The 255564-nt window shown below is 37.3% G+C and overlaps 7 protein-coding genes across 9 annotated transcripts; 3 read left to right on the plus strand and 4 right to left on the minus strand.

The window, feature by feature from the left end:
• Positions 1–23209: 23209 nt before the first annotated feature.
• LOC129924315 (craniofacial development protein 2-like) lies at positions 23210–25070 on the minus strand. Its single transcript, XM_056018576.1, has 2 exons — positions 25044–25070; positions 23210–23815 (listed from the first exon to the last, which is right to left on the minus strand). Exons 1-2 carry the CDS (start codon positions 25068–25070, stop codon positions 23210–23212), a joined length of 633 nt encoding a protein of 210 aa, XP_055874551.1.
• Positions 25069–27071, plus strand: LOC129925413 (probable serine/threonine-protein kinase dyrk2). Its single transcript, XM_056025389.1, has 2 exons — positions 25069–25074; positions 25230–27071. Exons 1-2 carry the CDS (start codon positions 25069–25071, stop codon positions 27069–27071), a joined length of 1848 nt encoding a protein of 615 aa, XP_055881364.1.
• A 4651-nt stretch (positions 27072–31722) lies between these two features.
• Positions 31723–33213, plus strand: LOC129925742 (myosin heavy chain IB-like). The gene is made up of 2 exons (XM_056026405.1): positions 31723–31768; positions 32666–33213. The coding sequence occupies exons 1-2, from the start codon at positions 31723–31725 to the stop codon at positions 33211–33213; spliced, it is 594 nt and encodes a 197-aa protein (XP_055882380.1).
• Positions 33214–53495: 20282 nt separating this feature from the next.
• LOC129925863 (TRIO and F-actin-binding protein-like) lies at positions 53496–54728 on the minus strand. The gene is made up of 2 exons (XM_056027430.1): positions 54608–54728; positions 53496–54403 (listed from the first exon to the last, which is right to left on the minus strand). The coding sequence occupies exons 1-2, from the start codon at positions 54726–54728 to the stop codon at positions 53496–53498; spliced, it is 1029 nt and encodes a 342-aa protein (XP_055883405.1).
• A 52811-nt stretch (positions 54729–107539) lies between these two features.
• Positions 107540–135710, minus strand: LOC106066602 (mucin-2-like). 3 transcript variants are annotated; one of them, XM_056028795.1, is made up of 10 exons: positions 135549–135710; positions 123932–124043; positions 122321–122417; positions 120414–120469; positions 117216–117260; positions 114968–115070; positions 114075–114156; positions 113733–113834; positions 112017–112097; positions 107540–111927 (listed from the first exon to the last, which is right to left on the minus strand). In XM_056028795.1, the coding sequence occupies exons 2-10, from the start codon at positions 124041–124043 to the stop codon at positions 109309–109311; spliced, it is 3297 nt and encodes a 1098-aa protein (XP_055884770.1). In that variant the 5' UTR covers positions 135549–135710; the 3' UTR covers positions 107540–109308. The 3 variants fall into 3 exon arrangements, with proteins under 3 accessions (XP_055884770.1, XP_013081127.2, XP_055884781.1); XM_013225673.2 differs by lacking the exon at positions 135549–135710 and adding an exon at positions 134714–134773; XM_056028806.1 differs by lacking the exon at positions 135549–135710 and adding an exon at positions 134710–134766.
• Positions 135711–166035: 30325 nt separating this feature from the next.
• On the plus strand, positions 166036–177065 carry LOC129926232 (uncharacterized). Its single transcript, XM_056028811.1, has 5 exons — positions 166036–166235; positions 167965–168045; positions 170829–170972; positions 173031–173212; positions 175421–177065. The coding sequence occupies exons 1-5, from the start codon at positions 166221–166223 to the stop codon at positions 175572–175574; spliced, it is 576 nt and encodes a 191-aa protein (XP_055884786.1). The 5' UTR covers positions 166036–166220; the 3' UTR covers positions 175575–177065.
• Positions 177066–178703: 1638 nt separating this feature from the next.
• Positions 178704–234928, minus strand: LOC106066601 (protein suppressor 2 of zeste-like). The gene is made up of 10 exons (XM_013225672.2): positions 234690–234928; positions 195891–196542; positions 194232–194328; positions 194036–194091; positions 193510–193554; positions 191505–191610; positions 187402–187426; positions 186919–187017; positions 185694–185774; positions 178704–185428 (listed from the first exon to the last, which is right to left on the minus strand). Exons 2-10 carry the CDS (start codon positions 196000–196002, stop codon positions 183206–183208), a joined length of 2844 nt encoding a protein of 947 aa, XP_013081126.2. The 5' UTR covers positions 196003–196542; positions 234690–234928; the 3' UTR covers positions 178704–183205.
• Between the last annotated feature and the right edge of the window lie 20636 nt (positions 234929–255564).

Raw genomic sequence — 255564 nt, forward strand, 5'->3', positions numbered from 1 at the left:
AAATTTAAGGTATCAGCGGATAAAATTTAGATACAGAAAGAATTCAACTTTGTAAAAAAATAATAACAATGAAAATTTGTTCAAAAAGAGTTCTTGTGTCTATTTGTTTTTGTGAATAGCAATGTTCGTCTCGACTAGGTGTCCAAGGGCGGTTTGTTTGTTACCAATGATCTTGTTAAAACAATGGAAGGTAAGGGTGGGTGAGAATCCCTTTCAGCCTTTGCTACATTTCACTGTTCTCTCTCTTAACCGCCTTCGGTCTCGCTTCGAACCCGAGTGTCTTGGGATACGAACCATCGGTAATAAGGATGTAATAATTTACATCTGCTTGAATCTTTCCAAGACAGTTTGTTCAGACAGGCAGATGGAGACAAGCTTCCATAGGCCTAGAGTTCCAAGAGTCTTAGACTTAACACTTAGTACAATTACGAAGAAGAAGTTTTATATTGTATAGCATTGTATTCAATGACAATATATTATACTCTACCGTGTGGTATTGTACTTTGTCGTGTTGTATTGTATTATATTGTCATTTATTATGTTGTATTGCACTTGTATTGTGTTATAATGAATTGTTTTGTATTAATTTTTGCAGTATTGTATTCTATCGTATTTCATTGTATTGTATAGTATTGTATTATATTTTTGCATATTGTATTGTATTGTATTATACTATATTTTGTTCTGTGTTATTGTACTATTGAAGCCTTAAAATTAAATTCTTATATATATAACTTATTTGAGAGTTGTTGCAACAAAATATGTTCCTAGACCACCAGAAGTCGAGTCTTAGAAATAAAACAGAATAATTGACACTGCGACCTTTTCTGTTCGAGTGTCTGCCTGAATGGTGGACCCAGGTGGCCAATTCATCTGGACTAATGAATGTCAAAAAATCAATTAAGATTTTGTTATTATTGGATTTTAATAATATTATTAATAGTACCGTCATAATGATTAAAAATAATCAAACTGCTAAAAATCTGTTTAAATAAAAAAAAATAAAAAAAAACAACATAGAAACGGAATTATAAACCAAAATATGGCGACATTCTTGATTTGAACAGAGAATAAAAATATTGTTAAACTGCGCTTATAGATAGGAGGATCGATAGGAATACTTACCTACAAGAGACAAGAAAATGAGTCGTTGTTAAAGCTAGCTAAAATATTGCTCACATTTTCTTGTAGAGAAAAGAAGCAGCTTTCCAACGCATAAAAAAAAAGATAACTTCCACTATCCCATTAATTCATGCAAGTAGGGGCTACTAGATCCACAAGTTTCTAATCAAATTGTTTCAGGTCAATTTCATTTCGTTTTTGTGCATTCTCGGTCATGTGGCCCGCGACATGAGTGTCGGAAATTAAAATGGCCTGTAGGTCGAATCTGGTTGTGCATCACTGCTCTACGCCATTGTGACTGTTGCCAATACTAAAGGGGCTTCAAATTCACGTGAATACATCGACAGTCTCGTAAAAAGAACACTTCTGGCTAAATTATCAACATCGCTTATTGAAAACAAAGGTTTCAATAGCCCTTATTGTCTGCTACTGTATCAATAGCCTTTTCTGCACGGTATTGTATCAACAGTATATACCCCAACGCTAACAAGCAAGTCTATATCTCCCTCTAACGTATCAGAAGTAGTAACCCAGGCTAAAGTATCGACAGTCCCCCAACCCAGGCTAAAGTATCGACAGTCCCCCAGCCCTAACGTACAAAGTAGTGAGAGGAGTAGAGAGAGCTGGGGGCCAGACACATGTTTATCTCCAGAAATGTCAAAGTTCAAACTCACACAATCCTAGACAGACAACCAAATGAAATGAACTTGTTTCCCAACCAGCAGAACATTCTGGGCTTTGTAAAGCGAAAAACAAAAGAAACATTTGAAACACTGAACCTGTCTTGTATATGTATTCACTTAGTAGAGTTAGTCTGTCTGACTTAGTAGAGCTAGTCTGTCTGACTTAGTAGAGCTAGGTCTGACTTAGTAGAGCTAGGCTGTCTGACTTAGTAGAGCTAGTCTGTCTGACTTATTAGAGCTAATCTGTCTGACTTAGTAGAGCTAGTCTGTCTGACTCAGTAGAGCTAGGTCTGACTTAGTAGAGCTAGGCTGTCTGACTTAGTAGAGCTAGTCTGTCTGACTTAGTAGAGCTAGTCTGTCTGACTTAGTAGAGCTAGTCTGTCTGACTTAGTAGAGCTAGTCTGTCTGACTTTGTAGAGCTAGGTCTGACTTAGTAGAGCTAGTCTGTCTGACTTTGTAGAGCTAGGTCTGACTTAGTAGAGCTAGTCTGTCTGACTTATTAGAGCTAATCTGTCTGACTTAGTAGAGCTAGTCTGTCTGACTCAGTAGAGCTAGGTCTGACTTAGTAGAGCTAGTCTGTCTGACTTAGTAGAGCTAGTCTGTCTGACTTAGTAGAGCTAGTCTGTCTGACTTAGTAGAGCTAGGCTGTCTGACTTAGTAGAGCTAGTCTGTCTGACTTATTAGAGCTAATCTGTCTGACTTAGTAGAGCTAGTCTGTCTGACTCAGTAGAGCTAGGTCTGACTTAGTAGAGCTAGGCTGTCTGACTTAGTAGAGCTAGGCTGTCTGACTTAGTAGAGCTAGTCTGTCTGACTTAGTAGAGCTAGGCTGTCTGACTTAGTAGAGCTAGGCTGTCTGACTTAGTAGAGCTAGGCTGTCTGACTTAGTAGAGCTAGTCTGTCTGACTCAGTAGAGCTAGGTCTGACTTAGTAGAGCTAGGCTGTCTGACTTAGTAGAGCTAGGCTGTCTGACTTAGTAGAGCTAGTCTGTCTGACTTAGTAGAGCTAGTCTGTCTGACTTAGTAGAGCTAGTCTGTCTGACTTAGTAGAGCTAGGCTGTCTGACTTAGTAGAGCTAGGCTGTCTGACTTAGTAGAGCTAGTCTGTCTGACTTAGGTTTACTTGGCTTGGAACGTAATATTTGTATGTCAAACAAAGACATTTTGGTTTTCTCTTACAAGGAGACGAAAATATCGGAAACATTTTTGGAGCTAGTTCTCCAGCTAGACGTTGACTTGACGTTGAACAAAACTAAAGGATTCCTGGCATTAATACAAGACATTCATAAAGTGTGTTCCAATCTTATCTTATCTTATACTAGCCTGACATTACCCGCGGCCTGCGGGTCTAAGTTTGTGTTTACTAATCTAGTGGATTGGATTTAGATGTATGTTAAACTTAGCTAATGATCCTTTCAAGTTTTTTTCTCTTTCGCTACGAAAATAAAATTAGTTTTCGAAAATGGGTTCACCCAAAGCCGATACATTCATATCTATTAAAAACGAAAATAGCAATAGCTTTGTTAAATGAATGGGATTATAAAGTGAACAATTAAACGAAATAATTTTTAGTACGCGATTCATGAATGAATATAGATCTAGGTCTATCTCAACTCGGCTTCGCAGCTTTCGTAAACGAATGTAGTCTATTAAAAATGCTTTAGAAAACCAAATTTGAATGCTTATTTGATCAAAATAGGAAATGAATGGACCATAATTAGTAGTATAGTATAAAACTATATGTGCTAAGAGAAGTTTTATCATCTTTGAGTTGAATTAGAGTTTTAGATCTAGGGATGGGATTATAAAGTAAACAATTAAACGAATTAATTTTTAGTAAGCGATTCATTACGGTATTGTCTAATGAAAGAATGTTTGTCAGGAAATCTACAGTCACAGATATAACGAACTAATTAATTCAAAAAATGCTTTTGAAACACAAAATTGAAGGTTAATTTATTATATAATAAAATCAATGGATCTTCTTTTGTATTTTCATGTGTCAAAGTAAAAAACTATCTGCGCAAAGTGTATTTCTAAAAATTAGATCTAGGTCTAAATCCTTTCGATCTTTTCTATGTCAACATTGTAGACATGGCCTAGATCCATAAAATACTATAGCTGTATTAGAATTGGACAACTTTTTTTTTTTAGGGTCTTAAGTTTGTTTTAGGGCTACAATACATACACTAAGGTCTAAGTTGGTACCTAAGAAACATTCCTGCCAAGTTTTATCAAGATTGGTCAAGCGGTTTTGATGTCTATAAGTAACATACATACATACACCTCACATTCTACTTTATAGTATAGATAATACAGACGCTACTTCAAAAAAGAAGATGATTACGTCCAACGCGTCATGCATTTAGTCATGCATATGCATATTAACCAATGACTTAAATTCTGCCAAGTCACTGGTTTTCCTGGCTAGCTCAGGCAACCCATTCCATACTCTAATAGCACTAGCAATTGTAATTGTATTTTGGAACAAAGGTAGAAACCCACTCGAGTCTCGTTACGACATCATATAATGTTTTTGAAACAACGTAGCTTATCATCCGTGCCTTATTCTGTACACCGGTTTAGTTTGTTGTTGTTTTTACAAGAAAAAAAATGGGCATTTGTTTCTAAAATCATCAATATTTGAAACTCTAGATAATGCTTAAATAAACTCGTTTTTATATTCTTGCATTTATCTAAATTGCTATATAGTTTATATAATTTTTGATATGATTTGCAAGCTACCACTGACCCATGTATCAAGAGATCAACGTCCTACGGATTCACATGCAATTTCTTAAACAGGTTCGCGTGACCTTTTTACATAGTTTTGTTGACTCGCAATCTGACTACAACGAATCGCGAAAATTCTTAAGCGTTCTATCAAACGTTTGTATTTTATTTTCGGTATATCCCCAAAAGACCGCATTCTATAATATAAGGTATAAATAGAAATAGCACAAACATAGGGTTTCCTGCATTCTCTTTCTTTTCCCCTGAGTGTAATGAACTTTTTTTTTTTTTTTGTTAACTTGCTTTACGTCACTTCCGCTGACTAAATTTAAAAGAAAAATTCTAATTGCATCAAAAAGTTCAAAAATTATACCAAAGAAACATGTACAAAGGAGCTCTGAGTAGCAAGTTTCATTAGAGCAGCTTCGTATTCCGGCACACACCACTGCTCATGGAGTAGCTTGACAAATACACGTTATCTGTCTGTCCAGCCAATGAGTTCAGATTGTAGCCATTGGTCCAACAACTGAACATCGTTGACATCAATACCGCTTTCCATTTCGCTAGCCTGATCATAATGTACTTAGAAACATCGAGAGAAAACCCTGGAATTTCTCGAAGGGAGACATCCATTTCTGTAAAATATTTGTAAAAAAAAAACATTCCTAAATTATTAAGAGAAATGTGCAATTGTACGCTCAACAGACAGTCTGCAAAACAGGTGAAATGTTTTCTTTCATTGAAGGTGGGAAAAAAAAACAACTTAAACACAAAAACGTAAGCAGATAGTTCTACATTTGAATGCCAGACATTTGTGACACATAAAGGTGCATTCAATATTTTACAGAAATGTAAAAAAAAAAAATTGTTCCCCCCCCCCCACTCCCGATTAAAAATCCAGTTTAATTGAATGTATAGATCTACTAGACTTTAAGCTATTCCAATGCTAGGCCTTTAGATCTAGTGCTAGAAGACGATGCGCAAACTGTCAGTGAACATTAATTTTGTCAACTCTTACTCTTGAAGGAACTCGGGAAATACCCAAAGTCATGTAGTCCTTTCCAGATCAATATTGTCTAGTTCTCTAGCAAAAGTTACATTTATTTCCTCTTATACTTCCAAACATTAAAAGGGTCAAAACTAAAGTTTTCTCAATGTTGCCAACGAGCTGGTAATTCTTTCTCAATGATATACATCAATACATCAACATAATATACATCAATATATCAACATAATACAGCAATACATCAACATAATACATCAATACATCAACATAATACATCAACATAATACATCAACATAATACATCAACTGTCAAATTTCTTGGAAAATCGTTAGAGATGTTCTCGAGATCCGTGTTCAGGTCTCCAGAAGGTTTTAGGTTTCACGAAGGTACAAGCTGAGTAGATATAAATACGAGCTGATATTGTAAAAAATAAAATTATTTAATCTAAATAAGAAATAAAACAACATTTCAGCGTTCACCTACTGTGTGCTATATTACATTTATAATAGCCTACCTACAGTCTAAAACTATACATACTGCAGTATACATCAATAACATGAATTAGCGTCGGCGCTGCACTTGAAGCGGACAAATATGCATGTTGCAACTGGGTGTGTGTAGTCATGTGAAACACTGCACTCTTTATTCATCTCCGGAATCGAAGACACTACTATATATATGTCATAAGGTTAGTCTCTTTTTTTTCAAAATGTAGGCCTTTAATTTCATTTAATGCTACTCAATGGTGAGACAGAGCCTACCACATTTGCCCTACACTGAAATCCCCATTTTATATTTGTACTTATATGCTGAAGTTGGTATTGCTTGAGGTATTGACATTTTAAATAATAGGTACCCAATAACCCTCAGCATCTAATTACGAGCACACACACATAAAGGGCACATGCATGCATAAGTATTGTACACAAAACCTTTAACCTTCTACGGCAGAGGTTCTCAGTTTGGTCACCTTTATGGACACCCTCAAAACCAATGGTTCTGTTAATATAACTTACATCAGATTGGATTTACACAGGCAGCTTATGATAGGAACACTCAATGTCATGCGGTCACGTGGTCACGACTGATTAAAAAACAAAATATATCCTTGACCTTTCTAGTTCAACCTCAAACTTAAAAACAAATTCGCCCCACTTTTCTCAGGATGGTTACTATCTTGGATATGGTATTCAGTTCATAACACCAGTATTTAAAAAGTCATAATTAATTGCCATGTTTGGACAACTGTCTCATACTTATTCATGTGTTTCTGACAGTTTGTTGATCTGGTCAACTATCAAGATATCAAGCATGTACATTCGCCACTCAAGCATTTGTTGACAAAGTTTTGTTACAAACAAACAAACAAAACAGATCGCCTACTAGCTCATTTCCTTCTCCCTCCCCCCCCCCCCCCCCCCCGCAACTAGACTGGTTTTAACTAAGAACCAACAGTTCACCATTTCAACCGCGAGTTTATCACTAGAAATGTTCGATATTTAAACCATGTTTTGTCTTTAGACCAACCGTGAGCTTCAGTAATGTTGCTATTGATTGAATTGTTTCGCAACCATCACTTCAATGGTGGCTGTTTTTAAGTTTTTGTAACGAAGTTGCTCTGGTGTGACGAGATTGGAAATAAAAGAAAAAGTGTCACATTTTTTTTTAACTTAACATCCAAATGAAACGAAACAAAATTATTTATAACCATTATTAATTATATCTTAATTTTTACATAGGCAATATATACTGTTTAAAGTTATGTATTTTATTATCGTGATCACAATAGATCAGGCATGTCAAACATAGCGTTCGCGGGCCGCATGCGGCCCCCGACCACTTTGCTTGCGGCCCGCTTGGCCAACTCAAGAATTATCAAAATAATGTCAAATTATTAAGCGTTTAACAGTCACCACTACTTTTCAGGTAAAATATTTAATGTAAAAAAAAACCCCGTAACAATCAATTTCGTTGAGCTTATTTTTTAAAAGCCAATAATTTCTCGAAAATTTCGTTAATTAACTATGAATTATCTTTCAAATTATCTTCTTATACTTCTTATATAATACAGACGTTACTTCAAAAAAGAAGATAATTACGTCCTACGCGTCATGCATTTAGTCATGCATATTAACCAATGACTTAAATTCTGCCAAGTCACTGGTTTTCCTGGCTAGCTCAGGCAACCCATTCCATGCTCTAATAGCACTTTTATGTTTAGTGTTGATTTAGTTTTTAAATTATTATTAATTGTTAATAATCACATTATAAATAAGCCAATATGTTAGAGTTACACTTATATATGTCACAAAACATTTATTTAAGGTTATCTTATTAAGGAGTGTGTGTCGTCAAAGCTGCCGAAGTAATTTGTCCACAAAAGGTGAAAACATTCAAAGCAATAACATTAACTAGGAACATACTGGCAGATAAAATAAATGACATGTCAGTCAGCTTGCGTAAACAATTAAAGAACAAAATAGCTGATTTTTTAATATTTTCATTGGCTGTCGATGAGTCAACTGATGTAACGGGTGTAGCACAGTTGGCTATAGTCATAAGGGCCTGTGACAGGAATTTTGACATACACGAGGAACGACTTGAGCTCTGTTCTATGCATAACACCACAACAAGCGAGGATGTTTTTGAGAAATTACAGGAAGTGATATTACAGTACAATTTACCTTGGTAAAGCTAGCTAGTCTAGCAACGGTCAAAGTGTCCGACACCTGGAATCATTATTAGATGCTTTCAATGACCGCTTTCGCGACTTTGTTTCATACGAGCAAGAAGTTTCGTTGTTTGTATCTCCATCTTCATTGGCTCATGAAATGCTGCTGATAATGTGCAACTAGACCGGATAGAATTGTAGTCAGAATATTTTGTTGAAATCGAAGTATATAGAAGTGGCTGTGCCAAAATTGTACAGTTATTTATTTGAACGGTTGTTGAATTTCGGAAATTTGCAGACAGAAGTCTTGCTATATGTGCTACTTTCTCTGTGAACAGTTTTTTTCCACTATGAAAGCTAGAAAAACACCTCACCATTCGAAATTATCTGATCAAAATTTGTCATCAGTGATGAAAGTGTCAGTAACAAATAAGCATTAACCTGACATTAATAAACTTGTATCCCAGAAAAGATGTCAAGCATCAGGACAACGAAAATAATGCGTAATTATAGCAATTTGTAATATTCAAAATAATAATAATAACTAAGGGACAGGTATACCATTAATTTTTATATTTTATTGTATTGTTTCTAATTTACATAAAACTTGTAGGCTATGTTTTCCAACTGATTTTTGGCTGCGGCCCTTCAGGTCATAGTACGTTTTTATGCGGCCCATACACATTAATGAGTTTGACATGCCTGAACAGATTATTTTATCCTAGTCCCAGTCTCAGTTATGAAGATAGTCATAGTCTGCGTCATAGTCTACTTTATACACATTGATATCTTTTGTTATTTTTTTAGTCTATGTATAACGTTCGGAATGTATTTCTAAATTCCCACTAATAGTGTTATATACGTGTGTGTTGTGTTTGTGGTGTGTGTTTTTATGTGTATGTGTGTGTGTTAAGCTCTGGTGAATATTTTTTTCTTTAACGGAAGTTCCAGAGGCTTGGCGTGCACTCTTCATACAAAAAAATGGAAATACTATAAACTAATGGACCTATCGAGCCACTGTCGAATGGGCCGCTTGGAATGGGCCCTATACGATTTTAAAATACTCTGTTAGAAAAGAAGCACACGGAGCGCGGCCCATCACGTGATCTTTTATTCGAGATCATCTTAAAACTTCATTTAATTACTAACCTAAAACAGTTTCTGTACTACTGTAATAATCTAAACGTAAAGAGCGTGATTCAAGTACCGGTAGGTTGTAGTCAGACAATTAGTTTAAAAGAAGTTGTTATCATTCTATTAGTTTGGCGAAGTTGTTCAATCATTCAGCTATTTTGTTAGAAATTGTTAGTTTTTAATTTGAAAGAAATTGTTGGTCAATTAGTCAAGAAGTTTGCCAGAAGTTGCTGGTAGCGCAGAATTATCAATTTAAATGTTCCAAAAACATGATTTTGTTCTGAATTTAAAAAACGCTAAGAAAAAAAAAAAACAGAAAATATATTTGTTTTCTTTTATTTAGGTCTGTCATAAAATACTTTATTTTAAAAACTGGAGACTTCAATTCTAACTGAAATTCACATTGACACTCTGTCAGTATTTCTTATCACAGGGAAAGTAATACTAAAAACTGTACAATTATAAAATCCTCTGAGTTCTGCTACATCACCCAATGAATGGTCTACAGACAGTGAGTGCTTGGAGTCTCTCTGGGCGGTCATTATAGCGCTAGAAGTGTCTATTCCATCAAGTGGTCGCTCGTTGGCGATCAAATGACGTCAGAGTGGACAGTATCGTGATGATAGCCAATTCTATTGCTACCATGTTTTGTTAACCCTCATTTCTTTAAACTCACTCTTTAGTTGAGTTGCGTTGGGACCATGGCCAACAAAAGGAAGACTTGAGCTATTTTAAAACTATTCAGTGACACATGTCAGTGACACATGTCAGTGATGACATGACATTAGAGGTTGGGGAAAACGTGCATGTTACTTGACACTGGAGAATGACGTCACGAGAAGTTTGAAAATTTCAAATTTATTTTTTGTTTATCTTCTAGTTCAAAGTATTCTATTACTTCTCTTGGTATTCACTTCACTTTTTGACCTCCGGCAGACAATGGTTGTGTCTTCATCAGATGTGGCAAAATCTGCAGGTCGCAAGTGGGTTTGGGTGGTCACGTGAAACACTGCACGAATGCTACTTAATCTTGAATCATCCTCAAACTTCCGAACCGAAGCCAATACCTTAGTACTTAGTACCTTAGTACTTAGGACCTTAGTACTCCACTTTACATTTCATAACAGGGAGTGGGTAGGGGAGACTAAAAAACAAGTTTTGAATTCGTGTAAAGTGAGGACAAATTGGTTTTACACACTTAGTAGTTAAGATAGATCAGACAAAAAAATATTTGTTGATGTTTGTTTTACCAGATTCGTTTTTCATTGACATCAACATCACATTATTATGGGAAAATTGTGGTACAAATAACTATTGGATACTTCGTCCTTAGCGAGTTCAGCATTATTTACAAGCCAAGTTTGTTTTTGTTTTTTTTTTGGTACTATTTGGCTATAAGAGAAGACTATTCATTGGATATAAAAAAATAACCTTAAATATACAGAACAGCAACACTGGATAAATATGATCATTTATCTGATCCCTTCATATACCACCACTAAAGTAGTTCACTAATAATAGGATATTGTTATAACACTAAAGTAGTTCACTAATAATAGGATATTGTTATAACACTAAAGTAGTTCACTAATAATAGGATATTGTTATAACACTAAAGTAGTTCACTAGTGACCCTACCACCTCCTACCACTAAAGTAGTTCACTAGTGACCCTACCACCTCCTACCACTAAAGTAGTTCACTAGTGACCCTACCACCTCCTACCACTAAAGTAGTTCACTAGTGACCCTACCACCTCCTACCACTAAAGTAGTTCACTAATAATAGGATATTGTTATAACACTAAAGTAGTTCACTAATAATAGGATATTGTTATAACACTAAAGTAGTTCACTAATAATAGGATATTGTTATAACACTAAAGTAGTTCACTAATAATAGGATATTGTTATAACACTAAAGTAGTTCACTAATAATAGGATATTGTTATAACACTAAAGTAGTTCACTAATAATAGGATATTGTTATAACACTAAAGTAGTTCACTAATAATAGGATATTGTTATAACACTAAAGTAGTTCACTAATAATAGGATATTGTTATAACACTAAAGTAGTTCACTAGTGACCCTACCACCTCCTACCACTAAAGTAGTTCACTAGTGACCCTACCACCTCCTACCACTAAAGTAGTTCACTAGTGACCCTACCACCTCCTACCACTAAAGTAGTTCACTAGTGACCCTACCACCTCCTACCACTAAAGTAGTTCACTAGTGACCCTACCACCTCCTACCACTAAAGTAGTTCACTAGTGACCCTACCACCTCCTACCACTAAAGTAGTTCACTAGTGACCCTACCACCTCCTACCACTAAAGTAGTTCACTAGTGACCCTACCACCTCCTACCACTAAAGTATTTCACTAATATCACGCAACATATTTCTACAAATAAGATCGGAATTCCGGAAAGAATATATCTGATATAATCATTGTTGATAACACTTTTAGCACACAATCAATAAAATAAGATTATATGTATAACGTATGCCCTTATTCTGTAGACTAGTAGCTTAAAATCAAGTAAAAAAAATAAACCTAGCTCATATCTACTTAGGCTTTGTAGAGAAAGAATTAAAAAAAAAAAACACAACTGCCTAGAACCCAAAAATCTCTGCGATTTTTTTTTTTTATCTCGACTTTTGATCGCCTGTGTTGGACTAAAGTAGCTGATGTATTTCAAAGCGGACAATTTGAGTTCTGGTAAAAGACCGTGGAAGAAAAAAAAAACGGAAAATGATCTGAAACGCGTGAAAGTCTGGCCACTAAGTTAAGAAAACAAACAATCTTGCAGACTTGAGACTTGGCGGGAATGGAGGAATGGAGGGGGAAAAATGTAGACAAGCAGCGCATTGGGTTTCCAGATAAGTGAGTGAAGAACTGCAACAGGAAATGGAACATGTCCAGAAGCAGATGGCGGGCGCACGATGGGATTGAATTGCATGGGGGCAGGAGAATAAGAAAAGAAATGCTTTTTTTTTTTTTAAAGTCTTTTCTTATTTCTATTTTATAACTTAATTTTTTAAATGAGAAGGTGTCCCGCTTCTTTCTACCACGTGACATGTAATCATAGGTGTCAGTTTGTGGATGGGCAATAGTTGACGTTAAGGTCAATTGTGGGTGACCTTTTGATCTTCTTATAGCCTTTGAGTTAAAACTTGAGGCATTTAAATAAGGACGGTGTGGAAATAAAAATAACCCAGCAAGACCCCCCCCCCCCCAATTGATTTTAGCCGTGTCAAAAAGCAGGTATTTTAAATGATGTAAATCTGACAACCCCCCCCCCCACACACACACACACACCACACCTCCACGGTGTACAAGCTACTTCATTGAAAGGTCAAGGCTGTGGTACAAAAATCATCAATTGATCAAGAGCATCAACGCCATCAAGTTGCGAATCAGTGGCTGCTGGTCGTGTGGTATGCGCCCTGGACTGGTGTTCGATGGTCACGATGATTCCGGGTTCAAACCACGTGCCCCGCAATATGGCGCCGTCCTGCTGGAGGTTATGGCTAGGGCCGGCCACTGGCGGATCCAGGGGGGGGGGGGGCGGTAGGGGCGATCGCCCCCCCCCCACTCGGCCGACTCCCCCCCCCGTGGGGGGGGGGGGGCGGACGAATTTTAGTATAGAATTTACACACTTTGTATACGAATTTATTACTTATGTTAATAATATATACTAATTATTTATATTTCAACCTATTTTTAGATTATTTCGCCCCCCCCTCTAGTATGTTGACCGATTTGGTGGGGTCGGAAGGGGGCGATGGTATCAATCCCGCCCCCCCCCATACACTTTCGAGTGGGGGGGGCGGTCCAATTTATTTCTAGAAATCACAGCTTGCTAACAGAATCAATTAAATATCTATACGATTAAAACTTGTTATTGATATTTTAACCGATCTTTATACTATGTCTTTCCCTGTTTGCCGATTGGGGGGGGGGGGCGAAAACCTCTACTGCCCTTCCCACCTAAACCCTTTGAATTGGGGGTGGCTGTCCGTTTTTATGGAAAAATCATAGTTTGTGAACAAAATTAATTCAATTAATATATAAATTTTATATTATGTCAATCCCTTTCTGGTATCTTGCCGATTTGGTGGGGTTGGGGGGGAGGGCGGTTGCATGTACTGCCCTCCCCACTCTAGCCCACTGAGTGGGGGGGGGGGCATATTTTTATGGAGAATCATAGTTTGTGAACAAAATTAGTTGAGGCGCCCCACCCTTATTCTTTAATGCCAAATGCAATCTTTAACAGAAATTATTAAAGGACCCCTCCCTTTTCCAGACAGAGTTTATGTAATTTCACATGAATTTATAATAATTATTTTAAGAAAGTTAGAATTCAAACGAAATTTTTCAGTATAAGAGTCACGATTGAGATGAGTTCTAAACCCAAATAATAATTACATAGTCGCCTTTTCCCAACCTTTACTCACTCTGATATTTTGCTAGTTAAATAAATTTGGGACTATAACTCACAATTTATACTTAAATTGTATTGAATATTATTTATCGAATAATTATTTTTTCGGCGTCGATCCTCAAAGCCAAAATCTAAATATGTGGGTTATCTTATCTTTTCAAGGAACAAATCGGTTTTATTTGCAATGTATTAAGGGCCTATAAATTCATATTAGAATACTTTTCAAGTACAACATTATTCGAAAAGTCCTTTTTTAATAGTATGAATAATGAGCCTTTCGTCAGGAGAGTGCGTTTCTTCTGTGAAGAATGCAAGAAATCTTTTTTGGCGTCGGAACCCCACTGATGAATAATGAGCAGTAGATGTCAGGAGAATAGGTTTCTGCAGTGAAGAATGCCAGAAAACGCTTTTGGCGTCGGGGCTTCGCCCCGAACTCCATTGATGAATAATGAGCAGTAGATGTCAGGAGAATGCGTTTCTGCATTTAAGAATGCAAGAAAACGCTTTTGGCGTCGGGGCGTCGCTCCGAGCCCCACTAGGAAACCTTATAGCGCTGCACCAGTTGTTTTGTTTTTCGCCGGAGGTTGAGAAATGTTGTTTTTTTTATTCTCATATATATATATATATATATTTGAAATATATATGTGTGTGTGTGCTGTACGCACGTTTGTGCATAGGGTTAGGGTTTACTGGGCGTTAGGGTTAGGGTTTGGAAAAAAATCGCCCCCCCCCCCCCACTCGAAAGTTCTGGATCCGCCAGTGGGGCCGGCCTTAGATAATTGAAGGCCCTACGCGAAGCGAATTTCGTAGTCCAAAATGAAATAGAAAAATATAGAAAAAAAACAGAAGTAAAAAGTAAAAGTAGGCAATTTCTTAAAAAAAAAACTTGAGTACTCCAACAATAGCATAAATGACAAGCTTGGCTATTTCTTCTCTAAAATTATTTAGAGTCCTGTGCGAGGCCTCCACCAAACGGCTCTAGGCGGCTGACTAGTTTGCCTATGCCTAATGCCGGCCCTGGAACCATAAGAGATCACGTGCCAGTGTTTAGTACCTCTTGGTAACGATAAGCTTGGTGATCCACGGGCAGGTACTGGTGTTTGGTGATCCATGGTCAGGTACTGGTGTTTATTGACCGATGGGGCAGGTACTGGTGTTTGGTGACCCATGGGGCAGGTAGTGGTGTTTGGTTACCCATTTGAATTAATTAAAAGTCAAAATGTTGCACAGGTCAAGACGCCGTTCTTAAGACAAGAAAGTGTCATTTATTTTCTAAATGTATCTTACTTTTCAATTTACTTTTAGAAAAGTATTCACAGATTAGGGATCAATGAATGGATTTTCTTGCACTTTAAAATACCGCCGCATAGACGACGACCCCGACAGACAATGTCTTTATCTGTGTGGAATGTGGTATAATAGAATATAACATGGCTGGACTTGCTTAGTCAATACTTCACTCTTCCTTGGTCTTGGACTCAATTTAAAAAAAAAAAAAAAAAAAAGCCATCTTCTTCTTCTTGTACTGTGCACTTGGAACTTTGGTTTTAATAGAAAAAAAAGTGTTCGCTGTTGAATAGTTTATTTCTAATGCAATGTCCTCTTAATACAATCATTCTAAAGACATTTCCGGTATGTTTAGATGTAGTAAGTAGCTCCAGCTGGGGTAACCTGCCCAGTCTGCAGCCGAACATTCCGGGCTCCCATAGGTTTCACCAGCCACACGAGGAGGCACAAAACCCCACTGCAAAGCCCTTAGCCCCCTGGATGACAAAAGTGGTCATCATCGAACCACGATGGACGAACTATATATAGATGCAGTAAGTAAGATTTTGAAAAGAAAAATCTTGTTAATTAATTACTACTTTATGTTCAAATAATTGATTCTACTAAACATTCATACTCTATTTGTCATTGAAACCACGACTTTCCCGTTAAAAGCGCAACGCTCTATCAACTTAGTCAGCCAGCTACACCAGTGTTTCTCAAAATTTCTGAACCGGGGATCTCTATATAAAGTCAAAACTTGTCCGCCGTCCCCAAACTGGAAAAGCTACATAAATGCATATTAGATACATATAAACATTTAGTTGAAGGAGTGTTTATTAAGAGTATAACTTTTGTATCAAGCTAAAATTTAAAAAGTGAATAACTTGGATGAAGATTGACTAGACTTAGGACGCGGTATTTAGGTCCGTTTGTACACAATAAAAAGGCGGGAAAAGAAATCAACAACTGTAAAATGACCCACAACCCAGGATATCAAATGGAAATGTTTTTGTCACCAGAATGTGCAGTGTGATATCCTCATTCAAACCTTGGTTTAAACTCCACGTTTGTGAATATTTAAAAAAAACAACAGCCCCTGTACTTGTAACAATGACTTGTATGGGTCAAGACCCTGCGTTAGAGAAGGCCTCACCACTGACCTACAACGTCGCAACCTGTGGGCTATGGAAACCATATTTAAATGGACAGTTTAGTCCAGAAGCGTGTGGCCACGTCACAGGCCTGTACTATGACTATGCCCAAAGGTTGTGACGTTGCTGGTCAGGGTTTAGGACTTCTACGATGATTGGTCTCGTATAGATTTATCTGTGATTGGGATCTGAGTTTGTCCAATACCCAGTCGGGAATATCCAAGTGTGGAAAGTGTTAAAATCTTTGATTTAGGTCGTCTTAGAATAGTACGTAATGGACATATTAAGCAGTTGTAAATGATGAGTTGATTATTGTTCAATATATCCGATCGGACAAACTGGCTTTTTTAATTGTATACAATTTCAATCTTTCTGCGGACCCCATACGGTCGTCTTTCTACACCACAAAATTTTAGCTTCAAATAAATTGTTCACTTTAAAAAAAAAAATTTTTGCTACTTGAATTTCAAATCAATTTTCAATCCTTCCATTACTATCCATGTATTTTCCAGTACTTAGTTTAGCTTATGGTTACAGCTGGTTACACTATAACTTGATCTTAGTATTTAGACGGAAAAACAAATAAGAACTTATAGCTCTAAAAATCTGTCATATACGTTAAAAGACGTTTAGTATGACCTATAATTATTGCATTCAATATATATATATGCCTATAATACATTATATATTTATAGCTTTTATATAGCGCTAGTTTCATGCTTATAGCATGCTCAGAGCGCTTTTGGTCCAATCTCATTTGTGGACCAGTGGGGGAGGGGTATCTAGGAATTGGTTTTCCGTGCTGCCTTTAGGCGCTCAGTAAACACAACTCTGCCCGAGTCGGGTGTCGAACCTCGAGTCCCTTTCTAGGGAGCCAAGCCAAGCCACGTTCAAGCGCACTTAGCCTCTCGACCACGCTTCCATTGTTTGACCTTCATGTGATTGTAAACTATTTTCATTGAAAAAAAATAAGAAAAAAAGAAATTCAATTTTAAAGATATAGATCAGGCGAGGATCAGACGAGAGTGCCGCCGCCGTGAGCCAGGAATGTTGCGCTTGGTTTCAGTCAGAATGAGAAAGTTGCTCGTGTGTTCGTGTGACACGATCTACCATCCTGTGCGGCTGACAAGAGTGGACAGGTGGAGTAGGTCGTCCTGGTGAGGTTGTAGTGTTGATGTAACAAAACAGCACAGCTTGGGGAGTAACAAATTGTCCGTGCTGCAGCCGCGCTGGTCAACTGTGTCCCGTGCTAGGCAGTAATACACTTAATAGGTAACACAATAAATGATTTGTTATAGAGATGAGAGAGAGAGCAGAGAGCAGAGAGAGAAGAGAGACTGACAGAGAGGAGAGAGATAGAAAAATCAGAGATAGAGAGAAAACAAGAAAAACGTGTTCAAATGGAAGTTAAAGAATTAGAGAACGGAAAAAAGATAAAAGGAAAAAAAAAACAAATAGAAAAAGTTTGTTGCAAAAAAAAAAAAAAATTCCCCCCTCCCCCCATCCTTTTTACAACTCTTTTATCTAAAAACAAAAGTCATTTCTTTTAACGGGATTCAAAAAAAAAAAATTAATACTTACACAATTATTTCCTTTATCTTTGCCCTCACATCACATTACAAGGCTTGGTTTGTTCAGAATCTATTCAACAAATCCAATCAATCTTCATCAGACATGTTCCTAAACATGTGGACACCTTCGATTTCAGAAAGAAGAAAATATGTGTCTTCTTATGTTCTTAGACTAAATTTTTGAGCCAAATCAAAAAAATTTCTTGGTGTAATTTGGTTCCAAACTTTCTGTTGTTTTTTTTCATCACGTGACAGGAAACATGTATGTCAACTCTGTTCTATATTTAGACAGAGCTCTGACCCTGCAAACTGTAAACAGTCATGGAACCAGTATGTGAATATAAGCTTATGAAACCTAAACTCTAAACACAGACATACAAGAACCACACACACAACACACACAGTCACCACACGCACAAACAGGTTCTATTATATATTCTTTGACTTCGGATATTTTTTATAAAATGTATTTGGCGGAAATATTTTATTTAGAGGAAAAGATGGGGTTGGGGAGGAATCATTGTATTTGTTTCAAATAGTGGATTAGTTTTCAAGTTGTCCATATGTTTTGCATGGACATTTAAAAAATGACCAAGTTTTATTGAAATTAATTGTATAAGTGTGACAGATTATATTCCTAGAGCTAGACACTGAATAATAAAGTTTATGTGTAGATCTTTCCAGAAGTGGCTAGATAATGGTCTGTTGTGTGGTACTATATGTGTGTGTGTGTGTGTGTTTGTGTGTGTGTCCAGCTAGCGTTCTAATCACTATGTCGTTCTAGAGTCTATAAAATGTTTTGATTTTACATCATACAGATTATTGTTGTATTTTTTTGTTTCTTCTAAAAGAAGTCTTTTGACTGAAAACGAACCTTTAACTCCGGAATAATAAAGTTTTTCTTCGGCTTTGGAAATGCTGGCTCAAGGAAGGATATCTTGTTAGGGTGAATCCCAAAACGTGGGTGAAGGTCATTGAAGCAAAGAAAATGAATTGAGTCTAAACATCTTCATTTGGGTTTTTTTATTTCTCGGCATCGTCGGGATTTTTTTCAGACGTTTTTTTTCCCGCTCTTAATGGAATGCAATCCAAAAAAAAAAAAAGGAAAAATATTTGGTTGGGTTGGGTGTCATATCTTGAGTAATGACATATGATAGAGGGCGATATTTTACTTTCTGCGAGTATTATTTGGCTGTTAAGGTAAAATAATTTTCCTTGATGTTTTGATTTTTTTTTCAGGGTTAGGGTGACCAAAAGAGGAATTTCTCAACCTGCGAACATTTGAATCCTCCGTACTCCAGGACTTCTTTCTATCAACAAAAGTTCAAGCTTAGGGCCAGCTTAGGGCCAGAGATGGGCCCCCCCACACCCCAGAAAATTGTCCAAATGATAAATTGTCAAGTATACTTAAATATATTAGCTATACATTTTTAAAGCTAGGGCCTGGTGATTTAAATAATCTAAAAATTAATTTATTATTATTGATAACAGAAATCCAACGTGCTCCACATCTCATTCTAAACACCAGGAGTTCCCGAGCCGTGAGACGAGACAATACGTGCTGACTTATAGTTGAGTATGGACAGTGTGTTGGCTTGACAATTTGTTTAATGACTTTATTTTGTACATTTATTTTTGTCTCCTTATCAAAGAGACTATGTGTAGTTCAGGGGCGTAACTAGGGATTTGGGGGCCCGGGGGGATTGACCACTTTGGGGGCCCCTTGCATTTTGACATTCGACATATGACATGAGATAATGTACGCAAAAATATATAAGCCCAAAAAAATAATCATGAAGACTCTTTTAATGAATAATGCCGTTGTTTATTAGTTAAATAATGCACAAGTGACAAATCTCAATTGATATCGCTTCACGTCGTGCATTCTGTGCAGCAAAGACATCTATAACATCAACTACATCGATACTTTCTAGTTTTTGTGACTTCGCTGACATTAAAGCCATGATAAGCCTTTCTTGTGTCATTGTGCTCCTGATATAGCTTTTGATAAACTTGAGTTTTGAGAATGATCTCTCACATGACGTAATAGAAGTGGCCTGAGTTAACGGTATTCGGAGGAGGTTGCAAAGTTTGAGCACACGTAATTCCCATATGAAGCCTTTTTCCCTTAATATGTCTATTGGTGATTGTATTACTGGTTTGTTGATGAAAAGTGCTCGTGCATTAATTACATCATTGAAAAAGCGATTTTCCATTTATTTCATCATACAAACAGGAAAAATAGCACAGTTTGTCATAAGCATGTCTCCATCTAGAAGAAACCCAAAGGTATCCATTTTCTTTCCAGCCTTTGGAATCTGCCCTTCATCTCCATATGAAATCTGTCCAGCACTTCTGTCACAACACGTTTGAATTGCAGTTGTATTGACAGTCCTACATTAGAACTCAACTTCCCATCAAGTCTTTTCTTTCTTCTGGTTGTTTTGATTACAGGGAATCCATAGTATTCCCTACCTTCTTTTGCTTTTTCGATGGATTGGGTTTTTGTCAGTTTCTTATCATTTTGCAGAAAGCATGAAAGGGTACTAATTTCTTTAGCAGCTTCCCGTAAATGCAGTCCGGACTTTTGTAGTTTCTTCTGAACTATATTAATTGGGCGCAGGAGCTTTGACTAGAATTCAAGATAGGCAAAAAATTCTTATTTTTCCACTGCATGAAGAAGCTTCTGTGCTAATATTATATGGTATTAAGTCATTGTTGGTTGTTTATGTTTTGTGCGAAAGCAAAAGGATTCAGAGCATACAAAAGTGGGAAAGATCCATATCTCGTTTTGCTCGAGTTTAGAAATACTCCGATAAGTAGACTGCCGTATTCACCATCACAACTGCTGATGTGTAGAAGACTCAGGGAATCATTCCAACTGATCCCAAACTATTGAAACCACCGGTAGCTGAAAATGCAGAGACATTACTCAACGAACGACAGATGAAAAGCAAAGTGAAATACGATGCAAAAGCAAGACTACCTAAAGATTATTCTGTCGTCTAGGTCAAACATGGCAGAAATTAGTTGTCATAAAATAAACAACATTCAGCACCCAGATCTTACACCATAAAGACCAACCTCGGAAAAACATACAGAAGAAATCAAAGCTTTTTGAATAAGAGTTTCAATGAAGACATCTCTGGGTACTATGATACCGATGAAGACAAGGAACTGCAAACTGTTGGAACAAACGAAACAGGCAGTTATAGACCAACGTCTAGAGAACTTGTTGTGCCAGTCAAGATAACCAGAAGTGGATGAATTGTTAAAGTTCCTAGTAGACAGGGCCGGCCTTAGGCTTCTGCAGCCTATGCGGTCGCAGTGGGCCCCGCGCTTTCATAGGCCTCGCGCTTATTCTAAGTATTAAATTAAACCATTATACCTTTACCTTTACCTATCCCTTAGTCTGTTGGACCGTTGGAGCACCAGGCAAGATTTGTCGACCGTCTTTCTCCATTCCTCCCTTTTTTTGCCTTGTTCAGAACCTCTCTCAATGGCAGGCCTGTCCATTCTTTAACGTTGTCCTCCCATCGCTTTTTCTGTCTGCCTCTTCTTCTTTTCCCTGGTACTGTTCCCTGAAGAAAGGTCTTTGCGAGCCCAGTAGATCTCGTAATGTGGCCAAAGGTTTTAAGCTTTCGTTTTTTCACAATAGTAAGCAGGTCGTCATGAGCTCCGATCGCTACAGTAACCCTGTCTCTGATTTCTTGGTTTGTGATGCGGTCTTTGAATGTGATGCCTAGGATCCTTCTGTAGCATCTCAATTCCATTGCTAGGATCCTCCTCTCAAGCTCTGCATTCAACGTCCACGACTCACAAGCATATAAAAATGTGACCATGACCAGAGAGCGCATCAGTCTAATTTTGGTGCCGAGGGCTAAGCCCTTATCTTTCCATGTTATTTTAAGTTTTGAAAGGGCTGCTGTGGACTGTGCTGTTCGGGCCAATAATTCGGGTTTTGTTCCCTCATCTGAGACAATAGCTCCGAGGTATTTGAAGCTGTTAACACTAGTTAGCTTTTCACCTCCAATAATGATGCCTCTTTTAAAGCCCTGATGGCTATTGGTCATAATTTGAGTTTTTTCGGCATTTATTTGCATGCCATATGCTGCGGAAGTCTTGTCAATGCGCATCACCAGGTCAGCTAGTTCTTCTTCTGTCCCTGCTAGGCCGTCAATGTCATCTGCGAAGCGCAAGTTAGTAATTCTTCTTCCTCCAATGCTAACAGTACCTTCATAGCCCTCGAGGGCATCTTCCATTATCCTTTCAAGGAAGATATTGAAGAGTGTTGGTGACAGTAGGCAGCCTTGTCTTACTCCAACTGTGGTTTTGAACCAGTCCCCAATATTATTGTTGAAGTACACCGCACTGGTTGCCTCCTTGTAGAGGTTCTGGATAACTTTGATTATGTTTTTATTAATGTTGTACTTTTCCATTGTCGCCCAGAGTGCTCCGTGCCATACTCGATCGAAAGCTTTCTTGAAATCAATAAAGACATGGAAAAGATTCTCTTGGTGTTGGAGATATTTCTCACAGAGTATTCTGAGGTTTAGGATTTGCTCTGTTGTGCTGCGACCTTGTCTAAAACCTGCTTGTTCTTCTGATATGATGTTGTCTGCTATCGGTTTTAGCCGGTTTAATATAATTTTTAACAGTACTTTGCTGGGATGACTTATGAGGCTGATGGTGCGATAGTTTTGACAGAGTTGTAAGTTGCCTTTCTTTGGAAGGGTTATTATGAGTGATTGGGTCCAGGGTTTGGGCCAATCTCCTGATTGCCAGATCTTGTTGCAAATCATATAGAGTGCGTTTATCATAGTTTCTCCTCCCGCCTGAAGAAGTTCGCCAGGAATGTTGTCAACTCCGGCCGATTTTCCCTTTTTCAGGGCTTTTACTGCTGCTGCTACTTCCGAGAGAAGGATCGGATAGTCGTCAATGTTGGAAACTGTCGGGACATTTAGTATCTCTGGATCTCCTGAGATTTCAAAGTTATACAACTCTGAACAGTATTCAGTCCATCTTTTCAACACATCTTTGTCTTCGGTTAAGCATTTGTTGTTTTTGTCTTGTATTGTGTTGGTTCTTCCATGCTTTGAAGTAGTGAGGTCCTTTACTAATTGGTACGCTTTTTTGCTGTTGTTTCTATTAAGTCCCTGTTCAATTTCTTGACACTTATTCTCTATCCACTTTTTCTTCGCTTCTTTCATTCCCTTTCTAATCGGTTTGTTGACGCTTTTGTATTCTTGGACATATTTTGGGTCGGACAGCTTTTTCCCTTTAAGCTTCCGTCGCTTGTCACAGAGTTGGAGTATATCCTCTGTTACCCAGGGTTTTTTGGGCGGGCGGAGCTTCCCTAATATTTCCAGGGCTGTATCTGTGACTGCTGTGTTTAGCATATTGACTTGCGTATCGATATCCTGGTCATTGGAGTCCAAGATGTTGAGGGCTGCAAAGCGTCCTCCTACGTGCCTCGAATATGGCAGCTACTTGGGGGTCTTTCAGCTTGTCCAGGTCAAATTTTATCCTGGTAGGTCCTTGTTTTGTTACCTTTTTTAGGTGTACTTTAAGGGTCGTCATAACAAGGTCATGGTCGCTTCCAATGTCAGCTCCAGGAAAACTTCTTGTTTTAGCTGTATGGATGCTTGTCTTAAAACGCTGTTGCACCATGATATAGTCGATCTGGTTGTGGTGCTCTCCGTTCGGACTGTGCCATGTGGTTATACGCGATTTTTTGTGGCATCCTAGTGTGTTAGCCAGTAAGAGATTGTTGTATTTCGCAAATTCTAACAGTCTTCGACCTCGTTCATTGGTTGAGAGGTTACTGTATTTTCCACAAGTGCCTTTCCAGGTTTGATAGGAGTCACTTCCTACTTTGGCATTCCAGTCTCCTTGTACAACAAGGATGTCCTTTTTCGGGACCTTATTGACCACTTCCTGTAATTGATCATAAAACTCTTCTACTGCCTCATCGTCATATGTTGATGTAGGAGCGTAGGCTTGAATGATGGTGATATTGAAGGGTGATGCCTTTAAACGTATGGAGATGAGTCGGCTGGATATATTATAACGTAAATAAATTAACAGGGTTTTCGCGACCTCCTGATTTTCCAGGGCCTCCAGGAAATCTCATGAAAAGGCAAAATATACGATAAAGTCCTGAACTTTTTTTGAATTTATTCAAATCTCATGAAGAATAGACCAAATTGACATTTTGGGGTGCCAATAAATAAAAAGTGGCATTACGAGCTTTCATTTGATAAAAATTTATTCTAATTTAAAAAAAATCATTTTGACATTATGCTTATCCCTACCCAGACTAGGCCCCGCGCGATCCGTTTCGCATAGGGCCCCGCAAATGCTAGGGCCGGCCCTGCTAGTAGATATCACTCTTAAGAACTTTAAAAGGAAGGGTGTGATAATAACTTCAAAGGGAAGGATGTGCTAATATTATATGATATTACGTCATTGTTTGTTGTTTATGTTTTGTGCGAAAGCAAAAGGATTAGATGGAAATAAAAAGGGAGTTTCCATTGGATTGAGGAAAGATGAATAGAGGGGTAATAACTCGAGTGTGAAGTTTAATTCTGAAATTATAGACACCAAACCCGAATAATGCACTATTCTAGCATTATTAAGAATAACTTTTAGATCTGTTATACTCGATTCTGTAAATTTTGATTAATTAGTGTAGCCATAAAATACTCGCCATTTAGATATATTATTAGTAAAGGTAACAAGATACCTGGAATTCGCTGTATATCATGCAGTTTTATTCGTGGCAACAAAGTTTAAAATGTAAAACCAACTTTAAAAAAAAACTTTGATCTCTGTGGGAAAAAATATTTTTAAAATTTCAACAAAGTCAACGTACTAATAGACCTAGATCTAGGTTTAGTCTTTGTGATAACTTTAATTCATAATTGTTGAAAAAAAAAGACACCCGTTGACACTATTAGTCAATCAAATATATTAATTTATGTATTTACAAATAAATTTCGGACACCCATTCGGGGGCCCGGGGGGATTTTCAAATTCTCCCCCCCTCCCCCCCCCCCCCCTTAGTTACGCCACTGGTGTAGTCAAACAAGTACGCACATTAACTAATTAACTCAAGAATATTTTCTATCTCAATTATTGTTTCAATATCCTGATATGAAAAAATTGTTCGGTGGTTGGGCCCCAGGCCAGGTCTAGACGTAACATGCAATCATTTTTGCTGCGATTGTATTTTAATTTGAAGAAGAAAATACAATACCGATTTTCTCTCCCTTTTAGGTTCCATGAAGGTAGGAGTTGAATAACTGTAGACTTTGCATGTATAACAGTTTGTTGTCAATACATTGTAGCTCCTATATACAACATAGAGGGGAGTTATTTCTCTAAATAAGTAACAAATGTTAGATTTTTTAAAAATGGAAAATAAAGCACCGCGTCGTCCAAGTCATCGTCCAAGACATCGTCCAAGTCATTGTCCAAGTCATCGTCCAAGTCATCGTCCAAGTCATCGTCCAAGTCATTGTCCAAGACATTGTCCAAGACATTGTCCAAGTCATCGTCCAAATCATCGTCCAAATCATCGTCCAAGTCATCGTCCAAGACATTGTCCAAATCATCGTCCAAGACATCGTCCAAGTCATCGTCCAAGACATTGTCCAAATCATCGTCCAAGACATCGTCCAAGTCATTGTCCAAGACATCGTCCAAGTCATTGTTCAAGACATCGTCCAAGTCATCGTCCAAGTCATCGTCCAAGACATCGTCCAAGACATTGTCCAAGACATCGTCCAAGTCATCGTCCAAGTCATCGTCCAACACATCGTCCAAGTCATCGTCCAACACATCGTCCAAGACATCGTCCAAGTCATCGTCCAAGACATCGTCCAAGACATTGTCCAAGACATCGTCCAAGTCATCGTCCAAGTCATCGTCCAACACATCGTCCAAGTCATCGTCCAACACATCGTCCAAGACATCGTCCAAGTCATCGTCCAAGACATCGTCCAAGACATTGTCCAAGACATCGTCCAAGTCATCGTCCAAGTCATCGTCCAAGACATCGTCCAAGACATCGTCCAAGTCATCGTCCAACACATCGTCCAAGACATCGTCCAAGTCATCGTCCAAGACATCGTCCAAGATATCGTCCAAGTCATCGTCCAAGTCATTGTCCAAGACATCGTCCAAGTCATCGTCCAAGTCATCGTCCAAGTCATTGTCCAAGACATCGTACAAGTCATCGTCCAAGTCATTGTCCAAGTCATCGTCCAAGTCATTGTCCAAGTCATTGTCCAAGACACTGTCCAAGACACTGTCCAAGAAATTGTCCAAGTCATTGTCCAAGTCATTGTCCAAGTCATTGTCCAAGACATCGTACAAGTCATCGTCCAAGTCATCGTCCAAGTCATTGTCCAAGTCATCGTCCAAGATATCGTCCAAGACATTGTCCAAGACATCGTCCAAGTCATTGTCCAAGACATCGTCCAAGTCATCGTCCAAGACATCGTCCAAGACATTGTCCAAGACATCGTCCAAGACATCGTCCAAGATATCGTCCAAGTCATCGTCCAAGTCATTGTCCAAGTCATTGTCCAAGACACTGTCCAAGACACTGTCCAAGAAATTGTCCAAGTCATCGTCCAAGTCATTGTCCAAGTCATTGTCCAAGACATCGTACAAGTCATCGTCCAAGTCATCGTCCAAGTCATTGTCCAAGTCATCGTCCAAGATATCGTCCAAGACATTGTCCAAGACATCGTCCAAGTCATTGTCCAAGACATCGTCCAAGACATCGTCCAAGACATCGTCCAAGTCATCGTCCAACACATCGTCCAAGACATCGTCCAAGTCATTGTCCAAGTCATCGTCCAAGTCATCGTCCAACACATCGTCCAAGTCATCGTCCAACACATCGTCCAAGACATCGTCCAAGTCATCGTCCAACACATCGTCCAAGACATCGTCCAAGTCATCGTCCAAGTCATCGTCCAACACATCGTCCAAGACATCGTCCAAGTCATTGTCCAAGTCATCGTCCAAGACATCGTCCAAGATATCGTCCAAGTCATCGTCCAAGTCATTGTCCAAGACATCGTCCAAGACATCGTCCAAGATATCGTCCAAGTCATCGTCCAAGTCATTGTCCAAGTCATCGTCCAAGTCATTGTCCAAGACACTGTCCAAGACACTGTCCAAGAAATTGTCCAAGACACTGTCCAAGACACTGCCCAAGACACTGTCCAAGACATCGTTCAAGACATCGTCCAAGTCATCGTCCAAGACATAGTCCAAGACATCGTCCAAGACTTTTTCCAAGACGGACAGCCATGAGTCTGGTGTCGGACGGTCTACACATTGCGGAATGTCCTCCTAGAAGTTCTTTGCTTTGAGATTTGAACCAATTCACAGAGCACATAGTTTAGTCTAGGTTTTTATAATATTACACCGCGCTCCAATATTGTTATTGTTTTAACCATTGACTTAAAGCAAGGTGGACAGTTGAACACAGAAAGGGGGGAGGGTGCAAGGAGGCATGAGTATGAGAGTTAAGCCCCAGATTTCCTCGACCGGCCCGGAACATTTCCGACATGAAACTTGCAGGATAAGGAAGTGGCCTCTTATGTTTAGAGTCGATATCATTTTTACCCACTTGATAAACGTTTGCTGGAAATATTTGTTGTAGTGACGTATCAATATAAAGATGGAATAACGAGTCTAGCGCCATTTTGTTTGTATCATAAAACACCCCCGAGTCCAGCCATCTGTTACAAGACACCTTCTTAAATCATTTTTCACTGAAAAGATTCACATGTGGCTCTCTGGTGACATCATGCAGTGTGCACCCTATGTGCCCTTTAACCTTTCGGGTAAGGGGAAGGAAAGGCAGCTGAGAAACCGCTCTGCACAAAATTGACACCCACAGGCACCGCACTGTGCTAGGGCCGGCCCTGATGACACGCATCAGTGAAATTACACCACGCTATTGATTAGGATTTTACACTATTCTGTGGAAGTTATAAACATATGTTTTTTAACATATTTAAATTTATAATGATCAGGAAGCGTCGTCTCTACGTTTTGATAAAGCCACACGCCTATGTTAATGTATTCAGATTCCGTCCGTATAGACCTGCTATATAACTACAATACACGTGGACTGGTAGAGGGGGGGGGGGGGTAAAGTCAGATGGGCTTCAGGGCGATCATGTGACTGGCTGCGTAGCGGGAAGCAGGCTACGTTCCATTTTTTGTTAAATTTCCCCTGAATGTCTCGTGTCCATCTACAGGCGAGGCTGTCACACTGTAACGAGGGCCAGTGTCACGTGATAGTTTTATCTACGTGATCTAAATATACACGACTCGTGACAATGATACTCAGTGAGTAATGTAGGCAACATTTGGGTTTTACTAGATCAACACATTCATTGTTACGTTCACAGAGCTACACGGGGATGTAAACATCTGTTAATACAAGCAGTACTCATGAATAGTGATTAATCAAGGTCACAATGTTGGGGATTGGTTATATATATATATCATGGGCGTAGCCAGGATTTTTTTTTCGGGGGGGGGGGGTTGGGAAGGGGGATTTCCCCCCCCCCCCCCGAGAAGAAAAAAAAATTAATAGCATGTATGTGTGTGTGTACATGATCATTATTACATTCTGACCCTTCATTCTTTCGAAAGATGTTTATTATGCCCTACAATGTTTCTTCCTGAGTTAGTGGAAAAATTGTAGACTCCCCGCCATTGACAGCAATGGAATCTGGGGGAACGCTTCGCCCCGCCGCCAAGCACTATTTCGGGTATTGAAAGCCAACAAAATGAATGTTCTGAGGTATCTACAGTAAATTTTCCTGCTATTAAAAAGTTTTATTTCAAAAAACCTCAAATGCTATTCTCACTGCCTTACTGGCGCTAAGTTGTACTAGGATGTCATCGCAACCCATAAGTATGCGTAATTTAATTTGTCGGAGAATATGTCCCGCAAACCTCATGCGACGCTCTGTCAAAACCTTACTAAGGGGTCGACTCCCAATTCGGTATAGGATTTCCTTGATTTAGACCCGATCTTTATAACTGACTCCTAAAATCTATCTTAGCCATCTTTGTTGAGCCACATTTAGTGTTTTTCAATTTCGACAGATGCACTTTATTAATGGAGCCCCGCCACTGGTAGAAATGTGTAACCTCTCTTAAAATACGCTCTTGGAATTAGGTGACTGTAGTTTGCTTTAGTTTTTATATCGAAAAGAGAAGTTCTATCGTCAAAATCATCTGTTGTGGATTTTAAACTAAAAAAATCTCTGGAGTTGTTTTTTTTTTAAATTCAAAACCCCATTTAGCTAAGGTCATAGTATTTGGTAACTGTAGTTTGCTTTAGAATTTTTTTGTAACTCAAAACCATCTGGAGGGGTTTTAAACTTTTAAGAAAAGCAAACTGTAGGAGAGGGGTCTAAACTCAAAACCCCCAATTGGCTTGGCTTGGCTACGCTCAAATAATTTTTGTGTGTATTTTGTTTTTTTTTATATTAAAGAGGTATTTGTTTAGCATCAAACCCCGCTGAAAGGGGTTTAAACTCAAAACCCCTTTTGGAAACTCTCATAGCATTTTGAGTGCGTTTTTTATATTGAACAGTTATTTTTTTAGCTTCAAACTCCACTGGAGGGGAGTTTAAACTCAAAACCCCTTTGACTACTCTCATAGAATTTTGAGTGTATAATTTGCTTTGTTTTTATTATTAAAGAAATATTTTTTACCTTCAAACCCCGCTAAAAGGGGTTTAAACTAAACCCATTTACCTACGCTAATAACATTTTGAGTGCGTAATTTGCTTTTTTTTTTATATTGAAGAGGTATTTTTTTAGCTTCAAACCCTATTGAAGAGGAAGGGGGAGGGGGTTCAACTCAAAACCCTTAGGCTACGCTCATAGAATTTTTAGTGTGTAATTTGCTTTTTTTAAATATTGAATAGGGGGTTATAAATCAAAATCTTCCTTAAATGTGCTCTTAGAATTTGAGGATAGTCGTTTCCTTTTTTTTTTTTTTTTGTTATTAGAAGAGAGGGATTTAACTGAAAAAAAAAAAAAAAAGCATGGTAAGGGGTTTTAAACTCAAAACCCGCTGGTAGGGAGTTTTAAGCTAAAAAAACCCAGGTAGGGGTTTTAAACTCAAAACCCTATGATAGGGGTTTTAAACTCAAAACCCCTTGGCTGAGCTGAGACAAGTGATGGTATAGTATTAAAATGTCACCCAAAATAAACAAAATCAAAGCAAAAAATCAATTACTGAATTCCGATCCCCCCTTCGGGGGGGGGGGATTTCATTTCGGGGGGGGGGGTTGAACCCCAAGAACCCCCCCCTGGCTACGCCCATGATATATATATTATATATATATATATATATATATATATAACATAATGATAAATGATAATAAGTCAAGTTTTCTAGTGATGCGTCGAAGTCGAGAGAGAAAACAGGAGAGACAATTAAAAATACTTTAAAAGGCAATACCTCTTGTGTATAACTTATTTAACGATTACTTTGCTCTTAATAACTAAAGAATGTTAGATTAAAAAGAAAAAAGGAACACCCCCCCCCCTCCCCACGATGTTAGTATAAATCTTCTACACTTTAGACTATTCCAGTGATAGACCTTTAGATCTAGACTTAGATGACCAAGTGCAACATGTTCCTGAACAATGATAAATATTTATAAACACTTGGATGAAGATTGCCCCCATGTATCCACCTACGGAAATACCCGAAGACTTTTAGTCCGTTGAAGAGAAATATTTTTTTCGATCTCTTGCCAAATAAAAAAAAATATTATTTTTTTTCTTTGAAAAATATAACAGTCAAACTAGATTTTTCCAAGTTTGTGACCAGTGTGTCCAACGAGCTGGTAATTCTTTTCTCAGCGATATACATCAACTGTCAAAGATAAGATAATTGTAATGGTCCAAACAAATAGAAATTCAGTTTGATTACAATTTCCACATCAGCATAACTACTATAAGTTTCAATCGATAACCCTTTTAATGCAAAAAAAAACAAAAATTACTGGAAGTGTATTTCACATAATACATCTTTAACATTTTTGTTTATAGTGACTACGAATGTAGGCAAAAGAAATTCCAGCCAAGCTAAACCTTGTTAAACTCATAGAAACAACTTGTCTCGGAAATCTCTAACAATACCAATATCACACCCACATACACAAAAAAAAAAAGATAAAAACTTGTTAGAATCAATTGAATAGTTACATAGACAGGCGGCCGCTGCGTATGTTGTCCTTATCCAGACTGAACCCTACATCGCTTATTTCCTCGAATTAATCGATCTGAGTTGTCACTGACAATTTGTGTAACGAATGAATGAATCTGAGCCATGAGACAAGATGTACTTAAGAAACAAAGATTGAGAACAGGGCGGTGACTAATGAGGTGATGGTGAGGAGGTGAATTTGTACATTTGAAGAATTAAAAAAATAATTGACGATATGTATATACAGAGTTACTTTGCTTGATACTAACAAGGGTTACTTCGCTTGAATGTGCACTCTCTTAGTGTGTGTGTATGACCTAGCAAACATAACAGCCTTAATTGTGATAATGGTTTTTAAATGTGTATAAGTAGTTGTTTTAGTTTATCATATGTTTGTTTTACCAAGCGGCCATTTTGTGTGCCAGGTGCCAGCAAGCGATGAATTTGGTTTTGGCATTTCTTCAACTATGACCCACACATTGCTCTGTCCACATTGCTCTGACCACATTGCTCTGTCCAGTTCGTTCAATCCATAAGTCTGAGAAATTCTGAGACGTCATCATTACCTCCAGTCGTACAGTCAACACTGAGAACAAATATGTCTGTAGGGGGGGGGGGCAGGTAGTTGTTATGTTACAGTACTACTGAAAAGTGAAGGACGAGTGCTGAGATGCATGATGAAATACTGTGGAAGAAGAAGGTAGAATGTGAGAAAGGTGAGAGAGAGAAAAGTGAGAGAGAGAAAAAGTGATATGGAAAGAAGCAGAAAAAGAGAGAGAGAAAGATAGAAATTAGGAGCGAAAGAGAGAGAAAGAATTAGAGGGAGCAAGAAAGAGAGACAGTACGAGATATAGAGAGACAGAAAGAGAAAAAGGAGATTGAGAAAATCTATGGAAAGCGGGGGGGGGGGGGGGGGAGGGAAGCAAGAGACTGAGAACGGACACACAGTGTTTCAACAGTACATGGACACACTGAGACACTGAGACACTAAGACACAACTAACTGTAATTCTGTTGAAATGTAGACCTATAATATGCATTCGTTTAAAACTTATGATAAATCATGATTTTTTAATATAAACAATTGAAAGTAAGGAGTATGTATATATACCCACGCGTGCACATGTCACGCATAGAAATCAAAACCGTTTCACCAATCTTGATAAAATTTGGCACAAATATCCCTTAGATCGTGGCGGAGACCGTAGTGTGTGTTAAATGTCAAGCCCACAACCGCCCCCCCCCCCCCCCCAAAAAAAAATTAAAATAAATAAAAAAGCTAAATTTATCTCTATTAAAGGATGAAACTTTTTATCAAATAGGGGAAACCCGTTTTCACAGTATTTTATATTTGATATAACTATCTCGGCTTAACAATAAACCCATTTTCAGACACTACTTTTATTTTCGTAGCGAAAGAAAAAAAATAAAGTAACACTCGCCAGGTTTGATATAGATCTAAATCCAATCCACTAGATTATTAATACTCAAACTAAAGCCCGCAGTTTGCGGGTAATTTCCGGCTAGTAAAGAAATGAGCACGTCCATCGGTGCGGAAGGAGCCAGCTTTAGTAGGCCCTGCCCAAGTTTTAAGAGGCCCTGCCCCAGCTTTAGGAGACTCTGCCCCAGCTTTAGGAGGCCCTGCCCCAGCTTTAGTAGGCCCTGCCCAAGTTTTAGTAGGCCCTGCCCAAGTTTTAAGAGGCCCTGCCCCAGCTTTAGGAGACTCTGACCCAGCTTTAGGAGACTCTGCCCCAGCTTTAGGAGGCCCTGTCCCAGCTTTTGGAGGCCCTGTCCCAGCTTTTGGAGGCCCTGCCCCAGCTTTAGGAGGCCCTGACACAGCTTTAGGAGGCCCTGGCACAGCTTTAGGAGGCCCTGGCACAGCTTTAGGAGGCCCTGGCACAGCTTTAGGAGGCCCTGCCCCAGCTTTAGGAGGCCCTGCCCCAGCTTTAGGAGGCCCTGACACAGCTTTAGGAGACCCTGACACAGCTTTAGGAGACCCTGACACAGCTTTAGGAGGCCCTGACACAGCTTTAGGAGGCCCTGACACAGCTTTAGGAGGCCCTGACACAGCTTTAGGAGGCCCTGCCCCAGCGGGATCCGTCAAACGTTTCCCTACATTCTGTCCAAGTAAGAAAAACGCGTGTCTTATCAAGTTTAACTAAAAGGAGGGGGGGGGGGGCGGATCGATAATGAAATGGGAGAGACATTCGAGGCAGTAGAGCGTGTACGTTTTAAATGGACTTGATTGCCTTAAGATCGTGCTCATCAATAGCAAGACGTCTAGTAGCAGGCCTATTTTTGTTCATCAAGACGTCTTGTAGCAAGCCTATTTTGTTCGGCAAGACGTCTTGTAGCAGGCTTGTTTTGTTCATCAAGACGTCTAGTAGTAGACCTATTTTGTTCAGCAAGACGTCTTGTAGCAGGCCTATTTTGTTCATCGAGACGTCTTGTTGCAGGCTTGTTTTGTTCATCAAGACGTCTTGTTGCAGGCTTGTTTTGTTCATCAAGACGTCTTGTTGCAGGCCTGTTTTGTTCAGCAAGACGTCTTGTTGCAGGCCTATTTTGTTCAACAAGACGTCTTGTTGCAAGCTTATTTTGTTCATCAAGACGTCTTGTTGCAGGCCTATTTTGTTCATCAAGACGTCTTGTTCCAGGCCTATTTTGTTCATCAAGACGTCTTGTTGCAGGCCTATTTTGTTCATCAAGACGTCTTGTTGCAGGCCTGTTTTGTTCAGCAAGACGTCTTGTAGCAGGCCTATTTTGTTCATCAAGACGTCTTGTAGCAGGATTGTTTTGTTCATCAAGACGTCTTGTTGCAGGCTTGTTTTGTTCATCAAGACGTCTTGTTCCAGGCCTATTTTGTTCATCAAGACGTCTTGTAGCAGGATTGTTTTGTTCATCAAGACGTCTTGTTGCAGGCTTGTTTTGTTCATCAAGACGTCTTGTTCCAGGCCTATTTTGTTCATCAAGACGTCTTGTTGCAGGCCTATTTTGTTCATCAAGACGTCTTGTTGCAGGCTTGTTTTGTTCATCAAGACGTCTTGTTGCAGGCTTGTTTTGTTCATCAAGACGTCTTATTGCAGGCTTGATTTGTTCATCAAGACGTCTTGTTGCAGGCTTGTTTTGTTCATCAAGACGTCTTGTTGCAGGCTTGTTTTGTTCATCAAGACGTCTTGTTGCAGGCTTGTTTTGTTCATCAAGACGTCTTGTTCCAGGCCTATTTTGTTCATCAAGACGTCTTGTTGCAGGCTTGTTTTGTTCATCAAGACGTCTTGTTGCAGGCCTATTTTGTTCATCAAGACGTCTTGTTGCAGGCCTATTTTGTTCATCAAGACTTCTTGTAGCAGGCCTATTTTGTTCATCAAGACGTCTTGTTGCAGGCTTGTTTTGTTCAGCAAGTCGTCTTGTTCCAGGCCTATTTTGTTCATCAAGACGTCCTGTTGCAGGCCTATTTTGTTCATCAAGACGTCTTGTTCCAGGCCTATTTTGTTCATCAAGACGTCTTGTAGCAGGCTTGTTTTGTTCATCAAGACGTCTTGTAGCAGGCCTATTTTGTTCATCAAGACGTCTTGTAGCAGGCTTGTTTTGTTCATCAAGACAAAATTGTTGCAGGCCTATTTTGTTCATCAAGACATCTTGTTGCAGGCTTGTTTTGTTCATCAAGACGTCTTGTTGCAGGCCTATTTTGTTCATCAAGACGTCTTGTTGCAGGCTTGTTTTGTTCAGCAAGACGTCTTGTTGCAGGCCTATTTTGTTCATCAAGACGTCTTGTTGCATGCCTATTTTGTTCATCAAGAAGTCTTGTAGCAGGCCTATTTTGTTCATCAAGACGTCTTGTAGCAGGCCTATTTTGTTCATCAAGAAGTCTTGTTGCAGGCCTGTTTTGTTCAGCAAGACGTCTTGTAGCAAGCCTATTTTGTTCATCAAGACGTCTTGTAGCATGCCTATTTTGTTCATCAAGACGTCTTGTAGCAGGCCTATTTTGTTCATCAAGACGTCTTGTTGCAGGCTTGTTTTGTTCAGCAAGACGTCTAGTTGCAGGCCTATTTTGTTCATCAAGACGTCTTGTTGCAGGCATATTTTGTTCATCAAGACGTCTTGTTGCAGGCCCATTTTGTTCAGCAAGACGTCTAGTTGCAGGCTTGTTTTGTTCAGCAAGACGTCTTGTAGCAAGCCTATTTTGTTGACGCATAAGTAGATGATAAGTCATTCCAGAGAAATTTGACAATATTAAAATCAGATTAAAGATTGAAGAAACAAATTGGCGAAGATGTCTTCTATAAAAGAACAATTGAATCGATCTCTTTGATCACGTCTCTCTTATAGACAGTAGGAAACTTCCTTCTTGGAAGATGAATTGACGTCATTAATTTTTTTTTCCCAAACATTGGCAATAATAGTTGAGATAACCACTGCATGGTGGAGGCTGATTTAAGACTGCCAGGTGATTTATTGCGCCACAGTCTTGCTTGGATTTATCCAAAAGCTCTACCAGCCTTAGTAAGGACCATTTTTTATTTCTCGATACGTTAACAGTGATTTCCCAAGTCCAGCCACGTGAAGTGACCAACCACGTCAATGGGATGGCCTATCAATGTGAACTCTGGGGCTGAGTTGATTTTTTTTACAAAGCTTATATCAACTCACTCTGTCTGTCAGTCTATTAAACTTTTTTTCTCCACTCTCTGATTAAGCAGGAATTTTGCACAATTATTTCTTTTAACAGACAACACAAGAATCCATTTTAAAAATTAACCAATTAGTTAACTATTAGTTAAATATTGGTATTTAATTATTTTGTTTAGTATCGAACAAGGGAAAGAAATTGTACTTGACTGATGCGGTGGTATACCCTGTGGGTCGCCGATTTAAAGTTTGCGATTTGATGGTTCAGTGGTTGGTGTGTTGGCTTCAGGAGTAGTTCGAATTTAGGTCTTTCAACTTTTTGTTTTTATAAATACATTTAAAAAGCGATCAGGGTTACATTCACTCACATACCCCTTCGCTCTCCCCCTCCCCTCCCATTTTCATAACTGGTCCAGATAGTGATAGGATCGTAGCGTATTGAGAAAGCTAAAAGCATGAAATAACGCTAAACAAAAAAAAAATGGTAAAAATATTTCTAATCGCACAGATTTATTGTTGTGAGTCTAGATTTATTACAAATTTAATTACATGGCTAATCCTAACTAAATGACACAACTACGCCAAAAAAAGATTTGTTGTTTTTGTTTTTTAAGTATTAGCGGCCCATGAAAGGGAAAAAGATGCTATTAGTTTTGTGTGAAATGTCTGTCCGTCCGTCCCGTTTAGATCTCGTAAACTAGACAAGGTAGTAAGAATCCGACATCATAATATTTTAGTCCATTCAAAGTTCTAATGCAACGGCTACTTTTTTCTTTTCTAAAATTTTTTAAATCACTTATGCAAGCAGTTTTTTTTCATAAAAAATACACCACTTTTACAACTATTCATTATTAGTAGTAACAAACATGGGAGGCTCTTTAGTAAAGGATTAAATAATATAGCGTATTTTAAACACATTTATGCATATGGTTTTAGACTTTTGTTAAACAAATTATTTTTTTTACATTTGTATTGCTAGGTTATGTAAGTTCTGTTCTACTACTACTACATTTACCCAAAAATAATGTTTACTTTTTTTTAAGAGAAAAAAATCTATTTAAATATGCATATAAGTTGGACATAATTGAAAACAACAATTAATAAGTAGGTTTTAATATTATCGCATGAACTGGAGTGCCACTCTATGGAAATAGTACTTTTTTTTTTTTTTTACGGAAATGTTTTTTTTCTTGAGGATTTGAATAAGAGATTGACCCTTAACAAAACAATTAGATCAATTAGATATTCATTATAAGACATCAGTTAGGCCAGGTTCACATCTAACTTCACCTTCACTGTCACCTATCCTTTGGTCTGCTGGACCGCTGGGGCACCACACAAGATGCGTCAACCTTCCTATTGAAACCTGCCTTTTTATCTGCCTGGGTGGACCACTTCGGGATCCCATTTAAGTTTGTGTTTCCACACAAACTGTCTTTGTAACCTTGTTTTTTTTATTTCAATTTGTTAACTAAAATACAAAAAGAAAAAAGTATTGATTTGTCCAATGGGCGGAGGGCTATTGCATGGTACACCTGGTACAACCCTTTTTCATTTAAGTTTACTAATTATAAAATTTGAGATTAGAGTGTTTGTGCGACATAATATACAAATGTGTTCAAATATCAATATGTAGCTTATATTATATAAATATTCAACAAACTATGATTTTTCCATAAAAATAGGACCGCCCATCACCACTCAGAGGGCTAGAGTGGGGAGGGCAGTAGAAGCAATCCCCCCCCCCACCCCCACCTCATCGAGTCGGACGAAAATCCAGAAGGGTATAATATATATAAACCACTTAGACAAACATAATGTCCTCACACCATACCAACATGGCTTTAGGAAATATAGATCATGTGAAACACAACTAATAGGACTAATTGATGATTTTTCAAAAGGTTTAGATAATAGTGAACAAATAGATGCTATCTTACTAGATTTTTCTAAGGCTTTTGACAAAGTTCACCACCATAGTTTGCTTAAAAAATTAAAATATTTCGGCATTAATGGTCCACTGCATCAGTGGATTAAAGACTTTCTGATAAGGAGAGAACAAACTGTAATAATAAATGGCTCTAAATCAACACCGATAACAGTAAACTCAGGTGTACCTCAAGGTACAGTCTTGGGTCCACTACTATTTTTAATTTACATAAATGATTTACCAAATTGCATTAGTTCAGGAACAAAAGTCAGATTATTTGCAGACGATTGCATAATATATAGAACAATAAAAACAACACAAGACACAGATATTTTACAAAGAGAATTAGATGAATTACAGAAATGGGAATCAAATTGGAGCATGTCTTTCCACCCAGAAAAATGTCAGTTGTTAAGAGTAACAAAAAAACTAAAACAAATTAATTCCACTTATCTTATTCATGGCAAACCAGTATCACAGACTAAAAACGCAAAATACCTAGGTGTTATAATAAATGAAAAACTATCATGGAATCCACATATTGATGAAACTACAAAAAAATCAAACAAAGCATTAGGATTTATTAAAAGAAATTTCTATAAATCAAATAAGAACATAAAACTAAAATGTTACTTAACCTTGGTTAGGCCAATAATAGAATATGCATCCTCCGTTTGGGACCCCTCAACTCAAGAAAACATTAAGAAACTGGAACAGACACAAAATAGAGCAGTGAGATTCATAACAAACGAATATTCACATTTGACTAGAGTAACACCTTTAGTAAAATCACTAAATTTAGAAAGCCTTCAGGACAGAAGGCTCAAAAGTAAAGTAGCAATCATACATAAAACACTGAACCATAATCTTCAAATACAAAAACAAAATTTAATAAAATACTCTGAAAGACACAAAGATAAAGGCACATTCCTCGTCCCATATGCTAGGACAAATTTGTACAAATACTCCTTCTTCCCTAGTGCTATTAGAGCATGGAATGGGTTGCCTGAGCTAGCCAGGAAAACCAGTGACTTGGCAGAATTTAAGTCATTGGTTAATATGCATGACTAAATGCATGACGCGTAGGACGTAATCATCTTCTTTTTTGAAGTAACGTCTGTATTATATAAGATAAGAAGATAAGATATAAAAATGTTATAGTAATTCAACTAATTTTGTTCACAAACTATGATTTCTCCATAAAAGTAGGACCGCCTCCCCCCCACTCAAAGGGTTTAGGTAGGAAGGGCAGTAGATGTATTCGCCCACCCCCCACCCCACCCCACCCAAACAGCTAACAGGGGAACGACATAATATAAAAATTAGTTAAAATATCAATAACAACTTTTAATCATATTGATATCTAATTGATTCTGTTAACAAGCTGTGATTTCTACAAATAAATTGGAACGCCCCCCCCCCACTGGAAAGTTTATGGTGGTGGGGCGACATTGATGCCATTGCCACCTCCCTACCCCACTAAATGGCCAACATACAAGGGGGGGGGCGAAAAAATCTAAAAATTGGTTGAAATAGAAATAATTAGTATATATTATTAACATAACTAATAAATTCGTATACAAATTGTGTGATTTCTTTACTTCAGGGGATGGGGGGTGGGGGGTCGGCCGAGGTCTAGCTCTAGACTGCACTGGTTCTCAGCAAGCACTTGGTTCACTCTAGCTCTAGACTGCACTGGTTCTCAGCAAGCACTTGGTTCACTCTAGCTCTAGACTGCACTGGTTCTCAGCAAGCTCTTGGTTCACTCTAGCTCTAGACTGCACTGGTTCTCAGCAAGCACTTGGTTCACTCTAGCTCTAGACTACACTGGTTCTCAGCAAGCACTTGGTTCACTCTAGCTCTAGACTACACTGCTTCTCAGCAAGCACTTGGTTCACTCTAGCTCTAGACTACACTGGTTCTCAGCAAGCACTTGGTTCACTCTAGCTCTAGACTGCACTGGTTCTCAGCAAGCACTTGGTTCACTCTAGCTCTAGACTGCACTGGTTCTCAGCAAGCACTTGGTTCACTCTAGCTCTAGACTGCACTGGTTCTCAGCAAGCACTTGGTTAACTCTAGCTCTAGACTGCACTGGTTCTCAGCAAGCACTTGGTTCACTCTAGCTCTAGACTACACTGGTTCTCAGCAAGCACTTGGTTCACTCTAGCTCTAGACTACACTATATGGACAGAGATGGTAACAAAGAAATGTATAGACAGCACTCGAAGTTAGTCAAACAAAAAATGGCTGGTTCCTCTACCACCAAAGAAATGTATAGACAGCACTCGAAGTTAGTCAAACAAAAAATGGCTGGTTCCTCTACCACCAAAGAAATGTATAGACAGCACTCGAAGTTAGTCAAACAAAAAATGGCTGGTTCCTCTACCACCAAAGCAAATGCCTCCTTTAACTGCTTTGCATACGATCGGCAATGTCCAGTCCATCTAGAATAGGGCTCTACAGTCAAATGGAAAAAAAAAGCTCCATAGCTGTAATACCACTGATGTAGGTCAAAGATATCCCAGAGAATGTCAACCGTGTACCCCACGCCGCGCACACTCTACTTATTTTTTTAATTTATAGTCAGTATTGAATGAATACAAGTAGTAAGCATAGGATAAATCTATGTCTACTCAACAAAGGGCACACGGATGTGCTTGTGGTACAAATGTGACTATTGACACTGGTCTAAGCTGCAATTCTGATTTATTTATTATTTAATGAAATCTTTTTTTTAAATTAGATTTTTGGTGTAATTTTCTTTTCTAAATCTAAAAAAAAAATAAGGTTACAAAGACAGTTTGTGTGGAAACACAAACTCAAAATCGGCCCCGAAGTGGTCCATCCAGGCAGGTAAAAAGGCAGGTTTCAATATTTTCAGAAAGAATATCAGAATGAAATTCTATCAAAGCCAAATGACAGGGAAGAATGTAGATAGGAGGTTGACCGATCTTATGTGGTGCCCCAACGGTCCAGCAGACAAAGGTATAGGCCAAAGTGAGGGTGAAGTTAAATGTGAACTTGGCCTAACTGTCATATAAAGATTATCTAATTGATCTAATTGTTTTCTAAATTGCAAATCTCTTATTCAAAGCCTCAAGAAAAAAAAACATTTCGTTAAAAAAAATTCCTTTAGTTTATTGTTCCGGTTACGTGTGGACGCACTCCAGTTCACGCGATAATATGAAAAACTACTTATTAATTGTTGTTTTAAACTATGTTCCGCTTATATGCGTATAAAATAGATTTTTCTCTATAAAAAAAGTACACATTTTTTTTTGTAAATGTAGTAGTTAATATGTCAGAACTTAGTTACCTTAGCAATACAAATGTAAAAAAAATAATTTTTGACAAAAAAATCGAAAACCGTTTGCATAAATGTATTAACATATGGTACAGTAGTGTCTCCCCTACTGAAGAACCTCCCGTGTTTGTTACTATTAATATTGAATAGTTGTAAAAATGGTGTATTTTTATGAAAAAACTGCTTGCATAGTTGATTTTAAAATTAAATTTTTCGCTTTCAGAAAAGAAAAAGTAGCCGTTGCATCAGAAATTTGAATCGTCTAAAATATCATGATTTCGGATTTTACTATCTTTTCTAGTTTACGAGATCTAAACGGGGCGGACGGAAGGACGGACAGACAAACCACACAAAAGTAATATCGTATTTTTCCCCTTTCGGGGGCCGCTAAAAATGTCGATTTGAAAAGAAGGGAAAAGGGAAGATGAGGTAGGCCTAGTTGTATTGGAAATAACACTATCAATAAATGCAATGTTTCCACATTCTTAGTCATTATGTAAGTTGAGCTATTCAACCTATTTTAAAACTTAAATCACTTCTAAGATAATCTGGCAAGCAAATTACACACAAATTCTACACACACAATAGAATTATTTAATGAACTGGGACAAAGCCAAGTATTAGAGATTCTTAAAGTTAGGTTTGAGAAAGTGTTTCTGAATCATGTGGAATAAAAAGTAAAATGTTGAAAATTGTTGAAGACACATTCATTTGTGCTACTAAAAGTTGAAATGGAAAAACAAATGAACCTAAAAACCGAGAGACTGTCGAAGGAAGAACACTCAGGAAGTGGCACACTGCATCATCTGGAAACGTCTATGATTAGTCTTATTGCACATCTCTGTATAGTTCAGTTTGCAAATAAAGACACAACTCCATCATTGAGTTGTACAGCAGAAGTTTCATTCATTTGTCCTAAGACACAGGTAAAAATATCTGGTGAGATGTTTGGTATAATGTTTGGTAAGATGTCTGGTAAGATGTTTAGCAAGATGTCTGGTAAGATGTCTGGTAAGATGTTTAGCAAGATGTCTGGTAAGATGTTTAGCAAGATGTCTGGTAAGATGTTTAGCAAGATGTCTGGAAAGATGTTTAGCAAGATGTCTGGTAAGATGTCTGGTAAGATGTTTAGCTAGATGTCTGGTAAGATGTTTAGCAAGATGTCTGGTAAGATGTTTAGCAAGATGTCTGGTAAGATGTCTGGTAAGATGTTTAGCTAGATGTCTGGTAAGATGTTTAGCTAGATGTCTGGTAAGATGTTTAGCAAGATGTCTGGTAAGATGTTTAGCAAGATGTCTGGTAAGACGCTCCTAGTAAAAAACAATCTCTGTTCAATCCCGTTGTTTTGTGTCACGTGTTTGTTGCAGTGTATCAGTGGTCTGTTTTTGTTTTTTTTTTGTAGCACATTGACAAATAAATTGAGACCTGTAGAACTAAACGTCTGACAGTGTAGAACTAAACCTCTGACAGTGTAGAATTAAACCTCTGACAATGTAGAACTAAACCTCTGACAGTGTAGAACTAAACCTCTGACAGTGTAGAATTAAACCTCTGACAATGTAGAACTAAACCTCTGACAGTGTAGAACTAAACCTCTGACAATGTAGAACTAAACGTCTGACAGTGTAGAACTAAACGTCTGACACTGTAGAACTAAACCTCTGACAGTGTAGAACTAAACCTCTGACAGTGTAGAACTAAACCTCTGACAGTGTAGAACTAAACCTCTGATGTTGTTTAGTACCTTGGCCTCTCTCTCAGTACACTAAATGGTTACTTAAGTCTTTCTGCCTTCTCACTTGATGGATACACTAGATATGTTCTTGTGAGATGTTTGTGTTTGACAATGAAAACATTTTCATTTTGCAACTTGACCAGATTTGGTCAATGTAGGAAGCGGGGACCGGGGAAACAATAGAGAAGGGTACAATGGGGAGGGATGGAAATCTACCACTACCCTAGTAGAGATCATTTGTGTAGTGTACACAATCAAAAATGGACATCACAATTGTTGGGGGTTGGGCTGGAGCTGGGTGTTGATGGATAGATCACAAAACTTGAGCTGTCATCATTGACCTACATACAGAGTTCATCAAAGAAAGGTTAATTACGCCCCCCCCCCTTTTTTTTTTTTGCCCCCACCCCCCTTGAGCATTTATTTTACTCTGTATAACAAAATGAAATCAAGCCAGCAGGCACGAACTGGAACTCACAAGACAGCCCATAATTTGAAGTGAACCAAACTAAAGGGAGGAGGGTATGAAGGTGGGAGGGCTGGGACACCAGATATTCCAACAACCTTGATTATCTTATCGATTCAACGGATCGATAGCAGGACCCGCAATTCCTCTACATTACTTGTCTGAGTTGTCCTTCCTTTCTACTTCCCACGGGCCTTGCCGCTCGTCCAGGAGGAACAATAACCACTTTTCAATGAATACTCTCTCTCTCTCTCTCTCTTTCTCTCTCTCTCTCTTTCTCTCTCTCTCTCTCTCTCTCTTTCTCTCTCTCTCTCTCTCTCTTTCTCTCTCTATCTCTCTCTCTCTCTCTCTCTCTCTCTCTCTCTCTTTCTCTTGTTTTCTTCGAAGTATTTTTTGTTGTTGTCATTGAACAATAGACTAAGATCCTTTTGAAAGTGTTTTACAGTTTGTATCTGATGGACTGCTTTGTAAACACAGAATTAATACACGTATTTTTTTTATGCCCATTGTAATAAGCCCATTCTTCTATCTCTCCCTCTCTCTCGTGTTCTCTCTTTCTCTCCAACGCTCTCTCTTTCTCTGATGTTTGAAACTCTTCTTCCGTTCGTCTGTCTGTCATTTCTCTATCTTTCAGTCTCAGGCCAAATACATTTCTTTGACTGCCAGGATATCTTGACCTGATTGTGTGCTTGGAAGTGGCTCGTACTTCTACTTCCACTAAACGCATTTATTTGCAATGTCTTGAGTTCTTGCTAGAGGAACACTTTCGTCTCAATATCGAATCTCACACACAAAAAATGAGTTTGAAATACGTGTTATCTTTTGAAACAGTGCTCTCCTCTGCTCTCCTCCTGCTCCTCCAACAGGTAAATACAGACACATGGAAGGCGGTAACAAAATCAACTCGACCCAATAAATCAGTTGTCTAGTCTGAAGGCTGCCTCGACAATCCAAAGTCTGAGATCTGTATGAGAGGAGGGGGGGCGTCATATGGAGGAATGGGGGGGGGGAGAAGACACCATGCTTAAATAAGAATGTGTACGCAAGCAATCAATTCTGTCAAGTGTTTTTTCTAGGCGCATAGAGGGGTGCGCTCTTTTGTTTTTAGATTCATCTCTAGCAGAACTAAAGAAGATGCATATTTCTGGAGAAATTAATCTCTAGCAGAACTAAAGAAGATGCATATTTCTGGAGAAATTAATCTTTAGCAGAACTAAAGAAGATGCATATTTCTGGAGAAATTAATCTTTAGCAGAACTAAAGAAGATGCATATTTCTGGAGAAATTAATCTCTAGCAGAACTAAAGAAGATGCATATTTCTGGAGAAATTAATCTTTAGCAGAACTAAAGAAGATGCATAGTTCTGGAGAAATTAATCTTTAGCAGAACTAAAGAAGATGCATATTTCTGGAGAAATTAATCTTTAGCAGAACTAAAGAAGATGCATATTTCTGGAGAAATTAATCTTTAGCAGAACTAAAGAAGATGCATATTTCTGGAGAAATTAATCTTTAGCAGAACTAAAGAAGATGCATATTTCTGGAGAAATTAATCTTTAGCAGAACTAAAGAAGATGCATATTTCTGGAGAAATTAATCTTTAGCAGAACTAAAGAAGATGCATATTTCTGGAGAAATTAATCTTTAGCAGAACTAAAGAAGATGTATATTTCTGGAGAAATTAATCTTTAGCAGAACTAAAGAAGATGCATATTTCTGGAGAAATTAATCTTTAGCAGAACTAAAGAAGATGCATATTTCTGGAGAAATTAATCTTTAGCAGAACTAAAGAAGATGCATATTTCTGGAGAAATTAATCTTTAGCAGAACTAAAGAAGATGCATATTTCTGGAGAAATTAATCTTTAGCAGAACTAAAGAAGATGCATATTTCTGGAGAAATTAATCTTTAGCAGAACTAAAGAAGATGCATATTTCTGGAGAAATTAATCTTTAGCAGAACTAAAGAAGATGCATATTTCTGGAGAAATTAATCTTTAGCAGAACTAAAGAAGATGCATATTTCTGGAGAAATTAATCTTTAGTAGAACTAAAGAAAGCATATTTCTGGAGAGTGAAGTTAGATTTCTTTCTGGAGACTTTGGTTACTTAAAGAGTTTCTATTCAACATGATGTATTAAAATAAACCTACTCCGTGTTTGCGTCCTTCAGCTTTATTGTCTGCTCTATGTCGAGTATCACCTGGGTGTAGCTTTATTCCGAGACTATGTGCTCTATACTTTAAAGTCATTATTGATCTGAACTCTACAGTTGATCAAATTAAGTTAAGCGCCAAGTAAATCGATTTGGTTTTGCTGTTTTATATATATATATATACAGAAAGAGAGAGAGAGAGAGAGAGAGAGAGAGAGAGAGAAAGGAAGACAAGAGTACACTATGATTAACGGTCATTCTACAACTGTTACATTCTGGGATATATTGTCTCTTTGCTTTAATGTTGACAACTAAACGCATACTCTAAAGGCCTACGTCTAGAGGCCTACGTCAGAAACTTCAATGACTTTATTGCTGCGAGTTTTAGAAACTTGATGTTTTCATTTTCATGTAGGCTGAATTTCGCTTCTCTAGAGCATCAACTATTTCCACTTTCTAAATGTCCCACTCTTCCATCCAATGTCGTAAAGGATCTACATTTCCTTTATCAATGCTCCACCCTTCCACTTTCATAAAGATTCCTCTATTTCATCCAGCCACTGCTTGGGGTCTGGAATTTCAAGATCCTGTTTTCGGTCAATCAGTCATTGGGCTTCATACAATTATCTTCACTGACATTTTATCTGCTCTGAAGAAAAACAGCACTCTCCACTTCCTTCTACGACTCTCTCACTCTCTCACTCTCTCTCTCTCTCTCTCCTTTCTTCTTTCTTACAGACTCGAAATGTTTTCCACTTATTTCCATTTTTCCTTACGCTTATTTTGATTCTCTCTCCTTTCTCTCTCTCTCATCTTCCCGTATATTACATCAGTTATTGCTCAGCATGTTATCAATTCTTCATCACTTCCTTATAGGCTGCTCCCCTCCCCGCATGTCTGCCAGCACTTCCCTGGTGTGTCGTCACATCCCCAGCAGAAAACACTTACGTCCTCTTTTCATCTTTCAAATTTATCTTTTTCTTCAAAAACTTCCTCTCAGGCCATTCCTTCCATCTCTCACTCAGCCTTGCAGCCTACAGCCTCACAAACCTACAGCCTCACAGACTTCAGCCTGCTTGATGCCTCCCTTCCCATCCTGTTCCCCCCACACACGCTCACACATACACTCACACTGCCATCAGAACTTCTTGCTACTACATTAGCTCCTAGTGGGGGGACGCCTTCTCCTCCCCGCCATCTTTAAGTCCCCCCTCCACCCCTTCCAAACACTCATAGACCAAGCGCTCCCCCCCCCCCACCACCACCACACTTCCCCATCACCACCTAGATCTCCCTGCCCCCGCGAACACAGACAAAATCCCCGCAGTGCTTTCATGCGAGTGCAGTGTTCAGGGCACGCGCAAACAAACATGCCGGCCGCGAAATCTGATTGGCAAAATGGTAGCGTCGCCATGGCAACGAGATTCTCTAAAGATTTCAATGGAGGGTGCCAAGCATTAGAGGAGCTTTTTACTCTAGCTGGGATTAGGGACTGGTGAGTAGGATGGAAGCATTGGGGAGGATGAACATGGAGGAGGGGGGAAAGGGGGTCGCGACTTGGTTTCGCTGTTAAGTCTGTAGTTTTAATTTGCTGTAATGGAGTTTTCTCCCCCATCCGTCCCTCCCCTTTTAAAATACAAACACCCATCCGGGCTAGCAAGTGACGTAGATATATGGGTGGTGGGTGGGGCGCGGAGATAACATCGGAACATTAATAGGGTACTTGTAACCACGTTTTACAAGGGGGCTGAACACAAACACACACACACACACATGCGCACTCACACAACTACACACACATACGTGGGTATTTCAATCCCTCACCTTTCATGGTCTATTTTAAAAAAAAAATTAAAATCTAACATGCGTGTATGATTCTTGTGTTGACTTCTAGTTTCATTGCATAATATTATATTACACGTGTAAGCTATAACATCTATAACTAGATCATAACTTGAGGTGCCCTGGAGGCTTTTACAGGATAGCTGGGGAAAACCCAAACCCAAACTCTAACGCCTTATTATGTACAGGTCACATGTAGAACTTCGAGAGAGAGAGAGACAATGTCTCGTTTTTCAGTAAATAAAATAAATGTGTCCGCGAATTTAAAAAAAACAACAAACGAGATTGTTCTTCATCGTCAAAAGCTTTTTTTTTTAAGTTATCAACATATAGAGTTCCCCTTTCAGACTTTTCGATCTATAGGGCAAATGATGTAAAGTTCATCTGATTCTATGGCCGACGGTTAACGAGGGTATCTTGTGTCCAGCACAACGACCTACTGCTTTATTTCCCCCCCCCCCAAACCATGTGAGGTATCCATTAGAGCTGGATGAAATCAGTAGCGCCCCAAGGATCCCGAAATTAGACAGATCCCAGTCTACACCAGATTCGAACTCTCGGTTTAAGCCATGGGCTTTAGGAATCATCTAGAACGCCCCCTATATGCTGATCTTTCCCTTTCTAGTTCTTAGCAGCCTTCAGTGAACGGACCGCATAATAACGCACTAAATGTAGGCGTAGATATAGACCTAATTAACTCCCTTTCAAAACCAATCATCTAGTCCATTCAAACACTCACGCCTTCCTACTACTATTCCGTATTAAAAGTTGGCTTTTTGTTTTAACGTTGGAGTATTGTTATGAACTGAACGTGAAACCAAATTGATCTGCTCGTTCTCTACACTTTTCGTTGGATACATCCGTTTTGTTTTAGCAATGAATTCAATTAGTGTATTAAAGAAGAGAAACGCGATATGTGGAAATATAGTGGCAATATAATGGAACTAAAGAAAAACGTAAGTCAATGAACAGAAAACGTTTGGGACAGATTTGGAAGACAAATGAAAAAATGTCAATGACGCCATTTTGAGAGATCACTTGCCAACTACAACACGAAAACTACCTTTGTATTACAAGCTTAGAAAAGTGACTGTATGTTGCCGTGCAATGATCAGATGGTGTACATTCTCTCTTACTTTTGTATCCTATACACCGGATACACTAAAAAACAGCTTTCTCTGCAGGGTGGCGCCTCCATGCATGGGCGTAGCCAGGGGGGGGGGGGGTCTTGGGGTTCAAACCCCCCCTCCGAAATGAAATCCCCCCCCTGGGGGGGGGAACGGAATTAAGTGACTGATTTTTGCTTTCATTTTGTTTATTTTAGGTGAGATTTTAATACTAAATCATCACTTACCACAGCACAGCCGAGGCAGTTTTGAGTTAAAAACCCTCTACTAGGGGGTTTTGAGTTTAAATCCCCCTACCAGGGGGTTTTGAGATTTAAAAAACCCTATCAGGGGGTTTTGAGATACAAATCCCTCTACCAGGGGGCTTTGAGTTTAAAACCCCCTACAGGGGTTTTGAATTTTAAACCCCCTACCAGAGGTTTTTGCAGTTAAATCCCCCTCTTCTATAAAACAAAACAAAAAAAAATGCAAACAACAATCCCTAAATTCCAACAGTACAGTTGAGGAAGATTTTGATTTAAAAACCCCCTCCAAAATTTACGATAAACCCCATCTTTAATATAAAAAAAGCAAATTACACACTCAAAATTCTATGAGCGTAGCCAGTTGGGGTTTGAAGCTAAAAAGTACCTCTTCAATATAAAAAAAAAGCAAATTACACACTATAAAATCTATGCGCGTAGCCAAAGGGGTTTTGAGTTTAAATCCCCCTCCTCCAGACGGCTTTTTCTTTAAAGTTTAAAACCCCTCCAGATGGTTTTGAATTCCCCTACAGAGCGTTTAGAGTTGAAAACCTCTCTCTTCAATATTATTTTAAAGCAAACTACAGTCACCAAATTCTATGATCGTAGCTAAATGGGGTTTTGAATTAAAAACAAAACTAAAAAACTCCAGAGATTTCTTAGCTTAAAACCCCTCAACAGATGATTTGACGAAAAAACTTTCCTTTTCGATATAAAATCTAAAGCGAAATACAGGCATGTAATTCCAAGAGCGTAGTCAAGAAAGGTTACAAATTTCTACCAGTGTCTTGGGCTCCATAGGAGTCAGTCATAGAGATCGGGTCTAAATCAAAGAAATCATATGCCGAACTGGGAGTCGAATCCTTAGTAAGGTTGTGACAGAGGTTTTGCGGGACATGTTCTCACACAAAATGAATTACGCAAAATAAGAGTTGCGGAAACAGCTTGGCGGAAAATGCGCCGAACGGCGCGAGAGGGTCTAAGTCAGTAAGAATAGGACATTAGGCTTTTGAAATAAAACTTTTTAATAGCAAGATAATGCACTGTAGATACCTCAGAATATGCATTTTGTTGGCTTTCAATACCAGAAATAGTGCTCGGCGGCGGGGCTTCGCCCCGCGCTGGGGGAGCGCTGCGAACTCCCCAAGACCCCCTTGCTAGCAAGGGCGGGGAGTCTACAATGAACAATAAACGTCTTCCGAAAGGGTCAGAATGTAATAAAGATTAATTATGTACACACACACACACACACACACACACACATTATATATATATATATATATATATATATATATATATATATATATATATATATATATATATATATATATATATATATATATATATATATATATATATATATATATATATATATATATATATAATTTTATTCAGCGGGGGGGGGGGGGTCGGGGGGGGGAATCCCCCCCCTAAAACCCTCTCCGAAAAAAAATCCTGGCTACGCCCATGCCTCCATGTATGAAAATAGGTCAGAAAGTTTGAAATTATTCCGACTTACTTCACGCACAAAAATAAAATCGAACAAAAGAAAAGAAATATATTTGTCTTTTATAACGTGTCCACACACACACACACACACACACATACCGTGAAAAGTGAAAGGATTTGGTGATTCGAACTGTCACTCCACCCCTACGACGAAAGTCAAAGGACAGATGAGATACACACACATAAATAATCTACACACACGATTGCTGTCCAGTATTTTAGAAGAACGGAAATAAAATGAAACGTAAAGAAACATTTTTAGCGGCTCCTGAAAGGGGAAAAGACGCTTTTAGTTTTGTGTGGCCTGTCTGTCCGTCCCTTTTGGATCTCAGAAACTAGAAGAGAAAATGAAAATCGGACATCATGATATTTTAGATCATTCAAAGTTCTTATGCAACGGTTACTTTTTTTCTTTTCCGAAAGTGAACCATCTAATTTTTAAAATAATATATGCAAGCAAAAAATTACACCACTTTTCAATGAAAAATTTCAGGGGAGGTAAGTCTTTAAAAAAGTCAAAGACTTCTTCATTAATGATTCAAGCTTCATTCATAGATTCGCGCATTGGTACAAAAATTTGCATCCAAGTCACAATAGAAAAAGTATCAATGGATCATTATAAAATAGATTTTCCATTTATTAACTAATTCATGGAATAGAATACTAATTCAAATGATGTTTTTAAAAATAATTTTAATACGAACTTCGTTTCAATTGTAAGTTTAAAAAAAAACAAAAACAAACTACTTTTGTGGTGCGCAATTTTCACATATCCTTATTAGTCTATACACTTGACAATATAACAATCTAAATTACAATAAATAGAGGCCAAACGTAAAATAGATTTAGATTTAATCATATAAAACAATTTGAACAAAAAATACATTCATAATCGATTCAGAAAATAGTTCATCTTCTAATAGCTTAGGGGTGCAGATTTATTTATTATGTAAGCAGTAGTATCACATCAAGAATCTGATGCGAACAGCATAAGTGCCCTATAACCCAGTAGTAGGCCTACTAATCATGATCATAATATTGACCTAGATCTAGTCTAGATTAGGCTATAGTTTTAGTTCTGGATCTTTATCTAGAGTCTATTTAGTCTAGACCTAAACCTAATCTAGATCTAGCATCTAGACCTAGCCTAGATTTTAGATCGATATTTAGATTCTAGATATAGATTCTAGATCGAGATCTAAACTATATCTAGAACTAGTCTAGAAATCTAGATCTAGCCTAGATTCCAATTTTAGCTCTAGTCTGAATTCTAGTTATAGATTTTAGTTCTAGGTTCTAGTTCTTGTTCTATCTAGATCAAACCTAGATCTAGATCAAGAACTAGTCTAGAGATCTAGTCTAGATGTAGATCTAGATTCTAGATCTAGACTATATCATATCTAGAACTAGTATAGATCTAGATTCTATATATATATTCTATATTCTGTATCTAGTCTAGACCTATCAAGTAAATAGAGCGATTATGATCAGGATTAGTGGGCCTACTAGTGGGTAATAGTGTATTAGCCTATGCTGTTCGCATGGGAAATCTGTTAAGTTGTGCAGGCTCATTTGTTTTATTTCTAACTACGTCTATTCCAATATATTAATCGAAATTGTTGGGAAGAATTGTAGGTATCTTGGTGCAGTGGCGTCAGTAGGGGAGTTGCGAGGGGTGCAGTCCGCACCGGTCGACACCATTTTGGGGGTGACAACCAAGTTAGAAAAAATATAATTTGGCAAAAGCAGACACATTGAAAAAGATAATAATAAAATCTCTAGATATATGCCCAAATATGCCTTGACATCTATATTGTAGTGTAAGTGTAAATGAAATAGCACAACGTTATACCATTTAAAGTATAACAAAAGAAACCTGTTTATATTCTGTTAAGTTTGTTTATAAGTTTAATTAAATATTATTGTAAAATTTGTAATAACATTTGAATAAATGAAATAAACATTGGGATTTTACATTTGAGTACAAATCAATAAAAGTAGGTAATGAGCTCACTGTATTGGTTCAACAACAACAACAAAAGAATAAGCAATAGTGTTCATTGGAACATATTTCAAGGAAGTTGATGGGGAGGGATGACAATCTGAGCTACCGCACTAGGCACTAGCGGATCCAGAACTTTGAAGTGGGGGGGCGATTTTTTTCCAAACCCTAACCCTAACGCCCATTAAACCCTAACCCTATGCATAAACGTGCGTAGAGCGCGCGCACACACACACACACACACAAACATATAAATATATATATAAATCATTTCTCAACCTTCGTCGAAAACAAAACAACTGGGGCAGCGATATAAGTTTCTCTTGTGGGGGAACGACATAATATAAAGATCGGTTAAAATATCAATAACAAGTTTTAAAAATATAGATATTTAATTGATTTTGTTAGCAAGCTGTGATTTCTACAAACAATTTGGACCGCCCCCCCCCACTCGAAGGTGTGGGGGGGGGCGGGATTGATACCATCGCCCCCTCCCGACCCCACCAAATCGGCCAACATACTAGAGTGGGGGGGGGGCGAAATAATCTAAAAATAGGTTGAAATATAAATAATTAGTATATATTTTTAACATAAGTAATAAATTCGTATACCAATTGTGTGAACCCTATACTAAAGTTCGTCCGCCCCCCCCCTTCGGGGGGGGGGGTAGGCCGAGTGGGGGGGGGGCGATCGCCCCTACCGCCCCCCCTCCCTGGATCCGCCAGTGGCACTAGGTGCCACCGACACTGTATCTGGAGGTTTCCATGCTGATCTTAGGTAATCAATTAATGCTACTCTACTTATTCGCTGTTTGCTTTTATGTGAAAAATAGCGCAATTTTTTTTCTTTAAACGATCAATACAAGAATATGGCTTGAATATATTTCTCGTCCATTGGTGAATTTGATGGGGGCCACCTCTGAGTTTGTGTGATAACACAAACTCTCTTTGTAATCTTGTAATTTTGAAAACTTGGAACGAAACAACGAAAAAAAAAAGGAAAGTTGGTCATTGTGGTCATTTCTAGTGAAACAAAAAAGTGCATGATTATTCCAACAACTTGGTCAGGAAGAATAATGCAAAAAGACTTTAAAAAAAAAATAACATTTAAATTAGTGGTCGGGCAGTGCTGTCAGCTATTTAAAAAATATGTATATTAATTTCAATTTATTTATTAAAATAAAATTTTTTAAAAACTATTTGATGATGAGGGTCAGAATTGAAAGGGAAATCTACACATAAGTATAGAAGGCTTGATGTCAACTTTAACAGTGATAAGGTTGTCAGGCCCACAGTCCTACGCTCTACTTTCAAAACAATGGCCATGTTTTATGACCAGCAAATGACCTCCCGTCTTCAAAGAACCAATGGCCAGTCTCAGCCGCAGCTACGACAAACACCCAATTGTTTTGATTTCCGTCTCTTGTGTCCACTGAGCATAATAGCTGGACGGAGTACACTGTTCGGACTGACCACATATCTGCGCTGACCTCAGGCTGACTCTACACTTCAACGTCTTATTCGTCGCTTGTTGCTTGGATGGTCTGTTGAATACTGAGCTTTGGATGGTCTGTTGAATACTGAGCTTTGGATGGTCTGTTGAATACTGAGCTTTGGATAGTCTGTTGAATACTGACCTTTGGATGGTCTGTTGAATACTGACCTTTGGATGGTCTGTTGAATACTGAGCTTTGGATGGTCTGTTGAATACTGAGCTTTGGATAGTCTGTTGAATACTGACCTTTGGATGGTCTGTTGAATACTGACCTTTGGATGGTCTGTTGAATACTGAGCTTTGGATGGTCTGTTGAATACTGACCTTTGGATGGTCTGTTGAATACTGACCTTTGGATGGTCTGTTGAATACTGACCTTTGGATGGTCTGTTGAATACTGACCTTTGGATGGTCTGTTGAATACTGAGCTTTGGATGGTCTGTTGAATACTGACCTTTGGATGGTCTGTTGAATACTGAGCTTTGGATGGTCTGTTGAATACTGAGCTTTGGATGGTCTGTTGAATACTGAGCTTTGGATGGTCTGTTGAATACTGACCTTTGGATGGTCTGTTGAATACTGAGCTTTGGATGGTCTGTTGAATACTGAGCTTTGGATGGTCTGTTGAATACTGACCTTTGGATGGTCTGTTGAATACTGACCTTTGGATGGTCTGTTGAATACTGAGCTTTGGATGGTCTGTTGAATACTGACCTTTGGATGGTCTGTTGAATACTGACCTTTGGATGGTCTGTTGAATACTGAGCTTTGGATGGTCTGTTGAATACTGAGCTTTGGATGGTCTGTTGAATACTGAGCTTTGGATGGTCTGTTGAATACTGAGCTTTGGATGGTCTGTTGAATACTGAGCTTTGGATGGTCTGTTGAATACTGAGCTTTGGATGGTCTGTTGAATACTGAGCTTTGGATCGAGGGGTATGGGGGGAAGTGAGGGGTGTACACAGCCAACAACAAAAATTTGTGTATGGAAAAAAAAATATATGAAATAAAGTTATGACATGGAAAAAAGAAAGGGGGAGGGGGGGAGTGTCGTACATGCTGAACAAGAAGACAATAGACAGGAATGTAAGAGATGACAGGACTACAAGTCTGAGATCTCATTTACCATTAGGCCACATCCTGAAATCAGTTTGTCCATCTACAGTGTTCTGTGGGTAGTTCCTATTGACAAACCTCCAATTGACCTCAAGGGTTATACAACCATAGTATGCTAAAAACACGGCCATGCTACAATCAGATGACAATTTGCTTTGTATAAGACCTTTGTTAATTATTCCTCTTATGAGTCTTGTAATATATGTTCCTAAGGCCAACTTTAATAGTTCGTAAACAAAAAAACAAAACAAAAAACTAATTAAGTTTTAATAGCCCATTCGCCCACGCCCCCCCCCCTATTTTTTTTAAGGTCAGCAACGTCGGCCCCAAATATATGGTTTCCCAATTAACGTATAATAAAGCTTTCCATCATTTTTTCTCAGCTCCACCCCTCCCTTAGGCACAACAACCCTCCCCCCTTTCGGCCTGTTCCCACCACAGTACGACCATTTGTGTCAGGATGTTCTAATAGTGAACCAGTCGATAACCACCTCGGAGGGCTAGTTCAAGGAGGCCGGGGGGGGGGGGGAATATCGATCAGCTCTAAGGCCACACTGGCAAGTTTGCGTGAGGAAACGGCGCTGGCCAACTTCCTGTGTTGCCCTCCACCCCCACCTCCCACTCTTCCCAGGCCTTGCTTTACAATCTTCCAACCTCTCTTTTCCCGCAAGTCTGGTACGCTTTGGAAAAGGGAAGAGAAACTGGAGAGAGAGAGAGGGGGGGTGGGAGAATAAATATGGCTGGCAAAGTATGGTTTACATCAGGGCCTCCACGTTTTAAATCCGGCCCAACGTCTAGACATTGGATTCACCTGTTACACAGACTACCTACCAGACATAATGGTAGAGCACAACAAAACAAATAAAGCAAGGGGGAAGGGGGGTATAGATATATTCTGTTATTATCGCGGCTAAGGTGTATGAAGTTAGAGTAGTGTATGAAGTTAGAGTAGTGTATGAAGTTAGAGTAGTGGATGAAGTTAGAGTAGTGTATGAAGTTAGAGTAGAGGATGAAGTTAGAGTAGTGGATGAAGTTAGAGTAGTGGATGAAGTTAGAGTAGTGGATGAAGTTAGAGTAGTGGATGAAGTTAGAGTAGTGTATGAAGTTAGAGTAGAGGATGAAGTTAGAGTAGTGGATGAAGTTAGAGTAGTGGATGAAGTTAGAGTAGTGGATGAAGTTAGAGTAGAGGATGAAGTTAGAGTAGTGGATGAAGTTAGAGTAGAGGATGAAGTTAGAGTAGTGGATGAAGTTAGAGTAGTGTATGAAGTTAGAGTAGTGGATGAAGTTAGAGTAGTGTATGAAGTTAGAGTAGTGGATGAAGTTAGAGTAGTGGATGAAGTTAGAGTAGTGGATGAAGTTAGAGTAGTGTATGAAGTTAGAGTAGTGGATGAAGTTAGAGTAGTGTATGAAGTTAGAGTAGTGGATGAAGTTAGAGTAGTGGATGAAGTTAGAGTAGTGTATGAAGTTAGAGTAGTGGATGAAGTTAGAGTAGTGTATGAAGTTAGAGTAGTGGATGAAGTTAGAGTAGTGGATGAAGTTAGAGTAGTGGATGAAGTTAGAGTAGTGTATGAAGTTAGAGTAGTGGATGAAGTTAGAGTAGTGGATGAAGTTAGAGTAGTGTATGAAGTTAGAGTAGTGTATGAAGTTAGAGTAGTGTATGAAGTTAGAGTAGTGGATGAAATAACAGAGGGTATAGGAAACAAATAAAGGGGGGCTATTCTAGCAGACGGAAGGGGAAAGCAATCTACATTTTGGGAAATGGAACAAAAAAGTTTAGAAGAGAATGCTTTAAAAAACACAAAAACCTAGAGGATACCCAGATGATTTTAAAATATTAAATGTTATTCATTAACATCCGGCTGAACTCCCCTGCTTCTAAGCTTAAATCCATGATTCTCAACCCGAGTTTAGCGTGTCATATCAAGTAACCTCAGTAATTATAAGATAAGATCAAAGGAGGTGTTGCTGATGGTATATGGTATTACTACTCGAAGATGTTCAGTGAAAAATGTAGCCTTACTTCGAAATAAACATCTGCTTGTGTGTGTTATGCTTCCAGCATTATTCTCTAGACACATCACAGATCACATGTAACAAGTCTCAAGCATCGTTCCCAGTCCACTTATCACGACACACTTATTCATCTTTCTCAAGGCACATCCTTCAGTTCATACATCACTAATTTTATACAATAAATCCCCTTAAAGCTACACATTTCGCATACATCTGCAGTAGCATAAAGTATCAATCACCCAGTAAATCATTCACATCACACATCACACATCATATATCACACATCACACATCATATATCGCATATCACACATCATATATCGCATATCAGGTAAAATCCTCGTAAGTATATGTTCGCTCCGGTGTCTTACAGCGACCTAGAAGTGCCTAGAACTACCTACTTCCTGTTATAGAAGTGCCTAGAACTACCTACTTCCTGTTATAGAAGTGCCTAGAACTACCTACTTCCTGTTATAGAAGTGCCTAGAACTACCTACTTCCTGTTATAGAAGTGCCTAGAACTACCTACTTCCTGTTATAGAAGTGCCTAGAACTACCTACTTCCTGTTATAGAAGTGCCTAGAACTACCTACTTCCTGTTATAGAAGTGCCTAGAACTACCTACTTCCTGTTATAGAAGTGCCTAGAACTACCTACTTCCTGTTATAGAAGTGCCTAGAACTACCTACTTCCTGTTATAGAAGTGCCTAGAACTACCTACTTCCTGTTATAGAAGTGCCTAGAACTACCTACTTCCTGTTATAGAAGTGCCTAGAACTACCTACTTCCTGTTATAGAAGTGCCTAGAACTACCTACTTCCTGTTATAGAAGTGCCTAGAACTACCTACTTCCTGTTATAGAAGTGCCTAGAACTACCTACTTCCTGTTATAGAAGTGCCTAGAACTACCTACTTCCTGTTATAGATCGAATCACGTGGTCGATATCAAGATGATAGTGATGATTTTTTACGAAGCTAAATCTACTCTGTCTGTCTGTCTGTCTGTCTGTTTGTACAGGTTATTTCTCCCACACACATTCTCGGATCAACTTGAAACTTTGCACAATTATTCACTGGCACAGACAAGACATGAATCAATTTAAATAATAAAACAATTATGTAATTAATTACTAGTAAATAATACTTTTTTTCGATACCATTAAGAGAAATTAATCCTTCAGTATTCACAGATATGGCTAAATATGCAGGCTTTCGTCCCTTAGATAACTTAAGACGTTATTTTTCCCACACCATTCCCAGCTCAAGTTGAAACTTTAAACAATTATCTATTTTACCTAACAAAACATGAATCAACCAATTCATCAAAGAATTAACCAATTCGCCGATTAATTATTGGCAAGTAGTTATTTTGTTTGATATCGAATAAGAGAAATAAACTCAGTGATTGTTTACAGTTCTAAGCGCGGTGTTCTTTTTCTTAAATAAAACTTTGTTTTTGAAAACAAGCAGTTTAAAAATATTTTGCTTGTTTCTAGTCAGTGTCTTAATCAGTTGGGTTGCGCTTTTTGTATTTCATGTGTCAATCTAGTCATGCATGTTAATCAATGACTTGCAAATCCTAATTAACGATACCATCGTTGATTTGATCCCATAAATTATTTTTTGTTTTTATAAACTTAAATTTGTGTTATGTAAAAAGAGTATACATTCTCCTAAAATTCTAGACCAAAAGTAACATTTTCTAATAACAAACAAAAATGTTACTAAAGTTTAATGATAAGGTACAATATTCAAATGTCACAAATGAACAATTCTATCAGAACATGGAAACTAATTACGGAGATAAAGAGTTGAACTCTGCTAAGGCGTTGGTTTTCCTGGCTGATTCATGCAACCTACTAAATTTTCTAATGGCGCTAGTGAAAAAGGAGCACTTGTACGAATTTGTTCTAGCGTATGGAATAAGAAATGTGCCTCTTTCTTTGTGTCTTTCTGAGCATTTCATTAGATTTTGTTTTTTCTATTTGTAAGTTATGGTTTAATGTTTTAGTATTATAGCTACTTTACTTTTTATTCTTCTGCCCTGATTTTGATTGATTGATTGATTTTGATTTTTGGCACCTTCTGCCCTGAAGTGTCTCTAAGTTTAATGATTTTACTAATGGTATTACTCTAATCAAATTTGAATATTCATTATCCAAAATCTCACTGCTCAAACAGTTGAAACAGAGGATGCATATGCTAATATGGGCCTCATTAAAGTTAAATAGAATTTTAGTTTTATGTTCTTGTTTGATTTTTAAAAATTTCTTTTAATAATCCCTAATGTTTTGTTTGATTTTTTAATAATTTCATCAATATGGGGATTCCATGATAGCCTTTCATTTATTATTACACCTAGATATTTTTGACTTTTTAGTCTGTGTGGCTGGTTTACCATAAAAAAAAGTAAGTAGTTTTTATTTGTTTGATTGTTAACATTATTTAGAAAGTAATTTTTGTATCATTATTGTTTATTTTTTATTTATACAAGATACAAGACAAAAATATTTCCACCGATTATATTTTGTTTACAATGTTTTGATTTTTTTTTAAAATCCTTGTTGGTTGGTTGTACAAAATGAGCAAATGGTTGTTAAAGGAATAATTTGTCTGCGAAAGCTTTTCAATGGAAAAATAATATAGAATAGAAAACCATTTTCTAAATGTTTCAGTCAATAAAACAGTCAACTTTGCATCGCAACTATTTGGTGTAAAATCAACAACACAGTCTAAATCTAATCGTATTCAATTGATGACAGAAAGATGTCAGGCAATGGAATAATGACATTTATACTGGGCAGAAAAGGGTCGTCACCTTTCAACTGGCTTAGTTTTGCAAATCCAGACAGATCTTGCACAGAACTTCTCCTAGCCCGAAAAGACTAATGACGAAATATATTGCTGAGAATAGATCGATAGTTTATTGGCCAGCAACTGGTCACATGGTTCATGGGTCAACTCTTTTCGAAGTCTTTGAGTTTTAGTTTCTAGTTATGAGCGATTGATTTTGTGAGCAACACCTAGGTCTGTAGAACAGGAAGTCATGGAGAACAGGTAAGTTAGAGATGCTAGGACTGGGACAACTTTCTTACAAGAGTTTTGGAAGTCAGAATTACTAGGCCTAGATATCAGAGCGCGTTGAACCTTTCAATGGAAGATAAGGAAACATTTGGTTCTAGAGGAGATAAGGAAACATTTTGGTTCTAGAGGAGATAAGGAAACATTTGGTTCTAGAGGAGATAAGGAAACATTTGGTTCTAGAGGAGATAAGGAAACATTTGGTTCTAGAGGAGATAAGGAAACATTTGGTTCTAGAGGAGATAAGGAAACATTTGGCTCTAGAGGAGATAAGGAAACATTTGGTTCTAGAGGAGATAAGGAAACATTTGGTTCTCCTCACAGTGATGACTTCCTTGATCTTTTCTAGCCACACATGTAAACACAAAAACTGGGAACAGAGGATCGGGTGTTGTATTCTAGTCTTTAAAAAAACAATCTGCAAAGAATCTATCACAATTATGGAAAATTAATACTAAGAGACTAAATCTTGCATGATTTACGAAGTGCAGGATACTTCAGTTTATCAGTAGATTTTACTTCCGACTCATGCGGGGATCAGTTCACTGTTATTAGAAGGTATGTTCTACCAGATGCTAGACTCCATGTTGAACTTTCCCAAGAGATGAAGAGCTACACAGAAAAAAGTCTGGCTAAGATTGTGCACAGCTAAACTACAAATGTATGCAAAATAGATTCGAGTAAACGTCGAAACCAGTCATGTCCATGTACATGTACAGGAGTATGTAGGAAGTTATGTTCAAGATTAATAAGTATGCTAGATATATTCCTTCTTCTTCTTCTTCTTCGTTCTCACTGTTCATGGTGGAGGGTTTCGAAACTTTCGATCTGTAACTTTCTCTGAATCTTGTGCAGCGATTGACTGCAGTAAACTTTGTAAAGAATTGTCCAAGAAATATTCCATTTCTTGTAAAGGTATATTATTTCAGAATCTAGATACTTCTTAATTGTATATAGATTACACATTCTAATTATCCGAAACTCATATTTAGCACTGTCATTTGATTTATTGTTACATTTCATATCTTGTTATATAAAGCCCCCCCACCCCATCTCAAATAGCGTAAGGCCTTTTGGAGTATAAATCCGGTCCTAATTAAAATCATTTTTCACAGTCGCTTTCTACGTGCTTAGAATAAGTTCAACGCAACCTATTTTTTTTTGTTTTTGTTTTCTGAAAGTTTTTTTCAATTTAATTTGTATCCCCCCCCCCCCACCCTACAAATATACTCTTTTAAAAATAAGATTTTGGTCTGATAGGATAGAAGCTTGAAATTAACAATAGTTCAATATAAAACCTTCTATTTTCATAAGCTTTTCGCTGGCACAGTGGCAAGTCTATGGGCTTGGGGAGGCTTGGGGAGGCTTGGGGAGGCTTGGGGAGGCTTGGGGAGGCTTGGGGCTTCGAAGTCGTAAACTTTTTAAAATAAAAGATTTTTTGAAATAGATCATAGAGCATTGAAATAGATCATAGAGCATTGAAATAGATCATAGAGCATTGAAATAGATCATAGAGCATTGAAATAGATCATAGAGCATTGAAATAGATCATAGAGCATTGAAATAGATCATAGAGCATTGAAATAGATCATAGAGCATTGAAATAGATCATAGAGCATTGAAATAGATCATAGAGCATTGAAATAGATCATAGAGCATTGAAATAGATCATAGAGCATTGAAATAGATCATAGAGCATTGAAATAGATCATAGAGCATTGAAATAGATCATAGAGCATTGAAATAGATCATAGAGCATTGAAATAGATCATAGAGCATTGAAATAGATCATAGAGCATTGAAATAGATCATAGAGCATTGAAATAGATCATAGAGCATTGAAATAGATCATAGAGCATTAAAATAGATCATAGAGCATTGAAATAGATCATAGAGCATTGAAATAGATCATAGAGCATTGAAATAGATCATAGAGCATTGAAATAGATCATAGAGCATTGAAAAAGCTAAAAGCATGAAATTGCGCTAAACAAAAACTATTGGTAACAAGCAATAGAATTTTTTTTTTATAAACAAAGCTTATCTAAGGGAAATAATCATTAATTACTGCCATTTATCTGAAAATTACAGGGTTTAGCTTCCTTTCTGCTATATAAAACAAAATAATTTATTAGTACTAATTGATTAATCAATTGGTTAATTTTTTTATTGATTCGTGTCTTATTATTGACTATGAATAATAATGTAAAATTTCAACTTGAACAGAGAATGGGAAGGGGGAGAGAAACAACGTGTCAAACGTAATAAGGGGATTAAATCCATGTATACATTCACATCTCTCATTAAGTAGCATTTTTTTCTCCTTATTTTAATATCAAACAGAATAATTGATCACCAACAATTAATTACAATTTGGTTAATTTCTTTTATTGATTCATGTCTTGTCAGGTTCAATTAATAATTGTGGAAAGTTTTAATTTTAATTTCATCCGAGAATGGGAAATGGGAGCAAAAAGATGTTCAAACTTCAAACGCACAGATTTATACTTGTTAGTCTAGAACTCTAGATCTATGAGATGTAATGGTATGACGTACCACTGGCGGATCCAGGGGGGGGGGGTAGGCGCGATCGCCCCCCCCCCACTCGGCCGACCCTTCGGGGGGGGGGGGGGGGGGCGGACGAATTATAGTATAGAATTCACACAATTTGTATGCGAATTTATTACTTATTTTAATAATATATACTAATTATTTATATTTCAACCTATTTTTAGATTATTTCGCCCCCCCCTTCTAGTATTTTGGCCGATTTGGTAGGGTCGGGAGGGGGCGATGATATCAATCCGCCCCCCCCCCCCACCATAAACTTTCGAGTGGGGGGGGGCGGTCCTATTTATTTGTAGAAATCACAGCTTGCTAACAGAATCAATTAAATATCTATATGATTAAAACTTGTTATTGGTATTTTAACCGGTCTTTATATAATTTCGTTCACCTGTTGGCCGATTGGAAGGGGAAGAGCGAATACCTCCACTGCCCTTCCCATCTAAACCCTTCGAGTGGGGGGGGGGGCGGTCCTACTTTTATGGAGAAATCATAGTATGTGAACAAAATTAGTCAAATATCTATATAATATAAACAGGTGGAAGTGCGATACATGCAATCCCCTTCCCCCCATCGGACAAACCAATACTTTTTCTTTTTGTATTATAGTAAGAAATTACAAAATTAAAAAAAATCTGTCACTAATATAATTTATATATGCTATAAAGTAAATTATTATATCGAGTCGCTCAACCCCTATTCTTTAATGCAAAATGCAATCAACAGCAGAAATTATAAAAAGGAGCGAGAATTAATCGTTTTCATTTTATCGCCCTTCCCCTTTCCGGACAGAGTTTGTGTAATTTGACATAAATTTATCATAACTATTTTAAGAAAGACTTTTTCAAACGAAATTTTTCAATATAAGTCACGGTTGAGATGAGTTCAAAAGCCAGATAATCTTTTCCTAGTCGACTTTTTCCAACCTTTACTCTATCTCATATTTTTCTAGTTAAATAAATTTAGGACTATAACTCACAATTTATGCTAGAATTTTATTGAATATTATTAATCGAATATTTTTTTTTTCGTCGGCGATCCTCAAAACCTTAATCTAAATATGTGGGGTATCTAATCTTTTCAAAGAACAAATCGGTTTTATTTGCAATGTATTAAGGGACTATAAATACATATTAGAATATTTATCTCATTATTCAAAAGGTCCTTTATAATAGAATGAATAATGAGCTGTAGGTCAGGAGAATGCGTTACTGCAGTGAAGAATGCCAGAAAACGCTTTTAGCGTCGAGGCTTCGCCCCGAACCTCACTGATGAATAATAAGGTGTAGATGTCAGGAGAATGCGTTTTTTGCAGTGAAGAATGCAAGAAAACACTTCTGGGTACGGGGCGAAGCACTAATAAGTAATGAGCTATAGATGTCAGGAGAATGCGTTTCAGCCGTGAAAAATGCAAGAAAACGCTTTTGGCGTCGGGGCTTCGCCCCGAACCCCATTGATAAATAATGAGCTGTAGATGTCAGAAGAATGCGTTCGTTTCTGCAGAGAAAAATGCAAGAAAACGCTTTTGGCGGTCGGGGCTTCGCCCGAACCCCACTGAAGAAGCTTACAGCGCTCTCCAGACCCCCAAGCTTGCATGAGAAAGACTGTTTTTTTTTCTCTTTTTTTCGCCGAAGATTGAGAAAGTCTTATTTTATTCTCATATATATATATATATATATATATATATATATATATATATATATATATATATATATATATATATATATATATATATATATATATGCTGTACGCACGTTTATGCACAGGGTTAGGGTTTACTGGGCGTTAGGGTTAGGGTTTGGAAAAAAATCGCCCCCCCCCACTCCAAAGTTCTGGATCCGCCAGTGTGACGTACCCAAACTCATTGATAAGAATTACACTTCACCTAAACTTTGATGTTTTTTTTAAGTATTTTTATATATTTTTCTTGTTATATTATCAATTACTAAAATAATAATTCTCTAGTAAATATTATGTATGAACAAGGAAAGCGTTATTGATATCTGATTTTTTCATTTATGTTCTTCGTGCAAGTGCAATTTGATATTCGCACAACGACAGTAGAAACCAAGTCCACCAACGATTTCATGTGATTTCTTTGTGCTCTTGTTATGTAGTTTAATACTTTATCACCTTTCATATATTGTTCCATTGTCTTTGTCAGACTCATACTGCTCTCATTTTTTGTATCAAATGAATAATGAACTCACAAACAACAGATCATTCAAAATTGTTTCTTTTGATGAAGGCAAACGTGGGGATAAAATATTGAGAATAATTTCATTCAAAATCTCTCTCTCTTTTTCAAACACACATGCTTACATATACACAGACACACACAGACACCAACACACTTGATGTTTTAGATTGGCCTATGCACGTCTGGACAACTAATGGCGCGCATCTTCCAGCCGATCTGGAACTAATCACATAAATTGTTTTTGGCGCAAAAAAAAATGGCAGTAAGTGTAAAATGTAAGAAGGAGTGTGAGCAGGGAGGAACTTGTCGCACACACGCTTGGCAGCGGGCAGATACACTTAATGCAGTAATGGGTTACTCAACATTTTTACGATCGTCTGCGAGCTACGCGTGTCGTCTGCTATTTCGTTTTAAACTTTTAACTCCAACAGCTAAACGTTTGAGATTTCTATCGTCTGCCGCAAGCCGCCATAATTATTTTTTTTAAAGCTGGCCTTTACGTTTGCTTAGAGAAATAAGATTTCTCTATTGGTCTCTCTAGTCTAGATATTTTGATACGAATTTAAAGCTGGCCTTTACGTTTGCTTAGAGAAATAAGACTTCTCTATTGGTCTCTCTAGTCTAGATATTTTGATACGAATTTAAAGCTGGCCTTTACGTTTGCTTAGAGAAATAAGACTTCTCTATTGGTCTCTCTAGTCTAGATATTTTGATACGAATTTAAAGCTGGCCTTTACGTTTGCTTAGAGAAATAAGACTTCTCTATTGGTCTCTCTAGTCTAGATATTTTGATACGAATTTAAAGCTGGCCTTTACGTTTGCTTAGAAAAAATAAGACTTCTCTATTGGTCTCTCTAGTCTAGATATTTTGATACGAATTTAAAGCTGGCCTTTACGTTTGCTTAGAGAAATAAGACTTCTCTATTGGTCTCTCTAGTCTAGATATGTTGATACGAATTTAAAGCTGGCCTTTACGTTTGCTTAGAGAAATAAGACTTCTCTATTGGTCTCTCTAGTCTAGATATGTTGATACGAATTTAAAGCTGGCCTTTACGTTTGCTTAGAGAAATAAGACTTCTCTATTGGTCTCTCTAGTCTAGATATGTTGATACGAATTTAAAGCTGGCCTTTACGTTTGCTTAGAGAAATAAGACTTCTCTATTGGTCTCTCTAGTCTAGATATGTTGATACGAATTTAAAGCTGGCCTTTACGTTTGCTTAGAGAAATAAGACTTCTCTATTGGTCTCTAGATATTTTGATACGAATTTAAAGCTGGCCTTTACGTTTGCTTAGAGAAATAAGACTTCTCTATTGCTCTCTAGTCTAGATATGTTGATACGAATTTAAAGCTGGCCTTTACGTTTGCTTAGAGAAATAAGACTTCTCTATTGGTCTCTCTAGTCTAGATATGTTGATACGAATTTAAAGCTGGCCTTTACGTTTGCTTAGAGAAATAAGACTTCTCTATTGGTCTCTCTAGTCTAGATATGTTGATACGAATTTAAAGCTGGCCTTTACGTTTGCTTAGAGAAATAAGACTTCTCTATTGGTCTCTCTAGTCTAGATATGTTGATACGAATTTAAAGCTGGCCTTTACGTTTGCTTAGAGAAATAAGACTTCTCTATTGGTCTCTCTAGTCTAGATATGTTGATACGAATTTAAAGCTGGCCTTTACGTTTGCTTAGAGAAATAAGACTTCTCTATTGGTCTCTAGATATTTTGATACGAATTTAAAGCTGGCCTTTACGTTTGCTTAGAGAAATAAGACTTCTCTATTGGTCTCGAGATATTTTGATACGAATTTAAAGCTGGCCTTTACGTTTGCTTAGAGAAATAAGACTTCTCTATTGGTCTCTCTAGTCTCGAGATATGTTGATACGAATTTAAAGCTGGCCTTTACGTTTGCTTAGAGAAATAGGACTTCTCTATTGGTCTCTCTAGTCTCTAGATATGTTGATACGAATTTAAAGCTGGCCTTTACGTTTGCTTAGAGAAATAAGACTTCTCTATTGGTCTCTCTAGTCTCGAGATATGTTGATACGAATTTAAAGCTGGCCTTTACGTTTGCTTAGAGAAATAAGACTTCTCTATTGGTCTCTCTAGTCTAGATATGTTGATACGAATTTAAAGCTGGCCTTTACGTTTGCTTAGAGAAATAAGACTTCTCTATTGGTCTCTCTAGTCTAGATATGTTGATACGAATTTAAAGCTGGCCTTTACGTTTGCTTAGAGAAATAAGACTTCTCTATTGGTCTCTCTAGTCTCGAGATATGTTGATACGAATTTAAAGCTGGCCTTTACGTTTGCTTAGAGAAATAAGACTTCTCTATTGGTCTCTCTAGTCTAGATATGTTGATACGAATTTAAAGCTGGCCTTTACGTTTGCTTAGAGAAATAAGACTTCTCTATTGGTCTCTCTAGTCTCGAGATATTTTGATACGAATTTAAAGCTGGCCTTTACGTTTGCTTAGAGAAATAAGACTTCTCTATTGGTCTCTCTAGTCTAGATATGTTGATACGAATTTAAAGCTGGCCTTTACGTTTGCTTAGAGAAATAAGACTTCTCTATTGGTCTCTCTAGTCTAGATATGTTGATACGAATTTAAAGCTGGCCTTTACGTTTGCTTAGAGAAATAAGACTTCTCTATTGGTCTCTCTAGTCTCGAGATATGTTGATACGAATTTAAAGCTGGCCTTTACGTTTGCTTAGAGAAATAAGACTTCTCTATTGGTCTCTCTAGTCTCGAGATATGTTGATACGAATTTAAAGCTGGCCTTTACGTTTGCTTAGAGAAATAAGACTTCTCTATTGGTCTCTCTAGTCTCGAGATATGTTGATACGAATTTAAAGCTGGCCTTTACGTTTGCTTAGAGAAATAAGACTTCTCTATTGGTCTCTCTAGTCTCGAGATATGTTGATACGAATTTAAAGCTGGCCTTTACGTTTGCTTAGAGAAATAAGACTTCTCTATTGGTCTCTCTAGTTTCGAGATATGTTGATACGAATTTAAAGCTGGCCTTTACGTTTGCTTAGAGAAATAAGACTTCTCTATTGGACTCTCTAGTCTCGAGATATGTTGATACGAATTTAAAGCTGGCCTTTACGTTTGCTTAGAGAAATAAGACTTCTCTATTGGTCTCTCTAGTCTCGAGATATGTTGATACGAATTTAAAGCTGGCCTTTACGTTTGCTTAGAGAAATAAGACTTCTCTATTGGTCTCTCTAGTCTCGAGATATGTTGATACGAATTTAAAGCTGGCCTTTACGTTTGCTTAGAGAAATAAGACTTCTCTATTGGTCTCTCTAGTCTCGAGATATGTTGATACGAATTTAAAGCTGGCCTTTACGTTTGCTTAGAGAAATAAGACTTCTCTATTGGTCTCTCTAGTCTAGATATGTTGATACGAATTTAAAGCTGGCCTTTACGTTTGCTTAGAGAAATAAGACTTCTCTATTGGTCTCTCTAGTCTCGAGATATTTTGATACGAATTTAAAGCTGGCCTTTACGTTTGCTTAGAGAAATAAGACTTCTCTATTGGTCTCTCTAGTTTCGAGATATGTTGATACGAATTTAAAGCTGGCCTTTACGTTTGCTTAGAGAAATAGGACTTCTCTATTGGTCTCTCTAGTCTCTAGATATGTTGATACGAATTTAAAGCTGGCCTTTACGTTTGCTTAGAGAAATAAGACTTCTCTATTGGTCTCTCTAGTCTCGAGATATGTTGATACGAATTTAAAGCTGGCCTTTACGTTTGCTTAGAGAAATAAGACTTCTCTATTGGTCTCTCTAGTCTAGATATGTTGATACGAATTTAAAGCTGGCCTTTACGTTTGCTTAGAGAAATAAGACTTCTCTATTGGTCTCTCTAGTCTAGATATGTTGATACGAATTTAAAGCTGGCCTTTACGTTTGCTTAGAGAAATAAGACTTCTCTATTGGTCTCTCTAGTCTCGAGATATGTTGATACGAATTTAAAGCTGGCCTTTACGTTTGCTTAGAGAAATAAGACTTCTCTATTGGTCTCTCTAGTCTAGATATGTTGATACGAATTTAAAGCTGGCCTTTACGTTTGCTTAGAGAAATAAGACTTCTCTATTGGTCTCTCTAGTCTCGAGATATTTTGATACGAATTTAAAGCTGGCCTTTACGTTTGCTTAGAGAAATAAGACTTCTCTATTGGTCTCTCTAGTCTAGATATGTTGATACGAATTTAAAGCTGGCCTTTACGTTTGCTTAGAGAAATAAGACTTCTCTATTGGTCTCTCTAGTCTAGATATGTTGATACGAATTTAAAGCTGGCCTTTACGTTTGCTTAGAGAAATAAGACTTCTCTATTGGTCTCTCTAGTCTCGAGATATGTTGATACGAATTTAAAGCTGGCCTTTACGTTTGCTTAGAGAAATAAGACTTCTCTATTGGTCTCTCTAGTCTCGAGATATGTTGATACGAATTTAAAGCTGGCCTTTACGTTTGCTTAGAGAAATAAGACTTCTCTATTGGTCTCTCTAGTCTCGAGATATGTTGATACGAATTTAAAGCTGGCCTTTACGTTTGCTTAGAGAAATAAGACTTCTCTATTGGTCTCTCTAGTCTCGAGATATGTTGATACGAATTTAAAGCTGGCCTTTACGTTTGCTTAGAGAAATAAGACTTCTCTATTGGTCTCTCTAGTTTCGAGATATGTTGATACGAATTTAAAGCTGGCCTTTACGTTTGCTTAGAGAAATAAGACTTCTCTATTGGACTCTCTAGTCTCGAGATATGTTGATACGAATTTAAAGCTGGCCTTTACGTTTGCTTAGAGAAATAAGACTTCTCTATTGGTCTCTCTAGTCTCGAGATATGTTGATACGAATTTAAAGCTGGCCTTTACGTTTGCTTAGAGAAATAAGACTTCTCTATTGGTCTCTCTAGTCTCGAGATATGTTGATACGAATTTAAAGCTGGCCTTTACGTTTGCTTAGAGAAATAAGACTTCTCTATTGGTCTCTCTAGTCTCGAGATATGTTGATACGAATTTAAAGCTGGCCTTTACGTTTGCTTAGAGAAATAAGACTTCTCTATTGGTCTCTCTAGTCTAGATATGTTGATACGAATTTAAAGCTGGCCTTTACGTTTGCTTAGAGAAATAAGACTTCTCTATTGGTCTCTCTAGTCTCGAGATATTTTGATACGAATTTAAAGCTGGCCTTTACGTTTGCTTAGAGAAATAAGACTTCTCTATTGGTCTCTCTAGTCTCGAGATATGTTGATACGAATTTAAAGCTGGCCTTTACGTTTGCTTAGAGAAATAAGACTTCTCTATTGGTCTCTCTAGTCTACAGATATGTTGATACGAATTTAAAGCTGGCCTTTACGTTTGCTTAGAGAAATAAGACTTCTCTATTGGTCTCTCTAGTCTCGAGATATGTTGATACGAATTTAAAGCTGGCCTTTACGTTTGCTTAGAGAAATAAGACTTCTCTATTGGTCTCTCTAGTCTAGATATGTTGATACGAATTTAAAGCTGGCCTTTACGTTTGCTTAGAGAAATAAGACTTCTCTATTGGTCTCTCTAGTCTCGAGATATTTTGATACGAATTTAAAGCTGGCCTTTACGTTTGCTTAGAGAAATAAGACTTCTCTATTGGTCTCTCTAGTCTACAGATATGTTGATACGAATTTAAAGCTGGCCTTTACGTTTGCTTAGAGAAATAAGACTTCTCTATTGGTCTCTCTAGTCTCGAGATATTTTGATACGAATTTAAAGCTGGCCTTTACGTTTGCTTAGAGAAATAAGACTTCTCTATTGGTCTCTCTAGTCTCGAGATATTTTGATACGAATTTAAAGCTGGCCTTTACGTTTGCTTAGAGAAATAAGACTTCTCTATTGGTCTCTCTAGTCTACAGATATGTTGATACGAATTTAAAGCTGGCCTTTACGTTTGCTTAGAGAAATAAGACTTCTCTATTGGTCTCTCTAGTCTCGAGATATTTTGATACGAATTTAAAGCTGGCCTTTACGTTTGCTTAGAGAAATAAGACTTCTCTATTGGTCTCTCTAGTCTACAGATATGTTGATACGAATTTAAAGCTGGCCTTTACGTTTGCTTAGAGAAATAAGACTTCTCTATTGGTCTCTCTAGTCTACAGATATGTTGATACGAATTTAAAGCTGGCCTTTACGTTTGCTTAGAGAAATAAGACTTCTCTATTGGTCTCTCTAGTCTACAGATATGTTGATACGAATTTAAAGCTGGCCTTTACGTTTGCTTAGAGAAATAAGACTTCTCTATTGGTCTCTCTAGTCTACAGATATGTTGATACGAATTTAAAGCTGGCCTTTACGTTTGCTTAGAGAAATAAGACTTCTCTATTGGTCTCTCTAGTCTACAGATATGTTGATACGAATTTAAAGCTGGCCTTTACGTTTGCTTAGAGAAATAAGACTTCTCTATTGGTCTCTCTAGTCTACAGATATGTTGATACGAATTTAAAGCTGGCCTTTACGTTTGCTTAGAGAAATAAGACTTCTCTATTGGTCTCTCTAGTCTCTAGATATTTTGATACGAATTTAAAGCTGGCCTTTACGTTTGCTTAGAGAAATAAGACTTCTCTATTGGTCTCTCTAGTCTACAGATATGTTGATACGAATTTAAAGCTGGCCTTTACGTTTGCTTAGAGAAATAAGACTTCTCTATTGGTCTCTCTAGTCTCGAGATATTTTGATACGAATTTAAAGGTTGTTGGGATTGTGCAATACAGAAAGCCCCCCCCCAACCCTAACTTTGAAACTAGAAACTACTAGATCAAATGTTTGAGATGAAATTGTTACATTTCGAATTGTGAAGTTTTCACATTTTTGTTTAATTCAGTAAAATATTGTTTTGACGAAGACTTTGTTTTATGTCCCTATTTATTATTGTCATCATTTGTTAACAAATTATCCAACCATTTATTCACAACATTAATTGCTGTTTTTTTTTTCAAGAATTCTTCACTGAATTTGAGTTCTAATAATTTTCATTTTTACAGAACATATTCTACAGTTGTTAATTCTTGTGACATAAGTACAAACACACAGCCTAATAAAATACTCACACAATAAAAATGTCCCCCACTCGACCGACCGTATTCCCCCCCCCCTTTCCCAGAAGGAGCGGGAGAGTTTTTGTAAACAATTTGTGTACGCAATTATTTACTTATCTTACAATTATAAACAATTTATTTTTATTTTTACCAGTTTTTATATTTTGTCGCCTCCTACGGTCCTATGCTTAATTGCATCTTTCCCAACCCTAACCCTTCTGTTGGGGGGGCGGTATATTTCTATCAAATATATTCTACTTATGAATATTTTAACCCATTTGTATTTGATGACCCTTATCTTTTTTTTTCGGGAGGGGCGTGTAAGAAATGAAACAGTTTGTGTAAAGTAAAAATATTTGACTAATATAAATTGTACATAGTCTACACATTACATTCTTATATCAAGTCGACTCCCCTCTCTAACGTCAAATGCACGCAGGTAAAATGGATAGAGAGAATCCTTACCTAATTCATCGTTTTCTCCTCCTTTCCGCCGTAAACATGACTTTTAAAACTTTGATAGTCAAATATGGCGACAGTTGTTTTTTAATTCCGCAACTTCTATAATTATTCTCTAGCATAAATACGCCAGAATGAAGACTTCAGAAGAAACGTGTAATCACGTGTGGAACAATCAAGATGAAAGTTGTAAGTCCAAATACTTTTGTCTTTGGTCCAAACATTGTCTCTGAGCCGTCAATACCATTGGAAGACTCGCGTTCAAATAATGCTTGAACTGCTTGAACTGCACACAATGAAGTGTCCTAGCCTACTTGACTTTTGTTTTTTGTCAGAGTCTCTGACTGTTTGGTTCAGATCTCTGAACTACATCTTCTGATTAGAAGAACGTTGGAACGTTCAGATGACTAGACCAATACACGAGATGAACTGCACAGTGGTTTCCAAATCAGAGAGCTCTCCATATAGTTTTCTTTCTATTGGGGGTGTTTTGGGGGCAGTTTTGAAGGACATGGTCAGCATTCTCTGGTGACACTCCACATGGGCAGATTTTACTGTTTCCAATTTTGAGCTTCCGGTACATATATTGTCTCATTCTGCTGTGTCCGCTTCTGAGTCGAGAGCTTGTGATTGGGATGAGAGCTTGTTCATTTCTCATTTATTATATTTACTATTAGTTTCTTCATTTCTTCTGGATAGAGTGCAAAGTAAAATTGTAAGTTTGTTCTCCCACTCTTGGCGAGTGTTTCAGCCTTCTCATTTCCTTCTAGTTCTATATGTGCTGGTAAGAAGATATTATATAGGAATTTACAGCCGCACCCCTTGCCGGACTTCACATCGGATATCGGCCAGAGATTTCCTGCATTTCGCGATGTTGCCGACAAAGTAGCATTTTAAATTCTAGTACATTCACAATATGGTCACACTTATTAATCTAAAATTTCTAATTCAGACATTCCTGCACTCTAAAGGTCATCCAAGGTCATCTGCTCATTGTTTCCATTTTGACATTTTATATAGTTAATTCTAAAGTGCTAAAAAAAAAAAAGGTGCACACACACACACATACACATACACACACACACATACACACACACACATACACACACACACACACACACAATGTATACGTGATTAATACTTCTGTACACCGGATACACCAAAAAGGCTCGATATTAATGGCCGCCATTCAATGAGTCTCTCCAACAGTCTGGCTGTAACGGTATACATGTATTTGCCGCCATTCAATGAGTCTCTCCAACAGTCTGGCAGTAACGGTATAAATGTATTTGCCGCCATTCAATGAGTCTCTCCAACAGTCTGGCTGTAACGATATAAATGTATTTGCCGCCATTCAATGAGTCTCTCCAACAGTCTGGCTGTAACGATATTAATGGCCGCCATTCAATGAGTCTCTCCAACAGTCTGGCTGTAACGATATAAATGTATTTGCCGCCATTCAATGAGTCTCTCCAACAGTCTGGCTGTAACGATATTAATGGCCGCCATTCAATGAGTCTCTCCAACAGCCTGGCTGTAACGATATTAATGTATTTGCCGCCATTCAATGAGTCTCTCCAACAGTCTGGCTGTAACGGTATAAATGTATTTGCCGCCATTCAATGAGTCTCTCCAACAGTCTGGCTGTAACGGTATAAATGTATTTGCCGCCATTCAATGAGTCTCTCCAACAGTCTGGCTGTAACGGTATAAATGTATTTGCCGCCATTCAATGAGTCTCTCCAACAGTCTGGCTGTAACGGTATAAATGTATTTGCCGCCATTCAATGAGTCTCTCCAACAGTCTGGCTGTAACGGTATAAATGTATTTGCCGCCATTCAATGAGTCTCTCCAACAGTCTGGCTGTAACGGTATAAATGTATTTGCCGCCATTCAATGAGTCTCTCCAACAGTCTGGCTGTAACGGTATAAATGTATTTGCCGCCATTCAATGAGTCTCTCCAACAGTCTGGCTGTAACGATATTAATGTATTTGCCGCCATTCAATGAGTCTCTCCAACAGTCTGGCTGTAACGGTATAAATGTATTTGCCGCCATTCAATGAGTCTCTCCAACAGTCTGGCTGTAACGATATTAATGTATTTGCCGCCATTCAATGAGTCTCTCCAACAGTCTGGCTGTAACGATATTAATGTATTTGCCGCCATTCAATGAGTCTCTCCAACAGTCTGGCTGTAACGATATTAATGTATTTGCCGCCATTCAATGAGTCTCTCCAACAGTCTGGCTGTAACGATATTAATGTATTTGCCGCCATTCAATGAGTCTCTCCAACAGTCTGGCTGTAACGATATTAATGTATTTGCCGCCATTCAATGAGTCTCTCCAACAGTCTGGCTGTAACGGTATAAATGTATTTGCCGCCATTCAATGAGTCTCTCCAACAGTCTGGCTGTAACGATATTAATGTATTTGCCGCCATTCAATGAGTCTCTCCAACAGTCTGGCTGTAACGATATTAATGTATTTGCCGCCATTCAATGAGTCTCTCCAACAGTCTGGCTGTAACGATATTAATGTATTTGCCGCCATTCAATGAGTCTCTCCAACAGTCTGGCTGTAACGGTATAAATGTATTTGCCGCCATTCAATGAGTCTCTCCAACAGTCTGGCTGTAACGATATTAATGTATTTGCCGCCATTCAATGAGTCTCTCCAACAGTCTGGCTGTAACGGTATAAATGTATTTGCCGCCATTCAATGAGTCTCTCCAACAGTCTGGCTGTAACGGTATAAATGTATTTGCCGCCATTCAATGAGTCTCTCCAACAGTCTGGCTGTAACGATATTAATGTATTTGCCGCCATTCAATGAGTCTCTCCAACAGTCTGGCTGTAACGGTATAAATGTATTTGCCGCCATTCAATGAGTCTCTCCAACAGTCTGGCTGTAACGATATAAATGTATTTGCCGCCATTCAATGAGTCTCTCCAACAGTCTGGCTGTAACGATATTAATGTATTTGCCGCCATTCAATGAGTCTCTCCAACAGTCTGGCTGTAACGGTATAAATGTATTTGCCGCCATTCAATGAGTCTCTCCAACAGTCTGGCTGTAACGGTATAAATGTATTTGCCGCCATTCAATGAGTCTCTCCAACAGTCTGGCAGTAACGGTATAAATGTATTTGCCGCCATTCAATGAGTCTCTCCAACAGTCTGGCAGTAACGGTATAAATGTATTTGCCGCCATTCAATGAGTCTCTCCAACAGTCTGGCTGTAACGGTATAAATGTATTTGCCGCCATTCAATGAGTCTCTCCAACAGTCTGGCTGTAACGATATTAATGTATTTGCCGCCATTCAATGAGTCTCTCCAACAGTCTGGCTGTAACGGTATAAATGTATTTGCCGCCATTCAATGAGTCTCTCCAACAGTCTGGCTGTAACGATATTAATGTATTTGCCGCCATTCAATGAGTCTCTCCAACAGTCTGGCTGTAACGATATTAATGTATTTGCCGCCATTCAATGAGTCTCTCCAACAGTCTGGCTGTAACGATATTAATGTATTTGCCGCCATTCAATGAGTCTCTCCAACAGTCTGGCTGTAACGGTATAAATGTATTTGCCGCCATTCAATGAGTCTCTCCAACAGTCTGGCTGTAACGATATTAATGTATTTGCCGCCATTCAATGAGTCTCTCCAACAGTCTGGCTGTAACGGTATAAATGTATTTGCCGCCATTCAATGAGTCTCTCCAACAGTCTGGCTGTAACGGTATTAATGTATTTGCCGCCATTCAATGAGTCTCTCCAACAGTCTGGCTGTAACGATATTAATGTATTTGCCGCCATTCAATGAGTCTCTCCAACAGCCTGGCTGTAACGATATTAATGTATTTGCCGCCATTCAATGAGTCTCTCCAACAGTCTGGCTGTAACGGTATAAATGTATTTGCCGCCATTCAATGAGTCTCTCCAACAGTCTGGCTGTAACGGTATAAATGTATTTGCCGCCATTCAATGAGTCTCTCCAACAGTCTGGCTGTAACGGTATAAATGTATTTGCCGCCATTCAATGAGTCTCTCCAACAGTCTGGCTGTAACGGTATAAATGTATTTGCCGCCATTCAATGAGTCTCTCCAACAGTCTGGCTGTAACGGTATAAATGTATTTGCCGCCATTCAATGAGTCTCTCCAACAGTCTGGCTGTAACGGTATAAATGTATTTGCCGCCATTCAATGAGTCTCTCCAACAGTCTGGCTGTAACGATATTAATGGCCGCCATTCAATGAGTCTCTCCAACAGTCTGGCTGTAACGATATTAATATGTATTAATGTATTTCGCAACTTTGTTAGATTATTTAAAGAACTAAAGGATTTAAATCTAGTGCCCACTTTACGCTTAGAATCAATTGTTACAATTGAAACTGTTTTATAGTGTTATGTCTATCTAAATCTCTTGTGATGTGATGGCAGCAAATAGTGATCACTATTTAGTTTACAAGGAGTTCCATATCATTTGTACAATTGTATGTTGTATAATGAAATCGCATTTCATAACCCGATGTAGAAGTCCAACTTTTGGTTGTTGAAATATATGAACTGATTTTGTTTCTTTTATTTAAAAATAATAATATTGTTTATTTGTATGACGTGTGTTACTGTCCTCAGAATAGCCCTGGCTGTGTTGATGAGTGACCATATAGTTTATATAGAGAGAGAGGGGGGAGGCAAATGCTTACCCAAAGACGTCCAAGGAGACGTTAACATTCAACAATTTGACCTACTTTCAAGATGCTGTCCAGGAGTAATCGATACAACACTGACGTAGTCCATTCTTCTGGCCAACTCAGTGTGAGGCCCGAGAGATAGGAGGGGAGGGTGGCCATGGAAATAAAGTAGAAAGAAAAATTCTACATTTATGTAGACTCAACGGTGTTTTTTTGTTTGTTTTGTTTCTATAGTATGCTGACTGGTCGTGGATATGTGTTATGGACCGTGGTCCTGATGGTTCAGGATTTAAACTCCGGCCGCCACCAACAGGTTTTGGGCTGTAGGGACTGTACGACGTAGCAACGACCTATTGGTCTCCACTGCCCACAGGTTGCAGGTTGAGGCCATCTATAAAACTTGATGTAGCCCGGTATCACCCCAATCACCACTTCCACACCCTCCCCAGAGACAAACAATCCAATGTATTTGTTGGTTAATTGTTCCTTCTGTTGAAGTATTCTAAAATGAGCTAGATAAACTAGTATCCCTAACTTGATTCACAAATGTACAACACGCTTAAAAAAAACAAAGAAGTTTGTGGATTGGTTTAAAACCACAGTTGGAGTGAGACAAGGTTGGATACTTTCTCTAACTTACTAACAATATTCAACCTCTTCTTTGAAAGAAGAATGGAGGTTTCTCTTGAGTATTTAAAAAAAATAGAATAACATTAAAACAACTTTAAAAAAAAACAACAATACCTCATTTATGTAACTTATTGATTTTCTCTTAAAAATTTATGAATGTTGGATTAAAAAACAAATAAACATTTTTTACCCCCTCCTCTTTTCAGCGTTTTGGATAACTCTGGTTAACCGAATACAGAGATCTAGTACACTTTATAATGTTCCAATGATAAGCTTTTAGATCTAGAATAGACGATGCGCACAATGTTCCTGAACATTATTTAAAAAAAACAAACTTTTAATTCAGAAAAGCCTTACATTCGGAAATTCCCGAAAGCCATCGTCATTTCAAGAACGCGATAGTCCTTTCCAACCCGATGTTGGATCTAGATCTAGATGACTAGGAACATTTTAATTGATCTCATGTTTGACTTGAAAAACGATAACGGTCAAACTCGAGTTTTAATGAGTTGGTCATTCTGTTCTCAGCGACATACATTAGCTGTTACATTTCTAGAACAAATCATTAGAGCCGTCTTTGAGATTAGCGTCCAGGTTCCACCCTCCATTAAGTTATGTAAACGTGAAGAAATGGACAAACTTGCGCTTTGCGGATGACGTGGACACTCTGGCAAGTATAAAGAGCTAGCTAGCATGTGGTACAAATCAATGCGGGAACAAACAACTTCATAAAATTTAACATGAAACTCAATACGGGAGCGAAAAACAAGCAATTGTCCAAAGTTTTAAGTACATTAGAGTCATTGTTTGTCTGTTTACAAATCTTGGACGCTAACTACTGAACTAGAGAAGAGTATCCTAGAAATGGAATTGAGATGCTACAGAAGGATTTAAGTAAAAGCACAATTTTATCCCGCAACACAAATTAGGTGTGAGTTTCTCTACCAGTTTTTGGGCCAAAATGCGCAGTGAGACGTAGCCAAACATTATTTTCTACTTTTTAGTGCATTTTAATAGAAGTGTTTTTTTTTTTGTGGTTGTTGTTGTTTTGTTTTTCTGTTTTGTTCTGTTTTTACTGCATCCCCTTGTATTGACTATTTATTCTGATCGCCTTTTTAGTCTTCAACTTTTACAATCATTTTTGAGTACGGAGTCTAAGAAAGTACAAATCTGATCTGAGACAGACGTTATTTGTGACAGACGTTATTTGTGACAGACGTTATCTGAGACAGACGTTATTTGTGAAGGAGGTACTTAAGTCAATGTTCGTTAGCGAAACCTCAGAAATTGTAGTTTTAGTTTATGGAAATTCTATTGTCTATTATGAAAACGTTATGGTATTAGCTCGTAGCTACTTCATTCTAAACCACATATTTATGTAAGCAATAAGACCTTAAGGCGTCATTACCATATCTTCTCAAACTTGATTAGTTAGAACCATTTGATTTAGTTAAACCATGATACCTTAACGTGTACACTTTTGATAGTACATAATGTACACAAATGTGTACACTCTGCTAGGGTCATGCTCTCGGTGTCCGAGACACGGATGTGTACACTGCTAAAATAAGAAATGTAACTTTGTAGGCTAATTCTGGAGGTGCAGTGGTTGAGTGGTAAAGCGCTTGGCTTCCAAACAGGGGTTCTCGGGTTCGAATCCTATTGAAAACTCAAATTCATTTCGGGATCCTTAGGGCGTCTCTGAGTCGACCCAGCTCTCATGGGTTAACTGTGGACCATAGAAACAGATGACAAAATCGCAAGGTCTGATTTTACTTTTTTTTTTTTTGGCTTAATTCTTCATACATTGAAATTTACTTTCAATTTCTAAATATTATCTTACACTCTCTTTATGGGTAGAGTGGAAAACTTGGTTCAAGTTGGTCAAAAGTTGGGACTGAAACTGGAGGCGAAGTTGATAGAGAGTCATCCTTATAACGCGAATATCGTGGGTTCAATCCCTATACCTACCTTTTTTTTTTGTTCCAATGACGATCCGATTCGATTTTATTGAAACACAAACCAATGATAATCATATTTTTGTTTTGTTTTGGAATAAAGAAAAACACTTTGAATTTACTTTTTACAATACCTCTATTCAAGTCACACTTTTGGAGTGGAACCTTCTGGGGGGGGGGGACGCGAATCTCAAAAACGGCTCTAATAATTGTCTTAAAAATGTGACAGTTGATGTATATCGTTGGGAAAAGAATGACTAGCTCGTTAGCCACACTGGAAAACTCTGGTTTGACCGTTACAATTTTTTCAAAGTATAAAAAGACATCATTGGAATTAGGCTAGAGAACAAGAAAACGTAGGTGAAGAGTTTCATCCATTAATGTTCAGGAACAGTTTGTGGGCATGTCTTCTAAGTCTAGATCTCAAGGCAAAAAAAAAGGCCAATCGTTGGAACATTAGACAATGTAGTAGATTTATACATTCGCTAAACCAGGTTTTTTTTTTGTCTCGGGAAGCGTGTTTGTGTGTGTGGGGGGGGGGGACGGAGAAAAGGATATAAAATGTGCCTTTTTTTATATCTAACATTCATTAATTAAGAGCAAAAGAATCGCTCTATAAGCTTAAGGGAGAAATTGGCTTTTTTTTATATAAAAAAGTATTGTTAATGCTTTTCTTGAATTATTTTTAATGATATGCATTACTGTCACTACAACAGACAATAAATGTATAAATAAATAGTCTCTATTCAAAAATAAATTGGTAATGTAATACATGTATATGTTTTGTAAGTTTTAGAGGCTAACTAGAATGTACCACTATAGACTTTCCACTCTCACTGTGTGCTTTAGGAATACTGGACAACGTTATAGAAGAAGGAAGACAACTGCTACTCCACTCTTACGTTCGTTTGATTGAAGAGGGAAACAAAAATCTTTTTTGTTTGTTTGTTTGTTATAAAATAAAACTTGTGTGCTGTTTAGATCGTTCTAGAAAGAAAAATACCCAACAATAAAATAAAAATACATTAAAAAATAACAAAGCTTATCTAAGGGGAAGAACTGTTTAATTTTTACCATATGTATCCGTATTGTGAGATTTATTTCCCTTATTCAATATCAAATTTAATTAATTAACTAATCATCACTAATTAATTAATAATTTGGTTAATATTTTGATTAATTCATACTATTTTTTAGGAGCAGAGTTTTAAATTGATCAGAGCATTATGGGAAGCGGGAGAAACAACGTGTACAAAAGATGTACCAGACAGACAGAGAGTGAGTTGAGATTAAAGATGTACCAGACAGACAGAGAGTGAGTTGAGATTAAAGATGTACCAGACAGACAGAGAGTGAGTTGAGATTAAAGATGTACCAGACAGACAGAGAGTGAGTTGAGATTAAAGATGTACCAGTACCAGACAGACAGAGAGTGAGTTGAGATTAAAGATGTACCAGACAGACAGAGAGTGAGTTGAGATTAAAGATGTACCAGTACCAGACAGACAGAGAGTCAGTTGAGATTAAAGATGTACCAGACAGACAGAGAGTGAGTTGAGATTAAAGATGTACCAGACAGACAGAGAGTGAGTTGAGATTAAAGAGCTTTTTCAAATAAAGAGTAAATTTTCATCCAGCAAAGTTGTTTTGATGAAGTGAATATATATTTATATACTAAACCAAATTTTTAGCCCGTGTCTATGTTACTAGGAAATATTTAACTTAAGCAAGTGACCTAAGCATTTAAAATGTAAGCATATGAAGCGTACCCTCCCGCCCTCTGAATATTTCCTGAGACTTGAAGTTTATTTCTGAAACCCAATTGACAATGTTATCATTGCAACACGTTTACGTTGAGTTGGCGGGGGGGCAGAGGTGGAGAATCACAAGATGTTCTTTCATTAGTGGTTAAGTTGAGGTTTGAACTCGTTCTGTTCAACTCGCCTTGTGGATACATAACAATGCTATTTATACTTCTTTAGTAATATCAAATAATTTGAAACTCACATTATCAATTATTCAATTCAAAATGATGAAGTTGACATTTGAACCTTTGTGCTGACCTCTAGCCTATCAGACTCAGACATGCATGTGGACGTTCCATTGTGTATTTTCTGAATTAACTTATGAATGAATATCACGTGACAAGCAATTTGTAGCCCGGATTGTATGCTTCGACACCCAGTTCCCAACTCCACTTCTGACATACCTTCTCTCTCTGTGTGTTACTGTCAGCAATTAAACACATTGAATCCAATCCAACTTTCTGATGTAAATGTCACATGTCCTGTTAAGACTGTGGTATGAACGTCGATTTTGTTTGGTATCATTCTTATACTGTTTTGTTATTTGTATTGTACAATTGTAAGACAAATCCTCAGCGATAATAAAGATAATTAGTGCTATTATCTATATTTTTCACAAACAATTGTTTAAACTATTGACCTACATTCTGACCTACATTCTGACCTACTTATTCATTGACAGTAGTCTTGTTCATCAAATGAGATAGTAATTAATCAATACACTCTATGCATATGTTCAGACGCGTGGTAAGGGGGCAAGGGATGCCCAGGGAGCTACCCCAGGGGGAGGGGGCGCCACACCCAGAGAGGCGCTAAAAACATATTGTAGGTAGATATTTTATTTAGGTAATACATTCTAAAGTTATTTGTATTATACTATTATTAAATACTTTTTCACATACATTCTAAGTGATGTTCCTGGTAAATGGGGGAGGGGGTGCGACAAGAAAGTACCTCGCCCCGGGCGCTCATCACGCCATCTCACATGTTGACACGTTTTGGGTGTTTCTTTAGATTTGAAGATGATTAAACCCTTGTCCAAACCTTCTGCTGAACGGAGGGTGATGGCGGTGGACAGGATTTGAACCCGCGACCATCGAGACGACATTCCAGATCGCACAACACACAAAAAGGCAGCCATGAATTTCATTTTGCACTGCTCGACTTCACGTTTTCAATTGAAAAGAAAAAGGAAACAACTATAAAAAAGAAAAAGGAAACAGCTATAAAAAAGAAAAAGGAAACAGCTATAAAAAAGAAAAAGGAAACAACTCTAAAAAAGAAAAAGGAAACAACTATAAAAAAGAAAAAATAAAAAACAACTCTAAAAAAGAAAAAGGAAACAGCTATAAAAAAGAAAAAGGAAACAGCTATAAAAAAGAAAAAGGAAACAGCTATAAAAAAGAAAAAGGAAACAACTATAAAAAAGAAAAAGGAAACAGCTATAAAAAAGAAAAAGGAAACAACTATAAAAAAGAAAAAGGAAACAACTATAAAAAAGAAAAAGGAAACAACTATAAAAAAGAAAAAGGAAACAACTATAAAAAAGAAAAAGGAAACAACTATAAAAAAGAAAAAGGAAACAACTATAAAAAAGAAAAAGGAAACAACTATAAAAAAGAAAAAGGAAACAACTATAAAAAAGAAAAAGGAAACAACTATAAAAAAGAAAAAGGAAACAACTATAAAAAAGAAAAAGGAAACAACTATAAAAAAGAAAAAGGAAACAACTATAAAAAAGAAAAAGGAAACAACTATAAAAAAGAAAAAGGAAACAACTATAAAAAAGAAAAAGGAAACAGCTATAAAAAAGAAAAAGGAAACAACTATAAAAAAGAAAAAGGAAACAACTATAAAAAAGAAAAAGGAAACAACTATAAAAAAGAAAAAGGAAACAGCTATAAAAAAGAAAAAGGAAACAACTATAAAAAAGAAAAAGGAAACAACTATAAAAAAGAAAAAGGAAACAACTATAAAAAAGAAAAAGGAAACAGCTATAAAAAAGAAAAAGGAAACAACTATAAAAAAGAAAAAGGAAACAGCTATAAAAAAGAAAAAGGAAACAACTATAAAAAAGAAAAAGGAAATAACTATAAAAAAGAAAAAGGAAACAGCTATAAAAAAGAAAAAGGAAACAACTATAAAAAAGAAAAAGGAAACAACTATAAAAAAGAAAAAGGAAACAGCTATAAAAAAGAAAAAGGAAACAACTATAAAAAAGAAAAAGGAAACAGCTATAAAAAAGAAAAAGGAAACAACTATAAAAAAGAAAAAGGAAACAGCTATAAAAAAGAAAAAGGAAATAACTATAAAAAAGAAAAAGGAAACAGCTATAAAAAAGAAAAAGTAAACAACTATAAAAAAGAAAAAGGAAACAACTATAAAAAAGAAAAAGGAAACAACTATAAAAAAGAAAAAGGAAACAGCTATAAAAAAGAAAAAGGAAACAGCTATAAAAAAGAAAAAGGAAACAGCTATAAAAAAGAAAAAGGAAACAGCTATAAAAAAGAAAAAGGAAACAACTATAAAAAAGAAAAAGGAAACAACTATAAAAAAGAAAAAGGAAACAACTATAAAAAAGAAAAAGGAAACAACTATAAAAAAGAAAAAGGAAACAACTATAAAAAAGAAAAAGGAAACAACTATAAAAAAGAAAAAGGAAACAACTATAAAAAAGAAAAAGGAAACAACTATAAAAAAGAAAAAGGAAACAACTATAAAAAAGAAAAAGGAAACAGCTATAAAAAAGAAAAAGGAAACAACTATAAAAAAGAAAAAGGAAACAACTATAAAAAAGAAAAAGGAAACAACTATAAAAAAGAAAAAGGAAACAACTATAAAAAAGAAAAAGGAAACAACTATAAAAAAGAAAAGGAAACAACTATAAAAAAAGAAAAAGGAAACAACTCTAAAAAAGAAAAGGAAACAACTATAAAAAAGAAAAACAAAACGTAGCACTATAAGACTATAAAATTATCTTTTCAATTCACTGATCACTTGGTGAATGTTAGTTCAGTTGTGGCCATCCAGTGATGATATAAAATAGAAGCTCAAGAGACTAGAGAAGGTCTTACTTACTTACACAAGAAATGAGTTTGTAATATCAGCTACAAAGTAGGGGGGATCAGAGTCAAGGGAGAGAACTCTTACCCGACCTGACACACGTATTTATAAATTGAGGTGAGATGTGGCAACTATGAGGGAGAGAGGGAGGGGGGGGGGGTCAGGTCTAATGTTACATATAATAAACCTGGTGTGTAGGATATATATATATGTGTATTTAGGAGAGTTTGGAAAGTGGAGAGTGTTTTGACAGAAAACTTGAAGCGAAATGATAATGGTGATGATGAAAGGGTGAGTTTAGGAAACAGGCAGACAGGCGATGAGAGACACAGAGAAAGAGTGACGCAGACACACACACACACACAGAATAGAGTAGAAGAGAGAAGAAAAATAGAGAATAGAATAAATAGCGGTGACATTGATAGATTAATAACAGAAATGCGTATTTTAAAAATGAAGACAGAGAGAGAGAGAGAGAGGGGGGGGGAGATTCATATGCATCTAAGCTCTAGTCTGAAAATATCGTCTGTTCTAACTAGACCTAGAAGTAAGGTCACTGGCCAGAAATAGATAGCCCGCCCAAATGTTAGGTTTTATCAACTCGACTTCCGGCTTGACACTGTGAAGAGGGAGGGAAGGAAAGTGGAGAGAGGAGAGGGGCAGAGAGAGAGGGGAGAGAGAGAGAGAGAGAGAGTAGAAGCTGGCAATACGCCTGGTATGTGTTCCCTAACCACCTCTGTATTCTCTTAGTGACAAGTGATTGGTTCTATGCCTCTTCTGGTCAGGCACATGATTGGTAACTGCGGACCATGTGACAGCAAAATGTCTCAAGTATTTCTGGTTTAGTCAAACTAGAGTTTTACTTTGATGTTAGAACGAAAGTTAGACCGGAGTTTGCCAGGAGTTTCTGCACGTTATTCATACGAGCTACTCGGCTGGCAACGAATTCACTAGCTCCCAGTCTTGAAGCTCTTTCAACCTATGATTGTTATATCCTAAGCCGTCCACGGTTAGGGCTTCTGGATCCACTACATTTTCAGAACTGGCTGGCCAAAAGGAAAAACTCAATACTGTGAAGAGACGAAAGCTGGTTGGTTAATATTGTAAGACAAGACTCACTATCAAAAGTTATCCTTCAAGGTACAGTGGTGGGAGCACGAAGAAAGGGTCGTCCAAAGAAAGGCTGGCTGGACAACATACAGGAATGGACCGGCCTCTCTCTTGATAAGAACAGCTGCTGACCAAGAAAAGTGAAGCGATACGCAAACTGTCACAGCACCCCAACGATGAAATTCAAAGGACAGATGAGAGATGAGATGAACTGGTGAACTTTAATAACTAATCCAATAAAACAATACAACTAATTTATATTTCTTCTAACCATCTTTTCAATCCTTGGCATAGAAAACTGGCATATTTAAATAGTGTGAGTCTGTAAAAAAAAAAAATAATGTTCATATTTTGTAAATCTCGTATAAAGTTTATGCTGAATACTCAAAATATTTTTAAAGACCTATCGGGTAGTTGGACTCAGTCTAAGGTATCCAGGAATCAAATATTTCTATTTTAGCAAAGAAAATAAGTCAGGTTATCAATAAATATTAGAATATATATATATATATATATATATATATATATATATATATATATATATATATATATATATATATATATATATATATAGGGATAGATAGATAGATAGATAGATAGATAGATAGATAGATAGATAGATAGATAGATAGATAGATAGATAGATAGATAGATAGATAGATAGATAGATAGATAGATAGATAGATAGATAGATAGATAGATTGGTCGATCTAGATATCCAGGTTCGAATCCTGTATGAAGCCTGAGATTTTTAATTTCAGGATCTTTGGGCGCCTCTGAGTCCACCCAGCTCTAATGAGTACCTGACATTAGCTAGGAAAAAGTAAAGGCGATTGGTCACTATGCTGGCCAAAAGACACTCTCGTTAACAGCGGGCCACAGAAACATATGACCTTGACAACGTCGGCCCTATAGGCCACAAGGTCTGAAAGGGTTAAGATGATGAATGATGTATATGTAGGCCTATATAGAGTATAAATAAATAAATAAATTAATTAATTAATATATTACCTTTTACCTTTACCTATTCCTTAGTCTGTTGGACCGTTGGGGCACCAAGCAAGATTTGTCGACCGTCTTTCTCCATTCCTCTCTGTCTTTTGCCTTGTTTAATATATATATATATATTATCTGAGACATTTAAATACAAATATAACTCCTCATTGTTTTTCATTATGTGTAGAAGTGAAACATGGAGGGGTGAGAGGGGCATCCTTTGTTAGGTCACGTGTCATTCCATTCGAGTCAATGATGAACGCTTATTCTCCCTTCTTTTCACTAGACTTAATACAACAAAAAAGTGAATACAAATCACTGCCGAACGCTGAACTGACAAAGGATATTAAAACATTCAAAAACTCCGATCACTCTAGTATTTTTCAGTGGTGAAGAATACTGGCCAAGGTCCAAAAAGGACTAAAGTAATAACATTCGAGAGCACTTTTTAATATGTCCGACTCTCTTTCTCTTCAACCAAAGAAAGAAATATAGAGTGCAAAGTTTTAAAAGCACCCCCCCCCCCTTTTTGTTTCCATGCGGCGCCTTTGAAAAATAAGTGTCAAATATACTTCCTTGAGTAGTACCTGGTTTTACATCAAACCACTGTCCAAAAAAAAATCAACAAATGTACATATTCCTCAGAAATCTACCCGTACAGTAAGATCCAGTTGCAGTCCTGTTTGGTCCAAATGTTTTCACTTCACAAAGACGCTATCAGAAAACGAAGCGAGGAAGAACAGGGAGGGAGGGGAAAAAAAGTGACTTCCCTGGGGGGTCCTCAGTGGACTTTTTTTGTTTTGTTTTGTTTCTTTTTTCCGTTTGATGAATGAATGATCTGTTCTGTACAGACTCGTCCGTGGGTTGAAGGTTGAGCCTTCACTCTTTTTTTCCCCTTCTGCAGTAATTGTACATAAAGCAGTAGACGTAATATACAAGAGACAAAGTCAAGAATTATAAAGGGGAGGGGGGAACGCGAGTGTGTCGCGTAGGCTGCTCCAGGTCTAACGCATGGGAACAGAGACTCGATCTCTAGCCCGCTCAGTTTGTTGAAACTGTTTTATTTTATCGAAATAAAAAATGAGCAAGGCCGGCGTTTCTTAAACTGTGAGGGGTGTTAGCCAGGGAGACGTCTCCCTCCCCCCCCCCCCTCGATCAAGGAGGGGCGTGAATGTACGTCTGGTGTGTGTGTGTGTGGGGGGGGGTGACAAGTTAAAGGTTGAAAATCGTTGAGTTAGACAATTAACAGTACCCAGGCTTATATTTAACTAATGCATTTGACCTGTGACGTACTAGGAATGGCGCGCGCTATAGAGACAATAACTTCACTAAGTACAGGCGAGGACACATTGTTTTCTAGCTGAGGGAACTGACTAGAAGTGGAAACTAATGAAGTTCAATCTGTGTACATGTCAGAATGAAGTTCAATCTGTGTACATGTCAGAATGAAGTTCAATCTGTTTACATGTCAGAATGAAGTTCAATCTGTGTACATGTCAGAATGAAGCTCAATCTGTGTACATGACAGAATGAAGTTCAATCTGTGTACATGTCAGAATGAAGTTCAATCTGTGTACATGTCAGAATGAAGTTCAATCTGTGTACATGTCAGAATGAAGTTCAATCAGTGTACATGTCAGAATGAAGTTCAATCTGTGTACATGTCAGAATGAAGTTCAATCTGTGTACATGTCAGAAAAGAAGCGAGCTCTATTTCCACCAACACAAAATGAATATGTCCAAGATTAAACCAATGAAACTAAATACATTGAAAAAAAAAAAAAAACACAATTATTACAGAGACTTTCGATAGTCGTATTAATGGTTTGACTGAAGAACAAGAATGCAAGTTTACAAAGACACACAAGTATTACCCACCGTGGATTTGTACCCAGGCTGTTATTGTTGATTTAGCCATGGACTCCTTCCTTTTTTCTTTCTTACTTATAACAATAATACTAAAAAGGCCCACAAAGAAAGGTTCCACATACATTCATTTGGTCAGCGAATACTAGTTTCTATTCCCCCTCCCCCCTTTTTTTCAACTTTCCACTTGAACGAGTAGTCTTATTGACACCAATCTGACTGATTTCTAATTATACTATAACACACCCGTCAACTACACACATCATCATACCTAACGCTTGAACCGGGTCCCCACATTTAAAAATCCCAATTATATTTTTACATTTTAAATATTGGTGAAAATGGAGAATGAGATAAAATGTTTAAGGTGTTAAAATTAATTTTAATTCTTCTCCTTATCGAGTTATGTGATAGGCTCTTGGGCCTTCATAGGACCAAAACAACAAACATGATATGGTTAATTAAACCATGTCTACAGAAGGAAGTTGCGCGCCAATCTGTGCTATTCAAAGTTACACATAAACAACAAAAAAAAAAAAACCATTAAAAATACTTAATTAAAAGATAATGCTTTCTTTACGCCACTTCTAGAGCGATTGATTGTTCCTCTAAAAACTTCATGAATGTTAGATTAAAAAACAATGGAACATGTTTCACCCCGCCGCCTCCCCTTTTCGCCGAGAAAGACTCCTGGTCAAGTGAATGTATAGATCTAGTTCACTTTATAATATTCCGATGATAAACATTGAGATCTAGACTTGGAAGACAATGAGCAAAACTTTCCCGAACATTAATTTATTAAACTCTTGAATCAATAATGCCTTACATTCGGAAAATATTCATCAAAGCCGATATCGGACCTAGACCTACATCAAAATCTCTAGCCAAATTAAAAAATTTATTATTGAGTTTTTTACTTGAAAAATGCTAACGGTCAGACTAGAGTTATCCCCGTGTTCCAATAAGCTAGTCAACATTTTCTCTGCGATACAAATCAATCGTTAAATCTCTTGGAAAATCGTTAGAGCCATTTGTAGATCAGCTGTCCTTGCAGATTCCTGGCTGGCAGTGGCGTAACTAAGGGGGGGGGGGAGGGGGGGGAGAAATTTAAAATCCCCCCGGGCCCCCACCTAGGGGGGGCCCCCAAATGGGTGTCCGAAATTTATTTGTAAATACATAAATTAATATATTTGATTGACAAATAGTGTCAACGGGTGTCTTTTTTTTCAACATTTATGGATTAAAAATTTATCACAAAGACTAAACCTAGATCTAGGTCTATCAGTAGGCCTACGTTGACTTTGTTGACATTTTAAAAATATTTTTTCCCACAGAGATCAAAAGTTTTTTTTAAAGTTAGTTTTACATTTTAAACTGTGTTGCCACGAATAAAACTGCATGATATACAGCGAATTCCAGGTATCTTTTTACCTTTACAAATAATAGATCTAAATGGCGAGTATTTTATGGCTACACTAATTAACCTTGAAGCAAAATTTACAGAATCGAGTATAACAGATCCAAAAGTTATTCTTAATAATGCAAGAATAGTCCATTATTCGGGTTTGGCGTCTACAATTTCAGAATTAAACTTCACACTCGAGTTATTACCCCTCTATTCATCTTTCCTCAATCCAATGGAAACTCTATTTTTATTTCCATCTAATCCTTTTGCTTTCGCACAAAACATAAACAACAAACAATAACGTAATATCATTTAATATTAGCACATCCTTCCTTTTGAAGTTATTATCACACCCTTCCTTTTAAAGTTCTTAAGAGTGATATCTACCATTTGGGGGCCCTATGCAAAACGGATCACGCGGGGCCTAGTCTGGGTAGGGATGAGCATAATGTCAATATTATTTTTTTTGAATTAGAAAATAGGCCTACTTTCGTCCTTGCAATTCATTTTTATCAAATGAAAGCTCGCAATGCCACTTTTTTATTTATTGGCACCCCAAAATGTCAATTTCGTCTAATCTTCAGGAGATTTGAATAAATTCAAAAAAAGTTCAGGACTTTATCGTATATTTTGCCTTTTCATGAGATTTCCTGGAGGCCCTGGAAAATCAGGAGGTCACGAAAACCCTGTTATTTTATATACGTTATAATGGTTTAATTTAATAATGTACACTTAGAATTAGCGCGTGTCCTATGAAAGCGCGGGGCCCACTGCGACCGCATAGGCTGCAGTGGCCTAAGGCCGGCCCTGTCTACTAGGAACTTTAACAATTCGTCCACTTCTGGTTGTCTTGACTGGCACAACAAGTTCTCTAGACGTTGGTCTATAACTGTCTGTTTCGTTTGTTCCAACAGTTTGCAGTTCATTGTCTCCATCGGTATCATAGTACCCAGAGATGTCTTCATCGAAACTCTTATTCAAAAAGCGTTGATTTCTTCTGTATGTTTTTCCATCGTTTGTCTTTATGGTGTAAGATCTGGGTGCTGAATGTTTTTTATGACAACTGCTTTCTGCCATGTTTGACCTAGACGAACTCTCCGACAGGTAGTCTTGCTTTTGCATTGTATTTCACTTTGCTTTTCATCTGTCTTTCGTTGAGTAATGTCTCTGCATTTTCAGCTACCGATGGTTTCAATAGTTTGGGATCAGTTCGAATGATTCCCTGAGTCTTCTACTCGTCAGCAGTTGTGATGGTGAATACGGCAGTCCACTTATCGGATTATTTCTATACTCGAGCATAACGAGATATGGATCTTCCCACTTTTGTATGCTCTGAATCCTTTTGCTTGCGCACAACCAACAATGACGTAATACCATTATAATATTAGCACAGAATCTTCTTCATGCAGTGGAAAATTAAGAATTTTTTGCCTATCTTGAATTCTGGTCAAAGCTCTTGCTCCCAATTAATATAGTTCGGAAGAAACTACAAAAGTCTGGACTGCATATATGGAAAGCTGCTAAAGAAATTAGTACCCTTTCATGCTTTCTGCAAAATGATGAGAAACTGACAAAAACCCAATCCATCAAAATAGCAAAAGAAGGTAGTGAATACTATGGATTCCCTGTAATCCCTGTGGGAAGCGTGGTCGAGAGGCTAAGTGCCCTTGAACTTTGCTTGTCTTGGCTACCTAGAAGGGGACTCGAGGTTCGACACCCGACTCGGGCAGAGTTGCGTTTACTGAGCGCCTAAAGGCAGAACGGAAAACCAACTCCTAGATTGGACCAAAGCGCTCTGAGCATGCTATAAGCATGAAAGTAACGCTATATAAAAGCTATAGAAGAAAGAAAAGATTTGATGGGAAGTTGAGTTCTAATGTAGGACTGTCAATAGAACTGCAATTCAAACGTGCTGGACAGATTTCATATGGAGATGAAGGGCAGATTTCAAAGGCTGGAAAGAAAATGGATACCTTTGGGTTTCTTCTTGAACCAAGACACCTGTTAGATGAAGACCCGCTTATGACAAACTGTGCTACTTTTCCTGTTTGTATGATGTCATTGATGCACGAGCACTTTTCATCAACAAACCAGTAATACAATCACCAATAGACATATTGAGGAAACAGGCTTCATATGGTAATTACGTGTGCTCAAACTTTGCAACCTCCTCCGAATACTGCTAACTCAGGCCACTTCCATTACGTCATGTGAGAGATCATTCTCAAAGCTCTAGTTCATCAAAAGCTATCTCAGGAGCACAATGATGCAAGAAAGGCTTATCATGGCTTTAATGTCAGTGAAGTCACAAATACTAGAAAGTATCGGTGTAGTTGATGTTATAGATGTCTTTGCTGCACAGAATGCACGACGTGAAGCGATATCAATTGAGATTTGTCACTTGTGCATTATTTAACTAATAAACAAAGCTTTTATTCATTAAAAGAGTCTTGATTACTTTTTGTTAAGTTTACTGATATACTGAACCAATTTGATTTGGGGCTTATATATTTTTGCGTACATTATTCCATGTCATATGTCGAATGTCAAAATGCAAGGGGCCCCCAAAGAGGTCAATCCCCCCGGGCCCCCAAATCCCTAGTTACGCCCCTGCTGGCTGGTTCCAGGTTCCATGAAGTTTTGACTTAAATAGAGTAGGCCTATTGTATAAAAGTTTTAATAGTGCTTAAAATGCAAGGAAGTATAATCTTTTGATATGTCAGCTTTATCAATAAACAGATTGAACATTCAATTATTCAATTTACGCACTACAGTTTCGAGTGTCAAAATGGCTTAGTCGTTCTAGACGCAAGGTTTATATATATATAGATGTCTAGGGTATGGAATAGAAATACTTTGGTGTTTAGATTTGTTTACATCATAAAAAATGGAAATGTCGATTTGAGATGTGGTATGCGCTCTGGACTCTAAATCTGCCCACCGCCATTCCACCCCTTCCACAGGAGGTTTGGTCTAGGATGTAATAGTCTCCCCATTCTGAAGGAACATTCGATACCTGTAAAACAAACCAGACCAATGTGCATGTGTAATTAGACCAAACAAAAAAAGTTCGAAAAGAAATTGAAAACTGTAAAATGATTACTGATGATGTTGTAGGCCTATTTAAAAGATGGCTGCCTGGTCGTGCGGTTTGCGCGCTGGACTATCGTTCAGATTTATCGATGGTCCAGGGTTCAAACCCTGCCCGCTCCCATCCCCCGTCGTCCTGCGGGAGGTTTGGACTAGGAAGTAATTATCTTCAACTCTGAAGGAACATCCGAAACATGTAAAACATTTTTACAAAAGAAAATTAATGAGTTGATTTATCAAGACTAACAGTATGTACCGGTATCATAATTTAAGATTATGAAAATTAGAAATTCTAACATCAGCATGTGCCCTATATTAGACCTTATAGAGGTTCTTACTGAAAATAGTTTCTATTCTACTGTCATGTTTGTAACGACGTCTGAAACAATGTACACGTTCTTCAAATACATTACAAGATACAAAACCATAAAGAAAAAAATATGTTTACAAACTTAACATTCTGAAGTGTACAAGAAGGTACCCCGACAAAATTTCGCCGACAAAATAGCGCCGACTAAATATATTTCAGTCATTTTTGAAAGAAATACTTTCTGTAATTTAAAATATGAAGAGAGACAATTGGTTCTTTTGACGTTATCATTATTTTTTAGTCATTTCGCAGGAAACCCTTGAGATAGCTTTAAATATCAACATGCAAACACTCAGCAAACATTATAAGCTAAAATGATTAATTTCAAAATATATCATTTATTTAGGCTACATTCCATAATCAAGATTTCTAATTATAGGCCTACTATAACACACCTGTAAAATACACACATCATCATACCTAACGCTTGAACCGGGTCCCCACATTTAAAAGTCCCAATTATATTTTTACATTTTAAATATTGGTGAAAATGGAGAATGAGATAAAATGTTTAATGTGTTAAAATTAATTTTTAATATGTAGAGGACTATTTAGACAAAATTTCACTAGGGGATTTTATTCGCGACCGATCTTTCTCTGCAAATATGGCATACCATGACATCTGTTAATAGTGAAGAAGAAAGTTTTAAAAAAGTAAAGTATCCCTTTCAGACCTTGCGATCTATAGAAGAAGAAAGAGACCTTACAAAAAAAAAAAAAAAAAAAAATTTCGCCCAATATCTTCACTTACTAAAATTCGGTACTTTTATACACATCATATATTAAGTCCGCGCTATTTTGTCTTGCGCTATTTGAACGGGAAATTTCGCGCTATTTTGTCGGCGCTATTTTGTCGGGTCACCGTACAAGAACTATTAAAATGCTCTTGCAAATAAAGTTTCCTTTTCTGGATTCCAAACTTGCAAACGTATAATGACTTCATGAAAGCCAATATCTTCTATCATTTCCCTTTCTAGAGATAGAATAGCTAGATATGAACGTCGTGTTTCTTTGTCAAACTTAAATAGTATCAAAAGTAACCTCCATTTCAAAAAGCCTCTTTCACATGACGTCACAGGCATGCAGATGGTAAGAAATAAAGGTGATCCTGTCTAGTTGTTAGTTTCTTGAAGATAATTTTCTGCTGCTCAAAGATGTCTTCTCAGTCTTTGGGAGTAGTGTCAAACCAGATCTCACGGTATCTTGAGGCTTTTATGTCTCTAGAGACTTAATCTAGTCAAATGTTCTTTCAATACTGTATGTTTTATTTGGCTAACACATCATAAGGAAATTACCTTAATTTAATTAATAGTCATTTCAATCGAGTAATAAAAGGCACATTTCTGCTTTGCTAGAAACATGTGACATCAGGCAACCTGTTCAAGATGTCACTCCATTTTCTTTTTATTTTAACCTCAATGATCGCAATAATTTCTTAGAATATTATTTTTATACTAAGTCCGGCTGCCAATGTATTTCATATTTCAAAACTTAATGAAATATTCTTCAAATGCCTCGTGGGGACACTTAATGTCTTAAAACTGTTGTCATTTGATAAGCATTAACTATTGTTCGGCTTTCTGATATTATGGTGCTTTTCAATAGCTTTGATGAAAACAGTTCTATAAATCAAAGTAGAGTTCATATCGCTGCTTAATTTTGGTTGAAATTTTAACAAAAAATGTCCATACTTTATATCTCCAGTAAAACTATAGACAATATAGATTTATATATTAATTGTGCATAAAAATGTTCGGATATCTAGCCACTGAAATTAATTTATTAAATTTTTCTACTATTGTAAAAGTGCATTTTTCTCTCTTGGGTGTTACCCAGTGTTTAATAATAATAAATTTAGTCAAGATACCATGATGTAAAATATAGATAAAACTTAGTCCAAAATGATTCCTACAGAAAGGCTTACAACTAAACTTGTATTAGGTTCAAAATCAACTTCTATAGTTTCAGAAAAAAATGTATGTTTGATTGTTTGCATGTAGCATTATGTTTTAAGATTTTTTTAATGGAAAATTTACGCGCATTTTCGAAAATACAACCAAATGACCTTTGATCCCATTATATTGGAAGATATTCCGAGATATCTTAACAATCTTCTTATATCTTACAACTCAATAACTAGATTAGGTCAAACATGCCTTGGTGGCTTGGCTTACCAACAAATGACCTGCCGAGCGTGAGTACATGTCGAAAGTCACATTAAAGGTTAGTGAGTCAACAACCTTGACATTAGTATCTTATAGAACCATCGTATCAGAGGATTAATGTGTTGAAGCTGAACAAAATTGTAAGATTATTATCCACTGTGTTCGTGAAACGATCTCATTCTTTGACATGTCCACACACACACACACACACACACTCACTTGCACACACACACACACACACACACACACACAAGTCATGGAAATTGCGGGAAAGTTTCTAGAGGTTTCTTCGAAATGGAAATTTAAAAAAAAAAAGATTAATGATTACAGATTACTACAGGTGACGTCAGTTGTTCAGGGATCAACTGTTTTGTTTAGTAGTTTCTTTTCCTAACAGGATATTCAGGAGAATAAGAAAGAAATAAGAAAGCAATCAATCTCCCATTTAGGAATCATTTCGAAGAAAGTACGCAAAATATTTTTTCCATTTTTTACCAAATGTAAAATGAATTCTAGAACTAAAACTAACGCTAGGAACACTAGGCCTATAACGCAGCAGTCCAGGCCCGCAAAACTCATACTTAGTCCCGGAAATGTTTGTTACATCGTCACTATACACTCATTTTAGTCTGACTTAATTGTTGTCATAATAATGCCCTTTGATCGGAAGTTTTGATTCACTATTCGAGGCTAACCAAAAATATGATGCGAAGCCTAAGTTTACGGTTCCAGATTAAAACATGGCATTCTTGGGTCACCCATTGAAATTACTCACTTTCGTTATATATATATTCAGCGTAGGTCGATGAAATCTAGCAAACCAGACGCATACACATAATACACGCAGCAAGTTCCATAACCCACTGGATTACTTCGTTCAATTTAAAATTAAAAAAAAAAATTATTTGTGAAATTAATATGATTATTCTCCACAATAAACTAGAAAAACATAAAATAACTTTTTTTTTAAATGCAATTTTCCATTCCTGTATCTTGTAAAGCGATTTTATTTGGTCATAATAACTAATGGATGTAGGGTCGTTGGAACCTTTGTTTGTTTGTACCTCGCCCTTCCTTACGAGAAAGACTCCTGGCTAGGTGAATGTATAGATCTACTTAGACTTTCTAATATTCTAATGATACGTCTTTAGACCAAGACTTAGAAGACGCTGTGCACACATTTCCTGAACATTAATTTATTAAATTCTTGATGAATATATTACCTACATGCGGAAATACCCACAGATAAATATTTCCTAGCGCGGTGGCTGAGCGGCAAAGCTTGGCTTCCGAACCTGGTGAAAAACTGGTATTTTTAATTTCGTGATCCTTGGGTCCAGCCAGCTCTAATGGCTACCTGGCTACTAGTTGGAGAAAAGTAAAGTTGGCTGTTGTGCTGGCCACATGACCTTTACATCATCTGACCAATTTATTTCTTTTATTACTTTGAACAATTATAACGGTCAAACTGACGTTTTGTCCAGTGTGGCCAACGAGCTAGTAATTCTTTTCCGAACAATATAGCCTACAGTAACTGTCAAATTTCTAGAAAAATCGTTAGAGCCGTTTTCGAGCTCCTTGTCCAGGCTCCACCCACCCACCCACGATGACAAAGTAGTTTCCACAAAGTTACGAGTTAGATAGAGGTATTGTAAAAAAAAAAAACAAGCCATAAATTGTAAAAGATTACAAGAACTGTTTTTGAGCACATTTTGAGATGTCATAGACCTATAACCCATCAGCCAGTTTACATTCAGAAATATACGCCTGCATATATTAAGTTTGCGATGCAGTTTCAAACCAAGCGCTCTATGGGAACATAGTCCACGTAACGACCCGCGAGCTACACCGCTCGAGTGTCCATCACGACTGCATTCGACTTTCACGTGCGGAACAATCACGCAGATGATTAAAAGCACAAACTTGTCACAGCTCGTTACATGATCATCTTCGTTTTACCTAAGACGTCTTGGCGCGAACTTTTTTGTTTTTACGCAGAAGTCGTCAACATTACGGGGAATAAGATACGGGAAAAGGGGGGGGGTGCGGCGGGGGAAATTCGACCGTTTTGACATGAGAATCGAATCGCGTTTTGAAATGTTTTGCTTTGTTATAGTTGCCTAGCCTCTCGAGATATATATTTTTAAGATCTTATATAGAAGAGGAGGCTGAGTAGAAAAGCGCTTGGCCTTCGAACCGGGGGTCTCGTTTGAATCCTGGTGAAAACTGGGGATTTTTAAAATTTCTTAGTTAGGAAAAATAAAGGCGGCTGGTCAAATGACACCCCCCGTTAACTGTGTGTCACAGAAACAGATGACCTTTACATATATGGCAAGGCCTGAAAGGGGAACGTTAGTTTATAACTATCTATTTTTTTTTTAAGCGTTGTCATTTTACTTGGTTAATTTGGTGTGTGTGTGTGAGGGGGGTGGTCCTCACTGCCGTTATAGAAGCGCTGGGTCAAACCTTACCATATAATGCGGACAGAATGGTGCTTATTTAAAGTTGAGTGCAATACTATGACGCATTAATTAAACAATAGTTGCACCACGTTCTTCTTTTACTGAATAAAATGCCAACAAAGAAACAAAAAAAGACAAGCCCAGACCAGCACACGCACTAGGACCACCGACACGGTTTACAGCCACAGAGGGACCTAGGACTAGAGTCTACTAAGGGATTAGGACCATGAATAAATGAGTGAGGCTCTGTGAAGGCTCAGGCGTAGATGTGAGGCGTCGACTTTTAACCCACCTACTTTTCTTCCACCATGTCAGCCTTCTGTTTAACTTAGCCTACTTCGCCTTCAACACACACGCACACACACGCGCACACACGCACACACACGCACACACACACGCACACACACGCGCGCAAGTATTTAAAACTAGGGCACAAGCACATTAGGCAAACCATTGCCCCCTTCGCACGCCGCTGAGCCCACGTGCCGCCACTGCTAAGGAAAGTATGTGCCCAAACGAGTTGCCTGTTAATTAGGTCTAGGTTCCTGGGTTGTACCAGACTGGGTTTTCTGTCGTCCTACGGGAATAAATGGCCTCCCTGCTCCTGTCGCCGGGGAAAAAGAGGGCAGGGTCACTAGATAGGACGGTCATAAAGCACGCCAGTCTTACCTTGGTTAGGCCCAGCCCCCGTTGCTAGAGGGGAACACACTTGTTTGTTGTCAGAGAGAGAGAGGGGGGAGGGGGGAGTAGAATCATTGCTAGCTCAATGATACTTTACGCTGTACAAAGAGAGAGGGAAGAGAAAGGAGGGGGGGTGAAAGAAAGAAGTGGAGGTCGGGTTTAGAGAAGAAATAAAAATGAGGGCGGGGAGGATAGAGACGAGGATAAGGTAAAAAAAAAAAAAGTTCCTCAGGTATGGTGGAGCAGAGAAGGAAAAAAAAAAACAGCCCAGTGTTCAAACTGAAACAGTCTGGTTAGGCATGTCAAAACAAACGGGGAGGGAAGAGATAGGGCGGTGGGGGGGGGGCGGCCGTAAAGGGTATCAGGCAGAGGGTAGGACAGAGAGAAAGGGGGGAGAGGGATGAGGCGGACTAGAGCTTCACTGAAGACAAGACTCGAGACAAATGAGAAAATAATCATTCAAACGAGCTGCCATAGGTCCAGGAGTGCTTTAGACTTTAGCTAGAGGAATAATGAAGAAATTAATCTTTTTTTTTTCTGTGGAGGGAGGTGTGTGGAGGTCGTCTGGGAGGATAGTACTGGAGGAATATGTCAGGGAGGTATCGAATGTCTACTATTTAAATATGGAGACCGTAGCCGGGGGATCATCACCTCCCAAATGGGCCGTGACCGTCAGTTTGGGGGCCCGACACAAATGTACCGTGTCACCGGGTTGTGACATGAATATCTACACATACGTCGTCTGCCTGACTTGAAAGTCAATCTGTAACTCTAGAAGTGTCTATCTGGGCTGACCACACACACACACACACACTTCTGTTCTTTAACTCTAGAAGTGTCTATCTGGGCTGACCACACACACACACACTTCTGTTCTTTAACTCTAGAAGTGTCTATCTGGGCTGACCACACACACACACACTTCTGTTCTTTAACTCTAGAAGTGTCTATCTGGGCTGACCACACACACACACACACTTCTGTTCTTTAACTCTAGAAGTGTCTATCTGGGCTGACCACACACACACACACACACACACACACACACACTTCTGTTCTTTAACTCTAGAAGTGTCTATCTGGGCTGACCACACACACACACACTTCTGTTCTTTAACTCTAGAAGTGTCTATCTGGGCTGACCACACACACACACACACACTTCTGTTCTTTAACTCTAGAAGTGTCTATCTGGGCTGACCACACACACACACACACACACACACACACACACTTCTGTTCTTTAACTCTAGAAGTGTATATCTGGGCTGACCACACACACACACACACACAATTCTGTTCTTTAACTCTAGAAGTGTCTATCTGGGCTGACCACACACACACACACACTTCTGTTCTTTAACTCTAGAAGTGTCTATCTGGGCTGACCACACACACACTTCTGTTCTTTAACTCTAGAAGTGTCTATCTGGGCTGACCACACACACACTTCTGTTCTTTAACTCTAGAAGTGTCTATCTGGGCTGACCACACACACACACACACTTCTGTTCTTTAACTCTAGAAGTGTGTATCTGGGCTGACCACACACACACACACACACTTCTGTTCTTTAACTCTAGAAGTGTGTATCTGGGCTGACCACACACACACACACACACACTTCTGTTCTTTAACTCTAGAAGTGTCTATCTGGGCTGACCACACACACACACACACTTCTGTTCTTTAACTCTAGAAGTGTCTATCTGGGCTGACCACACACACACTTCTGTTCTTTAACTCTAGAAGTGTCTATCTGGGCTGACCACACACACACACACACACTTCTGTTCTTTAACTCTAGAAGTGTCTATCTGGGCTGACCACACACACACACACACACACTTCTGTTCTTTAACTCTAGAAGTGTCTATCTGGGCTGACCACACACACACACACACACTTCTATTCTTTAACTCTAGAAGTGTCTATCTGGGCTGACCACACACACACACACACACTTCTGTTCTTTAACTCTAGAAGTGTCTATCTGGGCTGACCACACACACACTTCTGTTCTTTAACTCTAGAAGTGTCTATCTGGGCTGACCACACACACACACACACACTTCTGTTCTTTAACTCTAGAAGTGTCTATCTGGGCTGACCACACACACACACACACACTTCTGTTCTTTAACTCTAGAAGTGTGTATCTGGGCTGACCACACACACACTTCTGTTCTTTAACTCTAGAAGTGTCTATCTGGGCTGACCACACACACACACACACTTCTGTTCTTTAACTCTAGAAGTGTCTATCTGGGCTGACCACACACACACTTCTGTTCTTTAACTCTAGAAGTGTCTATCTGGGCTGACCACACACACACACACACACACTTCTGTTCTTTAACTCTAGAAGTGTGTATCTGGGCTGACCACACACAAACTTCTGTTCTTTAACTCTAGAAGTGTCTATCTGGGCTGACCACACACACACACACACACTTCTGTTCTTTAACTCTAGAAGTGTGTATCTGGGCTGACCACACACAAACTTCTGTTCTTTAACTCTAGAAGTGTCTATCTGGGCTGACCACACACACACACACACACACTTCTGTTCTTTAACTCTAGAAGTGTGTATCTGGGCTGACCACACACAAACTTCTGTTCTTTAACTCTAGAAGTTTCTATCTGGGCTGACTACACACACACACACACACTTCTGTTCTTTAACTCTAGAAGTGTCTATCTGGGCTGACTACACACACACACACACACTTCTGTTCTTTAACTCTAGAAGTGTCTATCTGGGCTGAACACACACACACACACACACTTCTGTTCTTTAACTCTAGAAGTGTCTATCTGGGCTGACCACACACACACACACCTGTGTTCTTTAACTCTAGAAGTGTCTATCTGGGCTGAACACACACACACACACCTGTGTTCTTTAACTCTAGAAGTGTCTATCTGGGCTGACCACACACACACACACCTGTGTTCTTTAACTCTAGAAGTGTCTATCTGGGCTGACCACACACACACACACACACACTTCTGTTCTTTAACTCTAGAAGTGTCTATCTGGGCTGACCACACACACACACACACACACTTCTGTTCTTTAACTCTAGAAGTGTCTATCTGGGCTGCTGAGCACAAAATATTACAACATTGAAAAAAAAAGTGACAAATTAAAGCCCATTAGCAGCGTCCACCATTTTCAAGTACAGACAACAAACTAAAATCCAACTCTCAGCTCTTCAAGACAGTACCCGGTAAAATAAAAATCATTTTATTCTGTTGTTGTTTTTTCTTTTCAAGTTTTTTTTTTTAATTCATTTGATGTATTTTAGTATTATTTGACTTTTAGTAGTTGTATTTGTATATTTCTCTAACAATGAGTCTGAGTTCAATCGGATGGACCAAAGCGAGACGGTAGATAGAAACACATCTCCTTCCCTTGGTGTAGGGCTCAGCAGCAGCAGCAGAGTGACGTCACTAGGTTGACGTTAAACAGGTAAGAATGTACCCTCTGGAAAAACAATTCACTCAAATTAATGTGTCACACAAGCACACACACACACACACACCTACCTCTCGCACACACTCACATAGAGAATCACGTGGAAAAATAAATTAGAAAGTAATGGATTTTTTTTGGGGGGAGAGGGGGGGGGGGCTGCTTATTCGATTTACATCTAGTCTATTCTTCTCTCTTTTCTCTCTCTTTCTCTCTCGCTCTCGTTTTCTATCTCCTAGCGTTCTCTTTTTTTCATTTCATTCTCTCTCTCACTCTCTATCCCCCCCCCCCCAATCCTTTTCATTTATTCCTCTGTGACAGGTTGTTGATTAACTCCGCCCTAATGGCATGTTTAGGTGAAAGACTAACCGTTAGTTTCAACCCCCCCCCCCCCGGTCCTCACGGATCAGTTTCACCAAGTCCGTAACGCAATTGCTAGCCACACTGAGCTCTGTGACCAGGGATTCTCACAGATTTTGCTCTCATTTCTGTGAAGAAAACCTTTTTTTTTACAAAGCTTCTATCAACTCTGTCTGTCTGTCTGGTAAAACGTTTGTCCATGTTATTTCTCCCACACCCAATCTCGGATCAAGCTGAAATTTTCAACAATTATTTATTGTACGGTACATACAAAACAAGAATCAATAAAAAAAAGTTCACCAATTAGTTAATTAAATACCGTATTGGTAATTAATAATTTTGTTTGGTATCGAAAACTGGAAAGAAATCGTACTTGACAGGTTTGGTGGTATAAGTTGAATTAGTCCCCCTTGAGTGAACACGTTTTTTTTTTTTAATGCATTTAAAAAGTGATCACGATAACATTCAAACAGAGACCCCCCTTCCCAACAGTTTCAGGCAAGTGATAGGGCCATAGCGCAGAGAGAAATCTATAAGCATGAAATTGCGCTAAACTAAAAACAATAGGTAAACATATTTTTAATTGCACATATTTATTGTTGCTAGTCTTGATCTGATCCAAACTCATTCATACAATGACACTTAATATAAGCTTTGTTGTTGTGTTTAATTTGTTATTGTCTTGTTGTTTTTCTTGTTTTTTGGTAAGATAAACGTACACTTCCTACAACTTCCTATATAGGTCACACAGTGGACTTCACGACTAAAAGGAGAACACAAGTCTTGAGTTCAGGGAAGAGCTGTTATTGGTTTTATGTTGTCTGTCTGTTTGTTTAGAGCTCAAAGGCTAAAAGCGCTAGTGAACATCCGATTTCATCTTCTCTGTTGCCGCGTCTACTTTTGGTTTCTAAACCGAATTCTTTTGTTTTAGAAATGGAAGTAAGCACATTGTTTTCAACATATTCATTCACCACCATAAAGATCCCTATTTAGGGTCCTAATAAGTAAGAATTGAGTTGTTCCAGACAGTTATACACCAGCAAAGATGACTATGTTCTTGTTCAAATATCCAGAGGTACGCAGGGGGATGGCAGAGCACAGGACCCAGACTCTGACCGTCGCGACAACCCTAAAACGAGCCCAACACCCGGCCAGACAGCCTCATCATTATGTTGTGTGTCTGCCTGGCGGTTCGTTAGGGAAATCAGCAAAATGTACATGTATATAATGTTTTTGGTTGTTAGACCAATGATTACAAGTAATTGAAACGAAATAAAACTTTGTGATTTAACGCAAACACCTTGCGACCGTTACATGAACAGTGTATCTTTTTTTTTAAATGTATAGGACTCTAGTCAGGAGTAGTGCGTAAGACGAGATAAAATATAATGAAAATAAAATTGATTTTTAAAGTTAATATGGACCAGTGGCGTCACTAGGGGGTGCGGGGTTGCGGTCCACACTGTGTGATACCCCGTAGGGGGTATATGCTTTATAGTATAGTATATGTTTTTAAGGCCTAACGAAAAAAAAACGGGAAGTGGGGGGGGGGTGACACCCTTAGTTGACCGCACCGGGTGACACCCACGCTAGTAAGGCCACAATATGGACATTAAATTATACTACAAACACCGTAACAGGGTTATATTTCAAAAGATCATAAAATACCGTTAAAACTGTAGCGCAGCGCTTATGGTATTATGAGATCTAAACGTGACAGACGGACAAACTACTCAAAACTAATTGCGGGGGACCGCTAATAAGTACTAAATATGTGATTGGAAGGTGCAAACAGCTACTCCTTGTATATCATTCCAACACGTAGATCGATGTGCACAAATGTGAACATTTTTTAAAAGCATGACTGAAAAGAGAATTCGTTTTTGTTTGTTTGTTTGTTCTGCTCTACTATGTCTAGGTGTAGCATGTGTGTAACATGATGGGCCAGGACGACTGACCCTTAGGGGCCATCACGAATTCGTGTGTAAAAAAAATTACGGGGTTATCCAATATGTTCTGTCTTCTCATAAACAACATAAAATAATCGAGTCCCTTGTAGAAGAAACAGATCAAGGAATATAGTGGTGCAAGTCTATCTTATAAAATATAGACGTTACTTCAAAAAAAAATAATAATGTGATTGCGTCCTACGCGTGTTCCTAGGTCATTCAAGACATTTATGTTAATGGCTTAAATTTTGTCAAGTTTTCCTGGCTGACTCATGCAATCCATTCCATGCTCTAATAGCACTAGGGAAGAAGGAGTATTTGTACAAATTTGTCCTAGCATATGGGACGAGGAATGTGCCTTTATCTTTGTGTCTTTCTGAGTATTTTATTAGATTTTGTTTTTGTATTTGAAGATTATGGTTTAATGTTTTATGTATAATTGCTACTTTAGTTTTGAGTCTTCTGTCCTGAAGGCTTTCTAAATTTAGTGATTTTACTAATGGTGTTACTCTAGTCAAATGTGAATATTCGTTTGTTATGAATCACACTGCTCTATTTGTGTCTGTTCCAGTTTCTTAATGTTTTCTTGAGTTGAGGGGTCCCAACCAGAGGATGCATATTCTATTATTGGCCTAACCAAGGTTAAATAACATTTTAATTGTATGTTCTTATTTGATTTAAAGAAATTTCCTTTAATAAACCCTAATGATTTGTTTGACTTTTTTTTATAGTTTCATCAATATGGGGATCCCGTGAAAGTTTTTCATTTATTATAACACCTAGGTATTTTGCGTTTCTAGTCTGTTTTATTGGTTAACTTGTCCAACACTGCTGCTAGCATTTTTCAGTTGTGGTCTGTACAATAACATGTTGCGCAAGCGTCTTATCTGGTTGTAGTATTGCCCGTTTGCCACTATTTTGTCCAATTATAATGAACACCATTATAACTAGGGGCATTAGGAAGTGTGCGTGTGTATCTATGGTGATGGCAAGGAGGGGTTGTAGGGGGTTGTAGTAGCATTGATTTCATATTATATCAAGTTTATTTTGACTATATTGCAATTACAGATAATCTTATTCACAATGCAATTATTTCAAGTTTTAAAAGTTCAAATGTAATACGCCTACAGTGGTTTAGTTGTCTACCAGCAGTTGGGTGCAATAAGTCAACGACCATCGACTACAAGGGGTTTGCAGTTTATTACAAGACAGCTAATAATTTTTCTTTGCTATGTGTATTTATTTCGTCAAACCTGCAGACATTTTTTTCAAAGTGCCATTGTGGGCCTGTGAATCCTTTCTCTCGCAATGGTTGCCACGGCTCCTGGAATAGACCCTACTTTCACTAAGCTCCTCATGCTAAATACCGCCAATAAATTAACCAGTAAAAGTCTTGCAGTCTTCATGTTTACGATTGGGCCCACTGTATGGAGCTTTAAAGACCAGCTTAGGCCCCAACTTGCTTTAACTGACTGAGTTAAATTTTTAAGTAGAAATTCCAGTTTGTCAACATAATTAGTTATATATATATATATATATATATATATATATATATATATATATATATATATATATATATATATATATATGTTAAAGCTACTTTTTGATATATATTTATATTATGTCGTTCCCATTCTGGTATCTTAGCCGCTTCTGTGGTGGTAGAAAAAGGGGGTGGGGGAGGATTGAATCTTAAAAATTGTCACTAATATAAGTTATATATGCTACAAATTAAATTCTAATATCAAGCCGCCACAATCCTATTATTTAAAGCCAAATGCAATCATTAGCAATTATAACAAGGTTACAAAGACAGTTTGTGTGGAAACACAAACTAAAAATCGGCCCACCCAAGCAGGTTTCAATATTTTCAGAAAGAACATCAGAATGAAATTCTATCAAAGACAAATGACAGAGCAGAATGGAGAAAGAAGGTTGACAGATCTTGTGTGGTGCCCAAGCGGTCCAGCAGACCAAAGGTTATGTGAATCTGGCCTAACTGATGTCTTATAATGAATATCAAATTGTTTTGTAAAGTGTCAATCTCTTATTCCCCAAGAAAACAATATTTCTGTAAAGATAATAATTCCTTTAGTTTAGTGTTTTACATTAATAGGTCGTAGTGGCAGTTCAGGCGATAATATGAAAAACTACTTATTAATTGTTGTTTTAAATTATGACCAACTAATATGCATAATATATAGATTTTTCCTCTTTAAAAAAAGTAAACATATTTTTGTGTGTAAATGTAGTAGATAGTATGACAGAACTTACTTAACAAATGTAAAAAAAAAAATATGAAAACAAATCTTTAAAAATTTTCTTAAATCTGTTACAGATATGGTTAGTAGCGATTGCCCCTACTATAGTGCCTCCGTGTTTGTTACTATTAATAGTGAATTCAGAATAGTTGTAAAAGTGGTGTATTTTTGTGAATAAACTGCTTGCATAAGTGATTTAAAAAATTAGACTTTTCAATTTCAGAAAAGAAAAAAATAGCCGTTGCATCAGAACTTTGAATGGTCTAAAATATTATGATGTCGCATTTTCACTACCGGTATCTTTTCTAGTTTACGAAACCTAAACATGACCGACGGACATTCCACATACGTCTTTTCCCCTTTCGGTGGCCGCTAAAAAGGAGAAAGGACTTATAATCGTTTCCACTCTATCGTCCCCGACGAAAACTTGAGAGTTTTTAAAACAGAATAGTCAAATATGACGACAGAGTCTATCTAATAGCGCATGAATTTAAAATAATTATTTCAAGAATGTTTTGGAAAAATTAAATGTATAAAAAAATGTAAAGTATAAGAATAACCATCGTGATGAGTTCTGAAAACAACTATTTGTTCACACTTCAGTTTCGGCTATTGAGGTGGTCAATTGTAGTCAAACTGACATATCCATTGGATTGGATCAATAAAAATTCTCTTATCTTATTGCCCCCCACGTTGCTTTATTTTACGTAATTTGACCTGCATTTTTTTAATAGGATGAGTAATGAGCTGTAGATGTCAAGAGAGTGCGTTTCTGGCAGTGAAGAATGTAAGACAGACGTTAGATTATTGAAAAAATCGCCCCCCCCCCCTTTTTTTTTCTTCAAATGTTCTGGATACACTGCGTAGCCACGGGAAATATTGCACTCCTCGTTAGTCTTTGGACTCAAAGCTTTATTTATTATGGAGATCTCATTGGAACACATTAAGAAGAGGACAAATCCAAATCTAAGCGAATCGAACATATAGTCTTAAAACATCATTCACCAGTGCCTAAAGGCAAACATCAGAGAAGTTAGTCAATCCAGTGTTGTGATCCTATTTACCATACATTGTCCTGGTGGTCAGAATTTATTCTCTTTTATTATTGTTTGTATTACTTGTGAGTGAAACACTCAACTCAGCATCTCTTCCAGACCAAGTTAACAGTACAGGCGATACAAACAAAACGCAAGCATACAAAAAAGTAACACCAATATGAAGTTGTTTAATTGAATCATTCATTAAAAAGACAAGTTAATTATGTACACAATGCCGATAGGAATCAAATAGTCAAGTATAGTGTTTAAGTTAAGAAGAAAAGTACATTAGTTATATAGCTAGAGAAAGAAAAGTTCTACTGTAGATGATGTCATTGGAGATGCAAACACTAATAGATTATAAACAACAGACTCCCAGTTAGGACTGAAGTTTTTGGAGTCCTGTTCTAAACTGATAGAATGTAAGACAAAACATTACTATTAGTCTCTCTTCTTATTATGCAAAACAACAACAAAAATAAAAAATAATCAGAAATGTAACAACAGAAACCAATTATAATTCAGGTTTTCAATCTTTTGAACAGTTTCTCATGCCAGTTTTAATACTTTCTGTACCCTACACACACACACACCATTCAAAAGAAACATCCAGATCCAGGGTGATTCTCAAACGTGCTTGAAAGGCACACATACACAAAGTGCTTAACTTTGGAAAACTTTTTAATTTACCTACATGCCCCCAAAAAGCTATACAATAAATATGTTGGGTATTAGGACATTTAGGCCGAAGACGGCAATACTTTGAATGGGCGATGCTTTGGAAAACCATGTCAAGTGAACTATTCAAAGTGGACATAACAAACATGGTGATATTTAGTTGCTAGAGATGTACAATCAGTTGTTTGTAAGACGTGGCTAACAACTTGTAGACTTACTTCAATCTGTCTAATACCATGGCTCGAGTGTTTCATTGTGGACTTTTGTAGTACACAAAAAAAGTAATACAACTGTTTTCATGTTATGGATTAAAAAAAAAAAGTCCGCCCTACTGATTTATTCAAACAGAAATGTAGGACAAATAAAGTAGTTTGTAAAAAAAAATCTAGAAACAAACTAGTAATGATCACATGACCCAAGCCACAGCCTAGTCTCAAGTTGATATAAACTGAGAAAACAAAATTTCAAAACAATACACATTTTGTGAGAAGCCAATCACTAGTTTGTTTCAATCAGACCTCAAACTTGTGGACATTTAAAACTTTACCAATCTATCTCTTAGACAGTCAAAGCTGTAAATACGATGACAAAGTAAGTACTAGTGAAAACAAAACAGGATTGCATACACTCATTGATGAGCTGTTACCAAGTCATTCAAATAATTGAACCAATCAAATGATTCAAACAGTTTTTGATTGTACCGGTTCATAGAATATTTGTTCTCACAATAAACTTATAGTGTTGAGGAGAAGTTGCTACTTCACAGAAGAAAATTGTCAACAACAAAAATACTAACACAACAATGCACTAGAAGAACCGTCTCTAAAGCAAGAGGTTTCAATAAACCTTCTAGAATAATGTGGCATATTATTATTAGTAAAAAAATTTGTCCCAATCTATTAGAAATGGCATTCTAAAAGTCTTCTAACTTTATTTGATCCATGTCTTGCCACTGCACAAAGTTCTCTCTCAATGCTGTGCTGCACCTGAATTTCTGCCACTTGGGTCTAGTGGTGACTGGCTCTGCTATACACACACAGGATGTAGAGATGTCACGTAATGAAAGACTTAATTTTTAGCCGAGTCAAGATTACAAAAAAAAAAAAAAAATGGTCAGAGATGGCCAAATTTCTATAACTATCTTTGGTCAGTTGTAAACCAAAAATGGTTGAAGATGTTTGTGGGCACAAAGAAAATGGACTTCCAATAATTGAAACCTACAAACAAACAGCCTAACAAGCTGATGTGTGTGTGTGTGTCTAAAGTTTCTTGTGCCCTTGACTATTATTGGGAACATCCAAAATGTACATGCCATTAGGCAAACAGGACACTTCTTTTCTTTTCACTAAATTTAAAGGTTCATCACTCTCAGGACAACTGCCCATTCTGTTCCCATTGTGTTGTCCATTCATCATCCCCAAATAAAACTCGTTGTTCAGTAGAGGTAAGCTCACATGTTTCACAGGCTGGTTCTGGACACTTTTTCTGCTCAGATTTGGCTGGTGAGGACTTTTGGAGTTCTGGTTTTGGAGCAATGTGTTGGCTATATCAGCAATTTTTTTCTTCTGCGTAGATGATTGTTTCCTAGAAGGGCAAGGGAGATTGTTAGAGCCTGTTGGACTAAGTGTTGAAACTTGTGGAGAAACATTGTATTCAGGGGAGGAGGACTTCGGGACTGAAGGTAAAGGGGATGGCTGAACATTAGTAGGAGATGGAACAGTCCTTTGACATGCAGCTGTGATAGGCTCATCTTTGGACACAGTTACTTTCTGGGCTTCAGGTTCTGATTTAGTTGCATTACTCTTTTCTGAAAGGGAAGTAGAGACTGAAGCAGCTTTCAAGTTGGGAATTGATTTACTACATGCCTTGGATTTCTCAACACTTGCTGGATGGCTAACTTTTTGATCGACAAAAGATGTTCCAGGTTCTTGTTTAAAAGTCGTGATCAAGTTTGTATTTGATTCTTGAGTTGGAGGCTTTATATCTGTGTCTGAGCTTACAGTCTCAGATTTTATCATTGTGTTGGGATCTTGAGTCTGAGGCCTAATGGCTGTGTCAGAACCTTGAATCTGAGATTTTATGGCTGTGATGTCTGAGCCATGAATTTCAGACTTCAATGCTATGTGAGAAGTCTGAGACTTTGTGAGTGCATCTGAGCCTTGAGTCTGAGACTGTTGAGGAGGCACTGCTGCAGGTGTAGGTGAAGCTGACGATGCAGGTGTTGGAGAAGAGACTGAAGTGGAAGAAACTATTGATGTTGAATCATATGTTGTGGTGTACTGGAGGGAATGAACAGATTGACATGATTTTGGTAACATCTGACTGGAAAACTGCTCAACTCTACAAACATTTTTAGATTTTGATAATGCTTGCACAAGTAGATTGGCGGGTGTTTTCTGATCATTAGCACCTGTATTGATTATAGTACTGATAGTGTGCTTGTTATCCTGGGCCACCGACACTAGACTGTTAGACTTTACTGGAGTGGAACTCAAAAGTGATGTCACTGAAAATTTCAAAGTTGTCGTTGTTGTTGGTGTCAGGTTTTTGTTGCTGACACTTTTGGAAGATTTCCCCTTGCCATAGACAAGACTAGAACCAGAACAAACTGGAGTTTGTTTGGCTAGGTGAGAGCTCTGTCGTACTGAGTTGTACAAGCCAGGGTCTAGGGGAATCAATCTGGATAGATCCGCTGAAGGTGGACAGTAGTTCTGTACTTTGGCAGGTGCTGGAGCTATTGGTATTGGTGTGTTAGCTGGTCGTTTGCCTAATGAGCCGCTTTTAGTCTTTGACTGATTCTCTGTATCTGCATTGACTTTTCTGATTTTCTGATGAACTCTATGTGTGGGGTATGCAACTAAAGGGGATGGTGTCTGTGGAGATACTGTTGACGAGGTAGGCATTGCAGAGACTGATGTTGTTAACAAGGATGAACAGTGTGAAGGGACGGATGTGAATAGCAATGATGATGAGCTGGTTGTAGTTGGAGTCAGTGTTGCTGTCGATGTTGACAGTGTAGAAGCTGGTGTGGAGACAATCTGAGAATGTACTGTGGTGGTCACAGCTGGTCCCAGTGTGGATGCTGGAGTTACTGTACATGTAGTATGTGGTGGTGTCTCTGTACTTATTGTTACTGTTGAGGTTTTACAAGACAAGCTATTGTTCAATAAGGAAAAGAGCTTCGGCTGACTTACTGAGCTTGGAGTCGGAGCGTTGGTATTGCAAGCTATGACAACCGACAACATTGGTCCTACTGTTGTGACTGGACGAGTTTCAACCTTGATGGAGCTTGCTTCTCCTTTGGATTTGAAGGCTTGAGTTTGTGTAGAACTGCTTTCTAGAGATTCAGGAGGAAGTAACAATTCATTAGGTCCGTCTGATGTATTTTTTCTTCGCTTTTTTGATGAACTAGCCTCTGTTAATGTCTCAGCTTTCCTTTTGTCAGATGAAGATTTCTTAACATTCAATGCAGAAGTTGTATCAGTTGTTGTGGAGGCAGCCAAGCAATTTACTGTGTTTTTTTTCTGTGTGACTTCAGATGAAGATGATGATTCATCCTTGACCAGATTTGACTTGAAAGAACTGTTAGTGGGACATGCCTTGGAAGTTGAAGAAACCAATAAAGATTTGGATGATTTACTCTTCTTCTGTGTTAAATGTGATAATGGTTGGGCAATAGTAGAAGTACTGGGAACTGCACAATCAATGCTAGATAAAGGTTTCGACATGTTGCACTTATCTGAAGACTTTCTAGGCTCATCAGTTGGTGCTAACTGATCTGCTACTGATGTTGAATGTTTGCATGATACAGACTCGACAGATTTTTTGGTTGACTTACTTCCTTCAAAAACACAAAAGGTCATGACAAGTGGGGCTCTCTGAAATGAATGGAAACAATTCATTTTGAAGATGTCAACACATATTTGCCACATAATATCTCTCTAAAAAATGATCCTTTGATTCTTACCCGTCTCCAGTTGAAGATGTAAGCTATGTCACAAAGAGTGTAGCAGTTCCGAAGTGGTTCATCATTGTAAAAAATGTCAATCTGAAAGTCAGACATAGAATCTCCTTAGAGTTATACAGAATCTACCTGATGTTACATTGACTGAACACAACTTTGTAAGAATGTGTGTTGTGTGTATTCCTACTTGAAAGATGATTTAACTATCAAGATAATGCATGAAGTAAGCTACCAACCAAACAACAAAACGACCACTTATAAAAACATAAACCCCACTATTCCAGTGTATGGTAACGGGGAGGGGGGGGGGGTGGAGCATTTTGAAGGATGTGAAAACCAATCAGTGCCGATGGCCAGTTGCAAATAGAAGATTAAAGGAGGAAATGAGGGTCAATGTAAAAAAAGAGAACATATTTGAAGAGTAACATTAAGATCGTGAAAAGGGGGGGGGGGAAGCAAAGAAAGAGGTTAGAAGGCTGGATGGGGTGGACTGTTTTCATTAGACCTTAGTTGGTAGTGATTTACACAGACTACCAATGTTACTTGTTAGATACTCTAATACTATTAACAATTCGCTTGAGATAATCTGGTACTATTATCAGTTAAATTACATAATTTAGTATATTATCCGTTGAATCAGTCTAATTAGCATTTCAATAGGCTGTGCTAAAATATTTCTGAAGCCATGTATGCTTTCGGGACAAGAAAACAGGTTAGAAAGTGATAGATATTATTATAGATATATGAAAACCCCACTAGAGCTGAAAGTATTCTCTAAAAGTCTGAGTCTTCAACAGTGTATCACAGCATCTCATTATTTGACACAACTGACTACCAAAGCTGTGTGCCTTATTCCACTATTGATTGGTCTCCAGTATCTATCTGGGAAATAACAGAACCAGGATAAGAGAGAGAGAGAAGGAGAAAGAGAGAGAGAGAGAGAGAGAGAGAGAGAGAGGAGGCACAGCAGTTCTGAATTGTCAGCAGGCTGCGTGGTGAGGCAAGAAATCAATATTCGTAGACAAGCGAGTCAGAAACTGAATACTTGAGCTGGCTGGCAAATAAGATGTCCTCCTCCTCTGGAGAGCCAGCCTGCATGCCAGCAACTAATGAGAGCAGGACAAAATGAGGAGTATTAATATTGCAAGAGCAAGAGGGAGAGGGAAAGGAGATGTGAACTTTATGTGACGCTCTGCTGATGGCTCACTGTTCACTTTATGGGCTCACACAACATGTACAGCCACACACACAGTACTACATACAGGAGACAAACTCAACAAACTCTTTACTACAACTACCCAGGTTAGGTAGCCTAGACAGGTCTCTCATTACTATTTACTTAAATCCATAAGACATTTTTGTTTGACAAGTTTTAAACATTCCTTTCATTATTATGTTCTAGACCTAGAGCAAGCCTCTTGACACAGGAGGGTGGGGGGAGGATGGTAATGAACTTGAGATTATCCACCAAACAGCTGATTCTTGTACATCCCTGTACAAGTCAGCATCAGCTTTGGACTAAACACCTTCTACACAATGTACTAGAAACTTGAGTGAAAAGTTCAGTTTGACTATCTCTTCTAATGAATGCAAGTATGAAGCAATGGACACACTAATTTATGTACCGGTATTGAAGAAATCATGAGTGTGGGGGGCTAGTGAATTAGCTGTCACTGTCTTATGTTCTGTAGAGACAAAAAGTATAAAACAGAGTCTGACCTGGAACTGTGATGACAGACTGTACTTGAGTCTCAAAAACTTCTTGAGGAGACCAACGGTGACTCCAGCCTTACATTGCAAGTATCGAACATCCACAGACTCCTGCAAAAGTCATACATACTCATAGAGAGAGATATATGGCACATCCAAGGACAAGATCAAGAATGGAATTACCCTTCTAGAAACCAAAAGTGTTTTACATTTATTAAGTATTAAAAAAAATATTTTACAAATAATAGGAAACAAACATAGAAGACTTGTGGAGAACAAGAATATTTGTATCCACTAAGCACTACTCTAACCATATTGACTTTTATCAAACTAGTGTTTAAACATACTCACTTTAATCCGTCTATCCATCCTTGTTTTCAGGTCTTCTTTAGTGTTGAAAACTCGCCGGAATCCAAATCTTTCATTACCTCCACTGAAACAAAAATGTGTAAAACCTTCTGTCTGATCATATCAGTGTCTAGTCTAAACATTAGGTTCAAAGCCATTCCAAATTCGGCACAATCTCAAAATTCAAAAATAAGACATAACAAACAATCAAAGAAAAAGGAGGGGAGGTGGGGAGTAAGCTAGGTCGTTTACCAACACTACAGCAAATGCTGGACAAAAAAAAAAAATGGAACTCAATTTTGGATCGCTGATATAGACGTTGAAATGTTCATCTGAATTTACTGAAACTATTTGGTTTAATAGACTTCTTAAGTCGTGACTCAAAACTTCCGTTTCAAAAGAGAATGTAACAGCCATCCAAAGGACCAGCAGTCAAGAAAAAGACACCAGATATGAATAGCGTTGTCAACAGATGATGTTCAAAGTTTGTTTCTAGATCTAAGAAAACTGAACTTAACTTAGTGGCCAACCCTAGAGGACTTTCTTGTTCAGTTGAATGTCTGAAGAAACTCGTGCTGTACACGTGAGGGTGAATGTGGCCAGCTGTTCCAGTCAGTTACTACACTCGACTACAGACTGATACAGCAGCCAATTAATGGCATTATTTACCCACTGTGCCTGCTCGGCCTAACCCCAAGTTTGTCTTACATTCAACTAGGAAATAAGCACCTAACCACAACAAAGGGAAAGCCCTTTCAACAAAAACAACAAAAAAAAAAAAAAGCCGTGTTTCTTTTATGTGTGTGTGTGTGTCTTTCGCTCTTCCTCTCTCTCTCTCGCACATGCTCTGTTCTCCCCCCCCCCCACCCCTTTAGACTGTAGTGTCCAGTACTTACTCAGGACACAAGTAAAGAGCCAGGCTGATGTTTTCTTCCTCTGTAAAGGTGAATCTGTCACTCATCTCATCACCTCTCTCCTCCCCCGCACGTTTGGGAGCAGCTGAGAACAATATGAAGAGGATAACTTGACATTACATTTAGACACCATTTTGTAATACAACTTGATCTCTGGAGACAGACTAGATCTAGCTGTCAGACCACTATGTAATACTAGACGTAGACTATAATCTTGCCATACTGTAAAGAAATTCTATTGCCCACACAAAATTATAATTGTATGCCTGCTCAACGTATGCCATTGAATTACTATTGAGAATAAAAAACATTTTCATATCCATTCCGTTTGGTTTCAAAGAATTTGAACACAAAGATATAAAATCTTCAAATTGTAATTTGTGTTGCTTGAAAAAAGCAACTTTCCATTACAGTAATTAAGTGACTTGAAAACAAACAATCTCACAAAGACTAAAACGATCAGTGTGGGAGTAGAATGTCAGCCTAAGATTGGGTTATTTACATGTGTACAGTCTAGATCAGTGTGGTAGTAGCATTTCAGCCTAAGATTGGGTTATTTACATGTGTACAGTCTAGATCAGTGTGGTAGTAGAATTTCAGCCTAAGATTGGGTTATTTACATGTGTACAGTCTAGATCAGTGTGGTAGTAGAATTTCAGCCTAAGATTGGATTATTTACATGTGTACAGTCTAGATCAGTGTGGTAGTAGAATTTCAGCCTAAGATTGGGTTATTTACATGTGTACAGTCTAGATCAGTGTGGTAGTAGAATTTCAGCCTAAGATTGGATTATTTACATGTGTACAGTCTAGATCAGTGTGGGAGTAGAATGTCAGCCTAAGATTGAGTTATTCACATGTGTACAGTCTAGATCAGTGGTCTATACCTTTTCTTGACCCACCGCCCCCCCTTTTGGAGTATGTTCTCTTTGAAAACATTCCACCAGCACCTTCTCCCAGACAAATACTAGTCAAGAAACGTGAGCAAAAATTAAATAAAATACCATTTATTGATTGATTGTCACGCTGTCACTAGAAGATAGTTAATTTTTAAACTATTATAAAAGTTACTTTACATAACCTAAAGAGATTATAGATTACACATGGAAATTACTCTCATGGTAATTAATTTTTCCGTTAGTTTTATAGTTTATTGGTGTAGTGTATAGGTCTGTAAGTTTTGAGAAGATTCCAGTTAGCTTCTTACAAAGCTTCTATTAACTCAGTCGCTCTGTCTGACTGGTACACATCTTGTATATGTTAGTTTTCCTACTTCCCATTCTAGGATCAAGGTGAAACTTTGCACAAGGATTCATTGTCCCTAACAAAACATGAATCAATTTTATTTTTAAAAGCCAATTAATTAATTAATTAGTGGTAATTATTAAATTTGTTTGACATAGAACATGAGAAATAAATTATACAGTATTGAGACACGGCTGTAAATGTGCAGTACTTTCCCTTATATAACTTTCCTTTTTACAAAGCTTGTAACAATTTATTCTGTCTGTCTCTCTGGTACACGCTATTTATCCTACACCCATTCTGGGATCAAGTTGAAACTTCGCACAATTAATCATTGGGATAGACAAGACATGAATCAATAAAAAAAAAAGTAACCAATTAGTCAATTAATGACTGGGGATTAATCATTTTATTTGATACCAACAAGGGAAACTAATACTTCAGTATTCACAGATATGGTTAAATTTGTTGGGTTTAGTCCCCTTCAACACTTGTTCACGCTACCACTACCTCGCGCAGTCTCCGATCAAGTGGATACTTTAAACAATTATTTAATGTACCTATTTAACCATGAATCAACGTAATAAAAAAAAATTCAATAAGTCCACTATGTGATTCTATTTAATTAATTTGCTTGATATCGAATAATGAAATTAATGTGTATATTTTTATATAGTTTTAAGGGCGGAGTTTTTCCCCTTTATATAAGCCTTTTATGAAAGCAAAATAAACAATAAATACCTTAGGAACAAATCAACGACGATAGGTAATGCTACCTTTGTTATAGAAGTACACAACTAAATTTCGACTAACACGTGTTATAAGGTTTAATTCATAAAATGTTGAATACATGGAAAGGTCAAATAGCTCATCATGTTGGCAATTGTTATTTGATATAAGCCAATGAAAGCGATAAAGAGTTTAGAGAAAGGTTTCAAGGAGAATAAGTGCAACTATTACAAACATTTAGACTCGCATAAACTCACCTTCATAGTGAAGTGTGTAAAATTCACGTCTTCTACGCATTTCATCTGTCAACAAAGATACAAACGTGAATACAGTGAATACGACAAAAACATAAAACAAAGCGACAGCTGTAGAACTGACTACTTCCAGACATTTCAATGTGATTAATAAGATTGTACCCTATAGGATTCTAGAGGCCCATTAGACGTTTGTTCTTGTATCTAGAAAACTAAGTGGTACAATTGAAATTCTATGTCCCTTTCCTTTTCATTGTGCTCGGTAAATGGAAACATTAGTTGCAGGCTCTCCACCTGTTTCTTTTTCAAAAGATCCAACACCCTTTTCGAAGCCACAAAAGTACAGCTTATATTCAGACTTTTCTAAACAAAAAATGTAATCTCCGAAACATATTCCTCTTGCTTACAGTTTGAATGTCAGACACGATTGCTCTACCAAAAGTATTAACTTTTTTTTTTTAAAGTTAATTAAGCATGCATATTTTATGCACATAGGTTTCAATAATTTTTTAAAACAAATATTTATAATGCAATTTACGCTATTGAATCATTTTAATGGATGCAAATTATTCATGAATGCAAAACTATAAAGTCTTCTAAGAACTTCATTTCTGTGCTACAAAAAAATCGGCTCTGGTCAAGATGGCCACTTTTGGTATTCAGTTATTAAAGATGAGTTTTTTGTTTCTTTGTATTCAATCCAAACCAAATATCTTTAAAAGCTAAGACACTAATACAGTCTGCTACAAATGACAATTTTGTCAAGTGAGAGTAAGAGCCGTAGGACTTGTATCTTCTGGTTGAGCATATACATTTAGATTGACACCTACGTTCTAGCAGAGATGGACACAAGTGTCTCCAAGACATTCACTACACACAACAAAATTGAATTAGTAGCAACTTCTCATTATGTACAACAAAACAAAGTTCTTTTGGAATTCAAAGAGTCAGGTGTTCATTAAAGGTACATGAAATTCTGGAAATGTGAACAAACCCTACACCGCTATTTTCTAGTGATAAAGTGGTAGATGACTACCAGGAAATATTTTATCCATTGGTTGTTTATATTTGAGTCTGTATCGAATGCATGTATATACTAGTCAAGAAAGAAGAAAATTGAACAAGAAACAGATTTTATTTGGCTCAAATAGTAATTAAAACAAAATACTAAAATAACATTTTCTAAACGTCACAGTCACATCAGAGTAAAAATAATATTTTGTTCATAGCTACATGAAACAACCAAATAGTGAGTTATAATTCAAAACTATTTGTGCATCTTTTATATTGTGAGTCTAAGTTTGTTCCTTTAAATTTTTGGGCAATGTCTTGGGCAAGAGTTTCTAGAGCTAGTCAACATACACTTCTCAATGACAACGTCAAAGTGCTACTACCAATAGTATGTACGCCAACAGCACAGACATAATTTGGTATACATGAAGGAGCTGATCTCTAGGATATAGCCATGGGATTGTCCATCAGTCTACTCATTTAGACACACTATGTTAAGACACAGATTGATTGCATGGGATTGTCCATAAGTCTACTCATTTAGACACACTATGTTAAGACACAGATTGATTGCATGGGATTGTCCATCAGTCTACTCATTTGGTAGTGCTACTACCAATAGTATGTACGCCAACAGCACAGACATAATTTGGTATACATCAAGGAGCTGATCTCTAGGATATAGCCATGGGATTGTCCATCAGTCTACTCATTTAGACACACTATGTTAAAACACAGATTGATTGCATGGGATTGTCCATCAGTCTACTCATTTAGACACACTATGTTAGACACAGATTGATTGCATGGGATTGTCCATCAGTCTACTCATTTAGACACACTAAGTTAGACACAGATTGATTGCATGGGATTGTCCATCAGTCTACTCATTTAGACACACTATGTTAGACACAGATTGATTGCATGGGATTGTCCATCAGTCTACTCATTTAGACACACTATGTTAGACACAGATTGATTGCATGGGATTGTCCATCAGTCTACTCATTTAGACACACTAAGTTAGACACAGATTGATTGCATGGGATTGTCCATCAGTCTACTCATTTAGACACACTATGTTAGACACAGATTGATTGCATGGGATTGTCCATCAGTCTACTCATTTAGACACACTATGTTAGACACAGATTGATTGCATGGGATTGTCCATCAGTCTACTCATTTAGACACACTATGTTAAGACACAGATTGATTGCATGGGATTGTCCATCAGTCTACTCATTTAGACACACTATGTTAGACACAGATTGATTGCATGGGATTGTCCATCAGTCTACTCATTTAGACACACTATGTTAGACACAGATTGATTGCATGGGATTGTCCATCAGTCTACTCATTTAGACACACTATGTTAGACACAGATTGATTGCATGGGATTGTCCATCAGTCTACTCATTTAGACACACTATGTTAGACACAGATTGATTGCATGGGATTGTCCATCAGTCTACTCATTTAGACACACTAAGTTAGACACAGATTGATTGCATGGGATTGTCCATCAGTCTACTCATTTAGACACACTATGTTAGACACAGATTGATTGCATGGGATTGTCCATCAGTCTACTCATTTAGACACACTATGTTAGACACAGATTGATTGCATGGGATTGTCCATCAGTCTACTCATTTAGACACACTATGTTAAGACACAGATTGATTGCATGGGATTGTCCATCAGTCTACTCATTTAGACACACTATGTTAGACACAGATTGATTGCATGGGATTGTCCATCAGTCTACTCATTTAGACACACTATGTTAGACACAGATTGATTGCATGGGATTGTCCATCAGTCTACTCATTTAGACACACTAAGTTAGACACAGATTGATTGCATGGGATTGTCCATCAGTCTACTCATTTAGACACACTATGTTAAGACACAGATTGATTGCATGCGCTAAGATTTGAAAAGCAAACGATGTAGCTGTACACATATTTTTAATAAAAAAAAAAGCATTGTTGTTCCAGCTGAAAAGGTGCAAGTGTATACTTCGATACGGACATATGACTCTCTAAAGCTAGGCTAGTTACTATAAAGAAACTCTAGTACAAAACCATTGCTAAAATAAATAAAACATTGATGCATACAATGATGGAAACAGTCACTACAATAAAAAAAAAACTGTCTTTGTTTGATTGGAAATGTACTCACCTTTGTAAAGTCCTGGAACTAACTTATAGACTAGGTCTTGCAGCAGCTTGTCTGACCTGAAAACCAAACACTCAGTGCATAGGAGAAAGTATTTGACAAAATTTAGACCTAGTATTTACACGATTAGTAGCGCACTTCAGTTTTGTCACAAAGTGTATTTTGTTACGTTACAATCTACAAGTCAGAAGATGTTAAGCTCATCTGTTTCAATGGCCGACAGTTAACAAGGGTGTCAAGTGGCTAGCACAACGACCTTGACTTTCCCAAACGATGGTAGGTACACATTAGAGTTGGGTGACATTGAAAATATTAAGTCTTGGTCGAGATTTGAACATGAAATCCCTCGGTTTAGAAGCCAAGCTCTTAACACACACAATATACTCCATCACCTGAGGTATTGGACAAAATTTGATCTTTTCTGGAAAAGTATAAAACCTCTTGGATAAATATTTGCATGTCTGCAAAGAAGCTAATTTGATTTGATTTTGGTTTGGATTTGGTACAGAATGAGTCACTCAAAGTCATTGGAACTCACTATATAATTCCTCGACAAGTATTAGTCATTCCCACAAGAATTCAAGAATAAAACAAAAAAAACTATGTTAATTATTTCATTTGAGTGAAATTGAGTAGTTGAAACAATCAACTGTTTTCAAAACATTGTAATGAGATTGATGCCTCCGAAACTAGTTCTGCTATTTCACACTGAAGTAAAAAGGTCGCAATGTGTTCTAAAACAGTTGTTTTTTTTCTATCCTCTTGTTTTCATTAGAAAAAAACAAACAATCAACAAGGAAGCGCTCTTTTGCTGTTTTCTATGTTTGTCTAGTGAAATGAGTTTAATTTCAACACCATTTCCCAACTGGTTAACTACAGACATAGATGTGATGAGAAGGACAGAAGACTGACACAGAATTCCTGATCTATTCAAAAAGAAACAAGCTCAACCTTCGAAATGACTTTTTTTTTGTCTACATCATCATCAACATCACACTCTGTTTGAGTGAGGACTTGAGAGGTTCAAATCCTCTCTTAAATAAGCCCTAGATAGAAATGTGTGGTTACTCAGACCTGTCGAGGCGGAGATCATCAAGTCTGGGGCAGTTGAAAAAAATATGAGACACGTTTCCTCTTCTTCCCGCAGCGGGTGCACAGTGTGAGTCAAAGTTTGGTCTGAGCCGTGCGAAATGTGTGCAAACGGGACAGTGGCCCTTCCTGAATTGTGCTATAACAGTTTGATCAGTCCGGCTTCCATCACGGGGATGCACGGTTAGCACGGTTAGTGTGCCCCACGTGTTCCCAGACTCCGAAGGCTTTTTGTGATTTGTCCCAGAATTTTTTGCACAAACTATCGCAACAATTTTGTAGCGATGTAGAATACTGTTGATTGAGATGTTTGCCATGCTCTGACATGCTTTTCAAATAGTCACATAAATATAAAACATTACTATGGTGAACAGCAATTCAAAAGTAAATAAATGCAAGTCATAAAGATAAAATCTCATTTATTTTTAATTTAGCAATAAGTAGATAAATTCAGTGTTTCCTGATAAAACAAAAAGCTTTGGCTATTCCTATCAGATATTTCAACTCTGATTTACGATTTTATAACTTTAGCAAAAAAAAACACAGAGGATTTTACGGTGGGGGTAGCCGCATTGTGGGCAATTGTAAAAGGGTTCGGGGAACTATAAAGGTTGAGAACCACTGGTATATGTAATGATTGTTAAGTGACGCATTACTGATTAGTTCAATCACTAATTTCTTTAATTTATTTTTTTTGCTGTTAAGGGAAACTATACTTTATTGTCACGTGTTCTCTAAAGTCACGTGACCATTAGCTCGTTGTCCCTACACCCAAGAGATGTTAATTCCATTTAGCCAGCAGACATCGATCTTCCAATTACCTGATATTTTGATGCGGTCTGGTTTTATGGACGACCGTGTCACAGACAGGACATGTCCTACTAGTCTTCAGAAATGTCACAATGCATGTTCGACAGACTGAGAGAAAAAAGAAAAATGTCATTTTATTTTCTCTAGGATGGTAAAACATACCACTAATAACATACACAATTTCAAATAAAATAGCAATTTAATTTAGAATTTTAAAAATATAAAACAAAACTCCTGGTACGTTGTTAAAATTCCTCAAGGCCGACCTATTTGGTGATTGGACCTATATAATGCAGTAGGAAAAAAAAGTCCAAACGAATCCATCAGTTCACTGAATAAACTAGACCTACAAGTCAAGCATTTATTTGATGAGAGTCTTGATAAGACTTTGAAACTCAGCTATCTAGATTTCACTTTAAAAGAAATTACTCTTTCAAATGTTTGAACAGCATTCATACAAGCCGGGGGGAGGGGGGGTCTTTCACCAAACAAAGCCGGACTGGCTGTAACGCCCGGTGGGCTGGCACATATGGGCCGATTGGGGTGCTATTAAATGGAGGAAATGTAGACAATTTTTAGAAGAAAAAAAAAGGAGACAAAAGTTTAATCTAGATACCCGAACATTCTTATGCAAGTTTAATTTTTTGTTTTAACTATTAATTTTGTTTGAAATTCCACCAACCTATCCAAATATTTACTTAATGGCATTTGCAAAACGTTCGACCACACTTTCAGCTGTATGACATGTTTCGGATGTTTCTTAAGATTTGAAGATAATTACATCCTAGCACGAACCTCCACAGGACGAGCGACAGGGTTCGAACCGAAACCATCGAGACAACCGAACGACAATCCAGTTTGGATTTTACTGTAAATATTTTAGATAGCATATCTACGTGTAGAAATAAAATACATGACGTAAAGCTAATCACACTCATGCAACTTGACACATTTTGATGAGAAGAGCCAATGGATAAACGCCAATAGTGGGCTGGGATTTAAGGTAATGCCCGGGTCGATTTTGACACCCAGTCCCTCCAATGTCACTAAGAACTTCTCCATTATTTCCTCAACACACAAGTTTTGTTATTTCCCTAAGCCAAACATTCTCTATTTTGTTGACTGGATGTCTACGGTTTACACAGATTTACACTTGATAAAATCATGAAGTCAAAAACCTGCTTACTATCCCAGATGCATACAAACCATGAATTCGTAGTTACTAGGCTATATAGTTTTAATGAGGTTAATAGAGTTATGAAATATTTTTTAACTTAGAAACATTTTGTGTATAACGTCTGAATACTTCTTCAAGTTACAACAGTCTACAACACAATGTCAGGCTGATGGTTAATGCATGATTTCAAAACAACTAGAACTAAACTACAGTGCTTTGCTTTAGGCTTGAATAGAGTGACAAGTGTACAATGCACCTCATTCACCAATCATAAACAAACAACATTTTACCACGTGGTTCTCTATCTCTTCTATACAAATTACGCAATCCATAAAGGCTGTCACGTGATACGTAATTTTCATTGTTTTATCACTATTATCACGTGGCTAAATGTTGGTTGTTTACGATTGGTGAAGGAGGTCCATTAAAATGGGTTGCTACTTACATGAGTGGAGACATTCTATGATGGTCGTTGCGTCAATCAGATAGCCGCCACATAAAACACAGATCAGATTTTTATTGATGTCACCAATCTTTAAACGGGTCGTCCCGTTCATCTAAACAAACAAAAGAGCTAGTGTTAGAATATTGCATTCCAATTCCATTACAAAATAGTTGGATTCCTCATATCATTCAGCTCCCGGTAGTAGGAAACCCCAAAGAGGGCCGGCCTTAGGCCACTGCAACCTATGCGGTCGCATTGGGCTCCGCACATTTATACGCCGCGTGCTAATTATAGGAGTAAATTATTAAATTAAACCATAATAAATTATACATAATGAATAGGGTTTTCCTGGCATCCTGATTTTCTCGGGCCACCTGTAAATCCCCTGTAATTGCATTAAATACGAAAAAGTCATGGAAATCTCCTGAAATAATTAAAATCTCCTGAAAACTCCTAAAACTCTCCTGAAAAAATATATAAAATTGTCAATTTTGGGATGCCAATCCTAAGCGCGAAAAAAAAAAAGGCATTTTCAGCTTTCATTTACTAAAAATGTATTACTAAAACGAATATATTTTCTGATACAAAATCTTAATTTTGACATTATGTTTATCCCAACCTAGACTGGACCCCGCGCAATTTCCGCAAGTGTTAGGCCGACCCTGAGCTCAAATGACCTGTAAAAGTGAGTAGCACTATAGGAGAGACAAAACTATTTTGTATTTTGTCTGTTTGACAGAGGAGGTGGAAAATTCTTTTTTTTTTTTAAATTGTAGTAAAGTATAAGTTTTACATTCTTATTTTTAATAAGAATTTCACTAAATGTAGTCCTCAATATAAATTGTTATCACAACGTTTTTGTAAGTATCGCCAATGAGACCATACCTAGTTGAAAACAAGCGAAACAATGACTAGTCTTTAAAAAAAACGTTATTCCTGATCTTCGTAGTGTTTAATTATGAGCACACAGTTATCATTTTCCTATAACACTTTGATTTAGATCAGTGATTCCCAAAGTGGTCTATATAGACCCCCAGGGGTCTACGAAGACTTCCAAGGGGTCTACGAAAGGGAAAAAATAAATTGGGGGTCTATGAGATGTTCATGGGGGTCTACGATAATGGATTTCACTTTAATTTTCACCCCCATTGATGTTATTGTTTCCTACACTAATATATAATTTGTACCTTAGTTAATCCTTTAAATATTTATCCTGATTTTCAAACGAAAAATGTTTGTAATTAATTTCAATACTTATTTAAATATCTTAATTTTGTCTACATGTAAGTTATGTTTAACAAAAAGAAATGTAGATTGTACACCGATGATTATTTAAAATTGGGATTCATTCCTTCCTTGTCAAACAAGCGGTTGCCTAAGTGCCTTTTTTATGACGATATGAAACTAATTACGCTAGAGGATAATTTGAGACGATGCCACCCTGATAAAAAGATAAAAGTTTGAAAAAGATAAGTTCAGAATAGACCCACAAAATCTCTCTTCGACATCATAAAGAGAAGATGATGGTTTGTGAACGACTTACAATATCTCTTTATTTATAGCCAAATACGGAAAACACTTTAGTGGGTAAACATTGATTTTACCTGCCGTTAAAGTAGTTTTAAAAACTATTTTACACAAACCTACTTCTGATATTATTAAACGAATTTATTGCAATAATACAGTTCAAGGGAACATCGGTGGTATAACATTAAAAGCTTCTTATGTAATTCTTTTCAAACGACATAAACAGTTTGGGATCAGCGGTCTAGCAGGCCCTGACAAATGCAGCGCTGTTTGCTGCAAACTGCCTAAGGGTTGCTAGCTCCTTATTTTTCCTCAGGCTTGACTCACAAAACTCATGTTTATAGTTGCAAGACAGCAGAGGTTTGAATTCAGTTATCCTTCTGCTAGGTGGGTAGAAAGCCAAGGCTAATGAGTCCCGCCTGTCCAAGGATTACTGGTTTTGGTGCCAGATACTCGCCTTCGCTGCTTCTCCTGTTAGTGAAAACAATTCTGCGGACCCATTATTTGAGCCACACATGAAAGATCAAGAAATACAAGAGAAACTGCTGTTTGTGAAAACGTTTACAATAATCCCTAAAGCAAATTAAATAATTAATATTTAATGTTTCAAGGACTAATTTATATAACAACAAATTCCTATATGAAACATCTGTAGCAACGGATGATGAGCCTACAAAAAAAACAACATTTCCACTGTGTTTGATGATTCAAGAAGCAAGAGAGAAAACTGAACTCATTCCATTTGCGATGTGTCCGTAGGATCTTAAAAATCACTTGGAAAGAAAAAGTGTGCAATACTGAGATCCTTGCACGAACAGGTATTCCCAGCATCTTTACAGCCCTCAGACAACGCCGCTTGCGCTGGCTTGGACATGTTCGCCGGATGGAGGACAAACGCATCCTCTAGTCATCCTCTATGGACAACTCGCGACTGGCTCAAGAAAAACTGGACGCCCCCACCTCCATTACATAGATGTATTAAAACGGGACCTCAAATCAGTGAACATCAATACTGACCATTGGGAAGACATAGCTCTAGACCGCACCTAATGGAGAGAGACAGTGACCAAGAAAGCTATGGATAGCGAAAGAACATGGGCCTCAGCCCTGGAAGAAAAACGGACTATGCAAAAAAATGGCCAGACCTCTACCACCGAAGCAAAAGCCACCTTAACCTACGATATTTGTGGATGGGAGTCTCTCCCCAAAATAGGGCTCCACAGCTACATGAGGAAGTGTGCTCTGAGATGAATCATAGTCGTTCTACGACTGAAGGAGGCCAATGGAATTTTAATTGGTTTAAATTTTAATTTTATCAATAAAAATGACATCTGTATAACTTCAAATGCAGCTTTAAATTACTTTTTCACTCTTAGACTCACTACATTTAGAAATTAGTTTTTAAAAATGTTGATGAATTTGCAAAAATGCAATACAAGTTAAGCAGGGGGTCTACCGAAAATCAGAAACCATGGCAAGGGGTCTACGAGACAAAAAAAGTTTGGGAACCACTGATTTAGATCCAACAATTAAAAACAATGCTAGATTTAGGCCAGAGATTTGATTGGTATACTCCTCTGAGACTCCTCACAAACACAAAAGTTGTTTGACCAATCAAATATACGGATAGTGATGATTGCAAATAAATGAAATGCGAAAAACAAAAACAAATAAAAACTGTACTAATACAATACTATTGAAATGCCCTAACTAATCACGATACTGACTCTATATAAATAGACTATCTGACATCTATACTGACACGAGTGTAACTTTCACTACGTTGGGGTTACAGACACCAAGGAAGAGGACCAGCAACCCAATCATTCAAGCAACTAAAACTCATTCTAGTAGCATATACACCATATGGTCGTTTTGTATCGGTTTAATGCAATCATTCAAATTGCAATGTTACGTCTGTCATGACTATTAACTTTTTGCTTTTCTCTTTGTTACATCATAACAGTATAACATCAACTCTTTCTAATCAGTTGACCACGAGAGGGCGCAGCAGACCACAAGTTTTTAAAATCACGTATGCAAGCCAAGCAGACAACACTGGACAGACTTTTAAGACCGTTATTCACTGAGAAAAAAAAAAGCGTAAAAGGGGTAAAGCTTATTTCCCCCAGGCTCTATGAATCAGATGAGTATCGTCAAAAAAATGAATTTAAATACTTTCAAACTACTGAGTATCGTTGGCACGTAACGCGATAAGTCCAGTACTTTCATTTGTAGACGGCTGTTAAATTTGAACACAACTATTCAGCCGGCCAATGCATCCAAAATATATTCATAATATAAAGTGTTGGCATATACAACTCACGGTGAGTGGTTCAAATAAACCAGTTAAAGCTAATAATATGTAGTATTCATAATGGTCACAAGACACTAAGCATCAACAAAAAAAAAAAAAAAACTATTGTAAGAACTACAAAGCTCACAACTTTTGTGAGATGAAGTCTAAAACGTAGTTTCCCCAAACGTAACAAAAAGTCAGAGCAGGCACATTTGCATAGCAGACGTAGCGGCTCAGCCAGCTGACATTAGGTCGACACTGTCTGTCTCGAGTGAAACAAACATTCATTTGAATCAGATAACCAGAATGCGCTTTGCAACTTTGAAACCGTTGGAGAGGCTCTGAAGAGAACTGCAAATGAGTATTTGTCCAAAATAAAAGTCCTATACATACACTTGGGGAAACAAAATAATTAAAAAGCATCAAGAATTGTGGGGAAACAACAAAAAAAAGGGGGGGGGGATGATAGGAGAAGAATTTATTTTTTTAAAGCAGAAAAGGGTGATTGTTTGCCAAGGTGTTTGACGTGCCACACCCCCGCAATCTACTCCATTTCCTCACTGTGTTACTTCACTGTGCTACACTAAGTCAATACAGTTCTTTTCTTTCATGCTTTCCTTATATTCTTTCTAGTTATTCGCCTAAATGATGTTTGATGAACTAAAAAATGTCTAGGGCCATAGGCAATGGAAGATAAATCAGTGACTTCTTCCTATAACAGCTCACAGTGGTTCACGAGATTTAAAAAAAAAAAAAAAAGGAAATCCAGTATCTCCTAGGCCATGTTGGTGGAATCAGCTCTCCATTCCAGTCAAATGTCTCTCACTTGATTTTGCGTACCGGTCGATGTGAGCGAGGCAACCCTTCACACGCAGTTCTAGCCGTCTTCCCGACTTCTCACAAACTCTTGGACATAAACCACTTTCTAAGCGACAAAAGAAAGAGGTGGGAAAGGGATGGCCTGAAGGAGAAGAGCTATATACAAAAAATGTCCCTTTACTTTTAGTATCCACACATCACAATTATCTCTCTTTGTAATACAAGTGGCTAGTGAAGACATGTCCAGTCTATCAAGTAAATAGTCTGTGACATGAAAACAAGACATCATTTCACACGTTCCACCTGCTGGAAATCTCGACTTCTCTCCATGGACATTACATAGAGTGTCCTGACGAGTTTTCCTGCTTTGTAGGCGATGGTACACTAATTTAAAAAAAAAAAGATTCTAATTTGTGTGCACATAATTACGACAAATATTGCCTTAAATTTTAATTGTTAATTTTTTTTTAATTCCAATAATTTTAACGATTTTTCGAGCTCCAACTTAGCAGTGCCTGCTGCGGTACCCTTTTGAAAAAGCCCTTCATTTAAGGTTTCTCTAGTCACAAAACTGAGAACATAAACAGTTCAGCATAGATTCTTCAATGACGTCAATCGCCAAGTTTTCCCAAATACTTCTAAGAATTCTTATCTTTTTTCGGACTAGGTTTTGTGTAGTTTTAACACATTTTATAAATTGAACTAAATCTAGAAAATCTATATATGTCAAACACTTCAAAAATACTAGAGACAAATTACGTCACCTCAAACTCACACCTACATAACAATCACAACAATGGTCGATACGGTAGAAAAAAAATAATGCTTTGACAACATCAGGAAAGAGAAACAGTTTTGGAATGATTCCATTATTGAAACAAACTTTTCAATCTTATTTGAGTTGGTATGTAAATGCACTAAACATGGCTGTTTTATCTTTATACATCAACTGCTCAATCTCTAGGAAAATCGGTACAGCAGTTTTTGAGATCAGCTCTCCGCCCAACCACACAGGTTCCTCCATGACGGAATAACTTGAATAGAAGTATTGTTTAAAAAAATGTGTCATGTTCATCTAAGAAATTTATGTTAAATTAGATTTGACAATTATAAAATTTTGGCTATGACTTAAACTACACATTAACACCACAAGATAAAAACGCGCACACTTGAGGGCACACCATTTTTTTTTTCAAATCTAAACTAGACCCAAGTTAAGGGCAATCGATAGTCTCCCCTTACTTGAATGGTAGTCAGATGACACACCGCATCTTGGATTTAGTTTACAAGATAATCTAGTTATGTTTGTTCATTCTCTCTCTCTCTCTCTCTGGTTATGTTCTTTCTCTCTCTTTCTCTCACTGATTATTTTCTTTCTCTCTCTCTCTCTCTCTCACTGGTTGAGGGTATCATTATGATCTTTATTGTCTTTGGTGTTTTGAAACCAAAAACATACGTAATGAGATTTCAGTATTTGCCCTATAAATGAATAAATCAATATAAAAGTCACTATTGGGATATAAATATCGGGAATTATTTTCATTTTAATAAAATATATGTCAGTGAAAGATCTTTAGTATTCTGTAACAAATTATTCAGAGTGTGCGATTGGCAAAAATGAGTTGCCCTTGGATTTATCCTTTTTTTTTTTTTTTTGATCTTCAAGCTAAACGGTATAGGGATACACCTTTCCTCTTTGGTCGTCATTTGAAATCTTTCATGATATAATACCTTTGATTTGTCTGGTTCATTGCCTCTTTATGAAACACACATTTCTATGGTCTGTCTTTTGTAGCCCATAAGGATAAGGATTTGTTTGTTTTTTTTTTCAGTGCAAAAAGGACCCTCTCTTACCTTCCACAAACACAACCAAGCTTCTTTGACCTATCCAATAGAAGCCCCATAACATCCGCTTTACCTTGTCTACAGTCCACTCTTCCCGCATACTTTTTTTTTTTGGGGGGGAGGAGGGGGAGCTCTCAGTTATAGCTTCTAGATATAGACTTAAACCTTGCTCTTCAGAAAAAAATTACACTTGCTATGCCTTCTCTTAAGGAATAATAAACATTGCCTTTCACAAATTTATCGATTGAGAGTGCTGCTCCGCATTTTGGATAAGGGGCGTCTTCAGTCAAAGAACAAAGGCTTTTACTTTTATAGATATATTATAGATATATTATTATATATAGATATCACAGAATGTCATATCTTTATATAAGTAACGCCTATAAATCAGCGATGCCCAAAATACGGCCCGTGGGCCGTAATTTATCCTGCCTGCCGAAACGTGGGCACAAAGTGTAGAAAATCGCTCCCCCCCCCCTTCCCAGGCCCAAAAAAAAATTTTCCTACGTTAGGGCTGTATCTCTTACTTCATTGGATTTGAATCTAGTCTAAACAGATTTTTTTTTTCTGGTAAGAAACAATGATGATCTTTTCCGAGACAAGTTGGTAATTATTTTTGGCTCATGAATTTTACGTAGCTGTCTTGAGGTAGCATGTCCTTAACATCTTGTGTGTAACACAGGGCTTCATTTCTGCATCATTTTGGGTCGTGTTCCATTTGTAAAAGTGTTCCATTTGTAAAAACGTGATGAAGAGAGCTGAAGAAACGAAAAGTGGATCTCTTCCCAATAAAGTGGACAGATCTTTACATTTTTGTGAACATGATAATAAGCCAACATATGATTGTTAAGAAAGTATGTCTGTTTTTGAGGAACAGAACATTAAACGGCATTATGAAACCAAAGACTAAAGAAATATGGCAACATTTTCGTTTGAAAGCGAAGAAAAGATTGCTAAGTTAAGCCTTTTTCGAGAAGAGACAAGAATATCAGTCGACGGTAAGGCAAGCTACAGAGTTGCTTCTGTTTTAAATAGAGCAATGTAAACAAACTTTTCCCGAAGAAACGATAGAAAACCATGTCACTTGGACAAACATCAAGATTCAGTGCGACGACTTGGAGTCTCATTTAAGCAGTGGGATAGTCAGAAGTTCATTTCTGATCAACTTTAAACACCCCCTTAAATAATGTAAGAACTGGATACACGAGTTTCTAATAAAAATGGTTTATTGCCTATTTCATTTTTTAAAATCTTTTCTGTTATAAGGCCCGCGACCTGGGTGTCGGAAAGAAAAATAGCCAGCAGGCTGAATTGGGTTGGGCATCACGGCTATCAATAAAACACATTGGTTGAGACCTATTCCTTTAAAATAAGTCAACATTTCAAATGTGGATGTCACAATACATTAGAAATTAATAATTGTTAACAAAAAGTACAAATAAACAAGTAGGGGAAAATGCTGTAAGTTGAGTATAGTGTTAGTGTGAACTACATTTATATTCAACTATGGTTTCTGGCTAGGTTAGAGACGTAAGTTGGTTAGCTCATGAATAGTCACTAGATTCCAGTGACTATGAACAGAAAAGTTGCTGGTGAACGACAATACTTTGTGTTAAACCAATGTTTCTTTTGTTTGGCTCCGACACTTTCGGTTTGAGAGCATAAAAACAGCTATAAGTCTGATTAGAAAAGAAAAAAACATCAGAATGCCAAACCCCAACCCATGAATGGCTTTGTAAAAAACAAATAAAAGAAGAGATACTCCTCTGCTCTAATGTGTACAAGGCAAGGGGAAGATGAAGCAGGGGGGGGGGGGGGGGGGAGACTAGTGTCAGGCGTGAGACATGAACGTTGACGTAAAGAAAACAAAAACAATGGACTGTCTGGGCAACAAGAGAGGAAGACACGAACTAAAGGAGGTTTTTGAAGTGGCCTAGTTTTTTCTCCCTTAATACAGAAATCATCAGTTTTATTAATAATTTTTTTATGTAACTCTTCAGTAACACTTTTCAAGACTTTACAAATTGTCAATTCTGTTAAAATGATTTGAGGTTGTTTTTTTTGGGGTGGGGTGGGGGGAGGGGAGGGAAAAATAGTATAGTATAACAGCTCTACATATATATGTGTGTGTGTGTAGCTGTTGTGTGCACTAACATTTCTCTACTTAATTTTGTTTTTTTTTTCAAAACAGAAACTTTCTTTTCAAGATACCATTTCTCCTGATTTCATTAACTTCATTAATACAAACAAAGCTTATATTAACTCACTGTGTCTGTCTGGTAAAAAGTCTGAACACGTTATTTCTCCAACAGCCATTCTCGGATCAAGTTGAAACTGCACAATTATTAATTTGCGAAGACAATACATGAATCAATTAAAAAAAAACTAGTCTATTAATTACTCGTAATTAATTATTTTCAGTATTCAGAGATATGGCTAAATATTTGTGGTTTTGTCCCTTAGATAATTGTACACGCTGTTTTCCCCACAACAATTCTCGGATCAAGTTGACCAGTTGAAACTTGAAGCAATTATTGTATCTAACAAAACATGAATCAATTAAAAAATTAACCAATCAGTCAATTAATTATTTGTAATAAATTATTTAGTTTAATGTCGAAAATGGAGACAACCTCTACATTATTGAGATTATAGATGTCAATGTGGAGTTCTTCCCCTTAGCTATTAGAAGTGCTGCCTGTCGGGAACGAATTTCTTTTGAATACCACCATAGAGGGATGGCTCAATTCACGAGATTTAATCGACCAACTTTTTTTTCTTTAATGCAAATCTACAGAAAACGAATACTCTGATGTATAAAGAACAAAATCAGAAGTTCAATACACAGCACAATATTTTTTAAAGCCTTACAAGATTTATCCAGTTAACAATGAGAGAGAGAGAGAGAGAGAGAGAGAGAAAGAGACAGACAGAGAAAAAGAGAAAGATAAAGAGAGAAAATAAACAGCGACAAATACTTTGGGTGCGGCACTAGCCTTTCGATTTCTAGACATGGCTGTCTAAAAGAAAACAAAACAAAATCCTATTTTAATAAAGCACACATTTCTATAAGGATTCAAAAACGTTATAAAAAAAAAAGTCTGTGGCTGAAATGTTGAACAAAAAAAAGTCATAAAGGATAAATTTAAATAAAAAGGAGTTATGTTTTGTTCAGCCAAATCATTTTACAGCGTCAACGATTACCTCTAAAAAAAAAAAATGCTCCCTAGATATATAATGCAGAACTTAGGAGTAATTGTTAGTACGAGCCCATCTGACCAACACAGGCTACCACGTCCAGTTCTTGACTAGATAAGCGACTGTCCCAACACATAAAGACATCAACTACACACACCCTTAACTCCCACTCCTCTCTCGTTTTTTGTTCTCCTTTCCAGCTCCCTAAGCCCTACACTGCACACATACACACCGAGCCCTTCGCGCGATACTGACCAATGACTGCTGAACAAAATGACCTGGCTTTGCCTTAGCCTTGTGGGCGAATCAGCTGAGACCAGCCGTATTCAATGAGCCAACTACACCGTCAAAGTCGCTTTCCATGAATCATAATAGGGGTTTTAATAGAAAACACAGGCATACATCATCGAACGGACCATTAAGAGATCTCTAGTAGCAGTGAAATCAATAGAATAGCCAATTTTATTTATGGGGTACTTTAAAAAAAAGCTTTGGGTATTTCAAGTAGTAACGATAGTGATATGCCTAACTAAGTATTGAGCATAATACATTGATAGAGTCTAAATTTAAATTAATAATTAAAAGTAAAATTATCAATAGATTTCAACTAGATCTAGATCTATCTTAAAGTTAATCTAAATACAAATCTCTTATGTCTAGCATTCTTGGTCTCTCTAGATTACATCTAAATCTACATAACTAGTTAGAATCAATATAGATCTAGAATCCTAGATTCAGAAGAAAGCCTAGAAATTCTACAAGACTAGGCTCTATAGACTATAGAACTAGAGGTCTATAATTACATATAGATCTAGATCTATATCAATAATCTAGCCTCTACTAACTCTAGGTGTAAATTATAGACTAGACTCTAGTTATAAGAATATTTATTTTAGATCAATTCAAAATATAATACAGAAGGGATAAATCATAATAGATATAGACTAGATTAGTATAATCCAGATTCTAGAATCTAGATCTATATTTCAAGATAAGAGTAGATAAAGATCTGGTTCTAGAATCTAGATCTAATCTACTATTTATATCTACTAGATCTAGATCTATCTAGAACTACAAGACTTCAACTTACTTACTTTCCACAGAACTAGATCTAGACTAGTGACTAGTCTACCCTCTGAAAAGATATTATTCTTAAAAAAAGAATTACAAAACTTAGATCTAGATTCTAGATTCTATATCTATTCTAGATTAAGATTTTGGTATATTTCTAGATCTAGATTCTAGTTTAGATCTAGATCAAATCTAAGTGAACTAGACTATATAGTCTAATATATTAGATCTAGATAAATATAGATAGATTAGATCTAGATTCTAGATTGATCTAGATTACAGTCTAGATAGAATCTAGAATAGCTAGATTTACTCATTTAGATTAGAACCTGAAAACTAGACTAGACTCTCGATCTAGATCTACACTAGATCTAGAAGATGGTGGCAAGGGTAGAATAAAAATAGGACAATTTGCTCTCCAAAATCACACTTTTCCGAGTCTTTCGACAGTTTAAAAAGCAAGCTTTTGTCTACTTTCGTTTTCAAATAACAACACTCAAAAGCAGGCTATTTTTAAAGTAAATCAAAGCGTCTGCTATGAAAATTCTTTTGAAAAAGATACCCTATTTCAAAGGATATCTAATACAATGTTGTGGTTTTTGTAAAACGAACTATAGAAATAGACTACATTGCTGTGTTATAGATTTATACAGAGTCAAGAACTGAGAAGCTTCCTTTTTTTTAAATGTTAGCTTGGTTGGCCTGCTGATGACGCCATCTTGGTCTGCTTCTTCTAACACCGACTGCTGTAAGTTCCCCCCTCATCGACAAGCAGCGCCTTGTCACACATCCATTTATAGATCTAGAAAACAAGGATTTCAGTGCTAAAATCTACATAAATTGAATTGATAAGCTTACCTTGGTCAACAAAACTCTCGTTCAACAACTATCCGGAATTGAATTTTAATATACAGTATGTAATATACAGAAAATATCAACATAAAAACAATCCAAAATTGAGAAAATTAAACATCCACAAGGCCACAACGCCGGCGAGGTCACGTGACAGTCGATAACCGTCAGCATTATTTTCCGGAGCCAGTATTTTTAGCCAATATCCACCGCCCAATCATGAGCAGCCTACTCTGTGACCCAAGTTTTCAAGTCTCGCCTGATTGGCTGACAGGGTTTGACGCTTCGCTACCCTCCGCGGAACGATCCAAGCAGATGAGAGTAGGGACGAGTTGAAGAACAATGAAACTGTATTCGGGAAAGTTCACAGCCGCTTTGAAGAATTGTTAGGCTGGGTTCGCTCGAAAGAAGCGAGGGCTGTGAGAAATTAATATTTTACTACCAAGAGATTTATGAGGGCTTTGTTGGATGGCCATTTTGAACTTCAAAAAAAAAATTTCGTTCCATAGTCATCTAGATCTATAGGGCCTATACTTATTTTTAGACCTTGACCGACATTGCTACCAAACTAAAAAAGAGAGGTGACATAAATTGTATTGGCATATTATAACATCGTGAACAGATTAAGCTATTTGAAAAAAGGAATGTTTGACAATTAGTAGTTAAATATTCCTAGTTTCCTACTTATTCCTAGATCTAGTTTCTGATGAAAACTAGACATGTTTTCAATATAATTAGTTAGACTTATCTAAATGTGTTTTGCAGGGTCTACAACTCTTGGATGGGACTCCGCGGGTATGGCACACTGAACCAATGCAATTACTCTCTCGCAGCCTAGATCTATTTTCAGGCCTACTTTTTTTTTTCTTTTAAGTTGCTCTTTAAACCGACTACACATCATAAAGCGAATGTTGTTTAGTTAGGCTTATACGTTTGTATCTGTGTGTGTTGTATAATCAGCCCTACGGTTAAATGTATAAGGAAATATCTGCTAACACTGACACTATTATTATACATGCTATTTACGATGTATAAAAGAAACAATATCCACTGACTTGTTCGTGTGTCACTAGCTTCTTCGTGTGTCACTGTCTTGTTCGTGTGTCACTGTCTTGTTCGTGTGTCACTAGCTTGTCTACCTTTTTAGCAATGAATTTCATTCGTATCACGCCAAAGAAACATTGTAGCCGTCTCTCCAGAATTTCTTCTCGTGAACCCAAGACATCATCTACTGACCTACCCAATTTTTGCTACATATTAAGTTGCGAAAAAAAAAATATAACTATAAATTATCTTATATAATACAGACGTTACTTCAAAAAAAGAAGATTGTGTACACCAACTTACTGACATATATTTTATTGCTGTGCAGAAACATCGTATTAGAAGTGTCAGTTTGAAAATGGTCGCCGCGTCTGGATCAAAGTAACAAAGTCTACAGAATGAAGTCTCAGTCACCATGTTTAGGTCAACAGGAGTTCAAACCCCAGTACATAGTGGTGACTAGTGACATTCTGAAGTGCCAAGATTATTGATGACTGTGGAACTCGGTTTCTTAGATAATGTGACTTAAATCATTGACAATAAACTAGTCTGTTCTATAAAATATAATTTTCTACCAGTAATAGTTAACAAAATAACTCTAACGCTCTGACTCCATAATACTCACGAATATATATGTTATTGTAGAACAAAGTTTCAACTCTTTAGACCCACAACTGCAGTATACCTACTAATAGTGTTGTTGTTCATGGGTGTGTTTGGTGACAGTTTTTGTTGTTGTTGTTGTAAGTTGATATAAAGCTCAACTCATACTATATGATTTAAGTCTAAGTTATCAACAAATCATTTTCGTGGTCAATTAGACTTTAGTTCATAATTACAAGTAAATCTGTCTGATGGTCAATGACTCAATGATTACAGAAAATACATTATGGGTTTTTTTTAACCAACAAATCTCAGAGATCTATTCGATCTGGACGGACTAAAACACGTCTTTAGTTTAGTATCCCAATAGTGTAAGTAGACCTAAATCTTACCAATCTATAAATCCTGTGAGATATAAATGGGAGGGGTATTCCTTTTATACTTTCTGTTGTTCTTTGTCTGGACATGTTTTGCATTAAAACTAATATGATAATAGTTATTTGAATTTTCTGAATCAAAAACTCTATAACTAACCACCAAACACGCATAGCGCTAAAACAAGAAAATATATATATGTTGTAAGTGGAAAAAATATAATGTATTAAATTTTATTGGATTTCAATTCTTAAAACTTTAATGTTGGCATAAACAATTAAATGGTACAATCTAAACGATTGGAGTAACAACATGTGAAACATTGGCTTCGTTTGTTTGTACACATAAACACAGCGGTTCTCAACCTTTTAAGCTCGGCGACCCCTTTTTACAATTCCTCACTTTGCCGCGACCCCTCCCCTCTTACACACACAGCAATAGAAGAGTAGACAATAACAATCCATATTTTCGATGGTCTTAGGCGACCCCTGGCAAATCGTCAATCGACCCCCCAAAGGGGTCGCGACCCACAGGTTGAGAACCCCTGCATTAACACATAGGAGACAGACAGACAGAGAGGGAGAGAGAGAGAGAGACAGACAGAGAGAGACAGAGAGAGAAAATAGTGATAAACTTTGGGGAGGAGAGGCTTGCGTAATTCTAATATTTATGGTGCATTCCTATTTAATTTCTGGTTATTTGCAATGTTGCAATAAACCAACGTCTAGTCTTATTATCTACGTGTTTGGTAATAGATCGAATTAAAGTACGTCCATAGAAATGCTTTGTATTCGAGTTCAAGCAGCAGCGTACCGGTTGTCAAACGATGGGGCGGGTTTAAGTATTCATATTTCAACTTTAAAAAAAAAAAAAGGTAATAAAGTTCTTTCAAAGGGAAGCACGTGTGGCGGCGGGGCGCTTAGGTAAACGTGGCGCCTTTGTTTGACTGCACGGGTTGGCATCACCCCCCTGAGTAGACCCTTTCTTCACTGACTGTCTCCTCTAACCACTTAGAGACTTGCTGAGACTTGGACCAGATCGATGATGCTAACAGTAATCCCAGGCCTAGTAGATTAATCATGTCTCAGACTCCTTGTACAAGTGAGTTGTGTCTCTGGAAAATACTTTTGTTTTACACACAAAAAAATTATTTTAAAACAAGGGGGGGGGAGGGGGCAAGAGGCCAGGATATTGGAACTAGACTAAGGTGTCATTGTTCACACCATTTCCGTGTTCAACCCGAGGACTTGAACTATGGCCTCAAAACGTAAACACATTTTGATTATTTACAACACTAATTAAAATGTGGTCACATGGTTGACCTACGCATGATTCCATGCACCCACCTCTCTCCCAAGAACTCGCCTGGTTTGAGTGTCGGTTTAGGCCAGTTTGTGTTTAGGGCGAAAATAGTTCGGTATCAAGGGGCGATAGAGATTTTTGTGGATAAAAGCATTTTACAAAAATGTTTATTCTAGCCGCCATAAAAAAAAAAAAAGTCAGAAGTTGAAAAACTTAAATTCCTCTGCACCCAGTTCCGTTTGCCATCTGTTTCCTGTATCTACTAACGAAATAAATGAAGGATGACCAATGTATCTCTACTTAGTCCACTAAGTACATCAGTACATTTCCTACATGCGTGACTGTTCTAATAGATTTAAATGACATGTTTTCACCCTCCAAATGTTTGATTGATGTTAGTGCAATGCTTCTGTTACATGCCTTGCTGAAGTCATTTATTTAGTCCAAGCTTATGATGGGACAATTGGATTCAATAGAACACTAAGGATTAAAGTTTTAAAATAAACAATTTGGGTAAGTCTGAATATAAATTGTACATTCGCAGCAAGATTGAAAGACTATTGTTTTCTTTTTGTTGCATTTCTATCCTAGAAGACTCCACACAGGGCTGTAGACATCAGAGAGGTTCTGTCCTCGTTAGAATAAAAGCAGTCAATGACATTAATTAAACCGTTTGACTAGATAAGAAAAACATTTTTATCGGCTGCCTTATGGTTAAGTCGTTTTGAACTATCTGTCTGTCTATCGCGCTAAAATCTCACAAACTAAAAAAGCTTTCGATAATCTGATTTCACCACCACTATACCATGCAACTGTTAAGTTTAGGTCTTCTGAAAGCAAACTTTATATCTTTTTTTTCTCAATTAGATATCCAATCTCAGAATTATCCAACAATTCGATCTTCCAAAAATAGATGTAAACTTTGTTACTAGTGAAACGCCTGAAGATTTCAAGCCAAGTCCCACCAAGAAAAAAATGAAAAGAAGATAGAATAACTTTCCCCAGTAAAAAGCTTTTTTTCTCTCTCTCCACTAAGTAATGTTGGAAGAAAATGTCCGGCTTGGAGTTCCATACTGTATTTATTTATTTGCATAATAAACTGATTTAAAAAGTCACTTTGTATGAGAAATATATATATGATAAACAAAATTTGTAATTTGATAGCCAATGATCTCTTCCCATTTTTTCATGCACTACTTAGCAAGGCAAGTCTTGAGCGTTCACTTTGTCTTGCTGTGTCTTTTTTTTTTTTTTTTTGTCCTCCTTTGAGTTGAAGGTTTCTGGTAAGTCCCAACGGCTCTCACACCGTTTGTTGTTGTCTAAACCTAATGAATACGAAGTAACTGCCGAGGACATGTTTGGAGCAGCAATACGTGCAAATAGAACGTTTGGCAGACGTGACCTTTTTTTTGTTCTTTATTGACGGATTATTGTTGACACATTCATTATATACATTAAGACAACTGATTGTAACGTTATTATTTAAATTAAATGGATTTTAATATATGTATTTAACAAGAGACCAACAACTATATTTTAAAACAATGGCCAGAGTTCGCGAGTTGTATGAATGACTTTGATCCTCTAGTGCTGTTGCCTGTAGACAATTTGTAGCCGCTTACTATGCAAAATGTTTCTGCACCTTTTACGTTTTCTCATTGTAGAATTTTAGAAAAAAAAACTACAGAAAATTATATTTACTAATGTCTATAACTACTTTAAAACATGATTTATTGATTTAAAGATTTATTTGATTATTTGAAAATTGAAACTCCAACAAATGTGGCCTAGTTTGGCTAAAGGGTCTACAAATGTATTTCTAGTTGTAGGAAACTATGTAACAATAATAAACATATTTTAAAAATATTTTTAGAGGCAACACTTACTTAAGCTATACCGAAAGATTTTAATTATTTAATAAAGAAAAAGTAAGAATGGGTATATACTATAGAAATAGAAACATTTTACTGGCCAACAAGACGACCTTTATTCTCCCATTTGAATTGATAGAAAAATCACAATAGCCGATATGGATTTTGTCATCTAAAGAATCTAAATATAGCATGATTCCCATACGTCTCGTCACATTCAAAAGAAGAGCTTGACATTGTTTCCATTTTTGCTTTTCTTTCCCCGGGATATTTTGAATGTTTGGCTAAGTGGTTATTACCATTTGACCACCTAGCAAGAGAGCTCGACTTTGAATCGCGATGTACACCATGACTTTTGTTTGTGTATCGATTTGACTCCACCTGAGTTACGTTTCTCCCAGAGCCCACCAATCACGCTACTTGAGATCATCCTCTATGGCGGATAACGCTTGCTTCTTGGTGTATCCGATGTACAGAAAGTGATGTGAGAATCGAATACTTTCAAAAAGTGTACCATTTGATTGAAAACACCTTCTAGCACTATAAAATCAAATGTCCATGCTCATTCGCGTACAGCACTATTGTTATCTATGTAGTTGGCAACAGCGACCCCTTCAGTAAGACGTCCTTGACATTGCTTAGTGAGCCTTTTAACAAAAAAATTTCCTCATCTTCCTCTTTATATTCTCATTACGTTTTTCTTTATATTTCGCCTTTATTTGTCCAAAATCGCTCTCTATTCTTTATCTACATGACTGTATTTTGTTGTTTCAATAATGTCAACTGTTCCGATTTCATCGGATATAAAAACAAACAAAAACGAAATGCAAACAAAAAGAAAAAGACCACTGTTGTTTTAGAAAGCAAAGCCCCCAATAGCACGAAAGACGCATAAAGGCAATTAAGACAAAAAAATCTTGTTCTAAACTATGACTGATGACTCATGGCTTCTGTTGTTCTTAATTGAAGTCGAAGTCTTTAAGAAAGTAATCACTCTTCGCTCTCACAGTCATTGTCACGTGATATGAATCAGCAAAAAAAAAAAAAAAACATTGGACAAGTTTTATTATGTTAATCATTTTAAAGATAGTACGGAGTCTAGATTTACTCCTGACATCGAGATCAAGGTTTTTAGGCTTTAGAGTATATACGAAAGTAAAACGTATTTTCTCCATAACAAATTGCGACAATACGCGATTGATAAGATATAAGCAGTGTCCACTCTCTCAAGTAAGTCTGTGACTGTTACACATAAACCTTTTAGATACCTGAATAGGTAATTCGAATAAACACGAAAGGGCCGCCCACGAGCTTGTGTGAACTCCCTTTACAATTGTTTTCCCTTTCAGTCTCAGTAATTAGACATCAAACTTAGACTAGTGCAGCATCAACTGTAGAACCAGAAGCACCAGAGCCATTCAGAGTGGTGCCAAAGGTAGAGGCAAACTTTAACCCAGTTTGACCATAGTATATATTTTTGTTTAATTTAAGTAAGAATAAAATTTCTAAAAGTTAAACAAAAATATCAGTTCAAAGTTTGTCTTTAAGTTTTATTTTAACAAGTAAAATACTTCAAAATACTTTTAAAAAAAAGACAAGTACTTCTCCTTCTGTCGAATATATTACTCTGAATAAATAATGAATGACACATTTATAAATAAAAAAAATAAATATATTTTTACCCCCCCCCCCAAAAAAAAATTCCCCAGCCCCCTCCCCACGAAAAAAAAAATCCCGGTTAAGCGAATGTGTAAATGTAGTCAGATTCAGAGTATATAAAATTATAATGCCATTTATATATATATATATATAGGCCATGTTTATGATCTAGACCAGTGTTTATAATAACATATCTAGACCATGTTTATGATCTAGACCAGTGTTTATAATAACATATCTAGACCATGTTTATGATCTAGACCAGTGTTTATAATAACATATCTAGACCATGTTTATGATCTAGAATCTAGACCAGTGTTTCCCAAACTTTTTCTTTAAAGGAACAATGAGTACATTAGAAGAATTTGTTTAAACTGAACACTACTAACAATTAAATCATATTTTTAAATTAGCTTCATTATTTCTTTTGACTTATGTAACTTATGTAAAACCATACAAAAAGTATGAAAAAAAAAAATAAGATTAACTTTGATGATATCCTATCTTATCTTATAAAATACAGTGTACATGAAGATCATCATTTTTTGATATCAGACACGACATTGGTCAGATGAATTCAAAAATCTGGAATGACGTCAAACCTGTTTGTAGACTTTGACTTCGTTGCAACATAAACCTAAGAACACACTGATGATTAGAAATACGCCTCCGGCTACCAGAGTAACGAGCTGCTTGTTTTGAAATATTGTGGTGCTCTTCAAACTCGACCAGGGATGTTTGTAAAATGTTTTACATGTTTCGGATGTTCCTTCAGAGTTGAAGATAATTACTTCCTAGTCCAAACCTCCTGCAGGACGACGGGGGATGAGAGCGGGCAGGGTTTGAACCCTGGACCATCGGTAAATCTGAACGACAGTCCAGCGCGCAAACCGCACGATCAGGCAGTTAGAATCATTGAATGGCTGTTCTAGAGCAGTTTCAAGTTCATAGTGACATTGTTATAAAAAAAAAAGGCCGTTACCAAGAAATAATCAAATTAAATTTATTTTATTTTCTGCATTTACTTTATAGTTAATTCAGGGGTAGACCTATTCGTTAATCACTCCTTTAGTTCGTGGACACAAGTAATTAGGCCTGGCGGAACACTAGAATTCAGTTTGGAAACACTGATCTAGACTTAGAAGACAGTGCAAAAAATCTTCCTGAACTTTTATTAATTTATTAAACTCTTCAATTAGTAATTCTTGTCCCAAAAATATACACCAGTGATGCCCAAAATACGGCCAGCGTATCATATACGGCCCGTGACATAGTTATATCAAGCAAGCCGAAACGTTGGTACAAAGTGGTTAAAGTCCACCCGCCACCCCATCATACAAAAAAGAGGTTGAAAAAATGTTACTTTACCTACGTTATGGCCCTCACTATTTCTCTGATGTATTGGTACCATAATCTTTAGCATTTCTGCCTTTATACAATAGGAACATGATAATAAGCCAACATAGTTGTTTTATAAAGACAGTGTGAGTCGATGGTAAAGCTAGCTACAATGTTTAAAGTAGAGACATAAAACTATTTTCGTCGCGTAAAAAAAAGATAAACTTTCAATATCCTATCCACTATTGTACGTTTCTAATCAATTAGCAGGGGCGGACAGGCGATATGGGCCGGTACCAAATTGGGCCGGTAAGGCCGTCGAAAAGGCCGCATGGGTGCCAATAAATTTTTCAAGATTTTATAATATTCTCTTATAAAAGTGGCACTCTTAGCTTCGTGATTTAAAAAAAAAACAACTTTTACAGATTCCTCAGTGTAATACAAATGTAACTAATCCCGAAATAATGTAATAGCCTACATCCGTATACAGTTCATATAGTGGACCTCATTCCTTAAACACATTATACCATTAACTAGCAACATAAGGCCTAGGCCTTTATTTCTTATCCAGAAAAGTTCAGGTTAGTCTGAATCTATTCGGATGAATCTATAAAGGGACAAAGGAGGAGCAGAAACAAGAAGTTGTAAAAAAAAACAAAAAACAACAAATGTTGTAGTAAAATTATAATTCTGTTTCCATGGCAGCACAAGAGACGTAACAACCATTGATGAGCCTCAGGATGAGAGAATGAATGAAGTCACAACATCATTTATTCCTGGAGATCAAGTCAAGTTAGTTAAGGAACAAAGCCCCCCCCCCCAACACACACACACACACTAATACCAAGATAAAGAAGACGTAGACTTTAACTCAAACACAAATAGGATTGCTAAAATATAAAATAAAACTGACAGCCTTTACTTTTATAAACGTTTTCCACAAACCATAAGGATATAAAATGACCTTTAAACAATTGGACTTCATGATTTGAAAGCATATAATATGGTAGGCACTGGCCCGGTGGGCGGTACCCAAATGGGCCGGTAGGACCACAGTAATCATCTTTTTATTTGAAATCACGTCTGTATTTTATAAGATAATGGCCGCATGGATGTCACTAAGGCACGTATTAAATTGTTGAAGGTTTTATTGTATTCTCCTACAAAGGGGGCCCTCTGAGCGATGTGTTTATATTCACCATGGGCGTAGCCAGGATTTTTTTTCGGGAGGGGTTTTGGGGGGATTTCCCCCCACCACCCGCCCTCCCCCCCCCCCCCACCTCCGAGGAAAAAAATTATATATATATATATATGTGTGTGTGTGTGTGTACATAATTAATCTTTATTACATTCTGACCCTTTCGGAAGACGTCTATTGTTTATTGTAGACTCCCCGCCCTTGCTAGCAAGGGGGTCTGGGGGAGTCTGAGGTATCTACAGTGCATTATCTTGCTATTAAAAAGTTTTATTTCAAAAACCTAATGTGCTATTCTTATTGACTTAGACCCTCTCGCGCCGTTCGGCGCATTTTCCGGCAAACTGTTTCCGCAACTCTTATTTTGCGAAATTCCTTTTGTCGGAGAACATGTCCCGCAAAACCTCATGCGACGCTCTGTCACAACCTTACTAAGGATTCGACTCCCAGTTCGGCAAATGATTTCTTTGATTTAGACCCGATCTCTATGACTGACTCCTAAAATCTGTCTTAGCCATCTTTGTTGAGCCACATTTAATGTTTTTCAATTTCGGCAGAAGACTATTCACACTTTATTAATGGAGCCCAAGCCACTGGTAGAAATTTGTAACCTTTCTTGACTACGCTCTTGGAATTACATGCCTGTATTTCGCTTTAGATTTTATATCGAAAAGGAACGTTTTTTCGTCAAATCATCTGTTGAGGGGTTTTAAACTAAAAAATCTCTGGAGTTTTTTTTTGTGTTTTTTAATTAATTCAAAACCCAATTTAGCTACGATCATAGAATTTGGTGACTGTAGTTTGCTTTAAAATAATATTGAAGAGAGAGGTTTTCAACTCTAAACGCTCTGTATGGGGAATTTTAAACTCAAAACCATCTGGAGGGGTTTTAAACTTTAAAGATAAAGCCATCTGGAGGAGGGGGATTTAAACTCAAAACCCCTTTGGCTACGCTCATAGAATTTTGAGTGTGTAATTTGCTTTTTTTATATTGAAGAGGGGGTGTATCGTAAATTTTGGAGGGGGTTTTAAAATCAAAATCTTCCTTAACTGTGCTGTTGGAATTTGGGGATTGTTGATTGTTTTTTTGTTTTGTTTTATAGAAGAGGGGGATTTAACCTCTGGTAGGGGGGTTAATATTCAAAACCCCCTGTAGGGGGGTTTAAACTCAAAGCCCCCTGGTAGAGGGATTTGTATCTCAAAACCCCCTGAAAGGGATTTTTTAAATCTGAAAACCTCTGGTAGGGTGATTTAAACTCAAAGCCCCCTGGTAGAGGGTTTTTAACTCAAAACCCCCTCGGCTTTGCTGTGGTAAGTGATGATTTAGTATTAAAATCTCACCTAAAATAAACAAAATGAAAGCAAAAATCAGTCACTTAATTCCGTCCCCCCCCCCCCCCCGAAGGGGGGATTTCATTTCGGGGGGGGTTGAACCCCAAGAACCCCCCCCCCCTGGCTACGCCCATGATATTCACTGTATGCATGTGTACAACTATCGATATATTATCAAACTGAACAGAATGACTTTGAGAGCAGGTATACCTAGAATTGGATGTCCATCGTATAATATACAATTTATGGGCCGGATGGTATAGAAATGCATGGGCCGATTTTGACACCTAGTCCGCCTCTGATGGTAGACCTGTTTATAATCCAAGATGCAGAAAAACAAAATTTATAAGTATGTGTATATGTTATCTGTATTATATAAGATAAGATAAGAAGATAATGTAGGCTTATATGATAATACAATTTGTCAACTTTAAGAAAGTTCTCATTTCATGTCTTATACTTTAATCATTTAATAATTTCAGGTAGTTTCTAAATTGTGACATAGGTTAAAATTATTACTATATCTTACCAGACAATCTACTTGTAGAAATACAGTGTATTACGTAAGCCCAGTGTTCGACTTCTTATTAAACTGAATACAATGGTTTTCAGAAAAATTATAATTAGATTAATTAGATAGTACTGGTACCCATAATATGGCACATAATTTGTGATCCGGATTGTATAGATATTGCTCGGTCTAATTTCAATATATAACCTACCCCTATCATGTAGTTTCAGGATAATTTCCATTTCGTCTTTTTTGTACCTTTTCGTTGGTGTAGTCTTCTACACGACTGTCGGAAATTGGAACTGCCCTCGGTCGAATTAGGATGGGCATCACTTATATACACAAACTGTTAAATTTCTAGGAAAGCCGTGTTAGCCGTTTTCGAGATCCGTCTCCTTTTTTTTCCACAAGGTTTTGTAGAGTCGAGCTAATTCGAAAACTGATTAATGAACTTCTAAAAAAAAATTTTCTACAAATTAGATTTTAGAGGGAAAGTTCCTGTAACAAAATATTGTCATGGCAAGGATAATTGTGTATTTAGTTCAATGGTTTAGGTCCTTTTTAAATTAATGAAAACCAAAGCGACAAAAGAAGCTTACAACCAACAACCCAAACTTGTGTAGCACAAACTGGAATGGGGGGGGGGGGGGCGTACGGTTCAGTGTCACTCACGCATTACTTGTTGCACACAAACTCACACCTAAATCACTTGTACAACATAATAGGAGTTATGAGAGTGTAAGATTATTTTCACTGCGTTAAGCGAAATCTTAACATTTGTTTTTAAAATGGTTGATATTTATTTGCATACAAATTACATACTTACTTTTATATTTTTTTTAAAATGTCCTTCCCATAGACATAAATAAATATAGACTGGAAGTAGGAAGTTATTTTTATTTGGGGGAAGTCAAATATGTTTTATGTACTCTATCTATGTGAAAAAAAAATGGCGGCAATTGAGCTATAAATTCTAGGACTAACATTTCAGCCAATATATAATTATGATCTTTAGTTTTGAAAAGTACAAAACTGCCATATTCCCAATATTTTGCCTTTGTTTCATAATCATAGACATAGGCAAATATATATAGGTTTGTGATGTGGCTCTATGTTTGTTGACATGGCTTCTTTATTAATGGCGGTCGTCTTATCGATTCAAATTGTTAGAATTAGTTTTTAGTAAAAAAAGTCAAAGAAAATGAGCAGAACGTGCTCTAATGTTCGTAGTACGATAGGCCAAGGATAAATTCTAAAGGTTGAAAAAAAAATGAATATTATACACAGTAACTTTCAGTTTCAGTAAGTCAGAATAATTCAGTATCACTGTCACCGTGACTGTCGCTAATTTAATATTCATATTATATTGATAGATGAAATAGATCTAAATCTAATAAATATGACTAATATTTGTAATAACTAGGTCTAATACTTTTCATACTTTTTACTACTAACTATTAAACTGGTCAGTCTAACATCTATGCATGCAGGCTATAGACTAAATCTAGTATAAGTATAGATTATAGATTTAGTGACAATCTTGAATCTAGTCCTAGACTATTTATATACCAACTATAGACTATAGACTAGACTATACAGATTACAATTATAGTTTATAGTATAGTATAGTAGTATTGTAGGCCTACTAGTAGTAAGTAGTATTATTTTTACTATAGTATTTATATAGACTAGATCTAAATCTACTATTTAAAACTATTTATAATTATTTTAATTATGTAAATTTAAAAGTAAAAAAAACATGGCATATATAAAATCTAGAATTCTAGGGGTATATAGGTTATGGCTGAAAAACAAACAAACTATAAATACTTTTAATTTTATACTGCTCATAACTGCTGTATAACTCATACAAACTTATCTTTTCCCAAATGTTTCCCATAATAATTTTTACTTTATCGTCCAGTATATATATATATATATGTCTATGGTCCTTCCATAAGATTATTCAATCTAGTTTTATGTTTATGAAAAAAATATTACAACATAAATGAGTAAATGAAACAAATGAAAGAGATTTAAAACTTAAAACCAATAGTGTGCGTACGTAAAGCTAGAAACATTGTTAGGATGGATACTATTAGATTTTTACAAAATGTTTTCAAGAAACGGCGAAAGCAATGACTGAAGAAAAGTATATAACTTTGGTTTTTTTGTTTTTTTTTTACAATTTTCCAGATTTCACTAAAAGACGTGCATGATTACATGGTTACATGGTTACATCGTTACATGATTACATGGTTACATTTGTTTTCTAATTACATTTGCATGGAGAACGTGCTTTACAATAGAAACAATCCTATACTCTTAAGCGAGCAATTCTTGTATGTATGTATATATATTTATATATATATATAAATTTTATTTCGAAAACGGCTCTAACGATTTTCTTTAAAATTTCACGGTATGTGCATAATAAGGAGAAAAAAAATCTCAACTCATTGGCCACATTGGGAAAACTCGAGATCGACCGTTATATCGGTTTGAAAATGCCTCATTATCGAAAAATTAAGTTTGGCTAGAATGTTTTATGAATGAAAATTTTCCATGACGTAAACGGGAAAAACGCTGCTTACGTCACTAGGCTTACCGCAGTACACTAAAATATTTCTTTGCAAACAAGAACGAGTTTTAAAGAATCAATAGACCTTATTAAACATTTGCGCACCATGTTACTGTAGATTGATTTATTATAGAACTATGAAATAAAAGTAATGAAATAAATGTGCCGATGTATGATTAGTTATTGTGTTTTAAGTGCTTAATAAGTTGTTTACACTTTAATTGTGTAGAGCGGTGTAGATACCTTTTACTTTGTTGTTTATTTTGCTGCTGACCTCCAGCTGTCTCGTTCTGAGGTTGCATGCAACCATGTGCTCTCTTCTATGTCAGCTAAGTCAAGTTTGCGCCATAAGCTGGTGTTTTAAGCGTCTCGGTGTTACGTCGCCCACTTTTTAGCTCACCAAAAAAGACTGCCTTTGGCATGCGTTCGTCTGAGATTCGTCTCCCATACAGGATACTGCTCTGTCCAGCGTAACTTTCAGACTTAAAGAATTCCCTCTATACAAAGGCCGCGGATACACATTTGAGACCAAAAGAAAATTTGCTGCCGTGGACAGACGCAGACGCTAAAAGAAAATCTTAATCGAGCACCGCGGACAATGGTTATGCTTGCCTTGGATGTGGCAAGATATGTAGGTCACAGCTGCAATCCTCATTAATTTTCGGACTCTAAGACAAGCCTTATTATTATTATTATTTTGCAGGTGAATTATTACCATGTGTTCATGCTTCGGTGTCTACTGTCCTGTACCAAAACAAAGGAAATGGTCATAACACAGCTTCTTTACGCCTTACTAGCTCACACTAAACATGATATCTAGCGAGCGGTCAACGAGTTTGCTTACGCTGCAGCCTCTTTTGATTTAACTATAAACCTCGGTAAAAAGCTTGGAGTTAGGGCGTGTTGACGGAAAGCCCAGGAGAGATCTGAATGGAGGGATGTGTAAAAGCAGGTCATAGCACCACTGGGATGGATGGATGGCAAAAGCCGGTATGAACTTCTTATAGTCCGACAGTCAGGCTGTGCAGGGCACGTATCCCGTATGGGTAACGAGTATATTATTCGGCGTAACAGAGATGCCCTACGGAAACGTTTCTTTAAAAAACTAATGCAATGATTTAAGTCTGATAAGAAAAAATGAGCCATTTTACTCTGTCACTAAGTGCATGTTTTACCCTATAACGTAGAGAAGTTACATTGCAAAGACTTCTTCCAAGCCAATAATAGTAAGCCTACAATAGTTTTTACGCAAAAGATGGATTGCAAAACTTTAAGACGGACTTGAGCTGTAGTTTGTCTAGACTGTAGGAGGACTTAAAAGACTTTAAATTTAATCGACATGTTCAATTAGGCCTACAATTAGAACTAACAGAACACTAAAACAACTCTTCAGATTAGTAGTCTTTATCCGATCGTTCATTTTCGTAATTACAAGAATATTCCCAAAATGACTTCGGTTATATAACCTTCCGAAATTATTTAACCGAGCGAGGTTCGGCCACCTGGTACAAAAATATTCTCAAAATGACTTCGGGTATATATCCTTCCTTAACAAATTATTCATCCGAGCGAGGCTCGGTCACCTGATATTATTAATAATAGTAATAATAATAATTTTCATCCACAATCTCTAACCCTAAGGTTGTATCTTCTTAGGAAGGCTGATGGCCGTGAACTGTAGGGCATTTACAAATTGTACAAGACTCCAGTTTTAAAAATCAGATCAAAACTCCACGGCTCTAGCAATGAACTAGCTTTCTTCCCTAGCAACTACGACTCTGATGCGACTCCTGATAAGTACTGATGTTGGTTTAGATGTTGGTTTAGATGTTGGTTTAGATGTTGGTTTAGATGACGCTGGACACGAGATTCGAAAAGAGAAGAAAAAGTGTTTCATGGAAAATTCCAGTCTCTTAACTTGATGACAACATTGACATGGCGACTTCCTTCACAGGGTTACAAGCTGGTCATCTCTTATTACATGTTTGTTTTTTTAGATATGAATTGATAATAGGAGGTGTCATAATGTTAACAACTGTTGGTGGTGTTTTTAACCTTTTTGTGATTATTTTAAAATGCATTTCTTTATTTTTCTATACAATTGTTTCAGTACATTTTACTAGAATCAATGTTTTACTTGAATGCATAAAAGAAGAATGGCTGGGAACCCCGAGGTCAACAAGAAGCACATAAATAAGGTGAGACAGGCAGAGAAAGGGATTGGAAGACAAGTTCAAAGGATGGATGGGCCTGTCATTAAGAGACATTCTAGTCAACGCAAAAGACAGAGAGCTAGGTAGAGAGATGGTCGACAGATCATGTGTGGTGCCCCAACAGACTAATGAACAGGCGAAGGTGTTAACTGCTAAAAAAAAAAGTAGTGCGAATGTAGTTCAAGGACTATCTGGCTGGAAAGAAAGAAAATAATTCCTTCATTTACAAAAGACCTTGAAACAAATGACCTTAACTAAGGTTAGGTCTTGTGAACACAATACTGAAATAACCCCCCTCCCCTCAGATTCAAAACTACATTGTGCGAACAGGCTGTCTCTAAGCGTCGTAATAGATCTCTTGATCTCCATCACCGTACTGAAGCCACTCACGTCTTATCTACCTTGCCACTATCTTACTTATAGGGAACAGGACCTGGCTCCGTTCATGGCATTGGGACACACTGCTGAGTGCATGACTATGTGACACACTGCTGAGTGCATGACTTTGTGACACACTGCTGAGTGCATGACATTGTGACACACTGCTGAGTGCATTACATTGTGACACACTGCTGAGTGCATGGCATTGGGACACACTGCTGAGTGCATGGCATTGGGACACACTGCTGAGTGCATGACTTTGTGACACACTGCTGAGTGCATGACATTGTGACACACTGCTGAGTGCATGGCATTGGGACACACTGCTGAGTGCATGACATTGAGACACACTGCTGAGTGCATGACATTGGGACACACTGCTGAGTGCATGACAAATCAAGAACGTGGAATTCTTAAACAAAGCAAAACGTTTTGAGGAATTCGACCGGAAATCGTAAAATTAATTGTAATGTTTTCTTTTTATTTCAAACCAATACAGACAAAGATAATGTTTAAACATTCTGAAGAGATTCTAAAAGTGTTTTTTTTTAAGTTATTAATTTAAAAAGCCAGTTTGTCCCTAAGAGTTGAGCGACATTACATGGACTTGGAAACTCTTCACTACTTACTAAGTAGCTACTCATTGACTTACATCACGCTCTCTTGAACTTGTTGGAAGTGTGTACGTGTCTCTCCGTTATTCCATCCGATGTACGGTACATCCTGTTAGGCCAGTATGTACACATGTACTGACACCTGACGGATGGTGTTCATATTGGTGTTCTTGTTCATATTGATGGGTTTATTGTTTATGCAAATCTTCATCTGTTGTTTTTTTCTTTAATGATGATCCTTTTATTGAAGCCATTTGTGATTTTTAGCGTTTGTCTGTCCGTCTGTCCCGTTTAGATCTCGTAAACTAGAAAAGATATTCAAAATCCGACATCACAATATTTTAGACCATTCAAAGTTCTGATGCAACGGCTACTTTTTTTTTCCTAAAAGCGAAAATTCTAATTTTTAAAATCAGTTATGCAAGCAGTTTTTTTAAAGAGAAAAAGCTAATTAGTATGCATTATAAGTTAGACCTAATTTAAAACAAATAGTAATCTTATAAACTTCATTTTTTGTTAACATTCTATATATAGCGGAAAATCATCATTTTTTTTTATTTTCAGGAATCGAATATGAGATTGAGCCTGTTCAAAATAATTACATTATATATTCGGAACCGAGGGTCCCGGGTTCGAATCCTGGTGAAGACTGGGATTTTCAACTTCTGAGTCTACCCAGCTCTAATGGGTACCTGATATTAGATAGGGGAAAGTAAAGGCGGTTGGTCGTTGTGCTGGCTACATGACACCTTCGCTGGGGCACTACACAAGATCTGTTAGCCTTCTTTCTCCATTCTTTTTCTGAAAATATTGAAGCCTGCCTGGGTGGACCACTGGTCGTGCGGTTTGCGCACTAGACTGTCGTTCGGATTTATCGACGGTCAAAGGTTCAAACCCTGCTTGCTCCCATCCCCCGTCGTCCTGCGGGAGGTTTGGACTAGGAAGTAAACTATCTTCAACTCTGAAGGAACATCCGAATTATGTAAAACATTTTACTTCGGGGGCCGATTTTGAGTTTGTGTTTCCACACAAACTGTCTTTTGTAACCTTGTTATTTTTTAATTCTGAATGTCGCACAAATTTGTGAGCGGCCCCTGCGTCAGTGTGTGTCCGTTTATTCATACAAAATCTCAGAAACAAAGTCACAGGCGGAACACAGCATAGACCTCACTCTAAGTGTATCTGTATCATATTTTGCCGGGTAAAAATAGCATGTCTGTCGTCTAGTTTTGGAATCGTTTTGAAGCTGCATGACTTCCGGGTCAGTTGGTGGAATTCATTATAAGATGTGTTTATTATTTATCTCTTCCTAGGGAATGTGTATTAACGATTGGATAATTTATCTTATGTATACAGAATGACCACCAACTCAGATTTGTGCAATACAAAAGTCTTGGTCCTAATCACTCATTCGATAAAATAAGAAAATTTAATATATTCTTAACTTAAGCCTAGGACAACTAAGCCATTTTCAAGATCAAAACCGCAGCGGTTAAGCTTATCAGAAATGATTTTTTATTCCAAATGTATGCCAACTCTGTATTTGACAGCCGACAATTGTATGTCAAATGTACAAACAGATAATTCCTTCCGCTTAATTAAGCACTTTTTTTTTTGGGGGGGGGGGGGGTTGGGTAACATTCTTTCGTTCCATTATTTCTTCACAGATCTAAAGTTTTATGTCATTCTCCTCTAGGTGTAGATACTTATCAGAGTTACTACGAGGGATTATCCTTAGATCATTGTGATTCTCAAATGTGTTTTTACATCGGTATGAAAGCGTGTGTGTCTGTAGAACAATTTTAAAACGGCCAGATCTAGATGATCTACAGTAGTTCTCTATTCTAAAGCAAACATTACAAGTCCTAAAAATTGTCACAGTAAATATAAGAACTTTAAAAGTGTGAGTACGTGGTGAGTTTGTCGTTGTTGTTGTTTCTTTGGTGGTGTATAATACGCTTTGTAAAGAGGCATTATTCTACATATAAATGGAAATAGAAACTGGAAAAGCCCCAGCAGCTGCCTCCATTACTGCAGAGTTCTATAAAAAAGTGGACAAGCACTGATTGAAAGACTTCATAATCTGTTCTTACTTATGTAGGAACAAGACTCAATACCACAAAACTTTAAAGATGCCCCAATTGTCCATCTATGCAAGCGCAAAGAAAACCGCCATATCTGTGACAACAAAAGAGGAGTATCTTCTGTCTCTATTGCTGGGAAAATCCTCGCACGTATCCTACTAAATCGGCTCATGCAACACCTAGAACACGGTCTACTACCAGAAAGCCAATGCGGCTTCAGAAAGGAGCATGGAACCATTGACATGATCTTTGCGGCAAGGCAGCTCCAGGAAAAATGCCAAGAACAAAATGCTGACCTCTTCTCAATATATGTCGACCTAACAAAAGCATTCGACACTGTTAGCAGAGAGGGGGAGACGATTTCATGATGACACGAAGGGTTCAAGAGAATGGAGAACCATCGGAGCCCCTTGAAGTATCAAATGGGGTAAAACAGGGTTGTGTCATAGCACCCCACAATGTTCAGTATTATGTTCTCCGCTATGCTGACAGATGCATTTATAAATAAACTTATAGATCTGATGATGGCCTGTATCTGAAAATGAGTTCAAGTCTAACATGAAATACACGAACTCTAGATGTGAATACTTTGAACTGTTACTATGGACACAACCACCACGTCGCAATGACTAAATAGTTATGTAGTGGATAAACACTGGCCCGCACTAAACTATGGGGGGGGGGGGGGGGGGGTCGCATTAGCAATCAATTTAAAAAGAAAAGAAAATAAGACAACAAAAAAAAAACAAAAAAAACCCCTCTTACTCTAGTTATTGACTTCACTGAGGCCACACAAAGGTGTACTGTGGACCAAGGAAGAATGTATCTCATTTCATTTCTTTTAATTTATATCATTGCGTCTACTCTCTAAAATAAAGTTGTACAATTCGAAACCCATAAATAGCATTTTTTAAAATAACTTTCGTACAACTATGGTCAATTTTTCAGCAAGAGTAACACAAGTCTGCAGCTCAAACTTCAGGGCCCATCAAGGATCTCAACGCTCCGGCATATCTCCTCGCTGCAAGGGCGCGTCCATAACTGAGTATTTTCTTCTTCTTCTTCTACGTACTCATCAAGTTGGAAAGTTCAGAGAACAAGTCGTCTATCAGAGATGATCTGTGCAGTCATTTCCAAAGAGAACATGTCGTCTATCAGAGATGATCTGTGCAGTCATTTCCAAAGAGAACATGTCGTCTATCAGAGATGATCTGTGCAGTCATTTCCAAAGAGAACATGTCGTCTATCAGAGATGATCTGTGCAGTCATTTCCAGGCAGCTCTCAATATACTTTGCCTTCTATTTTTTAATTTTCTTGGGGGGGGGGGGGGCATATTCAGCTTTGAAGGACGTGATTCTCCAGTGACACTCCAGAAGGGTACGAGTTCCAATCTTCAGCTTCCAGCACATTTGTTATCTCTTTCTCTTGTGTCCTGGAGGCGAACAATTTTGTTCGTAGATCGTGTCGGAATAGCTTGTATAGAGTACCTCTTTTTGAATGAAGATAAGAACCACTTTAGTTTTCTGCTGTTCTCTGTGATTTTCTTCTCCTCCGGGTAGTCCAATTCTTACTCCTCTCAATTTTTTTTTTATTTCCTTCTATTTGAATGTGTGAGGGGATCCAATGAAGAAGCTTTCTTGCTGTTATTGTTGAACTTTCTAAAAGTTGTCCTGAGTTGTTTGATGCAGGAGGCGTCTCAGTTTTAGGGCCTTTTTAGCTGGTCATCATCATCAAGCTCCATTTGAGTGAGAGCTTGAGAGGCTTAAATCTTCTCTTGCAAAAGCCCTGGACAGAAACCCTGCTGTCTTGCGTAGTAATAATAGGACCTTCATTGCACTATATTCAGCTCTGTTTAGAGTCTGTTGTATGGAGGATCTCTTTTCATATAGAGTAGGCCCTACAGCTCAATTCTTACATAGACGGGTCTCTCATGAACTTAGTGTAGCTCCCACAAACATTTGATTTCTCACTGTTTAGTAGTCGGTCCGATACATGCTACAGATTGCAAACAGATTTGCATATATATATATATATATAATCTATTTGAAATCTGTATCATATATCGGGCCTACTATACGATATATAGATCTATATATATATATATATTCAAACTTCGTTCTTCCTTGATTATTTCACCTCATAGTCCACTAAGACCTATAGGCACTATAGGTGCTTACGACTTATCGCAATAAGACTTACGACAGCGAATACAATGCTCCATACCCAGAGTAAAAAAAAAACAACAATACATATTTAGAGTACTACACACAAAGACACAAACACACACACATACATACACACATACATACATGTTTCTCTTGCATTTCCAGCACGACCTTAGTCACGGCTAAGAATGACAGTCGAATACATTCTTGTCAAGTTATACCATCTGTCGACTTCTGACATCCCACCTGTCAGACGGCATGGCGTTGCTAGGCAACAAACCCCACAGCCCCTGACGTTTCCAATCATCACCACGCCGCCCGGCCAGCGCACGCAGTACGTGTTAGCCTCGTTTTGAAAGAAGGGGGGAAAAATGAAGGGGAAAAAAAAGCATGCAGGAAAGAGTGGTGTGTTGCGGTCAAAGGGACTTTTTTTTCTCTTCTCCACCCCCCTTCCCCCACTTACAGAAAAACTGGTTGAGATTTCTGCAAACCAGTAAATGCAATTCCGGTGAATTCTAATGCAAACTGTTTCTTAAGGTTCACTAAAGCTGTCTACAGTAAGAATAAGTGTGAATAAACATTCGTAACATTTATTGACAGCAAAAAATATCTCAGCGCCTTGCAGCCTGTACACAAATAAATGGCTCGCCGGTTGAAAAGAGGCGGGGCTTTCCTCGGCGTCCACGCGAGGCCGCGCTCCACTTGGAGATGATTGATCCAATTAAAAAGGTAAACGATCAAATGGGCGGGTCGCTGTACTTATAGTCTGTTTTAGGGAACATTTCTTGCCATCAATACTTAATAATCTATTTTTGTCTGATATGATACCGCTTATACAAATAAATAAACAACTCATTTTTTTATATTTACTACTGTAATGATTGTACTATCGATTGATCAAAGAGCGAGGACTTACAAGTTGCATAAAAATAAAACAACTAGACTTTACAATCATTAAGGCCTACAAAGTGTTGAGTAGGTCTGAGTAGGATTTATAGATCTTGTAGTTTAATAGAATGTACAGTTGTACATTATTATTTTTATTCTCAAATTTTGGTTCTGGGAGACCCACACAGAGAGAGAGAGAGAGAGAGAGAGAGAGAGAGGCTACGTTCTGGCTAAAATTCAAGGGCGTGAATCCCCGGGTACGCTGTTCTGCCTCGTCGTGGCACCTGGGTGGAAACGGCTTCTTGAGGGGGTAGCTAGGCTAAATGAATGGCGAAACATAACTCCCGTGGGGATGCCCACGGGTAGACGAGAGTCAACCTCTTGCACGGGCGGGGTTGTAAAAAAGTCCCCACGAACACGTCCCACATCCATGCGCTGTTCCTCAAAGGGACCGTTACATAAATGGCGGGTCCCGCACAGTTAGATTGGTACAACGAAGGAAAATGGCGGAGGCTCCCGGTGCCCTCGGCCTTCGGCCATGTGCAGCCAAGCATGCGTCGGGGGCCAAAGGCATTGGAAACAGCAATGTTTTATATAGGCATTGACTCGGGTCTCTCTCAAACAGAACTGTGTTCTCACAGGTTTTTTTTTGTTTGGCGTCCAAACAGGTTTTTTTTCAACCTTAGAGCTCGAAGAGCCTTCGGCTCAGCTCTTGGACATCAACAAGGGCGTGAATGCGGACTATTTTATTTTTTTAAACTAAATTCATTGACATAAATAAATATAGACTGGAAAAAGGAAGTAACTTCATGTAACTTGAAAACATGTATATCTATTGTATTCGGATTTCCGAATTATGCAAAACTGCATGATCTTCATTCTGAGAGATTTAAAAAAAACACTAGTGAAAATAATGTAATACTTATATAGTTTATGGCTGAAATAAATATGAATACTTAACTTTTATACTGCTCATAAATGCTGTATAATAAAGTACACAAAATTGCAAGTCACAAATTTTCGTTTCATAAAACTCTTTAATCGTCCAGTCTATATTTATTTATGTCTATGACTAAATTAGTTTCATTTGTAATGAAGTTAAAAATCTATTCAAAGTATTAATCGCGAAATAATGACATAATTAGGATTGTTTAAAAAAAGTTTAATTGTAAACTAAAGTGAAGTAGTTTCCTACTTGAACTAGGACCTTCCATACTGTTCTCATGATATGCAACAATAGATATATTTTTTTTTAATTGTAATAGCTTCGTTAATTAATTTCTAGACTCTCTCTGGAAGATGTTCAGCTGACGTCTTTTGCTAAACAGGCTAGTCCAGGAAACAGGCCAGTCCAGGCCTTTGTTGAATAAACTTTCACTTCTGCTTCTCTTACTAGGAAAACAAAAAAATGCGCTCAAAATTAAAAGAAAAGAAAACTTTTGGAAGTTGGCTCGCTTAGAGCAGGCTTTGGATGTCTGCCTGGTCGTGAGGTATTTGGACTGAAAAGTCATTCGTTGGTCCCGTCCCCCTCGTCTGCGGGAGGTTTGGGCTAGGAAGTAACTCTGAAGGAACATCCGAAACATGTTCAAACATTTGACAAACAAACAACATGAACACCGTCTTGAGTAAGGCGTCACAAAAAAATAAAAATAAAAGAGGTTTCAGAAACACTGGTGTATAGTAGTACATTGTATACTTTTAAAGACACAACATTGGAATTACGATAGCAAGTGACAAGACCTAACCCCAAATATGCAATTATGAATACCCGTGGCGTGGGGCCGACCATACGCAAAATCTAAAATTAGAGGGGTGGTAAGTTTGAATGTTTGCCAAGGGCCTGATTTAAGTAGGTGAAGGTCATGTAAATGATGTAGAAAACGCAGGGCCTGAGTTAAATACGGTAGCTAAGGAGAAAGCTGACAACTTTCAGAATGTTCAGCCGCATATGAGAAGTGTCAAATGACGTCATCTAGCTGATTTAGGGACAGTCGCTTTCTTTTTCTGTCACGGTAAACTTTAAACAAAGATAATTGTTTTGTATATGATGCGAGGGTGGTCAAACCCCGAAGACGTTGTTGGACCAAATTCAATAGGACGCCCAAAGCCCAATACATGATCAGCCCTTCACTGCAAAGAAACCAATCCTAATTGGTACATGGAACGTAAGGACCATGTACCAATGCGATAAACTGGCCCAACTTTTAAAAGAGTTTGACAAATAACGGCTGGACATCCTTGGAATCTGCGAGACATGTCCTCCGACAGAAGGAATCACGCATACAATGACATGGAGGTCAATACGAGGGAGGTCCTCGTTTCACTTGGTGCCTCATCTTTATGGAGGACCTTCAGTGCATTGGACACCGGCTGGGAAGAGGATAAAGACGTTTACCTCTATGGTGAACGGCGCGGGGTGAGGATCTAAGTCAAAGTAAGTAAGTGTGAACTAAAACAAACCAAAACTAAAAGCGCTCATGAAAATTATATTTAAATGTCGTCTTTATTTTGTTAAAAATTGTAGCCTTGGTTCAATTGTTCTGAAAGGACATTTTTAGCGGCTCCCGAAAGGGGAAAAGACGCTATTAGTATTGTGCTAAATGTCTGTCCGTCTGTCCGTCCGTCCCGTTTAGATCTCGTAAACTAGAAAAGATATTGAAAATCCGACATCACAATATTTTAGACCATTCAAAGTTCTGATGCAACGGCTACTTTTTTTTTTTCTGAAAGCGAAAATTCTAATTTTTAAAATCAGTTATGCAAGCAGTTTTTTAAAGAGAAAAAGCTAAATTAAAACGAATAGTAATCTTGCAAACGTCATTCTAGTGAACTTTTGTTTTATTGCGAAAATTTATTTTTTTTTTTAAGCATTCGAATATGAGATTGGGCCTTTTCAAAAAAATACATCAGTTATAAGACTTCAGTTAGGCCAGAAGAGGCGTGGTAGCTTATCCACACTTCCTGTATCCTGTACACCAGATACACCAAATAGTTTTTCAGCCATAAAAAAAATCTTTAATCATTTAAAAAGAGGAAAAGCTTTGAATTTTAGATTCCACGGTGTTAAAAGGATTGCAGACATTCGAATCGGCTTATAACAATACATAACTTATAATTAATACTTACACATTTTGTACATCACAGACATGGCTGCCTGGTCGTGCGGTTTGCGCGCTGGACTGTCGTTCGGATTTATCGATGGTCGAGGGTTCAAATCCTGCCCGCTCCCATCCCCCGTCGTCCTGCGGGAGGTTTGGACTAGGAAGTAAACTATCTTCAACTCTGAAGGAACATCCGAAACATGTAAAATATTTTACAAACATTTTAATGGCAAGCCGGATATTTCAAGATTTGCCTCCATTTAAGAAAATCGAATAAATCCATTTCTGACTTTGCTAGAATGAAGATAGAGTGAAAGGAATAGAAACTGATAGAATGGATTTTCATAAATGTCTTTTTTTTAATTCTTAAAAAAAAAAAAATCAGTTATTTATCTTTCAAATAAAAAGTCTGTTAGTTATCTTGATATTTTTTCTTTCTTTTGGAAATTGTTAAAAGTAAAGCAAATGTTCATTTGTTTTGAATTTAAACATTCTGGTAATTTGAAAACTGAATGTTACTCTGAGTGTCTCAACACTAAGGTGACCAGACGTCTCGACTTAGGAGTGATAGTCCCACTTTGGTCCGTCTGTCTCGCCTTTCATAAATTGTCCGGGCGAAATTTCTTAAATGAAAAGATGAGCACAATGTGTTGCGAGATACGGAGAGTTCAATTAGTTACTAACTACTATTTCAAATGTATTTCAACGCTGCCAGGAGCAAAATTCATTGAAGGTGAAACAAAATTCACTACAGTCTCTTAAAAGTCTCCACAGCAAATCTCATGATTGGCAGGTCTGCAGCCAGGGCCGGTCCTAGCTATGGGCCCTATCCGAAACGGATTGCGCGGGGCCCAGTCTGGGTAGGGATAAGCATAGAGTCAAAATTAAGATTTTGTAATAGAAAATACATTCGTTTTTATAATGCCGTTTTTATGGCGCGTAAAATTGGCACACCAAAATGAAGCTTTTTTTTTTTCGGCAGATTTTTATGAGTTTTCAGTAGATGTCCTTGACCTTTTGGTCTATTTTGGAATTGCAGGAGATTTCTAGGAGCCCATGGAATACCTGCCCTATTCTATATAAGTTTGAAGATAAGTTACACCTAGACTTAGCGCGGGGCCGATGAAAGTGCGGGGCCCACTGCGAATGCATAGGTTGCAGCGGCCTAAGTCCGGCCCTGTCTGCAGCAGTACCGCCCTCTGACAAATTAATGATAATTTTCCTGGGAATGTTCAGGGTCACGAAGATGTCTGCGAGGTCAGTTGTCCCCACACCTTTAGCTAATTTAGCTATTAGGAATATTGTCATTTTATTGAGCTTCTGGAGGGAAGCGCGGTCGAGAGGCAAAGTGACCTTGAACTTGGCTTGGCTACCTAGGGCAGAGTTGTGTTTACTGAGCGCCTGAAGGCAGCACGGAATAACCTTCTCATAGATACCCCCCTCCCCCCACTGGTCCACAACTGAGATTGGACCAAAGCGCTCTGAGCATGCTATAAGCATGAAAGTAGCGCTATATAAAAGCCATAATTTATTTATTTAGTTCTACATTCGCTGAATTTCCAAGTTAAGGTTTTCCTATTTTGTTCGGGTCTCATTTTCCTTGTTTTGTTTTCATGTTATGGCAATGTCGATAATTATTGCCGACTTTTCATGTTATCACTCAAAAGTAGATCCTGTCAATGGAAGCCAACTGTCTGTTAATACAAAGTGAACAGACGTTGCCAGTACCTCAGGACTGTCACTAACAGATGCACTGCTGGAGAAAGTTACTACAATTAACTATAATACATACCATATACTATAATATATATATATAGACATATATTTGTAAGATACTCTGACTCTTGCTCTGACTCTTGCTCTGACTCTTGCTACATCGTTCCGAGCTGAAGAGAAACAACTTAGCTACTGAACAGCCTCGACTGCAATGTGACCCACGACTTTGTCAGCAGTACATCAATAGTAAAGACATTCCAGTTGCACTTTCTGTATGCGTGTTACTGACAGTTTCGGTGTGTATATTTCTCTGTGTGTGTGTGTTTCTGTGTCTGGTAAAATACTAGAGCTCATGACATCAAGATTCTATTATAGTTTAAACCCACACACACAACAACATTGGAGACCCTGGACCTCACGCGTGTCACGTGGCTTCACGTCATACGCAATGTGAACAGAAAGGGCCGGATAGCAGCTCGTCATCGACAGGAACAGGGCCGGATGGCAGCACGTCATCGGCAGGAACAGGGCCGGATGGCAGCACGTCATCGGCAGGATCAGGGCCGGGTTTAAGTAAGTACACTTTGTCGAAGGCTTTGATATGAATGAAACTAATTCTATCTAAAAGCATGTGATAGTTAATATGCACATTTGTTTGAGTTTGTGGAAGTTGGTAGTCAAACTGTCCTAAATCCGGAGCTGTATTGACTTATTCCGAGCATGCTACAATAGTACACTTATTAATTACGACTTTTTTTCCAGCCGTAAAAATAAAACAAAAATAATAAAAAAAAATAATCAAGTTTCTGACCCGACGAAATTCGATATATTTTTTATCTCATTTATAGAGGCCCTCTCTTGTGGAAGTCCCGAAGCTGTAGCCCCCTCCTGCCCTCCCTTAAATCCGGCCCTGGTCAGGACTGTGGGCTTTAGTTATGTGGAGTACTGAATTATTAATATTATTCTTTTCTACCACATACTGGCCAACTCCTAGACTGCTATTCGTTTACCTGAGTCCTAGTGTACTAGAGTGTGTCGGAAACATTTCATTCTTATTATTATTACAAAACAAGGTAACAAAGACAGTTTGTGTGGAAACACAAACTCAAAATCGGCCCCCGAAGTGGTCCAACCAGGCAGGTAAAAAGGCAGGTATCAATATTTTCAGAAAGAACATCAGAATTAAATTCTTTCAAGGACAAATGACAGAGAAGAATGAAGAAAGAAGGTTGACATCTTGTGTTGTACCGCAGTGGTCTAGCAGACCAAAGGATAAGTGAAAATGAATGTGAAGTTCAATGTGAACCTGGCCTAACTGATGTCTTATAATGAATATCTAATTAATCTAATTGTTTTGTAAAGGGTCAATCTCTTATTGAAATCCTAAAAAAAAAATTAAAAAAAATCCTTTAGTTATGTGTTTTATGTCTCCGGTTTAGTACTGTAGTTCACGTGATAATATGAAAACCTACTAATTAATTGTTGTTTTAAATTATGCCCAACTTATATGCATACTAAATAGATTTTTTTCTATTATAAAAAACTATACATTATATAGTGTAGAATGTAGTAGTTAGTAGGACAGAACTTCCACAACGTAGCAATACAAATGTAAAAAAAAGTCTAAAACCATTTGCATAAATGTGTTGAAAATATGGTAAGTCAATATTCCCCCTACCAAAGAGCCTCCTATGCTTGTTATTATTAATAGTGAATAGTTGTAAAAGTGGTGTATTTTTATGAAAAAAAAAACTGCTTGCATAAGTGATTTTAAAAAATTGATTTTTCGCTTTCAGAAAAGAAAAAAAAGAAGCCGTCGCATCAGAACTTTGAATGGACTAAAATATTATGATGTCGGATTTTTACTATCTTTTCTAGTTTACGAAATGTAAACGGGACGGACAGACGGATAGACATTTCACACAAAACTAATAGCGTATTTTCCCCTTTCGGGGGCGCTAAAAAAAAGGTTCTGGCTCGAAATTTATTAAAGGGAAACGAAATTCATTGTAGTCTCCCCCATAAGAGAGAGTGATTTTACTAGGCTATTGCAGGTCTGCAGCAGTACTGCCCCTTGACAAGTAATGAAAATCTTACAAGGAATGCTAAGTTCACGAAGATGTCTACAAGGTCATTAGTAATTACCTCCTCGGCTCATATCAAAGCTGGGAATAAAACTAAAGCTTGTCTTCGAGTCCAAAGATTAAATGAGGAGTGACGTAGTTCACGTGGGTACACATGCCCAGGCTGCGAACTACACACTACACATTTTGACACATCCAGAGCAGACATTACCATTAACCGCCGGTGGTCGATTTAGTTTTTCTTTTCTGTATTCCGCAGTGGATTTTCTTTTGGTTTCAAATGTATCCCGTGGCCTGTGAGCTCCAGCTGTCTCGTTCTGAAGCTAGGTGGATTCTTCCATGTCAGCTAATGCAACTTGGCACCTAAGCTGGTCTTATAAGCACAGAGGAAATGCTCCCGTCGCCTCGGCGTGGCACCTCCGTGGAAACGTCCGCCCGGGGAAGCGGAAAGGCCAAGAACGAGAGCAAACATGGCTCCCAGTGAGCTACCACACAGATATGCTCTAGCGAGTGTACCTGCACGTGGTGGGGAAGTGAGAAAGGCTTACTACCCAGTCCGAAACCCATTGCGTCGTTCCCCTACGGGGGTCATACAGGTGGTGATGTCTCCCCCACGAGGGCAATGGTACATTATATGAATATGGAGGGCCCCCCATGGGCTCGACCTCCGGCCTCGCATGGGTCGGTGGAACCCATTGCGTTGGCTTAAGGTACCCTGACCCATGACCGAACGGATGTGATTAAATGATCATCTCGTTGACGGGGTCCCCAGACAGAGGGATTTGTGAAGAACCTATTACCACGGGATAAAATCCTTTCCAGGGTCACAAGGTCCATAAAAGGGATCATCTCGAACCTGACGTGGACATCTATACGGTCTTACAAGCGTTTTCGACGCACCTTTGTTACGCCGACCACATTTCAGCTCACCCAAAAAAAAAAAACTGCCTTTGACATACGTTCGTCACCCATACGGGATTAGTGCCCTGCTCAGCGTAATTGTCGGACTATAAGAAGTCCCTCTATACTGATCATACCGGCAATAGCAAGAGCATCGCTGTTTGTAGTGCGGTCTTGCCACCGTATGTCCCATGGAGCGCAAACATCTACGGTGAAAGCGCTCAAAGAAGTCTTAACTGCTATCTTTACAAGAGCAATGTCTCAAATCCATATACAACTTTGGAATATTATACTTTTATTTGACCTCCACTATCGCCTAATCTTAATCCTATTTTGTTCTTTTGTCATTATTATTTTCAATATTAGCAATTTTAGCAAAGACCAGGGTCACTTATTAGTGGTCTATTTGTTTTATTTCCATATTCAACTTACATTCCGAAGATGAACGGGTTCTTTTAATAATAAAAAGTTATGTTTGTGATTAAATCTATTTGGTTTCATTTTTTAATAATTATTTAAAAAGTTCTACCGGAACATTCAAATGAAAACTATAGTGACATTTCCCAGCCTATCTTGTCAAAGTAGCCGCCGCATAACAGACTAGACTCTAGATACATCCATGTTTACAAATACTATGGCTATTTTTTGTATTGGTCTCCAAGGCCACACACAGGTTGTCATCAATTCCCGAGTAGGCGAGCCAGACTGATTGATGAAACCATGATACAATGTAAAGTAAGGAAATCACGGTCTTTGCTAATAATAGACATAAAAAGTATCTTATCATGTTATCATGTCTTATCTTATAAAGTACAGACGTACCTTCGAAACAGAAAATTATTTCGTATCCATAGACACACACATATCATATATATATCCTTCTTCTCTAGTGCTATTATAGCACAAAATGAGTTGCCTGAGCTAGCCAGGAAAACCAGTGACATGGCAGAATTAAAGTCATTGGTTAACATGCATGACTAGATGCATGACGCGTAGGACGTAATCATCTTCTTTTTTGAAGTAACATCTGTATTATAGAAGAGAATATATATATATATGTATATATATATATATTATATATATATATATATATATATATATATATATATATATATATATATATAGATAGTTAGATAGATAGATAGATAGATGTGTGTGTGTGTGATGTTAGTATCAATAGACATATGTATCCATGTATTAATCTAGTCGTGCAGGTTAAAAGGAGAGTTAAACTCTTCCAAGACATTGGTTTTTATGGCTGATGCAGGCAACCCGTTTCATGCCTAGCGACATTAGAGAAGAAGTAGCACGGGGTAATAAGAAGAAAGAGAGTCTGTTTTAGAATTGGGTTTAGCTAAGTCTATTCAATGTTGACGGAAACACACGAAGCCCTCGTTGTAGCTATATAGACCTAGATCCTAGATGTAATAATGTTTACGAGGACACAAAAGATACAGGACCTAGCTACACAGTCTTTGACGTTGAACTAATATTGTTTGGACAAAGAATATTTCATGCCATGCACTTTGGCGAAGAATTTCCATGTTATTAATGTGCTAGCTACTTTCAGCTAAGTTGAAACATATAAACATAATAAATGAAAAACTGTCACGGAATCCCCATATTGATGAAACTATAAAAAAATCAAAACAAAGCATTAGGGTTTATGAAATTTCTATAAATCAAATAAGAACATACAATTAAAATGTTATTTAACCTTGGTTAGGCCAATAATAGAATATGCATCCTCTGTTTGGGACCCCTCAACTCAAGAAAACATTAAGAAACTGGAACAGACACAAAATAGAGCAGTGAGATTCATAACAAACTAAACAAACGAATATTCACATTTGACTAGAATAACACCTTTAGACGCAAAAATAAAGTAGCAATTATACATAAAACACTGAACCATAATTTTCAAATACAAAAACAAAATCTACTAAAATACTCAGAAAGACACAAATATAAAGGCACACTCCTAGTTCCATAGGCTAGGACAAATCTGTACAAATGCTCTTTCTTCCCTAGTGCTATTAGAGCATGGAATGGGTTGCCTGAGCTAGCCAGGAAAACCAGTGACTTAGCAGAATTAAAGTCATTGGTTAATATGCATGACTAAATGCATGACGCGTAGGACGTAATCATCTTCTTTTTTGAAGTAACGTCTGTATTATATAAGATAAGAAGATAAGATAGGCTAAACCTATACCCAGTTTTTAAATGCTCCCCCCTCCCTCCTTGATTTGTTGAGCAGTAGGGCGGTGTCTACATTGACAAGCGTACTTACACTACCCCCAGAAGACTGCCCTCCTTTGTTCTCCTACAGACTCTTCTCATTTTAGGAGCAAAAGGAACGTAGCAAGTGGGCTCTAACTGGGGTCTCCCTAAGCCGAGCTACCCTCTAGCTAACTTGCACTTATTCTACCAAAGCGCTATATGGAGTCTTTGTTTCTATTTATAGCTGCGCGAGACTTCCTTAGTCTTTCTGAGTTCAAGGAGAATGTTAACGGAGATCATAAGTGAACATGTGTCTCCGGAGATGGTAAGTACACATTTTGATCTTCTGTCTCCGGAAATGGTAAGTACACATTTTGATCTTCTGTCTCCGGAAATGGTAAGTACACATTTTGATCTTCTGTCTCCGGAAATGGTAAGTACACATTTTGATCTTCTGTCTCCGGAGATGGTAAGTACACATTTTGATCTTCTGTCTCCGGAAATGGGAAGTACACATTTTGATCTTCTGTCTCCGGAAATGGTAAGTACACATTTTGATCTTCTGTCTCCGGAAATGGTAAGTACACATTTTGATCTTCTGTCTCCGGAAATGGTAAGTACACATTTTGATCTTCTGTCTCCGGAAATGGTAAGTACACATTTTGATCTTCTGTCTACATATATGTATATATATAAATGTTCATTTTATTAAGTATTTAAAAAGAATGTTATGAATCTATGTTTTGTTTGTGTGTTCAGGGCTAATGAGAGGCGGGGGCTACTGACCAGGGGACTCCACAATAAAGAAGCACCACCATTGAGAAAAATTCCATATTTTGACGGGTCGACAAGTTTACTTTCTGTTTTTTTCCCCTCATTTTCCCAGAGACTACTTGAAATCTTACAGTTGACTACACTGTCGTGGCTACAAACTGTCCACTTCTAGTGTTGCTTATTCCGTACAATAGGAGCTCCGGAGTTCCTATATTGAGTAAAACCCAAAAATGTAAAAAAGAAAAAAAAATTGCGTTATGTTTTATTTTTGTAAAGAACAATAGTTCTTGTTGTCCATTAGATTTGGTAGTCACGTTTGTTGGGTTATTATTGCTACGTCTTTACCATTAAAATGAGTGTGTGGTTTTGAATAATGTCCAAAAACAAAATGAAACATTAACAGATACCAAACAAAATAATTAATTACCAATAGTTAATGACTAATTGTTTTTTTTTTATTGATTCTTGTGATGTCACATAAATAATAATTGTGCCAAATTTCAGCTTGATACGAGATTGGGTGTTGGGGAAATAACGAATATACAAATGTTTACTAGACAGACAGACAGACAGACAGAGTGAGTTGAGATAAGCTTTGTACCAGACAGACAGAGTGAGTTGAGATAAGCTTTGTACCAGACAGACAGAGTGAGTTGAGATAAGCTTTGTACCAGACAGACAGAGTGAGTTGAGATAAGCTTTGTACCAGACAGACAGAGTGAGTTGATATAAGCTTTGTACCAGACAGACAGAGTGAGTTGAGATAAGCTTTGTACCAGACAGACAGAGTGAGTTGAGATAAGCTTTGTACCAGACAGACAGAGTGAGTTGAGATAAGCTTTGTACCAGACAGACAGAGTGAGTTGAGATAAGCTTTGTACCAGACAGACAGAGTGAGTTGATATAAGCTTTGTACCAGACAGACAGAGTGAGTTGAGATAAGCTTTGTACCAGACAGACAGAGTGAGTTGAGATAAGCTTTGTACCAGACAGACAGAGTGAGTTGAGATAAGCTTTGTACCAGACAGACAGAGTGAGTTGAGATAAGCTTTGTACCAGACAGACAGAGTGAGTTGAGATAAGCTTTGTACCAGACAGACAGAGTGAGTTGAGATAAGCTTTGTACCAGACAGACAGAGTGAGTTGAGATAAGCTTTGTACCAGACAGACAGAGTGAGTTGAGATAAGCTTTGTACCAGACAGACAGAGTGAGTTGAGATAAGCTTTGTACCAGACAGACAGAGTGAGTTGAGATAAGCTTTGTACCAGACAGACAGAGTGAGTTGATATAAGCTTTGTACCAGACAGACAGAGTGAGTTGATATAAGCTTTGTACCAGACAGACAGAGTGAGTTGAGATAAGCTTTGTACCAGACAGACAGAGTGAGTTGAGATAAGCTTTGTACCAGACAGACAGAGTGAGTTGAGATAAGCTTTGTACCAGACAGACAGAGTGAGTTGATATAAGCTTTGTACCAGACAGACAGAGTGAGTTGAGATAAGCTTTGTACCAGACAGACAGAGTGAGTTGAGATAAGCTTTGTACCAGACAGACAGAGTGAGTTGATATAAGCTTTGTACCAGACAGACAGAGTGAGTTGAGATAAGCTTTGTACCAGACAGACAGAGTGAGTTGATATAAGCTTTGTACCAGACAGACAGAGTGAGTTGATATAAGCTTTGTACCAGACAGACAGAGTGAGTTGAGATAAGCTTTGTACCAGACAGACAGAGTGAGTTGAGATAAGCTTTGTACCAGACAGACAGAGTGAGTTGAGATAAGCTTTGTACCAGACAGACAGAGTGAGTTGATATAAGCTTTGTACCAGACAGACAGAGTGAGTTGAGATAAGCTTTGTACCAGACAGACAGAGTGAGTTGAGATAAGCTTTGTACCAGACAGACAGAGTGAGTTGAGATAAGCTTTGTACCAGACAGACAGAGTGAGCCTCAGTGAGCTGGTATTGGCTTTCTAATGATTGAAATATGGGTATAGATATTCATACACATTCTAACCCTTAACATTTATTTTTTTACATGATACCATGAGAATTGTAAATTAAACAGATGCTAATTAAATATTTTCAAGTTTGCTTTTGGGTGGGTGACATTTTTTTGTTTCATCATCCGTAGACCTCTCTTTATCTTGAAACACACACGATAACAAACTAAAGCAGTACTTGAAGTCTAGGCTAGATTACGTAGCAGACGTCAGTCAGACTTAACAGAGTGAGAGAGAGAAGAGAACACACAAGCTCTACGAATGTAGTGCTAAGACTATAGTGTACACATTGCTTGCGACAGAGTCCTTCACTAATTTCTCATTTGTTGTAGATCTACACCATTTACTTCTTAACCCTGATCGTGGCCTTGATTCTGGTCATCTTCATGAGATATCTATGGCTGTTGTGTTACACCAAGACAGAAGAAGTGCAGCTCACCTGCAGGAAAAAGACCGCCAGAGTGGCTCCTATTCTGGTAAGTCTTAACAACAGGTCCATTTGGTTTGTCTGTGTGTGTCTTGAGTTCAAAATGAAGTTTGAGTCAAAACAAAGGAACCAAAATAAGCCAAAGATAAAACACAAAACTTGTACATGAGTGGTGCAATGAGAGAAAGAGAGAGAGAGAGGACGAAATAGAGACAGAGGGAGTGTGTGTGTGTGTGAGAGAGAGAGAGAGAGAGAGAGATAGGAGGAGAAAGAAACAGAGGGAGAGACTCTGGAAGAATTGATCTGACTGACTGACTAGAAAAATGATTTTACTGACTCACTGACTATTGAACTGATCTCACTGATTGACTGGTAGAACTGATCTATTTGACTGATGAACTGAATGACTGATTGAATGGTAGAACTGATCTATTTGACTGATGAACTGAATGACTGATTGACTGGTAGATCTACTCTAACTGACTGACTGGTGAAATAGGACTTTACAAAAAGAAAGCAGCCAATTGAATCCTATGACCAATGTTCACCCGCATTATATTTTCGAGTCATTTTACGTCTGCAATTTGTTGACCATTCCTTCTATTAGCTTGCAATCTCTTCATTGGTGCACACTGGACGAGTACTTCAAAAACGTCCTCACGATTCCCCCTAGAAATCTTTGGGGAAAAAATAGTGAACGGCAAAATAGTACCAAGAAAATAGCGACGACAAAATAGCGATGACAAAATAGCGATGACAAAATAGCGATGACAAAATAATGCCAATATTTATTATTATATTTTGTCTTTATTTAAAAGAAATACTGTATAAGATAAATATATAAACATAATAGAAAACAATTTATACTAGGCAATGTTTGATTCACCTATAGGTAACATAAATTACAGCTTGCCTCCCCCTGAATCGGTGACGTGGACATTTTCAATCATTTTAAAGAAAGAGCAATGGAAAAATTGCCTTGAAAAAAAAAAAGGGGGGGGGGCATATCCCCAAAGGCTTAGGGCCTTTTAATAGGCAAAGAAGAACAAATTAAATAAATAAATATATATATATATATCATACTTGCAGTACACACCGGCTATGCCCGTTGATTTCTTCCTAAGTTTATTATGGCTGAAAACCCCCTCCCCCTTTTTTTCTTTCTTTTACTAATTGTAATAAACGGGCCACATTTTAACGATCAACCTTAGCCGACACTTTGTTTAGCCCGTGAAGTAGTGTATTTGTTACAACACTGTGGACTTTTGGGGAAATACCGAAAATAAAATACAAACGTCATATAGAAAGCTTGAGTTTTATAATTTTTTATTTTTTTTGCGAATACCAGGCGTCAGGTTGCAAGTACCAGGCATCAGGTTGCAAGTACCAGGCGTCAGGTTGCAAATACCAGGCGTCAGGTTGCAAATACCAGGCGTCAGGTTGCAAATACCTGGAGTCAGGTTGCAAATACCAGGCGTCAGGTTGCAAGTACCAGGGGTCAGGTTGCAAGTACCAGGCGTTAGGTTGCAAGTCAAATCGGGTTCTTAGTGAGCGTCTAGGACGTAGAAGAAACCTGTGTACGACATGCGGAGAAGTTGGACAGTTTAAAAGATCTCGTGATCAATCAGTGATTCAGTGGTACTTTAGAAATATATCATAGAGTTACTTCTATTTCAATGTGTAGCACACTTAGGCCTATCATTATATGGCAAGGCCACACAAAGCCTCTCCCTGTGGTCCCAATAGTTCAAACAATTTAATTTTTAACACAAATATGCATATAAAATGATTAGAAAATATGGGAAATAAGGTTCTAATTGTTCAAGTACTACATTTCTTTCTTCACAACTACCACATGCTTGACATCTAGAGGGTACGGGGATATCCTGTCCAGGGCCTTCACTTGCTACAAGCCGGTACTGATTATTTGTGGCGTGCTATTTCGTCCAGAAATTTCAAGCTACTTTGTCGGCGCTATTATGTCATTCGCTATTTAGTCGTTACTATTTTATCGGTGCTTTTTTGTTGTTCGCTATTTTGTAACAATTGAGAACATATCTTCACTAACTAGATTATTGTATTTTTTTTTTCTTTTTCTTTTGAGTAGACTCCATTACCAATAGACTTCAGATTCTTCAAGTACTCTTATGAAATCTACGAGTCCCAGACAGAGGTCATGCAGTCCAGCTCGGCTATCGTCATCCACTATTTTCAACATGTCTTGTACATGTGTAACTGGTCTAGCGTCAGGAAGATTTGGCGATTGATGAAGAGTATTTGTTTACGCAGGCAAGTTTCTGGTTGGACAGTGAGTTTCAAATAAAATATATTTGAATGAACTATTGGAAAAGTTAAACTTAAAAAAAAGAAAAACGGATGATGTGTTTAAGAGAATGGACAGCTGTCTAGTGGTGTGCTATACATCCAGTGGCGTAGCCCCCCTGGCGTGAAGGGGTTCAATGAACCCAGGCCAACCACCATAGAGGCCAACAGCCGTGAGTGTAGCACCCATAGCGCGTAGGGGTTTCATTGTGCTTCGGCACATGGGCCGTGACCAATTAGGGACCACGTGAGCCCTTGGGGGTAACACCAAAGTAAAAAAAAAAAATGTACTTTTGTAAAAGCCGATGAACATCCTATCCCAATATTGTTTCGTTATCTCTGAAGACGGAACACCCAAAGAGAAAGAAACCAGAGCGTCATTTCTAGATCGTAGATTCTCATATTTGTCAGAAACCAGAAGTCTGCAGAATTGGCTAAATAAATACTGCAATTAATAAAAAAATCCCCATTTATCTTCAAATAAATGGCGAGGCCATGATATGATGGTGCTTGCCATATGAGTGGACAGAAGGCCTACAATAATCTTCAAGAATCGCTTCATCAAAAGCAATTTTAGCAAAAGCAATTTTAGCAAAAGCATTCTATTGCGCATATTGTTCACATATGAACTTAAATTTGGCCTTAAATGATTCTGACAGCTATGTTCAAGAAGTTGCAGATTTTTTGACTTACTACAAAACGTTTATGAGTATTTTTGCTCACAACATATCAAGGGTGACCCGACAAAATAGCGCGGACAGAATAGCGTAGACAAAATAGCGCGGAAATATTTTTTTTTTCAGTCATTTTGCAGGAAACACTTTAGATATCTTAAACTATAACATATTGGTCAACCTTTGCAGTCGTCAATCCCGAGTCCCTCTGCCCGTAACAGTTGGTCAGCAGAGCGGTCATTTTAAAAGTTGCGATTGATTAAAACAAAAGTATTTTAGAAGTTGTATGAAGCAGAGCAGGTTTCTGACTTTGTAACTGAGATAGCAAGAAAAATGAAATTTTAATAAATACATTTTAGACCTATTTACTGTCAACTGATAGACATAGAACTAGATTAATTTTTTTTTTAACATTGATATACTTTGGAATGTAAATTTATATGGAAAAATGTACTCTTAAAACATTGTTTCAAGTCACTATTCATTGTACGTAATAATAGCTGAAGAAAACGTAATGACAATGTTATTGACAAAAAAAAGGTACACAGCTGGACTGCTTGACTGATCTTTTGACACACTTACCGATACACAGACTACACAATTTTTCTTGTCGGACAGTAAATATGTCTTATTAGGGGGGGGGGGGGGGGCAACCAACACATTCTTGAACCCTGGCCCACGGATACCTTGCTACGCCACTGAGTGTAATATAGATCTAGACCCCACAAACGAGTGTAATATAAACAGGGGCGGACTGGATGTCAAAATCGGCCCAGGCATTTCTATACACTACAGCCCATAAATTGTCTATCATATGATGGGCCTCCAATTATAGGCCTATCTGTTCTCAAAATCATTATGTTATTTTTTTTATAATGTATCGATAACTGTATGCATCCTCTATATCTTTATAAGAAATAAAGACCTTATGTTGCTTTTGAATCGCTATGTTTGAAGGCCCTAAAAGGATGAAGGCTACTAAGAGCACTGTCTACGGATGTAGGCAATGACATTATTTTTGAAAATGTGTGAGATTAAATTAGTATTATAATCTGTAAAAGATGTTTTTAACATGACGCTCGTATAGCCCCTTATACATGAGAATATTATAAAACCTTTAACAATTTAATGCGTGCCATTCATGAGGCCCTTTTAGGCCCATTTGAGAACCGGCATTCGGGCATTTGCCCAAATGCTCATATAGCCAGTCCGCCCCTGAAAATAAGTCTAGACCCCACAAACGAGTGTAATATGGATCTAGACCCCACAGACTTTTGAAGTAAAGATTCCTCGGCAGTGTACACAAATGATAAGACGATATAGTTTTATTCCAATCTGTTTTATCTATGATTATTTTTATTTTTCTTAATGTAAAAGTATTTCTTAATTTAATATGTATGGCGTATCTACTTCCAAACCAAACTTCAATTAAAACACTTTAGAGATTTTGTTTTGTCTTTCAGTTTGATTTAAAAAAAAAATTTTTTTTGACATTTTTCAGCGGTAACGATATGGACATTTTGAAGGACCCAAAGTCTGTGATCGGTTCCGACGTAGAAATGAGATGTAACGACGAATTGGATGCATTTGGGAAAGTCCTTCATTTGTTCAATATAGATGCAGTACAAATACCAATAGTTCATGTTCCTGATTAGGTCCATGTATCAATTGACGTCATATTGTTTTTGGAATTAAGGGACAAGAACTCTACACAACAGGGGACAATATCTTCTCCACCATGGCATTGGCCATAGTTCCACCGACATTCTACTCATGGCGTAATCATCGTTACCCTAGCAACCAGACGTGGTAAAACGATGTTGGGCTTCCGACCATCTGTAGGAATTCGCTGAATCACGCTTCATTCAAGCTCCTCTAACTTACATTTCAGCATGTGACAACTTACGACGCAAAGAGCGACGTGAAGCTGACTCGAACTTGGGCTGGCATTGTGACCATTAGTTCTGGAGTATGCAAGACAAAACAATTCAAATTAAAGCTCTTTTGGCTGGGCTCCAGAAGAAGTCTATTCCCAACAACAACGACGCATTGTGTGCACCACGTTTTATGCACTGCAGACGAGAAATCTATCACTGCGTGTCTGTAAGACAATTCGTAAATAACATCAAAGGTATACAATGTCCAGGCATAACGTTAAGACACACACTTCGTTTGCCAAAAACGTGATGGCTACCCCCCTTGATACTAATTTCTTTGATTTTTTCTAAAGGATCTTTTGTCCCTGACCTAATAACCAGCAGGCTTTATATTTTAAACTCTGTTTTCAATCGGAGTTGTGGGCGGGGGCGGGAGAGGAAACAAAAATCGTTTATTTTTCAAATGTAAAACATTTGGAATGTCATTGACGCCGATCTCTCGCACTGAGGCGTTAAGCTTTTTCACTGAGGCGTTGTCCTAAAGGCCTTGCGCCGAAGCGTTGTACTTTAAGCTTTTTCACCGAGACGTTCTCCTGAAGCCATTGCACAGAGAATTCGCCATATTTACCTCAATAATCAATAGCCTCATATGTGATGTAATTTTCATTGATTTTATCAAGAGACTTTTTTTTTTTTTTACTTGTAACCATGGTAACCAAGACAAAATGTATAACGCTTACAATACTTTAAGGGAAAAAAAATGTGACATCAAGCACTGCTTATTTATCCCTGCTAACCATTTTGTCTATATACTTTATATAGCTATCATCTTGTCTATATACACAACATTTTATCTAGCTATCATCTTATCTATATACACAATTTATTTAGCTACCATCTTTTCTATATACACACACTTTTGTATTTAGCGAGAAAAGAAATACATTGTGCAATTAGAGAAAAGAAAATGTTTCTTCTGTCCATCTGACAATCAGAGCTCTGCAGCTGTTAAGATGAGCCCGATTGGGTTTTGATTTATTTTGATAGCAGTCGCAAAATTTCATATTTAGATAAATATTATTTTTCAAATAGAATATACTGAAGTTTTTGTTACCAGATTTTACACTTTTTACATCGATTCTTTACCTTTCTAGACTACATGTCAATGTTTAATTCTAGGCTACATGTCAATGTTTAGTTCTAGGCTACATGTCAATGTCTAGTTAGTTTGACGCAAAGGAAAACTTTGACAATAAATAATGGCACAAATTAAAAAAAATAAATGTATTTTTGAGGTGGTTGTCTGATTATGTGGTTTGCGTTTCGGACTGTCATTACTATGGTCCCCAGTTCGAGCTCTGCCCGCTGTCATCCCCCTAGGAAGTATGGACGAGGACACAATACTCTTTAGTTCTGCAGAACTGCCCGAAACAAAACACGTCTGTTAGTGTACATCAGTGGTCTCAAACATGTGGCCCGCGAAACAAATTTGTGTGGCCCGCGGCCACGTCTGCGATCAAAAGAATTAGATAAAACTTACAATGACCACATATAAGCCGTGAAATGATTTACAACTGCACAAATCAGTAAATGAGGTGTCCGCCCACTGCAAGCAAAGATTCTGTGAAGTCAGGCTTTGTTGTTAGCGAGATGGCATCACGACCAGTTTGTAAAAAAGTGTATGCTGCAGGTGTGTGAAATGATCTGCCCTGAGAAAAAGAAACTCTTCGAAGGCACGAGTTTGTCTGCGAACACAGTTGCAAGCAGGATCACCGAGTCAGCGACAAATGTTCAACAGCAACTGATTGCCGCTGCAAAAGACTTTGTAGTATATTCCATTGCACTGGAAGAGTCTACCGGTGGCTCTCGAACCACAGTTTTTCCTTGTTGCCACTCCGTTCGCAGTTGACGTGAAAAACGTTCCAGAGGAAGTCCAAATGGAACTACTGGACCTGCAGTGTGACACTGTTCTGAAGCAAAAATACGCTGATGTAGGTGTTCCAGATTTCTATCAGTTTCTTTCCAGAGAGAAGTTTCCAAACTTATTCTGCGCAGCTGCTAGAATTCTAGCGATGTTTGGGAGTACGTACGTTTATGAACAGTTTTTCTCCAGATTGAAGATCAACAAAACAGCATTACGATTAAGAATGACTGATGAGCCTCTGAGAGCAACCTTGCGGCTTGCCACTACACGCGACTTAAAGCCTAACGTTGATGGTCTGGTCTCTGCCAAACGCTCTCAGCTGAGTGGACAGAAACATGAGTGACGAGCCATCTGCAGTAGGCCTAGTAATTATAGTTGTTTTTTTAGGGGGAACTACAGTTTCTGCTTTTTAATTAGTGACAGAGACAACGTCAACTTATTTTAGTAAACTAAACTGCCTGTGCATGTAATGAACTACACTAAATGTAATTAATAATTATAAAAACTTTACTTTAGCATTTAACTGCAGTCTTTTTGTGGTGCGGCCCTCTGAATGATTGTTACTTTCCACTGTGGCCCACAGGCTAAAATGAGTTTGAGACCCCTGGTGTACATTGAAATGTAACTTAAGGAGGTGAAATGGAAAAGGTCTGAACTTGGCCAATAACATGTGTGTGTGTGTGGTAAAGTGAAGTCCCTCGCGCCAACCATAATCTAGCTAGCAACAGTGAACACTTCCATACCATAATAACGGTTTTCTTCGAGTCCGAAGAATAATGAGGAATACAGTATTTCCCGTGGCTACGCAGCCCTAGCTGTGACCTTCATATTTTGCCACTTCCAGGGCAAGCAAAACCATTGTCCGCCGATGGTCGATTAAGATATCCTTTAATCGATTCTTGCGACTTTCATACCATATACTTTTGACATACATACATACATACTTATCTAATTCGTTAAATAAAAAAATCAAACAAATAAGTTTTTTTTTTTTTTTAAAGAACTTAAGTTTATTTTTTTTTGTTGTTCAACTGACTATCTGTAAGTACAAGTCACCTCTTTACGTACAGTCAAATATGAATAAATTCATTCAATAACACCATTCTATGACCTAGAGTCCCAACATTGACAGGCTGTGTCAAATAGTGTCAGGACATCACGTAATTAAACATACAAAGAAATGACTAACAAGTTTCATCTCTAGCACTTGATACTTCTGAACACGTGTAGAGGCAAAATGTGTACACACTTTCGTCTTCTCACACACCAGAATTCAGTGGCAGTGTAGTTGGTGCAGTGTAGTTGGTGCAGGCGATTCAAATATAATTGGTGTCCGGCAAATGTCCTTTTTGTTTCATAGCAATGAATTCGAGAACAATTCAACGAAATAGTGACTAAGTAAACCAGTTGTAAACGTCTCGTGACCAGGTCAGGTGAGGTCATCTAAGATATGAGGCTGAAAACGTAGTGGGTGAGTAGTTGAAGGTCACATGTCTCAGGTCAAGATGGTGCTTATATGCATTTATGTTATGTGTGGGAGAAAGAGAGAGATGTGGGAGAAAGAGAGAGATGTGTGGGAGAAAAAGAGAGATGTGTGTGAGATAGAGAGCAATGTGTGGAAGAAAGAGAGATATGTGTGGGAGAAAGAGAGATGTGTGGGAGAAAGAGCAATGTGTGGGAGAAAGAGCAATGTGTGGGAGAAAGAGAGCAATGTGTGGGAGAAAGAGAGAGATGTTGGAGAAAGAGTGAGATGTGTGGGAGAAAGAGTGAGATGTGTGGGAGAAAGAGTGAGATGTGTGGGAGAAAGAGAGAGATTAGTGGGAGAAAGAGAGAGATGTGGGGGAGAAAGAGTGAGATGTGTGGGAGAAAGAGAGAGATTAGTGGGAGAAAGAGAGAGATGTGGGGGAGAAAGAGAGAGATTAGTGGGAGAAAGAGAGAGATTAGTGGGAGAAAGAAATGTGTGGGAGAAAGAGAGAGAGATGTGTGGGAGAAAGAGAGAGAGATGTGTGGGAGAAAGAGAGAGAGATGTGTGGGAGAAAGAGAGAGAGAGATGATGGTGAAGTGGAGAAAAAGGAAAGAGGGACAGAGAGACTAAAGGGCTGGTACGGGTGAAGTAATAAAAGTCACAGACAAGATAATGTTAACATAAAGTAACTGTCTCCAAACACATTAATAGATGAATCAATGGACACAATGATTCCTCACGCTAATACCACATTGAGATAACACAGAACTCTATACATGGGAAGTATCTGGTGAATGTTACACACAGACCAGCCAGGTCTTTAGTGACCATTGAATGAATGGATATCAATGTTCGTGTACCGGAAAGTCAAACTAATCAAACAATTCATGAACAACTTGGCCCGGGCCTACTGTGTCTCTACCATTCCCTGTAAGGAGATGTTGCATCGCTGGGGCTAGAAGAGAAAGAGTTCTTCAGTTTTAGTCCATAAAAACATTTGTTTCATGATTTTATTAAGATCGAAATTAATTAAGTTCTGATCAAATTAAAAAAAAATGTATATAGATAATTTCTGATCATATCAATCACTTAGTGGTCAGTATATTTTATAGACATTTCTAATCATAAACTATTTGTATTTATCTTTCTTCTTTTCAATTTTAAATCGTAAGGAATGGGAAAAAAACCGCTTTCCACAACATTGGTACCGTATAAGGCAGGAAAAAGTTGTATTGTGTTTTTTTCCTGTCGTTTCTTGGAAACCAAAGTAAATAAACATAAGGTTTGAGTTTCTCTGTTTCCAACGAGTCTTCCACCAGGTGTTGAACAGGTAGAACCAAGGTGAGCCACAGGGAAATGTGTTTAGACACAAGAGAGAGAGAGAGGCGAGGGAGATTAGATGAATAGAAGATGGATTCAATGGAGAGATAGTCTATGACAAGATAAAATGTATAGCTTTGTACACAATAGCAGCAATTAACGCAGAATAGTGAGGCACCAAGCAATTAGTGTACAGTGTATAGTGAACAGTGGTTCTAAAAACGTGTCAAGTCTCTCCTCTGTACAATGTACAAACAAATTATTTTGTAAAGCAACAATGAGTCATAATCAAAAAATAAATAACAATAATTTCACCTGTTCGACACAGTCTGGTGCATAATTAGATGTGTAGGCTAAATGTGATAGAAAGAAAAGATTGAAGTCATAGAAAGACTGAAGAAAACAGCAGAGCATGATGGGATGATTATGAGTAATAAGTTAAAATGTGTACACAGTTATGTACACAGGTAACACAGGGCAACACGATCTAGCGATGGAAGTGTACATTGATGTGTGTACAACAGATGATATGTACAATGCGTATGTATAATTAAAAACAAAAATCAAAATGTTATAATTTCACAAACAAACCTGGGGACACAATGTTTCCAACATTATATACATACAATTGTTGATTACATCACGCAGTATTTTCAACATCATACTAAGAAGTATTAGATACGTCTCTATATGCCAGTAGTTCAAGTACCATCACTTTATACAACTTAGATCTATATAGTTAACAAAAATGTCTTTGGAACAAGACAACGAACATGGAAAGACGGAGATTGAAGATCATCTATTCTTACCCTTTGAATAAGTACATAGCCACTTCATTTCGCTGGTGAGTACTGGATACTGTATATGTAACTAAGAGCATAGCCATTTATTTAGCGTTTGAGTACTGGTTACTGCATGTGTACATGTCATCTTACAGTTGTACAGCTGTGTACATATGTCCTCCTTGTCTTAACAAGATATTGACAGAATTTCCAAATCCTAAAAACTTGAAAGGTTGTTCCCCAAGAGAGGTAACCATAAACTGACATCACTAACCACAGAACTAAGCTTACATAAGTAAGTACCACAACGCAAACTAAGTGCCCCAATGATTGTGTATTGCTTGTATGATAAAGTGCCCCAATGATTGTGTCTTAGTTGGGTGAAGAACTGTCCGAATGATTGTGATTGTGTCTTAGTTGGATGACGAAGTGTCCGAATGATTGTGGTTGTGTCTTAGTTGGATGAAGGAGTGTCCGAATGATTGTGATTGTGTCTTAGTTGGATGACGAAGTGTCCGAATGATTGTGATTGTGTCTTGGTTGGATGACGAAGTGTCTGAATGATTGTGATTGTGTCTTGGTTGGATGACGAAGTGTCCGAATGATTGTGATTGTGTCTTGGTTGGATGACAAAGTGTCCGAATGATTGTGATTGTGTCTTAGTTGGATGAAGAAGTGTCCGAATGATTGTGGTTGTGTCTTAGTTGGATGAAGAAGTGTCCGAATGATTGTGATTGTGTCTTGGTTGGGTGAAGAAGTGTCCGAATGATTGTGATTGTGTATTGGCTGGATGAAGAAGTCCAGGTCAAGTGTTTGTGATTCATGCGGCCTACACAAAGCTAAGTTGTTAACCTTTAGATCAGATAGCCAGGCTCCACAGAGAGACGCCCCTGAAAAGTCCCAGCCACGGATAAGAAGTAAAGATAGAAGCACAGAGACCAATGACTTGAAGATTGTGTGGATTTACTCATAAGCGACACGGAGATTTGGGCTGCCGCAAAGCAATATAATACATCATCACAAGTATTGAAAGAGGATTGTATTATGGCGTTTTGAAGAGGAAACAAACAGTTCCATGTTCAGCCTCTAACAAGCCTGCTGCGTCGAAGTCAGAAAGTGTATAGAGATCAAATGGGGTGTTAAAGTAAAGATTGTCAGTTTCTATAGATAACGGTTAACAACCAACTTTTCCTAACTCATGTACCTGGTGTCATTACCTGGACTCACAGCAAACAGGTAGCCTATCACTTCGGATCACGAGTTAAATGCCACAACATCTGTACATGTAAGTCAACAAAAATATCACTTTGATAATAAACAGCTCGCTTAAAACAATGTTAGGACCACATAGGGTCATATAAATAGACCACTGTATTCACTAATCACACTGAGATTGAGTCTCACAGATTCACCAGTCTCACCGATGTTAAAGGCACATGTGTTCAAATACATCACAGACAATAAACAAAGAATTTAAAAAAAAAATTTAACTTAACAAAAAGTCAAATTTGGCCAAAACGGCATAACTGACCACTGGCTAGTCAATCTAAACCAAGAAAACTACAAAAACTGAAGCATCGATTTTGTATGGACTCTACCACATTGTCCAAACATTTGAAATAAACCTTCAACATGACATCAATATGTCCAGATTAGAGACCGTGTAGACTTGGACCATTTGGTTTTACTTATACAACTCATGAGCTGGAAATCGACACATTTAAAGACAAAGACTTCAAGTTTAAAGCTGATGACATTTAGAGTTTTGTATTATTGCCAATGACTCAACTTCTGACATTTTTTTTTTCACCTTAACTACGCGAAGATCACTGGACATTTCGAACACTAGGGTTCAATCTGTTCTGTTTTAAAACGTGTTTACTTCATTGTCAGTCTGTCGGGACATTCCGACCAATTGTCATTTCTTTCTTTTGCTAGATAAATCCAGAGGTGTGCCCCTGCTTTGGTAGTTGGAGACACAGTCACTGTCGCAGGACGGTGTCAGCTCTGTTAGGACAGAAGTGTCAGTCCTGTCTTCAGTGCCGGGTGACGTCACGTCCGTTGCCGGTGACGTCACGCTGGAAGCGTCGGATGGACTGCTGCTGATGTCCACAGTTATCTCCGCCATGGAGCGGGCCGAATGCGAATTTCGGGAATTCCCGTTTTTCTTGTCCGAGGCTGTCTTTTGCTCTTTGCACTTTTTACCAAGCTTTGTGGTTTTAGCGGGTGAGCGAGACACGAGATTTGTAAGAGAGTTATTACTTTGCGCGTGAGTGGCAATGTTTTGAGTGTGTGTGGTAATATTTGTAACCTTGTCTTGACAATGTCTTTTTTTCGGGCTGGACTCTTTGCTAGAGTTTTGTAAAGGTGAGTCGCTAGCGTTTTTACTGGCAGGACATTCCGTTTTAGTATTTTGTGGAATGAGTCCATTTTTTGGACTGGGGAAGACTACAGGACTGGCTGACGAGTCCAATGCTGTCTGACTTATTCTAGATTTTAATCCATGGACATTTGCAACTAGTTTGCCTCTAGAATTCACGCTTGAGGTGGTACAAGTTTCCCCTGAAGTGAACATATATGGGTCGTGCTTTGGTGTTATTGAGTCACCAGGACTTAAATGATCTGACTCAATATTTTGGCGGTTTGACTCAAAGCTGTTGTGGGTGACAGATTGATTCCCTGGAGAGGTCATGTCCAAAGCAGAGAGCTTCCGTTTTTTCCAATTCCTCTTCTCCATAGAATCACTCACGGTCAGCGATTTGCTATTTATTGCCCCTGCCTCACGGGATGGACTCTGATGGTCACAAGAGATTGACCGCTTGACCGAAGTGAACTTACGATGTCTCTGAAACTTTGGAATGTAGGTGGAGAAAATGCTGTCGTCATCAGCTGGATCACTGGAGAATGTGTTGTCAGAGCTGGTTTTGACTGGCGGAGTGGGACTTTTGTTTCCGAGGGTTAAAGAGGGCACAACTCCAGAACCATTGAAATAATTCCTTTCTTCATTACATTGTTTTTTTAAGAGATGGTCACTCTCAGATGACGTGTGAATAGAAGCTGGACAATCAACCGATGTCAGATAGAATGAGCTGGTGGGATTGTTAATTTGATGAACAGCTGTGTCGGACTGGTTAGTGGAGTGGAGTTTATCCAGCGCAAAAGTTTGGTCAACAGACTCACTTAGATTTCTTCCTGCTTTATCTTTCACTCTTATATAGGACTCTTGTTTCTCTGGCTCAGTCCATTTAGATGTCTCATTAGCAAGTGGTTGCGATCTGTCACGGCCAGATTGACCAAGTGAGTTTAATGAGGCTGGTTTGTCTGTTATAATCACGTTGTTCTGGTCATTACAAGTGACTTTAGAATAACTAGGAGTCAGTGACTCCAAACTTTCTGGCTTCCAGGATGATGATGGCGTCGCAGTTGGTTGGTTTACATCCTGAACAGGCTTCCAAGACAAAGGAATGTCAAGCTTCTGATGACTTTTCTTTTTGCTCTTGCTGAGGATGGACTGGACACTGTGAAGGAGGTGGGTCAGTTTAGAACGAGGCTCACATTGACCGGAGCCTTTGCCTTTGATTTCTGTGACTGCGTCCTTATGACTAAAGCAATCACTGCCTGAATTATTGTGATCAATGCCTGTTTCAGAATGATTGCTGACCTGATTAGAAGTGACAGTCACCACATTTTTCAGGTCAGCGCTGGCTGGCTTCGACTGAGTTCTGGATGGTGAGGAAGGAACTGATGCCTTCTTACTGACAGACTGTGTCGCTTTTTCAGGTGCTGTTTTCAATGGAGCTTGTCCCACTAGCTCTGCTGATCCTTTTGTGGACACAGATGGTGGTGAGGAAGTAACTGCAGAAGGTGTTAATACTGTGACAGGTGGTGCTATGGAGGTACAGGTGACCATGGGCGTCAGGACAGGTGGTGACAAATCAGGGGCATGCACATCTAAAACAGTTTGAACCAAGACAGTGGACTTTTTTCCCATGACCTCAGTCCTTGGCACCGACTGTGTGGAGTTATTTGATATGGTAGAAGCATGAGTGATAGGTGTGGATATTGCTTTGGGTAATGTCCTCTTCGACTTGGTCACTTTTGTATCTTCTGTAATTGTATAACAAATTCTCATGGGCCTTTCCTGGAGACAAACAAGCAAGATAAATTTCTTTACAAAATAAAAAGTGAATTTTTACTAAATTGATTTTATTAATCATTTTTTTTTTTTATTTTTTTAATTTTTTTTATTTTTGAATAATTATTAACTAACCTATTAATAAATTAATTGCATACACAAAATCTTCAAAAATAATTTGAACTCTGAATTACAGGTCAATTAATATTAAGTACATCAAATGATTCATTGTTGAGCTATACAAAAAAACACACGACAAAGTGAGCCTTACAGCACGCCAGGAGTAGATCAAGGCAATGTCTTGTAACATCAAGTCGTCAGTCAGCTCTTCACCTCCCCTGAACATTTCAATCTGGGAGGAAACATACAAACAGAAACAAGCAATAAGCTTTCGATTCTTAGTTGTCTGGTATACAAGCTCTATAATATGAACCGAAGCAGGACGTTTTGGCGCCGCCGTTTTGGCGCGAAGGACGTTTTGGCGACGGGACGCTTTGGCGCGAAATACATTATGTACGTTTATTGTATTATTTCTTTTAAAAGAATTATTCATATCTATGTTTTGCATGAGTGTTTGTGTTAAGACATATTTTTCACGTACTAAATGTAAATGTGTGTTTGTTTTTCACATCATTTTCTTTAATAAACATTTTGGCTTGTGTATGTGTGTTTATTAAGAGGCACACTTTTATTTTCAAAAACGTTTTTTAAGATATTACTTTAAAATTAAAAACAAAATGAAACAATGATAGACTAAAAATTGATGCAATTATTTGTTTACATTAACATTGGTTTATTTAATAACTGTAAGGTATCTCCAGCTCCATACATACCAAACACTTGCTAATAATAAGTACAAATAGAATACATCATATACATGTACCATGTTTCTCCAAATATTGTAAGTATACATAGACACTATGGTTATTTGCTTAAGTCGCTGGAATTCAAGTGTTCATTAAAAAAAAAGCTAAGTGCTTATTAAATTATCGTCAAATGATATCTCGCGCAAAAACGTCCCGTCGCCAAAACGTCCCGTCGCCAAAACGGCGGCGCCAAACGGCGGCGCCAAAACGTCACTACAAAGTCAACACTGTTATATGAACAAATGCAAAGTCAACATAATATGAACAAATACAAAGTCAACACTGTTATATGAACAAATACAAAGTCAACACTGTTATATGAACAAATACAAAGTCAACATAATATGAACAAATACAAAGTCAACATAATATGAACAAATACAAAGTCAACATAATATGAACAAATACAAAGTCAACATAATATGAACAAATACAAAGTCAACATAATATGAACAAATACAAAGTCAACATAATATGAACAAATACAAAGTCAACATAATATGAACAAATACAAAGTCAACATAATATGAACAAATACAAAGTCAACATAATATGAACAAATACAAAGTCAACATAATATGAACAAATACAAAGTCAACATAATATGAACAAACACGAAGTCGAACCAACCTTCAAGTTTTCGCCCAATTCAAATTTAGCTTTGAGGAAGCGCTTCAAGTGTCTGACGGTCACTTCAGATGGACACAGCAGATAGCGAGTATCTTTGACCTTATAATATACAAAGGACAAGCTTTGACTAATTGAAAGTAAAGTAGATCAGGAGTAAGTTACAATGTTGCGTTGGTGGAGAAGGCGGCTTTGGCTCTAGGCTATAGCAAACTAAATTAAAATATGATACTGACTACAATTAGTACGATTCATTCAAAGTAGTTTTATAAAGACAAACTAGAGATGAAGTTTTTATTGAGTACCAAGGCTGTCTCTCATCTATACAGGTAGTGACTTCCTAGTTTGTACGTCATCCATGTCCAGATTGGGCAGTCGTTTAGAATGGCATGTGTTATGGAGATGGTTTGGGCTAGTAAGTTCTAGTCGCTAGTTTGCGGACTTCTGAAACAAAAGTTGTGGACTGAGATATAACGAACTACTTACTTTGAACGGTTTTCTGGTCTCCTTCCTGAAACATAAAGAAAACGTCACCAACTAGAAAACATAACAAAGTAACAAAAGTATCAATTTACACATCAATAACAGCACTCACTAGGAGAATGTAACAAAATAACAAAAGTATCCATTTACAAATCAATAACAGCACTCACTAGGAGAATGTAACATGGAAGTATAGGACTAAGAAGTTGAGATCCTAGAGCTGATAGACATGGAAAAAAAATTTACGGGCACGGTCTTTCTTTACAAGGAGAAAATCATCTGTCCCAGGATACACTGCTACAGAGTCTGTCCCAGGATACACTGCTACAGAGTCTGTCCCAGGATACACTGCTACAGAGTCTGTCCCAGGATACACTGCTACAGAGTCTGTCCCAGGATACACTGCTACAGAGTCTGTCCCAGGATACACTGCTACAGAGTCTGTCCCAGGATACACTGCTACAGAGTCTGTCCCAGGATACACTGCTACAGAGTCTGTCCCAGGATACACTGCTACAGAGTCTGTCCCAGGATACACTGCTACAGAGTCTGTCCCAGGATACACTGCTACAGAGTCTGTCCCAGGATACACTGCTACAGAGTCTGTATCAGGATACACTGCTACAGAGTCTGTCCCAGGATACACTGCTACAGAGTCTGTCCCAGGATACACTGCTACAGAGTCTGTCCCAGGATACACTGCTACAGAGTCTGTCCCAGGATACACTGCTACAGAGTCTGTCCCAGGATACACTGCTACAGAGTCTGTCCCAGGATACACTGCTACAGAGTCTGTCCCAGGATACACTGCTACAGTCTCCCCCACCCCCATTTACCTCCCAATCCTAAATCTGTTGTTCAAGTCACAATCATAAGAATTTATTTTTGACAGCACATTTAGCCGCTGTCTCTACCACGCACGACTAGGTTAACGTGAATACGCCTAGGACATAGCAATCTTCTTTTAGGACGGCACTTCAGAAGGTGGTGGCAGAGTGGTAAAGAGCTTGGCTTCCGAACCCGCAGTCAAGCACTATTTCCGGTAATGAAAGCCAACAAAAAGCATATTCTGAGGTATCTACAGTGCATTACCATGCTATTCAAAAGTTTTATTTCAAAAACCTAATGTGCTATTCTTACTGACTTAGGTCCTCCGCGCCGTTCGACGCATTTGGCGGCAAGCTGTTTCCAGAAAAATCTGTAACTGGCAATGTCTGAAGCCTCTTCAGACATGCTCTGGTGACCTCCATGAAAGTGTGGCGCCGAGTTGTACTAGGATGTTCCTGTTTACGCTTTCCTTGTAATGGCCTCCATGTCATCGCAACTCTTATTATGAGTAATTCATTTTGTCGGAGAACATGACGAAAATAAAATTAGTTTTGCTAAAATGGGTTTACCCGAAGCCGATACATTCATATCTATTTAAAACGAAAAGAGCGATAGCTTTGTTAAATGAATGGGATTATAAAGTGAACAATTAAACGAAATAATTTTTAGTTCGCGATTCATGAATGAATATAGATCTAGGCCTATCTCAACTCGGCTTCGCAGCTTTCGTAAACGAATGTAGTCTTTAAAAAAAACAACAACACCAAATTTGAATGTTTTTTTGATCAAAATATGAAGTGAATGAACTTTAATTAATATGTTCATGTGTTAAAGTATAAAACTATCTGTGCGAAGAGAAGTTTTATCATCTTAGTGTTGAATTAGAGTTTTAGATCTAGGGATGGGATTATTAAGTAAACAATTAAACGAATTAATTTTTAGTTCGCGATTCATGAATGAATATAGATCTAGGCCTTTAACTCGGCTTCGCAGCTTTCGTAAACGAATGTAGCTTTAGAAAACCAAATTTGAATGTTTTTTTGATCAAAATATGAAATGAATGGACTTTAATTAATATGTTTATGTGTTAAAGTATAAAACTATCTGAGCGAAGAGAAGTTTTATCATCTTAGAGTTGAATTAGAGTTTTAGATCTAGGGATGGGATTATTAAGTAAACAATTAAACGAATTAATTTTTAGTTCGCGATTCATTACGGTATTGTCTAATGAAAGAATGTTCGTCAGGAAATCTGTAGTCACAGATATAAGGAACTAATTTATGTAAAAAATGCTTTTGAAACACAAAATTGAAGGTTAATTTTATTATATAATGAAATCAATGGATCTTCTTTTGTATTTTCATGTGTCAAAGTAAAAAACTATCTGCGCAAAGTGTATTTCTTAAAATTAGATCTAGGTCTAAATCCTTTCGATCATTTCTCATGTCAACATTGTAGACATGGCCTAGATCCATAAAATACTATAGCTGTAATAGAGTCGGACAACTTTATTTTTTTTTTAGGATCTTAAGTTTGTTTTAGGGCTACAATACATACACTACGGTCTAAGTTGGTACCCAAGAAACATTCCTGCCAAGTTTTATCAAGATTGGTCAAGCGGTTTTGATGTCTATAAGTCACATACATACATACATCTCACATTGTACCGTATAGTATAGATTGTAACATTGCCTCCCTTACATTTACGTAATTGTTTTAGAATTGGTGTATTTTTATGAAAAAATCGCTTGCATAATTAATTTTATAAATTAAAAGGTTTGCTTTTAGAAAACCAAAAGTAGCCGTTGCACCTAAACTTTTCAAGCCGCATTTAATGATGAAATAATATTTTTCATATCTCTTCTAGTTTTCGAGATCTGAGTGTGACAGACGGACAGACAGACATTTTGCACAAACCTAATAATAGCGGCTTTTTCCCCTAACGGGGGCCGCTAAAAATCAGTCACTAAATATCGACCCCCCCCCCACACACACACACACTGCAGGGATTTCATTTCTGGGGGGGGGGGGGCATAAAGATGTTGCAGGCAATGAAAACCCATTTCCTTGAAAAACGTTATCAGCTCTTATGTCCTTTGAATGGGGTAAGAAATCTCTCCCCCCCCCCCTCCACCAAAAAACAACAACTACAAGCTGTTTAGACTTCCTAAGTAATGACTAGAACAACAGACAAAATGGTCTCTAAAATTTTAAAAGAACTATTACAAAGGGAACAAGAAGAATTGAACTGATACTTATACCAGAAGAAACAGTGAAACATCAAAACGTAATGCAGGACGCTAGACTTGATTTGCTTTTGGAATTCATTGTTTTTGAAAAAAAAACACCATTGGTTTAGATATTTACTTTGTCTTTCTTGGTCCGTACTTTAAGATTCTATTTTGTATAGTCTCTTTCTTTCTGTAAGTTTAGTCCTGAAGTGTACTGATCATTAGTCCTTAAGTGTACCTTCACTTCTGGTCCAATCAGCTGCTCTATGACATGGCGAGGACATTTATGGTGTACGGACAATAACGATTATTATTATTTAAATTTCTCACATTGTCCGATACATATAACAGAATGCTGGGTTTGACACATTTCCCGGTTTATAACAGAATGATGGGTTTGACACATTTCCCGGTTTATAACAGAATGCTGGGTTTGACACATTTCCCGGTTTATAACAGAATGCTGGGTTTGACACATTTCCCGGTTTATAACAGAATGCTGGGTTTGATACATTTCCTATAACAGAATGCTGGGTTTATACACTTTGTAAGTAATATATTTTAGTTATGGTGTAAATGTTTTTAAAAAATCTTAAACTTGGACAGCAGAGCAGCAGACCAATGTCTATGTCATAAAGATTTCAAGGGAGTAAGGAAGACGCACATGTTTAGAAAGTTGATTTTGATAAAAGTGTGTGTGTGTGTGTGTGTGTATGGGAAGGGGGACCATGCACCTTTAAATTTGTTTGAATACTTTTTGAAATGCGAACTCTCCACTACAAATGTGAACAGAGTGTACGCCCAAACTGTCTATGTGACACATTTAGTCACAAGCTTAAACAAGTAACTGAAACATGACTTTTTACAGGGAGCTATCACGAAAATCAAGATTATGGAAACCAATATATTCAGCACTTGATTCAATTCATTCATTTGTTTAAATGCTTTACAAATGTATTTAATAAACTAATCCTTGCTAAAGAACTTAATGTACACTACTAATCACAATACATCTACCTATGGTGTAGGAAGTAGTAAAGCCCCTACCTATAAGCCATCTGTAGTATCAAACTGACATGGTCATCTCCTTGTTTGTACTCTCTCTCGAGTTTGGCCTCTCCCCTCTCCTCTAAGGTCAGGTCCTCAAGGTCACCTACAAGCATAAGGCAAACCACTATTCAGGCTGCAGGATAGACATTACTTTTCAAATTCATACAAAGTCACAATTTGGATTTAATAGTACACTTCAATGAGCAATAAGGTCTTACAGAAAAAAAACTATCGGAGCTCGTGATTTTAATGGACCTCATTCACCAATCGTAAACAAACAACATTCAGCCACGTGATTCTCTGTCTCTTCTATACAAATAACGTAATACACACAGGCTGTCACGTGATACGTTTTTTTTTCGTTGTTTTATCAATATTATCACGTGGCTAAATGTTGTTTGTTTACGATTGGTGAATGAGGTCCATTTAGAACAGATTGCTACATTTTTTCCCTGCAACTGGCGCCAAAGTTTGATCTAAAAAACAAACAACACAATCCCCAAACTCGTAGGCGACCCCTACTACGGTACATAAAGTATTAACACTACACAAACGTGACTTTTTAAGGTCATATTTTAAAAACATTATGACAATGGACCTCATTCACCAATCGTAAACAAACAACATTTAGCCACGTGATTCTCTATATCTTCTATACAAAGTATGTCATCCATCGTGGCTGTCACGTGATAGGTATTTATTTTTATTGTTTTATCAATATTATGACGTGGCTAAATATGTTTATTTACGATTGGTGAATTAGGTCCATTGGGATCTCTTTTAAACGCAAACTTGTAGTCGTCTCCTGTTGGTCAGTCGTGCTCATACCAAAGTTTAAACACAAAATTGACATCGTTTTGATAACAGCGACCTAAACATTAACTTTTAGGAGACAGAAAATATTATTACTTGACTTAATAGGAGTCTATCACTTTTGTAACGATGTTAGAATTACAGTTAGTAATTAATACAAAGCTTTTTTTAACGTTTGTAAATTTTAGTTTTTTTGTACGCATACATAAATAAACTTTGAAATAAAAAGTCCAAAAGTAGCCGTTGCACTCATTTCGAGCTGAATACATGTGATGATTACATTAACAAAAGCGCTTTTAGTTGTTTTTCCGTTCTGACCATGACAGAGCGACAGACAGTACAGATACAAACATTCCCCTGTCTATCTGTATGGCCGGTCTGACCATGACAGAGGGACAGACAGTACAGATACAAACTTTCCCCTGTCTATCTGTATGGCCGTTCTGACCAAGACAGAGGGACAGACAGTACAGATACAAACTTTCCCCTGTCTATCTGTATGGCCGTTCTGACCAAGACAGAGGGACAGACAGTACAGATACAAACTGTCTATCTGTATGGCCCGCATCCACTGTATTAGCTTTTACGTTTGTCACCATTACGCTTTGAAGTGACAAATATTGCAATACAATTTTACAATTTCTCTTTCACCAAATATTTTTTAATATAGAAATGTATAGGTACTCGACGTGCTAATATATGTTATTGTCCTACAATAAAATTACATTTCCAAACATCTGGCCCTTGTCTGGGCTAACGTATCAAGTAGAAACATATTACTCATCAGTAACTTCCATTTACCCCAAATATTTACTAAATATACTCTAAGTCAACATTCACGTTTAAATTTATCTCGAAATTAAATTTCAGAAACAGACAAAAGAAATTGAACGGAACAACCAAGTATTGTGTGAGGTACGATTTTACATGGATTCAAATCTAATCTAATACACTCTGCCGAAACCGGGAAGAAAATTGTAGGGCTCGCTTGGTTGGGGACGTAGGTTATAACATTAACATATATAACATTAGCATATGTAACATTAACATGTATAACATTAACATGTATAACATTAACATATACAACATTAACATATATAACATTAACAAATATAGCATTAACATATATAACATCAACATGTATAACAAATGCTCATTATCTGATTTATTACTTTAAAAAATGTCTTACTTTCTGAAAGTGTTGCATGGAATTCCCGGCGACGTCTCATTTCATCTGAAAGAGAAAGAAACTTCATATTTACCTACTCTCACATCCAAAGAAATTAATAACAACCACATCACGAGACATGCAAGTATACATTGACCTGTTCTAGAATACATATTAAACTGTTCAAAAATATATCTTGTCTTGTTCATTGGATGAGCAATCTATATAAAATGACGATAAAAATGGCAAGGCAAAAAGAGAGCGACATACATTTTAAGGGAAGAACAAGTTTAAATTAAGTATACGTTGCTTAGGGAAGAAGTATACAAAACGATTGTGTGGCCAGCATAATGAGAATATTACAACTGTTGTTTTTTTCCTTACTCTATTGAGAATACTTTACTAGGTGTATACAGCTCAATCTTTACAAACAGGATTTGTCCCAATACTCTAATATTACTTTTGTCGAAATTAAAAACAAACAGACAAATACAATTGGGAAACACAAACCCTAACCCTCAAAAGTGACAAACTATTAAAGTATTACCTTGAAAAAGTCCAGGTACGAGCTTGTAAACCAAACTCTGTAGCGTCTGATCAGGTCTGGGAACAAAACAAAAAGAATTGAGTAAAAATCCCAAACAAGATAACATAAGAACGAGAAATTTGTTTGCTCAAATGTTCATGACAGGACAGACGAAGGCCTACATTCACTCTGGATTGGCCCAGTCAGTATGACGTACCTGATATTAAGTAAAGGCCGTGTCTTGTGTATCTGAGCATCACAGATCGGACAAACTTTGCTTGTTTCTAAGAACTTCACTATACACGTCCGACAAACTGGAGAGGTAGTCAGCACAAATATTTACACATATTTAGGGTTACAAAGTTATTAAAATAATATACTATTTAATCAATGAAGTTTAAAATATATTAGATATAGATCGACTTATAATACATATTTAAAACTAAAAAATCCCATAAATTCTAACTGTAAATATTAAAGCCTATTAAACTAGATCTAATTTTTTTATAATGCTGTTCTGGGGGGGGCCGCTACAAGACGTCTTGCTAAGCACACGTATACTATAACGATGTGCAAGCCCATTACAGACGTACTTGCTCAGGTGCCTCCAATGTCACACCTCCCCCCCCCCCCATACCCCGTAGCTGGCTATGGCGGGCGTGAATGTATATTATATGGTCCGCGGAGCGTCATTAGCAAAAATATTTTAAAAAAAAAACTGAGAATAGGATTAGAGTCTCTCCCCTTCCCTACACATTTAGTGATTTGAATTTCGTATAAATAGTGTTCCCTTAGTCCCCCCCCCCCTTTTTTTTGTAGAAGACAGGTTGTAGGTGACCAGACATGTTACATCATGCCAAGAACAGACTTAGTAGAAGACATGTTGTAGGTGACCAGACTTGTTACATCATGCAAAGAGACAGACTTAAGTAGAAGAAAGGTTGTAGGTGACCAGACATGTTACATCATGCCAAGAGACAGACTTTAGTAGAAGAAAGGTTGTAGGTGACCAGACATGTTACATCATGCCAAGAGACAGACTTTAGTAGAAGAAAGGTTGTAGGTGACCAGACATGTTACATCATGCAAAGAGACAGACTTAGTAGAAGACAGGTTGTAGGTGACCAGACATGTTACATCATGCCAAGAGACAGACTTTAGTAGAAGAAAGGTTGTAGGTGACCAGACATGTTACATCATGCCAAGAACAGACTTTAGTAGAAGAAAGGTTGTAGGTGACCAGACATGTTACATCATGCCAAGAACAGACTTTAGTAGAAGAAAGGTTGTAGGTGACCAGACATGTTACATCATGCCAAGAACAGACTTTAGTAGAAGAAAGGTTGTAGGTGACCAGACATGTTACATCATGCCAAGAACAGACTTTAGTAGAAGACAGGTTGTAGGTGACCAGACATGTTACATCATGCCAAGAGACAGACTTTAGTAGAAGAAAGGTTGTAGGTGACCAGACATGTTACATCATGCCAAGAACAGACTTTAGTAGAAGAAAGGTTGTAGGTGACCAGACATGTTACATCATGCCAAGAGACAGACTTTAGTAGAAGACATATTGTAGGTGACCAGACATGTTACATCATGCCAAGAGACAGACTTTAGTAGAAGACAAGTTATCAGTGACCAGACATGTTACATCATGCCAAGAGACAGACTTTAAGCGTTTCTGACACATGGCGTACAGACATTTAACTCTAAACATTTTTGGCACATGAAATACAGACTTTAAGAAAATAAACTTGACTGACAATTGTAATACAGACTTTAGATTATAAACGTTTCTCACACGACCTACAAATTAAAAAAAAAAAAAAAAATAAAAAAAAAACTTTACAGACAAAATGACATACAGACTTACATGAATGAAGGCACTCGATTACAGTCGTTGCCTGGATCAGATAGCCACCACACAGTGCACATAAAATGTGCGGGTTCAAGTCCCGGACGAGAACACGTTTGGATCCGTACATTTTTCTCAGGACTTTGTGGTGAGCTCTAGACCACCCTCACGATCAGCATCCCTCCACAACCCAGGATAGCAATTTGTATCTTTGGCGTTGTTGGCTTTAAACTCCAAAGGACCAATGGACATTGCTTTTTCAAGCTATCGCCCACATTATTGAACACTTAAGTCGAGAGTCTAAAAATAGATTCATTTCCAAGATTCAATTTTGTTTTGTTTTGAAATGTCACTCTCTTGGAAGATAAAGTCGACAACTTTAAAAAAAAAAAAAAAAAAGTGGGTTGAAATATTTTCCCTCTATAAAAAAAAAAGACTTTCTATTTCTGGGCAGTGACGTCACCGCTCCGTGGTTGCCATGACAACCGCAAATGGTTACTGTTGACAAGTAAGACAGCGTGTGTTGCTCAGATCACATTTTGCTGTAGTTGCATGGAGAGAAATGTCTTCAAAACAAACATTCAAAACAAGACGGGGCCGAGTCTCCAGGTGATAAGTCCAAGAGCCATGGTCATTCTTTAAAAGTACATCAAGGCTTTCGCTTCGTCACCTGAGAAAATAAACCACTAGAGTAACAAGTTATTTGATGGAATGTTCTAGTAAATGTAACATTTTACTTTGACATTGAATATATTTTTAAAATAAAATTAAAATGTTCTTTCAAACAAATGGAGCTATAAAAATAGATCTGCGTTAAAAAAAAGAACACTATGTTACATTTGCCTTTGTACTCAGAACGTATTTCCACGTTACGTTATGGCTTTGAATTAGTTACAAGGTATGTCAGTCTTGTAGGCGCTAATATTTGATCCACAATTCACTTCAATTATGTAGTTATTATTCTGAATCATTAAAAAGTTTCAAATCAAATTAAAAGTCGCAAAATATGAAAAGTTATTTAACGGTAAGTTTCAGGCATGTAAAAACCCACGACCTATTCGTTCTGTGAATTGTAGTTTCAGGACATCATTCCAGATACTTAAAGCTGACATCAGTTGGCCAAAGATTTGTTAAAGTTTATATTTCCAGTAGATGACCATCTTGACCTTACACTGACTTTGGGAGAAGTAAAACACTTGGACATCATATCTTTGGGGAGGGCTAGGAAATGTTCCATTCAGGCTTACTAGGTATGCAGCTCTAACAGGGTATCTGGGCTAGACAATGGTTTGGGTGCAGTTCTACTATTCGTGGTGATTTATTTTATAAGTTGTTCAATGTTACTTTCAATGTTTTGTTCCTAACTTTGTTTTTTTTTCCCTGGAACAAAAATATTTTTTTTAAAGACAATATTTTCATTTTTAAAACTTATCAAGATTTTTGTTTTTCTGTTGATAACTAATGAAAGAGGTGTTGAAAAAAAGGAAAAATTGTATACCCGCTCCCCATTATCAACCTCTCTCCCGATAAAAAAAAACCTGCTTGTGCGAATGTATAGCTCTACTACACTTTATAATACTCTAATGATGAGTCCTTTAGATCCAGACTTTGAAGACGATACGCAAAATGTTCCTGAACATTACTTTATTAAACTCTTGAAAGAATAAGGGCTACATGCGGAAATACCCGAGGAGTCTGTTCAAGATAAAGATTTTCTAGTTCTCTAGCCAAATTTAAAGTATTTTCTTTTTATATTTTAAAAAATTGTAAAGGTCAAACTAGAATTTTCCTAGTGTAGCCCACGAGCTAGTCATTCACCAACAATATACATCAACTGTAAAATTTCTGGAAACTCGTTAGAGCCTTTTTTCGTGAATCGCGTTCACCTATCCTTTGCCCAGGTTCCACTCCGAAAGTGTGACTTGAATAGAAGTATTGTAAACAAGAAAGCAAAATAGAATAAATGTTTTTTTTTTAAAAGACAATACCTCCTTCATAACCAGCCTCTCTACCTCCCTCATAACCAGCCTCTCTACCTCCTTCATAACCAGCCTCTCTACCTCCCTCATAGCCAGCCTCTGATTTTCTGATATTTTAAAGTTGATATTTTTACCATTAACTTAAAGAGTATTTTTACTTGATTCTAAAACAAAGTCTAATACGACCCATTTATTTGATCAGTCATTTATATTTCTTAGTTTTTCATAGATGTTTAATATTTTTGGATGATTCAACAAGTTTAATAAAGTTCTACCATAGACATAAATAAATATAGACTGGAAGTAGGATGTTATTTTTATTTGGGGGAAGTCAAATATGTTTTATGTACTCTATCTATGTGAAAAAAAAATGGCGGCAATTGAGCTATAAATTCTAGGACTAACATTTCAGCCAATATATAATTATGATCTTTAGTTTTGAAAAGTACAAAACTGCCATATTCCCAATATTTTGCCTTTGTTTCATAATCATAGACATAGGCAAATATATATAGGTTTGTGATGTGGATCTATGTTTGTTGACATGGCTTCTTTATTAATGTATGGCGGTCGTCTTATCGATTCAAATTGTTGGAATTAGTTTTTAGTCAAAAAAGTCAAAGAAAATGAGCAGAACGTGCTCTAATGATCGTAGTACGATAGGCCAAGGATAAATTCTAAAGGTTGAAAAAAAATTGAATATTATACACATTAACTTTTAGTTTCAGTAAGTCAGAATAATTCAGTATCACTGTGACTGTGACTAATTTAATATTGATAGATCTAAATCTAATAAATATGACTAATATTTGTAATAACTAGGTCTAATACTTTTCATACTTTTTACTACTAACTATTAAACTAGTCAGTCTATCATCTATGCATGCAGACTATAGACTAGATCTAGTATAAGTATAGATTATAGATCTAGTGACAATCTTGAATCTAGTCCTAGACTATTTATATACTAACTATAGACTAGACTATACATTTTACAATTATAGTTTATAGTATAGTATAGTAGTATAGTACTAGTAAGAGTAGTATTTTTTTTTTACTATAGTATTTATATATACTAGATCTAAATCTAGTATTTAAAACTATTTATAATTAGGCACGATTAGAGATATAATAATACAGAAGGGGTTCGATCAATTATATAGGTTATGACTGAAAAAAACAACAACTATAAATACTTTTAATTTTACACTGCTCATAACTGCTGTATAACTCATACAAACTTATCTTTTCCCAAATGTTTCCCATAATAATTTTTACTTTATCGTCCAGTCTATATATATATATATATGTCTATGAGTTCTACATAACATTTTTGAAATAGCACTATGGTGTCCTGTGCTAAATGTGTACGTTATTAACAAAATACACCAAAGCTACGATCAGAGCAGTAAAATTGTGACAGAATCAAATCACTATAGTTCCAGAGTCAACAGTCGGGCCTCAGTGATTAAACATAGACAACGACCAGTTGAAAAAGGCGCCAGCACACTGCTAGCGTCTTGTGACAACTTAAGTGGACGGCTCGTCCTTGATTGAACCAACAAATTAAACGTAGAACGCAGTCAAACATGACCTTCTTCAAGGCTATTGCAACTTTAGCTACAACTTTCGCCGCGGACAGAGCCATTTTGTACGTAACCAGAATCCAGTAGAATCCACCAGTCAAGAGTAACTTACTTGATAGGAGACGTACATCTGTTCAAAACCTTTTTAGATTAGTTTGTCATTTTAGCTCTGTTATTTATGTGTGTAATGTTATCACGGCGCATTGAGCCTACATTCAATGCCAATAAATTAAATTATTATTATTATGAGCCTTGCCGCCGGGACAGACAGACGTTAGCGAGAGAAAAGTATGGACCCGACACTGACCAAAAAAGTATCGCCGATGCGAAAGCAGATAAGTGTTATTTGTTTTTTTGTTTTTTCTCCGTTAGAGTAAACAGAGGACCAGTTAGACTCTCTAGATTATCACTACCAGGTTAAATGGTGGAGAATTGGGGATGTCTATGAAATCAAGTGTAATCTAGTCAGAGGTCCAAACATACGTCTAGCTGTGAAAGTCGTCTTGTATTGTGGATGTGAATCATTGATATAAACATTTATTTTCTTGGAGTAGCCTCGTGTATTGGAGTAGCCTCGTGTATTGGAGTAGCCTCGTGTATTGGAGTAGCCTCGTGTATTGGAGTAGCCTCGTGTATTGTCTCTAACACCCCTGTCTTCGTCTTGCTTTTAGACGACAGTCTCATTCACATTAACACTATTCATTGTCCTAACAACCCTCAGGTGCCGCCACTGTGTAATATGTCATGTATCACAGTCATTCACAGTAATACTATTCATTGTCCTAACAACCCTCAGGTGCCGCCACTGTGTAATATGTCATGTATCACAGTCATTCACAGTAATACTATTCATTGTCCTAACAACCCTCAGGTGCCGCCACTGTGTAATATGTCATGTATCACAGTCATTCACAGTAATACTATTCATTGTCCTAACAACCCTCAGGTGCCGCCACTGTGTAATATGTCATGTATCACAGTCATTCACAGTAACACTATTCATTGTCCTAACAACCCTCAGGTGCCGCCACTGTGTAATATGTTATGTATCACAGTCATTCACAGTAACACTATTCATTGTCCTAACAACCCTCAGGTGCCGCCACTGTGTAATATGTCATGTATCACAGTCATTCACAGTAATACTATTCATTGTCCTAACAACCCTCAGGTGCCGCCACTGTGTAATATGTCATGTATCACAGTCATTCACAGTAATACTATTCATTGTCCTAACAACCCTCAGGTGCCGCCACTGTGTAATATGTCATGTATCACAGTCATTCACAGTAATACTATTCATTGTCCTAACAACCCTCAGGTGCCGCCACTGTGTAATATGTCATGTATCACAGTCATTCACAGTAACACTATTCATTGTCCTAACAACCCTCAGGTGCCGCCACTGTGTATTATGTTATGTATCACAGTCATTCACAGTAACACTATTCATTGTCCTAACAACCCTCAGGTGCCGCCACTGTGTAATATGTTATGTATCACAGTCATTCACAGTAATACTATTCATTGTCCTAACAACCCTCAGGTGCCGCCACTGTGTAATATGTTATGTATCACAGTCATTCACAGTAACACTATTCATTGTCCTAACAACCCTCAGGTGCCGCCACTGTGTATTATGTTATGTATCACAGTCATTCACAGTAATACTATTCATTGTCCTAACAACCCTCAGGTGCCGCCACTGTGTAATATGTTATGTATCACAGTCATTCACAGTAATACTATTCATTGTCCTAACAACCCTCAGGTGCCGCCACGGTGTAATATGTTATGTATCACAGTCATTCACAGTAATACTATTCATTGTCCTAACAACCCTCAGGTGCCGCCACTGTGTAATATGTTATGTATCACAGTCATTCACAGTAACACTATTCATTGTCCTAACAACCCTCAGGTGCCGCCACTGTGTAATATGTTATGTATCACAGTCATTCACAGTAACACTATTCATTGTCCTAACAACCCTCAGGTGCCGCCACTGTGTATTATGTTATGTATCACAGTCATTCACAGTAATACTATTCATTGTCCTAACAACCCTCAGGTGCCGCCACTGTGTAATATGTTATGTATCACAGTCATTCACAGTAATACTATTCATTGTCCTAACAACCCTCAGGTGCCGCCACTGTGTAATATGTTATGTATCACAGTCATTCACAGTAACACTATTCATTGTCCTAACAACCCTCAGGTGCCGCCACTGTGTATTATGTCATGTATCACAGTCATTCACAGTAATACTATTCATTGTCCTAACAACCCTCAGGTGCCGCCACTGTGTAATATGTTATGTATCACAGTCATTCACAGTAATACTATTCATTGTCCTAACAACCCTCAGGTGCCGCCACTGTGTAATATGTTATGTATCACAGTCATTCACAGTAATACTATTCATTGTCCTAACAACCCTCAGGTGCCGCCACTGTGTAATATGTTATGTATCACAGTCATTCACAGTAACACTATTCATTGTCCTAACAACCCTCAGGTGCCGCCACTGTGTATTATGTCATGTATCACAGTCATTCACAGTAATACTATTCATTGTCCTAACAACCCTCAGGTGCCGCCACTGTGTAATATGTTATGTATCACAGTCATTCACAGTAATACTATTCATTGTCCTAACAACCCTCAGGTGCCGCCACGGTGTAATATGTTATGTATCACAGTCATTCACAGTAATACTATTCATTGTCCTAACAACCCTCAGGTGCCGCCACTGTGTAATATGTTATGTATCACAGTCATTCACAGTAATACTATTCATTGTCCTAACAACCCTCAGGTGCCGCCACTGTGTAATATGTTATGTATCACAGTCATTCACAGTAATACTATTCATTGTCCTAACAACCCTCAGGTGCCGCCACTGTGTATTATGTTATGTATCACAGTCATTCACAGTAATACTATTCATTGTCCTAACAACCCTCAGGTGCCGCCACTGTGTATTATGTTATGTATCACAGTCATTCACAGTAATACTATTCATTATCCTAACAACCCTCAGGTGCTGCCACTGTGTAATATGTTATGTATCACAGTCATTCACAGTAATACTATTCATTGTTTTAACAACCCTCAGGTGCCGCCACTGTGTAATATGTCATGTATCACAGTCATTCACAGTAATACTATTCATTGTCCTAACAACCCTCAGGTGCCGCCACTGTGTAATATGTTATGTATCACAGTCATTCACAGTAATACTATTCATTGTTTTAACAACCCTCAGGTGCCGCCACTGTGTAATATGTCATGTATCACAGTCATTCAAGGTATTCATGTCAACATGGGTGGTTGGTGTATTTGGGCAGACTGGGCTCTGGTGGTCAGCCAGTCCAGCAGATGGAAAGTCCGAAATAAAGCTACGACTACCTGTTGTTCTCAGACTTCTGCGCTACTGTGAACGACGGTACCGCACGAGTCAATCATCACTTTCAAAATACTGAGTGCAGGCTGAAGGGAATGTTTTAGAACGTCACCTTCTGTACACTCCTACTTACTGTTTCCAAAAGTATCCGATTCTAGTCAACTTAAAATGCAGTCTTTTGTTCTTTTGAGTTCTGTACTTTATAAAAAAAAATAACCCAACTATATGTTACTAAAGATATCTAAGTTAGTAGATTTGAAAACACACACACACGCATGGCAAAGCTAACAGCTTGTTTATCATTAGGCAATGCAGTCTATTGTCTATCATTAGGCAGTGCAGTCTAATGTCTGTCATTAGGCAATGCAGTCTATTGTCTATCATTAGGCAGTGCAGTCTATTGTCTGTCATAAGGCAGTGCAGTCTTTTGTCTGCCATTAGGCAGTGCAGTCTATTGTCTGTCATAAGGCAGTGCAGTCTATTGTCTGTCATTAGACAAGGCAGTCTATTGTCTGTCATTAGGTAGCACAATATACTTTTTATCATTAGGCAATACAGTCTATCGTGTGTTTCCTGTTATCGCGCTAATTGTAACCCGCTTAAAATAAATATCTTCCCAGTCTAAGAGCGCCAAATGGGGCACAAAATATTCAAACATCCTATTACCTAAATCAGACTTAAATCAGTTGATCCCAAAAGCTGACGTTTAACATTATCGTGATTTGTACACACACACTACTCAGTACTCACACATACAACAGTTGTTTTTGAAAGGCATTAACTCTCTTAACTCACTCCAACCTTCCTCTCTCATGCTCACACACGCCTGCCCAGACAAACACACACGCGGCCTCCCCCCCCCCACCCCCGTGTGCAATAACTGCCCTCTCCCACCCAGTCCCATCCAATCGGCACACTTCATCCGCACGTAACCTGATTTAACGCTTCAGAATGCAGCGACCTCGTAATGACCTGAACTGTGTGCAGAAGTGGGGGCACGAGAGGCAAGATACAGCGCAGAGAGAGATAGAGGGAGGGAAAGGGTGGGGGGAGCATAATTATTAGGAAAAAAAAAACTACGCCGTAAAATTTAAACATCTGGAAATTTGTTTTTTTTTTAAAAAGTAAATATCTTAACAAGAATAGTTTATTTTTTTAAAGTTTTTTTTTTAAATTCAAATAATAGTCATTAATTTTAGGACATATTAGTTTGTCAATATTCAAATGAATTAAACATTCATTAAACTATTTTTTTTTAAAGCACTCGGTGTAGTTTCTTTATAATATCAGACCGAGTTTAGCGGATATTCCAATTTGATTAGAGTAACACCATTAGAAAATCACTGAACTTAGAAACACTTCAGGACAGAAGAATACAAAGTAAAGTAGCTATAAGACAAACCTTACATATAGGAAAACAAAACCTAATGAATACTAAGAGAGACATAAAGGTAGAGACACATTTTTTATTCCATATGCCAGAACAAATTCTTACAAGTGCTCATTCTTCCTTGGTGCCATTAGAGAATGGAATGGGTTGCCTGAATCAGCCAGGAAAAACAACGACTTAGCAGAGTTTAAGTCCTTAATTAACATGCATGACTAGATTGGCACATGAAATGCGTAGGACGTAATGATCTTTTTCTGAAGTAACGTCTGTAATATATAAGATAAGATAAGGTCAACTGTTCCCACTCTAGATGAGGACTAAGTCATATAAACAACTAAAGAAAAGAAAAAAACAAAATATTGATTCATTAAGCACGTACTGTGTCTATTGCAGAGATTTTTTTTTTAATTTGCGTCTAAACGGCCACGAAAAAGAGTCCTATCCAATCGGTCCTGTCAATAAAAGGACCAAATTAAAACGTTTTAGTGTGATGTTCATTTTAAATAGATTTTTTTTTGTTCTAATTGAAATCTTATTAAACTGGCCTCGGAAGACATGCCACAGCAATTAAATAGCGTTTGTTTCGTACTGTTTGGCCACAGCATTGTGGTGCTACAGTACTTTACACCATCCAATCAATTACCTTGAGACGAGATTGTGACCCATTATCTTTTCCTCCCATCAAGTTTTACAAGATTCGCTTCCAAAGTAACAAGTTGCATCCTCCAGCACTCTTGAGATAGAAACTCTTTCGGTCAGAGACTGATAGAGCCAATAAGAAGTACATTTTCTTTTTACACAACCTTACATTTGTGGACTTTTTTTTTTTTACTAACAAAGAGACTATAGGAGTTCGTGTTACACTGAAACTTGTAGGCGGCACTTGTGGGTCAATAGTACTCCCACATTTGCATTAAACAAAAACTTACATGTCAGTTAATCAATATGAGGTCATTATTATCTAAACATAGACCTGACGTTGTAGATCAGAAAGTAGATATTTGTCGAATTCATTTGTAATCTTGTTAATTAAAGTTAATGTAGATCCCACATAGATACTGAATAAAACAAAGTGACTTTTAACGCTCATTCTAAAGTTGTTTGTAGGCATGTGCGTAATTCATTTTAACAAACGAGTAACTCTTTTAGATTACATAAAAATAGAGTGTTGCATTTCATTGGAGTGCCAGGGCAGCGACAATGAAATAAAACTTTCAAAAGCTCGTTTAGCTGCAGTGGCGTAGCTAGAAATTTGCCATCATTTGGGGGCACGGGGGGGGGGGGCTTTAACTCTTTGGGGGCCCCTGCATTTTGCGTAATATTTAATATTAATTGTAAAAAACACTCATATGGGGGCACCTCAAGGGGAGGGCCGGGGGATTATCAAAATTTCCCCCTCTCTCCCCACCCTAGCTACGCCACTGTTTAGCTGAGTAAATAGCCGCAAAACTAGTTTAAGTCTCTGATAATCGTCTTAAAGCAGTCGTAGAATTATATGAAAGCAAATATTTTAAGGAATTTTAGAAAAGTTGTTAGTTGTTAGGTCACCTAACACCCTTCCCCTGGGGTGCAAATAAAATTAATACGCAGTCTTTTTAAAAAATTACAAAGGCTTTGGATTGAACTCATTAAAAAGTAACAATAAAACGATAACACCAAATATTGAAATGCGTTGAACTTTGAGCCCGACTAAATTGAAACTTTGTATTTCTAATCAATAGCTTTATGTGTATTTGGTACAGCCGTAACATGAACTAGTTCCAAAACAAAATATCTTTTCTACTTAAAAATAAATAGTTCCATTTGTGAGTAATATTTATGCCAGGAATGTCTGATTGGGCGCCAGATGAGTACAGCTGAAGGAGGGGGGGGGGAGTGATAGTTTTGTTATCTTGGGAGTTGTCAATCACTAGCTGGTTCTTTTTAAGGAGGGGGGGGGGTGTGGCGTGCAATTTGGCGCCAAGGATGTAACTTGTTTATTTTACCCACGAACTGGACTATATAAAAGTAGTTTAGATTTTCATCTACAACTAATTGGCTTATAGTTTTTCATTTTAATGGGAATTCTTTCAATAAAAACTGCTAGTGACATTCACATGCTGCTAGTTTATATAAAGACTTTATGACAGTATTACGCAACATCGTTTACAGAGAGTGAAATTATGCAAATTATTAATACTGGTGTAAGTTTGATTTATTGTGACTATAAATGCATCAAAAAGATGTTTGCCTCTTTTCAAAAGTGTCAAGGGATATAATAACTAAATACGCTGTGGTGCATGCTAATCAGTTCCCTCCTAATTAGATAAACATTGACATCTCTATGAAAGACCTTTCTGAAAGAAGAAACTATTTACTATTCTAATGATTCCAAGTCTTCGTTGAATGTACCACATACACGTGATGGACAGGGTTTAATAAGGACCCACATTAGCAGACATTGCATCACTTATTTCAGCAGTCCTTCACCGAAACTGCTCCTCTGATATTTAGAATTACTAGAGGTCTTTAACAAAGAAAACACTTCCTAGACACCATTTCAAACAGTGATACTGTCACTCTCGTTGCATGTGTTTCCGCTTGTTAATTCCTCGGTTGTACTGGTGAATAAATCAAACAGCTTTGAATAAAACTACTATCCATTTCCATAAGCATGTAATGTATGCCTTTCAACGCATTCAGTTCAGTTCATAGTCAGCTAGCCCCAAATGTTAGTGTCTTTCTTTGCACGATTATTCATTGTCGATGACAACACATGAATCCATTTTTTTTAAAATTAACCAATTGGTTTAGTCGTGATTAATTTATTTTGTTTAATATATAAAATACACTAAGCTAAGGGCATATAGGTCTTGTGAATAGAATTGGATCGTTTGTTAACAATTGTAAGCTTACTATAAAACTTTCAACTTTTATAAAGTACTTTAATAGCTCAGTGGTAAACATGTCGGCCTTCCATCATTGAGGCTCGAGTTTAAATTCAGACTCAAGCAACTTGCTTTTTTTTTAAAAATTGCTTTTGAAAAGGCAGCACGAAAACCTTCTCCCAGATACCCCCCCCCCCCTGTTCCACGGAAGTGATTGGATCATAGCACACTGAGCAGGCTGTCAGAATGAAAGTTGCGCTAAACAAAGATATGGTAACAAAAATATTTCCAATAGCACAAATTTAGTATTGTTAGTACAGATCTATTATAAATTAATTACATGATTGGTTCAGAATAATGAGGCGACATCACTCAATATAAAAGTTTTAAGTATTTTGTTTTAAATTGCACTATTTTCTTATTTCGATTGGCAGTTCCAATGCAGTGCGTTTTCTTGTATTTGAGGGATATGGCCAAACAGATCCATAAATATCCATACAAGATATGGCCAAACAGATCCATACAAGATATGGCCAAACAGATCCATACAAGATATGGCCAAACAGATCCATACAAGATATGGCCAAACAGATCCATACAAGATATGGCCAAACAGATCCATACAGATCCATACAAGATATGGCCAAACAGATCCGTACAAGATCAACTAATTTTTCTAAGCCTGATGTGTCTTGTGGTGAGAGCAGTTGATATTTAATAGCCAAATCAATTCGTTTATTTGTATACGTCTTTTGGATACAAAATATGGTCACAATTAACAATTTATTCCAAATTTTGAACCAAACAAAATAATTAATTACCAATAGTTAATTAACTAATTGGTTAATTTTTTTTTATTGATTTTTCTATTGTCGGGTAAAAGAAATAATTGTAATTGTAAGCTTGATCCGAGATTGGGTGTGGGAGAAATAACGTGTACAAACATTTTACTAGACAGACAGACAAAGTGAGTTGATAGAAGATTTGTAAAAAAGTCTATTTCTTATGTTGGATTATCTTCACCTGCGAATAGCTCTAATTTGTTTATTACTTATGTTGGATTATCTTCACCTGTGAATAGCTCTAATTAGTTTATTACTTATGTTGTATTATCTTCACCTGTAAATAGCTCTAATTTGTCTATTACTTATGTTGGATTATCTTCACCTATAAATAGCTCTAATTAGTTTATTACTTATGTTGTATTATCTTCACCTGTGAATAGCTCTAATTAGTTTATTACTTATGTTGTATTATCTTCACCTGTGAATAGCTCTAATTAGTTTATTACTTATATTGTATTATCTTCACCTGTAAATAGCTCTAATTTTTCTAATAATTTAACTTTGAATGTTTTTAGAAATGTCACAACTAGTTTCCGCCCAGCTTTAAAAATGAAATACCCTGGAGAAAAGAAAAGTGTCTACGCCCCTGACATAGGCTATCGATGGAGTGACCTTCCCTCACGCCCTACTCTTTCCTCCGCCACTGTAGCGGTAGCTCATACAGTTTAAATAATCTAGTCAGGAGTGACGTCATATTTCCCGAGCCAACCTACGAGTCGAGTTGAATAGATTTGTCATAGGTTTGAATAGTAATGCGGATATGATTCATATCAAGTGTTAGACTGTGTGTGTGTGTGAGAGAGAGAGAGAGAGAGAGAGAGAGAGAGCGTGTGGGTGCGTGCATGTTTAGTCGTTTAGCTTCTGACTCAAGTTCCAGTCACGTTACAAATAGATATAGATAGAGTGTGAAAATAAAACATATGAACAATTTATATTTCCGTGTATGAAAACAACGCGTCAATTGAGTTCAGTGCGGGACTAGAGTATAACACCTGGGTAGTAGAGAGAAAGCTGCTAAGACTGTTATTGCTTGTCTAGGAAAGTTGATTTCACCCCCGTTAAAGGCATACAAAGGTTAAGACTAGACAACTTAATATGATGTCCCAATGATGTGGGCAGCCATTAGAACATGAAATAAAGATCTGCTTTGGGTGGGGTATTGGTTGAAATAAGCGAAAAGGAGAAAGACGAGGAAACAATTCAAAGACCAGGTTCAGGTTTACAGTTACTGACAGGGAGATTTAGGAGCAAGTGACTTCTTAAGTAGATAGTAGAAGATCTAAAAAGACTGCGATTTATAAAACTGAGAACTAATTTAAAAAAAAAAAAAACACGGAAGAAATGCGCAACATCGATTTGGAAAACGGCGCAGAACATCTAGCAAAGTGTGGCCTCCATGGATGGGAAATGTGGTAGAATAGGTTGGTCTCAGGTTTCATAGACATATAAAATTCCATAATCTTTAAGTGATCTTGTGACAACTTCCGTTTATTATCATCAATAAACATTTAGTCCAGTTCCATAATAGTATACAGAGAAAGTCTTCATTGCAGAATTGTTAGAGCAAAGTGTAAGATTGCATAGAGACTTCAGTACAAAATATAAAAGGTCATTAGTGGAAGATTGGTGCATTGATAGACTAGAATAGTCACACGAGAGGGTGTTATTGATAGACTAGAATAGTCACAAGGGAGGTGTTATTGATAGACTAGAATAGTCACAAAAGAGGTGTTATTGATAGACTAGAATAGTCACAAGAGAGGTGTTATTGATAGACTAGAATAGTCACAAGAAAGGGTGTTATTGATAGACTAGAATAGTCACAAGAGAGGGTGTTATTGATAGACTAGAATAGTCACCAGAGAGGTGTTATTGATAGACTAGACTAGTCACAAGAGAGGGTGTTATTGATAGACTAGAATAGTCACAAGAGAGGGTGTTATTGATAGACTAGAATAGTCACCAGAGAGGTGTTATTGATAGACTAGACTAGTCACAAGAGAGGGTGTTATTGATAGACTAGACTAGTCACAAGAGACGCTGTTATTGCACAATACAAAGACTTCCAAGAATGAATAATAACGAAACAGACAAGCAATAGCTCTTGTTGACTCGTGCTATAACAATGTCGAAATCAAAGCAGGAGAAAGATATGTGGACATGTGTAAGAGAGAGAGACAAAAGGAAGAAGAGAAGGAAAGGGGAAAGAGAAAGGGAAGGAGAGAGAAAGGGAAGGACAGAGAAAGGGAAGGAGAGAGAATGGGAAGGAGAGAGAAAGGGAAGGCGAAAGAAAGGGAGAATGAAACATAAAATGAAATAAAATGAAAGATACAGAACACTAAATATGAAAGCTTATCGTTTTAGCCAGGGTTCGAAACCAGAAAAGCTGTGAGGTCAAGGAGTTAATGACAATGTGGTACAAACCTATTCAAGCTTCTCCTTCCAAATCTCTGCGATCGAATTTTATGTTCACGTTTCCTTTGATACAGATTTAGATTTACATTTGTTATAACGTTATCACACGTCTGTCAGACGAAGGGAAAAGACCTGAATGACTAGCCACAATGACACAGCACCACTTGCAGAGGTTAAGACAATTTTGAAAGACAAAGGCATAGATCTCGATACTGATACGCTCTTTGGTCATGGCGACTTTCTTGTATGGTTGCGAATCTTGGGCGCTAACTGCAGAATTGGATAGAAGGATCCTGGACATGGAATCGAGGTGCAAGGAAGGAATCGAAGTATCCCCTATAAAGATCGCATCACAAATGAGGAAATCCAAAACAGTTCAACCGCAGGCTTACGACGAGATGCACATGGCTCGCAAAGAATTTTCTGCAGAGAACAGTAGGCCCTACCAGGTAAAAGAAGGAGAGGCAGACAGTGAAAACAAAGCAATGAGAAGACAATATTAAAGAATGGATTGAAAGCGACTCTGATCAGGGCAAAAGACAGAGACGAATGAAAAGAGATGGTCACGAGATCATGTGTGGAGACCCAACTAAGCGTCAGGCGAAGGTGATCAATGCTACGAGATCTAGTGGTTTTTACCCTAAGAAAGACAGACGTTCGCGTTTCACGTAAACTTAATAAGCTGGCAAAAGTGACAACTGCCATAAAATATAAGCTTTAATATACTTCCAACATGCGTCAGCAGTATTTTAGTATAGCTGCTTTTTTTTTTCCAAATGTAAACACACACATTAATATACAATGAATAAATTTAAAAAGAAAAACATCAAATGAATACACACATGTACTGTAAGATGTATTTCTTCTAATAAAATGTTATTTCTAATACAAACATTAAATCCACTTCTGCTGAGTTGATACAATACAGTGTGTTTAACACATACACAATAAATAGCCTAAACACACACACACTAGCACGCGCAGATGTTTGTAAGACGACCTTTTACCAACGTTGAGACACGACGTAATAAAGTGGCCATGCTAAGGCCAAGAGGTCAATCAAAGTCACTGGGTCAAAAGACAGCGCCCATTCTGTAGATCTCTTCACATACAACTCCACGAGGACATGCAGCTACAAGGGAGTTGTCATTGGTATCTATTTATAGTAACCATGGCCTCGCAGTGCTATAATTAGACCACAGTACGCAATATATTCCAAAATGCATTCTTGAATTAAATCATTGGACTTTGAAAAGAGAACAAGGTTACTAAGACAGTTTGTGTGAAGACACAAACTCGGCCCCCGAAGTGGTCTACAAACTCGGCCCCCGAAATGGTCTACTCAGGCAGATAAAAAGTAGAGATGGGAAACGAGCCGAACCAGAACTGAGCCTCACAACCGAACCGAACCAAACTGGAACTTTAAAACGGATAGGTACGAACTGAGCCGAACGAACTATCCTTAATTTAAACGAACTGAATCAAAATTTGCAATAAGCACATCCATAAAATACATTTCATATCATAGGAACAACATTTATTGTCTTTAACTTTGAAGTAGAAGCAAGAGTATAGGATTGTTTCAGTTAACTATTAGTATGGGCCGTGTGGGTCATAACACATAGCTGTTGAAAAGGCTCTAAAACCCCATGGTGCTGATTTAGTTCCCGATATGACCAAGATTTCAAAAGAAGTGCCAAGCAGAAAAAAAAATCAGGAACAAGAACTCTGTCATAAGCAGAATGGTAGTTTATCTGTCCAACTTGGACGAAACAAAATATGATTCATCCTTTGTACCAGCTTTCAACACTTCTTGTTATTGTAAAAAAGTAAAGTATCCCTTTCAGACCTTGCAATCTATGGGGCTAACGGAGTAAAAGTCAACGGTTTCACTTATTGAGACATGTTTAAAATATTTGTAATTTGTGATAGTGACTTTGTTAATTGAAATGTGTAAATATGGTAGACAGGACTAACTCTTCTTCAACACACCAGGTGCTATCAAAGCACTCGGGTGGATTCCATCAGTCGGTTCAACAGCCTCTTTCCAAAAAGAATAAGTTGACCCTGAATCATATTAATGTACTCTCAAGACGTGAAATGCCACAGACTTTGAGACAGCTGTGACTCACGTGTCTAATGCTGACACGAGACATGAACTTGACAAATATCTAGCACAGTTCTTGAGAACTGTCTTGAGAATTTAGAAAGAAAATAATGTTTTGAACATCCCCGCGAAGGCATCGATTGTTAAAACGTTGTGGGTTATTCCTACTACAAGTATTGCCAGTGAAAGGGTATTTTTCAGGGTGTGGGGTGACAATGAGCGATCGCGGGGCCAGGCTAAACCCAGAAACATTAGAAATGTGGGCATTTCTCAAATACAAAATACAGCCATGACTGTTAACTTTTATCTGGGTTCAACGTCAGATCATTGTCATCACATTTACTGCTTCCTAGTTTGTGACTGCAGCAATTTGGAATTGGAATGATGGAAATCGCCATGGCTAGTACGTTGCACATTTTATTATATTTTTTTTGTGTATGTATATGAAGTTTCAAGTTAAAGTGTTTTAATTAATACATTTATTTAAACCTTATTACATGGACTTAGTTTGGCTATTATCTAATTTTTTAATATCAAACCGAGCCCGATCTTTAGATTAGACCGAACCGAACCGAAGAACTTAAATTTAACGGAAACCAAACTTTATAAGATGTGTTCGATTCCCAGGTTTCAACATTTTCAGCATGAATATCAAAGACTATGAAGTACAACCTATCAACCACAACCGTTGAAATACAAGGAATCAACTCATAACCTTATACACAAAGCTTCATTCCGATAAAGCACCATTGATCTATAACACACACAATAACACAATACCAGAAGGGTCATTACTAACAGACTAGAATAGAAGAACACACACGATTACAAATACAAGTACGATTACAAACTCGAGCTATACAGAAGTTCAGGTTCTGATTAGTCCACCAATCTCCGACAATACCAAAAGAAGAGCCGTGCAAGTTTCGAAAGTGTTGCCGATACCGTGTATTGGTAGTCCGTCTGACGACAGGATAACACAGGATACACACATTTATTAATGTTGTTTATTATGATATTGTTAATATGCATATGTATTCATTGAACTGATAGTTGTGAAGATGAGGTTCAATGTGCACCTGACTTACTGATCTTACTGAATGGCTATCTAAACGATTTAATGGTTTTTAAAGGGCCAATCTCTAATTGAAGGTCTCAAGGAAGAAGTATTTTTCCATTGGTTATATGTATAAGTATATGTGGCTGAGGCACCTTACTTTTATAACAGGACATATTGCTTATTAATTGTTGTTATAAATTATATTCGACTTGTATACATACTAATGCATTCTTTCTCCTTTAAAACAAAAGTCAATAATTTATTTAAAATGTCCTAAGTTTGAATTACAGAAAATACTTAATTTAGTAATACATTTCTTATAACATTTTTTAATGTGTTAAAGATATACTGTACTGTAATGTACATATTAGTAAAGTCTTGCGTTGTTTGCTATTAACATTAAATAGTTGTGGAAATGGTGCATTTTTATGAAAATAAAATGCCTGCATAGTTAATTTAAAAAATTTAACTTTTCGCTTTCAGAAAAAAAAAAAGTAGCCATTGTATCAGAACTCTTGAAATATCTAAATTATCTTGATATCGGCTTTTCAATATCTTTTCTAGTTTTTGAGATCTCAACGGAAAGCATGGACGGACAGACGGACGGACGTATAAACAGAAATAGACAGACCACACAAAACTAATAGCGGCTGTTCCCCTTTCGCGGACCACTAAAGACAAATTAAAAAGAGAAAATATTATTCTAAGGTTTAGATGACTATATTGAATGTATAGCCTACTCTCTCTCTCTCTCTCTCTCTCTCTCTCTCTCTCTATATATATATATATATATATATATATATATATATATATATATATATATAGTTATTAGTTTTGTGTGGTCTGTCTATTTCTGTTTATACGTCCGTCCGTCCATGCATACCGTTTAGATCTCAAAAACTAGAAAAGATATATATAAATAAATTCCTATAAAATCAAGTTTGTATTATATTTTAGTTTCATATTCTTTCCTGTTCATTGAATACAACATCTCCTCCCCATTGGAAACTGAATGCACAATAAGCTTACCCTGATATATTCTAGAAAAGAGGTACAGCATACCAATCAAAACAAAAAATCACAATAAAACTGGGATTGAAAATTAATAGCAACAACAACAACAAAAGCTGTAACAAATAATTTCGTTTTTCCCTATTTGCCATTCTGACGTGTTGAATGACGACATACATCAATACAAAGAAGAGGAACCTAAAGTTGAGGTTCAAAGTTCATTCTATATTGTTAGAGGACATCATAGGAGACATTATACGAGCGATCCACATCCTAAGAGAATAGTTAAGCAGTTAAGTAAGTAGTTACGCTGAGGTGGTCAATTATAGTCAAACTGAGGTTCGATTGCTTTGGACAACTACAAAATGTTCTTATCTTATCTTTAACCTGTTATTGTTATTTCCCCTTTCATTTGACCCAACAAAAGCCTACCTAAAGAGCAATGTTTACACTCGCCAAGTGGAGCAAGTAAAGTGGATAGGAGCAATCTGTGCAGGACAATAAGAGTATTTAAACACAAAAAACACTAATCCTTTTAACCAGTGATGCCCAAAATACGGCCCGCGGGCCAGATCCGGCCCGCGAAGTGGTTCCATCCGGCCCGCCGAAACGACGGCACAAAGTGTAGAAAATCCCCTCTCCAAAGGGTTGATAAAGTTATTTTTACATACGTTTGCGCCCTAACTTTTTCTCTGATAGATCGGTACCATGACCTTTAACATTGTGTTTATGAAATGAGACTAAATGTATAATCTAACAGGAAAAGTGAACAGATCTTTACTTTGTTGTGGAGCATGATAATAAGCCAATGTATTTGATTTGTAAAGAAAAGTTGTGGCTGTTTAAAAAAAAAACAACAAACAAATATGGCAGCATTCTTGAATTGAGTCGCGAATAAAATATTGTTAAACCACGCCTAGAGATTATAGGATTGAATATAGTTGCCAAAAAGAGACGGTTAAGCTAGATATAATGTAGCTCACATTTTAAGTAGAGAAATGAAGCCATTTTTCCGAAGGGTATAAAAGAAGATAAACTTCAAGCATCTCACTAATTCATGTCAGTGATAGATCCACGTGTTTCTAATCAAATAGTTGTAGTTCCATTTCATTACTTTTTTGTATCTTTTCGGTCATGTGGCCCGCAACACGAGAGTTGGAAATTAAAATGGCCCGCAGGTCGAATTAGGCTGGGCATCACTGCTTTTAACTATTCACCGCATTAGACAGCGCCTTCCTTTAAGTGAATATTCTAGTGTTTCTTTTTTTTTTTTAATTATTTTAAAATAAGTCAATATTACATGAATATGTCAGGAAAAAAATAATCAAGCGACATTCTAAAGCATTTAATAAGTACTGAAAGAGTCTAATAACGTCTTGAATAGATCTCGATATTTCAAAGTTCAAATGCGTCCAGAGTTTGTCGAAATATTGAGTTCGTTTGGTCAATATTAACTCTAAGAACGTCGAGATCAATCCAGAATTTAATATATATATATATATATAAGTTCACAAAAATAAATATTAGAAAAAACTGAATTTAAGTTTACGTTACTGTCCAAGCCAAAGTATAGTCACGTGATGGAGAGCGTATTTGTGTCTTCTATAGAGACAAACAGCTTTTCTATTGATACAAAACAATGGAAAGACAAACCATTTCATTGAGGTCAAACAATAAGAACAATAAGAACAAGTGTACATTTTTTTCAATTCAATTTCGACTGGGTCTAAGCAATTGACTAGTACGTTCCTAATCTGGAATTAAACTGAACACTACCAAACAAAATACTATTCGTTTCTTTTATTAGTAATAAGTAATACATACAAGGAACGGTTATTAGAGGAATGTTTACCATCTGACTAGCACACTGGCCTACGATGTACATCTGGCTACCACACTGGCCTACGATGTACATCTGACTACCACACTGGCCTACGATGTATCCAAAAGTAGCCCGCTGGCTAGACCAATTTCTTCGGGTCAGGGCGACATACATGTATTGATCACAGTTTTTGATAGGCCAAACCACTTAACAGCATACCGTTACATAGCGGGCAGACGTCAAGTCACATTCAACACGTCCCGGTACATAGAAGTAAACACTCACACTGGATGTTTATGACCAGTTTACTTCGTCACTTTGTGTCTACACCAACATGTCGGTAATGCCTAATGATAGTCGTTGAAAAGAATCAGATTTGTTTTAAAAAAAAAAAACACCACTGTGATTGAAATAACCAATGGCTTTTGTTTTGTCTTCTTCTAACAAAGATCACCCAACGACCACACTAAAATTCATAAATGTTATCTAGTCAGAAGGAAAGATGGACACATGTTTTAATAATTTAATATTTATCTCACATTTTAGCATTTGATGCGTTGAGTTTTTTTTTTCTATTCACCTGGTGGACAATAAATAGCGCTCAGCGCAACGACTTGATAAAAGAACCTTTTATCGATAATACGCGCTGGGTTTACACCGAGAATTGATTTCCCATAAATTTCAATGTGTTACCGGCGTTTAAGTTGTGTCGATACAGAGGCACACATTTTCTGCTGTTTTTTTTTTTCAGCTTAATATGCACAGAACACATGCCTGACACTTGTGCACCAGACCTGAGCATTGACTGCATTATGTCACACACAAAATCGATTGCCGTATTGCATTCCAGTGCCTTTTAGTGTAAGTCCATCGTCCGTCAATGCTGTTTTGTCATTAAATGCAAGCCGATCACTCGCGATTGCTAGTTAGTCCTTACATGTAAGCCTATAGCATGTCAATGCTACATGTCAAGGCTACATGTTCCGAGTAGAATACAAAGTACATTATCAACAATTAACTTTGACATTTTTTTTATCTTTTAATTTTATTTAACAAGTGACCTTTAAAAATGACCTTTACCTATAGACCTCGATCTACTTATATTATGTACAAATAATTTCAACATTATCTGTAACAATCTCGTTCTGAAGTTGAATCTGTGATGTTCACGACAAAACATGTACACAATATCGATGTAGTTCTTGAATAGTTCGTTTCAAACTTGAACATCTGTATATTATCCTCACTGACCATTAAAAAAATATGTTATGTTTATACAGTATTTAGATTACGATGCGTTGGCTTGTCAAATTAACTATCGTCTGTGGACCACATAATAATTAAAAAGAAATAATTTCCAATCTTAAAAAATGTCCAGACTTGAACATCACTAAATGAGTGTTCGTTGAAAGCGGTCAAACTGTGGCTTGTTGTCCGTACACAATATCGTTGGAAGATTTTTTTTTATATAGATCGTTATTACCATAAATGGTTATGTTTAATAAAATGGAGGATATTCTTAATATTGTGAAGATTCATAATCAAACTAGCCAAAAGAAGGCATTCTACAGTGCCTTAAACTACAAACCACTTCAAATTATAAATTATTGTCCTCCCACTAAAATCAAAACCTTGCTAATGTATTTCTACAATTAAAGTCAGTAAATATTTAATAAATGTATAGAGTTCATGACCTATTTCCTGACCACTGTCCTCCTCCCTACACACGCCTTGGAGCCTCTTGTTTTAAACTAGGTCACGTCTGGCAGCGCTATCGATTGTCTGTATAATGTTGAGCAGTTCTCCAGGACTTTGGCCCTGGTGGGAATCTTATTTAGTCAGAGCGAGCCAAGACCGTGCCGGGCCCTTGCGTATATCTCACTTCACACGTCAATATTCAATAGCACACAGCCAGCACACTCAGACTAAATAGGTCATGACTTAGAACAAAACGTGTGTGTGTGTGTCTGTGTTCATGTTTGGTATTTAAAATGTACATTATTTTGACTTTCTGTGTTTTATCTATATGTGGGTTATGAATTATGCAGTACCGTTACATAAAGCGATCGCAATAAATTAGTATAGCCAATTTTTTTTTTACAGCGATTACAATAATTTAGTATAGCCACTTTATCTTTTACATGTATATGTAAGAATGGCTACTTTTAATAACTGAAAGTATTTTAATAAAAATAATATAATGAACGTCTTCACAAAAAAGGTCTCAAAGAGAAAGAGAGAGAGACAGAGAGAGGGAGAGAGAGAGAATAAAAAGGAGTGTGATAAATAAAAGAATGCCCTACACTTTGCTTGAAGTTCTTGTGTCGATTAGTATTAGTAATTGTTTTGTACGCATGTCACAAGCAATGGACACAAATCAATGTTGATTATAGAAAATGAATCAATATGACAAACTTACAATATTATGAGAGTTATAATACACATTGACAAAATTACAAACTTATGGAGTTAACAGTAAGTTCTAGAGCTAGGAGTCAGTTAAGGAGTTAAGAGTAAGTTTTGTAGTTATGAGTTAATTCTAGAGCTTTGAGGTTTACAACTAATGGTACAAAAATCAAACATTGACACTGAATGAAAACAAAAAAGAATAAAATGATTGATTTATTAAAAAAAAAAAACTCATATAGTTTTAATTTGATTTATTTTAAACTTCGTAAAATAACGGGTTAACTTTTAACATTTTTTTAGACATCTAGAAATAAAATCTTTGAAATTCAGATACCGAAAAACCAAATTCGATTTACTTCAATGTCTTTGAAATGTAAAATAAAAGAGATTCCTCGGAAACAAATACAATGTAACCTTGAACTAAGTGGGCTACTTCGAACACAATCTTGACCAACACAACACACAAATAGACATCAAATGTTCTACAAGTATTTCAGTGTTGGACTCAAACTCTAATAACATGGAACCTTTTTTTTTATTTAAAGTTGTGCACAGACCTTCAAACATTTCAAAAGTTAATAGTTTGTGTGTGTGTGTGTGTGTGTTTATATCAGGACCGGTCCTACAGATTGCGGGGCCCTATGCGAAATGGATTGCGCGAGGCCTAGTCTGGATAAGGAAAAGGATGATACGTGAACATTTAGATTTTTTGTTAGAAAATAAATTCGTCTTTGCATTTTATTCGAACTTTACTAAGTGCAAAATTAAGATCAAATTAACTTTTCGAGCCATCTACAATAGAAGGTAGATTTCCAACATAAAGCCAATAAACATTTTGATCTGCCTTTTAGATTTACTATAGACTATCAAGCTATCGCTTTTGATTTTTTTAAGAGATCGAGATAGGTTTAGATCTACATTTGTATGCCAGTGACTATTACAGTAAATTAATTATTGGAACTTACTGTTTTGGTTCAAATTTGTCCTAGTATTTTCATTAAATGAAAGCTGACAAGGCCGTTTTTTTCTTTTTAATCGCGAGTAGGATTGGTGTTTTCCATATTGAATGACACACCAAAATTACAACTTTGTTTATTTTTCAGAATATGTATTGAGTTTTCAGGATACTTTAATAATTTCAGGAGATTTTCAGGACTTTTTTGTATACTTTGCAATTTCAGGAGATCTCCAGGAGCTCCTGGAAAATCAGGAGACCGCAGAAACCCTGTTATAAGTTAAAATTTAGTAATTTAGTAATTCACAACTAGAGTTAGCGCGGGGCCTGTGAAAGTGCGGGGCCCACTGTGGCCGCATATGTTGCAGTGCCCTAAGACCGGCCCTGGTTTATATTATCTGTGCGTCTGTCACGTTTAGATTTCAAAACTCCAATGATTTCACCCTCGACTATATTGTGCTAAAAAAACTGTTTGTTTTGTTGTTCTTTGTACGGGCACGACATGGCCTAAATGGTGCCGATGTGCCTAAACCTCAAAACCTCAAACCTCAAAACCTCAAAACCTCAAAACCTCAAAACCTCAAAACCTCAAAACCTCAAAACCTCAAACCTTGTTCTTTGTATTGTGTATAAGATATTGATGTCACTCAAAATAAACTGGATACAAAAATTGATATTTAAAAAATCGATTCATTATTTTGTGTAAACATATGGTCTTAATTAATTTTCACTATTTCAAAAAACATTCACAAAGTGAACTTGACAGACACCAATGCGCCATCTTATCGATCAGCTTTGAGTTTAAACAAACATCCAGGTCTTCAATAATAATAAATGACACTCAAACACAGACGAGAGACATCATTGAGACATTCCGAAGTCTCCGCTAACGTGCTAGTTCTGTGCGTTCAGGACGACCTGGGATACAGCCAAGAACTAACACGATGCAGACGTGAGTGCCTCATGACTCAACAGGTGTCGCTGTCTCACAGAGGAGCCAATCAAGGGATGGTCTGTTACTCCTAGAAACACCGCGTAGTGTCTGGTCTTGTCTGGCACTATCGGAAGCCAGACAAACTGTCACCACAAACAGAAACAAACAGTTACGTTTTGTACACTGACATTACATTAGAACACCATACTATTTAAACTTTAGTACATCATACCATACAAACATTAGTACATCATACCATACAAACATCAGTACACGCTACCATTCAAACATCAGTACATCATACCATTCAAACATCAGTACATCATACCATTCAAACATCAGTACATCATACCATTCAAACATCAGTACATCATACCATTCAAACATCAGTACACCATATCATTCAAACATCAGTACATCATACCATTCAAACTTTAGTACAACATAATATTCAAAGAAAGTGGAGTAATTTATCTTTAGATAGATATCTGTAATAGATTTAAATTCCTATTTGTAATAGATTTAAATTCCTATCTGTAAAAGATTTAAATTCCTATCTGTTAAAAATGAAATTCCTATCTGTAAAAGATTTAAATTCCTATCTGTAAAAGATTTAAATTCCTATCTGTAAAAGATTTAAATTCCTATCTGTAAAAGATTTAAATTCCTATCTGTAAAAGATTTAAATTCCTATCTGTAAAAGATTTAAATTCCTATCTGTAAAAGATTTAAATTCCTATCTGTAAAAGATTTAAATTCCTATCTGTAAAAGATTTAAATTCCTATCTGTAAAAGATTTAAATTCCTATCTGTTAAAAATGAAATTCCTATCTGTAAAAGATTTAAATTCCTATATGTAAAAGATTTAAATTCCTATCTGTAGAAGATTTAAATTCCTATCTGTAAAAGATTTAAATTCCTATCTGTAAAAGATTTAAATTCCTATCTGTAAAAGATATAAATTCCTATCTGTAAAAGATTTAAATTCCTATCTGTAAAAGATTTAAATTCCTATCTGTAAAAGATTTAAATTCCTATCTGTAAGAGATTTAAATTCCTATCTGTAAAAGATTTAAATTCCTATCTGTAAAAGATTTAAATTCCTATCTGTAAAAGATTTAAATTCCTATCTGTAAAAGATTTAAATTCCTATCTGTAAAAGATTTAAATTCCTATCTGTAAAAGATTTAAATTCCTATCTGTAAAAGATTTAAATTCCTATCTGTAAAAGATTTAAATTCCTATCTGTTAAAAATGAAATTCCTATCTGTAAAAGATTTAAATTCCTATATGTAAAAGATTTAAATTCCTATCTGTAGAAGATTTAAATTCCTATCTGTAAAAGATTTAAATTCCTATCTGTAAAAGATTTAAATTCCTATCTGTAAAAGATATAAATTCCTATCTGTAAAAGATTTAAATTCCTATCTGTAAAAGATTTAAATTCCTATCTGTAAAAGATTTAAATTCCTATCTGTAAGAGATTTAAATTCCTATCTGTAAAAGATTTAAATTCCTATCTGTAAAAGATTTAAATTCCTATCTGTAAAAGATTTAAATTCCTATCTGTAAAAGATTTAAATTCCTATCTGTAAAAGATTTAAATTCCTATCTGTTAAAAATGAAATTCCTATCTGTAAAAGATTTAAATTCCTATCTGTAAAAGATTTAAATTCCTATCTGTAAAAGATTTAAATTCCTATCTGTAAAAGATTTAAATTCCTATCTGTAAAAGATTTAAATTCCTATCTGTAAAAGATTTAAATTCCTATCTGTAAAAGATTTAAATTCCTATCTGTAAAAGATTTAAATTCCTATCTGTAAAAGATTTAAATTCCTATCGGTAAAAGATTTAAATTCCTATCGGTAAAAGATTTAAATTCCTATCTGTAAATCAAACATGCCATGAAAATAAAAACATAAACCTGGCGGATGGATAACATACAAAAAATTAATTATGTTTATAAAAGTGAATTGAAAGTTTTCCAAATATTCATTGTGGCCAACTCGTGTCATTAGCTCTAGGTCTTGTGTTGACTTGAACCCACACAGAACATGAACGTTCTCACAAGTCTGTGTTATTTCAACTACTAAAAACAATTCTTTTTGTCAAATGTTTTATTAATGAAACTACTTTAGTTCAAAATCAAAATACAGAATACACATTTCTTAGCTTAAAAGCTTCACGTATGGAAATTGATGAGACGAAGGTGACGCACTCTGCACTTTGATATAGAAGTAATAAACTACGTTCAAGCTTTCGGACTTTGTATTTCATTAAGACATGGCTGGAAACCCGTGGTGTAACAGAAAGTGAAGGTTTCCGTACTTCCTATATCAAAAGTTGAAAAGTATCACGAGGTTGTGGTCTGTTCACTGGCGGATCCAGGGGGGGGGGCGGTAGGGGCGATCGCCCCCCCCCCCACTCGGCCGACCCCCCCCCTTCGGGGGGGGGGGCGGACGAACTTTAGTATAGGATTCACACAATTTGTATACGAATTTATTACTTATGTTAAAAATATATACTAATTATTTATATTTCAACCTATTTTTAGATTATTTCGCCCCCCCCTCTAGTATGTTGGCCTATTTTGTGGGGTTGGGAGGGGGCGATGGTATCAATCCCGCCCCCCCTTAACTTTCGAGTGGGGGGGGCGGTCCAATTTATTGGTAGAAATCACAGCCTGCTAACAAAATCAATTAAATATCTATATCCTTGTAACTTGTTATTGATATTTTAAACGATCTTTATATTATGTCGTTCCTTGTTTGCCGATTGGTGGTGGGAGGGGACGAATACCTCTTCTGCCCTTCCCACCTAAACCCTTTGAGTGGGGGGGGGGGCGGTCCGTTTTTATTGAGAAATCATAGTTTGTGAACAAAATTAGTTGAATTAATATATAAATTTTAATATTATGTCGCTCCCTTTCTGGTATTTTGGCCGATTCGGTGGGGTGAGGGGGGGCAATTGCATGTACTGCCCTCCCCACTCTAGCCCTCTGATTGCTGGGGGGGGGGCGGTCCTATTTTTGTGGAGAATCATAGTTTGTGAATAAAATTAGTTGAATATCTATATAATATAAACTACGTATTGATATGTGACCCATTGTAAATATGTCGTACCACACTGTAATCTCAAATTGTATCATTAGAAAATTTAAATGAAAAAGGGTTGTACCAGGTGGGAGGGGCGATACATGCAATCGCATTTCCCCCATCGGACAAATCAATACTTTTTCTTTTTGTATTATAGTTAAGAAATTACAAAATTTAAAAAATCTGTCAGTAATATAATTTATATATACTATAAATTAAATTCTTATATCGAGTCGCCTATACCTATTCTTTAATGCCAAATGCAATCTTTAGCAGAAATTAGTAAAGGAGCGAGGATTAATCGTTTTCACTCTACCGCCATTCCCATTTCCAGACAGAGTTTTTGTAATTTCACATGAAGTTATCATAAGTATTTTAAGAAAGACTTTGCATTGGAAAAATTAGAATTCAAACGAAATTTTTCAGTATAAGAGTCATGTTGGAGATGAGTTCTAAACTCAAATAACGTTTTCATAGTCGCCTTTTCCCAACCTTTACTCAATCTGATATTTTTCTAGCTAAATAAATTTGGGTCTATAACTATTTATCGAATGAGTTTTTTTTCGGCGGCGATCCTCAAACCAAAAATCTAAATACGTGGGGTATCCTATCTTTTCAAGGAACAAATCGGTTTTATTTGCAATGTATTATGGGTCTATAAATTCAAATTAGAATATTTTTCAAGTACAACATTATTCGAAAGGTCGTTTTTTAATAGTATGAATAATGAGCTTCAGGTCAGGAGAATGCGTTTCTGCAGTGAAGAATGCAAGAAAACGCTTTTGGCGTCGGGGCTTCGCCCCGAACTCCATTTATGAGTAATGAGTTGTAGATGTCAGGAGAATGCGTTTCTGCAGAGAAGAATGCAAGAAAACGCTTTTGGCGTCGGGGCTTCGCCCCGAACTTCATTTATGGGTAATGAGTTGTAGATGTCAGGAGAATGCGTTTCTGCAATGAAGAATGCAAGAAAACGCTTTTGGCGTCGGGGCGAAGCCCCGAACTCCATTGATGAATAATGAGCTGTACTTGTCAGGAGAATGCGTATCTGCAGTCAAAAAAGCAAGAAAACGCTTATGGCGTCGGGGCTTCGCCCCGAACTCCATTGATGAATAATGAGCTGTACTTGTCAGGAGAATGCGTTTCTGCAGTGAAAAAAGCAAGAAAACGCTTATGGCGTCGGGGCTTCGCCCCGAACTGCACCAGAGAACCTTATAGCGCTGCGCCAGTTGTTTTGGTTTTCGCCGAAGGTTGAGAAAGGCTGTTTTTTTTATTCTCATATTTATATATATATATATATATATATATATATATATATATATAGTATACACATATATATGTGTGTGCGTGTGTGTGTGTGTGTGCGCGCGCGCGCGCTGTATGCACGTTTATGCGTAGGGTTAGGGTTTACTGGGCGTTAGGGTTAGGGTTTGGAAAAAAATCGCCCCCCCCCACTCCAATGTTCTGGATCCGCTAGTGGGTCTGTTCAACACGCTTCTCTTACAACATGATGTCTTTAAAGAAGAGTGCATATTGGGAACGCCAGAAACTTCTTGTGTAATCTTTGGAAATACAAATAAAGTGTTGCCAGACGAATACGATTTTTTTCCAAATGACTTAAAAGTTGTGTCTGTTGGTAGCTCTCACGACTTTATAAACAAATGGATACGTGTAGGGCGTATTTAGAGTATGAAGGAGCGTCTGTAAGTTATGAGATAATGACACTTTAAGGAATTGAATCTAAATCTAATAACTTAATTAAACAACTAAATCTAATAACTAACAGCCCAATCTTAAATCTAATGTTTTGTTGTTAATGTCAAGAATTATTCGGTGTTGACAGATCTTAGCCTCTTGTTTTTTTTTAAATGGGTCACAGAGACATGATGGAGAAATAAATGTGAGAATGACGTGTGGGAACTCTTTACTAGCTAGAGATACAAACGCACCAAATACTTATGACACAAAGACAATAGTTACCCTTTGATCAGAGCCTCACTAGATATTCACTTCGTCATCAGCAGGTTTGGTTTAGACCCCCAGGTACTGTTTGTTTAGACCCCCAGGTCCCTGTTTGTTTCTTGCAGTCTACGTCTGGTGCAACGCAACTTTGTATAAAAACAACAATAAAAAACAACAACAACAAAAAAAAAAGAACAGCCGAAAAGAGACTTTTGTTCCACATCAAAGGTTGGAAGCAGACGTCATCCCCCCTCCCATCGGACACCTCTAATCCGAAGTGTGAACGTCACTGTTTTGAACAGGTCACTATTTCTGAACTTTCCAATAAGACAAAATGTTTCTTTAATTTGTTAATGGCGTCATAGGCAGAACATTAGGTGACACAATGTCCCCAGCCTTAACAGAGCGCAGCAATTAATGTAAGCAATTAAAGAGAACAGTACACAATCAAAGCCAGATGGGGGAGAAGGGTGCAAAGGGAAAACTACACTCGCTCTCTCTCTCTCTCTCTCTCTCTCTCTCTTTCTTTCTTTGTGTTTAAAGAAGCCTGAGTTTTGCAGGCCTAAAAAATACATGTAGCTGTCATGTTAAGGCTGCTGTAGGTAAAAGCCGCTTCATGTAATGAATGTTGTATGTAAAGGCTGCTGTATGTAATGACAGCTCTATATAAAGGCGGCATATAATGGCTGCTATATGTAAAGGCTGCTTATGTAAAGGCTGCATGTAACAGCTGCTATATGTAAAGGTTGTTATATGTAAAGGTTGCTGTATGTAAAGGTTGCTGTATGTAAAGACTGCTGTACGTAAAGACTGCTGTATGTAAAGACTGCTGTAAGTAAAGACTGCTGTGTGTAAAGACTGCTGTATGTAAAGACTGCTGTATGTAAATACAGCTATACGTAAAGACTGCTGTATGTAAAGACTGCTGTACGTAAAGACTGCTGTATGTAAAGACTGCTGTACGTAAAGACTGCTGTACGTAAAGACAGCTGTATGTAAAGACTGCTGTATGTAGAGACTGCTGTATGTAAAGACTGCTGTACGTAAAGACTGCTATACGTAAAGACTGCTGTACGTAAAGACAGCTGTATGTAAAGACTGCTATACGTAAAGACAGCTGTATGTAAACACTGCTGTATGTAAAGACTGCTATACGTAAAGACAGCTGTATGTAAAGACTGCTGTATGTAAAGACTGCTGTATGTAAAAACTGCTTGTAAAGACTGCTGTATGTAAAGACTGCTGTACGTAAAGACTGCTGTATGTAAAGACTGCTGTACGTAAAGACTGCTGTATGTAAAGACTGCTGTATGTAAAGACTGCTGTACGTAAAGACTGCTGTATGTAAAGACTGCTGTATGTAAAGACTGCTGTACGTAAAGACTGCTGTACGTAAAGACTGCTGTATGTAAAGACTGCTGTATGTAAAAACTGCTTGTAAAGACTGCTGTATGTAAAGACAGCTGTATGTAAAGACTGCTGTACGTAAAGACAGCTGTATGAAAAGACTGCTATACGTAAAGACAGCTGTATGTAAAGACTGCTGTATGTAAAGACTGCTATACGTAAAGACAGCTGTATGTAAAGACTGCTGTATGTAAAGACTGCTGTATGTAAAAACTGCTTGTAAAGACTGTTGTATGTAAAGACTGCTGTATGTAAAGATTGCTGTATGTAAAGACTGCTATACGTAAAGACAGCTGTATGTAAAGACTGCTGTATGTAAAGACTGCTGTATGTAAAAACTGCTTGTAAAGACTGCTGTACGTAAAGACTGCTGTACGTAAAGACTGCTGTACGTAAAGACTGCTATACGTAAAGACAGCTGTATGTAAAGACTGCTGTATGTAAAGACTGCTATACGTAAAGACAGCTGTATGTAAAGACTGCTGTATGTAAAGACTGCTGTATGTAAAAACTGCTTGTAAAGACTGCTGTATGTAAAGACTGCTGTATGTAAAGACTGCTGTATGTAAAGACTGCTGTACGTAAAGACAGCTGTATGTAAAGACTGATGTATGTAAAGACTGCTATACGTAAAGACAGCTGTATGTAAAGACTGCTGTATGTAAAAACTGCTTGTAAAGACTGCTGTACGTAAAGACAGCTGTATGTAAAGACTGCTGTACGTAAAGACTGCTGTACGTAAAGACTGCTGTATGTAAAGACAGCTATACGTAAAGACAGCTGTATGTAAAGACTGCTGTATGTAAAGACTGCTGTATGTAAAAACTGCTTGTAAAGACTGCTGTATGTAAAGACAGCTGTATGTAAAGACTGCTGTATGTAAAGACTGCTGTATGTAAAAACTGCTTGTAAAGACTGCTGTATGTAAATACAGCTATACGTAAAGACAGCTGTATGTAAGGACGGCTGTATGTAAAAACTGCTTGTAAAGACTGATGTATGTAAAGACAGCTGTATGTTAAGTCTGCTGTATGTAAAGACTGCTGTACGTAAAGGGTACTGTGTGTAAAGACTGCTGTACGTAAAGACTGCTGTATGTAAAGACTGCTGTGTGTAAAGACTGCTGTGTGTAAAGACTGCTGTATGTAAAGACTGCTGTATGTAAAAACTGCTTGTAAAGACTGCTGTATGTAAAGACTGCTGTACGTAAAGACTGCTGTACGTAAAGGGTACTGTGTGTAAAGACTGCTGTACGTAAAGGGTATTGTGTGTAAAGACTGCCGTATGTTAAGGGTACTGTGTGTAAAGACTGCTGTACGTAAAGGGTATTGTGTGTAAAGACTGCCGTATGTTAAGGGTACTGTGTGTAAAGACTGCTGTATGTAAAGACTGCAGTAAGGACAATCCCGTTCAGTTTGTGCCTAACACAGAAGTACGTGGTAAAAAAAAAAAGAAGAAAGAACATGGAGAAGAAGAAAACAAAGTCGTGTGCCCAGGTCCTAGTTCCTTAAGACTCTATTACCTTGAAAATAAAATGAGATCAAGGTCATCTCACAACCAACAGAATTCCCATCCCCTAATCCTGTATCCCTGATCCTCTAAGTTGAACTTCACATCAAGGTGAGTGCGTAGACAGTGTATCAACAGGCTTCGTATGAATCACTTTGATTAGTTGTTGTTTTTTCTCAAGGACAGTCGTAGAAAAACAATTTATATCTCAGTAGAAAAAAATAATTGGTCATAGAGAAACTTTTATAAAGTTTGTTTTTAACTAGCAGGTTTTTTGTTTGTTTTGTTTTTAATGTAAACATATTAGTGTACAGTATTTTAGTGAGCAGGTAATAATTTGTAAGTAATAATAATAATGGATGGAAGAAAAGACTTCATTAACTCGGGCAATGAGACCAACCAGTGTGCACACCATTGGTATAAACTAAAGAAACTAAAGACGAACAAAGTGATCGAGAAACATAAAAAAATATTTTTTTACATTTTGCTTGTTAGCGGCCGAAAAGACGCTATTAGTTTTGTGCGAAATGTCTGTCCGTCTGTCCGTCCGTCCCGTTTAGATCTCGTAAACTAGAAAAGATATTGAAAATCCGACATCACGATATTTTAGACCATTCAAAGTTCTGATGCAACGGCTACTTTTTTTTTTCTGAAAGCGAAAAATCTAATGTTTAAAATCAGTTATGCAAGCAGTTTTTTTAAAGAGAAAAAGCTAATTAGTATGCATTATAAGTTAGACCTAAATTAAAACGAATAGTAATCTTGTAAACTTCATTTTCGTGAACTTTTTTTTAATTGCGAAAATTTTTTTTTTTTTTTTTTTTTTTTTTGAGCATTCGAATAAGAGATTGAGCCTTTTCAAAACAATTACATTAATTATAAGACTTCAGTTAGGCCAGGAGAGGCGCTTCAAATACACACGTGGTAGGGGATTTTCTTTCAGAATGCCTCGAAATATTGAAAGCGAGAAGATAAAACTGGCCTGTAAAGACTAAAATGACCTTTCAATAAATCACTAAATGTTGCTAATAGTTATTTTGACCTCAATACTATGTTACATTTCCAGTTTTGTTTATTTGTGCATGTATGTGTTTCCATCACTAGCACAGATTCAGCTTTAAGTGTTTACTACACACACACACACACACACACATTATATTGGTTTAACTCATAAAATTGTTTCGTCACTTTTGTAAAATCTCAACTTGTTGCTTCGTGCTATCAAGTCCTTGTTGACCTAGTGCTTGAATGGACCGATTGATATGAATAGATAAACACACTCTTACAATTACACCATGGAAAGAAATGATTGACCGAAAGATAACATAAAACAATTATCTCAACATGACAGAGAACATCAAAACACAAAGAGGCTTAGCATTGTCATATTATCTTTACGACCTTCAACTTGACGAGCGAAACGCAGGAAAACGGAAGCTCTATCAACAACATGAAGAAAAATGTAAGATCTATCAGCAACACGCAGGAAAATGAAAGATCTATCAACAACACGCAGGAAAATGAAAGATCTATCAGCAACACGCAGGAAAATGAAAGATCTATCAACAACACGCAGGAAAATGAAAGATCTATCAGCAGCACGCAGGAAAATGAAAGATCTATCAGCAACACGCAGAAAAATGAAAGATCTATCAGCAGCACGCAGGAAAATGAAAGATCTATCAGCAACACGCAGAAAAATGAAAGATCTATCAGCAGCACGCAGGAAAATGAAAGATCTATCAGCAACACGCAGAAAAATGAAAGATCTATCAGCAGCACGCAGGAAAATGAAAGATCTATCAGCAGCACGCAGGAAAATGAAAGATATATCAGCAGCACGCAGGAAAATGAAAGATCTATCAGCAACACGCAGGAAAATGAAAGTTCTATCAGCAACACGCAGGAAAATGAAAGATCTATCAGTAACACGCAGGAAAATGAAAGATCTATCAGTAACACGCAGGAAAATGAAAGATCTATCAGCAACACGCAGAAAAATGAAAGATCTATTAGCAACACGCAGGAAAATGAAAGATCTATCAGCAACACGCAGGAAAATGAAAGATCTATCAACAACACGAAGAAAAATGAAAGATCTATCAACAAAAGACAGAAAAAATGAAGATCTATTCGCAGTTGTATTTATTAAATAAAGTTTCATATCAACAAAATGTAATGGCAAGTTTGACATGTCGCCCTTTGTAAGCACAGAATGCGCTTTCATTTACACAAAATCAATCGATTTGGTTCGTATTTTGAACACGCAGCCTTTCTAAACCTTCCCCCACCCCCCGGACCTTGCCGCTCTTATTGTCCAAGTGATCCCTGTGTGTCCGAAGTCTACAAAGTTTAAAACTGTTTCAAAAAGTTGATAGAAATGGTTCCAAACTATGTCATGAGTAAAAGCTTTGGGTCACTAAGTTTGAAGATATCATTATGAGAGATCCTATTCCCCAGACCTAAAGATGGGGACCTAACATTGCCCACTAAGCCAAACCCACAAGTAACAAACTTGTGAAGAATACCAAAATTTGGCGGGAATGTTTGCAATTCACAATGATCTTCAATGTTTACATTTGAAACATAATGACCAAGAGTGAGTGGGACACAATCAGATTTGAAGAAGGAGTAGGCATTGGTCAAAACGTTATTATGCTTCATTAGTACTTAACAATATTGGGACAATCAAGTATTGCTATTCAAAGTCCAAACATTATTTGGACAATCGGGTATTGGTATTTAATGTCCAAACATTATTGGGACAATCAGGTATAGCTATTCAATGTCCAAACTCGCCTTAAAATTTCAGTTTTAAAAAAGTTAAAGCTTCAAAAATTTGTGTCACAAGAACAGCAGGAATTCTTTTTGTTGAAAATTATTTTTTTCAATATTCACCTTTTTTTTAAAAAATAACCATGCAATCCTAGAAAAAAATTCATTGACAAAATATCAACATAAAGGCTCGTTAACATGCAAGTATAGATTATGAATAGGTTCAGAACCTGTTATTCTGATTTCAGAGTAGCCATTCAAGGTTTCAAACATGTTAAAATAGATTCACCAGACCAACATTGCACAGTACAAGTGTAGTATACAGACATTATTCAGACATTCTCGTTCACAACAGAAACACAATTTCTTCCTGATTTAAAAACAATCAAAATATAACAAATCCCTTTTTTTTTTAATTTAATGGGGAAGAACTATCAATAATGTACAAGCTATTTCCCTTATTCGATATGAAACAAAATAATTAATTACCAATAATTAATTGACTGTGTATTTTTTGTTATTGATTCATGATTTGTTAGGTACAATAAATAATTGTTTAAAGTATCAACTTGATAGGACGAAGGAGAAATTGCGTTAACAATTATTTAAGGGGACTAAACCCAACAAATTTAGCCATATCTGTGAATACTGAAGGACTAGTATCCCTTGTTGGTATTAAACAAAATAATTAGTTAGCAGTAATTATTGATTAAGTGTTTATTCTTTTTTTATTGATTCATGAATCAATGAACAATTGTGCGAAGTTTCAACTTGATTTAAGAATGGGTGTGGGAGAAATAAAGTGTACATACTTTTACCAGACACACAGACAGATAGACAGACATAGTGAGTTGATATAAACTTTATAACAAGCGCGATTAGTATTCGTAGTTAAACCAGAGTATGAATTACAAAATTGAGATTGAACGCGTTTTCCTTTTTAAGCTTCGAGAGTAAGTATTCGCGAGTTAGAATTAGACAAGCTTCGAATGACAACACTGACGATGTATTTAGTTGAATGTTCAAAATAAAATGCAGCTGTCTTTAGTTCAAGTTCTAGTCCGAGAAATAGGATTTCAAAGTCGGAACATTTCTGGGAACAATCTCAATCGAGAACTTTATTTAGAAGGATGTTCTGTGAAGAATTGCTTAATACCAAATTTTCTTTTACGAAGTTGGAAAAGCTTCAGCCTCATTGATTTTATGGTTTGAAACTTAACGAACAAGAAATCGATCATCGTGACATTTCAACAATTTCATTTTTTTAATCACGTGGTCAATATGTGATCGATAATTAAAATAAAGTGAGACCAAGCCTCACTCTGGTCACTTGGTCATCCTGACCTAAGTTATATAAACATTTATCATATATATACATATATATCAACTTCACGGACATTTTTTTTTTCTTATGTCAGCGCTTAAAATAGAACAATGTTTTAACTAACTATCAAGTCATTATGTACCATTGCACATTTATTGTCGAATCCAGAGTCCGTTGTACAGTATACAAAGAATACATTTGAGTTAGAGGAAGAGTTTAAACATGTTTAAATGATAAGTTTAAACGATTTCAGTTGTCTATAACATTGGGATATTTCTCTAGCGCTAATACAAACAATAGTCTCATCCTAACGACATAATAGCTTGCTACCAAAGTGTGTATGTGTTTTTATATCCACGCTCAAAGTAGCAGGCAAAATGTTTCAAAGCGGATAAAAACGACTGCCCGCCAGCCCCTGATATCTTATTACAAGCATACATTTGTATAAATGATTTATAACATGTATTGATTTTAGCTTTAGTTGTGTGCAATAGACAAGACCGACTTGTAAAGTGTATGTCGTTACGTTTTGATGAGATAAGTTTATAAAGATTCTTGGTATCAATGTGTATTCAGTAAAATGCCTTTTTATAGTAAACTTTGGATCTTATCGTGTCCACAAATGAGAGTGTGAGAAATAGGCGTAACAGAGCGACCTAAGACAGGGCACATGAGGAGAATGATACAAGGTGAGAGAAGATATATTTGATTCGAGGATCACCAAGAAACTGAGCAGATTGGACAAAATCTAGATTCTGATGGCTCCATGTTGAGACTGGATTCTGAAATGAGAAGGCTACATGAAGATCTCGAGAGATTTACCAATGTGTAAGATGTGACCCACAAGCAACAATTAACATTTTCCTCAGATATCCTCCCCTGTCTTTATTCCCTTGAACTCAATACCTTCCCAACAACCAAAAAAAGTGTCAGTTTATCTACATACTCAGCCTCAGTCTTGAAAGGAGTCAAGAAACAGTGTTTGGTTTTTTATACTGGGAGGAGGTCGGGGGAGGGGAAAGTGTGTGTTGAGAAGTTGCTACAACAGGAAGAAGAACTAGATCGAACACTTTTGACAAATTACTTTTTAAAATCTGATAACACTCAACAAGATTTTTATAGAAAGTTGCTTAATCCGTGCTATTTTTATTTTGTTTGCTGTTTTGTGAAATGATTAGTTGTTGTTTTAATTGCTTTGTATATTTGTTTTTCATTGTTCTTTTTTTAGTCGAGAATGTCTAGATTTCTATGAATAGATGCAGATGTTATTTTAACATCTAAACTAGAAGCTACACTGAAACAGGTACACGCTCTACATAAAAGGTTGTCTGCTAGTTGCATCTACCATCTTTCAAACAAAAACACAAGAAAAGCGTAGACCTGTAAATTAAACACATACACCCAAAAGCATGGGAATTTAAGAATCTCAAGAAAGATGGACGATATACAGCCATAGATCTGTCTTGACTAAAATAATATATAACATCCTAGTAAAAACAAATAACAGCACGGTAATTAAGACCATCATTAGCCAGTCATAATGCCGTCAATGTCAGCACACGATATGGGCAACCAATATGCCCATTTTCTGCAAGGTAAGTGATACTACGCCCCTGGAGGTGGGCGTCCCACCTTGACATGCGTCGGTTTTTCTGCAAGGTAAGTGATACTAACAGATACAGCCTTCAGTAGTCTAGCAGTGACTAGAAGGTGCTTGCGGTAGGAAATACAACGGGATGTGTCGAGCTTACTGTGAAACGTCCAGGTGAAAGGGGGCACTGTGTTCAACACAACACCTTCGGACTACTACGTTAGCATGGAATCGTACGGAGCAGGTATGATTACAGGAATACCACATTATTAAAACTAGTCTCTACTATACATAGAATCTGGATCCAGATACCTAGATCTAATTAATAAATGTGTTAAAAGTACGAAACAATAGATGTAGCATGTACCTCTATGAATGGTTATCCAAGTCAAGGCTTGTTAGAATATTGTGTGAGATAAATCCAGTCTGATGAGACTAATCCAAGGAATGGAAATCAACTAACGAAATACATAAAAAAAGTTTTTTCCTCCTCTCTCTCTCTCACTCTCTGAAGCCTCAAGGCCTCCAGCGGAAAAAAAAAAACTAGGCCACAGTGAAGGAAACCACAGACACATAACAATAAACGCGACCGACATACGCCGTCTGCCGTTACTGCGCGCTCGTTGGCTGCATTCTCGTCACGTGATATAAGGCAGCCATTCACAGCTCTGGGTCACGACAACGCCTGTCCTTACTAGAGAAACAACATAGCGTGTAGGGAGATGGAGGGCTGGGGGGGGGGGGGAAAGTGTAGAGGAAATTTTTAGGGGAGAGAGGGAGAGGGGTTGTTGGTTTGGAGAGACAGAGAGGAACTTTGAGTGCGAGGCTATCGTATCGGCTTGCAACAAACACACGTAGGCATTGAATAACAAACTAGAAATGATTATCAGGCAGGAGGCTAGAAATAGAGCGAGCTAGGCAATGGTGGGAAGGGAGAGAGAGGGACGTCTCAATGTCTCCTACATAAGAGCAGGGCTGGCTTAATTCACTGCGGGATAGTGGAGATGAGCCACTTTTTTTTTTTTATCTAGTGGGAACGGGAGCCAAGACTTCTGAATGGACAATCTAAAAAAAAAAAAACACGATATAGGTCAGTCGCATAGCTATAAAGCCACCATGAACAACAATATAAATTTGGGGTCGGGGAGTGATCCACTGGAAAGAAGAGCCGAAAAAGCGGAAATGGAGAGCTGCGAGGCTTTATGGGAGGAAATTGAAAGAATAAATGTTACAAGGAGTTTTGGTACTGAAGGGGAATGGGTGGGGGTGAGGGGGAAATACCGGGACATGCCAGGAAACGTTTTTTATGCTTTTACATATCAATGTGTACACTTCTTATATATGCAGTCTACATACTTTATAATGCATTACATGCTTCATAATATGTGTAGCCTATGTACAACACTTACAACATAAACTTGAAAATATACATTTATTGCAGGCTTCATATAATATCTAGATGCTCTATACCAGTGGAGGTGCAAGACATAAATTTGGTGTGGGCGATTTGTATTCTGGAGGCCCACTTGTGAAACAGGTGTATGTGTGTATGTATATTTTAAATAATAAACACTTGCGACCGTCGTACAGTAATTAATTTAATAAAAATGCCATTAAAAGAAAAACTACATTTTCTTCTTCTAGCCTTTCTGAATTCCAGTATAAGAGTATGGTCATTTCTCTTACAAGTTAAGACTATATCAGCTTCAATAGATAAAACGGCCAAATATGGATCACCGTCGGCGCGATTTCATAACTATTTGTCACAACGTGCGTTGTGGTGCCGGGGATTTCACTTGAATTAAAATAGTTGAATAAATGACGATCTAGGATTCACAATAAAAGATTCTTTGTTAAAACACAACTCTGGAACTTTATTTAAATATAAAACGTAAGTACAGCTTATGTACAAGTTACAGATCAACAAGCACAAATAACATTACAAAGGCTTTAAATCAGAGCTCTTAGAAAACGCGACTGTCTACTAGGAAATTCTTTTATCGACTGGCGTTCTTTCTACTCTCGTCAATTCTCTGGCGCTAAAATGTCTTTATTTATTTTCAAATCAACCAATAGATTTGCAACATCGTAATTACGTCTCGGGTAAAACCTGAGGCGCTGTCAAGGATCTAGATTTGTGGGGTAATTCCTGAGGCTCAGTCAAGGGTTTATATTTCTATTTACACATAAGCTTTTAAATGTGAAATATACAAATAAATCTATAATGGCATCTGTGACACTATTAATTAGTAGTTTTAATTTTGAAAAGCTTTTCTCATCTAAACTGTAGGCCCTATTGTTTTTAAAAAAAAGTCCTCCGCATTGTCTGGCCAATCCAGTCCTATTGGCGTCTTCTGATCTCCTGCTCTATTAGTCTTTGCTGGGCTGTTTCCCCCTGACTGAATTTTGATATTTTCTTTGACCGTTTAGCGCCCATTACCTGTCGTACGCATTGGTTAGTAAATGCCTGGAGCTTGTCTGCATTGCTAGTTAGTACATCCATGTCTCTGCGCGAGTCCTATCACCTTGCGCCGCCTCTGCTTTACAAACCGGCTACGCCCGTTGATTTGTTCCCATACTGATTCTGTATGGTTTAGGGCTCCGAAAGGTTGTCATTGCCGGAAGCGCAGAAATTCGTTTTGTTTGTTTTTTCAGATAGTTCATTGTTGCCCTATGAAAATCTTTCTGAAGCCCGATTAGCGTTTCAAAGTCACTGGTGAAAGAAAGGCAATCGAATATGTGGGAGGCATCAAACGGACTAAATCCGGCCTCGTGTCACGCGTAGAAGTTAAGGTGACAAGTTAATATAATCTGCTCGACCCGCCACCAGCACCGGAAGGTCCACTGGCACGAACAACACTCATTGTGCCTTGACTGTCTTAGGTCAAGCGTGACGATGTAGTGTTAAGGCAGTTTAAGGTCAAAGTCGTGGACACTGTGCCCTAAAACAACTGAGTCTCATATACCTTACAGTACCTCATCCTCCAGTCTTGAAGTCCAAACTTTTGACCATGCATGGCCGATCAAGACATTAAGTTTGTCTACAAGAGGTTCCAGTTCCACCAAAATTTGATTTATTACATGGATACAACATTTGAGCTTTTCTGTTGAAATCAATTCATTTCTTGTCATATATATATATATATATATCTATGGCCTCCTTCAGTCGCCAAGCGACTATGGATCATCATAATGGAAATGAGATGAATGCCTAGGCATTAGCTGTGGTCGGAACCATGTCACCCACACATCAGTTCTCTCCTCTCCACGCAGGAGTCAAACCTGAGGAAAAGTCAGGAGCTGGCGACCCTAAGGCAGTTTGCTGCACCAAGTGCTACACCCTGGCATACGACGCTGACCCCAAACTGTATCGGCACTGCCATTCCTTTGGATACATCTTGTCTAAATGTTCTTTTTAAATATAACAGCCACGTTTTGTTTTTGTCATTCTGCTGTAGCAACAAAAGACCTAGATCTATCATTCTTACATCAAGTTCAGGCATGGTCTGTAACTACCACAGTGGATCAAATAATTATTGAAGTAACATCAATTGTCCTGTAGCCTAGTCTGTTGGATAAGAATAATCCATATAGTGAAACACGAAGTGAACTTTAATGAACTATAACAAAATAATTTCATTACATGTGAAGCTGTTCTATCTGTTCATTATAGAGATATATTAGAGGCACATTAGAATTAGAAAAATAATAATCCAAAACAAGGTTAGAAAAACAGTTTGTTTGGAAACACAAACTCAAAATCGTATTCATTGTTGTTTAAAATCATGTTTCACTTTAATGTATATTAAATAGATTTTGTTTAGACATACAGAACTTACTTAACTTAAAAATACAATTGTAAAAAAAATATTTAGCAAAAAATCTAAAACCATTTTCAATAAATGTGTTAGAAATATGGTTAATTGTCACCTCCCCTACTAAATAGACTCCTGTGTTTGTTACTATTAATAGTGACTAGTTTTAAAAATGGTGTATTTTTATGAAAAAACAAAACTGCTTGCATAGTTAATTTAAAAAAAAATTAAATTTTTCGCTTTCAGAAAAAAAAAATATATAGCTGTTGTATCAGAAGTTTGAAAGATCTAAAATATCATGACGGATTTTCAATATCTTTTCGAGATTTAAACGGGACCGTCAAGCGAACAGACAGACCACACAAAACTAATATCGTCTATTCCCCTTTCGGAAACCACTAAAAATGTGTTTTTGCAAAAAAAATGTATTTCTTTTTTTAGATTTATAAAAAGTAAAATAATGTTTCAATCGACACTGACATTTACATTGTAAGTCTAATGTGACACATAAGGACACACCCTTCTGCCACTATGTGTGTGTGTATGTGTGTAACGATGGTTGTTATGAGAGATTTGTTACGGTTTTGTAGTGAAACAATGTGAATGGGAGCAGGGCCAACAGCGATTCCTGTTCACTTCCGGCTTCACTCTTTGCCAGTTTTTATATGAAATTGAAGAGAAAAATAATTCGCAGATCTTAGTTTGTATTCTATCCGTCTATTTTATATGTCATTATTACATTCTTCTTTCTTTTTTTTTTTTCTTTTTTACATTGTGTATGTGGCTGAGAAACAAAAAGAGAGAGACAACTGAATGTAATATTTCTATATTCCGCACTTCCGGAAATCGGACCGAATTTCTTTTCATTCCAACTGGACAGTGTCCTCAGTTGACAGACGTTGTGCTCGCTTCAACTCAATACACACGATCAAGATCTGAGCTTCCATTTAGAGAGGAGTTTGGGCTCTTCTTGGGAGACTTGTTCTCTTGCAGATATTTGCCCAGGATTGTTTGGTCCCCAGAAGTTCAATGAATAAAACAATTCAAGTTTGTATTTTCTTTAGATGCTCAGTAGTTGTATCACATACACTTTAAAACCCTTAGGTTTAGAGTTATGCAATAATAGAAATTCAAATATCTGTCCTCACAGTAGCTCACCCCTCCCTTAGTCTCCGCCCTTAGTCTGTTGGGGCACTACACATGATCTTTCGACCGTCTTTCGACATTTCTCTCTGTCTTTCACCTTGACAGGAATCTCTCAATGGCAGGCCCATCAATTCTTTGATGCCTTCCCGTCGCTTTCTGTGCCTACCTCTTCATTTCACTGGTACTGTTTCTGCAGGAAGGTTTAAGTTTTTTCTATAACATCTCGATTCCGTGGCTAGAATCCTCCTCATTTCTGCAGTTAGTGTTCAAGATTGTCAAGCATACAAGAATACCGCCATGAACGCATCAGTCTGAACAAAAACGCCCTCATTCTAGCTCTTAAACACACAATGTCACACACACACACATACACACAAATAGACACACACATACACACAAATAGACACACACAGACCTAGCCACAACGCTCAGACACGTGCTAAACAATCCTACACGTGACATACACTCATACAAATACTCAACCTTGATTTTTCGAACTCCGATTGGACGCACAAGTCGACTTTTACTTCGTTTCGACCAAAGTTCACTCCTACACTGAACACATCTTTGACCTCCTTTGAAAAAAAAACAATGTTAAAAACAGCGCGCAGTTGTATTTGAAGTCTACTTAGTGGTGTGAGCAAGGCTAGGAACTAGAGATGGGGTTTTTTTTTCAACTCTCAACATCATGTTTTTTATCTACTCCATTACTTCAACGACAGCAGCAGGATTAACTCCCCTATTATCTATGTGTCTATCACTCAAGGTCAAGGGGAGTCTTGAACGGAGAAGGAATGAGGCGGAGGAGGGACAAACCCCCCCCCCCTCTTCCTTTGCTGCTTACGTACAATTATTTCTACATTCTAAGAATAAGTCTGCAACCATTTCTGATTTCTTCTTAACAGACCCGTGATCGACGTTGGAGGGTTCAGATCTGATATGAACTGCGCAGAGGCTTACAGGCAGCTGACAGTTGTTTTTGATATCGGGAGAGGGGGGTGTCATTCTCTGGATCTAACCTTTGGATAAAAGTTTGCTGCTTGGAAGGACAGAATATGCGTTCTCTGGTGACACTCCAAGTGGTTCCCATTTTCATTTTCCGGATCATGTCTCCTTCTGCAATGCCTTGGCATAAAGAACTTTCCTCTATGCCCAATGCTATGAGGAAGTCTGACTGTTTAGGTTGAGTTAGTAACGTATTCATTTAAAACTTCAAGATCAACAGGTCTCAAGTTGATGCTTGGGAGGACAAATCTGGGGTATACCCAAGTCATGTCCGGGGTACACACAAGCTATGTACGATGTACATAAGTAATTACCTGGTGTACACACGTCATGTCCGGGGCACACACAGTCGTGTCTTAGGTATACAACTAATGTCCGAGATACGTATGTGCCATGTCGGGAGTAAACTGACACACAACACAAATGTCCGGGTAAATACAACAATCTCCAGGGTAAACACAAGTTATATACAAGACAAACAAGTCATGTCCGGGATAAATCCAAGTTATGTACAAGGCAAACAAGTCATGTCCTGGGTAAACACAAGTTATGTACAAGGCTAACAAGTCATGTCCGGGGTAAACACAAGTTATGTACAAGGCAAACAAGTCATGTCCTGGGTAAACACAAGTTATGTACAAGGCAAACAAGTCATGTCCGGGGTAAACACAAGTTATGTACAAGGCAAACAAGTCATGTCCTGGGTAAACACAAGTTATGTACAAGGCAAACAAGTCATGTCCTGGGTAAACACAAGTTATGTACAAGGCAAACAAGTCATGTCCTGGGTAAACACAAGTTATGTACAAGGCTAACAAGTCATATCCGGAGTAAACACAAGTTATGTACAAGGCAAACAAGTCATGTCCTGGGTAAACACAAGTTATGTACAAGGCTAACAAGTCATGTCCTGGGTAAACACAAGTTATGTACAAGGCAAACAAGTCATGTCCTGGGTAAACACAAGTTATGTACAAGGCTAACAAGTCATGTCCTGGGTAAACACAAGTTATGTACAAGGCTAACAAGTCATGTCCTTTGTAAACACAAGTTATGTACAAGGCTAACAAGTCATGTCCGGGGTAAACACAAGTTATGTACAAGGCTAACAAGTCATGTCCTGGGTAAACACAAGTTATGTACAAGGCTAACAAGTCATGTCCGGGGTAAACACAAGTTATGTACAAGGCTAACAAGTCATGTCCTGGGTAAACACAAGTTATGTACAAGGCTAACAAGTCATGTCCGGGGTAAACACAAGTTATGTACAAGGCTAACAAGTCATGTCCTGGGTAAACACAAGTTATGTACAAGGCTAACAAGTCATGTCCTGGGTAAACACAAGTTATGTACAAGGCTAACAAGTCATGTCCTGGGTAAACACAAGTTATGTACAAGGCTAACAAGTCATGTCCTGGGTAAACACAAGTTATGTACAAGGCTAACAAGTCATGTCCTGGGTAAACACAAGTTATGTACAAGGCTAACAAGTCATGTCCTGGGTAAACACAAGTTATGTACAAGGCTAACAAGTCATGTCCTGGGTAAACACAAGTTATGTACAAGGCTAACAAGTCATGTCCTGGGTAAACACAAGTTATGTACAAGGCTAACAAGTCATGTCCTGGGTAAACACAAGTTATGTACAAGGCTAACAAGTCATGTCCTGGGTAAACACAAGTTATGTACAAGGCTAACAAGTCATGTCCTGGGTAAACACAAGTTATGTACAAGGCTAACAAGTCATGTCCTGGGTAAACACAAGTTATGTACAAGGCTAACAAGTCATGTCCTGGGTAAACACAAGTTATGTACAAGGCTAACAAGTCATGTCCTGGGTAAACACAAGTTATGTACAAGGCTAACAAGTCATGTCCTGGGTAAACACAAGTTATGTACAAGGCTAACAAGTCATGTCCTGGGTAAACACAAGTTATGTACAAGGCTAACAAGTCATGTCCTGGGTAAACACAAGTTATGTACAAGGCTAACAAGTCATGTCCTGGGTAAACACAAGTTATGTACAAGGCTAACAAGTCATGTCCGGGGTAAACACAAGTTATGTACAAGGCTAACAAGTCATGTCCGGGGTAAACACAAGTTATGTACAAGGCTAACAAGTCATGTCCTGGGTAAACACAAGTTATGTACAAGGCTAACAAGTCATGTCCTGGGTAAACACAAGTTATGTACAAGGCTAACAAGTCATGTCCTGGGTAAACACAAGTATGTACAAGGCTAACAAGTCATGTCCTGGGTAAACACAAGTTATGTACAAGGCTAACAAGTCATGTCCGGGGTAAACACAAGTTATGTACAAGGCTAACAAGTCATGTCCTGGGTAAACACAAGTTATGTACAAGGCTAACAAGTCATGTCCTGGGTAAACACAAGTTATGTACAAGGCTAACAAGTCATGTCCTGGGTAAACACAAGTTATGTACAAGGCTAACAAGTCATGTCCGGGTAAACACAAGTTATGTACAAGGCTAACAAGTCATGTCCTGGGTAAACACAAGTTATGTACAAGGCTAACAAGTCATGTCCTGGGTAAACACAAGTTATGTACAAGGCTAACAAGTCATGTCCTGGGTAAACACAAGTTATGTACAAGGCTAACAAGTCATGTCCTGGGTAAACACAAGTTATGTACAAGGCTAACAAGTCATGTCCTGGGTAAACACAAGTTATGTACAAGGCTAACAAGTCATGTCCTGGGTAAACACAAGTTATGTACAAGGCTAACAAGTCATGTCCTGGGTAAACACAAGTTATGTACAAGGCTAACAAGTCATGTCCTGGGTAAACACAAGTTATGTACAAGGCTAACAAGTCATGTCCTGGGTAAACACAAGTTATGTACAAGGCTAACAAGTCATGTCCTGGGTAAACACAAGTTATGTACAAGGCTAACAAGTCATGTCCTGGGTAAACACAAGTTATGTACAAGGCTAACAAGTCATGTCCTGGGTAAACACAAGTTATGTACAAGGCTAACAAGTCATGTCCGGGGTAAACACAAGTTATGTACAAGGCTAACAAGTCATGTCCTGGGTAAACACAAGTTATGTACAAGGCTAACAAGTCATGTCCTGGGTAAACACAAGTTATGTACAAGGCTAACAAGTCATGTCCTGGGTAAACACAAGTTATGTACAAGGCTAACAAGTCATGTCCTGGGTAAACACAAGTTATGTACAAGGCTAACAAGTCATGTCCTGGGTAAACACAAGTTATGTACAAGGCTAACAAGTCATGTCCTGGGTAAACACAAGTTATGTACAAGGCTAACAAGTCATGTCCTGGGTAAACACAAGTTATGTACAAGGCTAACAAGTCATGTCCTGGGTAAACACAAGTTATGTACAAGGCTAACAAGTCATGTCCGGGGTAAACACAAGTTATGTACAAGGCTAACAAGTCATGTCCGGGGTAAACACAAGTTATGTACAAGGCTAACAAGTCATGTCCTGGGTAAACACAAGTTATGTACAAGGCTAACAAGTCATGTCCTGGGTAAACACAAGTTATGTACAAGGCTAACAAGTCATGTCCTGGGTAAACACAAGTTATGTACAAGGCTAACAAGTCATGTCCGGGGTAAACACAAGTTATGTACAAGGCTAACAAGTCATGTCCTGGGTAAACACAAGTTATGTACAAGGCTAACAAGTCATGTCCTGGGTAAACACAAGTTATGTACAAGGCTAACAAGTCATGTCCTGGGTAAACACAAGTTATGTACAAGGCTAACAAGTCATGTCCGGGTAAACACAAGTTATGTACAAGGCTAACAAGTCATGTCCTGGGTAAACACAAGTTATGTACAAGGCTAACAAGTCATGTCCGGGGTAAACACAAGTCATGTCCTGGGTAAACACAAGTTATGTACAAGGCTAACAAGTCATGTCCTGGGTAAACACAAGTTATGTACAAGGCTAACAAGTCATGTCCTGGGTAAACACAAGTTATGTACAAGGCTAACAAGTCATGTCCTGGGTAAACACAAGTTATGTACAAGGCTAACAAGTCATGTCCTGGGTAAACACAAGTTATGTACAAGGCTAACAAGTCATGTCCTGGGTAAACACAAGTTATGTACAAGGCTAACAAGTCATGTCCGGGGTAAACACAAGTCATGTCCTGGGTAAACACAAGTTATGTACAAGGCTAACAAGTCATGTCCTGGGTAAACACAAGTTATGTACAAGGCTAACAAGTCATGTCCGGGGTAAACACAAGTTATGTACAAGGCTAACAAGTCATGTCCTGGGTAAACACAAGTTATGTACAAGGCTAACAAGTCATGTCCTGGGTAAACACAAGTTATGTACAAGGCTAACAAGTCATGTCCTGGGTAAACACAAGTTATGTACAAGGCTAACAAGTCATGTCCTGGGTAAACACAAGTTATGTACAAGGCTAACAAGTCATGTCCTGGTAAACACAAGTTATGTACAAGGCTAACAAGTCATGTCCGGGGTAAACACAAGTTATGTACAAGGCTAACAAGTCATGTCCGGGGTAAACACAAGTTATGTACAAGGCTAACAAGTCATGTCCTGGGTAAACACAAGTTATGTACAAGGCTAACAAGTCATGTCCTGGGTAAACACAAGTTATGTACAAGGCTAACAAGTCATGTCCTGGGTAAACACAAGTTATGTACAAGGCTAACAAGTCATGTCCTGGGTAAACACAAGTTATGTACAAGGCTAACAAGTCATGTCCTGGGTAAACACAAGTTATGTACAAGGCTAACAAGTCATGTCCTGGGTAAACACAAGTTATGTACAAGGCTAACAAGTCATGTCCTGGGTAAACACAAGTTATGTACAAGGCTAACAAGTCATGTCCGGGGTAAACACAAGTTATGTACAAGGCTAACAAGTCATGTCCGGGGTAAACACAAGTTATGTACAAGGCTAACAAGTCATGTCCGTGGTAAACACAAGTTATGTACAAGGCTAACAAGTCATGTCTGGGTAAACACAAGTTATGTACAAGGCTAACAAGTCATGTCCTGGGTAAACACAAGTTATGTACAAGGCTAACAAGTCATGTCCTGGGTAAACACAAGTTATGTACAAGGCTAACAAGTCATGTCCTGGGTAAACACAAGTTATGTACAAGGCTAACAAGTCATGTCCTGGGTAAACACAAGTTATGTACAAGGCTAACAAGTCATGTCCGGGGTAAACACAAGTCATGTCCTGGGTAAACACAAGTTATGTACAAGGCTAACAAGTCATGTCCTGGGTAAACACAAGTTATGTACAAGGCTAACAAGTCATGTCCTGGGTAAACACAAGTTATGTACAAGGCTAACAAGTCATGTCCTGGTAAACACAAGTTATGTACAAGGCTAACAAGTCATGTCCTGGTAAACACAAGTTATGTACAAGGCTAACAAGTCATGTCCTGGGTAAACACAAGTTATGTACAAGGCTAACAAGTCATGTCCGGGGTAAACACAAGTCATGTCCTGGGTAAACACAAGTTATGTACAAGGCTAACAAGTCATGTCCTGGGTAAACACAAGTTATGTACAAGGCTAACAAGTCATGTCCGGGGTAAACACAAGTTATGTACAAGGCTAACAAGTCATGTCCTGGGTAAACACAAGTTATGTACAAGGCTAACAAGTCATGTCCTGGGTAAACACAAGTTATGTACAAGGCTAACAAGTCATGTCCGGGTAAACACAAGTCATGTCCTGGGTAAACACAAGTTATGTACAAGGCTAACAAGTCATGTCCTGGGTAAACACAAGTTATGTACAAGGCAAACAAGTCATGTCCGGGGTAAACACAAGTTATGTACAAGGCAAACAAGTCATGTCCGGGGTAAACACAAGTTATGTACAAGGCAAACAAGTCATGTCCTGGGTAAACACAAGTTATGTACAAGGCTAACAAGTCATGTCCTGGGTAAACACAAGTTATGTACAAGGCAAACAAGTCATGTCCGGGGTAAACACAAGTTATGTACAAGGCAAACAAGTCATGTCCGGGGTAAACACAAGTTATGTACAAGGCTAACAAGTCATGTCCTGGGTAAACACAAGTTATGTACAAGGCAAACAAGTCATGTCCGGGGTAAACACAAGTTATGTACAAGGCAAACAAGTCATGTCCGGGTAAACACAAGACATGTCGTTGATGTCAAGCAATAGGTTTATAAATGATGAATTCATTTGAATGGGCTTGAGCTAAGGGACTAGGAGAGTTTCTACTAAGGATGAAAAGGCTACCTGAGAACAAAAAGCTGAGAAACGCTGCACTGGTTACAGGAAGTTGTACGCGGTAGATTCTTTGGCATTTTAATGACTTTTTTTTTTATTTTTTCACTTTTCTGTGCCAGGTAATGCCATGACACAAGTGCCAGGTAATGCCATGACACAAGTGCCAGGTAGACTACTCCAATATTGTGATATTGCTCGAGGAAATGGAAAACACAAAAAAAAAAAAAAAAGAAAAAAAAAAAGGGGGGGGGGGAGAAACTCATGTTGTCCTATCCGTGTCAGAGGGAAACAAACAAGTCCTATGCAAAGCTCACTTGAAAGTGGATTTTTTAAAAAAAATGACTATTTGAAAGATTAAAAAAAATGACTTTTAAAACCTCCTTATAATGTTTCTTGTCTTCGAGTCCGAAGATTCATGACAAGTGGAACAGAACGTCTAAGTTGCTGCTTTGTTTCTTCGAGAGCGATTATCTTGTACTGATGGAGATCCATAGATTACATTGGAAAGGAAAGTTATTGCGTCATTGAAACTGTATGTTCGTCATCACACGGAGTGTCAAATAATTCTTTCATTTATTGAACTCTTGCACCAATAATACCTTACGTTTGGAAATTCCCGAACAGGCGAAGGCGATAGTCCGTTCAAAACCGATGTTGGATCTAGATCTAAAAGTAGTTGAGAAAAATAAATAAATAAAGTTTTTAAAAATTGGAAGTTTATCTATTTGTATACTTTGAAAAGTTATAAAAGTCAACCTAGAATTTTTCCGTTATGGCCAACGAGCTGGTCATTTTTTTCCCCAACAATTTACATCCAGTATAAATCCTTAGAGCCGTTTTTGATATCCGTGTCCATCCAAGCGCCCAGGTTTCTCCATGAAGTTCTGACTTGAATAGCGGTATTGTGTAAAACGTTAAAAATTACTTTAAAAAAAAAAGACAATCCCTCCTTTATACAAAGTTATAGTTATATAGAGCGCTTGTATTTCTCTTACTTAACTAATGAATGTTAGATTACAAAACAATGGAACATTTTATCTCGCCCCCTACGGACCTTACCCTTGGGAAAGGATCCTGTTCAGCGAATGTATAGATCTAATAACATACTCAGAAAGACACAAAGGCTAATTCCTCGTTCCATATACTAGGACAAATTTGTACAAATGCTCCTTCTTCCCTAGTGCTATTAGAGCATGGAATGGGTTGCCTGAGCCAGACAGGAAAACCAGTGACTTGGCAGAATTTAAGTCATTGGTTAACATGCATGCAGTGGCGTAGCATCCATGGCGGGAAGGGGTTCAATGAACCTGGGCCCACGACCATTAGGGGCCCACTGCGCTGGGGCCCATGACTCTTTGACTTGTTGAGAACTTGGGGAATGACACCAAAGTGGAAAAAATAAATTCACTTTTGTAAATACCTATTTAAAGAAATATAATTTAAAAAGCTCTCTCAAAATATCCTGAACTTTGTACCAAGATTTATATGAACTTGAAAATCAGTGTTTCAAGCTTTAATGTAAGGATTTGCTTTGCATTAGGTCAATTAAATTGTAATGGTTGGCTAGCTCTAATGGTGCATTTGAGGTGATAATCGTTTCCATATCGTCCCATTCTTTTTTTTTCCGTGTCTGTTCATAAACTTATTGGGAGTAGTACAAGAAATGGGGGGGGGGGAGAGTTTGGTTAAAAAATAGGGATAGTTCTGATTGTCACATAATTAAAATTTCGATACAGCTGCAAATTATTCATTTTTTTCAAAGCTTAATATGTTTTTATTTTGTTTTGTATTTAAATTATGTAATGTAATCATTTTTAGCTATATTCACACAACTATCATCCAATCTTAGCATTGGGCACATTGTGCTTATTATGAAAGTTGTAAAGGAATCCCTTAACTGTGTTAAACCTCTTACCTTTCCCCATTTCATTCTTAGACCCAAGTTCTCCTTTAGTGCGTTCATTAGTGCCGTGTAAATTTCCTTGAGCTTATTATGTATTAAGTGTTCATTATTCAAAAAGCTTCATGAAATTGAACTATAACATGGATGAATCAGTGCAATAATGTGGGCTATCACAGGGGTCGGCAACCTGCGGCTCGCGAGCCACATGCGGCTCTTTGGATGTTAAGCTGCGGCTCTTTAGCTCCATACTCAAATATTATTTATTTTATCGAAAAAAAAATTGAATCGATTAACCAAAATTAGGCACCGATTCTATCTCTCAGCCACTTGTTCTCGCTTTTCACCACACCCCTCCCCACGTCTTCAATAGTAATATATTTGCAGGTTGAAGAACTCAACTTTCTTCTGCCTTATCACTGCAGCAAGAAGTGCTGGTCATTAAGCACTCTACCATCGTCAGTGTAAATAATTCTTAAACGAAATGGAGAATCAGTATTCCGACCTTCTTCTTCCCAATAAATTGCGATGGCTTTCTAAAGGATTGGTGTTGAAACTTACAGCTTTGTGCTTGAAAGAATTAAATACATTCCTAAATGAGAATGGTATTAATCACCCTGAACGACAAATGGTTGCTAAAATGTTACTTTATGATGGATATATCAGCAAAAGTAAATAAGATGAATCTAAAACTACAAGAAAATGAAAGCCCAGCCGATGTTTTGGTAGAAGATAAGAGCGGTGGCTGAGCAGTAAAGAGCTTTGCTTCCGAACCGGGGTCCCGAGTTAGAATTGTGGTGAAGATTGGGATTTTTAATCTCTGGATATTTTTTAGCGCTTAACCCAGCTTTAATAATTACCTGACATTAGTTGGGGAAAGTAAATGTGGTTGGTCGTTGTGCTGACACCCTCGTTAACCGTGGTTCAGAGAAAGAGATATGCCCTAAAGATCGCAAGGTCTGAAAGGGGAACTTCATTTTCACTTTCTAAAGCAATATCGCGATAGAACCAGTGCAACTGTTGACAGGAATTACTTCAGCACAGTTATTAAAAAAAAATTACAGATGAATTAGCTGAGAGATTTGAGCATTTCAAAACCATCAAAACCATTCTAGCATTCATAGTAAATACCCTCAATACAAATAGTAACGAAATCCATATTGAGTCATTTGGAATTGATACTGTACTTTAAAAAGTGAAGATTTCTGGAGTAAATAATTTACAGATTTGAAAAGCAAGTTGGAAGAGCTGGAGGTCCAGAATTGTATGTACGTAACGCAACAAACGTGGACAGCTTTCAAAGAAATGCCGCTAGATGAGGCACTTATATTCGACGCATTGAATTGTCTTTCAGATTGCTACAGTGAAGTGAAAAGGTTGGCAATTGGAATACTAACTATATTCGGATCGACATATTTATGCGAGCAAGCGTTCTCTTGCATGAATAGCCAACTAACAATTGAAAATTAAGAGTCGTGTTTGAAACTAAAATCAACAAGTGATGAGCCAAATGTATCCAAACTTTCTAAAACCAAAGCCATCGCTCCCATTGAATTTGTTTGCTCAATTGTTTTGTTATTGAAGTACAAGTTAGTGTTGTATGTAAATGTTTAATTCTTTAATTTATTTACACTCATTAAAAGTAATTATCTAATAATCCCATATATATATATATATATGTATCATCTAATTTGTTGTGAAAAACACTAGTCATATATAAATAAGTAGATTTTTTTTCTTATGAATGAATAGATTCGTTTTTATTAATCAAAGAACTTTATTTATCCGAGTACTATTTATAGATGGCAAGAAAAAGCTTTGTGGCTCTTTAAAAACTTTGAAATTTAGTTAATTGTAATTTTTGGCTCTTCCGACTCGTAAGGTTGCCGACCCCTGGGCTATCATTCTGAATTGTAAGTCATCGCCCCAATCTGATTCCATAGTAATACACTGCCAATGGAAACTTTTTAGGATTTCTATCTAAGTCTTAATGCCTTGATCTTAACTTTAACATCTTGTAAATTAATTCCCCGTCAAAGTATTATGCTTGATATATTTAATTGTGTTCCTAAAAATGAAGCTTCTAATTATTGTGTTCATCTTGAAGAAAATGAAATTGGGAGGAGGTTCTATAATACTCGCCATATAGACCACCTTTGTAGTGACCATATTATCAATCAAAATCACGCTCCCTAAAATGGTAGACGAGGTATGCTTATACATTTTAATAAAGTTAAAAGTTTTATTATACATGCTGTCTCACTGGTCTTTGGAATAATAGAGTGGATTACTATTCCAAACTTCACCACAAATCTTGATTTTGCCCACTACTGTCAAGTTGAACGAGGAAGTATATTTAAACTTCCTCTTACCCAGCCCCATAATAGATGACTTTTCTATATTAATTTTTGACCAGCTAGCCAGACCAAAAGATCTGAACTTGTCCAAAATATTGATGCTATCGTTGTCACTTTGATGGGAAAAACGTTGTATCTTCTGCATAAAGCGTAGTACAAATAAAGCTCCACGAGCCTCTCGTATCGTCTGCGTGTAGTACAAATAAAGCTCCACGAGCCTCTCCAACCTTCATTAGAAATCTCAAACAAAGGGAAAAAAAAATTAAATTAAATGAGTCTAACAGAACTCCAGGATATCTCGGTGTCAACTGGTGGAGATTAGTTGTCCCGGGACTTCATTGGGGAGAAAATTATCGCCAGACCAGATATACTAGAAAGCATAATTAATATTAGATTCTAGCTAGTCCTCTAAATTCCTCATGAGCTAGCTGCAATGGCCTCATTCTTGGGTTCTAGAAACCGGTCTGTCAGCTTATGATTTGGGAAAAGCGGTCATAGTAATAAAGTTCCTTTGGACCTTTCAGCCTGTATACAATGACGGGGGACCTAATGACAGACTGATGTACAGGGACATTTTTTGCGTTGATTAACCCATTTTGTGGTACATAAAAACAGTTACAATAGGAGCTCAAGCGTGTTGGCTGGTAAACGCATCAATAAAAGCATTTATATTTCTTGGAACCTTTGGGCTTCTATAGGAAATAAGGACAGATCCTTCCGAAAGAATCCCAATATCAATGACTTCGTTCGTCTACAACAGAGGACACTGGACAACCTGGTGATCGTCCATTTTGGACGTTTCTGAACAATGTTAACGTGAATTGAAACCGGGAACTTACGTTTTCGTCATATGTGTTGTTGGTTATGTCATCTCTTCTGTATTGAATACAACAACAAAATTAGTCTTACATCTAAACCTAATTTGTAATACGTTTAGTAGACATTGAACTGTTTCAACTGTTGTTTTAACAACTATTGCATCCGATGAAGTTTATAATTATGAAATTGTGTAAGACATTCAATCAAGACGATACGTCCTCGAAAGTCTTCATCGCATTGTTTTGTTGTCTTCTGTATTGTATACGAAATGTTAATGTAATCATTATATCAGAATAAAAAGGAGATGAAATCTAAACAAAAACAATATAAAAATAACATTCAATATTTAGCAAGACAAAGAAACATCTGAGTGTTAACATTGGAATCGTTGAAGTTGAACATGCCTGTGCAGGTTTGTAACAAGATCTAGAAGATAGATAACTAAATTGATCATGGAATTATGTCTCTGACCAATGCTTAGTATTTGGTTGAAACTTGGTTCATAGCTCTTAAAGAAAGTTAACACCATATATTTATATAAAATCCTCAGAAAATTTCTATGAATATTTACATTTGACAGGAAATCAAAGCCCAACAGATTCAAAACGAGATAATAGATCTGTTGGGCAATACAGTGCTAGCAAAAACTATTGGTACTCTAGGCCCTGCACCATTCGTCTTTTTCATTGGTGGCAACACTCAAGACAAATACAAAGTTGATATCTAATTCGTATTCGTTTTTTTTTTTTTTTTTTGATACTGCTAGTGATCTCCGATGACGGAGCATCCAAAGACATTGAAATTAGATAGTCATTTCTAAGTGTTCATATTTAAGAGAATCAGACGTCAGCAGAGTTTGCTGAACAAATGCTCTAAGTAATTAAAAAAAACAAAAACATTTATCCTTAAATAAACTGCGATGCTAAAGCTATGAAGGTGCTTCCAATATGACATGATACTAGAATAACCTCCGGGCATTGTTTCACCAGAAGAGGCCACTCGCGCATTTAGAAAAAGATGCACTGGTTTCTTACTTTGCTACTTAGAAGGCTATAGAAATGTTCCATAAATAAATATTCGATCTGTTTACTGTGAAATAATGGACGTAGAACTAGATACTTGTTTGTATCAATGTTTCAAAGTGTTTTAGAAATGTCAACGTGTGGAATGGGAACTTGGACTCATAAAACATTTCTTGATAGATTTGAAACTCCGTTAACTCGTTTCATTCTGTTCAAAAATTGTACAAGGATACAAACTTTTTATTTGTGTTGGAGTCCTGCTTCAAACGTGATAAGATTATTAAAAAGCTTCACTGCTTGCATTGGAATGTCTTTTGGTCAATGTACCGATACATTCACATAACTCAATTGTTTTGTCATAGATTGTATTCGTCTTATTGGGGGAGGGGGCCCACCAATATATTCCTGAGTCCTGAACCCGGGCCCACTGGTATCTTGCTACGTCACTGCATGCATGACTAGATGCATGACGCGTAGGACGTAATCATCTTCTTTTTTTTAAGTAACGTCTGTCGTATATAAGATAAGAATACACTTTATAATATTCTAATGATAAGCCTTTAGATCTAGGCGTAGAGGATGATGCGCCAAATATTTCTGAACATTAATTTATTGAACTCTTGAATCAATCCCGAACGCGATAGTCATTGCAAAACCGATGTTGAATCTAGACCTAGATCTAGTTCTCTAGCCAATTGAATTTTTTTTATCTTCGAAAAATTATAACGGTCAAACTAGAGTTTTCCCAGTGTGGCCAACGAGCTAGTAATTGTTGTTTTTTTTTAAAGCAACATACAGCAACCGTTAAATTTATAGAAAAATAGTTAGAGCCTTTTTTTTTTTTTTAGATCCGTGTCAGGGTTCCACCCTCCATGAAGTTGTGACTGAATAGAGGTATTGTAATAAAAAAATTAGAACTCACTGAAGATAAAGTGTGCAGAAGAGCTAGTTTAATTCTGAGAACAGAATTCTCCTGACCTTTGTGTTTATTCCTTGTAGAGATAACTCAAATGACTTCTTAAACTTGGGAACATCTCAGTAGAACATTTTTCATACAAAATTACTCAAAAATACTATCACATACTTAAGTAGCACAGTTTATTTATTTATTTTTATTTTTTTATTAAATGTATTATTTGAGACATTGAGGAAAGAAGATCCGAGGACTTCACTTGTAGCAAACATAAAAAGTACCTTGTGGTCATACAAACAAACCAATTTTTTTCTCGATCATGTAGATTAATCGAAATTGTGAATGGAATTGTTTACAGAAGTGATGCCCAACGTATTTCGACATGCGGGCCATTTTAATATCCGACACTCGTGTCGCGGGCCATGTAACCAAAAAGATACAAAAACGAGATGAAATTGACGTATAAGAAAGCCGTGGGCTGCGTGGTCGAGAAGCTAAGTACGCCCAAACTTGGCTTGGCTTGACTACCTATGAAGGGGGCTCGAGCAGCATTGTGTTTACTGAGCGCCTAAAGACAGCACGAAAAAAGCTTCTCCCAGATACCCCCTCCATCCACAAATGAGATTGGACCATAGCGCTCTGAGCATGCTATTAGCAAAAAAGTAGCGATACATAAAAAGCTATAATTTAATGATCTAGTGTTTCCGTTTATTAATGACAAGTTTGAAGTATATTGTCGGAAACAGGCTTCAACTCTCTACTTAGAATGTGAGCAACGTTGGAGCCTTACCACCGACTCATTGTCGTCTCTTTTTAGTAAATGCTCTCATACATTCTCCAATTTCTAGGCGTAACAATCTTTTAGTCGAGGCTCAAACCAAGAATGTCGCCATATTGGTTTCATAGTGACGTTTAATGTTTTCTTATAAACAAATATGTTGGCTTATTATCATGTTCCACAAAAAAAGGAAAGACCCGCCCACTTTTCCTGGTAGATTCTACATTACATTCAGAGTCCCATTTTATAAATGCACAAATATTAAAGGTCAGTGTACCAATCCATCAGAGAAAAAGTGAGATCCTAACATAGGGAAAGATACATTGTTCAACTTTTTTATTCTTCACTTTATGCCGACGTTTCGGCGGGCCGGATGTGGCCCGCGGGCCATAATTTGGGCATCACTTGTTTACAGTAACTTACAGTTTACAGTAAAATGCCATAATTAATACTGGTATTTAGAGGAGAACTAAAATGAAACTGTAAAATGTCGTGTTCTGATAGGCGAAACCACTATGCTTCAAATGTAGGCTTCTCATACAGTAAGCCCTTCAGAAGCACGTTGTCCTGCTAACCACATCAAGTGGAATGCTGTGACGACATTTAATTGTCCTAATAAAATTGTGAATTAAAATATAGCTACGGCAACTGTAGATACAACTGATACACAATAGCGTTTTCCCTGAACAACTGCTTTTAATTGTTTCGAAACTATATCCTTTTGCTTTATGTAACTTAACAAGACAATGACAAACATACACAAATCTTATACGAAGTTTGTTTGTGTCAATTCGTTTGCATCAGTCATGTCATTAAATTTGTAATAGATCTAGACCAACAATAACTCTGTGCGATTAGAAATAGTTTTAACCACTGTTTTTGTTTCGCGCTAATTCATGCTCTATTCACTCTAATCCATTAGTCTTGCGTTGCACATTAATAAACCTTATAATGTGCACCTCTAGACGTGTTCGAGAGTTATTGGACATTAATAAACCTTATAATGTGCACCTCTAGACGTGTTCGAAAGTTATTGGACATTAATAAACCTTATAATGTGCACCTCTAGACGTGTTCGAAAGTTATTGGACATTAATAAACCTTATAATGTGCACCTCTAGACGTGTTCGAAAGTTATTGGACATTAATAAACCTTATAATGTGCACCTCTAGACGTGTTCGAAAGTTATTGGACATTAATAAACCTTATAATATGCACCTCTAGACGTGTTCTTCAGTTCTT

This window comes from Biomphalaria glabrata, chromosome 1, assembly GCF_947242115.1.
Source record: "Biomphalaria glabrata chromosome 1, xgBioGlab47.1, whole genome shotgun sequence".
Lineage (NCBI taxonomy): Eukaryota > Metazoa > Mollusca > Gastropoda > Planorbidae > Biomphalaria > Biomphalaria glabrata.

What these genes read in the sequence shown, in the direction of transcription:
- LOC129924315 (XM_056018576.1), bottom strand. Translation starts at nt 25,070, where the DNA reads ATGGAACCTAAAAGGGAGAGAAAATCG. An exon ending in CTAAAAGGGAGAGAAAATCG is followed by an intron (nt 23,816 to 25,043) that starts GTATTGTATTTT and finishes ATACGTTTAAAG; the next exon opens with GCATCACCCTTCAATATCAC.
- LOC129925742 (XM_056026405.1), top strand. Translation starts at nt 31,723, where the DNA reads ATGCATGATGAAATACTGTGGAAGAAGAAGGTAGAATGTGAGAAAG. An exon ending in GAAGGTAGAATGTGAGAAAG is followed by an intron (nt 31,769 to 32,665) that starts GTGAGAGAGAGA and finishes CCCCAGCTTTAG; the next exon opens with GAGACTCTGCCCCAGCTTTA.
- LOC129925863 (XM_056027430.1), bottom strand. Translation starts at nt 54,728, where the DNA reads ATGGCCGTGTTTTTAGCATACTATGGTTGTATAACCCTTGAGGTCAAT. An exon ending in TTTCAGGATGTGGCCTAATG is followed by an intron (nt 54,404 to 54,607) that starts GTAAATGAGATC and finishes CTCGATCCAAAG; the next exon opens with CTCAGTATTCAACAGACCAT.
- LOC106066602 (XM_056028795.1), bottom strand. Translation starts at nt 124,043, where the DNA reads ATGAACGGGACGACCCGTTTAAAGATTGGTGACATCAATAAAAATCTG. An exon ending in TTACACACTTCACTATGAAG is followed by an intron (nt 115,071 to 117,215) that starts GTGAGTTTATGC and finishes TATTGTTCTCAG; the next exon opens with CTGCTCCCAAACGTGCGGGG. An exon ending in GCTCTTTACTTGTGTCCTGA is followed by an intron (nt 114,157 to 114,967) that starts GTAAGTACTGGA and finishes TTTTTGTTTCAG; the next exon opens with TGGAGGTAATGAAAGATTTG.
- LOC129926232 (XM_056028811.1), top strand. An exon ending in AACATGTGTCTCCGGAGATG is followed by an intron (nt 168,046 to 170,828) that starts GTAAGTACACAT and finishes CATTTGTTGTAG; the next exon opens with ATCTACACCATTTACTTCTT. An exon ending in AAGAGTATTTGTTTACGCAG is followed by an intron (nt 173,213 to 175,420) that starts GCAAGTTTCTGG and finishes GACATTTTTCAG; the next exon opens with CGGTAACGATATGGACATTT.
- LOC106066601 (XM_013225672.2), bottom strand. Translation starts at nt 196,002, where the DNA reads ATGTACGGATCCAAACGTGTTCTCGTCCGGGACTTGAACCCGCACATT. An exon ending in AATCGAGTGCCTTCATTCAT is followed by an intron (nt 194,329 to 195,890) that starts GTAAGTCTGTAT and finishes CTACCTCTCCAG; the next exon opens with TTTGTCGGACGTGTATAGTG. An exon ending in CGTACCTGGACTTTTTCAAG is followed by an intron (nt 193,555 to 194,035) that starts GTAATACTTTAA and finishes TTTCTCTTTCAG; the next exon opens with ATGAAATGAGACGTCGCCGG.